Here is a 288,358-nt window from a genome sequence, read left to right on the forward strand (position 1 = left end):
CCCCTGTCCAGTCCTCCTGAATGCATTATTCTTTGCCAGATCATGCAAGCAGACCTCTCTTGACCTTCATCACATTTGAACCAGATCGCCAAGTCTGGATTATTAACATAAAAGGATGTCAACATTTTAAATTCTGGAGAATAGAGTCCTCTAACGCTAACCCACATCCTTTTGTTATTTCCCCAAGATCTTAAGACTTTTTCTGTTTTTGTGAAACAGTTTCTTATTGAATTGTTAAACAAAAAGCAGGATTCTTTCCATTTGCAAAATCCAGCTTAAATATTCAGACAGTCAGTGTGGGTATTATGTCAAGTCAAAGTGCTGATGAAGAATCAGAAACACAGACTCCTCACATGCTCTGTGACATTTGACTCTGAGACTGTTCTGAACCTCAATTTCCTTTACTGTCAAATGACAATTAATTCTCATGTTCTCTTTTAATGTTAATAGTGTACATCTTAATAAAAAAGAAAAAAATGGTTATCTGGAGAATTCTATGTGATTATGTGTGTGTGTGTGTGTACATGTTCAGTTGTGACTGACTCTTTGCAACCCATAGACTGTAGCCCACCAGGCTCCACCGTCCATGGAATTTTCCAGCCAAGAATTGGAGTGGGTTGCCATTTCCTATTTCAGATGTGATCACAGTCAATGGCAAATCTGTTGTGTTAGTTTTCAAACTTTCAACTACAACACTAAATGAAACTTTACCTCTTTGGAATGACACTGCTTTGGTACTGACTCCCTGCTTTTCCTTTCCTGCTGTGGAATGGCTCTTGTTTTTCATTGATATAATTTAAATAACTGGAAAAAGTAAGCTATATTCTCCAATTCGTTCCTCTTAGAGTGATACAAAATAAAGGATTTTTCCTATGATCTGCTTCCAGATCATTCTCACCAACTGTGAATTTCCCATTCGTAGAGAGTTATCTGTTGAAACTTTTTTCCTCTGTTGGTTTGTACTTTGCCATCTTTTTGAAATAAAGGTCCATTTACTTTTTTGGTTCTAGGAAAACAAGCTATTGCAAGAATTAGAATGAAGTAGGAGGAATTAAGTTTCTCTAATTTGCTAGTAAACTGACAAATACCTACAAAGACCCTTCTTCAGGTCTCCTGAGTAGATTCATCTTTGCCAACAGATACAAATACATTCTTCTTGACTTTGCCAACCATTGTACCCATGTCAAAGTTGGAACCGTATTAAAATAAAAGGATGTCAAGACTTAAAATCATTGCCGAGAATACATCACGCAAGTCTGGCATTAATGATGGGCATTGATATCAACCAAATTAGTAATAAGTGATTATGGAGAAAGAATTGTCCATTTTGGCTAAAAAATGTGTCAAGGGAAGAAGGGAAAGCAGGGAAAAGGTCTAGTTCTTGAATTTAAGAACACTGGGCTTGAGTTTTGATCATCAGTTAATTAGCTTGGAACAATTTCTAAGTTGTTCCAGGTGTGAAATGGACCAAGACCAGTGCTCTTGAACATTAATGTGCATTTGAATTCCATGAGAAATTGGTAGAATGTGGACTGTGGATTGGGGTTCAAGAGCCTGTATGTCTAGTGTCTCCAAAGTGATACTGATGCTGTGAAATCTGAAATCACACACTCTGAGTAGCAAGTGGACAGACGATTCTCCACAAGTTACAGTCTAGTTCTGGAAGCACATACATATATGATCGAAAGATATATGATAGATAACTTTTGAGTCATTTTGAAGAACTCTATTAAGTGTAGTGTGTGTGTGTGTGTGTTTAGTGACTAAGTTGTGTCACACTCTTTGTGACCCCATGGACTGTAGCGTGCCAGGATCCTCTGTCCATGGGATTTCCCAGGCAAGAACACTGGAATAGGTTACCATTTCCTTCGCCAGGGGATCTTCCTGACCTATGGATCGAACTTGTGTCTCCTGAATTGGTAGGTGGATTCTTTACCCATGAGCCACCTGGAAAGCATCTTCGTGTGAATGTGGTATGGTACCTAGATGGATTCTCTACAATTTCATGCTCTTGTTGCAAGAAATATATCAATACCAGAAGTAAGAGTTTTTGAAGTAATGGTCTTCCACCTTTCCCTAAAATACTATTCTCTGCCTATTCAGTACCTTCTAATTCCCCTCCAAAAGAACCTCCAAAAGAAATTTGAGTAAGTATTGGAAACCTCCTGATTTGCTCTATCAGTCAGGGAATTATGCTTTTTAAGTTTTTGCTAAATCTATGGTCCCTAAACAATGGATTACGTTGATCTGTTAATTGCCAAATCAGTTATTTTCTTTTAAACCTCTTGTATTGTAATATGAGTTTCTAATTTTTGTCCTGAGATTGAATCTATATTCCAGTCAGTGACACAGAATATTAACATATATTTGCATACTACTAATGAGAAATGCTCAGATGAAATTCTAACCTGAGTTATGTAGACAGATCAAGAAAACTTCCTAGTGTGTCTGATTGCATGGGTTGATTTACACGTCCCAAGACAGACTCATGAAATTAACAATTATGATGACAGGAATATAAACACAGATATGAGTTTGGCTTTTCATTGTTTTATCTTTAAGTGGATCATTTTATGAGGTTTCAGAGTTTCAGGTTTTTGCTTGGGAAGGTAGGCACCTGTGACAAGATGCAGCCTACCTGCAGTAACAGCAAACGCAAGCTGCTAACTCTCCTGAGGAAGGCATTTCCAAATTTCATTCCCCGAAGACTAATATCTGCAGTGAAGTCAAAGATGTGGTGTGTGCACCCCTTGCCATGTGTGTGTGGGACACACTCACTTTGGTGAAATAGAAAGAGGGGAACAAGTGCAACCTACCTTCTGTTATATAAGAACAGGGAACAGTAAAATATTAATACCAAAGAGAGAGTTTCATTTACAATGAACATCAATGCCTTCCTATTAGGTGTGGGAGTGGGAAAAGTTTCTGCTGAGAATATAAACTTACTGAAGATATTAAAAAGAAAACAACTTTACTTCATTCCTAAACTCACTGGGCAAAATATATTAAAAAAAATTCTTAGCATCTCTGCTATCTTAAAAATATGTCATTATATTCCTCCAAAATTTAAGCTCACTTGAATTTTTATATGGTACCAAATTAATGGTGAAAGTAATTTATTTGGAATCAGAATTCCTTGATTTGAAATCTGACTTTGAATCACTCACCTGAACTCTCTGAGCCTGTTTTCTATAAAATGAACTGTTAGATATTCACTAACACCCTCACTACCATTGTAATTTCTTAATCAGTTTCTTAATTGATATCTTGAGTTCTTCATGTTTACTTACAAATCCCAAATGATGCTTACTGCCCTTCTTCACACTTGTCTTTCACATTTAACATTTTTCATAACTTGGCAACTTTCCTTTAAAAGACCCACATTGAGTTTCCTATCTGATGTGTGGGCTTTAGACTATTAAGGCTCTAGTGGTCCAGGAGATGAAGAGGACCCCAGGAGAATGGGCCGATGGATGGAGGCAATGTGCCTCTTCTCCTTCTATCTTGTGTCTCAGTGAGGTTGTCTCTTTAGGGAGATATGAACTTTGGAGAGGAGCTTTGCATTGACCACAATTATTGTCTTCCTGCAGCAACTTGTAGGTGGTTAGCTCAGAATGTCCTTAATGGAAAACGAAGTCCAGATGTCCCTTGGGGCTGGCTCTGCTCCTATACCCTTGTGAGATCAATTGTATGCATCTATGCCCAACCCTTGGCTCCAAGGGAAATATTTACATCATGGAAATCAGCACATGCTATGAATTGTGGTATTTATTAGAACCAGTTGTTAAATATATATGACCATTAGAACTGGATATTATATATACACATAAGCACACACAAACACATACCAACACCACTCATGTTGGGAATTTGTCAGTCTTTGTCAAGGCAAAGAACCAGATTAGAACTTCTCTTTCCTAAATGTTCTTTTGTGATTTCTCTCCAATTTAGGATGCCCATGCAGTTAATTTTCAAAAATGTGTACAATATATAATCATTTCATATATTTATTAAAGAAATACATATTCATAATGCATTAAAATGGAAGGGAGAAAACATTCATGTTTGCATGATACAAATTATTACAATTAGTAATACCATTGTGCTGTGCTTGTGTTCAGTCACTCCAGTCATGTCTGACTCTTTGTCACACCATGGACCATAGCCTGTCAGGCTCATCTTTCCACTGGATTCTCCAGGCAAGAATACTGGAGTGGACTGCCATGCCCTCCTCCAGGGGATCTTCCTGACCCAGGGATAGAACCCACATCTCCTGAGTCTCCTACATTGCATCCAGAATCTATACCGCTGAGCCACCAGGGAAGCCCAGTAATGAGTGAGTGAGTAAAAGTTGTTCAGTCGAGTCCGACTCTTTGTGACCCTGTGGATTGTAGCCTGGGATGCTCCTCTGTCCGTGGAATTCTTCAGGCCAGAATACTGGAGTGAGTTGCCATTTTCTTCTCCAGGGAATCTTCCCAAGCCAGGGATTGAACCCAGGTCTCCCACGTTGCAGATGAATTCTTTGCCATCTGACCTACCAGAGAAGCCCTGGAGATAGTATATTACTATCATAGTTTTTATATATACAGTCCTGTGAAAAGGGGTAATTTTCATAATCATTACTCTCTGCTTTATGTTTGTTCTCAGTTCTCCACTATGATAAATAATACTGTAGTGAACAGCTTGATATAACCTAGATGGTGGAGAAAGGCTGTGGGGCAGAAATATAGGGTGTTATTTTGTTTGTACCCTGCACCTTCTTGAATTGTTGGCAAGGTGGGGACTATGACATGAGTAATTTAATCATGGCCAAGGAAAATTCAGCTGTCCATAGAGCAATTTGGAGAACCTAGTGATTTATGCAAGTTATATAAAATGCCAACCGAATGGCATATGTGGGTGTGTTGAGATTTGCTGCCAGGTGGTTTTGAAAAGAGCTTGCCAGGGCTTAAATCAACCCGATCATCAGGATCAGAGCAGGAGCCAGCTATTTTTTTTTTTTTCTTATGCCCCAGTTCTGGACCTGACTGAGGACACCTGACAGGAATATTTGGCACCTCATGCACACGGAAGGAATCAACACCATCAGGGAGAGTTTGCTAACAGTGAAGACAGAGCCTTTAGTTGTCGGGTGAGGCCAAGAATTTCTGTGTGTCCTTGTTTGCCAAATCTACCTCCAGCTTGCTGGGTGGGTGTGTTTCTGAACCTACCACCCAGGCACAAGTCAAGCCAACTAATCTGGTATGTTGTATTCCCTGATAACTCTGCTTTGAATCTATTTGTGTATATCTCCACCTGCTCTGTTCACCCAAGTTCCTGTGGTTTAATGTGTTTGGTTCTGAATGTATTGAATTCTTCATTTAATTCAATTCACCAGACATTTAATATGCAGTGGGCCACTGGGAGGCAGGATACATTGGTTGTCCCCATTTTTTCCATACTGATGGCCTAGTAGAAAGATAAAGGATATTTTTTATATGTGTACTTTTTAAAGTCTTTATTGCATTTGTTGCAATATTGTTTCTGTTTTATCTTTTGCTTTTTGCTTATTTTGGCCATAACACATGTGTGATCTTAGCTCCCTGACCAGGGATCAAACCTGCACTCCTGCATTGGAAGGAGAGGTCGGAACTACTAGATTCAGGGAAGTTCTGAGATAAGGGGTATTAAAATACCCAGAATGTAAGTTGCATGGGATAGGGGCTCTCTTATGAATGAGCACTAAGCTTTGGGGACACAGAAAAAAGTTATAAATTTGAGTGACGAGAGGTGGGAACAGTGACTTCTTGGAAGTGGAGGCATCATAGTTTTTCAAGTGGTAAGTATAGACTTGAGGAATCTAGGTAGAGGGACTCTCATAGACAAAAAAGAAGCTAATAATTGTTTTCTATGACTACTTAGTGCTTTTTGATCAAGGGTTTCCCCATATTTTTGTTATTTATTATTTATTCCACAAAACACCCTGAATTGCTCAAGGGTCAAGCTACTGCACATTGCACTCATCTCACATGCTTATAAAGTAATGCTCAAAATTCTCCAAGCCAGGCTTCAACAATACACGAACCATGAAATTTCAGATGTTCAAGCTGGTTTTAGAAAAGGCAGAGGAACCAGAGATCAAATTGCCAACATCTGCTGGACCCTTGAAAAAGTAAGACAGTTCCAGAAAAACATCTATTTCTGCTTTATTGACTATGCCAAAGCCTTTGATTGTGTGGATCACAATAAACTGTGGAAAATTCTTCAAGAGATGGGAATACCAGACCACCTGACCTGCCTCTTGAAAAATCTGTATGAAAGTCAGGAAGCAAGAGTTAGAACTGGACATGGAACAACAGACTGGTTCCAAATAGGAAAAGGAGTATCTCAAGGCTATATATTGTCGCTGTGCTTATTTAACATAAATGCCGAGTACATCATGAGAAACGCTGGGCTGGATGAAGCACAAGTTGGAATCAAGATTGCTGGGAGAAATATCAATAATCTCAGATATGCAGATGACACATCCTTTATGGCAGAAAGTGAAGAAGAACTAAAGAGCCTCTTGATGAAAGTGAAAGAGGAAAGTGAAAAAGTTGGTTTAAAGCTCAACATTCAGAAAACTAAGATCGTGGCACCTGGTCCCATCACTTCATGGCAAATAGATGGAGAAACAGTGGAAACAGTGACAGACTTTACTTTGGGGGGCTCCAAAATCACTGCAGATGGTGACTGCAGCCATGAAATTACAAGATGCTTACTCCTTAGAAGGAAAGTTATGACCAACCTAGACAGCATATTAAAAAGCAGAGACATTACTTTGTCAACAAATGTCTGTCTAGTCAAGGATATGGTTTTTCCAGTGGTCATGTATGGATGTGAGAGTTGGACTGTGAAGAAAGCTGAATGCCAAAGAATTGATGCTTTTGAACTGTGGTGTTGGAGAAGACTCTTGAGAGTCCCTTGGACTGCAAGGAGATTCAACCAGTCCATCCTAAAGGAGATCAGTCCTGAATATTCATTGGAATGACTGATGCTGAAGCTGAAACTCCATTCCTTTGGCCACCTAATGCGAAGAACTGACTCATTTGAAAAGATCCTGATGCTGAGAAAGATTGAAGGCAGGAGGAGAGGGGACGACAGAGGATGAGATGTTTGGATGGCATCACTGACTCATCACTGACATGAGTTTGAGTAAACTCCAGGAGTTGGTGATGGACAGGGTGGCCTGGTGTGCTGCAGTCCATGGGGTTGCAAAGAGTCGACACGACTGAGTGACTGGACTGAACTGAACTGTGTGAAGGACAGTGGTAGGAGTGTTTTTGTGACAGTTAACTGTTGCTAGACCACAAACGTTTTCTTAATTTGGATTCCTCCAAGAGTGGATCCTGAAATAAAGCTTTAGCTAGTCTATTTGGGAGAGAATCCCAGGAAATGTGGTGAGGGGAGTGGAGAGTGAGTCAGGGAAAGGAGGAATGCGGGAGAGATGAGGGAAAGAATGAGCAGGTCCCACCGGGGCCAGGACAGAACTAACTGAAGGAGGCACTGTTTTTGATGCAGTAATCAGTATGAACAATATTTTAATAAAATACGTTTCAAAACATTAAAATAACAAAAAGTGATAAAAATTATCAATATTTTTAGTGGTTTAAAAACAACACGTTTATTATCTCATAGTTCTAGAAGTCACAAATATGAAATGGGTTTCTCTGGGCAACATTTTAAGTAAAGATAGGGTCTAACAACGCTGTGCTGAACGATATTGGAGCCTCAGGCAAAAGGAAAAAATTATGGGGCGACACATTTTAAATGTATTTTTTTTTAATGGTGAACTTGTTTCAGAATATGAAAATCGCTGAAAAGGTATTGAAAAAAGTAAGTGTATTAAAAACTCATATCATTATTTTAAATTTAAATATTTTGTTTACATCAAGTCCAAATTTTATTATCATTTTACTTTACTGGTTTTCATGGAAACAAACTATTGATAATATTTTCATTAAAATCATTAACCATTTTAAAGCACTTGTAGACATGTACCTATTTCTTTTTCCTCAGGCTCCAGTATGGCTTGGCATGGCACAGGTTACCGTGGTGTGCTTAATCTCTCCACTGGGAGTCCTCTGAGATATTGATCCACCAACTTTGTCCCTCATTGGTCGGGAGCTCTTCCTGTAGGTGTTACCCCTCTGTCACTCCCAGCATGCTCTTGGGGTCAGCTGAAACCTGTAGGAGAGACACTACCATCATCTGCTATGGAGGGCTTGGATGTGCGTCTGAGGACCACAGGCTTCTACAGTGTAGACTCTGGGGATGTAGTAAAGGCTTTAGAGAAGGTATGTGATAATCATCATAGGTCTTGTTTAGAAATAATTTTCTGGACTCATATATAACAGTTTTGGAAATGAGGAAAGCAGGGAGCAGGAAGACTACTTTAGAAGAAACTGCAATAATTTGGTTGGGAGATAAAGTGACCTTGAACTAGGGGTGTGTCTGTGGGGCAAGGAAGAGAAGAGAAGTGGTAAGAAAACATTGCAGGGCTCGAATCCCTGAGTCCTGACCTCTAAATTGTTGTGTTGGGGAAATGAAGAAGGAAGATATGTAGAGAGGCTGTATTTCCCTTCAGTAGCTGATATAGTTGAGATCTCTTCATCGAGTTGATAGCCTTCTAACCAAAAGTGGGGTCTAACTGCTTGTTGCTCAAAAGTGAATAAATAGGCCAGGTTGGTGGAAAGGAAAGTTTGCTTTATTCTGGATGTCAGCAACTGACAGGGGGTGAGGAGGGTGGACACCTGTCCAAAGGCTGACTCCTTCCCCCCATTCAGTGGGCTAGAGTTTTTACAGACTGAAAGAACGGGTTACGTGCAGAAAGAGCACAGTCAGCTCTGACGGTCATCTTGATTATTTTTAATACAGTTAATATTCAGTTCCAGGGTGAATTTGTTCCCATTTCTTTGAGGCCAGTTCTCAGAACTGTAGCAGTTTATGTCATGGCTACAGTCTGGTCATCATGTAGTTAACTTCTCCACCTGGTGGGAATTTCAGTATCTACAAGACAGCTCACAAGGACATGGCTCAGAATGTTATCTATAACTCTTGAAGAGGAACTAAAGGTCCTTGATTTTGCTTACTGACTATTATTATTAGGTCTCATTTGAATGCTTTCCTTTGTTTCTTCATGTTCTCACTTCTCTGATTATACTTATTCTTTGGCCAAATTTTTCCACAGACAAAAGGCAGGCAGAGGACATGGAGGGTGGGCAGGGAGACCGTGGGGTCCTGCTTTATTTCAGCTTGAAAGAAAGATCAGACTTGGTGAGGAGAGAGATTTGGGTTTGAACATGTGTGGAGGACAGAGACCCAGGGTGGCCTCACATATCCAGGAACACAAATGATGACTTGAAGGAAATTGCAGTACTCTTTTTGTCTGTATTGATGTTCATGGAAGAAAAGAGTCTTTGAGGGGAAGGCTTGATGGACAGAGGCGTGTAGGAGGAGGAAGAGAGTTGATCAAAGCTTCTCTATTGCTCTGTGCGCTGGTGCTGACCGGTGAATTAAAATGCATACCATGGACAAAACATGTGGGAGCTGTCCTGGCAACTTGATGCTGCTGCAGAATCCAAGAGACGTTTCATTTTTTGTTGTGTTTTATGATAATATCAGGTAGTGATTGATTGGAATTAAAAATGAAAAGAGAAAGCAAACAAAAACAAATTCCTGGTCCCACATCTAATGTAATTGAGATGCATTGATAAGAAACAGCACAGTAAATGCCCAGCCCTTGACTTATGGAGAAGAGCTCTAAAAAGGAATTCTAAAAAAGATGAGGTGCAGGAAATGCTGTTTGAGGTTTTGAAGACAAAGCACAGCACAGTCAGGGAGAAATATCCTTGCAACTGGAAGGCCTGAGAGATGCAGGGCATCTTGGCTTCTGAGAGATGGTATTGGAGGACATCCCTGAAGATGGTTTTCTGGCAATTGAGTATTCAGAGAGGGCATTGGCCATCTCAGCCACAGGATGGTATAAAACCAGAAGAAAAGTCTACCTGTGCTACATCTGAACTGTTGGTGGACAAAATGTTGCAAACAAAATGACCAGGATGGTGAAAAAGACATCTCCAAAGAGGGTCTGCAAAATCAATATGGGGGCAATTAAATGAGCATCGTTTGGCTTGCTAGAGTTAATTACTTCTTCCAGCAGTCTGCCAAGCACTTGAAAAATCCCATGGACAGAGGAGTCTTGCCGGCTACAGTTCATAGGGTCTCACAGAGTCAGACACGACTGAGTGACTAAGCACTCACAAACGCTGAGCACTTGCTGTATTCCAAACACTATCCTAGGCACTGGAGATGCGGCTGTGGAGCAGATGAAGCCCGCTGGGAGTAAAAACCCTGAGTGTAATAGGAAAGAAGCTACAGGAGGACATGCATAGTCCTGAAGGAGCTTTGTGTCTTCTCCTAAGTGCAGTTGAGGGCCACAGGATTGTGTAGAGTGAAGAAGTGCTGTGCTTTCTGAAATTAAGAGTTTACTGTTGGCTACCAGGAGACATGGAGGCAGAAGTAGAGAAGAAGCAGGATTAGGAAGGAGACTGCTGTGGGGGTTGAAGTGAGTAAGGATGGTGGCTACAGTTTATGAGTGTAAGATGCCTCACGTTGGCTTTCGGCCTTTAGAAATATTGGGTTATCGTGCTCGTGTGACATTCAAGTGGGAATATCTTTCAGGCGATTGGAGTCGGCAGGTAAATTCTGAAATGAATAGAGAAGCTAGAGAGAACAAGGGTTAGATGACTTATCTTTGGTCTTTACATAGAAATTCAGTTTGCCCCCTTACAGCAACCTTACAAGAAACCTGGAGCCAGAGTCACTCAGTAAAGCTGCACTCAGATCCCTGACCCACAGAAACTGTGAAAAAACATTTTTCATTGCTTTAAGCTGTTAGGTTTTAGGGTAATTTGTCACTGAGCTCAAGACAATGAATACATTCACTGTCGATTAATAGGTTAAGGGAGAGTTTCTTTACAAAAAGGCTTGTCTAGGGTTGGAGTTCAGGTGGCTTGGTCAAAGAAAAGACAATTTTCCCAATGTCATTTGGAAGTATAGTAATCTTTCCTGTGTAACTCACCACCTCTTTTGTGGTAAAGGGATATTTATGTAATTAGAGGGCAATGGTCCTCACTGAAATTAGAAAAGATTGCTGCTGTCAGCTTCTACTGTCCCTTGGCAAATCACCCTTGCCTTTTAAGTGTACTAATCACAGAAGTTCTGAGGCAGCTGCCATGGTCAGGGCATCTTATTCTTCACCCACTGGGGGGGTGTTTCCATCAGATGTGCCTCCTGGCTCCAGATCCCCATTGGTCTGATTCATTGGTGGCTGTGACATGAAGATCTTCTGGAGACGACATACTGAGGATGAGTGGGAGGGTGTATGTGAAGATCAGCCCGTAACTCCCATCTTACAGACATGGTCTTCTCTGGAGTTTGGACCCACAAATGTGGACATTTACACTCCAGGATTCCCAGAGACCATAGCGTGTACACAGCGTAAGCCAGAAAAACATACATGAAATGTCAGGGGAGACAAAATTTTACCTTTTCCCTCTTAGGCTTTATCCCAGATGGACCTGAGAATTCAACTGACGTGAGATAGATAGAATTCAACTGACAGGAGAAAAGCATACAGATTTTGGTTAATATGGGCCTTACATAATACTGGGAGCCTTCATAATGAATGATAACCTGGAGATATGGTGAAACCAAAAGCTTCCCTGGTGGCTCAGTCGGTAAAGAATCCACTTGCAATGCAGGAGACTTGGCTTGATCCTTGAGTCAGGAAGATCCCCTGGGGAAGGAAATGGCAACCCACTCCAGTATTCTTGCCTAAAAAATCCCATGGACAGAGGAGCCTGGCGGGCTACAGTCCATGGGGTTGCAAGAGTCGGACACAATTTAGCAACTAAACTACGTGCCTTTATATTTGCTTGAACAAGGAGAAGAAATTGTGGAAAAGTAACAAAATTATGTGAGGTGGCTGAAGTTATATAGGAGTTATTTTAACAAGGTCTGCTGATAGAGAATTCTTTTTATTTTTTTTTTAAATTGAAGTATAGTTGGTTTACAGTGTTGTGTTACTTTCAGGTGTACAGCACAGTGATTCAGATCACTGTTATTCAGATTATTTTCTTTTATAGGTTATTACAAATATTGAGTATAATTCTCTGTGCTACACAGTAAGTCCTGTTTATATATTTTGTATATAGTAGTGTGTATATGTCGGAGAGGGCAGTGGCACCCCACTCCAGTACTCTTGCCTGGAAAATCCCATGGATGGAGGAGCCTGGAAGGCTGCAGTCCATGGGGTCGCTAAGAGTCGGACACGACTGAGTGACTTCACTTTCACTTTTCACTTTCCTGCATTGGAGAAGGAAATGGCAACCCACTCCACTATTCTTGCTTGGAGAATCCCAGGGACGGCGGAGCCTGGTGGGCTGCCGTCTATGGGGTCGCACAGAGTCGGACACGACTGAAGTGACTTAGCAGCAGCAGCAATGTGTATATGTAAATCCCAAACCACTAATTTATCCCTCCCTCACTTCTCCTTTGGTAACCATGTGTTTGTTTTCTATTTCTGTGAGTCTCTTTGTTTTATCAATAAATTCATTTTTATAATTTTTCTAGATTCTCTATATAAGCAATGTCATATGATACTCGTCTTTCTCTGACTTAATTCACTTAATATGATAATTTCTAGGTCCACTTATGTTGCTGCAAATAGCATTATTCCATTCTTTTTATAGCTGAGTATATTACACACACACACACACACAATGGGTATATATGTATATGTGTATATATATATATATATATATATATACACATATATATATACACACACACACATATGCACAGTGGAATATTACTCAGCTGTAAAAAGAATGAAATAATGCTATTTGCAGCAACATGAGTAGATATATATACATATCACATCTTTATCCATTCGTCTGTCAATGGATATTTCTGTTGCTTCCATATCCTGGCTATTGTAAATAGTGCTATACTAAACACTGGGGTGCAGGTATCTTTTAAAATTATATTTTTCTCTGGATATATGCACAGGAGTGGGATTTCAGGATCATATGATACCTGCTTGTAGAGCACTCCACACGTGCAACCACCCTTCATTTCAGGTCTTCTAGGAATCTTGGAATTCTGAAAAGGGAATATTGCACATGATGTAAATTGAATGTTAACTCAGCAAAGTTTCAAGGACCCATTTGGAAATCCAGCTGCTATTGAAGCGTCCTCAGTGGATGACAACAGGAAGAACAACTAACACATTTCCCCATCACAGGAAGCACTCAGTTCTCACTGCAGTGCTCTGGGCTCTTTGTGGAGTTTCACTCACATTTCATACAGCAGTTAGGGAGGAGAGAGATGGGCTCACCCAGGGGCACTCTGGAGGGCAGGGTGAGGCATTCTGATCCAGTCTCCCTTCTTACCTGTGAGTTCACTGTACTCTCCATCTGAACCTCCACTCTTTCTAACTTTCCTTGCACGCATGTGTGCTAAGTTGCTACAGTCATATCTGACTCTGTGTGACCTGATGGACTGCAACCTGCCAGGCTCCTCTGTCCATGGGATTCTCCAGGCAAGAATACTGGAGTGGGTTTCTGTGCCCTCCTCCTGTGGATCTTCCTGACCCATGCACTGGCAGGTGGGTTCTTACCAGTAGCATCACCTGGGAAGTCCCAAACTTTCCTTATACGCTGAGAATTCCTTACTGTTCAAAAAGGGAGGGAAGACTTTCTGCAAAGCTGTGGCCTCTTCTCCAGGTTTATTGCATTAAATAAATACATAAAAAAGAACTGAATCTTTTTTTTTAGACTTTCTGTTCTGTTTATTCACTTCTTCTTGTGCCAGTTTTTTTTTTTTTAACAAAATTATTGCAGTATAATTGCTTTACAATGTTGTGTTTGTTTCTGCTGTGCAGCACAGTGAATCAGTTGTGTATATACATATACCTCCTCTTGGTCTGTATCTCCTTCCCACCTAGGTAACAACAGAGCATTGAATAGAGTTCCCTGTGAGGTACAGTGGGTTCTCATTAGCCATCCATTTTATGTGTAGTGTCAATAGTGGATAGATGTCAATCCCAGTCTCCCAGTTCATCCCCCCATCCCCAAATCTTTTAAACTTATACATTTTTGCTGTGCCATCCCTCTGTGAGCCCACAAATGCACAGTGATTAACTGATTGGACCAAGGAAAGAGGCAAGGGTAGAAAGAATAAAGGAGAAGATGAAGAAGAAAGCAACATGGCTTAATTCTCCAAATGGGTCCTCTCTCGACATGTGCGTTAAAAAGTTTATAGAATCCAAAAGCTACTTAGGATGCAATCATCTCTATAAACAGTAATTGATAAATAATTCATGTGATTCAGGGTCCTTAAAGTGATAAAGTCCTTCGGCTTAGCAGTCCCCAGATAGTCACTGCAGTCAGAACATCACGATCTCTACACCTCTAGTTTCCAGAGCACTCTTGGGATTTGTTCAGCTATAATAACAATAATTGCTGCTATTTGTTGAACATGGAGGCCCTGCCAGACCCTGTGCTAAAGGACTACATGTGTTTTTTTTTTAATTCATAATCAATATTCCTCACCCATGCAAGGTATTATTTTTTTTCCATCTTACACATGAAAAAGTTGTAACTCAGAGAGTTTAAATAGCTAGTTCAATCTCCCAGAACAAAGCAGCAGAGCTAATACACAGACTCGAGCCTTTCTGGTTCCAGAGGGCTTGGTCTTTCTAGTTCACCTTTAGATTAGCTGTGTTTCCTTCAGAAGTAGAACCTGAGCAAAGGATGTGTCTACAGGCAGTTCACTTGAGAGATGATCCCAGAGATGAGGAGAGAGGAACGGGAGAATGAAGGAAGGAAGGAAGGCCATGTGAGGTGCATTTTGTTGAGGTCACTGCTGTGGGCCACTTGGATTTGGTGCTTTCAAGTGCTAAGCAGCTTATAGATGTCACTCAGAATTTTCCACCTAAGAATCAATGGGGAAAAATATTCATCCATTACCCACTAGACCCCACATTTGAGAGCCATCCCTCTGGCACTACCAGCTCTGTGCTTCTAGGAAGCACACTGATGCCTGGGAGTGGCAGTTGCTTGCTTTAGGGGCATCAGAGAATTGCCAGACTAGAAAGACTCATGGGGCATAATTTATGAAACATGGTAAGTATGAAGTAATTCTAAATCTGTAAGCACCTGCTTGTAGCAGACACCTGGGATCAGAAGTGAGGCTGAAAGAATGTGAACTGGGCCACCAGAGGCATCTGATCGAGTCCTGCTTCTCCAAGTCCAACCCCTCCAGGTGACACTGAGACATGGTCCTTCAGTTGCATTGGCTTAGCCAAGATGGCAAGGCTTGAATGTTCTCAGCCCTTCCCACCAAATTAAAAGTGGAAGGGAAGGCATGGTGAAGGTCCTGTATAGAAATTATTTCTTTCCTCATTAAAATCGCAGATAGAACAAGGGATATCTGAGTTTGCTGCTGACATAGGTGCCATTTCCTAATGGAAAATAGGAGGCTGGATAATTGGGCTAAAACTTTCTCCTTTTCAAGATATTAAATTTTTAAATTGTTGTATTTAATATGTACATGTATCTGTATATAATATGTAGATATATAGATAAACTTTTGAGGACAAGTATGGTGCTGAGACAGGGTGAAGAAGCATATAGCATTGAGGCAAGGCTGTGAAGGGCTAAGATTTTAGCCGTTTGTAAGCTGACACATTAGCCCTCCACACTCTTCTGGAAGCCTGCAGAGTACAGGAGGCTCCTGTGCAGACACAGTGGACTTTGCTACTTAGAGTACCACAGGCAGCATGAGCATCAACATATTTGTGTGTATTCTCCTTACCCTCCAGTCCCACAGAGTCTATACAGATGGGCCCCTAGCGATGCCTGATCAAGCAATAGGTTGCATTGTAGGAAAGGAACATTAAGCTTTAAGGAACCTGAGTTACCTGTTGGGTAGGTATGGTCTCTCTTTGCTCAAGGAGACATGATCTCATTTATCCTGGATTGTAAGGATGCTTGCCTTCTCGTCTGGAAGTAGATATAGTATGTTCTCTACATACAAATTAGTTCCATTCAGAAAGTGTGTCATAGGTTTGTAATACTTTTCACATAAATACATAGAAACAAATACAAAAATAAACATTGTTAATCTTATAGTACACTACCTCGTAAAATACCATAGTGCAGTACAACATCTGGCATACAGGGTCTGCCACGAGTGAACAGGCAAGAAGAATTACTAATTGGAGAAGGGAGAGACGTGGGAGATGGTAGAGCTGAAGGATGGTCAGCAATAGGAGATGGAGGGCAAGAGCAAGCATTTCGTCCACATCTGATGTTTATGGTACAGGTTCTGGTTCCTTGCTGGACTCAATTCTATCTACCCTCTTGAAAAAATGATCCAGTGATATCTGGGTAGTAGCTCTTTTTTTCTCATCATACCAGGGCCAGCTGTATCACCACTGCTTTTAAGCTTACTTGTCGGCATCATGGGTTTGAAATAAAGAGAACTACTGTACTCTGTACAGTGCTGTACAGTAAACTACGGAAAAGTGCAACCACTTGTACAGGGTGCACAAATGTGACAAGGTATTCCAGACACATGAACTAACTTATGTGATGGGACATGCAAATGCCTGTTCACATCTTTGAAAGTTCATAACTTGAAGGTTCACATGTAGGGAATATATTGTATTATCTCTATTTTCCAAGAATGTATGCAGATCTATCTTTGTCTTCTAAAGCTGTTCAGTATGCCAATGTCCTTGAAAATATATTCTGGAACAAAGGGCAGAAAATGAGTAGAAATGGAAGACTCCTATGGATAATTTTATTTCAATACTTTTCTCTTTCATCAAGTAGCAACCGGGTTAACCTTTCAGTTCAGTTCAGTTCAGTTCAGTCACTCAGTCGGGTCTGACTCTTTGCAACCCCATGGACTCCAGCATGCCAGGCCTCCCTGTCCATCACCAACTCCCAGAGTTTACTCAGACTCTTGCCCATTGAGTCAGTGATGCCATCCAACCATCTCATCCTCTGTCGTCCCCTTCTCCTGCCTTCAATCTTTCCCAGCGTCAGGGTCTTTTCATATGAGTCAGCTCTTCACATCAGGTGGCCAAAGTATTGGAGTTTCAGCTTCAACATCAGTCCTTCCAATGAATGTTCAGGACTGATTCCCTTTAGGATGGACTGATTGGATATCCTTGTAGTCCTAGGGACTCTCAAGAGTCTTCTCCAACATCACAGTTCAAAAGCATCAATTCTTAGGCACTCGGCTTGCTTTATAGTCCAACTCTCTTATCCATATATGACTACTGGAAAAAACCATAGCTTTGACTAAATGGACCTTTGTTGACAAAGTAATGTCTCTGCTTTTTATTATGCTGTCTAGGTTGGTCATAACTTTCCTGCCAAGGAGTAAGTGTTTTTTAATTTCATGGCTGCAGTCACCATCTACAGTGATTTTGGAGCCCCCCAAAATAAAGCCTGCCACTGTTTCCACTGTTTCTCCATCTATTTGCCATAAAGTGATGGGACCGGATTCCATGATCTTATTTTTCTGAATGTTGAGCTTCAAGCCAACTTTTTCACTCTCCTCTTTCACTTTCATCAAAAGGCTCTTTACTTCCTCTTGGCTTTCTTTCCTAAGGGTGGTGTCAACTGCATATCTGAGGTTGTTGATATCCCTCCCGACAATCTTGATCCCAGCTTGTGCTTCATCCTGCCCAGCGTTTCTCATGAGATACTCTGCAAATAAGTTAAATAAGCACAGTGACAATATATAGCTTTGACATACTCCTTTTCCTATTTGGAAGCAGTCTGTTGTTCCATGTCCAATTCTGACTGTTACATCCTGACCTGCATACAGATTTCTCAAGAGGCAGGTCGGGTGGTCTAATATTCCCCTCTCTTTAAGAATTTTCCACACTTTATTGTGATCCACATAGTCAGTCTTTGGCATAGTTAATAAAGCAGAAATAGATGTTTTTCTGGAACTCTCTTGCTTTTTTGATGATCCAGCAGATGTTGGCATTTGATCTCTGGTTCTTTTGCCTTTTCTAAAACCAGCTTGAACATCTGAAAGTTCATGGTTCATGTATTTTTGAAGCCTGGCTTGGAGAATTTTGAGCATTACTTTGTTAGCATGTAAGATGAGTGCAATTGTGTGGTAGTTTGAGCATTTTTGGCATTGCCTTTCTTAGGGATTGAAATGAAAACTGAGGATGGTTAACCTTTAGTCAAACCATATGTAGAAGTTTTACTATTTTAGCAAGGCATGCATTTTGACACATGGGACTCATTTCTTGACCTTGGACAAGGGTTAAAGATATGCCTAAAATACTAGGATGAGAAGCATGTTGAATGAAGAAAGAGAGAGGAAAGAGAGAGAGAGAGAGATGACAGTGGACGACAGAAAAAGTGAGAGCAAGAGAAAGGCAGAGAGATGCAGAGAGAAAAATGAAAAGTATTTGGCAGGTTCATAAAAAGGTATTGGGATATCAAAATCATGAATGGGTGTATGGATGAATGGATGGATGATGAAATAAAGACAAAACATATATGCATAGGTATATAAATGGATGCATAATATATACATGATTATATGAATAGATTGAAAATGTAAGGAAATAACAGAAAGACAAAGGCTCACAGGGGCTGAGACCCAGTCAGAAAGAGAAAGTATAGCAAGATAGAGACAGATAGGTACATGATGATCCAGAGAAAGAGGAAGAACATGGGTGAATGGACAGATGGAGAGAAGGCTGAGGAATGAGAAAAAAAGATAGATGGATGGGTTAATACATGAATAGAAGATAGATAATTAGAGAGGAGAGGTAATACAATGTGAATTTGGGCTCTGCTTTCAGATTTAATTGTTTTAGTTCTGCCACTGCCTAACTGTATGATTTGGGGCAAGTTACTTTATCTGTCAAATGGGAATACTAATAGTACTGACCTCAGAGGGTCATGTTATAGTCTGAACAGAAATAAACTTCATAAATGCAAGTTGACAGGCCTGTGATAATACTATTTGCAAAAAGACAAGTTGTTCCATCAGCCAAAAAGCCCATACCCATGAACCTCATAGGCCTCGACATTTCCAGCACTCACACTAAATTCCTGTTTCCCATTGGAGCCCTTGCTGAGGCTGGCAGATGCGTCAAATCCTGATAAAGCCTATACTGGCAGCCAACATTCAAATAGCAATTTTATGCAAACAGGGTCTTCTCATCATATCGCCTTCTGCAATCCATAATTATTGCTTCTGAATGAATCTGAGGTTGTCTTCATCTCCATGAAATGAGGTCACACTACTTATACAGTAAATTAAAGGCAAATTGAGCAGATGATATGTATAAAATAAGAAACATGCCATTTTTAGAGCCATTGACACTGTTCTAAATGAGTTGATTTTCAATCCAAACCAAGTATGTGTATAATTTGGTTTAGCATCTCAACATTCAGATGGAAACTCACACTATTTGCAGACTTGATATTCTTTTTTACTCTTCACAGTTAGCATTTATGATGAGGAATTACTTCTTGAGTCCTATAATTTCAGTTTATATCCAAGCACATAATGTTTCACAGTTCATTCTTGCTAAAGAGAAAAAAAAAAAAGCTTTTCATGCCTAAGTTATTTTGGTATGTCACATTATGGTGAAGAAATTCCAAATGAAATGACATGAAAAGCACAACCTACAATGTTTGGCTACATCAGAATGCATTAAGGATTCTTTCTGGCCTGCTTTTTAAATTGTTCTGTATACACCCAGGCATTTACATTTCAAAGGGCAGTTATTATAATTCTAGCACACACTTAATTCAGTTAGTTCCTCACCTTTAATAAGGGTAGAATAAATAAAATTATCCTGATTTAGTAAAAAAAAAAAAAAAAAAAAGTATGTATTTTTTCCCAAATGATTCTTTACTTTTCCATCCTCTTTTCCTGCTCAACCATATAAGTAAACAAGTACACAGGTGATGTAATTTAAAGAGCACCATGATAAGGCTCAGCTGGTAAAGAATCCGCCTGCAATGCAGGAGACCTGGGTTTGATCCCTGGGTTGAGAAGATGCCTTGGAGAAGGGAATGCCTACCCACGCCAGTATTCTGGCCTTGAGAATTCCATGGACTCTATAGTCCATGGGATCACAAAGAGTTGGACATGACTGAGCAACTTTCAGTATCATGATGAGGCATGTGAAAATACTTCAAAACCCTTTGAGTCTTTTCTATTTAATATTTCTCTTGTCAGAAATTCCACCATTTGATAGTCTTTCATTTGGCTTAAATAGCCCTCCTTCACAGGTCCTCTATTAAAATGTGATGGCTTCTGAGTAGTTTGGGTTATATGAATTGGCCAAAAAGTTTGGTTGGGTTTTCTGTAAGATTTTACAGAAACATCTGAATGACTTTTTTGGCTAGCCCAGTATTTGAGACTAATGTACATTTTATTTGGATCATTTTCAGATTCAACAAGCATTATTGAACCTAATTTCACTGGTGGGTTGGGTGGAGTGACATAGTGGAGACATTCATTCATTCACCAATTTTTTACTGAGCTCTTACTATATGTCAAACACTGTGCTATGCGCTGGCTGTATAATAGAAGCTTTGTCCTCATGGAACATACAATTCATTGAGGTGATTGGTGTTTACATAATCACAGAACTAATAACTGAAGGTTGCAGTCACTTCAGTGAAAGACAGCAAGGAGCTGTGACAGCTTGAGAATATTCTGCAGGAAAAGGAAGGTCACAAAAGTCAACTTTTATAGGGCCACGGTGCTATCCAGGACAGCCAACTCATAGTCAAAAAAGTAGGTATTCTTTAATAAGAAGTACAAGCTCTTGTGAAGAAGTAACATAGAGCAGCTTCATGGCCAGAAAGCTGAGTACCGAGAATGCAGCTTACTTGGAAAACAGGCTCCAAGTTTTATATTTCTCTGGCCTAGATCATTGCTGCTGAGTCATGCATGGTATCTTCCTGCTTATCAGATATCTTCTTCTTATTAAGCTCTCTCATATTCTTATTCTGAGGTTCTCCTGGCCTTTCTTGTATGCACTGTTTGATTATATAGCAGCATGAATGTATGGCTTGTCCCTTCCTGGACATCAAGCTTCTTGAGATCAACAGCACATCCTCAGTAAATGCTGGGTATATATGAATGAATGACAGCAATGACCTTTAAGAATATTGCTAGTCTTATTTGTCAAATAAGGAAACAAGGTCAGAGTAGTTTAATGATTTATCTGTTACCCATATGATATGTGGCTATTTCCAGATCTCAAGTTCCTTTAGAGCAAAAACTTATGTTAGAAAAACTTATGTCTTGTTTACATTTTTGTTTGCATGTGTGCAAAGCAGAGATAAGGTATAGGTTAGGTTCAGTTCAGTTCAGTTCAGTCACTCAGTCGTGTCCGACTCTTTGTGACCCCATGAATCGCAGCACACCAGGCCTCCCTGTTGATCACCAACTCCCGGAGTTCACTCAGACTCATGTCCATCGAGTCAGTGATGCATCCAGCCATCTCATCCTCTGTCGTCCCCTTCTCCTCCTGCCCACAATCTCTCCCAGCATCAGAGACTTTTCCAATGAGTCAACTCTTTGCGTGAGGTGGCCAAAGTACTGGAGTTTCAGCTTTAACACCATTCCTTCCAAAGGAATCCCAGGGCTGATCTCCTTCAGAATGGACTGGCTGGATCTCCTTGCAGTCCAAGGGACTCTCAAGAGTCTTCTCCAACATCACAGTTCAAAAGCATCAATTCTTCAGTGCTCAGCTTTCTTCACAGTCCAACTCTCACATCCATACATGACCACTGGAAAAACCATAGCCTTGACTAGATGGACCTTTGTTGGCAAAGTAATGTCTCTGCTTTTCAATATGCTATCTATCTAGGTTGATAATAACTTTTCTTCCAAGGAGTAAGTGTCTTTTAATTTCATGGCTGCATTCACCATCTGCAGTGATTTTGGACCCAGAAAAATAAAGTCTGACACTGTTTCCCCATCTATTTGCCATGAAGTGATGGGACCGGATGCCATGATCTTCATTTTCTGAATGTTGAGCTTTAAGACAACTTTTTCACTCTCCTTTTTCACCTTCATCAAGAGGCTTTTTAGTTCCTGTTTACTTTCTGCCATAAGGGTGGTGGCATCTGCATATCTGAGGTTATTGATATTGCTCATGGCAATCTTGATTCCAGCTTATGCTTCTTCCAGCCCAGCGTTTCTCATGATGTACTCTGCATAGAAGTTAAATAAGCAGGGTGACAATATACAGCCTTGACGTACTCCTTTTCCTATTTGGAACCAGTCTGTTGCTCCATGTCCAGTTCTAACTGGTGCTTCCTGACCTGCATACAAATTTCTCAAGAGGCAGGTCAGGTGGTCTGGTATTCCCATCTCTTTCAGAATTTTCCACAGTTTTTTGTGATCCACACAGTCAAAGGCTTTGGCATAGTCAATAAAGCACAAATAGATGTTTTTCTGGAACTCTCTTGCTTTTTCAATGATCCAGCGGATGTTAGCAATTTGATCTCTGGTTCCTCTGCCTTTTCTAAAACCAGCTTGAACATCTGGAAGTTCATGGTTCATGTATTGCTGAAGCCTGGCTTGGAGAATTTTGAGCATTACTTTACTAGCGTGTGAGATGAGTGCAATTGTGTGGTAGTTTGAGCATTCTTTGGCATTGCCTTTCTTTGGGATTGGAATGAAAACTGACCTTTTCCAGTCCTGTGGCCACTGCTGAGTTTTCCAAATTTGCTGGTATATTGAGTGCAGCACTTTCACAGCATCATGTTTCAGGATTTGGAATAGCTCAACTGGAATTCCATCACCTCCACTAGCTTTGTTCATAGTGATGCTTTCTAAGGCCCACTGGACTTCACATTCCAGGATATCTGGCTCTAGGTGAGTGATCACACCATTGTGATTATCTGGTTCACGAAGATCTTTTTTGTACAGTTCTTCTGTGTATTCTTGCCACCTCTTCTTAATATCTTCTGCTTCTGTTAGGTCCATACCATTTCTGTCCTTTATCGAGCCCATCTTTGCATGAAATGTTCCCTTGGTATCTCTAATTTTCTTGAAGAGATCTCTAGTCTTTCCCATTCTGTTGTTTTCCTCTATTTCTTTGCATTGATCGCTGAGGAAGGCTTTCTTATCTCTTCTTGCTATTCTTTGGAACTCTGCATTCAGATGCTTATATCTTTCCTTTTCTCTTTTGCCTTTCTCTTCTCTTCTTTTTACAGCTATATTTAAGGCCTCCCTAGACAGCCATTTTTCTTTTTTTGCATTTCTTTCCCATGGAGATGGTCTTGATCCCTGTCTCCTGTACAATGTCACGAACCATAGTTCATCAGGCACTCTATCAGATCTAGTCCCTTAAATCTATTTCTCACTTCCACTGTATAATCATAAGGGATTTGATTTAGGTCATACCTGAATGGTCTAGTGGTTTTCCCTACTTTCTTCAATTTCAGTCTGAATTTGGCAAAAAGGAGTTCATGATCTGAGCCACAGTCAGCCCCTGGTCTTGTTTTTGTTGACTGTATAGAGCTTCTCCATCTTTGGCTGCAAAGAATATAATCAATCTGATTTTGGTGTTAACCATCTGGTGATGTCCATGTGTAGAGTCTTCTCTTGTGTTGTTGGAAGAGGGTGTTTGCTATGACCAGTGCATTTTTTTGGCAAAACTCTATTAGATTAGGTTATGCTAAAGTAACAAAAATACCTCAAATCTCACTAGTTTACAGTATCAACAGTAGATTTCTCATGCAGGCTGTATGTGAATTGCAGATCAGCAGTAGATTCTGCACATTGCCATTAACTGATGGAGCAGTCTTCATTGCAGGCATTGTTTCTCACCATGTCTAAGAGAAAAACAGAGCTCTACGATGCATGGCAGTTAAATATTCCAGGCTGGAAGTGACACAATGTCACTGCAGTTCATAACTCATTGATCAAATCTAGTTATATGTAGAATATTCAAAGGCAGGGCATTTAGCAAGCTGATGATTCCCACAGAGAAAATGATGTGTATTCCTTTTATGTGGCCATTTACTCATCAATTATTTATCAGATACTTATGTGCCAGGGCCAGTGGCTATAACAGTTTATTATTCAGTTATTGGTGCATAAAAATCACAGCATCTTAGTGACATACAGTATAAGCATTTATTTTCTCTTTTGTGAGCATGTTGTATGGCTAGGATCTGGCTGATCTAGCTTGAGTTCAGTTGAGCAATACTTCAACTTACAGGTAGCACAAGTTGTTCGAGTCTTCTACATATTACCCACATCCTCCTGGGACCAGTTCCCTGAGGCCCGTGCTTCTCATAGCAATGGCAGAACCATAAAGGTCAAGTAGAATCATATAGTGCCTCTTAAAGCCTGTGCTTAGAGCTGCCAGACTATCACTTCTGCCACATTCCATTGATCAAAGCAACTCTCATGGCCATACACTGGAGCAGTGGCTGCCTGGCGCTGGAGTGACTTTAAGGAGGTACCCCACATCCAAGGGCAAAGGAGAAGCCCCAGCAGGATGGTAGGAGGGGCAAAATCAGGTTTAGAATCAAACCCCATACCTACCAGAGATGTTCAGAGGGTTCAAACAAACCTTGTGCACCCCAGGGCCCAGAGACCCTACAAAGACAGAGACAGAACTGTGTTTGAGTGTCTCCTGTGGAGGTATGGGTCAGCAGTGGACTGCTGCAGGGGCAGGGGATCTGGGTGCAGTAGACTTGGGTATGGCATAAGCCCTCTTGGAAGAGGTCGCCATTAACCCCACAAGAGAGCTGCCAGAACTTGCACAGGATGGGGAAAACAGACTCTTGGAAGGCAGAAACAAAACCTTGTGTGCACTAAGACAAAGGAGAAAAGGGCACTGACTCCACAAGAGACTGACCCAGACTTGCCCAAGAGTGTCCAGGAGTCTCCAGTAGAGGCATGGGTTGGTGGTGGCCTGCTGCAGGGTTTGGGCCACTGAGCACAGCAGTACATACATGGGACCTTTTGAAGGATGTTGCCATTATCTTCATTACCTCCACCATAGTTTGGCCCCAGGTAAATAAGGGGGAGGCAACACAGCCCCACCCAACAACAGAAAATTGGATTAAAGATTTACTGAGAATGGCCCTGCACATCAGAACAAGACTTGAGTTTCCCCCTCAGTCTCTCCCATCAGGAAGATTCCATAAGCCTCTTATCCTTCTCCATCAGAGGGCAGACACAATGAAAAGCACAGTCACAGAAAACTAACCAATCTGATCACATGGATCACAGCCTTATCTAACTCAATGAAACTGTGAGCCATGCCGAATAAGGCCACCCAAGATGGATGGATCGCGGTGGAGAGTTCTGACAAAATGTGGTCCACTGGAGTAGGCAATGGCAAACCACTTCAGTATTCTTCCCTTGAGAACCCCATTAGCAATATGAAAAGGCAAAAAGATAGGACACTGAAAGATGAACTCCCCAGGTCAGTAGGTGCCCAATATGCTACTGTAGAGCAGTGGAGAAATAATTACAGAAAGAATGAAAAGACAAAGCCAAAGCAAAAACAACACCCAGTTGTGGATGTGACTGGTGATGGAAGTAAAGTCCAATGCTGTAAAGAGCAATATTGCATAGGAAACTGGAATGTTAGGTCCCTGAATCTAGGCAAATTGGAAGTGGTCAAACAGGAGATGGCAAGAGTGAATGTCGACATTCTAGGAATCAGTGAACTAAAATGAACTGGAATGGGTGAATTTAGCTCAGAAGACCATTATATTTACTACTGTGGGCAAGAATCCCTTAGAAGAAATGGAGTAGCCATCATACTCAACAATAGAGTCCAAAATGCAGAACTTGGGTGCAGTCGCAAAAATGGCAGAATGATCTCTGCTCGTTTCCAAGGAAAACAATTCAGTTTCACAGTAATCCAAGTCTGTGCCCTGACTAGTAATGCTGAAGAAGCAGAAGTTGAACGGGTCTATGAAGCCCTACAAGAACTTATAGAACAAACATCCCCCAAAAAGGTGTTCTTTTCATTATAGGGGACTGGAATGAAAAAGTAGAAAGTCAAGAAATACCTGGAATAACAGGCAAATTTGGCCTTGGATTACAGAATTAAGCAGGGCAAAGGCTAATAGACTTTTAACAAGAAAACACACTGGTCACAGCAAACACCCTCTAACAACACAAGAGAAGTTTGTACACATGGACATCACCAGATGGTCAATACCGAAATCAAATTGATTATATTCTTTGCAGCCAAAGATGGAGAAGCTCTATACAGTCAGCAAAACAAGACCAGGGGCTGACTGTGGCTTAGATCATGAACTCCTTATTGCAAAATTCAGACTTAAATTGAAGAATATATGGAAACCACTAGACCATTCAGGTATGACCTAAGTCAAATCCCTTATGATTATACAATGGAAGTGACAAATAGATTCAAGGGATTAGATCTGATAGAGTGCCTGAAGAACTATAGACAGAGATTCATGGCATTGTACAGAAGGCAGTGATGAAGACCATCCCCAAGAGAAAAAAGAAAAAAGAAAAAATCAAAATGGCCTCTGAGGAGGCCTTACAAATAGCTGTGAAAAGATGAGAAGCAAAATGCAAAGGAGAAAAGGAACTATATACCAATTTGAATGCAGAGTCCCAAACAATAGCAAGGAGTGATAAGGAAGCCTTCCTCAGTGATCAATGCAAAGAAATAGAGGAAAACAATATAATGGGAAAGACTAGAGATTTCTTTAAGAAAATTAGAGATACCAAGGAAACATTTCATGCAAAGATGGGCTCGATAAAGGACAGAAATGGTATGGACCTAACAGAAGCAGAAGATATTACAAAGTGGTGGAAAGAATACACAGAAGAGCTATACAAAAAGATCTTCATGACCCAGATAACCACGGTGGTGTGATCACTCACCTAGAGCCAGACATCCTGGAATGTGAAGTAAAGTGGGCCTTAGGAAGCATCACTATGAACAAAGCTAGTAGAGGTGATGGAATTCCTGTTGAGCTATTTCAAATCCTGAAAGATAATGCTGTGAAAGTGCTTCACTCAATATGCCAGCAAATTTGGAAAACTCAGCAGTGGCCACAGGACTGGAAAAGGTCAGTTTTCATTCCAATCCCAAAGAAAGGCACTGTACAATTGCACTCATCGCATACGCTAGCAAAGTAATGCTCAAAATTCTTCAAGCCAGGCTTAAACAGTACATGAACCATGAGATTCCAGATGTTCAAGCTGGATTTAGAAAAGGCAGATGGACCAGAGATCAAATTGCCAACATCTGCTGGACCATTTAAAAAGCAAGAGAATTCCAGAAAAGCATCTACTTCTGCTTTGTTGACTATGCCAAAGCCTTTGACAGTGCGGACCACAACAAACTGTGGAAAATTCTGACAGAGATGGGAATACCAGACCACCTGACCTGCCTCCTGAGAACTCTGTGTGCAGGTCAAGAAGCAACAGTTAGAACTGGACTTGTAAAAACAGACTGGTTCCAAATTGGGAAAGGAATATTTCAAGGCTGTACATTGTCACTCTGTTTATTTAATTTATATGCAGAGTATATCATGAGAAATGCTGGACTGGATAGAGCAGAAGCTGGAATCAAGATTGCTGGGAGAAATATCAATAACCTCAGATATGCAGATGACACCACCCTTATGGCAAAAAGTGAAGAAGAACTAAAGAGCCTCTTGATTAAATTGAAAGAGGAGAGTGAAAAAGTTGGCTTAAAGTTCAATAATCAGAAAACTAAGATCATGGCATCTGGTTCTATCACTTCATGGCAAATAGTTGGGGAAACAGTGGAAAGAGTAACAGACTTTACTTTGGGGGGCTCCAAAATCAGTGCAGATAGTGACTTCAAGCATGAAATTAAAACACTCCTACTCCTTGGAATAAAAGTTATGACCAACCTAGACAGCATATTAAAAAGCAGAGACATTACTTTGACAACAAAGGTCCATCTAGTCAAGGCTATGGTTTTTCCAGTAGTCATGTATGGATGTGAGAGTTGGACTATAAAGAAAACTGAGTGCCAAAGAATTGATGCTTTTGAACTGTGGTGTTGGAGAAGACTCTTGAGAGTCCCTTGGACTGCAAGGGGATCCAACCAGTCCATCCTAAAGGAAATCAGTCCTGAATATTCATTGGAAGGACTGATGTTGAAGCTGAAATGCCAATATTTTGGCTACCTGGTGCGAAGAACTGACTCATCGGAAAAGACCCTGATGCTGAGAAAGATTGAAGGCAGAAGGAGAAGGGGACGTCAGAGGACAAGATGGTTGGATGGCATCACCAAGTCAATGGACATTAGTTTGAGTAAGCTCTGGGAGTTTGAGAGGGACAGGGAATCCTGGTGTCCTGCAGTCCATGGGGTTGCAAAGAGTTGGACACAACTGAATGACTGAACTGAACTCAACATTGCCATACTGAACAGCCATGGGACAGAGAGAAATAATCACCTCTCCTGGGATAAACTGTAGAGCAAAGATTCTTAAAAAGACAGTTAACTGGTAATATTATTGTAATAAATGCAGCAGTGACCAGAATGAATCTTAATTTCATGTAGTTTATATTCTATAGGAAAAGGATTGATAAAGTATTTAAAGCTAGACAGATGTAACTGCTAAGGAGAAGTAAAGCCAGGAAGGGGGTTAAAAAATAGAAGAGATTATAGTGGTCAGCATTTTAGAAGATTGGCCAGCAAAGTTAACTTCACAAAATAAAATGACAATTGAGAGCTTTCTTTTGATATTATGTATCATGTGACAATTGATATCACATATTATGGAAATTAAATGAAGAAATGTCATCAAGGAGGAGTGTATTTTTCAACCTTGTCCAATGCGGCTGAAATGTCAAGGATAAGGGTGGATAATTGTTGGGTTGAGTGACATGCAGACCATTCATGATCTTGTGAGAAAAAGATTCACTGGTATAATGGAACAAAAACACTGTCAAAATGAAATTAATAAAGAATGGGGTAGAAGACATTGGTGACAGTGAATAAAGTCACTATATAAGGAGATATAAATATATTTCCTACATATATAAGGAGAAAGTAAAATTTTGTTTGCTTGTTTGCTGGAGGTTGATGGGGGATTAAGAATCATTTTCTTTGTAAATGGGAGAAACATAATTATGAGGCCAATTAAAGCAAGGGAGAATAACAATACAGAAGAGAGGGAGAAAATTGCTGAACTGATGGCCTTGAGCATTGAGAAGTATAGACTCTATGCAGAATGAAAGGTGTGTGCTGTATCTGGAAGCATGGATTCTTCATCCACATGGTCTAGAGGGAGGACAGAGTATCTGGGGGCAAAGGCAGGTAGGTGAGAGATATTTCAATGGGGGCCAGGGGCTTCTAGTCTCTCAGTGAGGAGGGAAACATCTACCCATTGTCCAAGGTCAGCTCTCTTACCTCATTCTAGGATAACCCTAATCAAACTTATCTTAAAGTCATAATAATGTCGTTCTGAACAGTGGGTTGGAAATCTCAACCCAGAGAGGGATATTGAGCCCACATAGAAGTAATTGTGGAATATCCATAACAGAGGTGGCCTGCAGGTAATTTTGTGACTTGGGATAGCAGGGATGCTGAGGGATCAGATTCCCAGTCTTCTTTCAGGAGAAGCTCTTTCATACCAGAGTTACTGTCCCAAGTCACAAAGACTACCTCTGCAATGTATATTCACAGTTAGACTCTCATTTCTCTGCTATTTGAGGGTCTCCGAAGGAAGTTAGTTTGTTTAAGGAACTCCACTGGACTCTAGGGGATAAATGTGGATTGCTTTCCAATCCAAGATACTGACAACCCCCTTCCCAAGAGTTGTTAGAACTCAGTCCACTGTTGAAAATATAGTTTTGAAGGTTCCCCCATCAACTGCTTTGCTTATAGCTTTGTATGGCCTTCGTGTGTTCTAAATACCAATCTCTTGTCTCATATCTTCCAGTTAATTCAGATGCTACCTCTCTGAAAATGACTTTTCCTTATGCCACTAAATTAAAAGTCAATAATTAAGTGATATTTTAGAACACATATCTGTCCTTCTATGCTATCATATTTGAGAGCAGAGACTGTCCCATTCTTTGAGGCATCCCATGAAGCCCCACCTTACACAGACAAAGAACTTCATAAATTAATGAAAGGATAACTTTTTTTTACTTCCCCTCAAGCATAATTAAATTTTGGTTAAGAAAAGACTGCATGAGCAAGAGTTAAAGGTTAACAGCAAGTCTGTTTAGAACAATGGCAAATGTTAACTAATTATTAGAAGACATCTTTTAATTTGAAACTCTGTTTTTAAAATTATTTTATGACAGTTTGCATTTAATTTTACCTGCTTCACCCCTGGCTGTTGATGACAGATTTCTGTTTTAATTAGGCAGCCAATGATTACTATAAATGTGTTGAGGCCCATTATTTATTTATTTGTGTTCTCTTTGCTCTCTTGGAATTATAAGTGAGCAGCCATTGGGAATCATCAAGTTTTCCTGGAAATGGCAGTGATACATGGCCAGATAATTAGTGCCTGCTAAGTGATAGAGACTCATGTGACTCCCTGCAGCCTTGGTGTCTAAGGCATATTAAACAGGGGATAAAGCCTCTGGTAGACACACATGAGGTGATGCCTAGGCTTTGAATCTCTTTATTCTCTGTCCCTGTCCATATGGCAAAACTAATCTATTCTCTATAGTAGTTTTTGGTGACTCAGCAAAGCACCATTTTGCTTAGTGTCTTAAACAGCAACCACTTTGTTTGCACATGATTCTGTAGGTTGATAATCTGGCCTGGGCTTAGCTGAGTGGTTATTCTGGCCTTGCCTGGAATCATTTAGATCAATCATGTTGTCTGGGGCTGACCGTTTCAAAATGACTTCCACTGTGATAGCTTATTTTGACTCCACATGTCTCTTACCCCAAGGTGGGCAAGGGCAAAATTCCAAGAAAGAGTAGAAGCATGTAGATCTTTCCAAGGTCAAGACTTAGAACAGGCATGCTGTTATTATTGACCAAAGCAAATCTTAAAGTCAATAAGACTTGGGGAGGGGGGAATAGATTCCACATCTTGATTCAAGGAACTGGAAAATCATATCCATGAAAGAAGCTTGGATACAGGGAGATCATTTTTGTGATCTTCCACAGCAGCTGAAATATAATTTATTTATATACTTTATTTAAAAATCTACATGAGTAAGGTAAGCCCTTTATTTAAATCTCCTGGTTCTGAGAACTCTAAATTTCTGTAGATTTTGTATTGGAGTCAGAAGTAGGGCCTGGTTTTTCTATGCAGAATGTATTGCTCTTGAGATGGATGACAGACTATGACTTCTGAAATGAAAGCTCTTTATGCAGATATTAGTTACCAGTTTGGAGGCAATAGTGGGGCTCCAGTAAGGAAAACCAAAATGATAGTTGAATGGTTCCCCAAATTCTGAGTAGAGTCAAATATATCTTCCTTCATCATTTCTTTTTCCCTCTGGACATATGATACTCCATCTCTGCCCTGTCTTCACCTAAATTGAACATAGTTATATCTGTGATGATATTTAATAACTAAAGTGCTAAAAAATATAAATGTATTTCCATTTCTAGAAGGGTCTATTGACATTCCAAAGGCTTCAGAAGGCAAAGTCATAAAGCTATTGTGGTGGAAGGACAGCTGTAAGTGCTGAGGCGTTTGAACAGCTGAGTGCTCCACCCAGCTCCTAGACAATGCATCTTCTCCTTTTATCCTAAGCATTGCACAGTCTCTTATTGTCAATTCTGAATTCTGATGGGTAAAATGCTCTGAAAGGCATTTTCCACATACATTAAATAGAGGGTAATGTTGGAGATGATGGCAGCATGGCACCTGGTGCTAACTGTGCCCCAGTAGCATCTTGTTTAGATGTTTTGACCGTAGGCTGTGCTTCTTTCTGTCCTGCCTTCCTTGAGTCCTGCCATTTCTGCAAACTCTATGTGCCATACTTCCTGGCAATTCTTAGAACTCCTTAATAATAAAAATCCTCTTGCTGACAATCCTCCTGGGTAATAAATCCTACTTCTGCTAAATTAACCAGAATCACTTTTAGTTGCTTGCAACTAAAAACTCTATTGATTGATTTTTAAATATTTTCCTTCAATCCCCTTGGGCCTCTCTTAATTACTAATCAAAGTGTTTATTTTGGGGATGAGGTGGCAAGCTAGGGCTTAAAGCCACACTGGAATAGGTTCATAATGACTTTTCAGTGCAAATAAAAGAAAAGCAGTGGTGCCCTGCTCAGATTCCCGCTTCTAGGCAGATCTCACCTTCTCCAGATGCCGTATGTGTTGATGGCCATAAGTTCATAGCTCCCCTCCCCACTCGTCATGCCCCAGGTGAAGAATTATCCTCAGCTCTCAGAACAACTTATGTCTTCCCCACCCTCATCCCCAGGTACCTCATAGCCAAGGATGAATGGATACAAGGGTAGAAAGGCCAATGCCTTTGTCTCAGGGGGCCCAGCTAAGTAGAGCTTCAGAAACCCTGAGGCATCAGGCCAATGCCAGACTCCAGCTGAAACCAAGTCTCTGCTTAGCTCCATCCCTGCCCACTTCTCCTGAGATCTCTTTCTCAGTGAGCCACATTCACCTGAATCCCTGGCTTTCACTCTGCTTCAAGGAGAGCCAGGCTGACTGCAGACTGAGAGCTGGGGGAGAAACAGTTGTGGAATCTAATTGCTGTATAGCAGTTAACCTCAAATGTTAGTGTCTAACCTGGTGGTGCAGTGGTAAAGAATATGCCTGCCAATGCAGGAGACAAGAGATTCAGGTTCTATCCGTGGGTTGGGAAGATCCCCTGGAGGAAGAACTGGCAATCCACTCTAGTATTCTTGTTTGGAGAATCCCATAGACAGAGGAGCCTCAATCCACTTTAGTAAGTATTCTTGCCTGGAGAATCCCATAGACAGAGGAGACTGGCAGGCTACAATCTATGGGGTCACAAAGAATAAGACACCACTGAGCGACCGAGCACTATGAGAGTCTAAAACGACATGACATAATTTCATGCTCACTTCAGCTCCATTGGGGTTTGTAGCACTAGGCAGTCATTCCAAGACCCAGGTTCTTCTCTCTTGTGGTTTACCCCATCTCCAGATCCTCAGCATCCTCCCTGCTTGGGGGAAGGCAGGGAGAATTGTCTCCCCTATTCTGGGAGTACTGATCTCATTTTCACTCACATTTCACTAAGCACAACTTAAATACATCTGCAAGGGAAACATGGTGAGGCTCTGGGCTCAAACAAGAGAGAGAAGCATGGGGGAAGTCTCTGGGAGCTGAATGCAGGAAAGATGTGTGGGGAAGTGCAACTGAGCAGGACCCTATAGGGCCTTCCTGGGACAGGTTGTCCCCCATATCCTCTGCTTTAGCTCCTTCCCAAGTCCCTAGACAACAGTCTTTGATGCACATTTCCTGAGTTGTTTTGCAGAGGTGAAAACCCTCCACCAAATGAAAGATGTTAACTACTTGATGACCATGAGCACATAGCCCCAGGCCTCCTGGAATCTAAGGACTGATAATGTTTACCCCCGTGACACCACCCTGTTCCCTCACAATCAGCCAATTGGAGAACTACGCACAAGCAGATCACATACCCTGCAACCTCCCTTTCTCACCTGGCTTTTAAAAATGCTTTGTGGAAACCCTTTGGGGAGATCACATACCCTGAACCCCCTCTCTCACCTGGCTTTTAAAAATGCTTCATGGAAACTCTTTGAGGAGCTTGGGACTTTGTAGAGCATAAGCCACCAGTCTACTTACATGACCCTGCAATAAACCTTTCTCTGCTACAAACTCTGGGCTTTCAGTCCATTTGGCCTTACTGTGCATCAGGCACATGAACTTGAACTAACAATTTTGCTAACAGAAGCAGAGCTAGAAAGCTGTAGTACTTTCAAATACCACCTAGGTGTAGCTCAGGTCACCAAATTGACAAAACAGGGCCTGTTTGGGGGAGTGAAAAGATGTAATTTTAATAATGAAGCCAAGATCCCAGGGGTAAAATGGGGCTATTTCAGGAATGTAGGGTCATCAGATCTGTAGCTGACTCACAAGACATCAAGAAATGGCTGATTCATAGCATGTGGGTGATTAAAAAAAAAAAAAGTGGTTTAAATTTCTTTCTACTGGGAAGCAAAACAGCACAGTTAGGTTAAAGGGAAAGCGAGTTAGGAAGCAGAGTTTGTGACCTTCCCAGAAAGTAATTGAGGTACATCCCTCCCAGCACCTCAGAATATTGTGTCTAAAGGGCACAAGGTCTCCTCCCACTTCAGGCCCTTTCTGGCTTTCTCTTCTCTGTTCGTTTCCCACAGCAATAGAAAGTTGGCATTAATACCTGCTCGATGGCCTCTGCCCATTCCCCTAGCTCTTTCATCTGAAGAACTAGGAGACAGGTGCTTCTAGCATAAACATCTTCTGATTCTAGAAGACTGAGAGTGTTGCAGGAAGGGGTGCCCCTTCCAGGGCCCGAAAAGGGGCTCTTGTCTAACACTCGGAAGTGAATTGTCTGAAGAGACACAGGTGCTGGCAAAGCAAGAGACTTTATTGAGAAGTGGTGCCTGGGTGGAGGAAGGAGGGTGAGGGAACATGTGGCTTGCAGTCTTGGGTTTTATAGTGATGGCTGAGTTTCCCGGTTGCCTCAGGCCAATCCCCCAGACTCAGGGTCTTCCTGGTGGTGCACACATCGCTCATGCTCAGCCAGGATAGATTACAATGAGGAGGATTCTGGGAGATGGCAGGACACATACATCTTCTTTTTACTTTTCCCGAATTCTTCTGGTTGGTCGTGGCATCTTAGTTCCATGTTCCTTTTCAGGACCTCCTATTGTAAAATAACTCAGATGATTAATGTAGTGCCTGGCTAAGGTAGGTGATTTCAGTCAATGTCTCCCCTAACACGAGGCTTGGTGGGGACAAGAGACAATCTGTCCGTGATGGAAGAGTTGGGGATACAGCTGTGGGAAAGAGCTGTGGGAGATCCAGGCTGGGTTGTGTGCCTTCTCATGGCCAGACGGAGCTGAGGAGACTCCAGCTTGGCTCACCTGAGAACCCAGCTCAAGAACTGGAGGAGGAGGAGGACAAGGAAGAGGGTGACAAGCATGGTAGGAATGGTCTGCAGGCTGCCTGACTCTCTATGAGCATGTTTCCATGTGTATGGAATGTATGGTAGAAATCAGAGGTACCACCATTCAGATCCCACCCCCTCCTCAGGGCAATGCTCCCACTCTCAGTTGTCAGAAGTGTCAGCTGTTGATTGCTCATAATGGGGGGCAGGGAAGCTGGAAATTTGCCCTCATCTTCAGGGCACTACGTTGCCCAAGGCTAGGTGGCTGTTGTAATCACTGCCTGACAGGGTCAAGCCCCAGCAGGATCCAGGGGTACCCTCAGGATGATGGCATAGGTGATAAGGAAAGTAAAAAGGGAAGAGAAAGAGGCTTGACCTTCCTTGGTTTACACAGAAAGCCAATAAAGCTCCTGTGTTCCAAGGAGTCATCCTGAAAGAAGAACAGAGAGAGAAAAGGAGAGAAAGGAAAAAAAGAATTACACGGGGAGACCAAGCTTTGGTGAGCGAGGCCCATAACTTTATTTTCAAAGGAACTTTTATACCTTGACTTGTACATAGAGGGAAATGAAAGATGCAAAGTCATACAGAGTCAGCCCAAACATTACATCTGTTTTGTCTTCATCAAAACCAGGATTTTTTCTGCATACCTTTCCCATAAACAATGTTGTGTACAATATCTTCTGGCCTTGGAGGCCTGTGGACATTTTATGACCCTTTAGTGATAAAGGCTGATCAGCCAGAAAACTTGTTTTCCCTTAAAGTGTTTCTTCTTTATTTCTCCCAGCCTCAGAAAGTACTAAACAGAATTACATTCTCACGGAGCAAAGGTGCAGTGAGTTACAACAAAGAAAGAACCAATTAGCTCAAAGGTCTGATGTGGTTAATTCCAAGGCTACTAGTTTTTCTTACATTCCAACTATGTTAACCAATGCACTCCCAGGTGCACAATAGATAAGGAATTTGGCAGCAAGCATTGGCCCAATAATGAAGCCCTTTACCAGTACTATCTATTCTAATAATTTTTCATCACTTAAAGGACTCTATGCTCATTAGGACTTTTAGAATGTTTTGGCTTCCCGTGACTTTCAAGGTTGGGGAGTTGTGAACAATCATGTGTGTTAATTGCAAGAGTATGGATAAACCTGTCAGGCAAGCTAGAAAGCCAACAGAGGGGTTAAAATAGAAATATTCCTTTCATGCCCAGGAGACTTATTAACTAAAGCCTTAAATTGATTTTTTCCAGAGAAAGATAGTTGGGGATAGCCCCCATTGTCACCCTGTTTATTTAACTTATATGCATAGTACATCATGAGAAATGCTGGACTGGAAGAAACACAAGCTGGAATCAAGGTTGCCGGGAGAAATATCAATAACCTCAGATATGCAGATGACACCACTCTTATGGCAGAAAGTGAAGAGGAACTCAAAAGCCTCTTGATGAAAGTGAAAGTGGAGAGTGAAAAAGTTGGCTTAAAGCTCAACATTCAGAAAACGAAGATCATGGCATCCGGTCCCATCACTTCATGGCAAATAGATGGGGAAACAGTGGAAACAGTGTCAGACTTTATTTTTCTGGGCTCCAAAATCACTGCAGATGGTGACTGCAGCCATGAAATTAAAAGGTGCTTACTCCGTGGAAGGAAAGTTACGACCAACCTAGATAGCATATTGAAAAGCAAAGACATTACTTTGCCAACAAAGGTTCATCTAGTCAAGGCTATGGTTTTTCCTGTAGTCATGTATGGATGTGAGAGTTGGACTGTGAAGAAGGCTGAGCGCCAAAGAATTGATTCTTTTGAACTGTGACGTTGGAGAAGACTCTTGAGAGTCCCTTGGACTACATGGAGGTCCAACCAGTCCATTCTGAAGGAGATCAGCCCTGGGATTTCTTTGGAAGGAATGATGCTAAAGCTGAAACTCCAGTACTTTGGCCACCTCATGCGAAGAGTTGACTCATTGGAAAAGACTCTGATGCTGGGAGGGATTGGGGGCAAGAGGAGAAGGGGACGACAGAGGATGAGATGGCTGGATGCATCACTGACTCGATGGACATGAGTCTGAGTGAACTCCGGGAGTTGGTGATGGACAGGGAGGCCTGGTGTGCTGCGATTCTTGGGGTTGCAAAGAGTTGGACACGACTGAGCGTCTGATCTGATCTGAATGTCGGAAGAGTTGATGAAAGGCACAAATAGTAAGACAGACAGATTCTGGTTTTGGGGTAGATGCTCGAGCAGATCCAGGGGGGGGTCCCTTGAGGCCTGATCCGCCTTTGTCTGTCAGGTTCTCTCCGCAAGACCTTTGTCATGGGTGGGATCTCCCGTGGTGGCTCCCGGCAACTGCCAAGTTTGGGAACCAGGGCCTCACCCCTTCACCTTAATTTGGTCAACTAAGAAGACTACCTCAGTTCCAGAGCTCCCCAGAGGTTCAATGAGGCTCCCCTGTAACTGCAGGGGTCAGCTGTCTGTTGAGTCCCTCTTTCTCACTTCCCTACAGGTCTCTCTGGTGAGTCTATCTCCCCAACTCAGAACCTATTCCAGGGAATGAGATTGAAGACACTCCGAAACTTTACATGTAAATAGAACCCTCATGCTGGGAACACAAAATTTCAAGGCAAATTAAACATGTTTCAATGCTATTCTCTCAGATCTTCCCATCCTCGCCTTCTCCCACAGAGTCCAAAAGACTGTTCTATACATCAGTGTCTCTTTTGCTGTCTCGCATATAGGGTTATCATTACCATCTTTCTAAAGTCTATATATATGCATTACTATACTGTATTGGTGTTTTTCTTTCTGGTTGACTTCACTCTGTAAAATAGGTTCCAGTTTCATCCACCTCATTAGAACTGATTCAAATGTATTCTTTTTAATGGCTGAGTAATACTCCATTGTGTATATGTACAACAGTTTTCTTATCCATTCGTCTGCTGATGGACATCTAGGTTGCTTCCATGTCCTGGTTATTATAAACAGTGCTGTGATGGACATTGGGGTACACATGTCTCCTTCAATTCTGGTTTCCTTGGTGTATATGCCCAGCAGTGGGATTGCTGGGTCATATGGCAGTTCTATTTCCAGTTTTTTAAGGACTCTCCATGCTGTTCTCCATAGTGGCTGTACTAGTTTGCATTCCCACCAATAATGTAAGAGGGTTCCCTTTTCTCCACACCCTCTCCAGCTTTTATTGTTTGCAGATTTTTGGATCGCAGCCATTCTGACTGGCCTGAGATGGTACCTCATTGTGGTCTTGATTTGCATTTCTCTGATAATGAGTGATGTTGAGCATCTTTTCATGTGTTAGCTATCTGTATGTCTTCTTTGGAGAACTGTCTGTTTAGTTCTTTGGCCCATTTTTTGATTGGGTCATTTATTTTTCTGGAATTGAACTGCAGGAGTTGCTTGTATATTTTTGAGATTAATTCTTTGTCCGTTGCTTTGTTTGCTATTATTTTCTCCCATTCTGAAGGGTGTCTTTTCACCTTGCTTATAGTTTCCTTTGTTGTGCAAAAGCTTTTAAGTTTAATTAGATCCCATTTGTTTATTTTTGCTTTTATTTCCAATACACTGGGAGGTGGGTCATAGAGGATCCTGCTTTGATTTATGTCAGAGAGTATTTTGCCTATGTTTTCCTCTAGGAGTTTTATAGTTTCTGGTCTTACATTTAGATCTTTAATCCATTTTGAGTTTATTTTTGTGTATTGTGCTAAAAAGTGTTCTAGTTTCATTCTTTTACAAGTGTTTGACCAGTTTTCCCAGCACCACTTGTTAAAAAGATTGTTTTTTTCTCCATTGTATATTCTTCCCTCCTTTGTCAAAGATAAGGTGTTCATAGGTGTGTGGATTTACCTATGGGCTTTCTATTTTGTTCCATTGATCTATATTTCTGTCTTTGTGCCAGTACCATACCGTCTTGATAACTGTGGCTTTGTAGTAGAGCCTGAAGTCAGGCAGGTTGATTCCACCAATTCCATTCTCCTTTCTCAAGATTGCCTTGGCTATTTGAGGTTTTTTGTATTTCCATACAAATTGTGAAATTATTGATTCTTCTGATCCATGAACATGGTATATTTCTCCATCTATTTGTGTCCTCTTTGATTTCTTTCATCAGTGTTTTATAGTTTTGTATATATAGGTCTTTTGTTTCCTTAGGTAGATATATTCCTAAGTATTTTATTCTTTTCATTACAATGGTGAATGGAATTGTTCTTAATTTCTCTTTCTGTTTTTTCATTGTTAGCATATAGGAATGCAAGGGATTTCTGTGTGTTAATTTTATATCCCACAAATTTACTATATTTATTGATTAGCTCTAGTATTTTTCTGGTGGAGTCTTTAGGGTTTTCTATGTAGAAGATCATATCACCTGCAAACAGAGTTTTACTTCTTCTTTTCCAATTTGGATCCCTTTTATTTCTTTTTCTGCTCTGATTGCTGTGGTCAAAACTTTGAAAACTATGTTGAATAGTAGTGGTGAGAGTGGGCATCCTTGTCTTGTTCCTGACTTTAGGGGAAATACTTTCAATTTTTCACCATTGAAGATATTGTTTGCTGAGGGTTTGTCATATATAGCTTTTATTATGTTGAGATATGTTCCTTTTATTCCTGCTTTCTGGAGGGTTTTTATCATAAATGGATGTTGAATTTTGTCAAAGGTTTTCTCTGCATCTATGGAGATAATCATACAGTTTTTATTTTTCAATTTGTCAATGTGGTGTATTACATTGGTTGACTTGCGGGTATTGAAGAATCCTTGCATCCTTGGGATAAAGTCCACTTGGTCATGATGTATAATCTTTGCAATATGTTGTTGGATTCTGTTTGCTGGAATTTTGTTAAGGACTTTTGTATCTATCTTCATCAGTGATATTGGCCTGTAGTTTTCTTCTTTTGTGGCATCTTTGTCTGGTTTTGGTATTAGGGAGATGGTGGCCTCATAGAATGTGTTTGGAATTTACCTTCCTTTGCAATTTTCTGGAAGAGTTTGTGTAGGATAGGTGTTAGCTCTTTAAATTTTTGGTAGAATTCAGCTGTGAATCCATCTAGACCTGGGCTTTTGTTTGCTGGAAGATTTCTGGTTACAGTTTCAATTTCCATGCTTGTGATGGGTCTGTTAAGATTACCTATTTCTTCCCGGTTCAATTTTGGAAAGTTGTACTTTTCCAAGAATTTGTCCACTTCTTCCAAGTTGTCCATTTTATTGATGTATAGTTGCTGATAGTAGTCTCTTATGATCCTTTGTATTTCTGTGTTATTTGTTGTGATTTCTCTATTTTTCATTTCTAATTTTGTTGATTTGATTCTTTTCCATTTCTTTCTTGATGAGTCTGGCTAATGGTTCGTCAATTTTATTTATCTTCTCCAAGAACCAGCTTTTGGCTTTGTTGATTTTTGCTATGGTCTCTCTCTCTTTTTTTTTTTTTTTGCACTTATTTCTGCCCTAATTTTTAAGATTTCTTTCCTTCTACTAACCCTGAGGTTCTCATTTCTTCCTTTTCTAGTTGCTTTAGGTATAGAGTTAGGTTATTTATTTGACTTTTTTCTTGTTTCTTGAGGTAAACCTGTATTGCTATGAACCTTCCCCTTAGCACCACTTTTACAGTGTCCCATAGGTTTTGGATTGTTGTGTTTTCATTTTCATTCGTCTCTATGCATATTTTATTTCTTTTTTGATTTCTTCTATGATTTGTTGGTTATTCAGAAGCCTGTTGTTTAGCCTCCGTATTTTGGAATTTTTAATAGTTTTTTTTTTTTTTTCCTGTAATTGAGATCTAATATTACTTCATTGGGGTCAGAAAGGATGCTTGAATGATTTCAATTGTTTTGAATTTACCAAGATTAGATTTATGGTCCAGGATGTGATCTATCCTGGAGAAGGTTCTATGTGCACTTGAGAAAAAGGTAAAATTCATTGTTTTGGGGTGAAATGTCCTATATATATCAATTAGGTCTAGCTGATCCTTTGTGTCATTTAAAGTTTGTGTTTCCTTGTTAATTTTCTGTTTAGTTGATCTATCTATAGGTGTGAGTGGGGTATTAAAGTCTCACACTATTATTGTGTTATTGTTAATGTCCCCTTTCATACTTTTTAGCATTTGCCTTACATATTGTGGTGCTCCTATGTTGGGTGCATATATATTTATAATTGTTATCTTTTTCTTGGATTGATCCTTTGATCATTAGGCAGTGTCCTTATTTGTCTCTTTTCGCATCCTTTATTTTAAAGTCTAATTTATCTGATATGAATATTGCTACTTCTGTGTTAGTTTTTTTTTTTTTTTTTTTTGGTCTCCATTTGCATGAAATATCTTTTTAAAGCCCTTCACTTTCAGTCTGTATGTGTCCCTTGTTTTGAGGTGCGTCTCTTGTAGACAGCATATATAGGGGTCTTGTTTTTGTATCCATTCAGCCAGTCTTTGTCTTTTGGTTGGGGCATTCAACCCATTTACATTTAAGGTAATTATGGATAAGTATGGTCCCATTGCCATTTACTTTGTTGTTTTGGGCTCGAGTTTACACACCCTTTCTGTGTTTCCTGTCTAGATAAGATCCTTTAGCATTTGTTGAAGAGCTGGTTTGGTGGTGCTGAATTCTCTCAGCTTTTGCTTGTCTGTAAAACTTTTGAATTCTCCTTCATATCTGAATGAGATCCTTGCTGGGTACAGTAATCTGGGTTGTAGGTTTTTCTCTTTCATCACTTTAAGTATGTCCTGCCATTCCCTTCTGGCTTGAAGAGTTTCTATTGAAAGATCAGCCGTTATCCTTATGGAAATCCCCTTGTGTATTACTTGTTGCTTTTCCCTTGCTGCTTTTAATATTCATTTGTTCTTTGTGTTTGATCTTTGTTAATTTGATTAATATGTGTCTTGGGGTGTTTCGCCTTGGGTTTTTCCTGTTTGGGACTTGTGTGACTATTTCCTTCCGCATTTTAGGGAAGTTTTCCACTATTATGCCCTTGAGTAGTTTCTTTTTGTCTCCTTCTTCTGAGACTCCTATGATTCAAATGTTGGGACATTTCACATTGTCCCAGAGGTCCCTGAGGTTGTCCTCATTTCTTTTCTTTTTTTCCTCTGTACTTCATTTATTTCTAACATTCTATCTTCTACCTCACTTATCCTATCTTCTGCCTCTGTTATTCTACTGTTGGTTCCCTCCAGAGTGTTTTTGATCTCATTTATTGCATTATTCATTATTAATTTACTCTTTTTTATTTCTTCTAGGTCCTTGTTAAACCTTTCTTGCATCTTCTCAATCCTTGTCTCCAGGCTATTTATCTGTAGCTCCATTTTGTTTTCAAGATTTTGGATCATTTTTATTATCATTATTCTAAAGTCTTTTTCAGGTAGACTCCCTATCTCCTCCTCTTTTGTTTGGTTTAGTGGGCATTTATCATGTTCCTTTACCTTCTGAGTATTTCTCTGCCTTTTCTTCTTGTTTAGATTGCTGTGTTTGGGATGGCCTTTCTGTATTCTGGCAGTTTGTGGCTCCTCTTTATTGTGGAGTTTCCTCCCTGTGGGTGGGGTTGGATGAGTGGCTTAGCAATGTTTCCTGGTTAGGGAAGCTTGCATCGGTGTTCTGGTGGATGAAGCTGGATTTCTTCTCTCGAGAGTGCAATGAAGTGTCCAGTAGTGAGTTTTGAGTTGTCTATGGGTTTGGTGTGACTTTGGGCAGCCTGTATATTGAAGCTCAGGGCTATGTTCCTGCGTTGCTGGAGAATTTGTGTGGTATGTCTTGCTCTGGAACTTATTGGCTCTTGGGTGGTGCTTGGTTTCAGTGTAGGTATGAAGGCTTTTGGATGATCTCTTATCAATTAATGTTCCCTGAAGTCAGGAGTTCTCTGGCATTCTCAGGTTCTGGGCTTAAGCTTCCTGCCTCTGGTTTTCAATCTTATTCTTACAGTAGCCTCAAGACTTCTCCATCCATACAGCACTGATAATAAAACTTCTAGGTTAATGGTGAAAAAATTCTCCACAGTGAGGGACACCCAGAGAGGTTCACAGAGTTACATGGATAAGAGAAGAGGGAAGAGGGAGATAGAGGTGACCAGGAGGAGAAGAGGGGGAGTCAAAAGGGGAGAGAGCAAGCTAGCCAGTAATCAATTCCCTATGTGCTCTCCACAGTTTGGAACCCTCAGAGAGGTTCACAGAGTTACACAGAGAAGAGAAGAGGGAGGAAGGAGACAGAGGTGAGCAGGAAGAGAAAGGGGGAATCAAAAGAAGAGAGCTAGATCTAGGCAGTGCTCTGTTCCCTAAGTGTTCTCCACAGCCCAGAACACACAGATTCACAGAGTTGGGTTGAGAAGAGAAGGGTGAGGGAGGAGATAGAGGTGACCTGGGGGAGAAAAAGGATAGTCAAAAGGGGGGAGAGAATAATCAAGCTAGTAATCACACTCCTAAGTAAAAATGGGTACTGAAGATTGGATTCTTAAATGTGCAAAATTGATAACAAATACTATAAAGCAAAGATTAAAAATCTAGAGGAGAGGTTAGACTCTCAAAAATACAATACTAAAAAAATCACAAAAAGTATAAGAAAATATATGAAGTTTTCTTTAAAAATAGGGTCTTTTTTTTTTTTGCAATAGTAAGTTTTTGGGGTTTTTTTTGTAATAGTAGGTTATAAAAATGAAAATTAAAGGAGTAATAGAGGATTTAAAAAAAGAAAAGAGTTTAAATTAAAAAAAAATTATAATAGTAAAAATATATCTAAGAATTTCTCTGGTGCTGTTGCAGGCAGTGTGGGGTCAGTTCAGTTTCAGATAGTTCCTTGTTCCAGCTTATACTTCTCAAGATCTATAGGCCCTTTCCAATGTAGTGTTAACTAAAGGGATTTTAATCTGTTGTACTTGTCACTTCCAAAGTGGTTCCCTCTGTTTATTTGGCTTCTTCTGTTTGAAGCTGTCTTCAGGGTCTAATTTCCACCTTGACACAAGGGGGCAAAGGTGGTCTCTTGTTTAGGCTCACTTGTTCAGTCATGCTGTGGGGAGGGAGGAACACTACAAACAAACATCACTGGCGTGCGTGGGGAGTACTCTCAGTGTCTCAGCCACACTGGGTTTGCCCCCGCTCACGATGTGTGTGCTTTCCCAGACTAAACTGCTCAGGCTTCAGGTTGCTCTGCAGGGAGTGGGCCCTGGGTTGCCTGCATTTCTCAGCTCTAAACCACTCAGGTTCAGGTTCTCTGGTACTCCACAAAGGCACAGACTTGGTTGGGCCTGTGTTTTGTGCTGTTCCCAGGTCTGAGCAGCTCAGGCGACCAGGTGCGTGGCGAGCGCACTCTCCTCTGGTGCGGTGCATCTTATCACCTCCCTGGTCCTGGTCACTCGAGTTTCTGGGTGCACCCATCTCTGGTGTGCCCTGTATCTCTTCTGGGGAGCTGATCTCTGGCTGCGACCCTCACAGTGGATGTCAACCATCCAGAATCTCAGGAAGTATTTGGTTAGAAACTAGAAGCCTGTTCGCACTTTGGTAGGGGATATCCTCTCTGGGGCTGAGTTTGCCCCTTTCCGGCTCTGTCTGGTGCCTGCCTGGCCCCTGCCTTCGGCGGGGGATGGCCCAGTCTGCAGCTGGTTAGCTCTCCTCTGGTATTGGCTCAGTCCTTTGTTCTGTGTGTGGCCCAGCAGTGTCTTAGGTCAGGGCTTTTTGCAGGATAGTGCGCGCGCGCGCTCGCTCTCTCTCTCTCTCTCTCGCTATCCCCCAGATTAGGTTGCTATCTCACATTAGCTCCCTCAGATTACGCTCAGGGCATTCAGGCCCAGCCCTTACCCTAAGCAATGCAGTCTGCTTCTCTCCGTTCTCCCCCTGCTTGCTGGTGGCGGATGCGAGCGTCTGGGGTACTTCTCTGCTGGAAGTTGCCTTTAGGCATGTAATCTGTGGGTTTTATTTATTTATTTTTCCTCCTGGTTATGTTGCCTTCCGAGATTTGAAAACATTCCCCCCGCAGGTGAGAGGGTTTCCTTGTGTTTGGAAACTTCTTCTCTATTAAGACTCCCTTCCCGGGACAGATCTCCATCCTTAACTCTTTTGTCTCTCTTTTTATCTATTATATTTTGTCCTACCTCCTTTCGAAGACAATGGGCTGCTTTTCTGGGTGCCTGATGTCCTCTGCCAGAGTTCAGAAGTTGTTTTGTGGAGTTTGCTCAGTGTTCAAATGTTCTTTCAATGAATTTGTGGGGGAGAAAGTGGTCTCCCCATCCTATTCCTCTGCCATCTTAGGACTGCCTCTCACACTTTTAAAAAATTTTTATGCTGCCTAACTGGTTTTTTTTATGTTTACAAGAAAACTCAGAAGTGTGTGTGTATTGTGTGTGTGTATTATACGCAAATCTGTAGTCTTTTAGGCATTTAGAACTCAGACCATCAGGGAGACAAAAGTGTGACATGGTGGGCCTTCCTATCTCCACTTTATGAATGATCCAGATACTTCTGTGGCCTGTGTGTCACCTGGCTATGTCTTTGACACTCTCTGAATCGATGAACATCTTATCTCAAACTCTGCTACTCTTTTTATTTTATTTTTATTTCTTAATTTTTTCATTTATATTGGAGTGTAGTTGATTATCAGTGTTGTGTTAGTTGAAGGTATACCACAATGTGATTCAATTATGCATGTATCCTTTTTTCAAATTCTTTTCTTGATTAAGTTGTTACACAATATTGAGCAGTTCCCTGTGTGCCACAGTAGGTCCCTTGTTGATTATCCATTTTTAATAGACCAGTGTGTACATGTCCATCCTAAACATGTTAGAGAGTTTGAGATTGCATGTTTTTTTAAGGTTCTAGGGGCTTGGGATGCCGCCCACAAACAGAGACCCCATTTTCTCCCACAGATTACAATGAGCACAAAATCCACAGGCTGCCCTTCCATGGGGAGATTCTTCCAACCAAGCCATATTACTGGAGATAGAACCTGGGAGTATGATTCACATTGTTGGAAAAGACAGTTGCTGACTTCCAGCACACGATGAGCCCAATGCCCTCACGGTGTGAAGATATAAGACACACATTCACACACCATCTTCAGTCTTTTACAGTCTGTTGCACAATTGTCACTCCTATGGTTTCAATCCTTTTGTTAAGAGTCTATTTCTGGAATCATGTATTTAACATCTCCATTCAAGGTCCATTTCACGTTCCATAGGAGTGGTGTTCCTGAACAAGGGCACATGTGTCAGCTTCTTCTCCTATGATTCTGATGTTCCCTGAAACTTCTCTGCCTGCCAGAGAGTTTGGGAAATGAATTTATGAACCAGTTGGCCCATGGGTTACAGTTAATTTCTCACACTGGTATGGGCCCTGTGTCTCTCACACTGTGGCTGTTTGAGCTGGTCTGTTTTTTCTTTCTTTGTCTGGGTGCAATGTTCCATTCTTTCTCCAGCTTCTAGGAGAGATATAGTCAGCCCAAATGCATGTAAGGTATAGATACACTGTCCCCTGGGGCAGGACAGCAGGGCCCCCTTTCCCTGGCTTCATTCTTGTTCCTGTTTTTTTCTCTTAGAGTTTCATTGTCGCTTTGTGTCCCTTCCAGAAACCCCTGTCCCTCAGAGGTGACCACATGGGAATGGTCTTAGCTGTCTGCTATCTTTGGTACCTTGGGAGAACATAACTTGCCTTCTTCCTTATCTGCCTTGGGGCTCTATAAGACTTCATGTCTGGTCATCGCCTCCAATTAACCTTGAACTTCAAGATCTCCTGCCCCACAAAGAGTGTCTCAATCAAATTTAAAAGTTTGCAGGCAATAATGAGCACAGGAGAACTCATATTTCAAGGAATTTCCAATAAATAGTAAGCTTCCCTAACACAAAGTATCTTTCTTATTCATGCTTATACCTTTACAACCTATAAGATTTCCTTCTATAACGTGGCCATTCTTTGGGTTCATTGAATTAATAAGCCTATAGAGAATTATTTTATAAGGCAAAGTGTCCTCTTTAATGGGAATGAAAAAAACTATTTTTCAAATGTGATGATACATGTGTGTTTTTGTGTCTAGGGATTTTCTTAAGTATGACTAGATAAAATGGACTTGATTACTCAGTGGGAAAGATAACCTGAATCTTTTCCATATGGAGGTTGGCCGTGACTTTCTCTCTGGAGAAAGAGGTTTTGCTTGGGAAACAGCAGTAGATTAGGGCAAAAAACCTGTTCTTGTATCACAGACAAAACTGTAGGAGGTACGTTCTGAGCTCCAGGAGTCAAGCCAACACTCTCATGCCTCCTGATGGTTAAAAATCCTGATCTGGTTTTCATTTTTGTTTCCAGTGCCAGTGCTCCTGGGTCAACATGCTAATTTGAAAACTCACTGCATACATTTGAATATTGTGCATACTCTTAACTCCATAGAGGGGAGATAAAATTAATAGGGTTCTGTCTTTTCACTAGTCTAGGAGGATTTTTAAATTCTACAAAAAAAAAAACAACAAAAAACCTCCATTTTGCTTCATTGTTCTCAAGCTCTTTGAAATTGCAGAAATGATAATGGAATTTAATAATTATCATCTTACTCTAATCAATGTGAAAGAAGATTGGTCTTTCTTGAATGAATTATTTCATCTACAGTAACCAGGTAATTTTCATTGTTGCTTGATCTGAAGTCCACTGACCCAAATTGGGTGATTAAGAGGGTCCATAAACTTCTAAGAAAAAAAGAAAAAAGAAACACCTTTCTTTCACTGAGATTTTGTATTATTTTCAATTATGTACATAGGTAACCGATTACCTGGTTCTTTGGCTTCAATAGAAATGACTGTTATTTTAATATCACAATGCAGTTGTTCCACATCTTAAAATGCCAATTACTCTAATCACTATTTTAAAATTATACTGTAAGACTTTCCACTAGTTCTTGTTTTGTTTTTTAAATATGCTACTAAAGAAGCACAGACATTGCTGTACACAGATTTATTCATTTATATTTAAGCCACTAAATTTCAATATAATTCAGTTGTGGCTTTATATTCCTGTGCATATCACTTTGTGCCTTTAAAATATTAACCCCAGAAGAGTCTATCGGCTAATCAGATAGCTAACAGGAAGCAAGGCACAGAAAAAGCTAAGAACATGAGATCCACTCGTTTATTTATTCATACCCCCATTTTTTTTGCATCTACATTTCTCTTGCTCAACCACAGCCTAAGACATCTGACATCTCTCTTTCCACCAGAACCCTCCTGGGGTCTTCAGCTATTTAAGAGTCCTTTTACCTAATGATACATGAAACTCAGCAAACTATTTCTGAAGAGGAGAGAGCATGGTTTGATGTCCTGCAAAAGAGTCATTGTCTATTAGAATAAGGGTGATATTTTGAATATATATATATATATATAAGTTGGGCTTCCCCAGTGGCTGAGCGGTAAGGAATCCACCTCCAATGCAGGGACCTCAGGAGATTCATGGTCAATTCCTGGGCTGGAAAGATGCCCTGGAGAAGAGCATGGCAACCCACTCCAGTATTCTTGCCTGGAGAATCCCATGAACAGAGGAGCCTGGAGGGCTACAGTCCGTGAGGTCGAAAAGAGTCAGACATGACTGAAGCAACTTAACACACACTCACACATATAAGCTGAAGTCTGATCAAACTGTCAGCTTCTAAAAACAGCGGTGCTCTCATTGGGCTCCTATCAATCCCACATCTTTAGGACAGACTCTAAGTATAGAATCACCTTTTCACTTCCATTAGGAGGACAGATGCCAGTTTAAATGATATGTCACCTACTGGTGATTATCTGAATATATTGTATTTGCTTCCTGCTGGGACAGAGATGAGGCTGGGGAATATCCAGGGCACTGCAGAATATAGGGGTAGCTTGGTCCTACTTAGGGTGGGTCTCTTACAAACATGAGGGTTCAAGTCATTAGTGCAGTTAAGTGTGATTGTACTCAACTCCTCCAGTTTGAAGTCAGTTTTTCCTACTGTATGTAGGAAAATAACATTTCAAATTTTAGTCAAGGGACTTCCCTGGTGGTCCTGTGGTGAAGACTTTGCTGTACAGTGCAGGGGGTGCAGGTTTGATCCTTGGTCGGGAGCTAACATCCCTCATGATGAAACATGAAAACATAAAACAGAAGCAGTATTGTAACAAATTCAATAAAGACTTTAAAAAAAAATGGTCCACGTTTAAAAAAAATCTTCAAAAAAAATTTTGGTCAAAGGATTTGTTGAGGAGGGACAAATCGAAATGCTTTTCTTGACGCTCAAACAGCGTGGAGTGATGGGCTTCCCTTGCTGTGAGAATATGGGTGCCATCACCACGCTCAAGCCCAGTGGCTGTCAGACGGGGTTCTGCTTCCTTGCAGCTCTGCCTGTATCCTGTGAAACCAATGCCCTCAGCTGCTGAGTCATCACAGTGCACAGGAGCTGCATCCAGTGAAAATCAGCCTCAGGCTCTTCGATATTTACCCAGCATATTTTGGGAGACAACCCAAAGCTGAGTATGGGCCTTGGGCACCCCCGTGCAGTAGCACCATCTGGGACTGTAAAGCCCGCTTCTGTTTCTCAAGGTTTTTATAACCCCTTAGCAACCCTGTCCTCAAGCATCCTGTGCCTGCATGTTGTGGTAGCCACGCCCTAGCCACCCTCCTACCCATGGAATATTAGCAGGGCAGAGTATTAGCAGGGCAATATGCCCTTCATCAGGAGAGAGCTGTCAGCTGGAAGAAGCAAGTGTTTTAAAGGGATGGGATTCTTAGTAAGCTACCAGTGGTAGGAAGAGAAACCTGGGAGCTCTCCCAACAAGGCGCTTGCCCTTCACTGACTTTGAGTGAGTCAGGAGGGAAAGTGTGTCAGTTGCGCCTGATCTGATCGAATGAGGTCTTACAAGAAGCTTTCTAGATCAGAAATGGAAGACCTTAGAGCAAAGGCTGGAGAAGGCAATGGCAACCCACTCCAGTACTCTTGCCTGGAAAGTCCCATGGATGGAGGAGCCTGGTAGGCTGCAGTCCATGGGGTCGCTAGGAGTCGGACACCACTGAGCAACTTCACTTTCACTTTTCACTTTCATGCATTGGAGAAGGAAATGGCAACCCACTCCAGTGTTCTTGCCTGGAGAATCCCAGGGACGGCGGAGCCTGGTGGGCTGCTGCCGTCTCTGGGGTCACACAGAGTCGGACACAACTGAAGCGACTTAGTAGTAGTAGTGGTAGTAGAGCAAAGACAGCTCCCTCTGCTCTAGAAGGAGGCAAACTTACACACTATGGAGAGAACCATGCCTGGTGGGGACCAGCATGCTGCCCTAGGATGCAGACTCACCATAGTGGCAAGGAACTGAACTCTGCCAGCCACCTGGATGAACCTGGAAGAGGAACTGAACTCCAGGTAAGAACCCAGCCTGGCCCAAATCTTGATCTCAGTCTTCAGAATCCCTGAGTAGTGTCTGGCTAACCTGGGCCCCTATTTCTGACCCATAGAAACTGAAAGAGAGTTTGTGGCATTTGAGATTCTAAGTCTGTAATTTCTTTACACAGAAATAGAAAACTAATGGGGCTCCAGAGAGTCTTAACTTTTGTGTGTCATGGACCCTGTGGGAAGTCTGGGGAGCCTATAAACTTCTGCTCAGAGTTAATTTTTAAATGCCTATAATAAAATATATAAGGTTACAAAGGAAAGGCTGAAATAGGCTAATAAAAATATTAAAAATGTATCTGCATCAGAGTAATATATACACTCACTTCTTCACATATTAAGTGATAGGATCTTGTGGTAGATCTAAGAACCACTTAACTTTGAAGAAATGATGAGTGCAAGTCACCTTTTGAAATACCCACAGTGACAGAAATGCAATATAAAATCACCTGTCATTTTGTGGGTGTCAAGGAATCAAGACTGCTAGTTCTCTTGTGGTTGGTTGCTTTCATTCACAGTCGAAGCAGATGCCAAATTTCAGATAGTTAATGAACTTAGAGAAGGCAATGGCACCCCACTCCAGTACTTTTGCCTGGAAAATCCCATGGATGGAGGAGCCTGGTAGGCTGCAGTCCATGGGGTCGCTAGAGTCGGACACGACTGAGCGACTTCCCTTTCACTTTTCACTTTCATGCATTGGAGAAGGAAATGGCAACCTACTCCAGTGTTCTTGCCTGGAGAATCCCAGGGGCGGGGGAGTCTGGTGGGCTGCAGTCCATGGGGTCACACAGAGTCGGACACGACTGAAGCGACTTAGCAGTTAGCTGTTAGCAATGAACTTAGAGATATTTTTTTGTTTGTTTGTTTTTCCATCCTAGCACATGGACTTCTGTGTTCTATTTAGGTTAAAGCCCCAGATGAGAAAGTTCTTGGGCTTCTTCCAAACTCAGTGTTATAAGTTGGCTTCATTTTTCTGATCAATCTCTGTATTTTCCAAGATGGCAGTCTCCATCAAGGGCACTGGTCCCTGGTTCCCATCCTCAGAAGGGCCACCCTCTGTTTATCTCTAGCTGATTTTTCTTTAATTACATGGATTACTCAATTTGTATGTGTGATTCATGTCTTTTTGATTATGCAGAATTAACTTTAATGGAACACAGCTGCACCAAGATAAACTCTGGGTGTATCTGTCTGGATTTCCAAATGTTGGTGTTGCAAACACCTTCCTGGGGGAGACCAAAGCTGATAGCTCAAATGACAGAGCCAGGGTTTGGGGCTGTGGCCCTCCTTTGGTCTACACCTGCCCACCTCTGCTCCCTTCTCTATTCCTCAGTCTTAATGTGGACCAGGGGCTTCCCTTGTAGCTCTGTTGGTAAAGAGTCTGCTTGCAATGCAGGAGACCTGGGTTTGATTCCTGGGTCAGGAAGATCCCCTGGAGAAGGAAATGGCAACCCACTCCAGTATTCTTGCATGGAGAATCTCATGGACAGAGGAGCCTGGCAGGCTACAGTCCATAGCCTAGCAAGAGTCGGACACGACTGAGTGGCTAAGCACACACACACAATGTGGACCCGAGTGGGTGCTTGGGAAAATCTGTGTTCTGCCCACTGCTCTCTCCACTGTCAGAGTTATAAATTGATGCTCTCTGCTCTTGGCTGAGCTGTAAATCACTCTAATATGTGTTTCCCAATTATTCCTTCACTTTCTTTACTCTTTAATTTTTCAAAAAATTATAAACATGTGGTTTTAAAATTTTAAAAGTCCTCAGAGCTGATGATTCCTTCCTTCTCTTGTCCCAAACTTGTGTCTATATTTTCTTTCCCTCTGTTACTTCCTTAGCTTTATATAATATTCCTATTGTTTTTTGATTTGTTAATTTTACATGAAGGCTGTTGATTCACTGTTAAAAAGGGGGAGTTTCCCTCACTTTGCACCCCATTTCCTATGGATGGTAATTTTATTGTCTTAGCTCTATGACTTGATTTGATCATATCTCTATTTATATCAACTTTGGCATCTCTGCATACTCTTCCTTCTTTTCTTTTTCTGTTTCATTTTCTTTCAAATATATATTTGCTCTCACATTGTCAAGCATAATGTTATTTATCTTTTCTTCTTAAATCAAAATTATATTTTCTATAGTTTCTCTATAGATTAATTTTAAGAGTAGGAAATTAGCAAAGTACTATTATATAACTTTGACTATCAAAATATTATTCTTTGTGGGGCCAAATGATTGATAAGAACACAGGTCTAAAGTGATGACCTCCTGGAAAGTGAAAGTGAAAGTGCCAATCATCAAGGTCAAATGATTCTCATATTGTTTATACCACCAAGGGATTAACCTCATGTTTAATTTTTGTTTAATGATTTGATAAACATTTTATGGGGAGGATTTTTTTCCTCTCATTTCTCTTTGAGTTGTCATTTACTTTTATTTTTAGGGGGTCTTCTTAATAAAGAATAACATGACTTCAGCCCCCAATTTTGGAGACCTTCCCCATACCAATTAAATCAGAATTTCTGTGGATGCAACTCTTGCATAAGATTATTTTAAATCCAAGTATTCCTTCCCTCTGGGTCGTCCCCAGTGGGAAGGAATACTTGGATTTAAAATAATCTTATGCAAGAGTTGCATCCACAGAAATTCTGATTTAATTGGTATGGGGAAGGTCTCCAAAATTGGGGGCTGAAGTCATGTTATTCTTTATTAAGAAGACCCCCTAAAAATAAAAGTAAATGACAACTCAAAGAGAAATGAGAGGAAAAAAATCCTCCCCATAAAATGTTTATCAAATCATTAAACAAAAATTAAACATGAGGTTAATCCCTTGGTGGTATAAACAATATGAGAATCATTTGACCTTGATGATTGGCACTTTCACTTTCACTTTCCAGGAGGTCATCACTTTAGACCTGTGTTCTTATCAATCATTTGGCCCCACAAAGAATAATATTTTGATAGTCAAAGTTGGAGGGAGGAGGGAAGAGGGTTCAGGATGGGGAACACATGTATACCTGTGGCGGATTCATTTTGATATTTGGCAAATCTAATACAGTTATGTAAAGTTTAAAAATAAAATAAAATTAAAAAAATAAAATAAAATAAAATAAGCTTGACAAAAAAAAAAAAAAAAAAAAAAATCAAAGTATTCCTAAACAAGGGCTTCCCGGCTTTTGCTAGTGGTAAAGAATCACCTGCCACTGCAGGAGATGCAAGAGACACGGGTTTGATCTCTGGGTTGGGAAGATTTCCTGGAATAGAAAGTGGCAACCCATTCCAGTATTCTTGCCTGCAAAATTCTGTGCACGGGGGAACCTGGCGGGTTATAGTCCATGGGGCCACAAAGAGCCAGAAATGACTGAGTGCATTCCTAAACAAAGACAAAGTCGAATCAGATCTACTTAAGAGAGGAAGGGCAATCATTGCAACTACAGAACCTACCTCCAGCTCTAGGAATAAGGAGTCCTGTGGACTGGTCCCTTAGGGAAGTGCATCTAAACATTTCCATACAGATACTGTGGGTGGCGGAGAAGGCGATGGCACCCCACTCCAGTACTCTTGCCTGGAAAGTCCCATGGATGGAGGAGCATGGTGGGCTGCAGTCCATGGGGTCGCTAGGAGTCGGACATGACTGAGCGACTTCACTTTCACTTTTCACTTTCATGCACTGGAGAAGGAAATGGCAACCCACTCCAGTGTTCTTGCCTGGAGAATCCCAGGGACAGGGGAGCCTGGTGGGTTGCCATCTATGGGGTCGCACAGAATTGGACACAACTGAAGCGACTTAGCAAGCAAGCATGCAAGCAATTGTGGGTGGAGCTCTGCATACAGGAATAGCCCAAAGCATGTGACTCAGTCCTCACCTGTCACCATAGCTCCAACTTCCTTAAGAGCCAGGTATAGATGGCAATTCCTGATCCCACTGCAAAGGAGTCATAATAATTAAAAAAAAAAAAAATTGTTACTAGGTAACCAAAAAGCAGTACTGTTCAATCTACAAAATCTACGCACTCAGGGCCCTCTGGTTTGATAAAATACTGCAATGCTCCATTCTTCTGTTAATTTCTGATTTTTTTTTTTCCTGAATTCCTTTTGGTAAGAAAACTTCTAGAATCTGAATCTATACTTTTAGCTCATAAGTGAGCTAATGGGGTTATTTCCTAAACCCCGTGACTTTCTGTTGCTGAGGTAGAGAGTTACTGTTAGAATCTGAACACTATTGTCTAGTTTGTAAATGATCCCCAGGCTGAAGTGAAACAGAACTCTTAATGTATTTTTGATGAATATTAAAAATTCATGAAAAAAAATAAAAAGTAGGATAAATATTCAAAAGAGTCTGGTTTGGGTTTACATGCCTTAAAGTTATTCTCTCTCTCATCCTCTCTCCCTTACTCTACAAAGAATATCATAAAACTTCCACGTCTGTCCACATTATGGAAAGTCAATTTGATAAGAATGTTGTTATGTCTGTAACCTGTCAGGGGTAAATTGAGTAGAAAATTATGCATTTCCCCAGTAAAACCAAGTGTTAATATGGAAATTCTCATTAAAAGCCCTAAGAAGCTACAGATGTTTGAGAAAATGTCACTGATTGCTTCGACCTGACCTTTTTTTTTTTTTTTTTTTTACAGTGCCTTCCTTCAGCCCATCTTACCCCGTGTTATCAGTTTCAGACCAGGAGGCTTTTTTAGAACCACTGGATATGGCATTAACTCATTTTATCCACACCGTCTCCTCTTCTGTCCCCTGCCTGCTGACAACAGCTCTCGGCATGGTGCTGTGGGCAGGAAAAATGCAGCAAGTTTCTCCTTCAGTAGATAGGACATCCCATTCAGGTCACTCATGCAGCTCATTTTAAGTAAATTGAATCAACTTCTGCCTATTATCTGCTTGTCCTTGAACTAAGATAACATTGGACATTCAGTTATCACTCAAAGAAGGAATTATGAGGGTGACAAAATTTGCTGAGTGCTCCAAGGCCAGGTTTCACAGAACTTTATTTGGGTAGGACTGGGGAAGGGAACTTCCATTGCTCCAGTCAAGTCGTGTGTTAACTGTTAACAGTGTGCCCTTGCTGGAAAGTTTCAGAAAGTTTGAAAATTTGAGAATATTTTCAACCCAGCTTTATTCTTGTGAGATGACTGAGGTTAACAGCCTTACTGACTCAACAGACATGAATTTGTTAGTGAAGGACAGGGAAGCCTGGCGTGCTGCAGTCCATAACATCACAAAGAGTCAGACATGAATTAGCAACTGAACACACACAAGAGCTGGTGCTTATCCCAGAAGTCTGGGGATGCCTAGCTCCTTCGCAGAGGACCTCTTGTCAATGGAATTTGCCCTCTATAGTACTAGCAAATCAAGAGACTTAATAACTCAAATTCTTATCCAGAAGTTACATAAGGAGTAACAGAAAGACTTTTTTTATTTTTTGTGGCTACTCGGTCTTTGTTGTGGCATGTGCAGGCCTTCCCCAGTGTGGCTCATGGGCTTAGCTGCCCCAAAGCATATGGGATCTTAGTTCCCTGACCAGATATCTAAAACCCTTGTCCCTTGCATTGGAAGGTAGATTCTGGACCACCAGGGAAGTCCTGCAAAAAGACTGCTTTATTCAAGAAGGGATTAAATTTGATTGAAATAAATCATCTCTGAGCTTCCCTTCTCCGGTGATGGATTTGTTCTAGAAGTTTTGCATCTAATGGCTTTAAATGTAGGTGGAGTCTTTGTTCATTTAATACAGACTTTGCTTTGGTTATTACTGGGACTCACCAAATTTTTAAGTTCCTCTCCCTGCCTGGGTACATGCAATGATCTCACTTTCTTGCTCCATTCAAGTTAGGTAGGACCATGAAACTTGTTTGATGAATGAAATATGAGAGGAAATGCTATGTGTCACTTTCAAGACATAGCCCTTGATCACTGATGCTTGACCCTTGAGTTCTCTCTTCCCCTGTGCCTGTGACACTGGAAGTGGAAGTTGGCATGCATGGTGGAGCCTCAGGATTGACGCAGCCTGAAAGGACAGTGGTCCTGACTCGTGGCTGAGTTAGGATGAGTGAGAAGTAACTTTGGTGTTGCTGAGACACTAAAAGTTTGGAGTTATTTTTATTGCAACACAACCTAACCTATCCTTACTGAAACATGCTCCATGTTCAAACTTGCTTGAATGAGGCCCTTTAGAGTCACTGTCTCATTATTTCCAGAGAAGTATTCTTCATGGACTGTCTTAGCTATCTTGTGAAATGGACCATCACTTGGAAAGTTGTAAACTGGAGGGTCCAGTTGTTGACTTGCCAGTGACTGACAAGCATATGCCTCATGAGCTCCTCTAATTAATGGAGAAGAGTCAGATGATATAATCAAAACCAGGCTTAACACCAGGCTCTCTTGGGAGCTCTGCTTGTGACTGTCAAAAGGAAAGAAGACCTTGTTTAATTGTCATTATTAATTGCTCTTGGCTACTCATATTAACTCATCTTCATGTTGATAATGGCTTAGAGGGATAATCTTGATATGAGTAGTTAATTCAAAAAGGTCTCAGTGTGATAGCAGTTTCTGGAATACAGATGTTCTCTTAGAAATACTGAGGTTTCCAAAGGTGATTTTCAAGTCCAGTTTTCTGTAAGTCCAAATGAGTACCCATTTCTTTGAGTGGGGTGAAATTACCACTACTCTGCTATGGCTCAGGCTTGAGTCTTGCCTAATTTTTTTTTCCTTTTTCTAAGTTGAAGTATATTTGATTTACAATGTTATGTAAGCTACAACATTTATACAGTGGGCTTCTCAGGTGGCGCTAGTGGTAAAGAACCTGCCTGCCATTGCAGGAGACATGAGACACACAGGTTCGATCCCTGGGTCAGGAAGATCTCCTGGAGGAAGGCATAGCAACCTGCTCCAGTTTTATTGCTAGGAGAATCACATGGAGAGAGGAGCCTGGCAGACTATGATCAATAGGATTGCAAAGAGTCACAACTGAAGTGACTTAACACAGTATATATATATATATATATATATATATATATATATATATATACACACACACACACATATATATATATATATATTCATTTTCAGATTCTTTTTACAAAGTATTAAGTATAGTTCCCAGTGGTATACAGTAGATCCTTGTTTATCTATTTTATAGATAGTCATGTGTATCTCTTATTCCCAAACTCCTAATTTAACCCTCACCCCCTTTACCATAAGTTTGTTTTCAGTGTCTGTGGGTCTACATCTGTTTTACAAATAAGTTCATTTGTATCATGTTTTAGATTCCACATATAAGCGATATCATCTGATGCTTTTCTTTCTCTGACTGGCTTACTTCACTTAGTGTGATCATCTCTAAGTCCATCCAGTTCAGTTCAGTTGTTCAGTCATGTCCGACTCTGCAACTTCATGAACTGCAGCATGCCAGGCCTCCCTGTTCATCACCAACTCCCAGAGTCCACCCAAACCCATGTCCATTGAGTCGGTGATGCCATCCAACCATCTCATCCTCTGTCGTCCCTTTCTCCTCCTGCCCTCAATCTTTCCCAGCATCAGGATCTTTTCAAATGAGTCAACTCTTTGCATCAGGTGGCCAAAGTATTGGAGTTTCAGCTTCAACATCAGTCCTTCCAACGAACACCCAGGACTGATCTCCTTTAGGATGGACCAGTTGGATCTCTTTGCAGTCCAAGGGACTCTCAAGAGTCTTCTCCAACACCACAGTTCAAAAGCATCAATTCTTTGGCGCTCAGCTTTCTTTATAGTCCAACTCACATTCATACATGACTACTGGAAAAACCATAGCCTTGACTAGAGGGACCTTTGTTGACAAAGTAATGTCTCTGCTTTTTAATATGCTGTCTCGGTTGGTCATAATAAGCCCATCCATGTGGCTGCAAATTGCCTGTATCTTAAGTTCACCAAAAGAGGTGAATTCTTTTAACAATACTTATGCTTTAAACTTCTTGAAAAGTAGGAATATGTTAACTAAAACATACTACCCTGTGTAATAGGTGTGAACATTTAGTATTTAAAAGGCCAAATTTCCAGAAACCCTTTTCAAATTTGAAGGGTTGAGTAAGGGAATGTGCTTTGCTTGGTGCTTCATAAATTACTTGGTAGAATAATGGACCTTTCCAATGCAGTCCCTATATTTCATCATATCCTGTACCATGGAAATTCCATTAATAATAAATATAATACTGATTTTGTGGTTTTTCTCCTATAGCAAGAAACTCTTTCCTTTGAAGTAGATTCAGTTCCCTAAAGCATAATGTTTTTGAATTAAGTAGCTATTGGATTGAGAAGAAGGAAGAAGGCTAAAACTGAAGTATTTTGCTAATGCCTCGTGGAATCTCAGGGAACAGTGATGAAGCTTCCATCAGCATCTTTACTGCTGATGCATAGGAATATGTCTGGCTGGAGGGGGGTCTCTCAACTCCCTGATATTTATGAAGTCCTTACAGAGGGGTGGGCATACATATGCACTCCTTCATTTATGTCCTCCTGCTTGGGTCCAACTCCTTTGGAAAAAAATTACAAATCCAAGGAAGGTGCAGTCCCCTTAATGTTCCCTTGTTTTAAACAATTGAAATGTGTCAGTCTACTCAGTCAGTGCTCTGTTTTAGATATTACTTCTGACTGAAACATCATTCTTTCAATAGATCTGCTCCTTAAATTCTACTGAGTGATTTTCGCAGAGATCATTTGATGTGCATTTCTCCTCACTTGTAATGAAACTGTCTTTCTGGTGGCTGGTCTGTCCTTAACCCATTAAAGATTCTGGTGCCCGATGATCATGATGTTGAAACTGTCCTTCGTGTAACAGGTCAAAAATAGTGGAATATTGGACATTTCATATGGTTCAAACTTCCTTTGCTGTGGCAAGGCTTCCCAGGTGGCTCAAAGGTAAAGAATCCACCTGCTAATGCAGGAAACACAAGAGACACGGGGTTTGATCCCTGGATCAAGATGACCCTCTGGGGGAGGAAATGGCAACCCACTCCAGTATTCTTGCCTGGAAAACCCCATGGACAGAAGAACCTGGTCGGCTACAGTCCATAGAGTCTCAAAGTGTCAGACATGACTGAATGAGCACGCATGCACAGGTTTAGGGAAAATAAATAGAACTGCCTGATGTGTGTAAGCAACACTCTTTTTTGTTTTTTTGTTTGTTTGTTTGTTTGTTTATTCTTCTACAAAGGAAGCAGACAAGAGATACAAAGAATAGCAGTAGGAGCATCTACACATGTGACTCAAGCTTCCTGGCCATCATGCACCACTCACCCCACCCAGGTTTTGCTCCTGGCCAAGGGGTGGTGGGAAGATCCCCTAGAGAAGGAAATGGCAACCCTCTCCAATGCTCTTGCTTGGAAAATCCCATGGATGGAGGAGCCTGGCAGGCTACGGTCCATGGGGTCGCAAAGAGTCGGACATGACTGAGCAACTTCATTTTCATTTTCAAGGGGTGGTGAGAATGAAGAGCAAAGGAAAGGAAGAGATGATGGTTGACACTTGAGATCCAGGCAGCCTCAGGTGAGAGCTTTGTTCTGATGGGCTGCTGCCTCCCAATAATGAAATGAGAACTAATTCTCACTCCTTTAAAGAGTTTTCTCTGTAGAAAATAGGATAGCATGGGAGTATTTTATACTCTGCACATCAAAGAAGCAGGACACATCTTACACATCTGTAAAGACATTTGTGGATTCACTCTAAACCACCCTCCCTAACAAAAACAGGTAGAAAATAAAAAACCAATTACCAAACCTCAAAGGTCTATAGGTCTCCTTTGACCACAATCCAAGAGAAGGGAGAGAGTCTTTAGGAGAGAACACATGAAAGGGAATGAGAAAGGAGGATGTTTGCTTTTCTTCCTTGCTTACTTGGCTGCAAACACTTTAATCATGTAAGCGTATGAAATCCTCCTAGCCCTTCTACTGTTATTCCATTTGACGGGAGAAGAGACTAAGGTTGACAGAAGAAATGGAGCTTGTCCTAAGTGGAAGGGTTTGTCAAAAGGCAGAGGAATAGACTCAAAGCCAAGCTGGCTAACTCCAAAGATATGGTCTTCCAAAGTGATACACAGCTGCCCCCTTGGATGCAGGCAGGCAGTGGCTTTGATGGACACAAGGAAAATATAGGGTACTAAAGTGGTGATAGGGGCTCACCTTTCCACAACTTGTGTAATGCCTTACAACTCTCCTGCCCCAATGTAATGAGCAGGTCATGTGGGAAGAGAACCTAAAAGGTAGAGATGCCCGTTTGAGAGAGACACCATCTGCTGATGCCCCTAGAATGTTAAATTTAACTCCAAAGGTTAAAGGGAAGAACATCATTTTGGGGATCAGGCAGCTATGCCATTTAATATTTGTGAGATACTGGACATCTGAAAATGGGATGATCACACCTACTTTGTAAGATTGCTCTGATTCAGCATCTCTCTCTCTCTTTCTCTCTCTTTTGTCTATTTTGCTCTCAGGGCCTCTTTCACACTGAAAAAATTGTTGGGATCCCCAAAGAGCTTTTGCTTAGTTAGACAGGAGTTTAATCTATTGATATTAACCATATTATAAATTAAAACCAAGACAACAAAAATACTTATTAATTTATTTAAAATTAGAATGCTTCTATTATGTGTTAACATCAAACATATATGTTTCTTAAGTACAATAACTATACATTCTGAAAACATAAAACTTACTGAGAGGAGTGACATGCTTTAACAACTTGGTACATTGCTTTAATGTCTGACAATATAAAACAGCCAGATTCTCATATCTGCTTCTGCATTCAATCTGTGGTGATACATTGTTTTGATTGAAGTGTGTAAAGAAAACCCAGCTTCAAACAGATTTGCAGTTGGAAAAGTGAGGAAGTCATGGGCTGCCTGAAAGGTGACCTCTGAGTGTTCTGGCACTCTACTTTAGAACAGCTGCTCTAAGGATTAAAATGAGTGAATTAAATACAAAGGATTTACTCCCATGCCAGGATACAGAGCAGGCAGATGCTCACTAAATTGTGTGAGAAAATGTTACCTCCAAACTTCATTGCATCTATTGATATATATCTCTGTCTAAGAAACGTGTTCCAAAATAATATATATCACGGTGAATATACGTACATCTAACCAATGAGTGGGAGCATACGTACATGCACATAAAGAAAGCTTTGAATTCCTTTGACCTTCATTTGATCAGAATAGCAACACCAATTTGCAAATTATTTTAACAACATTCTCTTGCCCCACACCTCTTAACTTCCATTTTTTTCCCCCATTGGGAAGGATGCATTTTATTGGTCTAACCAATATGGTACCAATGATGGGCAATGCCCAACATCTCTCATTGTTATGGATGCCCTTCCTCCCTGACCTAGTAATTCATGACTCAGTCCAAGAAACAAAATATCAAGCATCACCAGGGCAAAATAAAGGCAATTTTCCCTGAAGTCCTTTCTTCAGAAATGGGGGAAAAGCCTAGAAGAAGAGATTACCTTGGACAACATCTTTAATCTCAATTGCAGAACCCAGAAAATTATTTGAGTGGTAATTGTTTTCAATTCTCCAAAGTATAGTTCATATAAAATACCATTCTAGACCCAGAGCAGAGAAGTTAGTAGACAAACACAATATCATCATTAAGCACTGATGCTTAACGCTCTCTTAGAACCATGGGGAAAACGCTGAAGGACTTCCACCCCTGTGCCATCAGCATCTCCTTGCCATTGTCCATAGGAGTCCTCAGAGTTTAAAGTGTGAAAGTGTCCTATAAGATATTTTATAAAAGTTGTGATTCCTGATTTATCTTTATTTCTTTTTGTTTGAGTTCTTCCTTGACTTTGGCAATGTTTTTAAGAAATAACCAATATGTCTCTAATACTCCATTTTTCCCCCATTGGTAAAAAATCTAGGTATAATTTGCATACAGTAAAAGTCACTATTTTTGGTGACGGGTTCTGACAAATGCTAGAGTTTTGTAATGACTGGCACACTCAAGACATAGAGCAGCCCCAGCACCCAGACCCACTGATGCCCTACGGCTAACTTTTGCCCCCACCTGGAGCCTTGAACACCATTGAATTTTTTTTCTGTTATCTTTTTTAGAATGTAATATTAATGGTATTAGAGGCTGTTGAGTCTGGCTTCTTTCAAGCAGCATAATCGACTTTAGATTCACCCTTCATTGGGGGATATGCCAGTAGTGGGTTAATCTTTCTTGCTAAGAAAATATTCCATTGAATGGATACTCCATGTGGTTAATCACTCCCAATGGAAGGACCTTTGAGATGTTTCCAGGTTGGGGCAATTACAAATAAAGGTAATAAGAATATTCACATACATTGAGTGTATGTGTTTGAGTGTGTGTGTGAGTCAAACTTAGATTTTCATTTAACTTGGGTTGCTGGGTCATATGGCAAATGTGTCTTTACCTCCATAAGAATTTGCCAACTATTGTTGGCAACTAGCTCTACTGTTTTGCATCTCACTATCAATAGATGGGAATTTCAGTCGCTTAAGTTCCTTGCTTGCACTGTAGTATTGTCACTCTCCCCAACCCTATCCTAATAAGTACATGCTTATAAGTTTGTGTTTTTGAGGTTTTCATTTTCTATACTTTTTTAAAGTCACTAAATAAGAATTATTGAAATATCTTAGATGGACAAACCCCCTATAAAAGCAATAGATAGAGTAACTAAACTACTAAAAACATATCAACAAACTAAAAGTCTCAACTTGTGAGCACAGAACTTTACATGAAATAAATATATGAAGTACTTTGATTCTAGGGATACTATTTGGCCAAATATTATCTTTTGAAATCCTCTATTCTCATAAAACTTTAAAAATAATTCGAGATTATAGAACTAATAACTCAAATGATAAGAGTTCACAGTAAAATTAACAAGCAAATATAAAGTTGATCCCTCCTATAAATGTCCTTCTGATAAACTACATAAACTTCCACTAAATTGATATTATTTTTAAAAAAATTGGAATGACTAGTGGCTATTCAAAGCAACTGTATTTTTATGACTTTATACATTATAGTTGTTGAATAACATTGCCAAGTTTTAAAATAGAATTGCAATATCCCTTTTTAATAAAACAACTTTATTGAAATATAATTCACATACCATAAAATTCATCTATTAAAGAGTACAAGTCAATGGTTTTAGTATGGCTGCAGAGCTGTAAATATAACACTTTCTAATTTTTCTATTTACTTTTCAAACAGCAAGGATTTATTATTTTGAGATGCATGGTTCTTCATCTTTATTTCAGAGTATGTATGTCTCTGTGTTCAGTATGCTGAGTCGCTTCAGTCATGCACTCTTTGCAACCCTGTGGACCATAGCCCTCCAGGCTCTTCTGTCCATGGGATTCTCCAGGCAAGAATACTGGAGTGGGTTGCTGTGCCCTCCTCCAGGGGATCTTCCCCACCCAGGAATCAAACGTGAGTCTCCTGTACCAGTGGGTGGATTCTTTGCTACTGGGGCCACCTGGGAAGCCCATGTATGTCTTCACACACATTTAAAGACTGTCCTGTGATTAGAAATCCAGAACAGCAAGGGTGTAAATTTCCCCAGGAGTAAACTTTTCCATGATTTATGTTGGTTCTTTTGCAGCTAAATTGATAAATGATATCAAGCTAAGTATACTGATAAAATTTTATTTGGAACTTAAAAGCTATGAAGCTTATTTTTAATAACACAGTAATTGAGTTGAAATTAAGTTAATTAAAAACTCTTCTCTGAAGTAAGCAAATTTAAAAACTATGAATGTAGGAGCAAAATTTTATTAGATCTAAGAAAAGCTTAATTTGTCTTTCTTCTCATTATTTTTCAATATGTATAGCATGGTTTTCCAAATAATATCATTGCCTTAAACTCGTTAGTTCAAAGTTTATAGTTTTTTGTTGGCACATTTGCATCCAGGCCAGTTTCCATTAAAGATGTTGATATGTGTTTATCTGCTCAAACTTTAGGGAGTTATTTTAAAATGTCTATTAAATGGATTTAACAAGAAATCTGAAGATTACTAAACTATGGGTATATATGAGGTAATATTAAACAGCCAAACTTTGCTAGCTGGTGCGTCTTTGCTTAGATTACTACAGGGTGTTATGCCCGTTTTCACAGGTATTAAGGGGGCCCACATAATACTTCAAAAATGCTCATAAAATGGGCCTTGGCTCATAGTGCTTATTCACCCGAACTGCTCTTCACATTCCCCATCCCCTGACTGCTCTGTAATGAACCACCAATTGCTGATCATTACCTACCAATGACATGCTTCTGGGTTTACAGCTCTGTTTGTTCTGTGAGCGGTTTCAGTAAAACATTCTCCGCCTTTAAGATTCAGATCTTCTGCTTGGAGCTCAATGTTTCACAGAGTTTATTAAAGCTGTTCTTCTATCCACAGCCTCCCCTGGGTTCTCATAGGTGCCAGGGTTCTCTTTTGGGGTCCAGGTAACGACTATCTCACCATTCCTAGCAAAAATCCCCTTAGGGCCTGGACCATTCCATCTGGCTCTGAGACTCTACTCTGCCCTCTTTCCCCTCCTCTGCTCCCAACTTCAGTCCATTACCCCATGTCAACACCCCACCAGATAGTGTCTGTTGGTGTCTGAAGTGGGAGAGCTCCCCCCTTGTATTTTCCAAGGAGCCAAATGGCCTATATACGACTCAGTGACTCCCTGTAAGTAGAATCTGCAGTGGTTTTGCCTAAATTCACATGGCAATTCCAGATGACCAACTTCAGTCCAGCCTAGACCATTTCAACAGGAAGTAGGCAAGAGTTAGGATAACAGAGGCCCAAGACCTGCCAGCTGTAACCAAAATTTGTTGGAATGTCAGTGGCAGAGACATATCTCTGTCTTTCTTTTCCCTGGTGGAACATTATAATATTGAAAGAAAGGAAAGGAAAGTCGCTCAGTCGTGTCCAACTCTTTGCGACCCCATGGACTGTAGCCTACCAGGCTCCTCTGTCCATGGGATTTTCCAGGCAATAGTACTGGAGTGGATTGCCATTGCCTTCTCCAGGGGATCTTCCCAACCCAGGGATCGAACCCAGGTATCCCGCATTGTAGACAGACGCTTTACTGTCTGAGACACCAGGGAAGTCTATAATATTGAAGGGTGTTTGGTATAATCCAAGTTGGCAAGTGAGTTATCTGCTTGTACCAGGGAGACTTAGCTAGGCAGTCACTTGGGCTTTTGCCATCCCATCAAATATTTTTTTGAAGTACCTAAAAATATTTTAATATGGCATGTGTCATCAGATATGGGGTCCTGCCAATTTGATAATTGAATGGGAGGCTGATGCATATTTTAACAAAACCAAATCCCTTTTAGGCAAGTCTTTTTTTTTTTTTTAATTTTCTGATTATAAGAGAAGAAGTACATTATGAGACACCCTTCAGAAGCAGGCTGTCACCCACTGATTTCTGATTCATGCCACCAGCTGGTGTTCCATCCTCCTACACATCCCCCACACTGTTAATACCCACTGGGAAAGGTAGACCTGCCTCCATAACTTCACATTCAAGTTCTTTCTCCTGGTTCTTTACATCTTGTGGGCTTGCACAACTCTCTGATTATCCAGATTGGTATTCAAAAACTACAGCAATCACAAAAAGAAGATTCACGGCCAAATTAGTGAAAGGAAGACATTTTCCCACATCTTTTCTTATATTTTATGTAGAGGATATTTATAGGCTAAGAAAATTCCAAAAAGAGTATATATTCAAACTATTTTTAAAATAGCATTTATAAATTAATTTTGAGTCAATGTAGTCCTCTCACATTAGCTTTGAGCTATAAACAGTAAGCAGTGATCGCCAAAGAGTATCAGTATACAGCCATACAGCCCCAAACATTGCTACTTAAGACACTAGGACCCTCGTTTATTTATGTAATGAATATTTGAGTGTCACACTGTCCTGGCTGCTGGGAAATTCAGAAGTGAACAATACAAATGCGGTTCCCTCCTCGTGCATGTGGTCGAACAGGTGATAAACACATAATCCAATAAATCCATTGAGAGAGTTTCAGAAAGGTTTAAATGTCATGAAGATTCTAGAGTTGAAATATTTGGCTTACCTGGTGGCTCAGATGGTAAAGGATCCACCTGCAATGAGGAAGACCCAGGTTTGATCCCTGGGTCAGGAAGATCCTCTGGAGAAGGCAGTGTCTACCCACCCCAATATTCTTGCCCAGAGAATTCCATGGACAGAGGAATATAGTTGATTTACAATGTTGTATTAGTTTCAAGTGTACAGAAAAATGATTCATATATATATATATATATATACACACACACACATATATATATACACACATATATATATTCTTTTTTTTACATTCTCTTCCATTATACATGATTACAAGATATTGAGTATAATTCCTGTGCTATATAGTAGGTCTTTATTGGTTATCTATTTTATATATGGTAGAGTGTATATTTTAATCTCAGATTCCTAATTTATTCCCCTCTTCCTTTCCCCTTTGGTAACCTTAAGTTTGTTTTTTATGTCTGTGAGTCTATTTCTATTTTATAAATAAATTTATTTGTATCTTTTTTTTAGATTCCACATATAAGCAATATCATATGATATTTGTCTTTGACTTACTTCACTTAGTATTATAATCCCTAAGTCCATTCATGTCACTGCAAATGACAATATTTCATTCCATTTGTGGCTAAGTAGTACTCTAGTGTGTGTATATATACATATATGTAGTATATATATATCTGTCAATGGACACAATTTGCTTCCATGTTTTGACTATTGTAAATAGTGCTGCTATGAACACTGAGGTGCCTGTGACTTTTCAAATTATGTTTTTCTCCAGGTATATGTCTAGGTGTGGGATTGCAGGATCCTATGGTAATTCTATTTTTAGTTTTTTAATGAACTTCCATACTGTTCTCCATAGTGGTTGTACCAATTTACATTCTCACCAACAAGGTAGGAGGGTTCCTTTTTCTCCACACCCTCTCCAGCATTTACTATTTGTAGATTTTTGATAATGGCCATTCTGACCAGTGTGAGGTGACACCTCATTGCAATTTTGATTTTCATTTCTTTAATTATTAGTGATGTTGAGCATCTTTTCAAGAGAATATCAAATCAATTTAAATGCTATGAAGCGTCCAGACTTTAAAAGCAGCTTCTCAGAGAAAGCCTCAAGTTGAATCAAGGATTCCATGGGAAATATGTACAGAAGAGAAGGAAAATATGTTCTGTTAGCAAAAGCCTGAAAGAAACATCAAAGAGGAATAATGCAAGACATGGTCTAATTCCCTTTGAAAAGAATTTCCATCATTTTCTTGACACCTAACCCTGTCTCTCCACGTCTTCCCCCTAACCTAGCAGCTGAGTAGATTCTGAAGGACACTGGGTCAGTGGTATTTCGGAAGGGTACTATTGAACCTTAGTAGCCAAATGCATAAAACTTCACTGTACAACTATGTTCTAACTAGGTGAAAAATGACTTGAAAAGACTTTCCTTTGGAAAATGTGAAAATTTGATGAGTTGCCTTTTCTAATCATCAAAGGCTTTTAGCTTGAGAGCTAGAAAAAAGTCATTTTTGAGGCATTTATAAGTGGGATGATCCAATCCTGAAACAACAACTCTTATCCACCCCCTGCTAGTATGCCCCTGATACAATAGACCTTTACCCTCCCAGAGACAACTGAGGGAAGCAATGACCCAACATTTCCTTTGCTCTTCTCTCCATATGTTTTTCTTGCCTATACATGTTCTGCAGGCATATCCTCAAGCCAGTTCTTTTCCTGCATTTTGTACCTTGTGTTGATTTACATTATAGAAGCTCTCCTCTTTAATTCCCACTCAAAGCAATAAACAGAAAAGCTGTTAATTAGGGGAACAGTCATGATCACATTTCACTTGATCTTATTCTCACGTCAGTCACTGTAGTGAACTGGTTGGTGCCAACAAAGATAAACCCAGGTCCTAACCCACAGAACACCTGGCTGTGACCTTATTAAAAAAAAAAAAAAAAAGTCTTTGCAGTTGTTTTTGTTGTTTAGTCGCCCAGTCATGTTCAACTCTTTTGTGACTCCATGGATTGGGATTCTTCAGGCAAGAGTTCTCGAGTGGGTTGCCATTTCCTCCTCCAGGGGATCTTCCTGACCTAGGGATCAAACACGAGTCTCTTGCATTGACAGTCAGATTCTTTCCCGCTGAGCCACGGAGGAAGCCCCACAGGTGTAAATAAGCACAGTATCTCAGGATGAAACAATCTTGGGCCCTAAATCCAGTGGAAAATATCCTTATAAGAGACATAGAAAAGGAAAAGGCCATGTGACTAAGGAAGCAGAGACTAGAATCACGTGGCCACAAGCCAGGAGTGCCAAGAGCCATTAGGAGGCAGAAGACGCAAGAAATAGCATCTCCCCTGGGGCCTCTGCTGACATCTTGATTCTGAAATTCTGGCCTCCAGAACTGTGGGAGAATAGGTTTCTGTTTATATCACCAAGGCTGTGGCAATCCGCTACAGCAGCACCAGGAAACTGACAGTCATTATAGGTTGTAAGTTCCATAAAAATGGGACTTAAGTGAGGTCCTGGGAGGCATGTCCTATACCAAGAAAGGACCACGTTGATGTGATCTGATCAACTCAGTTTGAGGATGGAGTTCAGTTATAAAAGTGCCTATTACAGAAATATTCCTATTTCTCTTATTCATGTGGCATCTCAAGCAAAACAGGGGCAGCCATCTCTCCCTATTAGAAACGGAGAGCTGATGTTTATTGGTAGCTACTCGGGGAGATGACAACAGTCATGAGGATCTTCCAGCAAATCAAGAAATCAAATGAGGCCAATTTATACTAGGAATATCATGTACAACATGATTAATAGAATAAACAGTGCTGTGTGTTACCTATGAAAGTTGAAAGAATAAATCTTAAGGGTTCTCATCACAAGGCAAACTTTAAAAAAAAATTATTTAATTTTTTATCTATATGAGATGGTGGATGTTCATTAAACTTACTGAGATAATCATTTTATGATACATGTAAGACAAATCACTGCATCACACCTCAAATTTATCCTGTGCTGACTGTCAATTCTATCTCAATAAAACTGAAAGAAAAAGAAGTGTAAAAATAACAAAAATAACCTAAAGCCTGAAAAAATTAAAGTAATAAGGTCAGTTTACACCTACATTTTTCCTACAGATGTTCCTCCCTGCCTTCTTAGAGATGTCCTTATATATAAAACGCAATTTCTCACCCTGGTGCTTACTTCCTGTCAGACTGTTTAATCAGCACCAGGATGCTGAACAGAAACACTGGTCCCTTCACGCTGAAAGGAAAGCCACCTTGGAACTCGCTGGCCCTTGAGCCACCATAAATTTTTCTCCTGATGCCAGAGAACAGCATGGGCCAGCTGCAGAGAGTGGCGGTTTACTTCTCTAAAACTGATGAAAAGCTGTTGTCTTGTGGTAATTTAGCTGCAAATTTGCCAGAAAAACAAAAGATTTCTTCTAACTCCTTGGTAATGAAACAGGGTGGCTGGGAAAATGCAAAGACACTGAAAGAAACATTCATCAAGGTGTAGATTCTATTTCCTGGAAACAAAAGATGCACAGCCGGTGACTCTACATTCTAAGGAACTATTTGATTTTGCTCTCCTCACTTGGGGTGCCGTGTCCAGAATGGGCAATGTTCTCAGCGCGAGTCTGCATCCTGCCAGCAACTGTCAACAGTCATATGCAATAAAAGGAGAGTTTTTGTTTCTTTTGTCATTCTTTCTGGAGCATGATTCAATCCTACTTCGGGCTCTTACAGAACCCCAAGCTTCCCCTGGGATTTAGGAAGGCAGCGGGCTATGAGATCACACATATGACACAGCTCAAGAGTTACCTTTGGAGGCAGATAATCTAGCCCTCTTTTGTTCATCAGGCTCTGGTGGAGGGCAGCAGTAAAAGGATACTTCTAAAAAGACTCCAGGAAAGCCTCCCTTAATATGATTTATTTTAAATGCTTATCCATCCCCTTAGAATACATTGATGAGCATGACAGCACAGATGAATAAATTTGCACATCCTGATTTTTGGTCTTATTGGAAGGAAAGCCTCCTGAAAGCTAGTGAAACTAGAGTGTAACCAGCAAAATGACTGAGATATTTCAGGATTAAATGCACATTGTATTCTCCCTGTGCATAACTAGCCTAGGAAGTACAGTAATTTTGGAGAGAAAGTCTTGCCCTCACACTCAATAGCATTTAAAACCATTCATTCATTCTTTTGAATAGTGCATCCACCATATAACCAGAAGTACTTATGCGTTAGGAAAGATACAGAAAAATATTAAAAAATTTTCAACTTTTACACCAATCTACTAAAGAATAATGAACATACACTTTCTTGAAAAGTTAAAAAAAAATACAAGAGCAATCACAAAGCAGTATCTGGTTAATTGTCTAGTGAATGAAATATATAATACATTATGCATTTATAGGTGAGAAAGAAGTGACTCTGTAGGTAAAATGTAAAGAACAAGGACCTTGTTTCAGGCAACCTGAATTCAAACTTCCCTTTTTTGCCTCTTTCTTGCTAAGGCATTGGGAAGGTTAATAAAGGTTAATTAATTAATAATATTAAATTATTTAATAGTTAACCTACAATAAAGTTTAATTATTTATTAACCTGCAGGAGGTTAATAAACTCCATGAGGCTCAACTTAGTCAGGATGTTTGTGCCAGACTCTTAAGGTGTTTGGCATATAAGGAACGATGTGTATGAAACACTTCACACATAAAAAGGCATTTGTAAACCAAACCCCCTAACTGTCCCCTCCTCCCCATCCTTCCTGAGCATGTACACACTGCTATATTTAAAGTCGATAACCAACTAGGACCTACTGTACAGCACAGGGAACTCTGCTCAATGTTATGTGGCAGCCTGGATGGGAGGGGAGTTTGGGAGAGAATGGATACATATAATGTATGGCTGAGTCCCTTTGCTGTCCATCTGAAACAATACAACATTGTTAATTGGCTATACTGCAATACAAAATAAAACTACTTTTAATGGCATTTGTAAAAGGCATTCATTAAAAGTGTTGTTGCTTCTGATCACTGCTTCTTCACTCTTAGGATGCATACCTGGGAAATCCCAAAGACACAGGAGCCAGCACGCTACAGGGTCACAGGGTCACAAAGAGTCAGACACGACATCAGTTCAGTTCAGTTCAGTCGCTCACTCATGTCCGACTCTTTGCAACCCCATGGGCTGCAGCACTCCAGGCCTCCCTGTCCGTCACCAACTCCCAGAGTTTACTCAAACTCATGTCCGTTGAGTCGGTGATGCCATCCAACCATCTCATCCTCTGTCATCCCCTTCTCCTCCCACCTTCAATCTTTCCCAGCATCAGGGTCTTTTCCAATGAGTCAGCTCTTCGCATCAAGTGGCGAAAGTATTGGACATGACTTAGTGACTAAATACAAACATAGTGACTAAAAAAAACATGGACAGACATGATTTAGTGACTAAAACCAAACAAAGCGTCTTGTGTGGAAAACTCTCTTCCCCAAATCCTGATCCCACCCCCTTTGTTTCATTAATTATATTTGAGCATTAACTTAGTTCTAAGCTTCTTTGTACCCAGGAGAATAATGAAAATACAGAAGATTATATAATTTTCTTTGACTAATAAAAAGGACATGTGGAGTGTCTCTGAAGATTCAATTCTGACACAGAAAAAGTGTGGTGGTAAAGGAATGAGGATACACTTGTATGGCATTAAAAATGTGCTTTATCTCCTTGGCTCACAAGTGTGGCTGCCAGTGGTTAGGGGTGGAGTAGAAAATGCACACCTGGTGGAGATGGCCTTTAGGGCAGCATGACTCAGGAGAAAACCTGGGAAGACAGAGACGGGTGTACCTGGGAATGGGAATGTATGTAAACAGCTTCAGCATGGGTGAGACAAATGGAGAATGGAGAGGGACAGGGTAAGGGAAGCCATCCAGAGTGGTTTCTATTAAACCACTCAGTGGTCAAGAATCCACCTGCCAATGCAGGAGACATGGGTGCAATCTCCGATCTGGGAAGATCCCACGTGCTGCAGAGCAGCAAAGCCTGTGCACCCGCGAGTACTGAGCCTGCGCTCTAGAGCCTGGGAGCCACAACTACTGAAGCCCTCATGCCCGAGAGGCCATGCTCTGCAGAAGAGAAGCCGCCTCAATGAGGAGCCTGCCTTGGGCAACTGTAGAGTAGTCCCCACTCGCCACTACTACAGAAGACCCCCTGCAGCAATGAAGACCCAGCACAGCCAATAAATGAATAAAAATCTTCATGAAAGAGTCAGATATGGAAAGCAATGGAACTGCAGAGACTGGGATAAGGCCAGGACATAGCCTGGATGATATGCCTAAATTTGGGATGGTTTTCATGACAGAATGAATTGAGGTATTCAACTGGTTGAATTCTGGGTGAATGTAAGAAAATTTTGACCACCTATTACAACCAGCCAAGGTTATATCTGAATTCATCTATAAAGAATATTAAAAAAAATTATTTTAATAAAGCGTTTAGTGTTTTATTATTCATGAGGAAGAAAGCATTATTCTTATAACATTACAGTTCATGAGATGAAAATAAAAGCCCAACCAGTTCAAGTTTAAAATAAAGAAAAATAGGTACAAAATATGGCGTTACTATTGCTACTTACATTTGTTTTCCTATGTAACCACCTTATGTGTTATTTTAAGGGCTGCAGAGCACTTCACTAGGTTCTCACAAAATAACTCAACCATTTTCCTTTTGTTTATCATGTAGGTAGTTTCCAGACTTTCCTATGACAATGGAAATGGCAGCTTCTACGGGTATATTGATCTTATTTATTTGTTTTTGGTTTTACTGGAGTATAGTTGAGTTACAACATTGCAGTAGTTTCTACTGTCTAGCACAGTGAATCAGCTATATGTACACATATAGCCTCTCTTTTGGGGATTTCCTTCCCATTTAGGTCACCACAGAGCCCTTAGTAAGGTTTCCTGTGTTATACAGTAGGTTCTCATTAGTTCCCTATTTTATACATAGTCTCAATAGTGCATGTAGCAATAAATAGCTACTGCAGGGGCCTTTGATTTTGGATAAATTGCACCTGATGAAAAGGGAGGGTGATTCAGCATCTAGAATTTAAAGATCAGGGTAAGAAGTCAATGGCAGGATGATGAACCAGATAAGCAGTGCTTTATAGCCTGGGAAAATGGTATGTCTATTAGGAGAGCTAGGGGTTTGTTTAGCAATTGATAATCCTGTCTAGGAACAGAATTCAGTCCTGTTGGTGGTGAAAATCAGCCACTAGATGGAGATTACAAAGATTTGGTTATAAAGATGGAAAAACTGCAGGCTGATTGGCTGCCCATTACATGCACCTCCTGGGAACAACAGAGACCACTTAGAACTGAGGGGAAAGTAGCATAGAAATTTGTCTTGAAAGGTGACAAAGATGAATAAATCATTTTTTGAACCAAATACCAGCTAAGATCCCAGCTAAGAACAGAAATGGAGTTGAGAGAATGAAGAGAAAGAATATGTAACAAAACCAGGACAGAGAAAAAGGAAAAAGAAGCCTTAACTGATGAAAATAAAATCATGAAAACAACTAGTGTGGTGCTGGTGGAAAAGAACCTGCCTGCCAATACAGGAGACAAAAGAGACCTGGGTTCAGTCCCTGGGTAGGGAAGATCCCCTGGAGGAGGGTATGGCAACCCACTCCAGTATTCTTGCCTGGAGAATCCCATGGACAGAGGAGCCTGGTGGGCTACAGTCCATAGGGTCACAAAGAGTCGGACATGACTGAGGCGACTTAGCACACACACAGTGCTTTTTTAAAAAAAATTGAAAGCATTTCATTTAAAGTCAGGAACAAGACAAGGGTGCCCACTTTCACCACTACTATTCAACATAGTTTTGGAAGTTTTGGCTACAGCAATCAGAGCAGAAAAAGAAACAAAAGGAATCCAAATTGGAAAAGAAGAAGTAAAATTCTCACTGTTTGCAGATGACATAATCCTCTACATAGAAAACCCTAAAGACTCCACCAGAAAATTACTAGAGTTAATCAATGAATATAGTAAAGTTGCAGGATATAAAATCAACATACAGAAATCCCTTGCATTCCTATATACTAATAATGAGAAAATAGAAAGAGAAATTAAGGAAACAATTCCATCCACGATTGCAACTAAAAGAATAAAATACTTAGGAATATATCTACCTAATGAAACTAAAGAACTATATATAGAAAACTATAAAACACTGGAGAAAGAAATCAAAGAGGACACTAATACATGGAGAAATATACCATGTTCATGGATCAGAAGAATCAATATAGTGAAAATGAGTATACTACCCAAAGCAATCTATAGAGTCAATGCAATCCCTATCAAGCTGCCAACGGTATTTTTCACAGATCTAGAACAAATAATTTCACAATTTGTATGGAAATACAAAAAAACCTCGAATAGCCTTCAGAATGGGAGAAAATAATAGCAAATGAAGCAAGTGACAAACAACTAATCTCAAAAATATACAAGCAATTCCTGCAACTCAATTCCAGAAAAATAAACGACCCAATCAAAAAATGGGCCAAAGAGCTAAATAGACATTTCTCCAAAGAAGACATACAGATGGCTAACAAACACATGAAAAGATGCTCAACATCACTCATTATCAGAGAAATCCAAATCAAAACCACAATGAGGTACCATTTCACGCCAGTCAGAATGGCTGCGATCCAAAAGTCTACAAGCAATAAATGCTGGAGCTCTTACACTGTTGGTGGGAATGCAAACTAGTACAGCCACTGTGGAGAACAGTGTGGAGATTCCTTAAAAAACTGGAAATAGAACTGCCTTATGACCCAGCAATCCCACTGCTGGGCATACACACTGAGGAAACCAGAATTGAAAGAGACACGTGTACCCCAATGTCCATCACAGCACTGTTTATAATAGCCAGGACATGGAAGCAACCTAGATGCCCATTAGCAGACAAATGGATAAGAAAGCTGTGGTACATAAACACAATGGAGTATTACTCAGCCATTAAAAAGAATACATTTGAATCAGTTCTAATGAGGTGGATGAAACTGGAGTCTATTATACAGAGTGAAGTAAGCCAGAAAGAAAAACACCAATACAGTATGCTAATGCATATATATGGAATTTAGAAAGATGGACGATAACCCTGTATGTGAGACAGCAAAAGAGAAACAGATGTGTATAACAGTCTTTTGGACTCTGTGGGAGAGGGAGAGGATGGGATGATTTGGGAGAATGGCATTGAAACATGTATAATATCATATAAGAAACTAATCGCCAGTCCAGGTTTGATGCAGGATACAGGATGCTTGGGGCTGGTGCACTGGGATGACCCAGAGGGATGGTATGGGGAGGGAGGTGGGAGGGGGGTTCAGGATGGGGAACACGTGTACACCCATGGCGGATTCATGTTGATGTATGGCAAAACCAATACAATACTGTAAAGTAATTACCTTCCAATTAAAATAAATAAATTTAAATTAAAAATAAAAAAGTAAATAATTCAGGAGAGTTTTTGTCCTTCTCTCTTAATTGCTATAACTATAATCAAGTATGTCACAATCTACAACACCACGAAAAACAGGGATTAAAAATATGCATGTACAATGAAACTGAATAGTTTCAATGAAGGACACTGAAGGGAAAATTTCTAGCAGGTTGTTGATTTCTCTAAAAAATCTTGAAAGAACAGCCTGGGTACAAGGAGAGTGGAGAAGACAGGAAAACTGCAAACACTTCAGCGCTATTAAACAGAGGCAAATGAGGAAAAATAAATAAATATTAATTCACCCAAATAAAGGTCTATGAGGTATGGACTTTTATTATGAGACTTAGTATTTGTGATTTTCTTACCCAAAAGGAATAATTAATTGCTGAATGCTGAGGGAAAATGCATACAAGGTAATACTGTTGGATTTCCCACTTCTGTTTCCCATACACTCTCAAAATTGTGTCAATTAGGGGTGCAATGTTTTAATTATACAAGATGAATAAACTCATGAGATACAAGGTACAGCAGTGTGGCTTTAGTTAAAATATTATATCAAAAATTTGAAATCTGCTGAGAGGGTAAATCCTAACTGTCCTCACCCTTCACACTATACACACACACACACAAAGAAACCAAAAGAAGATGGTATCTATGTGAGGTGATGGTGTGTTAATTAGCGTGGTTATGGTGATTGTTTCACAGTGTACATGTATATCAAATCATCAAGTTGTACGACCTTGTGTGTGTGTGTGCTCAGTCATGTCCAACCCTTTGAGACTCCATGGACTGTAGCCAGCCAGGCTCCTCTGCCCATGACAAAATTACTGGAGCAAATTGCCATTTCCTATTCCAGGGGATCTTCCTGACCCAGGGGTCAAACCCACGTATCTTATGTCTTCTGCATTGGCAGGCAGGTTCTTTACCACTAGCGCCACTTGGGAAGCCCTGTATAACCTTATGTAAATACAATTTTTATTTGTCAATTTTACTTCATTAAGTCAGAAAAAAATTATGTTGTAACAAATGGCATTCCCATGAAGTAGACTCCAAATAGAAACATTCCAAGAGGGCAACTATGAAAAATGAAACCACAATAAACAAAATAAATGAAAAAATAAATTGGAAATGAAGGAAAGAAAGATAAAATCAAGGAGCTGTTACAAGAATATGCATCAAAAGAGGAATTAATCTGATTAGCTGAAGAACATTCATTTATATTTATACTGTTGAAGAAGCAACAAGATTACTAGTGGAAAAATCAATATTAGACTCCAGTATGTCTGACTTCAAAGTCTGTGTTTTTAACCATCATGTGACACATAAAATTGAAAACAAAAAAGTTAAATAAAATAAAATAAAGGAAAAAAATAAAAATTAAGAAATAAAAGTAAAATTAAGAGATAAAAATGTATATATTCTATTTCTTGATAGAAATGTATTGTGTGTGTATATATATATATATATGCATATTTAAGTACTGTTTCTTTGAATACTTCAATTAGATCTATAAAATACTAGTTCATACAAATCATGGAAAAAGCAAAAAAAAAAAAAGTACTTCAAATAAGAAAAAATAACCAGCCAAATTCAGAAGACTTTAAGGGAATCAAAATAGAAGAATTTGTTCAACTATACAAATAAGTTCAAAATCCTGGTCAAAGATGAAAACATGAATAATTCTAAATTGATCTGAGAGAGATAGAAAACCTTAAGTAGACTAGTGGCCATACGATAAAGTGAAAGTGTTTCATGATATACTTCTGAACAAAAAATGCCAGGCCCAGATCCTTTCACAAATGCAGTTCTGTGAATAGTTCAAGTAATATATATATATATATATATATATATATATACATACACATAAATGTATATAAATGCAATCTTATTTAAACTTTCATAGACTACAGAAAGAAGAGAGGCTTCCAATTTTTTTTTTCTTTAGTTAGGATAACTTTTATGCCATACCTCCAAAATAAAGGTAAAGGATACCACACAGAATCACACAATGGCAGACCAAAATCCAGATTTCTCCAATAGATCCCTGAGAAATCCAGAGTCCTTAACAGGGGCCTTATCACACAATGGCAGACCAAAATCCGGATTTCTCCAATAGATCCCTGAGAAATCCAGAGTCCTTAGCAGGGGCCTTACTGCTCACACCATCTCTAGCCATGTCGTGTGCCTCACATCTTAGGACTTTTTCCCTTTGCTGCTCCCTCTGTAAGACCCTTTCCCCAGATAGCCTCATAGCTAAGGCCCTCCTTCAAGTGTTTGTCAAACCTCCCCCCTTTATAACTGAGGCCTACCTTAATCACTGGTAGTCTTTCTATTTAAATCAGCAACCACCTCCCACATCTACTCTGGATTCCCTCTTCTGTGGTTGTTTTTCTTTTCTTCTGATCACATTTACCAATGGCTATCACATTATGATATATAATATACTCAGTATACACTTACTGAATTGGGCTTACCTGGTGGCTCAGATGGTAAAGAATCCACATGAATGTGGGAGACCTGGGTTTGATCCCTGGGATGGGAAGATACCCTGGAGGAGGGCATGGCAACCCACACCAGTATTCTTGCCTGGGGAATCCCCACACACAGAGGAGCCTGGTGGGCTACAGTCCATAGGGCCCCAAAGAGTCAGACACAACTGAGTGACTTAGCACATTTATTGAATTAATGGCTTGATTACTTCCTTAAAATTTTTATTTCTTCAGCTTTCTTCTTTCTTTTTTGGAACTGCTATATTTATATATTGTTTCTCCTGGATTGCTCTCCTAAGTTTCTTATCTTTTAAAAACACGTTTTTCATCTTTTTCTTACAGTTCTTCTTTCTGGGATTGCACTTGAAGATTCCGCTCTAGCCTTTGAATGAACTTTCTGATATTTATTTTTAATTTTCAACGACTCTATGTTGTTTTCTGATTTTTCTTTTGTTATACAGCATTCTATTCCTATCTCCTAAATGCCACGTTTTCCCTTATCTATCTGCATGTATGAAACATAGAATTTTTAAGGCTTTTTATCCCTCATTTTATAATTTTTTTAGAAACAGCCAGAAACTGATAATGGTGTAATCCTATTGTATATAGAAATGAAGGAGTGAAAGAGCCTTTAATTTTTCATTTTATATCCATTAGTACTATTTGACTGCCTTATATGTTATTTTTATAATGATATGAATAGCAATAATGATGAGGAAGAGGAGAATAAAGAAGAAAAGTCATTAGATAAGCACCTTAACTTTTAACCAATACATTATCATATTCATGCAGCTCAAGAAAAGGACTATCCTTAAAATCACCATAGGCCCAGACAAAAATTCAGGATTCATCAGGCAACTTAATGTCCCTCTGCATTCTATAGCAGTTCTTCAATGAATAATTTAGTGTCCCTGTAATGAGTTCTCCTAGCCAGTGTGCCTGTCCATCCTTGTATTATCTATTACAGAGAGACTTTGATGAAGGAACTTAATATGAGCTTTTATTCATCTGTAGTTTGGTACTTGAGTCTTGCAGTCTTGGGTCCCTTCAACTGGTCAAGCAGCAGTCTAAAGGGTAAATCTTTCAGTTATCCTTATTTGGTAGTTCCACTTTGACTATTGGGCCTCCACAAATGACCTCTTTCCTTGTGTAAGCCTTAACTGTTTTCTTGACAAGCATGAACTGGGGGCCTGAGCCATCACTCCCAAAGGAGAACACAACAAAGTAAGGTGACTTCTGTATCCAGGTTAGACAGCCCGTGCCAAGCTCCTAGCTGCCGTGTTTGAGGCAGTTTGGGGCAGACCTGGCTGAGCCCAGCCTTCCACACACCAGTTTCCTTAGGCAGATACTGCCAGGAATAGAGGCCACGGGCGAAAGACACAGGGTGGCTGCCCCCTGAGATTCTGCACCCATCCAAGGGATCCCCAGAGAGAATGAGCTGTGGGTGCTGCCAATAGCTGGATTGTCACTAAAGTTCTGCAAGGATTTCAGACCCATGACTGTCTTCACATCCTTGCCTTCTACTTGCTCTGCCAGCTTCCACAGCCCAAGGCTTTACAAAGTCTGACACAAACCCCCATCCTGCTCCTTTCTGTTCTCCTCTGTTTTCTTCATTAGAATCTTTAGGAGGTTTCTCCACCTTATCACTGAAGGACTTATTCATAAGGACTTATTCATACCATTGGCAACGCTAAGAAGTAAAACCCTTTGTTTATGATACCTTCCTATTATAAACAAACTCAACCAAAACAGATGCCATCTTTTCAGATCTTGTTTTCTATTAACTGTTCACTTACTCAACAAGCCTGGTACCCTTCTAAGCACTGGGGATATTTTGGTGAACAAAGTAAACAAAAACCTTTATTTTCATGAAGCATATATTTTATTAAGAATATATGTGCCCTCTGAGTGAAAAACTTTTGTAACATAAAATATCAATCTCAGAGGAATTATCTTTATCAGATTATCTTGAGTGCTCAAAGATTATCCACAATGTTAAGGAATTAAATAATAATAGATTGAGCCAATCTAATTATAATCTCTTTTAGGAAATGTTGTTTTGAAATATATTTTTAAAAATAATAAATGTTTTGTGTTAGACTATTTCTATTGTTCTAAAGCAATGTGTTATAGGGCAAAGAGATCTGGGTTAGGCATCAGAAGACACAGTCAAATTCTGTCTCTGCTCTTAGTGTGATTTTGGGGAAGTTATTTTACTGCTCCGAGCATTGGTTCTGCCTCTCTGCTCTTTCCCTGACCCCTCCATAAAAAAGGATTCCAATACCCATTGGGATGTTTTTTATTTTTACTTTTTTATTTATTTATTTGGCTGGTCCAGGTCTCAGTTGTGGAACGCAGTATATATGTATTTTTTCCTTAGTTGCTGCATGTGCAAGCTCTTAGTTGCAACATGAGGCCTCTTAGTTGCAGCATGCAGGATCTAATTCCCTGAGCAGGGGTTGAACCTAGTCCCCTGCATTGGAAGCACAGTCTGAACCACCAGACTTCCAGGAAGTCCCTCCACTGGGATGATATTAAGATCAGTTATGTCAGCAATTTAGAACTGCCTTATGCAAAACAAGGCAGTGTATGTAGATGGCTTCTCTGTGCAAAGAGAAAGGATTGGAAGCCCATGTCAGAGCCCTTGAGCCCAGCAGGGGAGCCTCCCATACTCAGATCCTGCAGCTCTTGGGGGTAGGGGTGGGCTGTGCCTGCCTGGACCTGTAGGGGAAGCAGTTTGGAGCAGATAGTGGAGCCCACTCAGTTCAGGCTGTAGGGGTAGGAGGCTTTAGGACTGGATGCTTCACAGATGGCCCTCCTGATGCAGGAAGCCCTCCACTTGAGCCATTTTCTTATGAAATAGCCTTGATTTGACTACTGCAGTGTATTTGGAATGAAAACCCATGCTAATTTCCTTCAGATCCTTTTATGACAAGCCCCAGTGTCCTCAGGAAAAATATGGAGAAAATCTAATTCAGAGGAGCAAGAGGAAAGGTCCCAAGCTGAATTATGGTAAGGGTGCATTGCAGAGCAGCTTAATTTATTTTTCACTATTATAAAAGTGAATTACATCGTCCTGGTTTCTCTAATTCAGAGGAATAAGAACTGTTAGATGCAAGGTAAAAGGTCCATCAAAATGATGGTGCTGTGGGCGACTCCCTCCAGCAACCCTTAAAGAGGTTTATTTAGGATGATGTAAAAAGGGAGAAGACCAGAGACATAAATTTGGGGCCTCCTGAAATGTACTTGTAGCTGGGTTCACAGGAGGCCAGGATGAGACTGATTCCCATAGGCTTGAATAGGGAATTTATGCTGCTCAAAAAAGAAAATATAAATCAGTTCAGTTCAGTCGCTCAGTGGTGTCTGATCCTTTGTGACCCCATGGACTGCAGCACGCGAGGCTTCCCAGTCCATTACCAACACCCAGAGCCTACTCAAACTCACGTCCATCGCGTCAGTGATGCCATCCAACCATCTCATCCTCTGTCGTCCCCTTCTGCTCCCACCATCAATCTTTCCCAGCATCAGGGTCTTTTCCAATAAGTCAGTTCTTTGCGTCAGTCCTTCCAATGAATATTCAGGACTGATTTCCTTTAGGATGGACTGGTTGGATCTCCTTGCTATCCAAGGGACTCTCAAGAGTCTTCTCCAATACCACAGTTCAAAAGCATCAATTCTTTGGCACTCAGCTTTCTTTATAGTCCAACTCTCACAACCATACATGACTGCTGGAAAAACCATAGCCTTGACTAGATGGACCTTTGTTGGCAAAGTAATATCTCTGCTTTTTAATATGCTGTCTGGGTTGGTCATAACTTTTCTTCCAAGGAGCAAGCTTTTTTTTTTTTTTTAATTTCATGGCTGCAGTCACTATCTGCAGTGATTTTGCAGTACCCTAAAATAGAGTTTGTCACTGTTTCCACTGGTTCCCCATCTATTTGCCATGAAGTGATGGAACTGGATGCTATGAACTTAGTTTTCTGAATGTTGAGTTTTAAGCCAACTTTTTGACTCTCCTCTTTCACTTTGATCAAGAAGCCCTTTACTTCTTCTTAACTTTCTGCCATAAGAGTGGTGTCATCTGCATATCTGGGGTTATTGATATTTCTCCCGGCAATCTTGATTCCAGCTTGTGCTTCTTCTGGCCCAGCGTTTCTCATGATGTACTCTGCATATAAGTTAAATAAGCAGGGTGACAATATACAGCCTTGAAGTACTTCTTTCCTGATTTGGAATCAGTCTGTTGTTCCATGTCCAGTTCTAACTATTGCTTCTTGACCTGCATACAGATTTCCCAGGAGGCAGGTCAGGTGGTCTGGTGTTCCCATCTCTTTCAGAATTTTCCACAGTTTGTTGTGATCTACACAGTCAAAGGCTTTGGCCTAGTCAATAAAGGAAAAGTAGATGTTTTTCTGGAACTCTCTTGCTTTTTCAATGATCCAGCGGATTTGGCAATTTGATCTCTGGTTCCTCTGCCTTTTCTAAATCCAGCTTGCATATCTAGAAGTTCATGGTTGATGTACTGTTGAAATACCTTCACGTACTGTTGAAAATACAAGAAGATAATTTAAAACCAAATTTCATTGAAGACAGATTAATGAAATACATAGATTTAATATATTAAGGCACAAGTCATGATTCAAGAAAAGGAATTATTCTATCCTATCAGAAAAGAAGAGAAAGAAAAGAAAAAGGGAGAAGATAAAGATATGAGAAAGCAGCATTCTTATAGGAAGTTTATTTTATTCTAAAATTCTGGGGGAAAAAAAATCTTCTAAGTTACCTATCCATCCAAATGATGTATATAAATATTGAGACAAGTTGACAACAATAATATATGTTGCTTCTTGGAATATCTGAGCTTTGTAATGGCAGATATAAATAGGGTTCCAGGACCCAGTTCCAAAATGTGCCTTCCCCACAACAAACAGTTCTTGGACACCATCTGGTCATCCAAGATTACAGCTCAATTTTGACATTATCCCAAAGACAGAATCTACCCAAAGATAGAATCAAATGCCACAGGTAAAGGAGCTCAGTCCTGCAAGATTGCCTCCTACTTCTGATGCCCTGGTTGTTCCTGTGCTTCTGACTAACTGGTTATAAATCAGACATCCCCACCACCCCTTCCTTTGGTTTGATTACTTTGCTAAGCTGCTCTCAGAATTCAGGAAAAACCATTTATTCACTGGGTTACTAATTTATTACAAAGGATATCAAAGGATACAGATCAAAAGGAGGTGAAGAGATACACAGGGCAGAGTCCCTACCAAAGGAGCTTCTGTCCTCCTGGGGTTTGGGACCCAGCACAGAGTCACATGGAAGCATTCTGGTTCTCCAAGGTCCAGTCTCTCTGAACCCTCTCCTTCTGGGCTTTTATGGAGGCTTCATCATGTAGACACGATTGCATAACTCATTGGCCACTGGTAACTGATTCAACCTCTAACCCCACTCCCTCTCCCAGAAATTAAGTGGGACTGATTTCTTTCTGCAATGGTATTTTCAATATGCAAGTAATGAAATCAGTTGCTTGCGTACTGTTTTTGTTTTTTAAATTGTGTTATTTTTGTTAGCGTGTACTGTTGTATCTCCAGTGGCTAAAAATAGATGGATGGCTCAGAAGTGCTCAGTTGCTCTGTCATGTCTGACTCTTTGTGGCCCCATGGACTGTAGGCTGCCAGGCTCCTTTGTCCATGGGATTTTCCAGGCAAGAAAATTGGAACAGGTTGCCATTTCCTACTCCAGGAGATCCTCCTGACCCAGAGATCAAACCTGCACCTCTGTGTCTCCTGCATTGGCAGGAAGATTCTACACTACTAACACCACCTAGGAAGCCTAGATGACTCAGAAATACTTCATTAAAGATAAAAGTTCTATTAACAACAACAAAAAAGATTATAGTCAATAAAATCATGACATAAATAGTAAACAAGTCTTTAGTGTGAATGCAGGATATGAATCTGTATATACTGATAATTCCACACGTGTAGCTATAAATTAAAAATACAAAGGAGAAATACAATGGTTAATGTAAAAAAATTAAAATTTCACTGGACTAAGTGAAGCTTCCATTTCCAACACACCTCCTAAGAAGCTTTTGAAGGTTATGTTTTGAAGCCATCTGTTTTCATGTCATTCTAAAATAAATAAAAGAAACTTGTACATATTTTTCAGAACAAATGTAAACAAATGCAGATCAAAATGGATAAATCTATCTCTCTTAAAAAGAGAGATGCATAGATTCAGTTTTTCTCTTTATAACAAAAATTAATATTAATCTTATTATTGCCAAAATGCTGTAAAACCAACCATAAAACTAATGACAAGTATAACGTAGGGGAAGAAAATTGACAAAGTCATGGCCAAAAAAAAGCCATTATCAAAATTCCTTCATACATCAATATACCTGGGTAATTCGTTACAGCATTAGCTGCTATGATTAATGCAATCTCAATCTGACTCAGAGGCATCATCAAAAAAGCCCCTATAGCCCCACTCTCAGGATAATCTGTCCCATTCCCTGAGTAGTTTCATGTCTAACATATTTCCATGTGCATATTTTGTTTGATATCTTCCTGCTAGTATCACGAAGTCATCAGATTACAGGGATCAATTGAGTATCTTTGGTAAATTTGTTTGAATCTGCTTAGTCTTTTCCTAGACATAACCATCATGTTATTTAGGTTTCTTCCAAGTGAATAAAAATTATATTATGCCTTTGTGACCCACACTGTACAAAAATCACCTGCTTCTTTTTTTTTTTTTTAGTTGATTTTATAGACACCCGTTGTACTAAACTGATAAGTCTTTTCCCTGTCCTTGTATATTTGATTTAAGGCAAAAGCCAATTTTCTTCATTCGGTTGTGTCTATTTACTTTAGAGTATTATTTGAACTTGTATGTCCTAGTGTTTTATTGCTCACTGCACTCTGCACCATTGTATTTACTCTCTAATTACTGTATGTGTGCTAACAAGTGTTCCAATTTACAGCTGGACAAAACTAGAAGTGAATCATATTGCACGGGAGATATTCTCAACAGATGGAGAAATGGATGAAAAATTTTTGTTTTATGCTAAAAATTCAAAGTAAAGAAGATAATTTCTGGTTGTTTTGTGAGCACTGATGTAGACTAGAAAGCATACATTGACATAATGTTAATATGGGACCCACTAGAATGAACAATGAATAAACAGTATTGCTGTGGCAATGAGGGTCTGTGCCTGGTTTCCTAGCCATGAGGTGATTTACTCACACAGAACAGTTAGCAGCCAACAATTTGCCTCCTAATCACAATTCACATTGGAAGGACACAGTAAAAATTGTTAATTAACTAAATGATAATCAGCAAACAAGTAAACACTGGCAAAACAAGACTTTACTTTTCCACATTGAAGTCTGTTGGCTTTAGAGAGAAATGGTGAATACGAGTCTTTGACATGAAGTTTGAGATAAAAGCATTTCCTCACCACCTGGACCAAGACTGAGAAAACATGACTATGTTTTCCATTTTCTTCCTTCCAGTATACTATCACATAGGTAGGGTCTTTAGAAGCATAAACATGTCACCCAGGGTCAAAAGCCCACAATTTTAAAATCAAAGATTAGAATACATCAGGATTTTTAAAGGAAATTCAACTATTGGTACTATGGTTCAATTACTAAAAATTTAACTTTTCTCCAACAATTAATAATTTTATTGATTGCTTTGCTAAGAAGAAAATTGATGTCCGAATTTTGTTAACATAACAACTTGATTTCTGAAAATTTTCTCTCTCCTCCAATATTGTAAGTATATTTACTTTTTGTGAAAGAATTTCATGGCCCTGATGATGCAAGAGAAGATGAAAACAAATGAGCAACAAGCAACACTCTTCAGATCTGAATTCAACAAGCATAAGAACAAGGAATCCATTTGCAAGATGAAATATGTAACCTTTCAGGATTTGATGGTTTATGTGAATATTGATTCAGCACCAAAAGCACTGAAAGTAATCATTGACAACCACAATTATATGTTCATCATGTGCTTTGTTCAAATTAAATTGCCAGTTATCTCTCAAGCCAAACAGGGGTGACCGTCCCTCCTGACACATAATTGTGGGTTAGGGTTTTCTAACTATGTCTGAAGTAAATATAATAGTAAAAAAAGAAGTGACTGAATAATGATTACTTATCAGGTTATTCATCATTAAGCTAAATATAAAAACATTGGTAAAAAGTTTACAATTTTGTTGTTCTCAACAATATGAAATAGTTATTAAATTTAAAATTATTTACATAATATGAGTTTCCTTTGTATTTAAAATTTTGAGGACTTTTTTCAAGTTGCCTAAAATTGATGGCCCATATAAAATTCCAAACAACCATTAAATGGTCTACTAAAGTATAAAAGTTGACAACACTATTATAAAAATTACCCCATCACTCCAGATAAACATGAAACAATTTAACAGTCAGATTCACTAATTATACTGTCAAATTTAAAAATTGAAAACCAAATATATTTTATTTTAGGTATTCAAGTCTATTAATTGTAGTGATATAACCTTTTATGACTTAAAAAATCAGAGAATTCAAATTGCAGACTAGAAGATACAGGTAAATTTTTAAAGAATGAGAATATGTGTAAGATGTTTAACATGAATGATCACCCTTACTGATTTAAGTTAGTGTGATGGACACATGGGTGCCTGATAATGCCTTTATATTCCAGATGCTATTCACATCATCCTGCCTTGACATTCCTTTAGCTCAAATACATTCATTCACCCACTTAGTTGTACACAAAACATTAATTGAGCACCTAGTATATCCTAGACACTGTTTTAGGTATGGCATAGACATCAAACACAATACACCAATGTTCTTATTCAAAAAAAAAAAAGCTTCATAATTAAAAGCACAGTGCTATGGTTATATATGTTCAGTTGTGTTAAATGTATTGTGACTAGTTAATAAAGCAGGAGAGGGGTTATGAAGCATCAGAGATACCCAGAAAACCCTTTTTGAGAAGGTAACTTTTAAAGAAAACAAACAATGAAGGCTGCAAGGCATAGCTCTATCTAGAGAAGAAGCATGCTGGGCAGAAAAAAGAGCAGAGGCAAAGCCTGTGAGTTGGGAACATTTGTGATGTGCTCAAGGAACAGTGAGAAGGTAAATATGGCTTGAATGTAAATGAAAGAAGAGGGATACGGTCAGATAAGTAACGGGATAGGGCAGTTCATACAAAGTCTTAGAGGTTAGCAAGGACTTCTATTTTGTTCTGAGTAAACCACGAAAATCCTCTGGATGATTTTGAGCAGAATTGTGATGTGGTCTGACTTGATGTTTCCCCAGATCACCATGACTGCTGTGAGCAGGGAGATCAATTCCTAGCTAATCCAGCTGAGAAATAGTGATGGTTTGAACCAGCTGATGGCAACAAAAGGAGTTAAAGTGGTCAAAATCTGAATGTTTATTTCATTTGTTAAGTCTTCAGGATTTGGTGATGAATTGGATATGAGTTATCAGACAATGAGATGAATCCAGTGGAGACAAAAGGTTTTGGTCTACAACACTGTAAGTACAGTGGTGCCATTAACACAGCAGAAGGGGCAATTATAGTTGTGCTTGCTGCTGCTGCTAAGTCGCTTCAGTCGTGTCCGACTCTGTTCGACCCCATAGACAGCAGCCCACCAGGCTCCCCAGTCCCTGGGATTCTCCAGGCAAGAACACTGGAGTGGGTTGCCATTTCCTTCTCCAATGCATGAAAGCGAAAAGTGAAAGGGAAGTCGCTCAGTCGTGCCCAACTCTTAGCGACACCATGGACTGCGGCCCACCAGGCTCCTTCGTCCATGGGATTTTCCAGGCAAGAGTGCTGGAGTGGGGTGCCATAGCCTTCTCCATCATAATTGTGTTTAGAGTGGGGAATACCAGGAACTCTTTTAAAGCATAAGTTTGCTATCCAAGGAGAGGCATTAAGTAAGAATTTGAATGTGTGCTGCTGCTGCTGCTAAGTCGCTTCAGTCGTGTCCAACTCTACGACACTATGGACCATAGCTCCCTGGGCACCTCTGTCCATAGGATTCTCTAGGCAAGAATGCCGGAGTGGTTTGCCATTGCCCTCCTCCAGGGGATCTTCCCAACTCAGGCATCAAATCTCTCATGTCTCCTGCATTGGTAGGCAGGTTCTTTAGCACTAGTACCACTCAGAAATTTGAATCAACATCTACAGTGGGAATAGACAATGGATTAAAGACAATCTCTTTAACAAGTGGTGCTGGGAAATCTGGTCAACCACTTGTAAAAGAATGAAACTAGAACACTTTCTAACACCATACACAAAAATTAACTCAAAATGGATTAAATATCTAAACGTAAGACCAGAAACTATAAAACTCCTAGAGGAGAACATAGGCAAAACACTCTCTGACATACATCACAGCAGGATCCTCTATGACCCACCTCCCAGAATATTGGAAATAAAAGCAAAAATAAACAAATGAGACCTAATTAACCTTAAAAGCTTCTGCACATCAAAGGAAACTATTAGCAAGGTGAAAAGACAGCCTTCAGGATGGGAGAAGATAATAGCAAATGAAGCAACTGACAAACAACTAATCTCGAGAATATACAAGCAACTCCTACAGCTCAACTCCAGAAAAATAAATGACCCAATCAAAAAATGGGCCAAAGAACTAAATAGATATTTCTCCAAAGAAGACATACAGATGGCTAACACATGAAAAGATGCTCAACATCACTCATTATCAGAGAAATGCAAATCAAAACCACTATGAGGTGCCATTTCACACCAGTTAGAATGACTGAGATCCAAAAGTCTACAAGTAATAAATGCTGGAGAGGGTGTGGAGAAAAGGGAACCCTCTTACACTGTTGGTGGGAATGCAAACTAGTACAGCCACTATGGAGAATAGTGTGGAGATTCCTTAAAAAACTGGAAATAGAACTGCCTTATGATCCAGCAATCCCACTGCTGGGCATACACACTGAGGAAACCAGAAGGGAAAGAGACACGTGTACCTCAGTGTTCATCACAGCACTGTTTATAATAGCCAGGACATAGAAGCAATCTAGATGTCCATCAGCAGATGAATGGCTAAGAAAGCAGTGGTACATATACACAATGGAGTATTACTCAGCCATTAAAAAGAATACATTTGAATCAGTTCTAATGAGGTGGATGAAACTGGAGCCTATTATACAGCGTGAAGTAAGCCAGAAAGAAAAACATCAATACAGTATACTAACGCATATATATGGAATTTAGAAAGATGGTAACAATAACCCTGTGTACGAGACAGCAAAAGAGACACTGATGTATAGAACAGTCTTTTGGACTCTGTGGGAGAGGGAGAGGGTGGGAAGATTTGGGAGAATGGCATTGAAACATGTAAAATATCATGTATGAAATGAGTTGCCAGTCCAGGTTCGATGCACGATACTGGATGCTTGGGGCTGGTGCACTGGGACGACCCAGAGGGATGGAATGGGGAGGGAGGAGGGAGGAGGGTTCAGGATGGGGAACACATGTATACCTGTGGCGGATTCATTTTGATATTTGGCAAAACTAATACAGTTATGTAAAGTTTAAAAATAAAATAAAATTTAAAAATAAATGCTTTCTTTCCTTGAAGTCTTTGTGTTTTAAACCTTAAATCTAAGTTTAGAATGTAAAGCTTGTTTCTCTTTAAGTTCAACTACTAACAAGCTATCGTGTAGAAATAGTTTGGAAGTCAAGAAGATTCTTCCTACAGAATGATTCCAACATCAGACCTTGAACTAAGCCAACTCCGACAATGAACATTTCATTGGCTCATCACATAAGTCTGGGTCAAAAAGGTAACTACCTTAGACCAAGTTCCCAAGAGGAAGAACCTGAGACAGATTCCTGTGTATGTGATTTACTAAGGAAGGAGCTCTCAGGAGAAACCTGTAAGGGATTGAGAGAAGCAGGATAAAACAGGGGAAGAAGACATCAAAAACATGGACTTAATTGGTAATTAACTTCCTCCAGATTCCACGTGCCACTCAGTCACAGGAATTTTGCCTGAGCTGTGTCTCTGTGAGATGAAGGGGCTGGACTTTTGTACCACGTGCTAGCCAGGTGTTGTCTGTAGCTTTCCCTCAGTGAAGCAAGTCTGCAGCTTGGCCATAAAGAAGTCACTTCCCAGCCAAGGAAGTTCTGGCCAGTTCTCAGGGAAGGGGGCATCTGGGAGTTGTTAGCAGTGGCTGGAAGTGGATGAGTCATCCCAGGAAAGGTTCAGGATGGGGCAGTAGCAGCATTCACTATGGTTGTCTCAGTACTTGCCATCTGCTGCTGCTGCTGCTGCTGCTAAGTCGCTTCAGTCGTGTCCGACTCTGTGCAACCACAGAGACCGCAGCCCACCAGACTCCCCCATCCCTGGGATTCTCCAGGCAAGAACACTGGAGTGGGCTGCCATTTCCTTCTCCAAGTGAAAAGTGAAAGTGAAGTCGCTCAGTTGTGCCCAACTCTTAGCGACCCCATGGACTGCAGCCTACCAGACTCCTCCGTCAATGGGATTTTCCAGGCAAGAGTACTGGAGTGGGGTGCCAGTGCCTTCTCCAACTTGCTGTCTAGGTACCTCCAGTTGCTCCTAGGAAGGATGGTGCAGGTTCAAGGTAAGCACAGGTGTTATTGATAGCCACTGGAGCATCAGTGAAAGGAACTAAAACATTCTAAAAACATGATTTGCCTGAAAAGTTAGTATTTTGATCCATTGTCAATTTTCCCATGATCGTCTTATTATTAGCATTCAGGCAAGCTGATCAGGATCAATATTCACCTCTACTGGTGCTGGCAGGAGCTGCCCACAGAGAATTCCTAGGGGCTGAGATTCAGAAACACCTTCACAGCTGCCTGCTATAAAGTTCCAGTCTACTGAGCATCACTGATCAAGGCACTTAGGTGATGTTCACAGTAAATGACAGTGACTCTATAATTTTTAACTTGTATCTAAATTCCACGTGTCTGTTCTTTCCAGACAAGATAAAATGTTTTCGTTTTGTTGGTGACTGACAATAACCACTACAACTGCCTCCTTGAGATATCCATACAAGCAGACTTGACGCTTTATATTCATGCCTTTAAACATGCCTATAAAATTTGGCATGTGTGCATAACTTCATACTTTTAATAAACACAAGTATATGTTTCAGGGCAATTTTAGGAGTTGAGGCAAACTCGTGTGCAGATTTTGGTCTTGATGCTTTGTAGCTAAATTTGGCCAAATCATTTACCTTCATCAGGATTCAATTTTCTTATCTTGAAAAATGTGAATAAAACTAATCCACACCCCACCCCCAAGGATGGACATTGCCTCACATGATAAAACAGAGAAAAAAACTCGCACCATATCTGGCAAGGAATCCTTGAATCCCTGCTGTTCCTCCTCTCCCATTCAGAAAGTGGGTTGGTGCGTTTTTTGTTTTTTTGTTTTTTTCTCTTGTCCTTCAAAGGATCTCATCTGAGCTAAGGCTGGTGGCAGGTTATCTTCCTGTGATATCTGTTTGCAGTCTATCTTCACCTGCTCCAAGTCCTCAGGACCCTCTTAATGTTTCCAAAATAGGAAAAAAAAAAAGAAATTACCCCCACGACAACTGTATTAGAGAGAAATATAACACTTCCTGAGTCTTCCCAAAAGAAAAGCTGGCAGTGTCCACATTTGCTTCTTACCCACCCTCCCCTTGTGGCTGTTCTGAGCGGTCCTGGCTGCAGGCAGCAGCTCCGGCCACCCCCACGGGGTCTCTGTCTGGCTTCTATTGTGCTTCTTCTTGTGTGTGTGTGTGTGTGTGTGTGTGTTTTAACTAACACTCCAAACACTTATTAAAGTGTTTCTTTCCAACAAATGTAATTTTCTGGTGAGAGGGGTTCTAATTAAAAAAAAGAGAGAGGAAGAAACCCTTATTGGTAAGAAGACAAGTGGAGGGGCAGGTGAATTTAATACAAAATAGCTTCCTTGGCTAGGGAGGAAAACTCTTTCTACCAGTAATTTGCTCCTCTTGCTTTTAGGGTCTAAATAACTGTGTAAACTTCATTTGTTTCATTTGGAACGTGACTGTCATTTTCTATCAGGAGGAAAAGGAGAGAAACTCCCCCTGCGAGTTCATCCCCCCATCACCTATCAGCCTCACAGGAACAAGCATCCTGATTGTCTGTCCCTGCCCAGGCCCTTCATCTTAGAAACTGCATCTTAATTATAGCCTTTAAAGGGCTGCTTCATTCCAGGATCAATATGTCTGACAAAAAGCGAGCTCAGCTAAAAGCTCATTAATTCACTTCTGACTAACTCAGGATTTGTGATTATTTTGGCAGGGGCTGAGCTAAAGTTTACCTCTGCTATTGCTGCTTACAAAGGTTTGGTCTGGCCAATTAACTGGGAAGAACAGAATTGCCAGCAAAGTATTTAGAAGCATCTATTTGCATGGAGATAACAGGCTGATTGTAGCTTCCAGATTGCTAAATTCCAACTAGGCAACCCCAGTTAACCACTGTTTTGTATTAGCATTCTGGCCTCACAAACTGCAAAGTACACTGCCTCAAAAAATATATACAGATCCACTAATTTTATTGTCTTGTAGCTGATGCCTTTCCAGTGGTCATGTATGGATGTGAGAGTTGGATTATAAAGAAAGCTGAGCGCCAAAGAATTGATGCTTTTGAACTGTGGTGTTGGAGAAGACCCTTGAGTGTCCCTTGGACTGCAGGGAGATCCAATCAGTCCATCCTAAAGGAAATCAGTCCTGAATATTTTAGCCACCTGATGTGAAGAGCTGACTTATTTGAAAAGACCCTGATGCTAGGAAAGATTGAAGGCAAGAGGAGAAGGGAAAAACAGAGGATGAGATGGTTGGATGGCATCACCGACTTGATGGACATAAGTTTGAGTAAGCTCCAGGAGTTGGTGATGGACAGAGAGGCCCAGCATGCTGCAGTCCATGGGGTTGCAAAGAGTGGGGCACAACTGAGCTGAACTGAACTGAACTGAGTTGATGTGTTTGGTATATCATATCACATCCTCCATCCTGCCTGATTTCAGCTGCAACTGCAGTGGACATGTCTATGTGGAGCTAACCCAGCTCCGCAGGCAGCATCCACTCTCCAGCAAGAGGGGTGCACAGTCCCTCCCCTTTTTGCTCAGGGCCTCCTCTGAACCCTTAGGAAAGGCAGGACAGAAGGTTAGGATGTTAATACCTGTGGGGATGATGCTCCACCAGTGGAGGTGCTGGATCTATTGTTGGACACTTGGGGAGCCCTTCTTAAGCTTCTCAGAAGTCCTGGCAGGAGTGAGTCCCTCTGGCCGACAGCTAGGACCTTGATCATTGTGTTTATGTTGGCTGTCTAACTCTCCTTCTTCATATCATCATTTTTCATATAAACTACCTGGCTCCAGTCACCTTTGGGGGAAACTTAAACTAAAGCATCCACTTCTTCAAAATTATGTATGAAGCTATGTATTTGAGATGCTTGCTCTTTCCTTGCTAAATGCATTCCTCTCCTGTGCTTCATGGGTCTCAGTTCAGTTTAGTTCAGTTGCAAAGTCATGTCCAACCCTTTGCGACCCCATGGACTGCAGCACACCAGGCTTCCCTGTCCATCACCAACTCCCGGAGTGTACTCAAACTCATGTCCATTGAGTCAGTGATGCCATCCAACCATCTTATCCTCTGTCGTCCCCTTCTCCTCCTGCCCTCAATCTTTCCCAGCATCAGGGTCTTTTCCAATGAGTCAGCTCTTCATATCAGGTAGCCAAAGTATTGGAATTTCAGCTTCAGCATCAGTCCTTGGAATGAACACCCAGGACTGGTCTCCTTTAGGATGGACTGGTTGGATCTCCTTGCAGTCCAAGGGACTCTCAAGAGTCTTCTCCAACACCACAGTTCAAAAGCATCAATTCTTTGGCACTCAGCTTTCTTTATGGTCCAACTCACATTCATACATGACTACAGGAAAAAGCATGGCCTTGACTAGATGGACCTTTGTTGGCAAAGTAATGTCTCTGCTTTTTAATATGCTGTCTAGGTTGGTTATAACTTTTCTCCCAAGGAGCAAGCATCTTTTAATTTCATGGCTTCAGTCACCATCTGTGGTGAATTGGAACCCCCAAAAATAAAGTCTGTCACTGTTTCCACTGTTTCCCTATCTATTTCCCATGAAGTGATGGGATCAGATGCCATGATCTTAGTTTTCTGAATGTTGAGTTTTAAGCCAACTTTTTCACTCTCCTCTTTCACTTCCATCAAGAATCCCTTTAGTTCTTCACTTTCTGCCATAAGGGTGGTGTCATCTGCATATCTGAGGATACTTTTCCTGGCAATCTTGATTCCAGCTTGTGCTTCATCCAGCCCAGTGTTTCTCATGATGTTCTCTGCATATAAGTTAAATAAGCAGGGTGAAAATATAGAGCCTTGACATATTCATTTCCCTATTTGGAACCAGTCTGTTGTTCCATGTCCAGTTCTAACTGTTGCTTCCTGACCTGCATACAGGTTTCTCAAGAGGCAGTTCAGGTGGTTTGGTATTCCATCTCTTTAAGAATTTTCCAGAGTTTGTGGTGATTCACACAGTCAAAGGCTTTGGCATAGTCAATAAAGAAGAAATAGATGTTTTTCTGGAACTCTCTTGCTTTTTCAATGATCCAGCAGATGTTGGCAATTTGATCTTTGGTTCCTCTGCCTTTTCTAAACCCAGCTTGAACAACTGTAAGTTCAGGGTTCCCATACTGCTGAAGCCTGGCTTGGAGAATTTTGAGTATTACTTTACTAGCATGGGACTTCCCTGGTGGCTCAGAGGTTAAGGCATCTGCCTACAATGTGGGATACCCGGGTTCAATCCCTGGGTCGGGAAGATCCTCTGGAGAAGACAACCCACTCCAGTACTTTTGCCTGGAAAATCCCATGGATGGAGAAGCCTGGTAGGCTATAGTCCATGGGGTCACAAAGAGTCAGACATGACTGAGTGACTTTATGTCACTTCACTTTACTAGCATGTGGGATGAGTGCAATTGTGCAGTATTTTAAGCATTCTTTGGCATTGCCTTTCTTTGGAATTGGAATGAAAACTGACCTTTTCCAGTCTCGTGGTCACTGCTGAGTGTTCCAAATTTGCTGGTATATTGAATGCAGCACTTTCACAGTATCATCTTTTAGAATTTGAAACAGCTCAACTAGAATTCCACTAGCTTTGTTCATAGTGATGCTTCCTAAGCCCCACTTGACTTCATATTCCAGGATGTCAGGCTCTACATGAGTGATCACACCATCATGATTATCTGGGTCGTGAAGATCTTTTTTGTATCAGATCAGATCAGATCAGATCAGTCGCTCAGTCATGTCCAACTCTTTGCGATCCCATGAATCACAGCACACCAGGCCTCCCTGTCCAACACCAACTCATGGAGTTCACTGAGACTCACGTCCATTGAGTCAGTGATGCCATCCAGCCATCTCATCCTCTGTCGTCCCCTTCTCCTCCTGTCCCCAATCCCTCCCAGCATCAGAGTATAGTTCTGTATATTCTTGGCACCTCTTCTTAATATCTTCTGCTTCTGTTAGGTCCATACCATTTTGGTCCTTTATTGAGCCCATCTTTTCATGATATATTCCTTTAGTATCTCTAATTTTATTGAAGATAAGTCTAGTTTTTCCCATTCTATTGTTTTTCTCTATTTCTTTGCATTGATCATTGAGGAAGGTTTTCTTATCTCTCCTTGCTAGTCCTTGGAACTTTACATTCAAATGGGAGCAGTGACCCCATAAGAGATTGACCCATACTTGCCCATGAGTGTCCAGGAGTCTCCACTGGAGATGTGGGTCAGCGATGGACTGTTACAGGGTTGGGGACACTGAGTGTAGCAGTGTGTGCATGGGACCTATTGAAGGAGGTGCCATTATCTTCATTACCTTCATCATAGTTTGGCCCCAGGTAAACAACAGGGAGGGAACACAGCCCTGCCCATCAACAGAAAATTGGATTAACAGTTTACTGAGCATGGCGCCACCCATCAGAACAAGACCCAGTTTCCCCCTCAGTCAGTCTCCCCCATCAGGAAGCTTACATAAGCCTCTTATCTTTCTCCATCAGAGGCCAGACAGACTGAAAACTACAATCACAGGAAACTAACCAATCTGATTACATGGATCACAACATTGTCTGACTCAATAAAACTATGAGCCATGCCAGGTAGGGCCACCCAAGATGGATGGATAATGTCGGAGAGTTCTGACAAAACGTGGTCCACTGGAGAAGGGAATGGCAAACCACTTCATTATTCTTGCCTTGAGAACCCCTGAACAGACGAAAAGGCAAAAAGATAGGACACTGAAAGATGAACTCCCCGGGTCTGTAGGTGCCCAATATGCTACTGGAAATAAGTGGAGAAATAACTCCAGAGAGAACGAAGAGATGGAGCCAAAGCAAAAACAACACCCAGTTGTGGATGTGACTGGTGCTGGAAGTAAAGTCTGATGTTATAAAGAGCAATGTTGCATAGGAACCTTGAATGCAATCTCAAAAACGACAGAATGATCTTTGCTAGTTTCCAAGGCAAATCATTCAATACCATAGTAATCTAAGTCTATCCCCTGACCAGTAATTCTGAAGAAGCTGAAGTTGAACGGATCTGTGAAGACCTACTAGAACTAACACCTTAAAAAGGTATCCTTTTCATTATAGGGGACTGGAATGCAAAAGTAGGAAGTCGAGAAATACCTGGCATAACAGGCAAATTTGGCCTTGGAGTACGGAATGAAGCAGGGCAAAGGTTAACAGAGTTTTGCCAAGAGAACGCACTGGTCATAGCAAACACCCTCTTCTAACAACACAAGAGAAGACTCTACACATGGACATCACCAGATGGTCAACACTGAAATCAGATTGATTATATTCTTTGCAGCCAAAGATGGAGAAGCTCTATACACCCAGCAAAAACAAGACTGGGAGCTGACTATGGCTCAGATCATGAACTCCTTATTGCCAAATTCAGACTTCAGTTGAAGAAAGTGTGGAAAACCACTAGACCATTCAGGTATGACCTAAATCAAATCCCTTATGACTATACAGTGAAAGTGACAAATAGATTCAAGGGATTAGATCTGATAGACAGAGTGCCTGATGAACTATGGCCGGAGGGTTGTGACATTATACAGGAGATGGGGATCAAGAACATCCCCAAGAAAAAGAAATGCAAAATGGCAAAATGGTTGTCTGTGGGGAGGCCTTACAAGTAGCTGAAAAAAGAAGAGAAGCAAAAGGCAAAGGAAAAAAGGAACTGTATACCCATTTGAATGCAGAGTTCCAAAGAATAGCAAGGAGAAATAAGAAAGCCTTCCTCAGTGATCAACTCACGGGCTTAGGACTGTTTTTTGGCAATGATATCAAAAGAGTAATGTTGACTTTCTTTTTCCTTTTCTGTGTTTAACGCACTCCTTCCTTTCTCCCTACTGCCCTTTGCTTGGGTTCCCACAGTCCCCTCCTCAGTCCTCTAGCCAGTTCTCATCTATTGTCTGCCTCCTCCTTTTCTCCAGTATCAGCTTAAGTTACCCCCTTCGACTTTATCCTCTTTCCAGTGTTCTGTTTCTTAGTGAAAGTGAACATGCTCAGACAGTAAAGAATTCCTGCAATGCAGAAAACCCAGGTTTGGTCCCTGAGTTGGGAAGATCTCCTGGAGAAGGGAATGGCTACCAATCCAGTATTCTTGCCTGGAAAATTCCATGGACCGAGGAGCCTGGCAGGCTACAGTCCATGGGGTCACAAAGAGTTGGATATAACTGAGCAGCTAACACTCCACACTGTCTGTTATTAACACAATCTTTATGAACTAATATAGTAGATGGATCCCTGTAAAAAGGACTTACTTTTTTTTATGTTATTCTGAGGCTAGAAGTGTGTGGTTTCAATACTTTGGCCACCTGATGTAAAGAACTGACTCACTAGAAAAAACCCTGATGCTGAGAAAGATTGAAGGCAGGAGGAGAAGGCGATGACAGAGGATGAGATAGTTGGATGGCATCACTGCCTCGATGGATATGAGTCTGAGAGAGCTCCGGGAGTTGGTGATGGACAGGGAGGCCTGGCATGCTGCAGTCCATGGGATCACAAATAGTTCAACACGACTGAGTGACTGAACTGAACTCTAGGAACTTGGGATCTTTCCATTTTTTCTCAAACCATGTGTAAATCTGAGCAGATGTAGATGCCAAAAATGCTCCTGCCTTCTTGAGGCTTATTTGTCTCAGCGTTTGAAACATCACCATCACACTGTTCTTTGAACTCCTTAGATCTTCCTCCTATATCTTTTGGATCTCCTCATCTTCCTACTCTTCAACTCACTGTCACCCTCAGTACGATCCAGTGACCAGTAACATACATAACACTTGGGAGTCTTCTAGAAATGAAGACTCTCTGTCCCACCGGATCCCAGAATTTGCAATTTTCAAAGCCCCTTGGGTGATTCATATGGACATTAAAATTTGATCCATACTGCAAGGGTTGGCAGTTTCCTCGGTTTCCAAAGCTGTTTCTAGTTCTTGGTTTCTGCACTCTCAGGACATGTCTTTCTCAGCAGCTGCTACTGTCTAGGAACTGAGGACTACAGCAACCTCTTTCCAGCTCTCTTCCCAGCTCATTTTCACTTGAGCAGCTCTTCAATTACCCACTGAGCATCCACATCCAGGTGTCTCACAGGAAGCCCAACTCAAGATACAGAAGTACAGACACCCCAGTGAGGCTGGTGCAGGGGGTGAGCCTAGCCAGTGTCTAGGCTGTCTAGGGCTAACCTACATGCTGATGTCAGTCAGGACCAATTTCAAACTAGTTCAGATGACTATTTGTTGCTGTGGAGAGAAAAAGAATCATTTCTTCTTTCCTTGACTTCAGAGCCTAGGAACTTTTTATTTTTAAAAAAAATATGAGTTTCTTAACTCACACCTAGTCCTTTCAAAACAGCAACAGCAACAACAATATCACAACAACAGCAACCTTATATAAGGTTGGAGGAAATTTCCTCTTCAGAGCCAATGAAGCTATGCCCCTGCTGCTGGTGATATTTGTAGCCACACACGTTATTGGAAATTGTCCTAGGCTGAAGTAGGAGGCTGATTTCCTCAAAGATGTGCCTCCTCCCAGGAAGTGGCCTGTGGCCAATGACGAGATGACCAAGAGATACAAAAGTCCAGTCCATTTGTCTCAATCTAGAACGACCCTGAGGGGCTCCTTCTGGCTCTCGTAGGACCAGCTGAGGGCTCAACTGCAGCCATGTTGTGGATCAGACTTCCCCTCCTCCCAGTACTGCCATCCTCTCCCCCACAGGTCTATCTCCCTAGAGAGCTTCCCAGTTCAGAGCCTGTGTCCAGGGAGCCCAACCCATGACTCTGCTGCTCCCTCACCCCTCCCCGTGGTACTCACTCCATCAGTATCCATTCGGCTGCTTAAACTGGGCAACTGGGAGTGATTTTTGACTCTTCCCTCCATTTCAGGCCTCATACTAGGATGTCCCCATTGCAGTGATTCCTCCTTTCCATCCTTATGACTCTTGCCCTTGTAAAAGCTTTCCATCTGTTATCTGGATAATTGCAACAGCCTTATAGCTTAATTCCTCACTGAAACCATGATAATGTCTCTAGATTTTTTTTTTAATGATGGTATCGTTTATAATTCTTCAGTAGCGTCCCATCCCCTCAGCATAAAATCCAAACATCTAAAGACACCCTATGACTCCTGCTCGGTTTACTCCACACCAAGCTTACCTCTCGGAGGAGTTGTTTCATTGTGCTGCTGCAGGTTGTCAGATTCTCTCCATTTGTTGAAGTGCCCTCTTTGATGCCAAGGTTGTGTTTTTCTATTCCAGTATCCCTACAGCCTTGTTAAAGGTGTGAAATCTTGTAGGCCCTTGATTGAAAGTTTCCTGTGGGCATCTATTCAATTCCCCTTTGTGGGTTATTCCTCCCATATCACCCTTTCTAAATTCGTGAAGTGAAATGATTTCACTGTTTGCTTATGTATCTCACCTGTAGTGTACTTTTACTTCTTAAGAAAAGCCATTTACACTTAATGGCATGATGATCCATGAGGAATTTGCTGGGGTGACTGGGTAACCAGGATTTACAGCACTCTACTGATGTGATTCTTTTTACACATCCTGTAAATTTTAGTTATAGCTACACTTGTCTGTGGCCAGTGTGGACAAGCTGGCTCCTTTTTGTAATTTCATAGTCACAATAAGGTCACAAATCTCAAGCTGCCTTTTTTTCTTTCCCCACAACCTATTGCCTGAAGCCATACAATAGGCTTTCAACAGAAAATGTCAGTGTTAATAGACAGTCTCTCTAAATGAGCCAAGCAGTCCTATTTCAAGGTTATGTGATGTCCATCCCCATCTTTTGCCTAAAGGCTCAGGAATGAAAATCTGTGAGGATTTTCTCTATGACCAAGTGACCACACCTTTTCATATCTGTAGGGCAAGTGTGCAGATATGAGAATCAGATATTAGTTCCATCTGTATGCCTCGTCCAGACAGTCACTAGTCTTGGAGAAGAGCCATACGACCATACATGGAGATGTGCTCGGTCTTCTTAGATGTAGCAGACATCTTTTATGTGACTACCTTGTATCTCACCCAGTGATTTACTCTATGCTTGACCTAAAATTATTCTTGGAGATTGTGGTATTTAAAAAATAAGCATTGTATTTTAGAATAGCCCTTTATATTACAAGAAATGTATTTTCCTTTTTGTATCTTGGACACAAAATTGCTTTTGGTTGTTCTCTTCAACTGCTCAACTGAAAAATAATGTGTTCTCAAAACATACTTACTAAATGAACAAATGTCTTTAGTGACTGCACAATGCCTCAAATCATATACAAGGTGAGGGCAAAAACTTTTGGTTCTGTATATTAATTGATTTTGTACTTTGCTTGTTGAACAGATGATTTTGAAAGTCAAAAGTGAGACTGATCATTATTACCACTTTTGTAAAAATGTTGCCATGGCAAAGAAAAGAAATACCCAATGGCCGAGTTGGGAAATGAGAACTTAGATCAACATAATTTCCTGTGTCCCTATAAAGCAGTATTGAGATGGGGTATTTTTCTCTCTACCTTAAAAAGTACTGAAAATAAGCAATACAACTTAGCTCCTTGTTCCAGAAAGACTTCTTCCAGGAAGATAAGAGTGTAAGCAACAGAAGTTACTTAATGTCCTGACCAACATAGTGCTTATCAAGTGTCTCCTCCAGACCCTCACCAGTTTTGCTGAGCCATCCAAAGCTATTACATCATACACTCTGTCCAGACCCAACTGGTTCTGCATCTTCCTAGTGAAAGTGAAAGTTTCTCAGTCATGTCTGACTCTTTGTAACCCCATGGACTATGCACTCTATGGAATCCTCCAGGCCAGAATACTGGAGCGTGTAGCTGTTCCCTCCTCCAGGGGATCTTCCCAACCCAGGGTTCGAACCCAGGTCTCTTGCATTGCAGGCAGATCTTTACCATCTGAGCTACTAGGGAAGCCTGCATCTTCCAAAGCACTTTAAAACTGACCCACTGAACCCTAAGACCCCATTCATATCATCCCTTTCTTTTTCTCAATTGAGACACTAAGTCCTGTAAAGTTGGTATTCTACTTTCCTGCAATATGTCTAATAATCTTAGCTTCCTCTGATTGGTAAGTTCTTCTAATCATCTTTTGGGGAAAAGATAGTTGGCAAAAGGGGCTGAAAAAGAAACTGAATGCACTACTTTGGGGAGTTTTTAATATAGTTTACATTGTAGAATCTAACATAGCTCTTGCATTAAAAAATATTTATACTTAAATCATCTCTAGTAACAGAAAACTTTCTAAGATCATTTTTTGTTATTTTCCTCCTTAGACAAATTAATCACAAAGTTCTCTCTTATTTCAGCTAAATTCCATCTCCTTTGTACATTAACCTCGGAAAAGCTCATGACAGGCTTGTGAAAAAAAATCTGATTTGTGCTTTTTTATGTGCACTTTCCGGAAACACAATTGCAATAATTCTTCACTTGAGAAACTTAAAGAGGATGGGAACTTACAACCATTCATTCTCGTATATTTAAAAAAAATACAGATGGTTCCTTAAAGGCCTCAATTTGACAACAAAACACTTTTAACAAAAATCTAAGGAAATGTTTACTGATGAGATTTATTACCAAATATCTAAATTCTAGTGACAGCCATTTTAAAAAATTGAATTCATTATAAATTAAGTAAGCAAGCTACAGTCAGTGACTGGGAAAATCTGTCCCATGTCTCCACTTACTTTTTCTCCTGTCACCTCTTTCCAAAGACACCACACAGAGAGTTTGGGAGGTGGTTTTTTTATGTCAGTGAATAATGATGTGGGCTTATGGGATGGTGAGTAAATTGCTTTTCTCAAGCTAGGTAAATTGAATTATGCCTTTGATCGATAGTGTCTGCATTTCTTTTTTCTTTTACTGTGGTAATATATATATATATATATATATATATATATATCTCGTAAAATTCTATATCTGCATTTCTAAGTCACACTCACTTTTTAAAACTGCTTAGCTAATCTGGACTTGACCAATGTCTGGCCACTCTGGGTCATCGTCAAGAGTGGCCACAGTGAAGCTGATCAGAAGGAAATCTGGGGAGGGACAAGCAGAATCACCATTTTACTCTTCACATACTCCAAGGAGGACACCAATTTGCATGACCTGTCCACCTCCTTAATGTGCGTCACCCACCTGCCATAGCCAGACCTCTTTGTGTTTTTACTCAGAGACTTGTGGCCAGGGCATTATTTGCCTGGGGGGGAATGGCTACTGCCCTTCAGTCGCTAAGTCCTGATTGACTCTTTGCAACCCCATGGACTGTAGCCCACCAGACTCCAGGGAGTTCTCCAGGTAAGAATACCGCAGTGGGTTGCCATTTCCTTCTCTAGTAGGGGAATCTCGCGAAGAGTTGGACACGACTGAGCGACTTCACTTTCACTTTCCACTTTCATGCATTGGAGAAGGAAATGGCAACCCACTCCAGTGATCCTGCCTGGAGAATCCCAGGGACTGGGGAGCCTGGTGGGCTGCCGTCTCTGGGGTCGCACAGAATCGGTCATGACTGAAGCGACTTAGCAGCAGCAGCAGCAGTAGCGAAAAGGGAGAAGGGCTGATACAGAGGATTTCAAATTATGTTCCATGAAGAACTGGTCTTTCAAGCAGAGACCATGTGTGAGCACGTCTTAGATCGTGAGAGTTACTTCCGCCAATGAAGTGCTGTATTTTTATTCTAACACAGTAGTGTTAATGAAGAAAATTTTGTTTTTAATAAAAGGCAAAAGTGTTGTTGATGAAATGTTTAAAAGTTATCAATCTGTTTCCATACTATAGTAGATTAACATCCAATTCCATTTAAGCCTTTTCCTATCCAAATTCATGGACACCATTGAGTCTGTCTGCAGATCTTGGTGGTTCACAGATTCCAGTCTGAGCCCCCTGTCTTAGATCCACAGCTAACTGTTACCTGCTGAGAATCATCCTCAGTTCATGTTACCTGCCCTGTAATTCTACATGATACCATGTTTCATGCCTTTGGGCTGTTTCTCCCAGGGCTTCATCTACCTGTTGGGTCACTGTCACAGCGTGGTCCCTGTGGTCCTCTCCTGATGGCCTTCTACTACCTATGGAGTCAGATGTCATATCCTCAGCAAGTCTCCACTGACTCCTCTATCTATATAGCAATTCCCCCCATCCGATCACTCTCTTTCCTTCTGCCCAACTTGTCTTTACAACTGGATTGAACTGTCTAAAATGTGTATTAAATGATGCACTTGTTTGTTGAAACTCTCTTGCACTAGAATAGAAACCCCACCAATGCAGAGAAAGTGTATGTCTTTCAGCAGTATCCTCAGTGCCAGACCATTCAAGGGCTCTTAGTCATATACAGAAAACCTGTGATCCTACTTCACAACTTCCTAAATTGTTTGTTCTCTCACTGGCCACAGTGCGGGTTATTCATGCTCCATGTCATGCCAGGTCCTTCTTGTAGAGATCCCATCACAAAGCCATGGGGAGTGCAGCCTCCTTCCCTCCTTCCTTTCTCTAAAGAAAAGGAAATTCTGACACACACACTCTCCTGCCTTGCTTTCTATTATGGATGGTGGGGCTCTGTTTAATAAGTAGACTCCCATTCACCTTATGAAAATACAGTGATGAAAACAGGAACTTTGTTACATTGTTAAAAGAATATCTGGTTCTGTTCACTGCCTTAGCATCCTACAGTTACCAATTAAGGGGAGAAAAGACCCCTCTGATCTGAAATCCTGGGTCTCTACTGTGTCCCAGTCTCCTACAGCATTGTACTTAAATTGCCCAAAAATAATTTTAAAATATTTCAATTTCTTACTCAAGTATCAAGTCAAAACCCACTTTAAGTTCCTATTTTAGAAAGAAAAATGTCTTTTCTTTCTTCTCTAGTTCTAAAATTACATCACTTCACCAAAATGCCTCTAAATTCTTTATCTACAAAACTCCACAGACACTCAAGTTACATGGAAGCTTCTCTTTCTTCCATTCCCTAAATCACTCTGACTCACCTCCCAAGTAGAATCCCAGCCTGACTTACACCTATCAATTACTTATTTTATCTATCATCTATCTACCTACCTACCTATCTCTCTATCATCTATCTGAACATGACTACTGGAAAAACCATAGCTTTGACTATACAGACCTTTGTCTACAAAGTGATGTCCCTGCTTTTCAATATGCTGTCATAGCTTTCCTTCCAAGAAGCAAGCATCTTTTAATTTCAGGGCTGCAGTCACCATCTACAGTGATTTTGGAGCCCAAGGAAATAAAATCTCTCACTGCTTCCACTTTTACCCTTCTATTTGTCATGAAGTGACTGGACAAGATGCCATGATCTTTGTTTTTTGAATGTTGAGTTTGAAGTCAGCTTTTTCACTATCCTCTTTCACCTTCATCAAGAGGCTGTTTAGTTCCTCTTTGCTTTCTGCCTTTAAAGTGGTACATCTGCATATCTGAGGTTGTTGATATTTCTCCCCACAATCTTGATTCCAGCTTATGATTCATCCTGCCTGGCATTTCACATGATGTACTCTGCATCCATGTTAAATAAGCAGGGTGACCATATATAGTCCAGATGTACTCCTTTCCCAATTTTGAAACAGTCTGTTGTTACATGTCCAGTTCTAACTATTGTTTCTTGACCTGCATACAGATTTCTCAGGAGTCAGCTAAGGTAGTCTGGTATTCCCATCTCTTTAAGAATTTTCCACAGCTTGTTGTGATCCACATAGTCAAAGGCTTTTAGCATAATCAAAGAAGCAGAAGTGGATGTTTCCTGGAATTCCTTTGCTTTCTCATGATCCAACAAATGTTGGCCATTTGGTCTCTGGTTCCTCTGCCTTTTCTAAACCCAGCTTGTACATCTGGAAGTTCTTGGTTTATGTACTGCTGAAGCCTAGCTTGAAGGATTTTGATCATAACCTTATTAGCATGTGAAATGAGTACAACTGAATAACAATGAAAATTTATCTATCCATCCAACCATCTATCCATCCTTCCATCTATCTAGTATCTATTAGTTACAAACCACTTAGAAGTTTAAAACAATCATTTTCTAGTCTAAAATATCTGTTCCAAGATATTTATTAGCTATAAATAAAAAATAGTAACTTTAAAATGGAGAAATCAGAAAGAAACCACTTTGATCAGTAGATTAGGGTGAGGGGCCAACTTCAAATGCTGCACTTTCTGATATACTGAAGGGAAAAGGGTTTCACACCATTCATAAAGTGCAAAATCTTAGCCAAATTCAAATTGAAGGACAAATAACTGACCAGTCCTCTTCAAAAGTGTCCAAGTCATGAAAGAAAAGGAATGACTGAGGAACTGCTATAGATTAGAGGAGACTGAGAATACATAAACCAAATGCAACGTGGAATGTGGGACTGGATACTGAAACATAAAAAAAGACACAAGTGAAAAAAATGGGTAGAATGTGGTAGGTCTCCAGCTGATAGTGTCAATTTCCTGGCTCTGCTCACTACAGCATGGTGACATATAATGATGATTAGGGGAAGCTCAGTAAGGAGTCTATGAACACTTTCTTTACTATTTTGGCAACTTTTGTACAAATATAAAATTAATTGAAAATTAAAAGTTAAAGACATGAGGTGATGTATTGCATTTCACCCTGTGGTTGTTGTCCTGGGTGATTCCTTTGTCTCACCTGGGCTCACAGATGTGGTGGCATTGATCTAGTGGCTTGGCTGGATGCTAGCTCATCTGGAACAGGGGACCACTGAGAATTTCTCATCATGGGACATTTCATCCAGGGCAGCTTCTTAATATCGAGGTCTCAGGAAATACTTTCAAGTTGCCAAAGGCTTAAGCTATAAGCCTCCAATTTCCTATCCTTGGCATTGTACACCAATTCTACCTCATACTGCAAGTCAAGCAAGTCCTGAGTGAAGACCAGGTTCAAAGGATAGGAAAATAGACTTCACCTGTAGAAAAAAGACCCTCCTCAGTGGCTCAGTCACATTTCAAAGGGCTGTGCACACAGGATACCCAAGGGGCTGATGAACACCTGGGCACCTCCCTCCACACTGCAGTCACCCCTGCCTCGCTACATGTAATCCTTGGGGAGTATGGGCATTCTCCCACCCCGGATCATCTTTCTTCATGCAAACATTCTCATGAAATATAAGTAATTCCATTTATCATACATCTCACTAGAGAATATATTGTATGTGTGTATATGCAACTATGGGTGACTTGTGTTTTGCGTTTTTAGGTTTCTTTTATTTTGTGGAAGCAAACTTGATTTTCTCACCATTAGTTAAAGTCTGTGATTATAACACAGATGGTTTCAATACGTGTAAGGATGAGGGCTGGGTTGGAGGGCAGGGAGTGACAGGTTCACTATTTCACTGTCCTATTCACCAAAGATAACTCCAGAGAGAGGATCACTGAGTTTTCACCAAAACATTTATACATTTAAATGGCCCAGTCTCCCTTTCTTCCCTAGGGTTTTGTTGTGTTACATTCAGAAAATGTTTTGCTTAAAAAAAAAAAGAAAAAACAATATTGTCATATAGTTGATTTACAATGTAGTGGTAATTTCAGGTATACAGCAAAGTGAATTAGTTATATTGATACCTATATTTATTGTTGTGTTGTTGTTTTTTTTTTAAAGATTCTTTTTCTGTATAGGCCACTACAGAGTACTGAGTAGAGTTTTCAGTGCTATATAACAGATTCTTAATAGTTGTCTATTTTATCTGTAGTAGTATGTATATGTCAGTCCAAATCTTCCAATTTATCCCTCTCCCCCCATCCTCTGATGACCACAAGTTTGTTTTCTACACCCGTGATTCTACTCCTGTTTTGTAAATAATTTCATTTGTACCCTATTTTTTAGATTTGACATATAAGCAATGATATTATATGATTATTTCTCCTTCTCTGTCCACTTACTTCACTCACTATGACAATCTTTAGGTCCATCTGTTTTACTGCAAATGGCATTATTTTGCTCTTTTTATGGCCAAGTAATACTCCATAGGGTATGTGTGCCACTTCTTCTTTATCCATTCCTATGCTGATGGATGTTCAGGTTGCTTCTGTGCCTGTCTGCTAAGTTGCTTCCATTGTGTTCGACTGCAACCCTATAGACTATAGCCCACCAGACTCCTCTGCCCATGGGATTCTCCAGGCAAGAATACTAGAGTGGGTTGCCATGCCCTCCTCCAGGGGATCTTCATGACCCAGGGATCAAAACCTAGTTTCCTGAGTCTCCTGCATTGCAGGTGGGTTCTTTACCCGTTGAGCCACCTGGGAACTATGTCCTGGCTATTGTAAATAGCGCTGCACTGAGCACTGGGCACAAAAACAGAAATATAGATCAATGGAACAGGATAGAATGGTCAGAGACAAATCCATGCGTCTACTTAATCCATGGCGAAGGAGGCAAGATTATACAATGGAGGAAAGATAGTCTCTTCAATAAGTAGTGCTGGGAAAACTGGACAGCTGTATGTAAAAGAATGAAATTAAAACACTCCCTAGAACTGTATGCAAAAATAAACTCAAAATGGATTAAAGACCTACATGTAAGGTTGGATGCTATAAGGAAAACATAAACAGTACACTCTTTGACATAAATCACAGAAAGATCTTTTTTGATCCATCTCCCAGAGTAATGAAAATAAAAATAAACAAATGGGATCTAATTAAACTTTAAAGCTTTTGCACAGCAAAGGAAATCATAAACAAAACAAAACTCTTCAGAGTGAGAGAAAATACTTGCAAATGAAGCAACAGATAAGGGATTAATCTCCAAAATATACAAACAGCACATCCAGCTCAATATAAAAATAAAAAAAGCAAATAACCCAATCAAAAAAAAAAAAAGGTGGAAGATCTACATAAACGTTTTTCCAAAGAAAAAAATAGAGATGGTCAAAGATCACATGAAAAGATGCTCAACAACACTAACTATTGCTGTTGTTTACTTGCTAAGTCATGCCTGACTCTTTGACCCCATGGAATGCAGGCAGCTAGATTCCTCTGTCCATGGGAATTCCAGGCAAAAACACTGGAGTGGGTTGCCATTTCCTTTTCCAGGGGATCTTCCTTACTCAGGGACTGAACCTGGATCTCCTGAATTGGCAGGCAAATTCTTTATTGCTGAGCCACCAGGAAATATTTACCCAGTGTTGGAAAAGTACAAATCAAAACTACAGTGAAGGATCACCTCTCATCAATCAGAATGGCTATCATAAAAATAATCTACAAACAAGTACTGAAGAGGGGTGGATAAAAGGGAACTCTCCTACATTGTTGGTGGGAATGTAAATTGGTGCAGCCACTATGGAGAAAAGTATTGAGGTTCCTTAAAAAACTAAAAATATAGTTATCATATGATCCTGTAATCCCACTCCTGGGCATATATACCCAGAAAAAACCATAATTCAAAAAGAAAATATTTTGCTTTAAGTAAAGTCATATGGTGGGTAAAAATCAACTAGTAACTGAACACGAAAATGGAAATCAATAGTTTTCTATAGAACAGGAGGAAATAAAAAACTGGAAAGAGAACTCACTATCTATGTTCAGAGTAATCAGAGTTTAGAAGGAAATCTACCATTGGTTAAATAGACAAGGGCAAATGATGTGTCTCACAGAGGATTGTTATTTGTGGTTTGATACATAAAGGGGTATTATACTCAGAGGTATTATACTCCAATTATGAGCCCTTATGGAAAATGGCAACAACACACACTTTATTTTAATTGAAATTTGTGTTCAAATAGAAAATAAAAGTGAGTTATATCAAAAGACCTGCATTTTTGGTCTGCCTGAGCCCAATAACAAGGCTAATGTGTTTTCACTTATCACTGTATGTTTTGATGTTACTTAAAAACAGACTCTGTCTGACCTTATTTCCATGCAAATAGAATAGCAATTTCCACTTTGGTCTAAGTCTCCCCAAGAGTTAATCCATTAGGAATGTCCTGCCTCATCTGTCTTCCAGACACAGAATGACAAAAAGTAGAGTCACAGACAACCGATGAGACCCCAAGCAAATCCATGCTCTCCAATACTTTTAAAACTTTGAAATCAGGATAACCTTTCCAAGGAGAAGCACCCCTCATTTTAAATTATGTTAATATTTTTCCAAGATACCACACTTTATTTATGTCCTTCACCTGAAAAACTGAAACCCTTTGAAACAGGAAATGAAAAAAGCCCTCTGCTTTCAGTCCAGGAGCTGGGAGATGGGGATCTTGTCATATCTTCTAGCTGCTCATACAGTGAAAGGTCACAATGTAAATATGTAAAAGAATGTACTTGTGGATATAGCAGAGGAAGGGAGGGTGGGATGAACTGAGGAAATAGCATTTACATATATGCACTACCCTGTGTCAAATGGGCTTTCCAGGTGACACGAGTGGTAAAGAATTCTCCTGCCAATGCAGGCAGATTTAAGAGATGTGTAAGTTTGACCCCTGGGCTGGGAAGATCCCTGGAGGAGGTCATGGCAACCAACTCTAGTATTCTTGCCTGGAGAATCCCCTTGAGCAGAGGAGCGTGGAGGGCTACAGTCCTTTTAGGATTGCAAAGTCAGACACCACTGAAGTGACTTAGCGTTCATGCATGCATGTGTAAATTAGCTAGTGAAAATTTGCTGCATAGCACAGGGAGCTCAGCTAGGTGCTCTGTGATGACATAGAGGGCTGGGATTGGGGGTGGAAGGGAGGTTCAAGAGGGAGGGGGTTTACGTATATGCATAGCTGATTCACGTTGTTGTACAGCAGAAACTAACACAGCAGTGAAAAACAATTTAACTCCAATTAAAAAAAGATGTAGGTGATTTTGATGAGATAAAACTTCCCATGGCTGGGTGTATAGATTTGAATATTATATAAATGTATGTGTGTGTGTGTATTACCATTCAGGAAAATAAATAAATCAACACAATGAAAAGTTGTTATCAACAAAGTATGGGGAGATGAAAGGACTAGTCTTTGACCAACTATAAATAAAAGAATTGTCAAGTGGAAACAATGGAGAATTTAGACTAGAAGACCTAGGTCAACCACTTCTTTTTACAACCTGAGAGTTTTGACTTCATTGAGCCTTATTTCCACTTCTGTAAAAGTAGGGATAAAATGTTGTTATTTATATTTTATTAGAAAGGCCAAAATAAATGAGATAGATGTGTTATATGTGAAAGTATTTCTGTTCTCACATTGAGTCTTGAATAACATTAGAAGCTTTTCCTTTTGCTGTTAGGGCTGTCTAGTTTACCTCTATGCAATTCTAGAGTCTCATATTTTATTTTTCATTCTGTGGTGGAGCCTGCCTTAAGTGTGAGAAATTAAGACTTTCTTGAATCACAGGAAAGGTTTTATAGACAAAGCATGACTAAAAACTAAAGTGACAAACCTACATTTACACTGGAAGTTTACCATACAAAGCATAGTTCTCTTGGAGAACTAGACACAGATTTTGGTGAACTGCCAACCTTTGACAACTTGAAAATTTTAATTTCAGAGTACAATACCCATCTGTGGCCTGGTCTTTCAATAAACATTTATTGAGTGCCTATAGTGTGCCTGAAGCTGTATCCAAAAAAGTTCGTGATTAGAATACAATCAATGAATGATAATAGTCACTCAGTCGTGTCCGACTCTGTGACCACATGGACTGTAGCCCACCAGGTTCCTCGGTCCATGGGATTTTCCAGGCAAGAATACTGGAATGGGTTGCTATTCTCTTCTCCAGGGGATCTTCCCCCCTCAGCGATGGAACCCAAGTCTCCTGCATCGCAGGCAAATTCTTTACCACTTAAGCCACCAGGGAAGCCCAGAAGACAATGAAATGGACTTCTAACTGGATCAGTTTAATCAAAAGTCATCTCCAGATTAAGGGGAAACTAACATAACACCGGTATTCTTGCCTGGAGAATCCCTATGGACAGAGAAGCCTGGCGGGCTACAGTCCATTGGGTCGGAAAGAGTCTAACACAACCGAAGCAACAGTATGCACGCATGCACCCAATGGGCATCACCAATCACTGGTTCCAAGGTGATCAGATCACAAACTCTCAGTTCAGTTGAGTCAATCAGTCATGTCCAACCCTTTGCAACCCCATGGACTGCAGCACGCCAGGCCTCCCTGTCCATCACCAACTCTCACAGTTTACTCAAACTTGTGTCCATTGAGTCGGTGATGTCATCCAATCATCTCATTCTCTGTCATCCCCTTCTCCTCCCGCCTTCAATCTTTCCCAACATCAGTGTCTTTTCAAATGAGTCCACTCTTTGCATCAGGTGACCAAAGTATTGGAGTTTCAGCTTCAACATCAGTCCTTCCAATGAATATTCAGGACTGATTTCCTTTAGGATGGACTGGTTGGATCTCCTTGCAGTCCAAGGGACTCACAAAACTCTTCTCCAACACCACAGTTTAAAAGCATCAATTCTTCAGTGCTCAGATTTCTTTATAGTCCAAATTTCACATCCATACATGACTACTGGAAAAACCATAACTTTGACTAGATGGACCTTTGTGGGCAAAGTAACATCTCTGCTTTTTAATATGCTGTCTAGGTTAGTCATAACTTTTCTCCCAAGGAGCAAGCATCTTTTAATTTCATGGCTGCAGTCACCATATGCAGTGATTTTGGAGCCCCAAAAAATAAAGTCACTGTTTCATTGTTTCCCCATCTCTTTGCCATGAAGTGATGGGACCAGATGCCATGGTCCCATTAGTTTTCTGGATGTTGAGTTTTAAGTCAACTTTTTCACTCTCCTCTTTCACTTTCATCAAGAGGCTTTTTAGTTCTTATTCACTTTCTGCCATAAGGGTGGTGTAATCTGCATATCTGAGGTTATTAATATTTCTCCCAGAAATCTTGATTCCAGCTTCTGCTTCATCCATCCCAACATTTCTCATGATGTTCTCTGCATATAAGTGAAATAAGCAGGGTGACAATATACAGCCTTGATGTACTCCTTTCCCTCTTTGGAACCAATCTGTTGTTCCATGTCCAGTTCTAACTGTTGCTTCCTGACCTGCATATCAATTTCTCAAGAGGCAGTTCAGGTGGTCTGGTATTCCCATCTCTTTCAGAATTTTCCACAGTTTATTGTGATCCACATAGTCAAAGGCTTTGGCATAGTCAACAAAGCAAAAGTAGATGTTTTTCTGGAACTCTCTTGCTTTTTCCATGATCCAATGGATGTTAGCAATTTGATCTCTGGTTCCTCTGTCTTTTCTAAAGCAATTTGAATCTGGAAGTTCATAGTTCATTTATTGTTGAAGTCTGGCTTAGAGAATTTTGAGCATTACTTTCCTGGCTTGTGAGATGAGTGCAATTGTGCATTAGCTTGAACATTGTTTGGCATTGCCTTTCTTTGGGATTGGAATAAAAACTGACCTTTTCCAGTCCTGTGGCCACTGCTGAGTTTTCCAAATTTGCTGGCACTTTCACAGCATCATCTTTTAGGATTTGAAACAGCTCAACTGGAATTCCATCACCTCCACTAGCTTTGTTTGAAGTGATGCTTCCTAAGGCCCACTTGACATCACATTCCAGGGTGTCTGGCTCTAAGTGAGTGATCACACCATCATGATTATCTAGGTCATGAAGATCTTTTTTGTATAGTTCTTCTGTATATTCTTGCCACCTCTTCTTTATATCTTCTGTTTCTGTTAGGTCCATACCATTTTGGTCCTTTGTTGAGTCCATCTTTGCATGGAATGTTCCCTTGGTGTCTCTAAGTTTCTTGAAGAGATCTCTAGTCTTTCCCATTCTATTGTTTTCCTCTATCTTTGCATTGATTACTGAGGAAAGCTTTCTTATCTCTCCTTGCTATTCTTTGGAACTCTGCATTCAAATGTGTATATCTTTCCTTTTCTCCTTTGCCTTTTGCTTCTCTTCTTTTCACAGCTATTTGTAAGGCCTCCTCGGCAACCATTTTGCCTTTTTGCATTTCTTTTTCTTGGGGATGGTCTTGATCCCTGCTGTACAATGTCATGAACCTCTGTCCATAGTTCTCCAGGCACTCTATCAGATCTAATCTCTTGAATCTATTTGTCACTTTCACTGTATAATAATAAGGGATTTGATTTAGGTCATACCTGAATGGTCTAGTGGTTTTCCCTACTTTCTTCAATTTCAGTCTGAATTTGGCCATAAGAAGTTCATGATCCACAGTCATCTCCCAGACTTGTTTTTGCCGAGTGTATAGAGCTTCTCCATCTTTGGCTTCAAAGAATATAATCAATCTGACTTCAGTGTCAACCATCGGGCGATGCCATGTGTTGTTGGAAGAGGGTGTTTGCTATGACCGGTGTGTTCTCTTTGCAAAGGTCTATTAGCCTTTGCCCTGCTTCATTCTGTATTCCAAGGCCAAATTTGCCTGTTACTCCAGATGTTTCTTGACTTCCTGCTTTTGGATTCCAGTCCCCTGTAATGAAAAGGACATCTTTTTTGGGTGTTAGTTCTAGAAGGTCTTGTAAGTCTTCATAGAACTGTTCAACTTAGCTTCTTCAGGATTACTGGTCAGGGCATAGACTTGGATTACTGTGATATTGAATGATTTGCCTTGGAAATGAACAAAGATAATTCTGTTGTTTTTCAGATTACATCCAAGTGCTGCACAAACTCTAAAGCACTTCAAACCCTTGATTGTCAGATTGGTGATTTGACTTGTGTGACATCCAAAGCCTTCCCCCAAAGTGACACTAACCTGTAACCCCCTTTTGTTGTAAATCAGAATTTCCTAGCAAAAGCACAGCATCTTCAAACAAGCAGTGTGTTCCTTTGAGCTTTCATAGCATTGTCAACACTAGCACCTGTTCAGCCCGCCCCCTACCATGGCTTCTCTGACCACAATATTTAGGTTTAGAAATCATGCTCTGTGTTAACAGATCACATTACTGGAGAAGTATGCAGGTGGATCTGTATGAAGTATCTTTAATTGACACAAAGAACTCTGTCATCCAAACAATATGAGGATTAGGCTTTGCCTTTCACTGGAACGTTTCCCTGTAGGAAATGAGTTTCGTCAGTCATTTTTGTCAAAGTCAGGGACAGCCACTTTGTCAGCCAGATCTATTTATTTAGTGAGCAGCATGGCGTTGCCTCGTGACCACTGGAAAGACAAACACTGTCGCTAAGCCGCTCGCTCATTTCCCTCATCTGTGGGTTATTACACTGTCTTTGAGCAGCTCACTCTTTCAATTAGGGAGTTTTGGCATACACAGCAGCAGCCCGCTGGGGCTGCAGACAGGATTGGCATACATCTTGGCATTGGGTCCATAGCAACTAATGAGCAAACATCCTTTGAGTAGACTCTACCAGGAGGGTATTGAGAGGAGTTCCTCTGTTTAACTGAAATTGTAATTTACTATTCAGCACTTTTCACACTATAACTTTCAGGCAATGTTTTTTGTCATGAATTAAATTGTAATTGTTCTTTAAAGAAGCAGCAGTGTCTGCCTGTTTTAGTGCTATGCCCTGTACTAAACCTGGCAGTTGACCTCTTTAGTCCCACTTCCTTCTTATTTTTTGTTCGATAAAGGAATATACTGGACAATGGAGCGCATCACTCTCAAAGGCTGAGCTAACGTTTATTAAGCTCTTCTGGGTGCCAAGTGTTGTGCCAAATCCCTCCAAAACACCACCCCAGTGAATTTTCTCAGTGGTCCATTGTCTTTATTTTCCAAATTAGAGGGGGGAAAATGGAACACCTGCTAAGTCCTTAGAAGATTAAGCACATGTGAACCTTGTCTCGGAAATCAGCTGGCAAAACCCTATTCATGGTGCCAGAGAGAAAGAACACACTCAGTTTCAGATTCATATAGAAGACTGTTCCCATTCTCCCCCACACACTTCATTTTCCAAAAAAATAAAGACTTGAGCATAGCCCTCCACCAGTTAAATAGTGGCCAGCCTATGTGTTGACTTGGAGAGACAAAGCAATGAGAAATCTTGCCATATTTTGCTTCTCTGTGGTTCCAATAACCCTAGGTTATTACAGTTATTTTTGACCAAACTTCTTCCTCTTATGCTTTCATGAATTCCAACACTCTATGAGTTTTCTTGGGGTAGAAACTGTGTCTTATTAATTTGCATTCCACTAGCTCCTAGTTGAAAGTCTGGCATATACTCTATGTACCATAAATATCTGGTGAAATGAACTTGAATGTATAAAACTTCTACCTGATTTGAGTGCTTAAAGTTATTTAACGTGGGGCAAGGACTTTCATTTTACAGTGAAAGATAAGGCTTAGAGGAAATGATTATCACAAAATTTAGGGTACGTGTTACCTTTAAATGGAGGAGAGAACTCCCATGGGCAAGGGGCACACGAGGGAGTTTTGAAGTACCAGTAACATTTTATTTCTTGAATTGTGTAGTAGATACACAAATGTTTAATTGTTATTTATTCCTTAGCTTTTTGCAGACATTTTTCTGTATGCTTTATGAGCCGTATGAAACATATGTGTATAAAAGTAATGAAACAAACAGAAAAGTGCTTGCACATTTTAAGAAAAAATGACTCAAATTAAAATATACCTTGGTAAAGCAAAAACGTGCCTTAGATTTCTGTGTCAATGCACATGATGTTCGGCTGGCCAAAAAGCTCCTTTGGGATTTTCCATAACATCACCACTTTGAAAGCCAATTCTCAAGAGACAAGTTTGGTGGACAGGAAAGTTTTGTTTGTTCTGGATGCTAGCAACCAGGGGGAAGTGGACTCATTTCCAAAATTCAACTCCCTGCTGCCCATCAGTAGGCAAAAGCTTTCAAAGGGGGAGTGGAGAGGGGAATAGGTGGAAGGAAGGCTACATGCAGAGACAGTACAGTCAGCTCTGTCATCTGGAAATTGGTCCTTGGTGGTCTGAACAGTGAGCATCATCTTGTTTTAAGTACAGTTAATCTTCATTTCCAGGATTGGTTTGTTCTCATTTATTTGAGGACAGTTCTTATGATCATGGCTATTTATGTCATCTCTACAGTCTGGTCATCACACAATTCTTCTTCCACCTGGTGAGGGTTTCAGTATCTACAAGACAGCTCAGAGGACATGGCTCGGGATATTATCTGTAGCCCTTGGAAGAGGAACTAAAAGTTCTTGACTTTGTTTAATGGTGAACCTATTCTTATTTGGTCTTGTCTGATTGTTTTCCTTTGCTTCTGCAGTTTCTCTCTTATTTGATTAAATATATTCCTTGGTTAAAGTTGTTCTACAGACAAAAGGCAGGCAGAGGACATTGCAGGCGGTGGTTTCTGTCCTGGGAAAGCCCATAGAGTCTTGCTCTGTTTCACTATTCGGTTCACATGACACATGGAAAGATCTGTCTCCCACTCAGCAGGATAGCTGCTCTCTCCCCATAGTGGAAAAAGGAGTTTATTGCTGTTGTTCAGCCACTCAACTCCTTGCGACCCCATGGACTGCAACACACCAGTTTTCCCTATCTTTCACCATCTCCTTAAGTCTGCTCAAACTCATGTCCATTGAATTGGTGATGCCATCCAACCATCTCATCCTCTGTTGCCCTCTTCTCCTACTGCCCTCCATCTTTCCTAGCATCAGGGTCTTTTCCAGTGAGTCAGTTCTTCTCATAAGATGGCCATGACCAAAGTCTTGGAGCTTCAGCTTCAGCATCAGTCCTTCCAATGAATATTCAAGGTTGATTTCCCTGAAGATGGACTGGTTGGATTTCTTTGCTGTCCAAGGGATCCTCAAGGGTCTTCTCCAGCACCACAGTTTGAAAGCATTGATTCTTTGGCTCTCAGCCTTCTTTATGGTCCAACTCTCACATCCATATGGAAAAGAGAATGGAAGTCACGTTTGAGGGGGAGGGGAGGTGATGCTGGATGAGGGCATTGTTAGTAGATCTGTTGCTTATGGTGCAAAGTCATAGATCTTCCAGATTTAACACTATGATGCCCAGATGCAGCTATAGTACTACTTAAAAAAAATTATTAGAATATGATTGCTTTAAAATGTTGTGCTGGTTTCTGCTATAGTATGAAGTGAATCAACTGTACATATACATATATCCCCTCCCTTTTGGGCTTTTCTCCCACTACCCTCCACCACACTCTTCCAGGTCATCACAGAGCACCAAGCTGACTCTCTGTGTTAAACAGCAACTTCCCACCTGCTATCTATTTTGCACATGGGAGTTTACATGTATCAGCCCAAGTCTCCCAGTTCACCCCATCCTCACCCCGCCTTTTTGTGCCTACACGTCTGTTCTCTAGATCTGCATCTCATAGTACTATTGAAATAAAAGAAATGATAGGAAGTGAAATCTTTACACATTTCACACAGGACTTATTGATGTATTATTGATATATCTATCACCTATAAAGGTTGCTGCTGCTGCTGCTAAGTCACTTCAGTTGTGTCCGACTCTGTGCGACCCCATAGACAGCAGCCAACCAGGCTTCCCCGTCCCTGGGATTCTCCAGGCAAGAACACTGGAGTGGGTTGTCATTTCCTTCTCCAATGCATGAAAGTGAGAAGTGAAAGTCAATTCGCTCAGTTGTGTCTGACTCTTCGCGTCCCCATGGACTGCAGCTTTCCAGGCTCCTCCGCCCACGGGATTTTCCAGGCAAGAGTACTGGAGTGGGATGCCAATAAAGGTTACTACATTTATAAATCAAACCTGAATCAGAGGATGCTAACTGATATTACAAAATGGTATTAGTGAACTGCAGTGGGTTGACATTTGTCTTTTTGTTCTTCTGTATGAATTATTTTATGTTACGGCTGTGATTGTGCAGATCTGCACTCTGGAACAAACCAAGGTAAAGAGCTGTCCTACAGTGATAAAATGTCCACCCCTATTTGCTAAATGAATTCTTTCTGGAAGCTGACATTTCTGGGTGGAATGGTATTCTATTTGGAAAGATAATGGTTAAGTATTTTTTTCACCAGTGGATCAAGACCCATGATTGAGGATATTATTTTCCTCTATATAGAGTTTGTTCTGTGTTCCCATGTTTAAATTCAGAAGGCCAATGGAATGGAAACATAGAATTAACCTGATTGCAGCAGAAAGCATTCTGGAGTGAAAACCTCTCATTCTCGTGGTCTGTCTTAATGGGGAATCAAATGTGATTTGTGTTGTTTGCGGATGATTACTGATGGGTAATTATTCTAAAATATCTCTTTTCAAATCCTTTGCATGGCAATCAAGGAAGAATGTGAGAGGTTAGGCATTACATTACCAGAGTTATCAGTGGCATATAATTTCTTAATTATGCCTAAAAACGAAGAGCAAATACCTGCTGAAGGAGTTCCTGCGTTTTCTTTGTGAAATGGAGTTGGAGAGCACACTGGCCCCTGAGCCTTCTTGGAGAGACTCTATGGTTTATAAGTTGTGTGCCAAGATTCTTTCTTTGTTCTAATCGCTGTGTGACTGAACCTCAGTTTCCTTATCTCTAAAATGGGAATATTGTCAAGAAGAAATCCTTTCTTCTCAGGGTTGATGTGTGAGTTATTTTGGGGAACAGTACAAACTATTCCTGTGATGTCTGATGTATCTGTAACACAGAACACTCAAAACAGTGTATGGGTGTTATTACTATCAGTATTAACACTATGTCTTATACTAGTTTTGATCAAAGCTGTACCTGATTCAGGTGCAAATAGACTCAACTGAGATGAGTGTCATCTCATATTCGTTTCATTTTAAAATTAAATCATGGGGGGAGGAGCCAAGATGGCGGAGGAGTAGGACGGGGAGAACACTTTCTCCCCCACAAATTCATCAAAAGAGCATTTAAACGTCGAGTAAATTCCACAAAACAACTTCTGAATGCCGGCAGAGGACATCAGGCACCCAGAAAAGCAGCCCAACTCTTCGAAAGGAGGTAGGAAAAAATATAAAAGACAAAAAAAGAGACAAAGAGGGAGGGACGGAGTTCCGTCCCGGGAAGGGAGTCTTAAAAAGAGAGAAGTTTCCAAACACCAGGAAACCCTCTCACTGCCGAATCTGTGCCGAGCTTTGGAAGCACAGAGGGCAACATAAAAGGGAGGGGAAAAAAAAAATAAACAATTAAAAATCGCGGATTGTGAGCCCTACGGTAACTCCCCCAGCGGAGAAGCAGCACAGACGCCTGCACACGGCATTAGCAAGCGGGGGCTGGGCAGGGAAGTGCGGCGCGGGCTGTGTCCCTTAGAGTAAGAATTGGGCCGAATGTCCTGAGCGCTATCTGAGCGAAATAATTTGGGCTGGCAAACCAGACTGTGGGATATCTACCACGCGAAAAGCCAGCCCTAACCTAAGACACCGCCAGGCCCGTGCACAGAACAAAGGACTGAACAGAGATAGCCGGCTGCAGACCTTCCCCCTCCGGTGACAGGCAGCCAGAGCCGGAAGGGGGCAATCGCAGCCCCAGAGAGACACTATCTATAAAACTGTAAGCAGGCTTCTTTGCTAACTAAAACTTCTTGGGGGTCTGGACGGTCAACATCTGCCTGAGAAGGTGCGCCGGTTTTACACCCAGATAACCGAGTGGCGGGGAGGCGATAAGTCGCAGCATTGGCGCCCGCCAAACACCTCATCACCTGAGCTGCTCGACCTGGGAAGAACACAAAACGCAGGCCCAACCGAGTCTGCGCCTCTGAGGACTACCCGAGTGCCTGAACCTGAGCGGCTTGGACCTGGGAGCTCAGTCCAGGGCCGGCCTCTGATTGTTCCCGGCGGAACAACCTAGAGCCCAAGCAGTGTGGGCAGGGAGGTTACACGCGCCGTGAGCGGGGGCAGACCCAGTGTGGCCGAGGCATTTCGAGCGCACGCCAGTGTTATCTGTTTGCAGCATCCCTCCCTCCCTCCCCACAGCGCGGCTGAACAAGTGAGCCTAAATTAAAAAAAAAAAAAAAAAAAAATAGGGTCCTCCACCGTCCCCTTTGTGTCAGGGCGGGAACCAGACACTGAAGAGACCAGCAAACAGAAGAAGCTATAACAGAGGGAAACGCCTTGGAAGCTACAGGCCATAGATTAAAACCCTGTGGTTACTACGGATTACATAGGAAGGGGCCTATAGATCTTGAGAAATATAAGTCGGACTAAGGAACTGCCAAAAATGAACTGAACCCACAATACTCACAACAAAACCAGAGAAAGACCTAGATATATTTTTACTATTTTTACGATCAATCTTTCTTTCTTTCTTTTTTTTTTAATTAAAAAAAAATTTTTTTAAGTCCTCTATTGTCCTTTAATTTTCACATTTATAACTATTATTTTGCAAAAAAAAAAAAAAAAGACCCTATTTTTTTTTTTTTTTCTTCTTCAGCAAACTTCATATATATATTTTATAATTTTTTGACCGTGGTTTTTTTTTTGTTTGTTTTTTGTTTTTTTTCTTTTTTCTTTTTCTTCTTTTCTTTAACATTGCATTTTTGAAATTCCAAACTCTACTCTAGATTTTTAATTTTAGCCTTTTGATATATGTTATCAATTTTGTACCTATAGTTTTTTTCATAATTGCTGTGACTTTTTTTTTCCTCTGTTTCTCTCTCTTCTTCTTTTATATAACATCGTATATCTGCAATTCCAAACTCTACTCAAGATTTTTAATTTATGCTTTTTGGTATTTGATATCAATTTTGTACCTGTATTTTCTTTATAATTTTTGCGACAGTGTTTTTGTTGGTTTGTTTGTTTTCTCTCTTTATTTTTATTCTTCTTCTTTTTTTTTTTTTTTTTAACGTTGTATTTTTGAAATTCCAAACTCTACTCTAGATTTTTAATTTTTGCTGTTTGGTATTAGTTATCAATTTTGTACCTGTAGTTTCTTTATTACTTTCACGACCTTGTTTGTTTTTCTTTGTTCGTTTTTTCTCTCTTTCTTTTCCTTCTCCTTTTCATTAACATCGCATTTTTGAAATTCCAAACTCTACTCTAGATTTCTAATTTTTGTTTTTATGTATTTGTTACCAATTTTGTACCTTTAAGAACCCAATCTTCAGGAACCATTTTTCACTAGTGTATGAGATTACTGGCTTGACTGCTCTCTCTCCCTTTGGACTCTCCATTTTCTCCACCAGGTCACCTGTATCTCCTCCCTAACCCCTCTCTACTCTACCCAACTCTGTGAATTTCTGTGTGTTCCAGACGGTGGAGAACACTTAAGGAACTGATTACTGGCTGGATATGTCTCCTTCCTTTTCATTTCCCCCTTTTATCCTTCTGGCCACCTCTGTCTCCTGCCTCCTTCTTCTCTTCCCTGTATAACTCCGTGAACATCTCTGAGTGGTCCAGCTGTGGAGTGCACATAAGGAAGTGACTACTGGCTAGCCCACTCTCTCCACTATTGATTCCACCTCATCTCATTTGGGTCACCTCTAACTCCCTCCTCCCTCTTCTCTTCTCCATGTAACGCTGTGAACCTCTCTGAGTGACCCTCACAGTAGAGAAACTTTTCATCTTTAACGTAGATGTTTTATCAGTGGTGCTGTATAGAAGGAGAAGTTTTGAAACTACTGTAAAATTAAGACCGATAACTGGAAGTAGGAGGCTTAAGTCCAATCCCTGACTCCAGGGAACTCCTGACTCCAAGGAACATTAATTGACAGGAGCTCATCAAACGCCTCCATACCGACACTGAAACCAAGCACCACACAAGGGCCAACAAGTTCCAGGGAAAGACATAACAAGCAAATTCTCCAGCAACAAAGGAACACAGCCCTGAGCTTCAAGATACAGGCTGCCCAAAGTCACCCCAAAACCATAGACATCTCATAACTCATTACTGGACATTTCATTACACTCTAGAGAGAAGAAATACAGCTCCATCCACTAGAACATCGACACAAGCTTCCCTAACCAGGAAACCTTGACAAGCCACCTGTACAAACCCACACACAGCGAGGAAACGCCACAATAAAGAGAACTCCACAAACTGCCAGAATACAGAAAGGACACCCCAAACTCAGCAATTTAAACAAGATGAAGAGACAGAGGAACAGCCAGCAGATAAAGGAACAGGATAAATGCCCACCAAACCAAACAAAAGAGGAAGAGATAGGGAATCTACCTGATAAAGAATTCCGAATAATGATAGTGAAATTGATCCAAAATCTTGAAATTAAAATGGAATCACAGATAAATAGCCTGGAGGCAAGGATTGAGAAGATGCAAGAAAGGTTTAACAAGGACTTAGAAGAAATAAAAAAGAGTCAATATATAATGAATAATGCAATAAGTGAAATTAAAAACACTCTGGAGGCAACAAATAGTAGAATAACAGAGGCAGAAGATAGGATTAGTGAATTAGAAGATAGAATGGTAGAAAGAAATGAATCAGAGAGGATAAAAGAAAAACGAATTAAAAGAAATGAGGACAATCTCAGAGACCTCCAGGACAATATTAAACGCTACAACATTCGAATCATAGGGGTCCCAGAAGAAGAAGACAAAAAGAAAGACCATGAGAAAATACTTGAGGAGATAATAGTTGAAAACTTCCCTAAAATGGGGAAGGAAATAATCACCCAAGTCCAAGAAACCCAGAGAGTCCCAAACAGGATAAACCCAAGGCGAAACACCCCAAGACACATAGTAATCAAATTAACAAAGATCAAACACAAAGAACAAATATTAAAAGCAGCAAGGGAAAAACAACAAATAACACACAAGGGAATTCCCATAAGGATAACAGCTGATCTTTCAATAGAAACTCTTCAAGCCAGGAGGGAATGGCAAGACATACTTAAAATGATGAAAGAAAATAACCTACAGCCCAGATTATTGTACCCAGCAAGGATCTCATTCAAGTATGAAGGAGAAATCAAAAGCTTTTCAGACAAGCAAAAGCTGAGAGAATTCTGCACCACCAACCCAGCTCTCCAACAAATACTAAAGGATATTCTCTAGACAGGAAACACAAAAATTGTGTATAAATTCGAACCCAAAACAATAAAGTAAATGGCAACGGGGTCATACTTATCAGTAATTACCTTAAACGTAAATGGGTTGAATGCCCCAACCAAAAGACAAAGACTGGCTGAATGGATACAAAAACAAGACCCCTGCATATGTTGTCTACAAGAGACCCACCTCAAAACAGGGGACACATACAGACTGAAAGTGAAGGGCTGGAAAAAGATTTTCCATGCGAATAGGGACCAAAAGAAAGCAGGAGTAGCAATACTCATATCAGATAAAGTAGACTTTAAAACAAAGACTGTGAAAAGAGACAAAGATGGTCACTACATAATGATCAAAGGATCAATCCAAGAAGAAGATATAACAATTATAAATATATATGCACCCAACACGGGAGCACCGCAGTATGTAAGACAAATGCTAACAAGTATGAAAGAAGAAATTAACAATAACACAATAATAGTGGGAGACTTTAATACCCCACTCACACCTATGGATAGATCAACTAAACAGAAAATTAACAAGGAAACACAAACTTTAAACGATACAATAGACCAGTTAGACCTAATTGATATCTATAGGACATTTCATCCCAAAACAATGAATTTCACCTTCTTCTCAAGCGCACATGGAACCTTCTCCAGGATAGATCACATCCTGGGCCATAAAGCTAGCCTTGGTAAATTCAAAAAAATAGAAATCATTCCAAGCATCTTTTCTGACCACAATGCAGTAAGATTAGATCTCAATTACAGGAGAAAAACTATTAAAAAATCCAACATATGGAGGCTGAACAACACGCTGCTGAATAACCAACAAATCACAGAAGAAATCAAAAAAGAAATCAAAATTTGCATAGAAACGAATGAAAATGAAAACACAACAACCCAAAACCTGTGGGACACGGTAAAAGCAGTCCTAAGGGGAAAGTTCATAGCAATACAGGCACACCTCAAGAAACAAGAAAAAAGTCAAATAAATAACCTAACTCTACACCTAAAGCAACTAGAAAAGGAAGAAATGAAGAACCCCAGGGTTAGTAGAAGGAAAGAAATCTTAAAAATTAGAGCAGAAATAAATGCAAAAGAAACAAAAGAGACCATAGCAAAAATCAACAAAACCAAAAGCTGGTTCTTTGAAAAGATAAATAAAATTGACAAACCATTAGCCAGACTCATCAAGAAACAAAGGGAGAAAAATCAAATCAATAAAATTAGAAATGAAAATGGAGAGATCACAACAGACAACACAGAAATACAAAGGATCATAAGAGACTACTATCAACAATTATATGCCAATAAAATGGACAACGAGGAAGAAATGGACAAATTCTTAGAAAAGTACAACTTTCCAAAACTCGATCAGGAAGAAATAGAAAATCTTAACAGACCCATCACAAGCACGGAAATTGAAACTGTAATCAAAAATCTTCCAGCAAACAAAAGCCCAGGTCCAGACGGCTTCACAGCTGAATTCTACCAAAAATTTAGAGAAGAGCTAACACCTATCCTGCTCAAACTCTTCCAGAAAATTGCAGAGGATGGTAAACTTCCAAACTCATTCTATGAGGCCACCATCACCCTAATACCAAAACCTGACAAAGATCCCACAAAAAAAGAAAACTACAGGCCAATATCACTGATGAACATAGATGCAAAAATCCTTAACAAAATTCTAGCAATCAGAATCCAACAACACATTAAAAAGATCATACACCATGACCAAGTGGGCTTTATCCCAGGGATGCAAGGATTCTTCAATATCCGCAAATCAATCAATGTAATACACCACATTAACAAATTGAAAAATAAAAACCATATGATTATCTCAATAGATGCAGAGAAAGCCTTTGACAAAATTCAACATCCATTTATGATAAAAACTCTCCAGAAAGCAGGAATAGAAGGAACATACCTCAACATAATCAAAGCTATATATGACAAACCCACAGCAAACATTATCCTCAATGGTGAAAAATTGAAAGCATTTCCTCTAAAGTCAGGAACAAGACAAGGGTGCCCACTTTCACCATTACTATTCAACATAGTTTTGGAAGTTTTGGCCACAGCAATCAGAGCAGAAAAAGAAATAAAAGGAATCCAAATTGGAAAAGAAGAAGTAAAGCTCTCACTGTTTGCAGATGACATGATCCTCTACATAGAAAACCCTAAAGACTCCACCAGAAAATTACTAGAACTAATCAATGACTATAGTAAAGTTGCAGGATATAAAATCAACACACAGAAATCCCTTGCATTCCTATACATTAATAATGAGAAAACAGAAAGAGAAATTAAGGAAACAATTCCATTCACCATTGCAACGGAAAGAATAAAATACTTAGGAATATATCTACCTAAAGAATCTAAAGACCTATATATAGAAAACTATAAAACACTGGTGAAAGAAATCAAAGAGGACACTAACAGATGGAGAAATATACCATGTTCATGGATTGGAAGAATCAATGTAGTGAAAATGAGTATACTACCCAAAGCAATCTATAGATTCAATGCAATCCCTATCAAGCTACCAACAGCATTCTTCACAGAGCTAGAACAAATAATTTCACAATTTGTATGGAAAAACAAAAAACCTCGAATAGCCAAAGCGATCTTGAGAAAGAAGAATGGAACTGGAGGAATCAACCTACCTGACTTCAGGCTCTACTACAAAGCCACAGTTATCAAGACAGTATGGTACTGGCACAAAGACAGAAATATAGATCAATGGAACAAAATAGAAAGCCCAGAGATAAATCCACGCACATATGGACACCTTATCTTCGACAAAGGAGGCAAGAATATACAATGGATTAAAGACAATCTCTTTAACAAGTGGTGCTGGGAACTCTGGTCAACCACTTGTAAAAGAATGAAACTAGAACACTTTCTAACACCATACACAAAAATAAACTCAAAATGGATTAAAGATCTAAACGTAAGACCAGAAACTATAAAACTCCTAGAGGAGAACATAGGCAAAACACTCTCTGACATACATCACAGCAGGATCCTCTATGACCCACCTCCCAGAATATTGGAAATAAAAGCAAAAATAAACAAATGGGACCTAATTAACCTTAAAAGCTTCTGCACATCAAAGGAAACTATTAGCAAGGTGAAAAGACAGCCTTCAGAATGGGAGAAGATAATAGCAAATGAAGCAACTGACAAACAACTAATCTCGAGAATATACAAGCAACTCCTACAGCTCAACTCCAGAAAAATAAATGACCCAATCAAAAAATGGGCCAAAGAACTAAATAGACATTTCTCCAAAGAAGACATACAGATGGCTAACAAACACATGAAAAGATGCTCAACATCACTCATTATCAGAGAAATGCAAATCAAAACCACTATGAGGTACCATTTCACACCAGTCAGAATGGCTGCAATCCAAAAGTCTACAAGTAATAAATGCTGGAGAGGGTGTGGAGAAAAGGGAACCCTCTTACACTGTTGGTGGGAATGCAAACTAGTACAGCCACTATGGAGAACAGTGTGGAGATTCCTTAAAAAACTGGAAATAGACATGCCTTATGATCCAGCAATCCCACTGCTGGGCATACACACTGAGAAAACCAGAAGGGAAAGAGACACGAGTACCCCAATGTTCATCGCAGCACAGTTTATAATAGCCAGGACATGGAAGCAACCTAGATGTCCATCAGCAGATGAATGGATAAGAAAGCTGTGGTACATATACACAATGGAGTATTATTCAGCCATTAAAAAGAATACATTTGAATCAGTTCTAATGAGGTGGATGAAACTGGAGCCTATTATACAGAGTGAAGTAAGCCAGAAAGAAAAACACCAATACAGTATACTAACGCATATATATGGAATTTAGAAAGATGGTAACAATAACCCTGTGTACGAGACAGCAAAAGAGACACTGATGTATAGAACAGTCTTATGGACTCTGTGGGAGAGGGAGAGGGTGGGAAGATTTGGGAGAATGGCATTGAAACATGTAAAATATCATGTATGAAATGAGTTGCCAGTCCAGGTTCGATGCACGATACTGGATGCTTGGGGCTGGTGCACTGGGACGACCCAGAGGGATGGAATGGGGAGGGAGGAGGGAGGAGGGTTCAGGATGGGGAACACATGTAAACCTGTGGCGGATTCATTTTGATATTTGGCAAATCTAATACAGTTATGTAAAGTTTAAAAATAAAATAAAATTTAAAAAAAAAAATAAAATAAAAAATAAAATTAAATCATGGACACAGAAGTGAAAACAAACATGGGTATTTAAGATAAGTATTTTATTTTAATTTTTGTACTATCTATTTACTTTTTTGTTTGTTTTGGCTGTGCTGGGTCTTTATTGGGGGCTTGAACTTCTCTAGTTGTAGCACAAATGCTTATTTGCTGAATAAGCACAAATGCTTATTTCCATCCCTGACCCAGACCCCCTGCATTTGGAGCACAGAATCTTAGCCTCTGGACCACCAGGAAAGTCCCAGAGATAGTATTTTAAAGATGATCAGAGAGGGTCTCTCACCACTTTTCCCTGAGAGGATCTCTTATTTGATGTGAGCTAACTTGCTTTTCAGCTTTTCTTTAGGGCAGTACATACTATTTGAATGTGGCAGCTACCTTAAATTGAATTAACATATTTGCTTACAAATTTCAATACTGCATCCTCTAATTTTGTGGGGAAAATATGTACTGTTTTGATCTATTATGAAGGCTTGTCAAGAACAGATGAAGGGTTGAGAATTGTGAGTACATGTGTTAATTTCTTCTGAAAATGAAAAGCGTACGTCGCCACTTTGCATCCTTTCTTAACTGTCCCCACAGAACCAGGATTCTGCAGGAGGCCTTCAGCTCGCAGTGATGTTGATCTCCAGCTTTTTGGAGTCAAATTTATGGGCAGTGACAGGACAGAGGAATTTATGTACACGGGCCTATTGCTGTCTTTGATTAGTAGGGCAGGGAGTATAGCTAATAAAAAACAGGTGTTTTATTTCATGAGGAGAACAGTTTGGAACACGTTTTTAGCTGATTATACAGTCTCTGTTTCACGCCCTTCCACCCCAGAAAGGCGTGTGAAGCTCAGTGTGGACCAAGTGGCCTCTGTCACTGTTCTGTCTCCAGGCTGTGAGACTCTGTAGTCTCACACGGTAAACGCCTGGTGTTTGAGGCCACTGAGTCATCATAAGACTGTCACCACTGACAATTTGCAAAAGCAGCCGTGCTCACTCTCCTCCCCTGCAAGAAAACCTTCGCATCTCAGAGTAGCTGGTAATAAACTGTTGCTGTAAGAACGAGGGGAGCAAGCTTGAGAGAGGGATTGGTGGTGGTGTCCACAACAAAACTGAAGATGAACTCATGATTTCTTATGGAAAAAATAGTTGAGCCCCGAAGAATGGTCCTTATCATGATTTTTGACAATGTGAAAGTCATTCTTTGTTAGTAACATAGTTTCAGATTTTATGCTGCTCTGAAAAACATGCTAAATATTAATTAATTTAATTAAAGCTAAAGAAAGTAAATGGACATTTAGCAACATGTAAGAAAAAATCATGCATAGAAAATTGAACTTCAACTGGTTCAAAAAAATACATTACAGTATAGATTTTTTAGACGATTTATATATTTTTATCATTTGGCTGTGGTGGATCTTCATTGCTGTGTAGGCTTTCTCTGGTTGCCACGAGCGGGCGATGCTCTCCACTGTGGTGCGTGTGCCTCTCATTGTGGTGCTTCTCTTGTTGTGGAGCACAGACACTAGCTGAGAGGGCTTCAGCAGTTGCAGCACATGGGCTTCGTTGCTTCATGGCATGTGGTATTCTTCCAGACCAGGGTTCAGACCCTGCAATGCAATGTGGATTCTTAATCCCTGGACCACCAGGGAAGCCCTAGTAGAGATATTTTAAATAAATAGGAACCACTCCAGCATCCTTGCCTAGAGAATCCTGTGGACAGAGGGGCCTGGTGGGCTGCTGTCCATAGGGTCGCACAGAGTCGAGCACGACTGAAGCGACTTCACTAAGACAGCAGCCCACCAGGCTCTTCTGTCCATGGAATCCCAGGCAAGAATACTGGAGTGGGTTGCCATTTCCTTCTCCAAAGCATGCATGCATGCTAAGTCACTTCAGTTGACTTAGCAGCAGCAGCAGAACATTATTTAGAAACACTGAGCTCCAGGGTCAATTATCTGGAAATTAAGCTCAGGAAGGATGACAACATATCAGTACATATGCCTCCAGGGGGAAATACCTTCTGCTTTATATGTACATTGCAATTATGGCTTCAACCAGAAAGTGGTTCTTTGGTGACTTCAAACATACATACTGGATCAAGAAAACTTTTGGAAACAGGTAACTACTGTACATTTATTATATCCTAAGCATCTTTAAGCTCTTAAAGAAAGAAAATAGTTTTGGATTTAAATGACTCTTGCAACTTCTATTTAAAGTAAAAGTTCAAATGTTTTGAGAAAGTTTGATAACATTTTTCAGTAGTGTTTGGAAAGCTATTTGTTCATTTAGTCCAGATGCAGGAATCTGACCCATTTTTTTCCTCTCAATCTTCTCCTGTTTTGACATCATCTTGTAGAGGTCAAGGTCAACATAAAGGGCAAAGTAATCCTCTGTATCTATTACAACTCTGCAAATTGAAGGTAGTTGGAAATGTATTGGTTTTGAGTACTACAAAAGAACCATAACATGTACACCCACTCTCATATCTACTGAAGGAGAAAGATGAATATGTGAGTCCTTGAATATATGAGTCCTTGGTGCAAAATGAGCAGGCACAATGACTTCAACCCCTTCTGGGTAATGTCTCTCTTTCATTTCTAGGTTGAATCAAGCAGGATTGCAAAGTTCATTGCTTCAATTTTTGCAAGGTCTCCAGGGCTGTGGGTAATCAGGAAGTACCAGCTGCCCCTGGAGACACGTTGTTAAGTTGGATTTGCCCCATAGATCTTGTCTGGGGACAGGTTCTTCTCTGAGACATACATGACACTCATGATACTACCCTTCAACAAAGATTGATTCACGATGGTAGAGGCAGGTTTCTGTATCAGCACGAACGTGACCATAATTCTCTGAAGCCTTGGAAGAATGAACACGCATGGCTTTGCATAGGATCTTGCAGTAGGATGTATGTGTGATGGCACTTTCTACCTCTTCCTTCAGCAAAGAGTTTATGCTCTTGCTGTGTGGGCAGCACCATAATTCCATTTTCCTGTTCTCTGATAAGGACCATACATATAGAATTGCCTAGGTGCATGCCAAAGGAAACTTCATTACCCACTTACGGTCTAACACTTGTGTCTACCATATTCTTTCTCTTTCTTTAGTTAGGCTTTTCCTCCTCTTGGCTGCATGGATCCATTTTGTATATATGCTGCTACTGCTGCTAAGTCACTTCAGTCGTGTCCGACTCTGTGCGACCCCAGAGATGGCAGCCCACCAGGCTCCCCCGTCCCTGGGATTCTCCAGGCAAGAACGCTGGAGTGGGTTGCCATTTCCTTCTCCAATGCATGAAAGTGAAAAGTGAAAATGAAGTTGCTCAATCGTGTCCGACTTTTAGCAACCCCATGGACTGCAGCCTACCAGGCTCCTCCATCCATGGGATTTTCCAGGCAAGAGTACTGGAGTGGGGTGCCATTGCCTTCTCTGTTTGTATATATAATATCCCTTTAATTTAAGTTCCTGTTTCTCAAGTGGCTCCATTAGGAATTTAGAATTTCAGCCCTGGTGAGGTCTGCAAGGTAGAGGAAGAGGAGAGGAGGTTATGGTGAGAAGCACTGCATAGATTAGTGCACAGAATTGGTTCAAATTGTAGCACTAGGCTTACTACCAGTGTGACCTGGGGGGCTACTGGCTTGATCAGCAGGGGTGTCATCGGAATTACCTTTCATAAGAATCTGAGAATAAAATGCCTTCCTCGCTATAACTCCAAAGGAGATGAGGACTATGAGAACTCAGACCAGTCAATATTTGTCTTAGTGAGTACACTTAATGGATCTCCACTTTTTCCCTTTCTTGCTTCCCCTGCCATATGTCATTCCTGTCTTCAATCCTAGAACTAGATTTAAGAAATAACATGAAATTTCCTGCTTAGCTCAGAAAATGTGTCACTCTTCATTACATATGGCCTTAGCATTTTCATCTCTCTCATAATCTGTTTTCTCAGCAGACATCCGCTCCAGTATTCTTGCCTAGAGAATCCCATGGACAGAGGAACCTGATGGGCTGCTGTCCATGGGGTCACACAGAGTCGGACATGACTGAAGTGACTTAGCATGCATGCATGCATTGGAGAAGGGAATGGCAACCCACTCCAGTATTCTCGCCTGGAGAATCCCAGGAATGGAGGAGCCTGGCGGGCTGCCATCTATGGTGTCACACAAAGTTGGACACTACTGAAGCGACTTAACAGCAGCAGCAGCTTCAGTTCAGTTCAGTTCAATTCAGTCACTCAGTCCTGTCTGATCTTTGCAACCCCATGGATTGGAGCTTGTTCAAACTCAAGTCCATCAAGTCAGTGATGCTATCCAACTGTCTCATCCTCTGTCATCCCCTTCTCTGCCTGCCTTCAATCTTTCCCAGCGTTGGGTCTTTTCCAATGAGTCAGTTGTTTGCATCGGGTGGACAAAATATCAGAGCTTCAGATTCAGCATCAGTCCTTCCAATGAATATTCAGGACTTATTTCCTTTAAGGTAAACTTGTTTTAACTCCTTGCAGTCCAAGGGACTCTCAAGAGTCTTCTCGAACACCACAGTTGCAAAGCACCAATTCTTTGGTACTCAGATTTTTTTATGGTCCAAAACTGACATCTGAACATGACTACTGGAAAAACTATAGCTTTGACTAGATGGACTTTCGTCACCAAAGTAATGTCTCTGCTTTTTAATATGCTGTCTAGGTTGGTCATAGCTTCTCTTACAAGGAGCAAGCATCTTTTAATTTCATGGCTCCAGTCACCATCTGGAGTGATTTTGGAGCCCAAGAAAATTAAGTCTGTCACTGTTTCCATTGTTTCCACATTTATTTGCCATGAAGTTATGGGACCTGATGGCATGATTTTTGTTTTTTAATGTTGAGTTGAAGTCAGCTGTTTAACTCTCCTGTTTCACTTTCATCAAGAGGCTCTTTGGTTCCTCTTCACTTTTTGCCATAAGGGTGGTATCTTCTGCATATATGGTGTTATTGATATTTCTCCTGGCAAATCTTGATTCCAGTTTGTGCTTCATCCAGTCCAGCATTTTGCATGATGTACTCTGCATATAAGTTAAATAAGCAGGAGGGTAATATACAGCCTTGACGTACTCCTTTCCCAATTTGGAACTAGTCCATTGCATGTCTCGTTCTAACTGTTGCTTCTTGACTTGCATACAGATTTCTCAGGATGCAGGTAAGGTGGTCTGGTATTCTCATCTCTTTAAGAATTTTCCACAGTTTGTTGTGATCCATGCTGTCAAAGGCTTTTGTATAGTCAATAAAGCAGAAGTAAATGTTAGTCTGGAGTGCTCTTGCTTTTTTGATGATACAATGGATGTTGGCAATTTGATCTCTGGTTCCTCTGCCTTTTCTAAATCCAGCTTGAACGGTTTGAACTTCTCAGTTGAAACCTATCTTGGAGAATTTTGAATATTACTTTGCTAGCATGTGGGATGAATGCAATTGTGCAGTCATTTGAATGTTCTTTGGCATTGCCTTTCTTTGGGATTGGAATGAAAACTGACCTTTTCCCATCCTATGGCCACTGCTGAGTTTTCCAAATTTTCTGGCATATTGAGTGCAGCATGCTAATAGCATTTCTTTTAGGATTTGAAATAGCTCAACTGGAATTCCATCACCTCCACTAGCTTTGTTCATAGGGATGCTTCCTAAGGCCCACTTGATTTTGCATTCCAGGATGTCTGGCTCTAGATGAGTAATCTCTCCTTGCTATTCTTTAGAACTCTGCACTCAAATGGGTATATCTTTCCTTTTCTCCTTTACCTTTTGCTTCTCTTCTTTTCTCAGCTATTTGTAAGGCCTCCTCAGACAACCATTTTGCCTTTCTTTTCCTTGGGGATGGTTTTTATCACTGCTCTTGTACAATGTCATGAACCTCCGTTTGTGTTCTTCAGGAACTCTGTCTATCAGATCTAATTCCTTGAATCTGTTTGTCTCTTCCACTGTATAATCATAAGGGATTTGATTTAGGTCATACCTGAATGCTCTAGTGGTTTTCCCTACTTTCTTCAATTTAAGTCGGAATTTGACAATAAGGAGTTCATGATCTGAGCCACAGTCAGCTCCTGGTCTTGTTTTTGCTGCCTGTGTGTAACTTCTCCATCTTCAGCTGCAAAGAATGTAATCAATCTGATTTCAGTGTTGACCATCTGGTGATGTCCATGTGTAGAGTTGTCTTTGTGTTGTTGGAAGAAGGTGTTTGCTATGACTAGTGCATTCTCTTGGCAAACCTCTGTTGGACTTTGCCCTGCTTCATTCTGTGCTCCAAGGCCAAACTTGCCTGTTACTCCAGATATCTCTTGACTTCCTAATTTCGCATTCCTGTCCCCTATGATGAAAAGGGCAGCTTTTTTTGGTGTTAGATCTAGAAGATCTTATAGATCATTATAGAACCATTCAACTTCAGCTTCTTCGGCATTAGTAGCTCTTAAGGGGAACAAAATGAAGTAAGATAGTGGGGAAATGGGAGAGACTCATCACTTCCTGTTTATATTTCCAGTGGGTAAAACTAATGGTTTTACACATTAGAAATTGCCATTTGTTTCAATTACTACACTAACAGTGAAAGTGTTAGCTCCTCAGTTGTGTCCGACTCTTTGGACCCCTTGGACTGTAGCCTGCTAGGTTCTGTCCATGGAATTCTCCAAGCAGAATATGGGAGTCGGTAGCCGTTCCCTTCTCCAGGGGATCTTCCCAGTCCAGGGATTTAACCCAGGTCTCCTGCACTGCAGATGAATTCTTTATCATCTTAGCCACTAGGGAGGCCCACATTACCAGTAAAGAATACCATTAATAATACTATAGCATTTGCTTATATAGCTACTACTAGTTTTAGAGTTTTGTGAGCACTTTGTGTCAGAAAATACACCCAGCACTTCACATAGAAGCGAAGCTGAATGGTGGTTCCAGCTCCCCCTGGGAGGCAGTGTGCTGAAAACCTCCTTCTTTGGTAGTTTTCTTTTGCCTTCACCATTATCACTTCTATTATTGACATAAGAAAACTGAGGTTGAGCTCAGGAGGACAAGCATACCAAGGAAAATCTGGAAATTTTCTATTGGTTCATAAAAAGGCATAATTGATCAGAGCAATGGGTGGTGACTATGGAGGGAGGTAGGCAAATCATGATCTTCAGAAGGAGAGAAACGACTAGAACCCAACCAGCCTGAGCAAAGCCCAGACACTGCTCTGGACCCAATGCCCTTTCTTGCCCTCAGCTGTTCCTTCTGCATTGTGACAAGTCATCGCAGTCATGCAGACAACTTGGAGTGTCCCTAGGTCTGTCATGTGGCAGAGAAGAACTTGAAGCTAAAACACTAGATGATTTAATCACAATGATTGGAGTGGGAAGATGACAAGCTCAGCTCATTGATGTGGTTAATACCCCAGGATATTATGGTTTACTTAGAAATCCCGGGTCTAGTGAATGGTTGTCTGCAAAAAAAGGTGTGGATTTGCAAACAGCAAACTTATAGGCAGGATTCTTTTTTAATTATTATTGAAGTATAGTTGGTTTACAGTATGCTAATTTCTGCTGTACAACAAAGTAATTTATATTTATCCTTATATACACACATATATATGGTGGCTCAGATCATAAAGAATCTGCCTGCAATGCAGGAGACCTGGGAAGACCCCTGAAGAAGGGAATGTCTACTTACTCCAGGGTTTCTTGCCTAGAGAAACACAGATGGAGGAGCCTGGCAGGCTATAGTCCATGAAGTCAAAAAGAGTCAGATATGACTGAGTGACTATCACTTCAATTTCATATATACATATGTATGCATATATACATATATATACACACACATATATACATACAGATATATGCAGTATTTTCTATATTCTTTTCCATTGTGGTTTATCACAGTATTTTTGTTTTCAACTTTTACTGGGGTATAGTTGGTGTACTATGTTGTGTTAGTTTCAGGTGTACAGCAAAGTGAATCTGTTGCACATATAAGTATATCTACTTTTTTAGGTTCTATTCCCATATAGGCCACCACAGAGTACTAAACAGCGTTTCCTGTGCTATACAGTAGGTCCTGGTTAGCTACCCACTTTCTATACAGTACTGTGTGTGTGTCAGTCTCAGCTTTCCAATTCATCCCTCCCTCGATCACAGGATAGTGAATACAGTTCCCTGTGCTCTACAGTAGGACCTGGTTGTTTATTCATTCTATATGTAATAGCTTGCACCCAGGCAGACTCTCAAAATACAACATTTGAAAACTACTGTGTCCTTTCTATTTTGTGTTTGAGATATAAATCTGTTTTTATTTTCACTTGTATAATTTGGTGCTGTAAAAAGGAGAAGTGAACCCTGAAGCCATTCATTCTTCTGCCAGCCTAGCCATATGGTAGCAGGGATCGTACCTTTTCAGTACAACCATAGAGACTAGCGTTATGTTTAATGGATCGTTGAAACTTTAGAGCAGGATTTTCAAACATCAGAATCCCCCCAAAAGCTTGTTGAAACTGATTCCTGGGTTCCCCTCCTAGAGAAGGTGATATGGTACATCTAGGATGATGCTTATGATTTTGCATTTAAAAACATTTTAAAAAATTGGCTGTGCTGTGCAGCTTATAGGATCTTAGGTTCCCAAGCAAGAGTTAAACCCATGCCCTCAACAGTGACATTGCAGAGTCCTAACCACTGAACCACCAGAGAATTCCCACAGTACTGTATTTTTAATGCGTTCCCATATAATGTTGATGTTGCAGGTCTTTGGACACAACCTTGAGTAACACTGTCATAAAGTGTTACTGCACTGTGCAATTTTCATCTTCATCTTGTTCTGGGAGATTCCAGTCTCAGTTACACTGTATTGTTTGGGCAGAGAGACTAAGAAAATTGCACATCACATAGAAGCCCTCCTGGCCCTGGTAAGACCCTTTGGCAGTCTTTAGATGGCTGCTATTCTTACAGTCCAAAGTCAATGTGACCTGAAAGGCAGGCACCCTTGGGAACTCTGAACAGGCTCACTCAACACCTCTGGGAGTAGGAGAGAAGCGAGGTGTGTCAACTAAATCCTGAAAGTGGTTGAATGTGTTTTGCAAGGAGCACAAGGCATCAAATGACAGGCCCGCTTGGTCTCATCCAATATAATTTCTTTCTGGTTTACAAGGTTAGTCATGCACACTGGGTAAATTAAAGCTTCAGAAGGTAAGGACATCTTTCAAATCTGGCTGGAAATTCAATCACACCCTAACTGATTCACAGCTCCATTCTGGGCCTGGCTCTGGTAGGTTGCTAAGTATTTAAGTATTTGTACCTATTTATATAGAAATATTTAAGTTTTTATGGAAAGGTGGGGCAAGATAAGGGGAGATGGGCATGGAGGTCAGATAAATTCTGCGTAAATACTTCAGGTTCTCTGTTTCCTTATCTAAAAATAGCAAAGTCAGTGATATTTAGCTCACAGAGTTCTAGGAAGGATGGCAGGTAAGCATGTCTAAAAGGAGTCAATGCAACATCTAGATAGCTTCTCTGGTAGCTCAGTGGTAAAGAATCCACCTGCCAATACAGGAGACATTGGTTTAATCCCTGATATGGGAAGATCCCCTAGAGAAGGAAACGGCAACCTTCTCAGGTATTTTCCAGGTATTCTTGCCTGGGAAATCCCATGGACAGAGGAGCCTGGCAGGCTACAGTCCATGGGGTTGAAAAGAGTCAGACACAACTTAGTGACTGAGCGAGAACATGGCATCTGGAACATAGTAATGCTCAATTAACAGTTTTCTTTTCTTGTTTTTCTTGTGTCTCCTGCCTATAAAGTTGGAAGAATATGGAGACTGAAGGAAGAAAATAAATATTAGGTTTTTAGAAATAGCAAAATGGTTGGTCTCCTGGCATAAGCTGAATTAGATTTATTCTATTTTTTAAAGGTTAGTGGAACTCCAAGAACTGGCTTAGAAATCTAACAACTATTGGTGACAGAAAATCTATAAAATGGCATCATGTTCTCAAAGTAAAAGAGATATCTTGGGTTTTAAAGATAACAGGTGGAATATAGATGGTAAATATTCATATAAAGCCTATAGTAATTGACAGTGGACTATGCTAAGTCGCTTCAGTCGTGTCTGACTCTGTGCGACCCCATAGACAGCAGCCTATCAGGCTCCACAGTCCCTGGGATTCTCCAGGCAAGAACACTGGAGCGGGTTGCCATTTCCTTCTCCAATGCATGAAAGTGAAAAGTGAAAGGGAAGGCACTCAGTCGTATCCGACTCTTCGCGACCCCATGGACTGCAGCCTACCAGGCTACTCGGTCCATGGGATTTTCCAGGCAAGAGTACTGGAGTGGGGTGCCATTGCCTTCTCCACAGTGGACTATACCAGCATCTAAAACCAATGTTTAGATTCAAAATATACATAATTGAGTGATTATGTATATAATCATTCATATATACGTATATATGAGTCTGGCATAATGCAGGATACAGAAAGGCAGTGAATCTGGGGCTTGATTTTAATTTCTGCTCTGCCCCTAACCAGCCTTGTCACCTTGGGAAAGTCATTTAACCTCCTCCTAACACACACGCATCACCATCATCATCAAGGCCATACTTCATATACTAAGTATCTCCATCCAGTGAAGCATTCCAAAGACAAAATCTAGGGGAAATAAAAGCTTTGACATTAAGGTACTGATCTTTATAGCTGTAGGCAGCAACTCTGAAGACAGAATGTTGCTGAAAGTCTCTAAAATTACCTCATTCTGAGGCTTCTCTGCTCACAGCAGGACATTAGCAGGAGGGTGGTCCCTAGACCCTCTCTGGAGGTTGGATCTCTACTATATTAATGTCATGAAACTGAGGCTTTATCTGCCTGGTCAGTGCTATCTCCCCACTATTGGCTCAGAGCCTGCCGTGTTATTAAAACTCATTATTTGTAGCCTGGCTGAGGAAAATGGATGAATGGCAAACAGTTGAGGCAATCCAGCCTCAAGAAAGCTGTCCCTGAGAGTTTACACAAATCAAACGGTGAAAATTTCCACCTTACCTGATTCTACTCAGACATAGCCCCAATTTCTGCCAGTGCTGAAAGAGAATTACAATAATCACTCATGTCTCCTTGTGGAAATAAGATATAACATTCATACTTACCCAAGGTGTATTATCACACATATTTCATTTTGGAAAGATTGAAATGGAAAATTAGTAGCTGCACCAATGACTGATGAAAAATAGAGGCAAAGCATTTGAAGTCACAGAACATGAGACATGTTTTTCCATCATGATCAACTGAACGCTGTCATGGAATCCACATGAAGTCACACCTATTGCCACATTTTATTCAAAATGATCTTTTAAAATGCACTAATTCAGTCACTTTGCCTTTATTTTTTTTATTTTATTTTATTTTTAAACTTTACATAACTGTATTAGTTTTGCCAAATATCAAAATGAATCCGCCACAGGTATACATGTGTTCCCCATCCTGAACCCTCCTCCCTCCTCCCTCCCCATTCCATCCCTCTGGGTCGTCCCAGTGCACCTGCCCCAATTGAAACATGTAAAATATCATGTATGAAACGAGTTGCCAGTCCAGGTTCGATGTACTTTGCCTTTAAAATATACTCAGTGCAAGTTATGTACATGATATTATGCTAAACAGTGTGGTGATAAAGAATGCATAAGACAGATTCTTCCTATAAGAACTGCACAGTCAGTTGGAGATGTAGAAAAATGCACACAAATCTACACATGGAAGGTCTGATGGTGTCCATCCTAAGTAGAGAGAGGGCTGATATTAAAGCTTTCTGAAATGTGCAGATAAAAAATAAAGAGCTAGAGTGACGGACATGAAAGATTGGGGAGGTGTAAAAGTATAATGATAAACCAAAGTATAATTGATCAAAGTGAAAGAGAAGAGTGAAAAAGTGGGCTTAAAGCTCAACATTCAGAAAATGAAGATCATGTCATCCAGTCCCATCACTTCGTGGCAAATAGATGGGGAAACAGTGACTGACTTTATTTTTTGGGGGCTCCGAAATCACTGAAGATGGTGATTGCAGCCATGAAATTAAAAGATGCTTACTCCTTGGAAGGAAAGTTATGACCAACCTAGATAGCATATGCAAAAGCAGAGACATTACTTTGCCAACAAAGGTCCATCTAGTCAAGGCTATGGTTTTTCCAGTGGTCATGTGTGGATGTGAGAGTTGGGCTAAAAAGAAAGCTGAGTGCTGAAGAATTGATGCTTTTGAACTGTGGTGTTGGAGAAGACTCTTGAGAGTCCCTTGGACTGCAAGGAGATGCAACCAGTCCATCCTGGAGATCAGTCCTGGGTGTTGAAGTTGAAACTCCAATACTTGGGCCACCTGATGCGAAAAGCTGACTCATTGGAAAAGTGACCCTGATGCTGGGAAAGATTGAAGGCAGGAGGAGAAGGGGATGACAGAGGATGAGATGGCTGGATGGCATCACTGACTCAATGGACATGGGTTTGGGTGGACTCTGGGAGTTGGTGATGGACAGAGAGGCCTGGCGTGCTGCTGTTCATGGGGTCGCAAAGAGTCAGACACAACTGAGAGACTGAACTGAACTGCACTGAAAAGTATAATAAAGAAATCAAAGTTAAGGTAGAACATATATGGAGATCGTGGGGTCAAATTAGTCGAAGAATCATGATGTGGAAAGGGTCAGGGGTCACCCAGAGATGACATTTACAGAGATGTCATTCACAGTGATGAACAGTCATGGTAGCTGTTTAGGTAGATTAAAGAGGCACTAGTTTTCGAGTTTAAAGAAGTACATTGGAACCCCAGCTCTGCCACATACCACACACTTGAGTCTAATCTACAAACATGTTTTCCAATCTACAGAATAGGTTTACAGGTTTCATCTTAGAGGGATCTTCAAATAAACCAATATGGTAACATATGAAGCAAGAAGCTCCTTTTTCAACACACAGTGTAGAAAGCAAATCTTAATCTGCTCAAATACATGAAATGAAGCTTATATCTGGGCATGAAAACAAAGGCACAGTGAGAAATTGACAGGTTTGGCTGAGGCATTTGGTTGAATTGGTTTTGACAATGTTGAGTCAATGACACTACCCACCTCCAAAAGTTCTGTAGGACAGATAATCAGAAAGCCAAACAATCCTCACAGTCATTCTTGGCCTGTTTCAACACAGTGTGTTTACCTTCCATTGGAATAGTTAAGCTGCTCAGTGTAGAGAACTGAATCAGATAATACAGCCCTTGTTATTTTTATTTTTGGACCAATTCATTTTGGCTGGAGATATTGAGAAAAGTAAGCAAACAACTGCCAAATTTCCACTTAGCCTGGTGGAAATCTACACAGAGATCCCAGCTGCGAATGCGGGTGAGTTGGGGAGGAAGGGTGTTGTTAAAGGATGATAAAATTTCTAGGATAAGAGGCAGAGGGCTCCTGGGTTGTCCTCCTCTTAGAGAGTTCCCATCATGCACCATCAGAAAAATGTGTGCATCTGTCTGGGCTTCCTCTTTCACTCAGGATGCTATTATTTGCCAGCTCCCGGGATTCAGTTCTGCTTCTGCCTTCTAAATGACTTCTGAACCTGGTTCATGCTTTTCCTCACCAGCTGATAATAACAATAACAACATCTACCAGCCAAGGCACATCATTTTGCAGTTTACAGATGTTTACTTAATGCTTCACTTGAGTCCCCTAAGAACCATGGAAGGTTGGCATTGTTGTTTTCACTTTACAAAAGAGGAAGAGGTTTAGTGGAGATAGGGGAAATTAGAGAAGAGAAGGAATATAAACCAAAAGTGCACAGAGGAGGAGAGGCTCCTGGAAGTGAAGAAGACCATGAGATGTCAGATAGTTCACTGACAGGCTGTGTATCCTTAACCATGAGGTGTGTGGTAGGGTCTAAGCTTGAGTTTTGCACTTTCTTCCTTGACAATCACAGTCAGAGTTCAAAGGGTCCATGCACTCTAAGGTGGCTAGAAAATGGCAGTCGCGGGTCCTGCATCCTGCCACCTGCCTGTCCCACCATCCATGGGATCTTATCCCCTTACCTAAGCCAGATCCAGCTTCAGCAATTTATATTCTTGGGTGTAAGAGGGTAGGGGGATATGATGGTGCATCAGAAAGACATTTGACTGTAGAAAAACAACAGAGGAAAGGAATGGCAATGGGAGCAAAAAAAGAAAAACTGTCGCGAACTGGTCAAATAATAAATCTATTGCTGCTTAACAAAGGCACTTTCTGTGAACAAATTGTGTTGTGATGTGTACTTTAGTCCTTAACGACACTATGCCTGTCCATGTGGACTCGTTTCTTGAGTTCTTCTGATAGCTCTGAAAATTTTAAAACACTAATCATCCTTCTGTAAACAACAAGGGCAAATGGATTCCAGGAAAGTGCTGCCTGAAGATGACCTGAATCAGGTACATAATAACTTACCACCCATTCACCGTCTTTGCATTGGTCTTCATGGCTTATATTTAATCTTTAAGCTTATATTTCTCACCCAGAATGCTTAACGATGGTGCATGTCTCATCCCTCTGCATCCTTCCTTCACCTCTGTTCTCTTCTGTCCTATGGTTATAAGATAAACTAAGGAGAGATGGGGCCCCAGCCTGCAGATCTTTATGGTAGAATTACTTTATGTAATCAGGTCTGTCTTAGTCTGCTCAAGCTGCTGTAACAAAATGCTGAAGACTGAATGGCTTTAGCTTAAATACCAGAAATTAATTTTCTCACAGTCCTGAAAACTTGTAGTCCAAGATCAAAGGGTCAGCAGGGTTGGTTTCTGGCAAGACCCCTCTTCCTGGCTTGCAGAGAACCTCCTTCCTTTCTGGCTGTGTTCTCATAGGTCCTTTCCTCTGTGGAGAGGGCAAGATCTCTGGTGTCTTTTCCTCCTCTTTTAAGAACATCAGTTCTATAAGTTCAGGGTCCCACACTTATGATCTTATTTAACCTTGATTCCTTACTTGGAGGCCCTATATTCAAATACAGTTACATGTGGGGTTCAGTGGTCAACATATGAATTGGGGGGGTGGGGCACGATTATGCAGTCTATAACAACATTGGAAGACAAAAACATGACCCACAGATGATATTCCTGAATATTTCATCTCAAAGATGCTGATACAAGCGTTACTTTCCCCTTCCTGGCACCCCTTCCTTTCTATCTCAGCTTACTGAATTCCAATTCCTCTTCCAAAAGCTCTACCAGACTTTTTCAATCTGAAATAGCCCAGAAGAGGGTGTTACCTTGTGACAACCCCAGAAGCCCTCCTGGAATGAAGCAAGGACCCCTTGGTCAGCTAAGGAGTAAACGCAAGAGTTTCAAAGCTCTCTGGGTTTGGATATTGATCTTCTTCTTTATTCATGAAAACAAAGAGAGCTGAAGGCAAGACAGGATCACTGGGCATGCAGTGACACTTGGTGGAAATGGATCCAGACACCATGGGGAGGGAGTAGATGGAACGAAAGGGGTGACAACAGGGGTGTGTGAGGGTACGAGGAGGTTTCATCCCGGGCTGCAGTCCAGAGGCCAGGATCAATCGAGCTGGGCCTCGGACTGGGCCATAGGGAAAGGGGAGCAGCCCAGGTGCAAAACCATTTTCTCCTGAGGAGGGAAGAGGAGGCTCACAGTGCTGAGGGGAGCCAGGGGCTCAGTCTAGAGCAGTGGGGTCTCAGTAAATTCCTGCAGATGTTGGCTGCTGTTCCAGTGGTTTTCATCAGCCCTTGTATTGGTCCAAGTTCTCTCCGAAGGACTTACACAGCCTCTGTGTGTGGCTCTCTAATTTCTAGCTCTCACTACCCTTTAGACAAACAGAGTGGAGAAAGTATGTAATAGAAAAAACTTTCTAACACAAGGCTGTAAAGCAACTATATGCCAATAAAAATTAATTTCAAAAAAAAGAAAAAGCTTTTGTCTCTCTTCAGTGATATGGATTACAGACCTCAGAATCTTCTTTTCTTCCTTTAACCTTGGAGTGATAAAAGAAAGTGCTGACTTTAGAAAATGAATGGAGAAAACAGTGAGACAAGAATTCCAGAAACATCTGGTTTTCATTCACTCTTGTGTTCTTGTCCCAATTCTACCACATTGCAGCAGCAGAATGCCTTGGAAGTCTTCTTAAAATGGCAGCATTTATTATTTAACATCTTTTCTAAAATGCATGACTCTATTTTGGGCAAATAATGAAATCTTTGATCATTTATATACACATGGAGGCCCAGAATCAATCATTCTGAACATCATTCTTATATAATCCCAGGGTCATAAATAAATAAAATAAGTGCAATATTTAAGATGCAAGTACATGCCTGCTCAGGTATAGCAATTCCTTTGGGTTTTGTATGAAGTTCTTTATATAGGTTTGTTCTACTACTGACTTTTTCAGGATAGATTTTTCTAAAATAGAGAACAACAAATTTTGGTGGAGAGACCTTGATTTTTTGCTAAGTAAAGTTTGATTGTGTTGTGTCACTTTGATGTACTTTTCCTACCAGCTCCTTCTCATCACTTTGCTTACGGGTGTCGCTCTTGGTTAGCTCTCCTTCTGCCACTCTGCATGCTCCTTGTCAATCCCCTTTGCTCTGTTCCCTCATCTCCCTGACCTGTCAATGTAGGAGACTCCCAGGGCTCACTCCCATGAATGGTTGCTATTAATATTTTTGTTTGTCACTGTCTTTTCTGACTCTTGGTGACCCCATGGATTGTAGCCTACCAGGCTTCTCCATCCATGGGATTCTCCAGGCAAGATTACTGGAGTGGGTTGCCATTTCCTTCTCCAGAAGATCTGCCCAACCCAGGCATTGAACTGGGGTCTCCCACAATGCAGGCAGGCTCTTTACCATCAGGAGAGCCACCAGGAAAGGCCCTCCTTACTTATTCAATCTCCTCTGGTCCCTTTGCTTTGTGACCATTTTCCACAATTATATCCCCAGTCCCAAATCCCCCTACCCCCATCTTAAGCTCAGTTTTCCAACTATCTGTTCAGTGTATCCACTTTGAGAGCTGAAAAGGCAGCTCAAGCCAAAAGTATATGATTGAATTCCCTCCCAAATCTGCTTCTCTTGTGGTCTTGTCCATATCAGTAAATGTCAAGTCTCTGTTTCCATTTGCTTGGGTCAAATTTTCAGACTTATCCTTGACTTTTCTGACTTCTCACATGGAATCCATCAGAACAACATGTAGCCTTAGCAGCAGGATTTATCTAGACGCTCAACACTGTTGCCCTTTGCTGTCATGAGCTGAGCCTGCACCATCAACAGCAATATATCCATAACTCTCTCTCCTTTGCCAACCTCAACCCCTTACAGTCTGTCCAGCAAAGCTAGAGCAATTCTTTTAAGATGTGAATCCTATCATGTCCTGTCCCATGTTATCTCAAACCCTCCACTAACATCTCAATTTATTGAAATAAAATCTTATGGTCTGGACTTCCCTGGTGGTCATGTGGTTAAGAATCTGCTTGCCAATGTAGGAGACATGGGTTCCATCCCTGATCCAAGAAGATCCCACATGCCTTGGGGCAACTAAGCTTGTGCACCACAACTTCTGAAACCTGCTCTCTGGAGCCTGTGCTCTGCAACAAGAGAAGCCATTGCAATAAGTAGCCCATGCACCACAACTAGAAAAGGCCCATGCAGAGCAATGAAGACTCAGTGCTGCCATAAATAAACAAATAAACAGAATCCGAAAAGAATCTTATGGTCCTGTGAAACATGTTACCTTCCCGGGTTCAACCCCTATCACCTTCCTCATCACTTACTCCAGTGCAGCCCAGCTCATCTCCCAACTGTTCCTTTACCATGGCCTGCCTCAGGGCCATTGCACATCTTATTTGTACTCCCTGAAATTTCTTCCTCCAGGAACATGTCCTGTTCCTTCAGGTCACATAAGTCACTGCGCAAACGTCCCCTTATCTGAGACAGCTTCTCTGATTAACCCGTCTAAAGTTGAATCCCTACGCCAACATCTCCACCCTTTCCCTATCTCATTTTACTGCAGTAGCCTTATTTCCATCTGGTATACATTTTCTTCCCTGCTGGCTCAGATGGTAAACAATCTGCCTGCCATGCAGCAGACCCAGGTTCGATCTCTGGGTTGGGAAGGTCCCCTGGAGAAGGGAATGGATACTCACTCCAGTATTCTTGCCTGGAGAATCCCCATGTCAGAGGAGCCTGGTGGGCTACAGTCTATCGGACTGCAAGCAGTTGGACATGACTGAAGCAACTTAACACACACACACACACACACACACTCAAGCCTACGAGAACAGACTTTTTAGTTAAGTTAGTTAATTCAAAGCAAGAGATCATTTTAATTTTTCCAGACCTTAGTGGTGTTATTGGTTCCATTTCTGGGTATCGGGAAGACTGTGTGTATCTTCTGTGTCCTCTGGACAAGGTTTGCACTACAATATTGAAATGGGTAAGGCTCAGAGACCTGAATGCTAACAGGATTCCAGATTAACGGATGCACAATTGAGTGAAAAGCATTGTGAGGACTGTCAAATGTACCTCTCTCTTTCCTCAATGAGACACTCTGTCCCATTCGGACAAGATCACAGCTAACCAGGTAATTGACACTGAGAGTCTTTCAGTGTTATCTGCTTTCCAGACCTGCAACTTATAAATGGCTGATAAATGAGAGAAGTGACTTGCATCACAGAAACTAAGATCAGGTACCCTGCTGTCGTTCAATTTTTGACATGGAAAGATTCTGCCCAGGAGAGTCTGCAAGGGCAAAACTATCATCCACAAGATCACGGTCCCCTGTCAAGAAGCTGGCTGCCAGTTTAAGACAAAACAAGAGCCACAGGCTCAGCCTTCCCACTGGAGTGCTCGAGAAGACAGGTGCCTATGCAACAGAGCTTGACATTCAGATTGGCAGGAGGGGGTCGTATCCTTGCTTTTACATTGTACCCTGTTCCTCTCTCAAGTTGTCTTGCAAAGATCATCTCCTCTCCTGGTAGCTGCCATAATTAGTATATTATTATCTTGTCATTATTAAAATTTGGTTTGCTAAAGCCTTCTGAACTTTCCTGACAGGGTGGTGATGCAAGGTCAAAAAATATTTCATACTTAGGGTAGTTCTCCTAGAAGCAAAGCCTGAGATGCTGATTTGAATGCATGTAATTAATTGAGGAGGGTTCTAAGGAGGAGGGGAGTGAGGAAAGCAGGGTGGGGTGAGGAAGGAGCCATGCAAAGATGTGGGTTCAGCTGAAGCAAATGCCACAGGGAACTGTGCGAGATGCAGGGGCCCAGAGACTAGCTTTCACCTTGAGGCAAAGAAGCTGGTCACTACTGCCTCCTTATCAGTCAGCTGTTAAGTGTCCACAGAAATTTGCAGGGAGGCAACTATGAGCAGTTCTCAGGATAACAAGAACAGTAGTGAGCTGCAAGCAATCAACACGCACTGCAGCTGGGTGACGGGTGGGTTTATCATAGGTAAAAATCAACTTCTAATATTTATTAGGCATGGTTGCTTTATCTAGATTGGAAATCTGGCTGGTTTTATTCTGTGCTAAGTTGCTTCAGTCGTGTCTGACTCTGTGCGATACTCTGGACTGGATCCTGCCGGTCTCCTCTGTCCATGGGATTCTTCAGGCAACTGGAATGGGTTGCCATGCTCTTCTCCAGGGGATCTCCCTGACCCGGGGATCAAACTGGGTGTTTTATGTCTTTTTAATTGGCAGGCAGGTTCTTTACCACTAGAGCCACCTGGGACACCCTGGTTATTCTAAGGCAAAGAAAGAAAGTCTTTCAATTTTAGATATTAACCTCTTTAATTATCACTTGCTGTTTCAGATACAAAGTAATTTTTACTTCATTTAATCCTAATGACAACTCAGGAATGTAAGTGCTATTGTTATTTATTTTTTTATTGATGAAAAAACCGCTGAACTAAAAGCTTAGGAAATTTGGCCGAAGTACACAACAGAAGCCTATAAGAGTCTAGGTAGTCTGACTCCAGATTCCTTGTTTGTGGCCACTTGGCTATGAGATACCTACTAGATTATCAACACTTTGAGGATAGATATGGCACCATAAAAACTTACCCAATGCTTGACATATTAGAGGTCCCCATTTTATGTTGGCTAAATGAACCAAAATGACCCAAATGAACCAAAAGAAATAATAATAGATACTTAGAGGCCAAATCAGTGCTATTAATTGGTTTAAAAAATGGATGTAAACATCTGAAACAAGGAGCTTGCTTCTTAATGCTAATTCCCCTACACCCCCCAAAAAATTTCATTAGCTGCTATGCAGTCCTATAATAAAACTCTATTTGAAGCAAGGTTAAAGTAGATTAAAACATTATACAATGAAATTTGAGTTTCCCATCCAACCATCCTCATCATTATTATTCCCAAGAGGGACCAGTGCCAAAATATGCCTATATGTATTGATATTTCCAGACATCATTTCTCTGAGTAGACATGTGCTATATACACTGTCTTCTACTTTGCTTTATTAACCTAGAACTGGATCTTGAAAATATTTCCCTATTAGCACAAGTAGTTTTAGCTCATTTTAAAAAAAGGCATACTAGTCCCTCTGACGACAGGAGGATAATTTAGACAGATAATTTATTATACCTTTTCTCTTGTAGATGCTTAAGTTTTATTACTTCCAAATTTTCTCTCGCACAGCTAGTGCTTTCCTTGCGGCTCAGCTGGTAAAGAATCCACCTGCAATGCGGTAGTCCTAGGTTTGATTCCTGGATTGGGCAGATCCCCTGGGGAAGGAAATAGCAACCCATTCCAGTATTCTTGCCTGGAGAATCTCATGGACAGAGGAGCCTGGCAGGCTATTGTCTGTGGAGTCACAGAGTTGAACATGACTGAGCACACAGTGCTGGGAGTAAATTCTTCTGCAAATTGCTTTGGTTTCATTTATGAGAGAGTATCTTGAAAAAAATTAAGAAGTAGAATTTTTAAGTTAAAAAATTTGAAAGCTATTGATAAGCTTAACTACAATCAGGATGTGCCAAATTTAACAATTTTGGAATCCTGTAGTGCATAAAAATGGATTTTTTTCCACAGGATCATAGACAGTATATATTAGCAAATATTTAAATTTTTATCACTCAACTATTGCTAATTTTAGAACATGGTTACCTAATTTGCAGTTCTTTAAAAATAAATGAAGTTGTACAGCTTTCCATAAATTAGTGGACAATTTATATTTCATTTTGTGGAATGCATATAAATATTACAAACTCATTTTAATATTGCAGTGATCTGTCAAGAAAAAAATTTGGATGAAACTTTTTTAAATTTTTATTTCTTGTGGTACAAACATTTAATAAGCGTTCTACCTTACTAAGTTTAAAATCAGGAGTGGAGGGAAAATAATCATCAAGAAAGAGTTATAGGCATTGAATCCACTAAACTTTAAAACCAAGTTCAAACAGTAACAGTTAAATTGATCATAAAACTTTTTGACAAAGTAAATATAAAAATGTTAAATATACACTTGTGTGTCTGTGTGTGTGCACTTAGCTACGTCTGACTCTGTAAACCCACGGACTGAAGCCTGTCAGGCTCCTCTGTCCAGGGGATTTTCTCAGAAAGAATACTGGAGGGGGGTGCCATTTCCTCCTCCAGTGGATCTTGTCTGACAAAGCTTTACAAATAGGTGTGAGAAAAGAAGAGAAACAAAAGGCAGGGAGAAAGAGAAAGATATTCCCAACAGAATGCAGAGCTCCAGAGAATAGCAAGGAGGCGAACAATGAAAAAAATAGAGGAAAACAATAGAATAGGAAAGACTTGAGATCTTTTAAAGAAATTTGGAGATATCTAGGGAATATTTAACGAAAGGATGGGCATGATATAAAACATAAACTGTAAGGACTTAACAGGGGAAGAAGATATTAAGAAGAAGTGGTAAGAATATACAGAAGAACTTTACAAAAAAGGTATTATGACCCAAATAACCACAATGCTGTTATCACTCACCTAGAGCCAGACATTCTGGAGTGTAAAGTCAAATGGACCTTAGGAATCAGTATTACAAACAGAGCTATTGGAGGTGATATAATTCCAGCTGAGCTATTTCAAATCCTAAAAGATGATGCTGTTCAAGTGTTGCACTCAGTATGCCACTCAGCAGTGGCCACAAGTCTGGAAAAGATCAGTTTCCATTTCAATCCCAAATAAGAGCAATGCCAAAGAATGTTCAAACTACCACACAATTGCACTCATTTCACATGCTAGCAAGGTAATACTCAAAATCCTTCAAGCTAGGCTTCAGCAGTATGTGAACCAAGCACTTCCAGATGTATAAGCTGGGTTTGAAAAGGTAGAGGAACCAGAGATCAAATTGCCAACATTCTTTGGGTCATAGAGAAAGCAAGGGAATTGCAGAAAAACTTCTGCTTCATTGACTACACTAAACCATTCAACTCTGTGGATCACAACAAACTATAGAAAGTTCTTAAAGAGATGGGAATATCAGACCACCTTAGCTGTCTCCTGAGAAACATGTATGCATATCAAGAAGCAACAGTTAGAACCAGACATGGAACAAAAGATTGGCTCAAAATTAGGAAAGGAGTGTGCCAAGGCTATATATTGTCACCTACTTATTTAAATTCTATGCAGAGTACATCACACAAAATGCTGGGCTGGATGACTTACAACCAGGTATCAAGATTGTCAGGAGAAATAATCAACAACCTCAGATATACAGAGGATACCACTCTAGTAGCAGAAAGCAAAGAGGAACTAAAGACCTCTTGATGAGGTTGAAAGAAGAGAGTTAAAGAGCTGGCTTAAATCTCAACATTCAAAAAACTAAGATCACAGAATCTGGTCCCATGACTTCAGAGCACATAGATGGGGAAAAAATGGAAACAGTGATAGACTTTACTTTCTTAGCCTCCAAAATCACTTCAGATGGTGACTGCGGTCATGAAACTAAAAGACTCTTACTCCTTGGAAGGAAAGCTGTGGCAAACCAATACAGCATATTAAAAAGCAGAGACATCACTTTGCCAACAAAGGTCCATTTAGTCACAAATACAATTTTCCCTGTAGTCATGTACAGATGTGAGAGTTGGAACATAAAGAAGTCTGAGTGTTGAAGAACTGGTGCTTTCAAAGTATGGTCCTGGAGAAGACTCTTGAGAGTCCCTTGGACTATAAGGAGATCAAACCAGTCAATCCTAAAGGAAATCAGCCCTAACTATTCATTGTAAGGACTGATGCTGAAATTCCAGTAATTTGGCCACTTGATGTCATGAGCTGACTCACTGGAACAGATCCTAATTCTGTGAAAGGTTGAAGTCTGAAGGAGAACAGGGTAACAGAGGGTGAGACGGTTTTATAGCATCACTGACTTAATGGACATGAGTTTGAGCAAACTCCGAGAGATAATGTAAAACAGGAAAATCTGGCATGCTACAGCTCATGGGCTTGCAGAGTCGGACACAACTTAGTGACTGAACAACAGCAACAAAATACTTATGTAAATACCAAAGATTTCAAGGGGAATTTGAAGAGGATATACTAATTTCCTTATTTTTCAGAGAGGGTGGAGGTCAATACAGCTTGCCAAAATTTGAATCATAAGGTTAAAAAATACTCTAAGATCTTAAAGTATCTCTAATTTAATTTATTGACTTCAGATTGCTCTTTTGGTAATTAATATCAGATGGTGAAGAAACATTTATCTGAAGCTCAATATTCCTTAATTTCAGGGCAGTTTTTATACCATACTCTGTATTGGTTCAGTTCAGTCGCTCAGTCGTGTCTGACTCTTTGCAACCCCATGAATCGCAGCACTCCAGGCCTCCCTGTCCATCACCAACTCACGGAGTTCACTCAGACTCACGTCCATCAAGTCAGTGATGCCATCCAACCATCTCATCCTCTGTCGTCCCCTTCTCCTCCTGCCCCCAATCCCTCCCAGCATCAGAGTCTTTTCCAATGAGTCAACTCTTCGCATGAGGTGGCCAAAGTACTGGAGTTTCAGCTTTAGCATCATTCCTTCCAAAGAACACCCAGGGCTGATCTCCTCTAGAATGGACTGGTTGGATCTCCTTGCAGCCCAAGGGACTCTCAAGAGTCTTCTCCAACACCACAGTTCAAAAGCATCAATTCTTTGGTGCTCAGCTTTCTTCACAGTCCAACTCTCACATCCATACATGACCACTGGAAAAACCATAGCCTTGACTCTGTTTAAATGTTATTAATTTTATTTAAAAATCCAAGTAAGCATAGCTTATAATGTGATAGCCATCTTTCTAAAATAATTTGTATCTATTTATCTGCTTATTGTTTGTAATTTAGATAGATTTTTGTTATATAGACATACCTGAAATAATAGCTTATAAATGCTGACAATGATTATGTCTGAGTGGGATGATATGGAGTAATTTTGAAAATATTTTATTTATGTGTTTTAATTGCTTAAATTTTTAACAATGCCATTATAATACATTACTTATTATATATAAAACCATTTTTCTAAAAATTACCAATGGAATTAAAGTAAAAGACATTTGATTAATACATACAAACTGAAAACCACAGTGGTCACGGACATGTAAGAATATGTCACACTTGCCAAGATCAGAGGGCTCTGGTATATAACTCCTTTTAAAAATAACTCCTTTTTCTATGCCCTTGCCAGAAGCACAGGGCATTTTTCTCCAGTATTTACTTTTAGATCCTGGCAGAGCTCCCAGAGGTAAATCTCACAAAATTGCTTTGGACTCCTTACCCACCAAACTCAGGCTTCCTTAGTGGCTCAGGTGGTAAAGAATCTGCCTGCAATGTGGGAGACCTGGGTTCGATCCCTGGGTTGGGAAGATCCCCTGAAGAAGGGAAAGGCTACCCACTCCAGTATTCTGGCCTGGAGAATTCCATGGACACAGTCCATGGGATCACAAAGAGTCCACATGGTCATCATCAAAAAATCTGGAGAGAATGTGGAGTAAAGGGAACCCTTTTGCATTATTGGTGGGAAAGTAAAGGGATTCAGCCACTATGAACAACACTATGGAGATTTCTTAACAGACTAGGAGTAAAACTTCCATATGACTCAACAATTTCACTACTGGGCATACGTATACCCTGAAGAAACCATAACTGAAAAATTCACATTTATCCCAATATTCACTGAAGTACTATACAATAGCTAGGACATAGAAGCCACCTAAATGCCCTTTAACAGATGAATGGATAAAGAAGTTTTGGTATGTATACACAATGGAATATTATTCAGCCATAAAAATGAACACATTTGACTCAGTTCTATTAAGGTGGATGAACCTAGACTCTATGACACAGAGTGAAGTAAGTCAGAAATAGAAAAATAAATATCATATGTTGATGCATATATATGGAATCTAGAAAGACCGTCCTATCTGCAGGGCAGCATGGGAGACATAGACATAAAGAACAGACTTGCGGACAAGGGAAGGAAGGAGAGGGTGGGATGAATTGAGACAGTAACATTGAAACCTATACATTCAGATCAGATCAGATGAGTCACTCAGTCATGTCCGACTCTTTGCAACCCCATGAATCACAGCACACCAGGCCTCCCTGTCCATCACCAACTCCCGGAGTTCACTCAGACTCATGTCCATCGAGTCAGTGATGCCATCCAGCCATCTCATCCTGTGTCGTCCCCTTCTCCTCTTGCCCTCAATCCCTCCCAGCATCAGAGTCTTTTCCAATGAGTCAACTCTTCGCATGAGGTGGCCAAAGTACTGGAGTTTCAGCTTTAACATCGTTCCTTTCAAAGAAATCCCAGGGCTGACCTCCTTCAGAATGGACTGGTTGGATTTTCTTGCAGTCCAAGGGACTCTCAAGAGTCTTCTCCAACACCACACTTCAAAAGCATCAATTCTTCGGCACACAGCCTTCTTCACAGTCCAACTCTCACATCCATACATGACCACAGGAAAAACCATAGCCTTGACTAGACGAACCTTTGTTGGCAAAGTAATGTCTCTGCTTTTCAATATGCTATCTAGGTTGGTCATAACTTTCCTTCCAAGGAGTAAGTGTCTTTTAATTTCCTGGCTGCAGTCACCATCTGTAGTGATTTTGGAGCCCAGAAAAATAAAGTCTGACACTGTTTCCACTGTTTCTCCATCTATTTCCCATGAAGTGGTGGGACCAGATGCCATGATCTTCGTTTTCTGAATGTTGAGCTTTAAGCCAACTCTTCCATTCTCCACTTTCACTTTCATTAAGAGGCTTTTTAGTTCCTCTTCACTTTCTGCCATAAGGGTGGTGTCATCTGCATATCTGAGGCTATTGATATTTCTCCCAGCAATCTTGAGTCCAGCTTGTGTTTCTTCCAGTCCAGCGTTTCTCATGATGTACTCTGCATAGAAGTTAAATATACAGGGTGACAATATACAGCCTTGACATACTCCTTTTCCTATTTGGAACCAGTTGGTTGTTCCATGTCCAGTTCTAACTGTTGCTTCCTGACCTGCATACAAATTTCTCAAGAGGCAGATCAGGTGGTCTGGTATTCCCATCTCTTTCAGAATTTTCCACAGTTGATTGTGATCCACACAGTCAAAGGCTTTGGCATAGTCAATAAAGCACAAATAGATGTTTTTCTGGAACTCTTTTGCTTTTTGCATGATCCAGCAGATGTTGGCAATTTGATCTCTGGTTCCTCTGCTTTTTCTAAAACCAGCTTGAACATCAGGAAGTTCATGGTTCACATATTGCTGAAGCCTGGCTTGGAGAATTTTGAGCATTACTTTACTAGCATGTAAGACGAGTGCAATTGTGCGGTAGTTTGAGCATTCTTTGGCATTGCCTTTCTTTGGGATTGGAATGAAAACTGACCTTTTCCAGTCCTGTGGCCACTGCTGAGTTTTCCAAATTTGCTGGCATATTGAGTGCAGCACTTTCACAGCATCATCTTCCAGGATTTGGAATAGCTCAACTGGAATTCCATTACCTCCACTAGCTTTGTTTGTAGTGATGCTTTCTAAGGCCCACTTGACTTCACATTCCAGGATGTCTGGCTCTAGGTCAGTGATCACATCATCATGATTATCTGGGTCGTGAAGATCTTTTTTGTACAGTTCTTCTGTGTATTCTTGCCATCTCTTCTTAATATCTTCTGCTTCTGTTAGGTCCATACCATTTCTGTCCTTTATCGAGCCCATCTTCGCATGAAATGTTCCTTTGGTATCTCTGATTTTCTTGAAGAGATCTCTAGTCTTTCCCATTCTGTTGTTTTCCTCTATTTCTTTGCATTGATCACTGAAGAAGGCTTTCTTATCTCTTCTTGCTATTCTTTGGAACTCTGCATTCAGATGTTTATATCTTTCCTTTTCTCCTTTGCTTTTCACTTCTCTTCTTTTCACAGCTATTTGTAAGGCCTCCCCAGTCAGCCATTTTGCTTTTTTGCATTTCTTTTCCATGGGGATGGTCTTGATCCCTGTCTCCTGTACAATGTCACGAACCTCATTCCATAGTTCATCAGGCACTGTATCTATCAGATCTAGGCCCTTAAATCTATTTCTCACTTCCACTGTATAATCATAAGGGATTTGATTTAGCTCATACCTGAATGGTCCAGTGGTTTTCCCTATTTTCTTCAATTTAAGTCTGAATTTGGCAATAAGTAGTTCATGGTCTGATCCACAGTCAGCTCCTGGTCTTGTTTTTGCTGACTATATAGAGCTTCTCTATCTTTGGCTGCAAAGAATATAATCAATCTGATTTCGGTGTTGACCATCTGGTGATGTTCATGTATAGAGTCTTCTCTTGTGTTGTTGGAAGAGGGTGTTTGTTATGACCAGTGCATTTTCTTGGCAAAACTCGATTAGTCTTTGCCCTGCTTCATTCCATATTCCAAGGCCAAATTTGCCTGTTACTTCAGGTGTTTCTTGACTTCCTACTTTTGCATTCCAGTCCCCTATAATGAAAAGGACATCTTTTTGTAAAACTAAATAGCCAGTGGAAATTTGCTGTATGATGCAGAGAGTTCAAATCTGGTGTTCTGTGACAACCTAGAGGGATGGGGTGGGTTGGAAGATGGGAGGGAGATGCAAGAGAAAGGGGACATATGTCTAGCTATGATTGATTCATGTTGATATATGGCATAAACCAATCCAATAATATAAAGCAATTATCCTCCAATTAAAGACGAATAAATTTTAAAACCTTGGGGGGGAAAAGGACCAAAACAAAAGCTGAAATGCCATTGATCAATACAGTAAAAATAAATAATGCAGATTATCTAGTAATCAAAGAAATTTAAGTTAAAATTCAAATCAGCTTTTTTAAAAAAAAATCCAGTTTTAAAGAATTATTAAGATAGGCCTTTTCATATCCTGGTTGGTAGCTCAGATGGTAAAGAATCTGCCTGCAATGCAGGAGACTGGGGTTCAATCCTGGGGTCTGGAAGATCCACTGGAGAAGGAAATGGCAACCCACTCCAGTACTCTTGCCTGGAGGATTCCTTGGACGGAGGAGCCTGGAGGGCTACCATCCATGGTGTCACAAAGAGTCGGACACGACTGAGTGACCAACACTTTCAAAAATATAATTTAATACAACTTATCTAGAATCCAATTTGTCAACATATGTCTGGGTTTTAAAAATCTTTATCATCTATTTTGACTTCAGGAGCCTGTATTGAGCCTCTGTTGAGCCTTTAAACATGCTAAAATAATGTAAACATACACTTATGAAAATAGATGTATGTTCACTGTTATTTCTAGAACAATAAGAAACAATCTCAAAATCTAATCATAGAAGGAATATTAGAGTCTACAATAATTAATTGTTCCTATTTATTGAGCTTTCCTGTATGTTATATGTCCAATTTCATTAAGGGCTTCACAGATGTGATCTCATTTTATCTTGATAATGACACAGGGAAGTAGAGACTCTTCACATTTTACATGGCTGCTCTAAGAGATTAGGAACATAGTAGCGATGACCAGATTGACAAGTGTGTGAGGTAAGGTTTGTATTCATATTACTGAAAAGTGCATGTTGTTCAATATTGTATACTTCTTTCCTCTACAGTAATTCTGTGTATCTGTTTTAAATGAGATGTTCATTGTGTTGAATCCTCACTGAATTGGCTTAGAAGTGATGCTGGTCGAGCATAAATGTTATTTCCTCAAGTTTGGTTATCCATATCTAAAGGTGTTAAAAACAAATGCCAGCTTGAGGTTTCCAGTCCCTCATATTAGGAGCATGGAAGTTGCTACTTTGTTCCAACAACATGTGAAAAGTTGGACAGACTGAACTTTTTGGATCCATAAGAGAAGGGAGGACTCTGGGCACTTTGCTGTCCCTAAGACTGAAGAGACAGACCAGTACAGGGAGTCGTGGCTAATCTGAGCAAAGACCTGTGAGTGGAAACCTCCATAGCAATGAGCGCTGGATGGGGAAACCTGAATTAGTCAGTAATTGTCAGAGGCTTGATGTGCGCAATTCCAAGAGTTAAACATTCCAGGGTGACCCAGTCTTGGGGGTGAAAAAAATTTTCTCACTCATGTCAGACTCTTTGTGACCCCGTGGACTATACAGTCCATGGAATCTCCAGGCCAGAATACTGGAGTGGGTAGCCTTTCCCTGCTCCAGGGGATCTTTCCAACCCCAGGATCGAACCCAGGTCTCCTGCATTGCAGGTGGATTCTTTACCAGCTGAGCCACCAGGGAAGCCAGAGTTTTGTGAGTAGGGGGTGCAATGAAATTTTGTGAGATTTGCCTCTGGGACCTCTGCCAGGATCTCAAAGTAAATACTGGAGAAAAATGCCCTTGTGCTTCTGGCAGGGGCAGAGAAAAAGGAGTTATTTTAAAATGTACCAGAGCCCTCTGATCTTGGCAAGATCTTCCCTCAGGAAAACCTAATTTGCTAAGGGTTTTATGGTTTTAGCTCTTCTATTTACGTCTATGATTCACTTTCAGTTAATTTTTATATATAATATGAGGAAAGGGTCCAATTTCATCATTTTGCATGTTGATATCCAGTTGTCCAACACTATTTATTGAGAAAACTATTTTTTCTCCTTTGAATTGCTATGGCATCTTGTTGAAAACAAATTGAGTGCTTATTTCTGGACTCTCAGTATTATTCAATTGATCTATATGTCTATCCATATGACAGTACCACACTGTCTTGATTACTGTAGCTTTGCGCATGGCACAAATATTAAAAAAGAAACAAGTGAAATTAATTTCAACTATGTATTTTTAACCTGATACATTTAAAATATTAACATTTTAGTATGTAGCCAATATAAATTCTTAATGAGCTATTTTGCTTTTTTAAGTATTTTTTGATATGGACCATTTTAAAGTCTTTGTTTAGTTTGTTGCAATATTATTTCTGTTCTATGTTTTGTTTTTTTGGCCACGAGGCATGCAGGATCTTAACTCCTAGACCAAAGATGGAACCTGCATCCCCTGTAAGGCTGGAAGGCAAAGTCTTAACCACTGGACAGCCATGGAAGCCCTTACATTATTTTTTAAATTAACCTTTAAATTCCATGTTCTATATGTATAACACAGTTCGGACTTCCACATTTCTAGTTCTCAATCGCCATATATGGCTAGTGGTTACCATATCAGCACTTCCCTAGGAGAAAACATAGGAGCATATTTTCATAACCTTGTGGTAGGCAGTGATTTTTTTTTAAAACAGTAAAAAAAATCGAGCACTAATCATAAATGAAACAACTTATAAACTTAACCAATAAAATAAAGTATTTCTGTTCAAATGTACTCCTAAGTGAATGGTTATTCAAGCCCATTAGAGATTTGGAGGATAATTCAGTATGTACATTCAACCAAGGGCTCATATCCAAAATATTTAAACAGATGACTCTATTGTCTTGTAAAGAGTCAAAGTTTTGATTGAGGATTTCACATAACTTTATGAAGGTTTGCTGTATGTAATTTAGTTATCATGGAAATTATAATTATAATGCATGCAAACATCACTCCACTATCCAACTACTAGAATGGGGAAAAAATGACAATACTAAGACAATTTTAAAACTACTGGAATTCATACTTTGCTTGTAGGGAGTGTATATCTGTACGACCATTACGGAAAAACTGTTTGACAATGTCCTTTAACACTTAGCATATGTTCCTTTATAGGACTTCTAAGTATATGCCAAACAAAAATGAGTACATGTATCCAACAAAATATATGTTAAAAAATGGATAATCATATAATGATATATTCACCAATAGACTATATTAAACAATGGAAAAGAACACACAATATGTATAGCACTCACAGATGCAACATTTAGGAAAACAAGCCAGATGTGCAAGTTCACCTATGCTGTCAACTCATTTATATAAATCAGAAGGAAAAGCAAGTGAATCTGGGGTAACTGCCACCAGAATAATGGGTATTTTGTGGAGGTTACTGAGTGAGAAAGGACAAGAGAGGCTTTCACATTGCTAGAAATATTCGGTATCTTAAATTTGAGATAATTGCACCTGGGTAAGCATATGGAGAATTTTATCAGCTGATACACCTAAGATTTGTGCATTTTATTGCATGCACATTACACTTCAATACAATTTTTGAAAACTTAAAAAGTATAATATGAGGCAATGAAAGATTCCTGTAGGTCAAACAACTCAGGAGTGATCAGAATAAAAACTTAATGATGTAGAAGATAAGTCTTTTCAAGGAAATAAAGATTGCTTGGACTAGAGCATGATACAGACCTTTCTAAGCTGTTTTATCCATCATTTTTTAGTCAATTTGGTTTGAATTTAAATTATCTTTATATTATGGCAGTTTTGATAACTAAATTGCTTCCATGATTTGAAATCTCCAGATATATTTAAGGGAAGGAAGAAAATAATTGCTATAATGAGTGAAAAAGAAGCCTTTCTGCCTCAAGCTTGCAAAGATAAGAGGGTATTTAATGGAGCTTTTCGTTTAACTTTAAAAGCATCCTGCATGGGAGAAACCTCTTTCCATATTATTTAATGATCCAGGAAGAGTATTCATGAATAGCAATCTAGTGTCCTGTCTGTAGGGTAGGAAGGAAGCAGAAAAATTAAATGGGGTGGCTTATGCCCTAAAAGACCCAGTAGCATTTATCCTGGCAGAACTGGGCTAGAGAGACTTCCCTGGTGGTCCAGTGGTTGAGTCTGTGCTCCCAAGTCAGGGGGCACAGGTTCAATTCCTGGTCAGGCAACCAAAATCCTAAGTGCTGAAGGATATGACCAAAAGGAAAAAAACTGGACTAGAGAAAGATAAAACGGAGGCAAAGGAACACACATTAGGTGTGATACATGGGTGCAATCAGCCCTTCATTCTGGACAGCTACTCTTTAAAGTGATGGTCCCTAAACTTTGGCAGCAGGGACCAGTTTCATGAAAGACAACTTTTCCATGGACTGGAAGCGGGGATGGTACAGGTGGTAATGTGAGCCATGGTTCAGGCAGGGGCTGGGGACCCCTGCTTTAAAGGATCCACTGACTCTGACACATGGTCAGACAGGGAAGAATGAAAATGGAATACATCAGGAAGTTTACAAAGACCCAGGAAAGTATCTGGTCTGTTTCTCTATGTTCCCAGAAGCAATTATTTAAGCTTTGTGTCTCAGAACAAATTCCCTAGAAGGAGAACTTGAAACAGGGATTCCTTTGCTTGTGATTTCTTGAGGGAGTCGTCTCCAGTGGAATCTGTAAGAGACAAAGGGAAGCAGAGAGAGAAGTCAGGCATAGGTCTGGGTCCTGTAGAATAGGGACAAGGCTCAGTCTGATCCCAAGGGGGCTCTGGATTGGGCATCAGCCACAGGGCTGCCCTAACCAGAAGCAAGAGGCATACTTATGTGAGCTCTTAAACGGTTTCATCTTGTAGGCCTGGCGTGGGAGAAGGGCAAGGGTGGCCATTCGCAGGAGAAGGAGCAGCAGTGAGCTCTGAGCAGTAGTTGGAGAACGGGTGCACCAGCCAGATGAGGGGAAGGGGAGGGGTGCCCGCAGCGCACATGCGCTTTCCAGAAACGTGGAAGGAGGGCGTCTTAGCCTCACCCTTTCTTGCTTACCCATGGCAATTGGGCAGGTGTCTACCTGCTTCACATTAGGTTCACATCAGATCAGATCAGATCAGTCACTCAGTCGTGTCCGACTCTTTGCGACCCCATGAATCGCAGCATGCCAGGCCTCCCTGTCCATCACCAACTCCCGGAGTTCACCGAGACTCACATCCATCGAGTGAGCGATGCCATCCAGCCATCTCATCTTCTGTCGTGCCCTTCTCCTCCTGCCACCAATCCCTCCCAGCATCAGAGTCTTTTCCAATGAGTCAACTCTTTGCATGAGGTGGCCAAAGTACTGGAGTTTCAGCTTTAACATCGTTCCTTTCAAAGAAATCCCAGGGTTGACCTCCTTCAGAATGGACTGGTTGGATCTCCTTGCAGTCCAAGGGACTCTCAAGAGTCTTCTCCAACATCACAGTTCAAAAGCATCAATTCTTTGGCACTCAGCTTTCTTCACAGTCCAACTCTCACATCCATACATGACCACAGGAAAAACCATAGCCTTGACCAGATGAACCTTTGTTGGCAAAGTAATGTCTCTGCTTTTGAATATGCTATCTAGGTTGGTCATAACTTTCCTTCCAAGGAGTAAGTGTCTTTTAATTTCCTGGCTGCAGTCACCATCTGTAGTGATTTTGGAGCCCAGAAAAATAAAGTCTGACACTGTTTCCACTGTTTCCCCATCTATTTCCCATGAAGTCATGGGACCGGATGCCATGATCTTCATTTTCTGAATGTTGAGCTTTAAGCCAACTTTATCACCCTCCACTTTCACTTTCAAGAGGCTTTTGAGTTCCTCTTCACTTTCTGCCATAAGGGTGGTGTCATCTGCATATCTGAGGTGATTGATATTTCTCCCGGCAATCTTGATTCCAGCTTGTGCTTCTTCCAGTCCAGCGTTTCTCATGATGTACTCTGCATATAAGTTAAATAAACAGGGTGACAATATACAGCCTTGACATACTCCTTTTCCTATTTGGAACCAGTCTGTTGTTCCACATTCGGTTCTAACTGTTGCTTCTTGACCTGCATACAAATTTCTCAAGAGGCAGATCAGGTGGTCTGGTATTCCCATCTCTTTCAGGATTTTCCACAGTTGATTGTGATCCACACAGTCAAAGGCTTTGGCATAGTCAATAAAGCACAAATAGATGTTTTTCTGGAACTCTCTTGCTTTTTCCATGATCCAGCAGATGTTGGCAATTTGATCTCTGGTTCTTCTGCCTTTTCTAAAACCAGCTTGAATATCAGGAAGTTCATGGTTCACATATTGCTGAAGCCTGGCTTGAAGAATTTTGAGCATTACTTTACTAGTGTGTGAGATGAATGCAATTGTGTGGTAGTTTGAGCATTCTTTGGCATTGCCTTTCTTTGGGATTGGAATGAAAACTGACCTTTTCCAGTCCTGTGGCCACTGCTGAGTTTTCCAAAATTGCTGACATATTGAGTGCAGCACTTTCACAACATCATCTTTCAGAATTTGAAATAGCTCCACTGGAATTCTATCACCTCCACTAGCTATGTTCGTAGTGATGCTTTCTAAGGCCCACTTGACATCATATTCCAGGATGTCTGGCTCTAGGTCAGTGATCACACCATCGTGATTATCTGGGTTGTGAAGATCTTTTTTGTACAGTTCTTCTGTGTATTCTTGCCATCTCTTCTTAATATCTTCTGCTTCTGTTAGGTCCATACCATTTCTGTCCTTTATCGAGCCCATCTTTGCATGAAATGTTCCTTTGGTATCTCTGATACTCAAACTTTGGCAACTTACAAAAATGATGTATCATTATGATCAAATCACCCATTTAACACTTTCTTTAAATAGACTCACCATTTTTTTTTGATAAATAAATTGCACTTTGATTCAGTAACACTGTGAAATTATCGTATGTTTGGGTTACTTCAATCTTAATATATAGCCAGAAACATGCACTGCTAAGTCACTTCAGTCATGTCTGACTCTGTGGGACCCCATAGATGACAGCCCACCAGGCTCCCCCGTCCCTGGGATTCTCCAGGCAAGAACACTGGAGTGGGTTGCCATTTCCCTCTCCAATACATGAAAGTGAAAAGGGAAAGTGAAGTCGCTCAGTCGTATCCGACTCTCAGCGACCCCATGGACTGCAGCCTACCAGGCTCCTCCATCCATGGGATTTTCCAGGCAAGAGTACTAGAGTGGGGTGCCATTGCCTTCTCCAAGAAACATGCACAGCTGTTATTATTTAAGCACAATGTGTAGGTATGATCTGAAAGCCTCTCTCATGACACCAGTAGTCCAAGGATCATCCTTTGGAGAGCATTGGTTTAAGGAGATGTCCAAAAGCACACTTGTTCTCAAAATATGGCCTTTATCATAGGAAACATGGTGTCCAAAATTACGATCCAGAAAAATCTTTGCATTAAGATTGAAAATGTAAATATGTCAGTTGACAAGTAAAAAATCATTACCAAACATTATCACAGTTAATCTTACCCCTTGTATACCACAGGACACCCAAAGAATAGAATATGAGAGGTAATTTTTTTTAAATTAGCTACAGTTAATTTAAAATGCTGTGTTAGTTTCAAGTATACAGGAAAGTGATTCAGTTACACACACACATATACATATATATATATATATATATATATATATATATATATACTTTTTATTCACATTCTCTTCCATTATGCTATGCTATGCTATGCTAAGTCACTTCAGTCGTGTTTGACTCTGTGTGACCCCATAGACGGTAGCCCACCAGGCTCCCTCGTCCCTGGGATTCTCCAGGCAAGAACACTGGAGTGGGTTGCCGTTTCCTTCTCCAATGCATGAAAGTGAAAAGTGAAAGTGAAGTCGCTCAGTCATGTCCGGCTCTTAGCAACCCCATGGACTGCAGCGTACCAGGCTCCTCCGTCCATGGGATTTTCCAGGCAAGAGTACTGGAGTGGGGTGCCATTGCCTTCTCCGCTCTCCCATTATAGGTTATTACAAAATATTGAGTATGGTTCCCTGTGCTGTACAGTAGGTGCAGGTGTGTGTGCTAAGTTGTTTCAGTCGTAGCTGACTCTTTATGACTCAATGGACTGTAACCTGCCAGGCTTCTCTCTCCATGAATTCTCCAGGCAATAATACTGGAGTGGGTTGCCATGCCCTCCTTCAAGGGATCTTCCCAACCCAGGGATTAAACCCATGTCTCTTATGTCTCCTGCATTGGCAGGCAAGTTCTTTACCACTAGTGCCACCTGGGAAGTCCATAGAGTAGGCAATTGCTGTTTATCGATTTTATATATAGTAGTACACATTCATTAATCCAAAATTCCTAATTTACCTCTCCCCTTCATCTTCTTTGGTAACCATGTTTGTTTTCTATGTCTGTGAATCTATTTCTGTTTTCTAAGTAAGTTCATTTGTATAATTTTTTAGATTCTACCAATAAGAGATATCATATGATACTTGTCTTTCTTTGAGTGACTTACTTCCCACTTAATATGACAATCTTTGGATCCATTCCTGTTGCTGCAAATGGCATTATTTCATTTTGTTATGGCTGAGTAATATTCCATTTGCATATGTACCACATTTTCTTTATCTGTTTATCTGTCAATGGAAACTTAAGTTGCTTCCATGTCTTGGTTCTTGTAAATAGTGCTGCTATGAACACTGAGGTACATGTACCCTTTTGAATTAGCATTTTCAGTTACTATAGGATGCTTCAATCTCAATCCTGAACATATATCCAGAGAAAACTCCAATTAGATAGGTAAATTTTTATATTTGAGGTGGGGAGATCATAGATCCTGCCCAGGAGAGTTAGAGGAGGAGAGGATGAAAATATTGGGATAAATATATAAAAGAAAGTTGAGGAGAAGTGATCAGGATGCCAAGGAAAGTATCAAAATCCAGCCTAGCTACATTTCAGTGATTAAGACACGCTGGTATTAGTGAAAATATGGACTTGTTCAGTTCAGTTCAGTTCAGTCACTCAGTCGTGTCTGACTCTTTGAGACCCCATGAATCATAGCACGCCAGGCCTCCCTGTCCATCACCAGTTCCCGGAGTTCACCCAGACTCACGTCCATCTTGTCAGTGATGCCATCCAGCCATCTCATTCTCTGTGGTCCCCTTCTCCTCCTGCCCCCAATCCCTCCCAGCATCAGTCTTTTCCAATGAATCAACTCTTGTATACTGCTAGAATAAAATATAAATCACACCTTTCTAGTCAATTGTTTTACGGCAAAATTAGCAGCTCAATATAATGGAACAGTTAAAAGAAAGCCAATAAATGATGCTAAACTGGATATTCATGGGCCAAGAAAAAACCCACTGGTCATTATTGACACTGCACAAAACGTAACTCCAAATAGATTATTGCCATAAGAGTAAACTTAAAACTATAAAACTTTCAGAATAAAACCAGAAAATATCTTTGTGATTTTTGGCTAAACGAAGATTGCTTACAACACAAAAGCAAGAACCATTAGAGAAAGACAGGGTAAATTAAATTGCATCTATTTTTTTCTTAAAGCTCTTTAAAAGGCATTATTAAGAAAGCAAAAAAAAGGAAGTGACAGTGACAAAATACTTGCAGAACATGTATATCAGACAAAGGACTTGTATCCAGAATATATTTAAAAAAAGAACACTATAACACAATAAGAAGACACACAAGCTAATAAATTATGGGCAAAAATTTGAACAGAGACTTCACTAAAGAAGATATGCAAATGGCCAATAAGCACATGAAAAGATGCTCAATATCATTAGTCATCAGGGAAATGCAAACTAAAACCACAAAGAGATACCAGTACAGACTGCTGGGCAAAGGGGCACCAGAGGGTCCTGATTTAACTTTAGGACGGTTTTTTCCTGTATTTTAACAGCAGGTCTTTTCAATTTTCAAGGGCAAATGTAAGCAGGAATTGTTAATGAGCCAACCCCGAAGGGACAGGGGCGTACATGATTTCATTAGGGCAATTGAAAAAATGATAATTCTAAAGATGCTGTTTTTCATCTTTGCCGTAATGAATGCGGGAGATACAGGATGCTTAGTTTTCTGTGTCATTTCAGGCTGGGATAATGGGCTCCCCTGGGTCTTGCCTCAGTGGTGCTGCCTCACTCTTAGCAGGGAAACAAAATGACACCAACTTGCATCCCTGGCTTTGTCACATTCACACCTGAAGATGCTTTTATATAGGCAGTTCTGGGAACGTGGGGATTTATGCTCAAATATGCTCGAATAATTGCCTCAGAGAAGTGAGACCTTTAGATGTTGGATTATGAGGTTGAGAGGAGAGAGAAGATGAAAGATGTTAAATAAACGTCCTGATTCTGCTGTTGAGATAGATACATCACCGTCCCAGCTGCCACCGGTCACCACTAAATGAGTGTGTGTTTGTCACACTTCATTTAGCAGGCTTTCAGGACTGACTTAGCTTGAGCCTGGCCAAGATTACAGACTGTTAAAAGTCTCTAAACCAGAGTTCATAATAAATCCCCCTACAAAGCCTGAGCCAAAAGTGAAAGGAGCCAGGTTATTGCGGGGCTTTGTGAGAAGGATACAAGCAGGACCAATACTGCAGAGAAAGGGTTGGGGGAAAAGAAAGAAGAAAAACAGATCTTTTCTGGGGATTAATTTACAAGGATTTTTCTGTTTCTATATATATGAACCTCACTAGCTGCAGCCAAATCATTCTCATCAACCTCATAATCATCATCAACAACCACTGAAGTAATAGAAACTGTGTAAGAATCTAAGGAATTGGAGGAGTGTTTGCAAGGGTGGGCTGGGGCAGGAAGTAAAAATTTAATGTTGACTTTTGGCATTGTTACAGCCCTGCTGTTCTATAACTGTATGTCTGCAGAGCATGGAAAGAAGCAATGGGTAGAAGAGGTGCAGTCAAATGTATAGGTACCTATCACAAAAGCTAAAGAAAAGTGTAGCAGGAAACTGATCTCATCCTGCATAGTCTTCTGAATTCTCTGAATTAGGAGAAGCCATCATCTCAAATCCATGCTCTCTGATCAGCTCTGTGATGTGGATGTCAACACCAACCAAAGGGGAACAAAGATGGAAGAACGTCTTCAGGGTGCCTCCCGGAGGGCGAGTGTGGGTGAATACCAGGCTCCGGTCTGTGAACCAGGAGGGAAGATGGAGACAGCTGAAAACTATATGATACTGCAGGGAATGGGACAAAGCTAGGTGCAGAGCGCTGTCCAAACCAGGTTTATAGGGAGAATGAGCCAGATTGAGAAGTGTGGGTGAGGAATGGATGAAGTATAAAATACAAGGAGGAAAGGATGTGAGACGAACCTGAAAGTGTGGGCAGAGGCCAGATCATGAAAAGGCTTCACATCCATGCTAGGGAGTCGCAACTTTATGCTGAAGATAGCGGGGAGACATGAGTCTTAGGGCATTGGAAGATCTTATTGTTGTTGCTCAGTTGCTGAGTCAAGTCCGACACTTTGCGAAGATCTTAAGGGCTTTCTAAAGAGATGATTATACTTAGAGTATAAAGAATGGACTGGAGGGGACCAAAACTGAAGGCAGGGAGACTAGTGCAGATAGCTACACTGGTCCAGATAGGAATGATGATTAACTGACTTTATGAACAGACAGAGGTGGAGAAATGGGGAAAAGAAATTAGACGGAGTCCAGAAAGCAGAATTGGCATGGATTAGTGTGATTCACTGATTGGTTACAGTGTTTCCCTGTTTTGCTATTTGAAACTTAACAGAGCAATATCTCAGCCTCACCTTGGTTTCTCTCATGGGAGGTCTAAGGCTTCTTTCTAAATTGTCTATTTACTGATAGGTCCAAATATTTTTTTGAGCATCCTCACTCATCTCTCCTTGAATTTGAAAAACTGTGGTACCATTATGAGAAGCTGGATCAGCTAGTATTGTCTAGGAGGATATATTACACCACTGAGCTCTAGAGCTAGGCACTTGGATATTGCAGACAAAATCAAGTCAAGAAACAGTCAAGATTATCCTGCCCCCATGGCTGCAGCACATGTCGCCTTTCTGTGACCACTATTATATCCAAAGCACATGTGAGCATTTGTTCTGTCTACCTCAACTGTCGATGCAAACTTTTGCTGGTTAGCATCACTGGTTACAGTGATTTTTCCTAAGTCTTTCACCAATCCCAAGAGTAATTTGCTCAGTGAGGGGTGTAACTGACAGAATTGTTGGAGGCTCCCAACATTAAGTATTCAGATCCAATCACATTGTTTCTTCCTGGAGATGTAGGAATGTCCTAGAATATAAGATAGAAGAGTTTCCACTCTCTGCTGTCTCAGGAAGCCACAGCCACCATTTCTGTACAATGGTTATGTCTTGGGTAAGATTCACAGAAGCTGACCTTGAGGTGATGATTCATGAGCAAGTGATTCATTAAGAAAGTTCTTCTAGGGAAAAGCTGCAGTGGAGTAAAGTAGGGAAGAGGGAGGAAGCCAAGTAAGGATATGGTTTCAGGCAAAGCCCCAGTCTCAGCCTGATCCTACAGGAAGCTAAGGTGTGTAAGTTCCACATTGGAGTTTTCCTAGCTGGTTTTTCCTACTTATTGGCCAAGTGCCAGTCCAAGGGCTGTAAACTACCAGGCACTTCCTGATCTCTGCTAGTGATGTGGGCAAAGAAGTTTCAGAATCCTAAGGGCAGTCCTGCAATGATGTTTGCAGGTATGAGTTTTAAGGCACACAGAACTGAGGGGTGGGGAAGCAGAGAGGGTAAGAGGGACCTCAAGGAACCTTAGCAGAACCCTAGAAATGCTCAAAGTTTGCCTGTTTTTGTGCATGAAGTTGTTCAACCATATTTTTTAATTCCCTGATGCTCTTTTCATAAGTCCCTCATTGAATTAGTTGGCTCTGGGGATTTTGTCATGTCAGGTTGTTTTCCTATCCAATCATATTCTCAAATTTTTGAGCTTAAAGGGAGGAGGAAGGGACTCTTGGTTTTCCCCTCCCCAAAGCCGTGAATTCTTTATGTAAATCCCCCCATAACTATCAACCTCTACATTTCAATATTGTCTCTCTCACATACATCCAACATTGAAGTTCCCAGCTCATCAGAAACTCTGTTACCATCAAATTTGAGGATGAAGGAAGAGTCTGGAATGATACCCAGGATTCCCATTGCATCCCCTGAGCCCCAGAGCCCTGGCTTCTCTGGGAATTCCTGCAACCAAAGAGCAGGCTTGGGAGTCTGAGCTCCTTGCAGGCAATTTCCCTAGTTCATACAATTTAAAGGACAAGAAACTGACATGTTGGGAGATACCCTTGGGCTTTGTGAGGAGATGAGTGAACTTCAGAAAGGACCTTCAACCCAGATTCTCTCCTGAAACTAAAGATATAAAGAAAGCACAGGCATATTTGTTGTCCTGTGACGCACATTTCCTACAATTATAGAGCAATAGAGCTAAATCAGAACTATGTGATCATCTGATTATATCCTTCCTGTTACAAGCCCAGAAAAGCTAGGTGACATGCCCTAGGTTACGTGGTTAATTGGTTTCAAAAGCAGTGCTAGAAGCAAGGTCTTATGATTTCTATCAAAGTAAATACTTTTCTAAATTTGAAGATAAAAATGGCCATTAAAATTCTCTAGATTATAGTGACCAAATTTTATCATTTTATTATAAATGATAAATTTCAAATAAATGATAAATATCAAATAAATGATATTTTCTTATCATAATATTATCACTTATTAACTTTCTACATCCAATCTTCATGCTTTTCATGAAAACCATTAAAGCTTCTTTAAGTGATTACTGTTTGCTTCAGAAACTATTATCTAAATATATCTAACTGCACTATTTATAGTTAGTCATCAGTTTATAAATACTGAATATTCTCATGAATTCAGAAGAGGTCAAAGAATTACTCTTTTGAGGATAGTTGAGACAAAATTTAAGCATATACACCAATTATAAAAAAAAAATACATCTTTCTGGCTATATTATTTCTGTATGTCCAATCACCCAGCTCAGGAACCAGATGCACTGCCTAGGTATTCCCTGATATTCCCAATTCCACTGCTGCTTAGTTGTGTGGCCCTGGAGAAATTATCTAATCTTTCTAACTTCCAGTTTCCTCATCTGTAAAATGAGAATACTAACAGACTCTTCCATCCAGAGTTGTGAATGGATAAAAATCCATGCTGCATGTAACGCCTCCAGCACAACACCTGCTATATACGCCTCCACTAATGGTAGTTATTTTCCATGATTTTACCCCACAATTAAGATATAATTTATATACTATAAAATTCATTTTAAGAGGCACAGTTCAGTATTTGCTGGTAGATTCACAAAGTTTTACAGTCATCATCACTCTCTAATTCCAGAAATTTTCCTCATCCCTAAAAGAATCTCCATATCCTTTAATAGTCATTCGCATTCTCTCACTCCTCTAATCCCTGGTAACCATTAGCTTAGTTTCTGTATTTATGTATTTGCTTATTCTGGACATTTCACATAAATGGAATTACACAATATGCGATCATTTGGGTCTGGCTTCTTTTACTTAATGTTATCTCAAGCTTCATCCATGTTGCACTATGTGTCGGTATTTTATTCCTTTGTTATGGCCAAATGACAGTCCATTTTACAGGCATATCACATTTTATTTATCCATCCTTCAATTGATGGGCATTTAGATTATTTCCCTTTTGGTTATTATAAATATGCTGCTATGAACATTCATGAATAAATTTTGTGTGACTATATATTTTCAGTTCTCGAGTTTAGAAGAGAAATATTGGCTCATGTACTAACTCCATGTTTAAAGTTTTGATGAATTAACAAACTTTTCCAACATGCACCACTTTACATTTTTACCACAAGGTAAAATGTCCCCATTTATTCACATCTTCAACACTAATTATTATGTGTTCTTTTGATTACAGCCATTCTAGGGAGTGTGAAATGGTATCACATTATTTTGATTTGCCTTTCTTAAATGCTTGGTGATCCTGAACATCTTTCTGTGTTCTTATTGGCAGTGTGAACATTCTTCACTGAATTGTCTGTTCAATTCCTTTGCACATCTTTAGTTGGATTTATTTGTCTTTTTATTGTTGGATTGTAAGATTTCCTTGATTTTTATTGGGTATTATTTTATGGATCACATAACATTCCAGAAGCTGCAGACACAAAGATGAAAATATAGACCAAGTTCTGCTTCTGTTAACTTCCCTTCTAGAGAAGGTATAGATAACCAAAGCAGCAAGCAAGTAAATGAACAATAAAGGCATCTGAGAGCAGTAAATGTTATAAAGGAAAGAAAATGGGGAATATAACTGTGACAGGAACCATAGGAACAATATAAGAAATGTGGATAGGGAAAGACATACTTTGAGTTGAAATGTACAGCAATAGAAAGAACCTATCATGGGAGATAAGCTACAATTGAAAAGATTTACTAAGATTTCAGTAACACAGGCAAAAAGGAAAACTGCATTTGGAAATAAAATATATCCCGTAGCCAAAAGATTCCCTTTTACCTTAATGACATTTCTCGTAGAATTTTTGGTCAACTTGGTCCTAAATCTGCAAGTATATGACAGTATATAACTTATACCAAGAATTCCTTTTACATGTTATCAGGTAAGCAAATTTGACCTTGATATATTTTGAAAAACATGTTGTACTCTTGACTTCAAGGCCCATGGAGTGCTTTTTACAGCTTATTTGGTAAGTACATATTTATTAAGTATATACATTTTAAGGCTAGTTCTCATCAGATTACAGTAATGAGGCCAAAGGGCAAGGTATTGCTTTAAATTATCCTTTTTTTAAGAAAATAGATAGCATGGGAAAAATCAGACATTCGGCAAAGTCAGAGCCAAGTTCTATGCTCCTGATATTGAACTTTCTTTCAAATCATTTTTCAAAGAAAATTCATAAAATATGAAGTGACCGTGTTCCCTATTTGCAAACAATGCATAAAACATAAAGTAACAGGCAGAATATTCACATTTTAAAAATGCAGTTTGGAATATAGTGTTCCCTTGCTTGTTCTGAACTGGCTGCCAGAGGAAATGAATAACAAGATGAGAAAAATCCAATAAAGGCTAAGTGTGCTTGTGGGTAATTTCCCCATCATTTGGGTGTTGTTCCACTTAGATGAAGGGCAGATACCTGAAACCACTGTGCACATTTCACTGTAATCTAAGGGGAAAAAAGCTCTCTGTTCAAAAATCCAATCTAACATCTAAAACTATTCAACCAAGCACCCAACAACACCTTATTATGAAGGCTGGTGTTTTTATGAAATTGATGAAGAGCATAAATTCAAAACTGAAGTTAGCAAAAATGCCTCAAGAATAACTATATTATGAAAAGTAGTATCTGTTATTAGTGGTCATTAGACACCCACTTTTTTTTTTAATTTTATTTTATTTTTAAACTTTACATAATTGTATTAGTTTTGCCAAATATCAAAATGAATCCGCCACAGGTATACATGTGTTCCCCATCCTGAACCCTCCTCCCTCCTCCCTCCCCATTCCATCCCTCTGGGTCGTCCCAGTGCACCAGCCCCAAGCATCCAGTATCGTGCATCGAACCTGGACTGGCAACTCGTTTTTTAAACAACTATTTATTGGATATCCTGTACCAAATGCCATCTGTAGATTCTAGGACACAAAAATGAGAAAAAGAGACAAAAGCTTTGTTTTGCACTTCTACTAATAATTTTTATTTATTTTAAACTTTTTTTTTGTATTGGGGCATAGCCGATTAACAAGCAAAGCTGTGATAGTTTCAGATAAACAGCAAAGTGACTCCACCATACACATAGATGTATTCATTCTCACCCAAACTCCCCTCCCATGTAGGCTGCCACATAACATTGAGCAGAGTTCCATGTGCTAGACAGTAGGTCCATGTTGGACAAAACCTTTTTCTTAATGAGACATTCCAGTGGAGGACACAGATAATAAACAAATAAGAAAACTTTGAAATGAAATGCATTCTACTAGAAAAGAGGGGGTTAGACATAATGATAGGAAGAATGGAGTTGGGCAAATTTAGCTTAGGGTGACTAGTAAAGATCTTTGTAAAACTGTAATATTTGATGAGAATTGAAAGACTAGGCTTGGATGAAATGTTTCATGTTGTGTTTTTGCATGTCACATGTGTGTGTTGTATAACCCTTGTTTACTACTATTAAAGAATGAATTCTTGGAGAAGGAAATGGCAACCCACTCCAGTGTTCTTGCCTGGAGAATCCCAGGGACAGAGAAGCCTGGAAGGCCGGAGTCCATGGGGTCGCACAGAGTCAGACATGACTGAAGCGACTTGGCAGGCAGCAAAGAATGAATTCTAGTTTGTGTTGGTTTTCACTATGCTTTTCTAAAAAGGTTTAAATCAATTATTATTATTGAGAAAATATTAGCATACTAAAACAATTTCTACCTTTGTATGTCTAATACTTTACAAAAACTAGCTCTATTATATCCAATATTGTCCTATTCCAATAGTTAAAGGATCTGCTTGCTTGGTTTTTGTGTCAGTTGGTTATTGTCATAATAATGCTGTGTGACAAATCACCCCAAAACTCAGTGCTAAAAAATCATTTATCCCTCTTGGTAGTCTACCTCTTGGTAGACTCAACAAGAACTGACTTAAATGGGCTTGGCTCAAAACTGTATGGTAGATATGGGTCCTCCCTGAGTGTTTTTCATCCTCATTAAAGCAGGAGCTACATTTCAGGTAGCCTGGGAGATCCCATGGACAGAGGAGTCTGAAGGGCTACAGTCCGTGGGATTGCCAAAGAGTCATTCACGACTCAGTGACTAAACAGCAACATTTCAGATAGAAATACAGAATCACAAAAGACTAACTCTAAACATGAGGCACACTTCAGGCATCTGCCTGTGTCATGTGTACTAACATCCCATTTAGCAAAACAAGTCACCTGGCCGAGCCCCAAGGCAAGTGATGGGGCAACACCCTGCCCACGATGTGGCCTAAGGCATCTCATTGCCAAGCTCAGCATCAGTGGGGCACAAGAACATCTCCCTTGCAGTTAAAGGGAGAAAGAAAACGTTTGTCACACGAAGGCCTAGTCTACCACATCTTTCACTCACCAACTATATATAGAGCCTCTAGTGCATTCAACACTGTTATGTCCTGTGGGATATAAAACCGTAGTATAGAAGCACTTTTATGTGCAAGGAAACTCACTTACGTATGCTTACTTGAGTCAGCAACACAAGATGGCAAGTGAGAAGTGTGTTTTCAAAGAATTAGATAAAAAATGTTTGGAGCATTAAAAGAAGGATGAAATTAAAGACATTCCTCATCTTACCTTGTCTTTTCAATATAGAAGATCTTTTCACGCTGAAAAAAAAAAATGTACATATACTCCCTAGCATTTCCATACATAGCCATACAGACACAAACCCATGCATATGGAATACCTCTTACTGGATGTTGAACATGTATTATATAATGTTCTTTATTAGAAGATTCTGTCAATTTACCCTATCAATTCCTCCTTGCCTGACTTTTACTTCCCTATATTTATTGATGGTTTTACATCTCAAGAGCCTGTCATCCTTGGTCTTCAGGCTTTGTCTGCCCCTGGGTGAATGTATAGCCTGTACATGGGATTGGCCAGAAGGTGATGGATATAAAGCCCTGGGAACTGCTCTTAGTCACTGATGGACCAGAGCTGATGGAAACATACCTCAACTCCTTGCCCCGAGGCTCACTACGAGCTCCCCCGCAGAACGGCGTTCTAGTCACTCACAGTGGAACCTGGTTCATTAACACAGCCTCTTTGACTGTCTTCTTTTCCCTGTCTCTTTTCTCTAGTCCTTACCAGTGTGCTTCATGAGATCACCTCTTGAACAAATTAATTGCTACTTGTTACTTGGATCCTTGTTTTGGGGTTTGCTTCTGGGTATTCCCAACTAAGATCATTAAAGAGACTGAAATAACTCAAAATGATGATGTTGAAACATATTTGAGATGGAAACATCAAACCCAAATCAAAAAGCCTTGAGGCAACCACTGTTTGACTTGGTATCTGGCTTGGAGCTTTTTATCTGTGCTTAGTGTCTGTATAAAAAGCAGAAGTTTCCATCTCGACAGAACACATCATATGCCTTATAAAGCAATGAATTTCAAGTTAAATTTGCATCACCGAGAAAGGAAATACACATCCAGCTGAAGGAATTGGGGGATAAATTCTTATGTAAACCTGAAGTTTTGAAGAAAACAGAACCACGTATCTATAGAATCTGACCATCTATTTCCTCTATTCCACTATTAATTCTACAAACATTTAGTAAAACTTTACTATGTGAACAATACTATTCTATTTTTTTGAGATTTATCATTAGATTGAGACCTAGTTCCTCCTGTCCTCTACTTATAATCCAGTTAAGAGTCAGGTATGAAAGAAGATAATAAAAATTAAATTGTAATCTGAAAGTGAAAGTCTCTCAGTTGTGTCTGACTCTTGGTGATCCCGTGGACTATACAGTCCATGGAATTCTCTAGGCCAGAATACTGGAGTGGGTAGACTTTCCCTTCTCCAGGGGATCTTCCCAACCCAGGGATCGAACCCAGATCCTGATTTTACAGGATCCTGTAAACTGTAATGTAAATTATGGAAAATATCATAGTTGAGGAATTAGCACCCTGCTGTCTGCATGCACCCAACCTAACCTTGAAATGGAAATTTTTAACAAGATAATTTCACATGAACAGTCAATTATACCTTGGAATGTATTTTTGAAAAGAGAGAAAAGCCATGGCTGAAAATATAAAATAAAAATTAAAATAAAGACATATATAGTTTAGCATTCATTCTTTTCTTATCATCAAAAGACTCTTTTCTTAGAAATGGTCTAACATTAGAACCAACTTTGTGAAATTTGGATCAGGCAAAATTTAGCCAGAAAGACAGAATGGGGATGTTTGATTCAGGGGCAGAGAGCTTGTTGCACAGGTCCTGAAGGACAGAGAGGTCTAAGAGGAAGGTGGATGTCCCCTCTGGCTGCAGCAGCCTCCGGCAGTGGAGACTGGCCTTGAGGCCCGTGCCAGCAGAAGGTAAAAGGAACCCCTTTTTTCCCTCCTTTCCATCGTCCCATCTGTCCTTGGGTCAACCCAATGAGACTTGGTGGCAGTAGAAGCCTGGGAAACACAGCCTATGAGGGGCAGCCCCTCTGGCCCAGGGACTGAGTCAGGGGCCAGATAAGGAAGTGATGGAAGGCACCCCAGCCCATGACCAGCATGGGAGCTCAAGTTCACATCTAGATTTTGTCTGCCAAAAAAACCCACTCCTCTCCTGAAAAAATACAATCCAGAAAAGCCTTTCTATATACATATATATATATATATAGTTTGGAATTCTGTATATATATATATATATATATATATATATATATATATACACACACATACACATATACATATATATACACAGAATTCATATATATATATATATATATATATATATATATATATATAGTTTGAAATTCTGGCTTGGTAACATCAGTGAGTTAAAGTGAACAAATATCTATTACCTGAAATTCATACTGTAGCTTCAAGTGAAAATGATTCTTAATCTTTCTCAGATACAGCTTTCTAATAAATGTAAGCACATTCACATCTTTAGGTCTTGGTGTTTTGATCTACTTTGTATTTTGGATAAAAGTGTGTTCCCGTTCCTGGATGCTGTCTTGTTCCCAAGACGATCACTTCTCTCCTGCTTTTTCTTTCAATGCATTAATTACTTGTCAGACCTATGCAGGGTTTAGCCCCTCCTCCCATTCCCCTGGGCACGTTGAAATAATTGGCTTTTTTTTTTTTTAATATAAGCTACAGTAGAAATGCAAGAAGGTGGGAAGGGGGAATGGGGATATTCAAGACAAGTTGTTTAAAGCAGGATGCAAAAGCAAAACATCAGTCACCAGTAATTGGTTGTCTCCTGATACAACCAACACTAGCTTTGTGCTTTTGTGGACTGTAAGATATGTTGTGACATTGAAGTTGTTATAATCCCATGCTTCCTCCCTCCTTCCTTCTTTTCCTTCTTCTTTCTCTCTCTTATTTTGCCACCCACATCCCCCTTCCATCTCTCCCTTCCTCCCTTCTTTCCTTCCTTTCTCTTGGTTTCTTCTTTGTTAATGCTCTGAATTTTCCCTAAAATGTTTCAGATTATAAATTTATAATCTAGCTAGAGATGCACATTAAATGATTAGAGAGCAGTAGAACATGTAATAAGGTGATAATTATGCAGCCAGTATCACTAAGGAGAAAAAGAGAGGAGATGGCTGTGTGGGCAGCAGCAATCAGATTTCACGTGCACTCTGGGAGGGGACCTTAACCTTGAAGATGAGAGAATTAGGCCAGTGGCAAGTCAAAGGGAGAGTATGGCAGATGAAGGCTGGGTCGGGTAGAACCACAGCCACAGGAAAGAGGCGAGCGTGCGGAAGAGGGACAGGTGTCTTAGGACCCTCCTTCCTGGTGCCGCTGCTGGCCACCCATCCCCTAGTCTTTTAAAATCTCTAGTGATAAGCTAGGCAGCATTTTCACCCAAGCATCACTAGCCAGTGACCATTCAGGGCAGTTGCATATACTCCAGGCCATCCACTTGAAAGATTATTCTTATTTATCATTTCTGCAATTTTCATTGTTTTATCCCCAGCTTTCTTTTAAACACCTACATGTAGAACACACAATTCTATAGCTTTCCCGAATGTGGCCATGAAATTTGTTCAGAATCAAGTTTTTTACCTCCCCTAACCAGGAAAAGCAAAAGTTAGTGAACAAAGTTTCAGTCCAACTAGATACTTGGAAAATTACTTGGCCAAAAAGAAAAAATTCTCATTTTTAACAATAATCATCACAAAAGAGAAGGGAGAGGTACATTTTTAATATAATGGAGCTGTCCCCAAACTTTACTGAAATCAGAGTCCAATTTGACCTTGGGATGAGTCTTCTTAACACTTCTTTTTCATCTTCTCAACTTTTCTATGGTTTTTCAAGAATTATTCTTGAACCAAGCTTTTAGGTTTCATTCTGAGACTGGGACACCTGACTCTCTTTGTCATCATTTTACAAAGAAGTGTACCATGTCTCCAGACTCTAATTGTTGAAGATTCTGCTTTCATGATGTGATCAAGAGTTTTCAAAGACACCTCGAATTAAACTGAAGATTCCACCTCAATTTCTGTCTTGATAACATTGAGCAAACATTTTAGGCCTGGTCTAAGCTTGGACTTGGATATATAATCTTATTTCTATTTTTTAAAAAACAAATCATCCAGGGACTTCCTTGGTGGTTCAGTGGTTAAGAATCCACCTTGCAGTGCAGGGTATGCATGCTCAATACCTGGTTGGGGAACTAAGACTCCATGTGCTGCAACTGCTGAGCCCACGTCTGTGCCCTGCAAGGAAGGATGCCACATGAAGCAATGAAGATCCTGCATGCCAGGTAAACCCAGTACAGCCAAAGAAATGAATATTCTTGTAAAACCCAAACTATCCATTTTTATCCCTTCATGAGTGCTTACACATCTGAAGCATGAGGGGCAGTGGAATATCCATTCAGTCATGGAGGAGGGTATTCAGTTAAGTTCACTAATTTGCTCAGTGAAGGATCATATCTGCCAACCTGATAAGAAGCATCGTTCATATTTCCAACCCAGCAAAATTGCAAATTACCCTTAGGAAGAGATCTTCAGGGAAGTTCTTCAGTGGGAGACAAATATCAAATCCATAAGTACTAAATTGCCAGTATGCATTTATTTAATTTTGCCTCCTTTCTTTGCTCGGGGTGGTGATTAAGAGCATGGGCCCCTGAAACCAGATTGCCTGGCAGACTACAAACCTGAATGCAGACTACACTAATTACCAAATATGAGAGCTTGAGCAAATTTTCTCACTTCTCTTTGCCCTCACTTTCCTTATATAAACTACTGACAATAGTAATACCTACATCACAGCATTGTTATTTGGAATAAATAGGATGATACATGTAAGAGTAAGACATGGAAGAGTACTTGGCTTATAATAAGCACTTGGTAAATGCTAGTTTATTATCTCTATCCTTTAATTACCCCCATTCCACTTCACCCTTGGGTTGAACATCATTTACATGATTTTCTAATGACTATTTCCAAAGCATGTTATCATGCAAAATAGATCAAATGAGCTCTGTTTAAAGATTTAATTAATTAATCATTTGGGCTTTATTTAAATTAAGTCCTAGACACTTTTTATCTAAGATATATTAATTTACTTGGCCTATTTCATAGGCTCTTGTGAATAAAGGATGTCTGAATGAAATATATCCTTGCTCCAAATTACCCTGTCTGAAGGCTCTTTGAAATGACATCCCTGTCAGGAAATTCAAAGAGTTTCAAAAACAAACAAACAAGCAAAACCTCAGCCAGTCTGGTTGATTATGATTCTACATAATCAATAAATGGAATTTGGTGGTGGTGGTTTGGTCACTAAGTCATATCTGACTCTTGCAACCCCATAGACTGTAGCCTGCCAGTCTCCTGTCCATGGGGTTCTCCAGGCAAGAATACTGGAGTGGGTTGTCATTTCCTTCTCCAGGGGATCTTCCTGACCCAGGGATTGATCCCTGATCTCCTGCACTACAGGCAGTTTTTTAACCGACTGAGCTACCAGGGAAGCCCCTAGTGGAACTTGAGTAACCTTATTTTGGGAGCTTCCCCAGTGGCTTAGTGGTAAAGAATCTGCCTGCAATGCAGGACACTTGGGTTAGATCCCAAAGATCCTTGGAAGAAGGAAATGCAACCCACTCCAGTATTCTTCCTAGAAAATCCTATGGATGGAGAAGCCTGGTGGGCTACACTCCATAGGGTGGCAAAGAGTTGGACACGATTGAGTGACTAACACACACACACACACACACACACACACACACATATGTCCATCTAGGATTTCAGCCCTTATTTAGACTAGAAGGCACTTTTCAAACCCTGGAGAATCTAATAAAGTGAGTAAAATCAGAAGCCTAGTAGTGGGCTGTCGTACTTGGTGGGTGTGAGTGTGGATTTTCTTTTCCTTTCCATTTTTGTTCTTTTTAATAATGAATCTAAAACATTTATGATTTGCCAAGGGTATGTTCTCTAAAACTGAAAAAGTAACACAGTGTAACAGAAATAACATTCCAACCCACTGACTATTCACTATGATGGCATTTTGGAAAGTAAAATGAGGGACTTCTTTCCAATTCACTTCAGTTTTTATAAACAAAGGGAAATTTGTATCTCTTTAATTTATGATCTTTGTCCTTTTAATTTTCTCTTATTACATTTAACAGTTGCAATTTAATAAGACTAGTTGAAAAGCATTTTTTTTTTTTGGTTAAGATTTATCTTGAGGGAGACTTTGAGAAGGCTAGTCTCAATTTTTCCCCCTGTTTTGGGCATAAAAGAAGCTTTAGTTTATATACTTGACTTAACCTGCCCATTTATTTGGAGGGCATATTCTTTATTTCTTTATTTCAACACTATCTTCCTACTTGAGACATTCAGGTGGTTCTAAACAGTCATGTAGAAAAGAGATGGATATGAATTCATGGGTGGGAAGAGTTTGGAAAAAGTTACAAAGAAACAAAAAATACTCTTTTTTCCTAGAAAAAGAACAGTAAGTGAGTGGTAGATGAGAGGTTTCCATTTGAAAATGCCAAAATAGTATCAGATTTTCTACTTTTCTAAACTTCTTCCAGAGTTCTAAACTTCTTCCAAAATAGTATGGTATCCAAATCAATGATAACTTGGGAAGTGTAAATAGTTTGCAACTCAGATGGTCTGGTTGTTGCCTTGCACTGTTAAATCAAAGGGAAGCAAAACCCCTGGGTGCCATTACTCCTGCCCATTTGGAGATAATGTCTATGATCTAAAACTCAATGTCATAGCCACAGACTTCCTGGATATTTGCTATCACTATCCAAATCAGAGAATGTCTATAATACCTCTATGATCAAATTAATCAATAATTTCAAAGAACTGTTTGTTTCAGGGAGGCAAAGAGTGACCATCAAGATTTAATTCATGAACTGATTGAGATCCAGAGAAATTATGAGGTTTATACGAAATTCCTCCTCTTATTGGGTATGATGTTAAGGACTATAAATAAAAAGAGATATAGGAAGGGGACAATATTTACAGTGCTCTTTCCTTAAAACATAATTATTGAAATGACACTTTTTCTTTTGACCTTTTATAAAGTTTAAAATGGAGAAGGTGATGGCACCCCACTCCAGTACTCTTGCCTGGCAAATCCCATGGATGGAGGAGCCTGGTAGGCTGCAGTCCATGGGGTCGCGAAGAGTCGGACACGACTATCTGACATGACTGAGCTACTTTGCTTTCACTTTTCACTTTCATGCATTGGAGAAGGAAATGGAAACCCACTCCTGGAGAATCCCAGGGACGGGGGAGCCTGGTGGGCTGCCATCTGTGGGATCACACAGAGTCAGACATGACTGAAGTAACTTAGCAGTAGCAGCAAAGTTTAAAAGGACATCATCTAGCATTGTTTGCATTATTTCCTTGGCAACAAGTCCTGTTTAGCCAGATGGGGTTTCTTATTGAGAAAGTCTTTTTTTCCTTGTATCATCTTCACAGGTGTGTGTGGGTTTCTTTACACTTCTCTGCCATTTTGAAGATACTAATAACAGAGAAATACTTAAATGCATCTTTGTACTTCCCTGGGGACTTAACCTTGCATATAGATGGTTTTAGTATGGGCAAATATTTGTTGATCATTCAGTAAAGTTGAAGTGGGCACAAAAGAAAGATCACTAGTGGTTTAAGACTCTGGTTGTAGATCTGTATCTTATGCTAGGTGGAAAACTGACCTAAGGTAGGCATTTACCTTACCTTAATGTAGGTACATCTTAGCCTACTTGTGGTCTGTAAAAGCAGATCAGACTGAATGCGTGTAGAAATGCCCCAGCAGCTGCATCCCTTCACCTCTTCAGCCTGCATCATCCCACCTCCCTTTGATTCTCAGTAATTTCTTACATGTTAGGTCAATTTAATTTGTAATGTGTTGGGTACAAAAAAGATCTTAATGACCTGGATAACCACGATGGTGTGATCACTCACCAGTGATCACTCAGCAGTGGCCACAAGACTGGAAAAGGTCAGTTTTCATCCAAATCCCAAAGAAAGGCAATGCCAAAGAATGCTCAAACTACTGCACAATTGCACTCATCTCACACGCTAGCAAAGTAATGCTCAAAATTATCCAAGCCAGGTGTAAGCAGTACGTGACTGAAAAACTTCCAAATATTAAAGCTGGACTGAGGAAAAAAGTAGAGGAATCAGAGGTTAAATTCCCACATCCGTTGGATTATCAAAAAAGCAAGAGAGTTCCAGAAAAATATCAACTTCTGCTTTATTGACTACACCAAAGCCTTTGACGGTGTGGATCACAGCAAATTGTGGAAAATTCTTAAAGTGATGGGAATACCAGACCATCTTACCTGCCTCCTTAGAAATCTATGCAGGTAAAGAAGCAACAGTTAGAACCAGACATGGAACAACAATCTGGTTCCAAATTGGGAAAGGAGTACGTCAAGGCTGTGTTTTGTCACCCACTTATTTAACTTATATGCAGAGTACTTCATGAGAAATGCCAGGCTATATGAAGCACAAGCTGGAATCAAGTTTGCCAGGAGAAATATCAATAACCTCAGATATGCAGATTACACCACACTTGTGGCAGAAAGCAAAGAACTAAAGAGCCTCTTGATGAAAGTGAAAGAGGAGAGTGAAAAAACTGGCTTAAAACTCAACATTCAGATAACTAAGATCATGGCATCTCATCCCATCACTTCAGGGCAAATAGGTGGGGAAACAATGGACATAAAGACAGACTTTATTTTCTTGGTCTCCAAAATCACTGGGGATGGTGACTGCAGCCATGAAATTAAAAGACATTTACTCCTTGGAAGAAAAGCTATGACCAACCTAGACAGCATATTAAAAAGCAGAGATATTACTTTACCAACAAAAGTCCATCTATTCATTGTTTCTCCAGTAGTCATGTGTGGGTGTGAGAGTTGGACCATAAAGAAAGCTGACCACCAAAGAATTGATGCTTTGAACTGTGGTGTTGGACAAGACTCTTGAGAGCCCCTTGTATATCAAGGAGACCTACCAGTCAATCCTAAAGGAAATCAGTCCTGAATATTCATTGGAAAGCCTGATGCTGAAGCTGAAACTGCAATACTTTGGCCACCTGGTGAGAAGAATTGACTCATTTGAAAAGCCCTTGATGCTGGAAAAGATTGAAGGCAGGAGTAGAAGGGAATGACAGGGGATGAGATAGGTGGCTGGCATCACCTACTTGATGAACATGAGTTTGAACAGGCTCTGAGAGTTGGTGATGGACAGGGAAGCCTGGCGCACTGCAGTCCATGGGGTCGCAAAGAGTCGGACACGACTGAGTGACTAAACTGAACTAAATGTGTTGGGTAGAATTTGTTATTCAGTCACTCAGTGATGTCTAACTCATTGCGACCCCATGGACTGAAACACTCCAGGCTTCCCTGTCTTTCACCATCTCCTGAAGTTTGCTCAAACTCATGTCCATTGAGTCAATGATGCCATCCAGATGTAGCCACCTTCTCCTACTGGCCTCAATCTTTCCCAGCATCGGAGTCTTTTCCAGTGAGACAGCTCTTCACATCAGGTGGTGAAATTATTGGAACTTCAGGTTCAGCATCAATCCTTATAATGAATATTAAGGCTTCATTTCCTTTAGGATTGACTGGTTTGATCTCCTTGCTGTCTTAAGGGATTCTCAAGAGTCTTCTCCAGCACTACAATTTGAAAGCATAAATTCTTCAGTGCTCAGCCTTCTTTATGGTCCAACTCTCACATCCATACATGACTACCAGAAAAGCCAAAGCTTTGATTATACAGACCTTTGTCAGCAAAGTGATGTCTCTGTTTTTTAATATGCTGTCTAGTTTGTCACAGCTTTTCTTCCAAAGAGCGGGTGTCTTTTACTTTCATGGCTACAGTCACCATCCCCAGGGATTTTGGAGCCCAAGAAAATAAAATCTGTCACTGTTTCCATTGTTTGACCATCTATTTGCCATAAAGTGATGGCACTTGATGCCATGACCTTAGTTTTTTGAATTTTGAGTTTTAAGCAAGCTTTTTCAATCTCCTCTTTCACTTTCATAAAGAGGATCTTTAGTTCCTCTCCACTTTCTGCCATAAGCATGGTGTCATCTGCATATTTGAGGTTATTGATATTTCTCCCGGCAATCTTGATTCCAGCTTGCGCTTTATCCAGCCTGGCATTTCACATGATGTACACTGCATATCAGTTAAATAAGCAGGGTGACAATATACAGCTTTGATGCTGGGTAGAGTGGGGACATATGAAAAGCAAAGGAAGGGACTTCTGTGGTGGTCCAGTGGTTAAGACTCCACCTTCTAATGCAGGGAGTGTGGGTTCAATCCCTGCTTAGGAAGCTAAGATCCCATATGCCTTATAGCCATAAAACCAAATGTAAAACAGAAGCAATATTGTAACAAATTCAATAAAAGACTTTTAAAATGGTCCACATTTTTTAAATCTTTTAAAAATTAAAAATAAATAATGAAGAGCAAGGAATATGCTAGTCTTTGGGGATGAAAACCCAACTTGATACAGTGAATTTGTGTGTGTGCTAAGTAGCTTCAGTCATTTCTGACTTTGTGCAAAACTATGGACTATAGGCTGCCAGGCTCCCCTATCCATGGAATTCTCCAGGCAATAATACTGGAGTGGGTTCTCATGCCTGCCTCCAGGGGGGTCTTCTCGACCTAGGGATCAAACTCATGTGTCTATATCTCTTTCTTTGGCAGGTGGGTTCTTGACCACTAGCACCACCAGGGAAAGTTACCACAGATGGAAGAATGGAAATAGGAACTGAGGTGACTATACAACATAGCATTTTAGCATTTAGTCTGGATGTTGAAAAAAATTATTATACCTTTTCTTCTCTTCCACTCATACAGAATTATTCTCTCTGAGGTAAATGATGCTTATTTGTAATTAAGAATATACAAAAAACTGGACAAGAAGCACACATAGGCTATTGAGGAATTCCCAGAGGAGATGATCACCATTGTTCCTTTTGGTTTATGTCCAAGTGTCCTCAAGTAGAAGGCAATGATGATCATCTGATTTATGGAGTCCAGGGGTAAGACAGATTCATGGCTATATTAAGTGTTGTGTTGAATGACTCTCTTTAGGATTGCTTATCTTGATTTGGATTGTCAGACCTCACATTTAAAAATGCTTTATTTTCATTGAGACACTCCTTTCTGCAGGTCTCATCCACTCTGTGTGTAATATGCCATAACAAATACATAAATCATCCCCAGCCAGAGATTTAATGTGAGGTTACAGTAATTTTGCCCTGAGTTCTGAAATTCTGGCACTTTCAGGGTTGTTACCCTATAACGCTTTTTTTTTTTTTTTTTAGTGAAGAAATAATCACACTTTTCTCTATCTCTTAAATATATTTTCTGGCCTTTTCCAGGGCATTAATCATAAAATCCGTGTTTGATAAAAGGAGAAATAGGAAATAAAAACAAATGAATTAGATTGCAAACAGCATTGAAGGGAACTATGTGAATGCAGAGTATGTTGAGAGGTAAAGGTTTTTGACTTTTGATATGTTAAATCAAAGAATCTTGATAGTGAGATATTTCTCCATGCCTTCAGGATAAGAAATGTTGAATAAAGGTGAATGTGATATATTCTATTTTCTTTTTATTCTTTTGGGACTTTTCACATAGTCATTTTCCCTAAACTGTGCATTAAAATAATAAAAACTGGGATGTGTCTTCTTTTGAATAGTTAAAATGAAACTCTGATGGCTTGAAAATAGGCAATGCAAGGTAGTGAATAGAATTTAATTCATATTTACAGGATGGAAATTGTTTCAGAATGAGTTTCATGGCCCAAATTTATATATGTTTGATATAAAGGCAGATTACTAATAATAAGGATGAATCAGTATAAATATGAAAGTAAATTTTGTAATTACATAAATATGTGCTGTAATTAATCATTCAGTCGTGTCCAACTCTTTGTGACCCCATGGAGTGTAGCCCATGAGGCTCCTCTGCCCATGGGGATTCTCAGGCAAGAACACTGGAGTTGGTTGCCATGCCCTCCTCCAGAGGATCTTCCCAACCCAGTGATCGAACCCAGGTTTCCCACATTGCAGGCTGATTCTTTACCATCTGAACCACAAGGGAAGCCCAAGAATACTGGAGTGGGTAGTCTGTTCCTTCTCCAGGGAAACTTCTCGACCCAGGAATCAAACCAGGGTCTCCTGCATTGCAGGCAGATTCTTTACCAGCTAAGCTACCTGGGAAGCCACCAATTATATAGATAACCTCAGGTATTCTGGATGTCTTCCTTTTACCATATTTAATAAAAATATGAGAGTCACAAAAGACAAGTTTTCCTAAAAGCTGTTCAAATTCAAGTTGAATGTACAATATAATAACACAAAGTTCACCAGATAAACTTTTAGAAGATATATGTCTTGTTTTTGTGCCATCACTTACTATCTCTAGGGTGACTTGAGGTAAATTATTTAACCTTTATGAATATCAATACTCTCATTTTTTAAATGGTGAAAATATTAGCTTCTTGCCTCTTCTTGGGTGATTGTGAACATCAAACAAAATGATGGATGTAATTGTGCTTTAGAAAATGGCAAAATGCCATATCAAGCTGAGATATTATCCATCTCCACTTTCTTTCAGTTCTACTTCTTAACACAGCAATTCTTTTTTTAAATTTATTTTTTAATTGAAGGAAAAATGCTTTACAATGTTGTGTTGGTTTCTGCCATACAACAATGCAAATCAACCATAATTGTGTGTGTGTGTATATATGTATGTGTGTGTGTATATATATATATATATCTCACATCCCTCTGGTTAAAACAGTAATTCTTATTAACACATTTTAAGGGCTCTTGGATCTTGCATATCAGACAGATATAATGAGTTTTGATAATACTATCCTCTTTTCCACATGGAGAAGATTCTTCAGCACTATTCAAGAAAGTCCTTTACCAGATGTCTAACTTCATGCACTTTCTAGAATGTATCAGTAAATGATTTAGATAATATGAATTTTAGATTCAGTGGACTATTGTTACTGGAAAAAAATTGAGAATAGCACAATATCTCTTACACAGTAAATCCTTAATATATATTTGTGGTTTGAATGAATGGATGTAATAGCAAATGATCTGAATGTGATCCAGGGTGACTGCTGGCCCATGTTGATCCTGTGATCCAACATGACTGCCTGATGGAGCTTTGTGAATACTGTTCCTCACAGGAAAGATTCCTCTACCAGTGATTCAGGCCCTCCTGAGCACCCCAGCTCACGTCCAATCTGGGAATTTATTAATAAAAACTCTCTAGTCTGACCATATTCCAAAAAAAGTGTTGATTCTCCAATATCCTGCTGCTACTGCTGCTGCTAAGTCACTTCAGTCGTGTCTGACTCTGTGCAACCCCATAGACGGCAGCCCACCAGGATCTTCTCTCCCTGGGATTCTCCAGGCAAGAATACTGGAGTGGGTTACTATTTCCTTCTCCAATGCATGCATACATGCTAAGTCACTTCAGTTGTGTCTGACTCTGTGCGACCCCATAGACAGCAGCCCACCAGGCCCCTCTGTCCACAGGATTCTCTAGGCAAGAATACTGGAGTGGGTTGCCACTTCCTTCTTCAATATCCTTCTAAAAATTTGGAAAATGAATCAATCTGAATTTATTGAGTAGCTACTATGTACAAATTGTTGCTTTACTATGCATGAAGAAATGTACAAGTTGCTACTCTATCAGCGTAGTGAAATGAGTCAAGTGGATCTCTACAAGAGCAAAAACACAATAATGTGAAAAATACACAAATGAAAACATCCAAGTCCCAAAGTTGGCTTTTAATATGAAAAGACTTTCAAAAGAGAAAGAAGAAACCACAATTTCCAGAAATGAACAGTAACACAAAACCATGTAAGTAAATATACAAATCGATGCTGTAGCTGTTGGCCAGGTCCTCATGTCCGGGGCTGGAGTTTGGATACCCACCTGGGACATGACACAGGGACCACAACCCTGCCAAGTAGAGGCTGACACCAACACTTCTGCATAAAGCCAGGCCCTGGAAGTCTTCCTGCTCAGCCCACCAGCCCAGGGAAATGGGAAGGAAGCTTATCTCTGGCTTGACAGTCTGGGTGACAATTTTAGTGCATGTTAATAACCAGGATATAGACAAGCCTCACTATCCCCTGCCCTTTCCCCTACAAAACCCCTTATGCTACCAGAAAGTCATATAGGTGGAACCATATAGTGTATAACCCGACACTGGCTTCTTTCTCTGGTCATAATGCCTTTGAGAGCAATCCTGTGCACCAGTAATTCCTTTCTTTACAATGTTAAGTAACATTCTGTTGTATGAATGTGCCACAACTTGTTTATCTGTTGATTCATTAAGGGCATCTTTTTTTTCCAGTATTTGGTTGACAATAAATAAAGTTCTATGAACACTGATGTACATTTCTCTAGAATAAATCTCTAGTTTGGTTATGTGGTAAACATAGGTTTGACTTTATAAGAAACTGTCAAACCCTCTCCAAAGTCACTGTACTATTTTGCACTAGCACCAGCAATCTATGAGTTTTAACTGTTCTACATTGTCACCTAGTCTTAGTCTCTTCAGTATTTACTTATAATTTTATTTTTCTAATAGATGTGTATCTTGCAAAGCTTTTATGTTGCTTTTTCCTGAAGGCAAATAATGAGGAACATCTTTTCATGTATTTGTATGCCTTTTGTATATCCTCTCTGGTTAAGTGTCTGTTCAAGTCTTTTACTCTTTTAAAAAAAATTTGTTTTCTGTATGTTGAGATTCAAGAGGTTTGGGTTTTATTTTAACATATTTTATAAAAAAATTTTTATGTACCTTGAAAATATTATCTCCCAGTTCTATAGTCTGTCTTTTCATTCTCTTCAACAGCAGCTTTTTCAGAGCAGTTTTTAAATGTCAATAAATTTCAACTTACCTTTGTTTTCATGAATTATAGTTTATGTGTCATATCTAAGAACTCTTTGCCTAATACCAGATCACAAGTACTTTTTGTTATTTTCACCTAAAAATTTTATAGTTTCATATTTTAGCATTAAATCTATTTTAGTGTAAATGTTTGTATTAGTTTTAAAGTTTAGGTCAGGGGTTTTTTGTTTATGCTTTTGGTATCTAGATTTACATTTTTTGAAAAACTATTTTTTCTCCATTAAATTCCTTTTGCATCTCTGTCAAATATCAATTGACCATATTTGTGTGGGTCTATGTCTGGACTGTATGTTGTCACGTGGATCAGTTTTCAATACTACACAGTTAATTACTGTAGCTTTACAATAACCTAATGTTGACTATTATGATTCCCTCAATCTTATTCCTCTATTGCCCTTGATTATAACTGCACCATACTAGGCTTTTCAGTTCATAAATGTGATATGTCTCTTCATCTATTTCAATCATCTTCAATTTCTTTTGACAGTATTTTATAGTTTTCAGCACACATATCATGTATATGATTTTTTAAAAATATTTATACCTGTATTTAAATTTCTATAACTATGCAAATAGTATTGCCTTTTTAAATTTTGCAGTTGTTGATGATAGTATATAAAATTCTTTTGATTTTTGGATATTGATCTTGTATCTTGTGATCTTTCTAAACTTGTATCAGTTGCATGTGTCGTGTATGTGTTTGTTGTTTTGTATAATCTTGAGATTTTCTACATAGACAGTTATGTCTTCTGTAAATAGTGAGAATTTTATTTCTTTCATTGTAGTCTGTATGTCTTTTAGTTCTTTTTCCTGTTTTATTGAATTGGTTAGGACTTTCAGTAGGATGTTGAATAGCAATGTTGAGAGTGAATATCCTTGCTCAGTTCGTGATCTTAGGGTGGAAAGGATCTTTTACCCCTGAGTATGATGTTTCCTGTGGATGGTTTGTTGAGACATAATCATTTTAAAGAAATTGCCTTCTATTCCTAGTATGCCAAGTGTTTTTATTATGAATGGGTACTGAAATGTGTCAAATGCAATCTATGTTTCGATTCATATGATCATATGGTTTTTATTCTTTAGTCTATTAATATCATAGATATAGTTGCTAATTGTTTAAAAACATATGAACCAGACATGTGTTTCCAGCATAAAGCCAAATTGATCATGTATATTATACTTTATACATTATTATACTTTTTTTGATAATAATTTTTGAGGAATTTCATGTTGATGTCTATAAGGGATCAGTTCAGTTCAGTCACTCAGTCGGGTCCAACTCTTTGTGACCCCATGGACTGCAGCATGACAGGCTTCCATGTCCATCACCAACTACCAGAGCTTGCTCAAACTCATGTCCATCAAGTCAGTGATGTCATCCAGCCATCTCATCCTCTGTCGTCTCCTCCTCCCATCTTCAATGTTTCCCAGGATCAGGGTCCTTTCCAATGAGTAAGTTCTTCCTATCAGGTGGCCAAAGTATGGGAGCTTCAGTTTCAGCATCAGTTTTTCCAATGTGTATTCAGGACAGATTTCCTTTAGGATTGAAAGATTTTTATATCCTTGCTGTCCAAGGCACTGTCAAGAGTCTTCTCCAACACCACAGTTCAAAATCATCAATTCTTTGGTGCTCAATTCTAATGGTCCAACTCTCACATCTATACATAACTACTGGAAAAACCATAGCTTTGACCAGATGGACCTTTGTTGACAAAGTAATGTCTCTGCTTTTTAATATGCTGTCTAGGTTAGTCATAGCTTTTCTTTCAAGAGCAAGGATCTTTTAATTTCATGGTTGCAGTCACCATCTGCAGTGATGTTGGAGCCCAAGAAAATAAAGTCTGTGACTATTTTCATTATTTTCCCATGATTTGCCATGAAGTGATAGGACCAGATATCATGATCCTAGTTTTTTCAATGTTGAGTTTTAAGCCAGCCTTTTCCTTCTCCTCTTTCATTTTCATCAAGAGGCTCTTTAGTTCCTCTTCACTTTTTGTCATGTGCATATCTGAGCTTATTGATATTTCTCCTGGCAATCTTGATTCCAGCTTGTTCTTCATCCAGCCTGGCATTTCTCATGATATAGTCTGCATATAAATTAAATAAGCAGGGTGACAATATACAGCCTGATGCACTGTTTTCCCAACTTGGAAGCAGTCTGTTGTTCCATGTCCAGTTCTAACTGTTGCTTCTTGACATGCATACAGTTTTCTCAGGAGACAGGTAAGGTGGTCTACTATTCCTATCTCTTTAAGAATTTTCCACAATTTGTTGTGATCCACACAGTTAAAGGCTTTGGCGTAGTCAATAAAGCAGAAGTTGATATTTTTCTGGAACTCTCTTGCTTTTTCTATGATCCAACAGATGTTGGCGATTTGATCTCTTGTTCCTCTGCCTTTTCTAAATTCAGCTTGAACATCTGGAAGTTCTCAGTTCACATACTGTTGAAGACTAGCTTGGAGAATTTTGAGCATTACTTTGCTAGCATGTGAGATGAATGCAATTGTGTGGTAGTTTGAGCATTCTTTGGCATTGCCTTTCTTTGGGATTGGAATGAAAACTGACCTTTTCCAGTCCTGTGGCCACTGCTGCATTTTCCAAATTTGCTGGCATATTGAGTGCAGCACTTCAACAGCATATCTTCTAGGCTTTGAAATGGCTCAGTTGGAAGTCCATCACCTCTTCTAGCTGTGTTTGTAGTGATGCTTCCTAAGGCCCACTTGACTTCACACTCCAGGATGTCTGGCTCTAGGTGAGTGATCACAACATCATGGTTATCTGGGTCATTAAGATCCTTTTTGTACAGCTCTTCTGTGTATTTTTGCCACCTCTTCTAAATATCTTCTGCTTCTGTCAGGTCCATACCATTTCTGTCCTTTTATTGTGCCTATCTTTGTATGAAATGTTCCTTTGGCAGCTCTAATTTTCCTGAAGAGCTCGCTAGTCTTTCCCATTTTTTTTTTTCCTGTATTTCTTTGCACTGATCACTTAGGAAGGCTTTCTTCTGTCTTCTTGCTATTCTTTGGAACTCTGCATTCAGATGTGTATATCTTTCCTTTTCTCCTTTTGCCTTTTGCTTCTCTTTTCTCAGCTATTTGTAAGCTCTTCTCAGACAATCATTTTGCCTTTTTGCCATTAGGGATATTTATCTCTATTCTTTTTCATGTAATATTTTTGTCTAATTTTGGAAATAGGGTAATGCTGACCTCCTAAAATGAGTTGAAAATTGTTCCACCTCTTTTCTTTACAGAAGATATTGTGTGATTTGTTTTAATTTCTTTTTAAAATATATGTTTAGAACCTGAGGAGTTCTTTTTTCACATGGTTTTAATTGCAGGATTACTCAAGTTATCTGTTTCATTATGAATGAGTTTTGCTGCTTTCTTTTGAGGAACTTAATTTTATCTAAGTTGCTGAATTTATGTGTGCAGAGATGATTTTTACATTCTTTTACTATTTTTACAACCTTTGAGGTTTTATTGTAAAATTTTTAAGTTTAGTAGGCCTCTGGCTCTTTTATTTTATAGGAAATTTGGGAAACAGATGAATATATTAATAGGCAATGCAGTGAAGTATTCAGAAAAAATTAGATTGTAGGAAACTCTATAGTACAAATTCCTGATTCTTTTAATACAAATAATACCAGGAGTAAAACAGAAAGTGAAAAGAAATCTACTGATAGAAAAAGAGAAAAACCTCAAGAATCATGCTAATCAGTATATGAACATTATTTCAATTCAGATTTAAGTAAACACACTGAAAAAAATAAACATTTATGTGGAAATAAGAAACTTTTGAAAATGACTAGATACTTTGTGATATTAAGGGCATGTTTTGTTTTTCTTTTTTAATTCCTTAAGGTGATAATGCTACCATTAAGTAGTAACTTAAAGATTGGAAGATACACTTTGTTATAAATTGGAAGATTTACTATAATTAAGATTTTAATTATAGACTACTTAGTCTGTAATATCAGTGAAATGATAATAGAAATAACATTAATTTTTTCCCCATGGAATATGACAAATCATTTTAGAGAGATATACTCAAACAGTTTCAAATGAAATATAATAGATCACATTTGTTACAAAAATAATTTAGTGGGAAAGAGTGGAAAGTAAGTAAGGCACTGTTCAAATCAGAATGGTCATAGCTTCATAATTTTTGTGATTGAGTGCTGGTAATTTTCTCTACATTTACCATTATAAAATATTTTCAAAATAAATATATTCCATAATAAAAAAAAAAAACTTTTAAGGAGATTTTCAACAATTTATAAAATAACTAGTTATTTAAGAAATCATAATGGAAATAATACAATATTTAATGAAAAATTGAGGATTATTCAACATTCATAGGACACAGATAGACTAGTATTTAATGGAAAATTCATATATTAAAAAAGAAGATTAACAACAAATGAGCTGAACATTATTCTCAAGAAATTAGTCAAAGAGTAGAAGAAATTGATCATCACCACCAAAGACTAGACAGAAATGGGCAGAAATGGTAGGGACCTAACAGAAGCAGAAGATAATTAAGAAGAGGTGGCAAGAATACACAGAAGAACTGTACAAAAAGAAGCAACAATTAGAACTGGACATGGATCAACATACTGGTTCAAAATTAGGAAAAGAGTATGTCAAGGCTGTATATTGTCACCGTGTTTATTTAACTTATATGCAGAGTACATCATGCGAAATGCCGGGCTGGGTGAAGCGCAAGCTCAAGCACAAGCACAAGCTGAGTCTGAGCAAGGTCCGGGAGTTGGTGATGGACAGGGAGGCCTGGCATGCTGCAATCCATGGGGTCGCAGAGAGGCGGACATGACTGAGCGGCTGAGCTGAACTGAACCAAACCAATGACCAAACAAACAGCTGGAAATAAATAATGAAGATTAGAAACTAATAAAATATCAATTAAATCTGTAAAACCAAGAGCTGATTCTTTAAAAGTACTATGGAGACTCTGGCAAGATCTAAGAAGAAAAAATAGATGTGAAGATACTAATAAATGCACTTCAAAAAGATATTTTAAATGAAGGTAATATTATAAAGGGCTTCCCTTGTGGCTCAACTGGTAAAGAATCCGCCTGCAATGCAGGAGACCTGCGTTCAATCCCTGGATTGGAAAGGTCCCCTAGAGAAGGGAAAGGCTACCCAATCCAGTATTCTGGCCTGGAGAATTCCATGGACTAGTTGAAAAGAGTCAGAAACATTTCATGCCAAAACATTTGAAAGCATTCTAGAAAGATAAATTACCACAACTACCTCTTTAAGAAATAGAAAATCTTGGTAGACCTATACTCTTTTTTCAGGACCAGGCTTTATTATATTTAAATTTTGCTGAAATTTCAGGAAACAAATACTCAATAGCATGAAAAAACTGTTAAAAAAAAAAGTTTGTCCTACAAGAAACAACTGGTGGTCATTAATCTTTAGCCCATTCATCTGGTTCATTGTAAAAAATAGCCAGAGGACGTGAAAAGGGGTGCTGACTTAATGTGAGGATCAAGAGAAGCCATAAAGATGCTAACTTAAACAGTGTGACCTTTAAACTGATTGGTTATAAATGACATATTTTAAGGACAGGAAATGTACAGATCAATAATAGTAAGGATATACATTGCTGCAAGTCCTGCCTTTTGGGGGACTCTTTACCCACTCTCAGTGTTTATGCTGAGAGCTTTGTACTTTCCTTCTCTTTAATAAATCCTATTCACTTGCTACTATGAAAAAAAAATTGTCCTACAAAATTTCAAAAGCAGAGAAATCTTTTCATTTATTTAATGAGTGAAGAAATAGCACAAAATAGTATTAGAAATACAAATTGCAGTTCAATATTACTTATGAAAATGAATTCAAACATGCTAAATCCAATACTCAAAAATGAATTCAACAATAAATATTTAAAATCACTATAAATGAATTGAGATTATCACAGGAAAGCAATAATTGTTTAACATTACGAAAGCTATATACTAAAATAACATCCCAGTTATTTTAGTAAAAATATGTTATGAGAAGCCTAAAAGAAATATAATAGAGGAAGTATATAACTTTATAAGAAAAATAAAGGTAAATACATTAAGAGATTTTGGTAATTTATTAAAAATACAATAAAATAAAAATGCTTGATTTTATACCCATTAATAGAAATCATTATTTTATCGTAAGTTGGATTACTAAAATTAATATAGAAGAGTTTAGAGAATAGCCATGATAGTTTTGAAGGAAAGTAAGTTATAGGAATTTGCTTTTCCTGATCAAGATTTGTTATAAAATTAGAGTTGTTAAAACATCCTGAAACAAAAAGATGCTGAAATAAGAATTCTAAAATTATGAGGAAAAGATTTGCAAATTTACTACATTAAAATTTAAAATTAGATTATATTAAATTTAGATAACATTGAAATTTATATTAAGATAAAAAGCACTATAAGTAGGTAAAAAGAAAATCTACATACATAATGGGAGGGTATATTAGTGATACATGAGACAGAGAAAGAATTACTATTGAGATTATATCAGAATTACTACAAATGAGTGAGGAAAAAACAGCACAATTGAAGAATAGAAAATATAAGAATATGAAAGCCATCTGACCTATAAGCATGCAAAAAGACAGTTCAGCCTTTCTAATGATCAGGAAAAAGAAATTAAAACAGAAATGAGCTAGCATTTCACACTCATCAATTTGGGGGAATTTTAAATTGTGTGTTTGTGTGTGTATGAATGTGTTCGTGTGACTTTCAGTGTCAACTAGGCTATAAGAAAATTGGAGCTTTCATCCTGCTTATCTGATCAGGAATATGATGGAAGATGCTTAAAAACTGGCTTTCCAAGAAAAAAAAAAAGACACACAAAAGCCCCACTTGAAGTATTGTCTAATTTCAAAGTCCCAATCGGAGGTGATGTTAGGGAACAGAGTAAAAGAGAGGTGTGCACAATTAGAATTGCTCAAAACCTTGAGGTATAGTTTAAAATGTATACCACTGAGAAAATCTAGTTTATAGGAACAAGGAGCATTAATTTTAAAAGTAAAATTAATAATCTAAATCTAAATCAATCTAAATCAAATCATCTAAGTGATCTAAACAGAAGCATCATAAAAACATTATATTTCCATAAAGGCATGGCAGTTAAAACGAATAAGTTAATAACTATGTAGATAAATTTAAAACATGACTTTAAGTGAACAAATAAAATTGCAATGTGATAGCAGGTGTGTAAAATTTGAAAACAATGCAATGTGACTTATGAACAGTCACATATATGTGGTAAAATATGAAAACATGGATTAAAAAGACATCAAATTCTTCCTTGTGGCACTCTCGGAAGAGAGGGTGGGATAGAAAGGGAGTGTAGGGCTTCAGTTATTTTAGTAACACGTCATTTCTTTATGAAAATAAAGATTTGCAGTGAATCATTTTAGATCTGATTAGAGAGAGCATGGTTGTTGGTTTTATTGTCTTCCTACTTTTACCATATGTTTGAAATAAGATATCTGGGGTGAAAATCCTATCTCTGGCCCCCAAATCTTACAGCTATGATGAGGGTAAGATGCTCTGTAGACATGACTGGTTTATTCAGTATTGGATGACAGTGACATATGCAGAGGCCCCCAAAGGGACTGTCATAACCTGAGGGATCCAGGGAGGTCCTCACATTCCGTGAGCACTGCAGCTAATTGCTGGACCTGGAATGATCCCTGTGAGATTCAGTGGTTCTCAATCTGGGACCATTAGGTGACCATCACTTGGCTCACCAATGATTACAGTGCAGTATCAGCTTTCATCATACACAAAGCCAGGGATGCCAGAAGGAGCCATCCAAGGGTACCAGGGGGATCTCAACCTTGAATCATTACAGAGAAGGTGTCAGAAGTGAGATACAACAGAATTGCTCTGTTAACAACTGCATCCATCTCCTTTCTTTCTATGGACTAGCTTCACTGAGCTGATTTGATATATAACCCAGGCATATTCCAGTCATCTCCAGGGACTACCTGGCTAAGCAACAGGAAATAAAAATCACCATTTAAACTTGAAGGCTGTCTGTCCATGGATGGTCATTTAATAATGAGAAATTTCATGGAACCCTAGAATGTTAGGATTCAGAGTTCAATCAAGTCACTTATTTCTACTTTTAAGTGTGGAAATGGAGGCACCTCAGAGATTCGGTGACCTACCAGATCTCTAGAGTGAAGGACAAAGTCTGGGACCCAAATGATTTAATTACAAACTGAGTGACTTCTCATAGCCACAAGAAATTATTCCATTACAGAGCTTCAAGGAAGACTGTTTGGGATTCTCTCTCCTTCGCTCTCTCTCTTTTATTCCAAGTTTAAAAAAAAAAAAATGCATCGAAAATCCCATGAGAGCTGAAATTGCTGAAGACAACTAGCTCTTTAATTATGATGTGCAGTCAGCTTCTTTTACTCTTCACTTATCTCTGAAGTTGGATGGCCTGGTACCTTGGAATGCTCCCTGACAGGTCCCTGTGATTTGTATCAGCTCACAAAATTAAAAAATGCAGACTTGCAGCTCTAATTTGCCAGAATCCTTAAGATCTCTTTTATCATGCCCTGCTGGCTGGGTGGAAAGCAACACGCTCTTTAGTGACAATCTGCTCTAATCATTTTTTATTCAGGTGGCAGGCAGGGTTCAGGCAAAACATGAAAGAGAGTGATTGGAGCACAGTGTCTTCAGATGGCTTAAACTGTGTCACTCAGATAATTTTGATCCTTTTTCATTTAGCCACATTTAAACAGGTTTCTTTTGCAGCTCAGGAGACCAAACCCTGGCACAGGGTATAAATAAGGTGCATCAGAAAAGATCATGGCGTTTGAAATCTGAAGTTACTCCCTTCTAGATGTATGTGACCTTCAGTTTCTAAATCTCTCTGAGTCCTCCTTTCCTCGTGGATGAAATAGGAAAAAAGTAAATGTCCTCATCACTGGATTGCTGTGAAGGGGAAATGAGCTTTGAGAATTGTATGTGAAAGTGTTTTATGTATTTTAAGTGTTACATAAATGTTAGTACCCTATATTCATTTTCTATGTGAATTTTTAAGACTTGCAATCTTGTCTAAAATTCAGCTTTTAGAAATGTGGACATATGAAAAATTTCCAGGTAAATATCTAACTGTCCCTTCTGAGTGAAAAAAAAAATCATATAGATTCTGGTTTTATTTTTCCTTAGTTGTGCCATTCTGAAAGGTAGATGTAAGGACGGATTGCATAATACGCAATGATCTTATTTAATATGGGTTTCTGGAGAGGAGAGAGAAATTATTTCTTTGCCACAAACTACAGCTGTTTATTTCACTTTATGAGAAAAAAAAATCAATGAGAAAAGAAGACAGCTACTGGGGCCACGGGGAAGAAATTTAAAATGGCAGTTGGTTTGGGAGTTGGTTTAGAGAAAGTCTCCATCTTTTTGATTGAGGAGGCAGATCTCATTTATTAAAACCTTTAAAAAGCACGTAAAAGTTACAGGGATTGAACTAAAAAGTATCGTCTCTGCCTCCATTGAATATATGCTTCTTGACAATTGTATTTCAAATTCAGTTGCCCCTCATTAGATGAACTCTGGTTAACCTCATTATTCACTAATCAAAGCTCAGAAATGGAATGTATTAGGATAGTCAGAGATAAGTTACTCAGCAAAGGAAAATAGTACTACCACTCACTTCCAGATTCTACTGGTACTTAATTGTTCCTCTATCTCTCTAAGGTAGAGATCTCTGACTAGATCTCGCTAAGGTAGCTTTCAAGTTAGAAAAAAAATGCCAATTTTCTGTGTTTCCATGAAACACCTAGAACACTATTCAATACATGTTTGTTGAATTTTATTAAATATTGAGTTGGCCAGAAGTTCACACAAGTTTTTCCATAAGATGGTACACGAAACCCCAAACAAATTTTTTGACCAACACAATACCTAAAACCTTATGTATGTATGTTAAATGGGAAAATTCTTTACAAAGTAGAGCATTCTTATGGCATAGGAAGACGTTTCTAATCAGGGCTCAGGATAATAATTATTTGCTATTCACTACAATTTTCCAGCCACACAGTTGGGGAAACAATGATTTTCCCCTTCTTGGACTGCTTGTGGGAATAACTCCTTGAGAATAGGCCCTGTGTCTTCTACTCTTTTGCCTGTTTCTATGGTACAGCTCCAGGAAAATTGAGGAGCACACTTAGAGAATGATATCTTTGAAACCAGAACTTACAGAGTTCTCAATGGTCAAAGCTATGGTTTTTCCAGTAGTCATGTACAGATGTGAGAGTTGGACCATAATGAAGGCTGAGTGCCAAAAAATCAATGCTTTGGAACTGTTGATGCTTTTGGACTCTTGAGTGTCCCTTGGACTGCAAGGAAGATAAAACCAGCCAATCCTAAAGGAAATCAACCCTGAATATTCATTGGAAGTACTGATGCTGAAGCTGAAGCTTTGTCCACCTGATATGAAGAGCCGACTCATTGGAAAAGACCCTGATTCTGAGAAAGATTGAGGGCAGGAGGAGAAGGGGATGACAGAGGATGAGATGGTTGAATGGCATCATCGATTCAATGGTCATGAGTTTGAATAAACTTTGGGAGATAGCGAAGGACAGGGAAGCCTGACATGCTGTGGTCCATGGGATTGCAGAGTTGGACATGATTGAACGACTGAATAACAATAATTTCAACTCAAGACCAGGTAGAACAAATATGTTCCCTAAACCAAGCACAAAAGATGTCGTCTTCTGGATAGCCTGACTTCAGATCCTCCATGCCAACAACCTCCACTCAGAGCACACCCAAAGCCTCTCTTTGTTCCCCAGGCCCCTGTTTGCCATTGAGTCTCTGCAAAATACAAGGCTCTGTTGCTACAGAAAACTCTGAGTAAGCAGCCTTTGCTCATGCTCTTTTGGATGGTCTTCTTTTGCTTCCAAATTCTCCACCCCTTATTTATTATCAAATCTGGGGCCTCCAACTCCTGATGGGAAACAGTTATTTTTTTCTTCTCAGTGAGGAGAATAATGAAAGACCAGCCATTTCTACTTTCAATACACAAGCAGATCCAGGCTTTTCACTGATGCAGACCTCTATCAGCTGCCCCATTGAGGGTGGTTTCCACCACTTCTCTCCAGATATGGACCCTCAATATCTACAATGTGGCTGCTTTAACTGGTGGTAACTCCCAAGAATGAGAAGAATGTCAGTTTCCTTTTCACATTGTTACCTGGTAGAGTCCATGTGTAGTCAGGAAGCACTGTGTATGCTGCCTGATCATGCAGTAGTTACTATTAGACTTATCAGTAGCATCATCATCAAAAATTGCATGTGTAAAATAATTAAAGCAGTCAAAATTATTTGTAAGGTTTATACTGGGCTTCCTTTATCTTCCTTTGGGGGCAATATTTTATTTATACTCTGATGGGTTTTGCCCAGCCTTGCAAACATCTATCAATCTAGGCCAAGTAAAAGTGAGTGCTTAACAACAGGTGAACATTAATATGTTGATTGGCCTCCGGCTTCCAGTAAAATGTAAGGAAACCTAAAGCCCTTTTATCAGATGGAAATACTATGATTGCAAATAAACTTTTAAACAGAATACCTTAATGTCTTAGCCCTGGAGTCTTTTTTTTTTTTCCCTTTAGGTACAGTGTGTGTGTGTGTGTGTGTGTGTGTGTGTGTGTGTGTGTGCGCACGCGCATGCGCACATGCTCAGTTGCTCAGTTTTGTCTGACCCTTTGTGACCCCACGGACTGTAGTCCGCCAGGCTCCTCTGTCCATGGGATTCTCCAGGCAAGAATACTGGAGTGGGTTGCCATGCCCTCCTCCAGGGGAGCTTCCTGATCCAGGGATCAAAACCACACCTCTGGTGGCTCCTGTATTGGCAGGCAGATTCTTTACTACTAAGTACAGTGGTACTTCTGTGTCTATGGGTTCTGCATCTCTTACTTGACCAATCTTGGAATTCACAATAGGGGCTGTAGACTGTATTGTACCATTTTATAGAAAGGACTTCAGCATCCATGGATTTTGAATCCTCTAGGTTCCTGAGACCCATCGCCAGTGGATAGAGCGACCACTGCACTCACTCTCAAGTAAAATGAAGCTGAGGGCTGTTCATGGTGATTTGCATCAGACCTGATAAATCTCTTAAGAATTATCTTGGAACTTGAACTACTCTTAAGTCAATCCTAAACACACCATATGTTTAACTCTGTTAAATGTGTAAAGGGGCTCACCTGGGGAATCTTCTTTGCTCAGAGGAAGCCACAGAGGCTACTATTCACAGGCTTTAAAATCAGACTAACTTGCCTAATTGGTGATATTTATAAGTCTATTTCCCCCCATGTGTGTTTATCTGTTTACTTGTTCGTGTATTTACATGTCCATTCTTTACAAGACCCCATGATAGATGCTCAGAATATAGTATTTAGCATAGCTTAACTCTAGTCATCAAACTCCTCTGAGCATATTAAAGGACCCTAGGTAGAGAAGAAGGAAGCAAACCTGTACCTATGTAGATATCCACCACCTGAAAGGTCCTTCTCTCCACTGCATCTTCCCAACTGGAGATTCTTGCTTGATAGGCATCTCCATCTCTTACAAATGAAGGAAGGAAACACACAAATCAGGTGGACTAAGTTTGGGAGAGAATTTTGGTGACAAGAGAGAAAGACAAAGCAAAGAGACTAATTTGGTTTTGCTTTTGTTGTTCATGTAGTTATAAGCATCTCTCAGGCATGAGAAAGATATTAAAAATAAGAGATACAGCTCATATAAATGTTTTTAAAGTTTTTTTTTTTTTAATTTTAAGCACACCCACTGGTACTCTTGGTATTTTTGCAAGAGAGCAATATTTTGAATTGCTCGCAGCAGTTATCTTTGAAAAAGGAATACTGCTCAGAGGCTGGGCCATATGGAACTCCAGTTACATTCCAGTTACATAGGTAAATAAGCAATTACAATGCAGTGGTATCAGCGCTTTGATCAGGGAAACATACTGAAGGTGTCTAAGCAGTAAGGGCAGATTAAAAGAGGAATGATATCTAAGCTGAGATCTGAAGCATGAGATATCCAGACAAACCCGGGCTTGGGAGAGAGGATCAACAATGGAGTCAGAGAAGCAGTAGGATTGCAAAGAAATAAAGTGTGTATGGAAGTAAAGGGAAACATAACTTTAAGAATGGCATTTTCTTTAGATAGTACCTTATAAAGTCCAGAATGTAGCCTGGGGTTTTCTTTAATAAGTTCTCCTTTCATCTGTGTAATATGCATCTCCCCACGCAATTAAAATTTTTTATTGTAGTATAGTTTATATACAGTGTTGTGTAAATTTCTGCTGTATAGCAAAGTGACAGTTATTACAGGATATTGAGTATATTTCCCTGTGGTATATAATAGGACCTTGTTGTTCATCCATCATATATATATATATATATATATATATATATACACACACATATATTACTAGTTTGCATCTCCTAATCCAAACTCCCAATCCATCCCTCCCCAACTCTCCCCCTTGATGACTGCAGGTCTGTTCTGTGTGTCCATGAGTCAGATTATTTTGTAGATAAGCTCATTTGTGTGTATTGTAGATTCCACATACTAGTGATATCATATGGCATTTGTGTTTCTCTTTCTGGCTTTCTTTACCAAGTATGATAATATCTAGGTTCATCCATGTTGCTGCAAATAGCATTACTTCATTCTTTTTGATGGCTGAGTAGTATTCTATTCTACATATGTACCACGGCTACTTAATCTATTCATCTGTCTTGGGCATTTTGGTAGTTTCTATGTCTGACTTGTTAATAGTGCTTCTATTAATATTGTTGTTCAGTCTCTAAGTTGTGTCCAACTCTTGGTGGCCCCATGGAATACGACACAGCAGGCTCCTCTGTCCTCCACTATCTCCCACAGTTTGCTCAAATTCATGTCCATTGTGTCAGTGATGTTATCTAACCATCTCATCCTCTGCCATCCCCTTCTCATTTTGCCTTTAATCTTTCCTGGAATCAGGGTTTCTTCCAATGAGTTGGCTCTTCACATCAGGTGACCAAAGTATTGAATATTCAAGATTGATTTCTTTTAGGATTGACTGGTTTGATCTCCTTCAGTCCAAGGGACTCTCAAGAGTCTTCTTCAGAATCACAAATCGTTTTGTTTTGTTTCTTTTTATTTTTATTTTTTTAGTTTGGATTTTTTTTAATATATAAAAATTTATTTTAATTGGAAGCTAATTACTTTACAATATTGTATTGGTTTTGCCATACATCAGCATGAATCTGCTACAAGTGTACTCGTGTTCCCCATCCTGAACCCCCCTCCCACCTCCCTTCCCATAAAATCCCTCTGGGTCATCCCAGTGCACCAGCCCCGAGCATCCTGTATCATGCATCAAACCTGGACTGGTGATTCATTTCACATATGATATTATACATGTTTCAAGGCCATTCTCCCAAATCATCCCACCCTCGCCCTCTCCCACAGAGTCCAAAAGACTGTTCTACACATCTGTGTCTCTTTTGCTGTCTCACATACAGGATTATCACTACCATCTTTCTAAATTCCATATATATGCGTTAGTATACTGTATTGGTGTTTTTCTTTCTGGCTTACTTCACTCTGTATAATAGGCTCCAGTTTCATCCACCTCATTAGAACTGATTCAAATGTATTCTTTTTAATGGCTGAGTAATACTCCATTGTGTACATGTACCACAGCTTTCTTATCCATTCATCTGCTGATGGACATCTAGGTTGCTTCTATGTCCTGGCTATTATAAACAATGGTACGATAAACACTGGGGTACACATGTCTCTTTCAATTCTGGTTTCCTCGGTGTGTATGCCCAGCAATGGGATTGCTGGGCCATATGGCAGTTCTATTCATGTGGCAGTTCTGTTCTCCATAGTGGCTGTACTAGTTTGCATTCCCACCAACAGTGTAACAGGGTTCCCTTTTCTCCACACCCTCTCCAGCATTTATTTCTTGCAGACTTTTGGATAGCAGCCATTTTGACTGGCTTGAAATGATACCTCATTGTGGCTTTGATTTGCATTTCTCTGATAATGAGTGATGTTGTGCATCTTTTCATGTGTTTGTTAGCCATCTAAATGTCTTCTTTGGAGAGGTGTCTGTTTAGTTCTTTGGCCCATTTTTTGATTGGGTCTTTTATTTTTCTGGAATTGAGCTGCAGGAGTTGCCTGTACATTTTTGAGATTAATTCTTTGTCCATTGCTTCGTTTGCTATTATTTTCTCCCATTCTAAAAGCTGTCTTTTCACCTTGCTTATAGTTTCCTTTGTTTTTCAGAAGCTTTTAATTTTAATTAGGTCCCATTTGTTTATTTTTGCTTTTATTTCCAATATTCTGGGAGGTAAGTCATAGAGGATCCTGCTGTGATGTATGTCGGAGAGTGTTTTGCCTATGTTCTCCTCTAGGAGTTTTATAGTTTCTGGTCTTATGTTTAGATCTTTAATCTATTTTGAGTTTATTTTTGTGTATGGTGTTAGAAAGTGTTCTAGTTTCATTCTTTTACAAGTGGTTGACCAGTTTTCCCAGCACCACTTGTTAAAGAGATTGTCTTTTCTCCATTGTATATTCTTGCCTCCTTTGTCAAAGATAATGGGTCCATAGGTGTATGGATTTATCTCTGGGCTTTCTATTTTGTTCCATTGATCTATATTTCTGTTTTTGTGCCAGTACCATACTGTCTTGATGACTGTGGCTTTGTAGTAGAGCCCAATGTCAGGCAGGTTGATTCCTCCAGTTCCATTCTTCTTTCTCAAGATTACTTTGGCTATTCGAGGTTTTTTGTATTTTCATAAAAACTGAAATTATTTGTTCTAGCTCTGTGAAAAATACCGTTGGTAGCTTGATAGGGATTGCATTGAATCTATAGATTGTTTTGGGTAGTATACTCATTTTCACTATATTGATTCTTCTGATCCATGAACAGGGTATATTTCTCCATCTATTCGTGTCCTCTTTGATTTCTTTCACCAGTGTTTTATAGTTTTCTATATATAGGTCTTTCGTTTCTTTAGGTAGATATATTCCTAAGTATTTTATTCTTTTAGTTGCAATGGTGAATGGAAATGTTTCCTTAATTTCTATTTTCTCATTATTAGTGTATAGGAATGCAAGGGATTTCTGTGTGTTGATTTTATATCCTGCAACTTTACTATATTCATTGATTAGCTCTAGTAATTTTCTGGTGGAGTCTTTAGGGTTTTCTATGTAGAAGATCATGTCATCTGCAAACAGTGAGAGTTTTACTTCTTCTTTTCCAATCTGGATTCTTTTATTTCTTTTTCTGCTCTGATTGTTGTGGCAAAAACTTCCAAAACTATGTTGAATAGTACTGGTGAGAGCGGGCACCCTTGTCTTGTTCCTGACTTTAGGGGAAATGCTTTAAATTTTTCACCATTGAGGATAATGTGTGCTGAGGGTTTGTCATATATAGCTTTTATTATGTTGAGGTATGTTCCTTCTATTCCTGATTTCTGGAGAGTTTTTATCATAAATGGATGTTGAATTTTGTCAAAGGCTTTCTCTGCATCTATTGAGATAATCATATGGCTTTTATTTTTCAATTTGTTAATGTTGTGTATTACATTGATTGATTTGTGGATATTGAAGAATCCTTGCATCCCTGGGATAAAGCCCACTTGGTCATGGTGTATGATCTTTTTAATTTGTTGTTGGATTCTGATTGATAGAATTTTGTTAAGGATTTTTGCATCTATGTTCATCAGTGATATTGGCCTGTAATTTTCTTTTTTTGTGGGATCTTTGTCAGGTTTTGGTATTAGGGTGATGGTGGCCTCATAGAATGAGTTTGGAAGTTTACCTTCCTCTGCAATTTTCTGGAAGAGTTTGAGTAGGATAGGTGTCAGCTCTTCTCTAAATTTTTGGTAGAATTCAGCTGTGAATCCATCTAGACCTGGGCTTTTATTTGCTGCAAGATTTCTGATTACAGTTTCAATTTCTGTGCTTGTGATGGGTCTGTTAAGATTTTCTATTTCTTCCTGGTTCAGTTTTGGAAAGTTGTACTTTTCTAAGAATGTGTCCATTTCTTCCACATTGTCCAATTTATTGGCATATAATTGCTGATAGCAGTCTCTTATGATCCTCTGTATTTCTGTGTTGTCTGTTGTGATATCTCCATTTTCATTTCTAATTTTATTGATTTGATTTTTCTCCCTTTGTTTCTTGATGAGTCTGACTAATGGTTTGTCAATTTTATTTATCCTCTCAAAGAACCAGCTTTTGGCTTTGTCAGTTTTTGCTATGGTCTCTTTTGTTTCTTTTGCATTTATTTCTGCCCTAATTTTTAAGATTTCTTTACTTCTACTAACCCTAGGGTTCTTCATTTATTCCTTTTCTAGTTGCTTTAGGTGTAGAGTTAGGTTATTTATTTGACTTTTTTCTTGTTTCTTGAGGTATGCCTGTATTGCTATGAACCTTCCCCTTAGCACTGCTTTTACAGCATCCCACAGGTTTTGGGTTGTTGTGTTTTCCTTTTCATTCATTTCTATGCATATTTTGATTTCTTTTTTGATTTCTTCTGTGATTTGTTGGTTATTCAGAAGTGTGTTGTTCAGCCTCCATATGTTGGCATTTTTAATAGTTTTTCATCTGTAATTTACATCTAATCTTACTGCACTGTGGTCAGGAAAGATGCTTGGAATGATATCAACTTTTTTGAATTTACCAAGGCTAGATATATGGCCCAGGATGTGATCTATCCTGGAGAAGGTTCTGTGTGCACTTGAGAAAAAGGTGAAATTCGTTGTTTTGGGGTGAAATGTCCTGTAGATATCAATTAGGTCTAACTGGTCTATTGTATCATTTAAAGTTTGTGTTTCCTTGTTAATTTTCTGTTTAGTTGATCTATCCATAGGTGTGAGTGGGGTATTAAAGTCTCCCACTATTATTGTGTTATTGTTAACTTCCCCTTTCATACTTGTTAGCATTTGTCTTACATAATGTGGTGCTCCTATGTTGGGTGCATATATATTTATAATTGTTATATCTTCTTGGATTTATCCTTTGATCATTATGTAGTCTCCTTCTTTTTCTCTTTTCACAGCCTTTGTTTTAAAGTCTATTTTATCTGATATGAGTATTGCTACTCCTGCTTTCTTTTGGTCTCTATTTGCATGGACTATCTTTTTCAAGCCCTTCACTTTCAGTCTGTATGTGTCCCTTGTTTCAAGGTGTGTCTCTTGTAGACAACATATATAGGGGTCTTGTTTTTATATCCATTCAGCCGGTCTTTGTCTTTTGGTTGGGGCATTCAACCCATTTGCATTTAAGATAATTATTGATAAGTATGATGCCGTTGCCATTTACTTTATGTTTTGGCTTCGAGTTTATACACCCTTTTTGTACTTCCTGTCTAGAGAAGATCCTTTGGCATTTGTTGGAGAGTTGGTTTGGTGGTGATGAATTCTCTCAGCTTTTGCTTGCCTGTAAAGCGTTTGATTTATCCTTCATATTTGAATGAGATCCTTGCTGGGTACAGTAGTCTGGGATGTAGCTTATTTTCTTTCATCACTTTAAGTATGTCCTGCCATTCCCTCCTGGCCTGAAGAGTTTCTATTGAAAGACCAGCTGTTATCCTTATGGGAATCCCCTTGTGTGTTATTTGTTGTTTTTCCCTTGCTGCTTTTAATATTTGTTCTTTGTGTTTGATCTTTGTTAATTGATTAATATGTGTCTTGGGGTGTTTTGCCTTGGATTTATCCTGTTTGGGACTTTCTGGGTTTCTTGGACTTGGGTGATTATTTCCTTCCCCATTTTAGGGAAATTTTCAACTATTATCTCCTCAAGTATTTTCTTGGACTTGGGTGATTATTTCCTTCCCCATTTTAGGGAAATTTTCAACTATTATCTCCTCAAGTATTTTCTCATGGTCTTTCTTTTTGTGTTCTTCTTCTGGGACTCATGATTCGAATGTTGGGGTGTTTAACATTGTCCCAGAGATCTCTGAGATTGTTCTCATTTCTTTTAATTCATTTTTCTTTTTTCCTCTCTTATTCATTTATTTCTACCATTCTATCTTCTGCCTAACTAATCCTATCTTCTGCCTCCGTTATTCTACTATTTGTTCCCTCCAGAATGTTTTTTATATCATTTATTGCATTATTCATTATATATTGACTCTTTTTTATTTCTTCTAGGTCCTTGTTAAACCTTTCTTGCATCTTCTCAATCCTTGTCTCCAGGCTATTTATCTGTGATTCAATTTTGTTTTCAAGATTTTGGATCATTCTCACTATCATTTTTCAAAATTCTTTAACAGGTAGATTCCCTATCTCTTCCTCTTTTGTTTGGGTTGGTGGGCATTTACTCTGTTCCTTTACCTGATGTGTATTCCTCTGTCTCTTCATCTTGTTTATATTGCTGTTTGGGGTGGCCTTTCTGTATTCTGGCAGTTTGTGGAGTTCTCTTTATTGTGGAGTTTCCTTGCTGTGGGTCGGGTTGGACGGGTGGCTTGTCAAGGTTTCCTGGTTAGGGAAGCTTGTGTCGGTGTTCTGGTGTGTGGAGCTGGATTTCATCTCTCTGGAGTGCAATGAAGTGTCTAGTAGTGAGTTATGAGATGTCAATGGGTTTGAAGTGACTTTGGGCAGCCTGTATATTGAAGCTCAGGGCTATGTTCCTGTGTTGCTGGAGAATTTGCATGGTATGTCTTGCTCTGGAACTTGTTGGCCCCTGGATGACGCTTGGTTTCAGTGTAGGTATAGAGGCATTTGATAAGCTCCTGTCAATTAATGTTCCCTGGAGTCAGGAGTTGTCTGGTGTTCTCAGGATTTGGACTTAAGCCTCCTGCTTCTGGTTTCCAGTCTTATTTTTACAGTAGCCTCAAGACTTCTCCATCTATACAGCACCGTTGATAAAACATTTAGGTTTAAAGATGAAAAGTTTCCCCACAGTGAGGGACACCCAGAGAGGTTCACAGAGTTACATGGAGAAGAGAAGAGGGAGGAAGGAAGATAGAGGTGACCAGGATGAGATGAGGTGGAATCAAAAGAGGAGAGAGCAAACTAGCCATTAATCAATTCCTTATGTGTGCTCCACAGTTTGGACAGCTCAGAGATGTTCATGGAGTTATACAGAGAAGAGAAGAGGAAGGAAGGAGACAGAGGTGTCCAAGAGAATAAAGGGGGAACCGAAAGGAGAGAGACAGATCCAGCCAGTAATCAGTTCCCTAAGTGTTCTCCACCGTCCGGAACACACAAAGAGATTCACAGAGTTGGGTAGAGAAGAGAAGGGGGAGGGAGGAGATAGAGGGGACCTGGTGGAGAAAAAGGAGAGTCCAAAGTGGGAGAGAGCAGTCAAGCCAATAATCTCTCTCCCAAGTAAAAAATGGGTACTGAAGATTGGGTTCTTAAAGGTACAAAATTGATAACAAATACCAAAAATCAAAGATTAAAAATCTAGAGTAGAGGTTGGATTTTCAAAAATACAATATTAAAAAAAGTCACAAAAATTATAATAGATATATATATGTGTGTGTGTATATGTGTATATATATATATGAAGTTTGCTTTAAAAAATAGGGTCTCTTTTTTTGCGAAGTAATAGTAGGTTATAAAAATGAAAATGGAGTAATAGATGACTTAAAAATAAAAAATAAAAAAATTAAAGAATGAAAGTAAAAATAGTAAAAAATATATCTAGGACTTTCTCTGGTGTTGTTGTGGGCAGTGTGGGGTCAGTTCATTTTCGGATAGTTCCTTGATCCGGCTTTTATTTCTCAAGATCTATAGGGCCCCTTCCTATGTAGTTGGTACTAACTACAGGGTTTTAATCTAGCATCTGTCACTTCCAAGGAGGTTCCCTGTGTTTTAGCTTCTTCTGTTTGCTGGTCTCTTCAGTGTCTAACTTCTGCCCTGACACAAGGCGGTGGTGGTGGACACTTTTTTAGGTTCACTTGTTCAATCATGCTGTGGGGAGGGAGGGACACTGCAAACAAATAACACTGGCATGTGCTCGCAGTGTCTCAGCCACATTGGGTTTGTCCCCACTCACGGCATGTGTGCTTTCCCTGTCTACACTGCTTAGGCTCTAGGTTGCTCTGCTGGGAACCGTCCAAGGCTGGCCCTGGGCTGCATACACCTCCCAGGTCTAAGCCTCTCAGGTTCAAGCACTTGGGTAGTCCTCAGAGGTGCAGACAGTTGAGCCTGTTTTGTGCCCTTCCCATGTCCAAGTAGCTCAGGTGACCAGGTGTTTGGTGAGCATGATCACTGCGACTTATCGCCTCTCCCGTCCCTGCTGCTTGGTTTTCTGGGTGTACAACCAGCACACCTTTTCAGGTGGATGTTGACCATCCAGAATCCCAAGAAGTCTTGGTTAGCAAAGAAGCCTGCTTGCAGGTTGGTAGATAATGACTCTCTGGGGCCGCGATTGCCCCCTTCCGGCTCTGGCTGTCCTCAACTGCCTGTCACTGGAGGGGGATGGGCCGGTCTGCAGCCTGCTAGCCCTGCTCAGTCCTTTGTTCTGTGAGCGGGCCTGGCAGTGTCTTAGGTTAGGGCTTTTCATATAGTAGCTATCCCACAGTCTGGTTTACTATCCCAAGTTAGTTCCCTCAGATTGCTCTCGGGGCATTCAGGCCCGGTCCTTACTCTAAGCAATGCAGCCTGCACCACCCTGCCCAGTCGCTGCTTGCTAGTGGCGGGTGCAGGTGTCTGCGCTGCTTCTCTGCTGGGGGAGTTACCGTTGGGCACATAATCTGTGGGTTTTAATTATTTATTAATTTTTTTCCCAGTTATGTTGCCCTCTGTGGTGCCAAGGCTTGCCATAGACAGTGAGTATTTCCTGGTGTTGGGAAATTTCTCTTTTTTAAGACTCTCTTCCCAGGATGGAGGTCTGTCCCTACCTCTTTTGTCTCTCTTTTTATCTTTTATATTTTTTCCTAACTTCTTTTGAAGACAATGGGCTGCTTTTATGGGTGCCTGATGTCCTCTGCTGGCATTCAGAAGTTGTTTTTGGAATTTACTCAGCGTTCAAATGTTCTTTTGATGAATTTGTGGGGGAGAAAGTGGTCTCCCTATCCTATTCCTCTGCCATCTTAGGACTTCCCCTCCCAGATCCACAATTTGGAAGCATTAGTTTTTTGGTACTCAGCCTTCTTTATGATCCAACTCTTACATCCATATATGACTACTGGAAAAACCATATCTTTGACTACATGAAACTTTCTTGGCAGAGTGATGTCTCTACTTTTAAATATGCTGTCCAGGTTTATCACTGTGAACAAAGCGGTGAATTAAATTTTTGTCAGGGTATACGCCCAGGAGTGGCATTGCTGGATCATACAGCAACTCAATTTTTTTTCTTTTTTGAGGAACACTCATACTGTTTTCCATAAGTGAAAGTGACTCAGTAATGTCCAACTCTTTATGACCCCATGAACTACATAGCCCATGGAATTCTCTAGGCAAGAATACTGGAGTGGGTAGCCTTTCCCTTCTCTAAGGGATCTTCCCAACCCATGATCATACCCAGGTCTCTCACATTGCAGGCAAATTCTCTACTAGCTGAGACACCAGGGAAGCCCAAGAATACTGGAGTGGGTAGCCTATCCCTTCTCCAGTGGATCTTTCCCACCCAGGAATCAAACCAGGGTCTCCTGAATTGCTGGTAGATTCTTCAACAGCTGAGTTACCAGGGAAGCCCCATAATGGCTATACAAATTTACATTCCTACCAATAGTATAGGAGGGTTCCCTTTTCTCCATGCTCTCTCTAGCATTTATTGTTCGTAGATTTTTAAATTATTATTATGGCCATTCTGATCAGTGTGAGGTGGTACCTCATTATAGTTTTGAATTGCATTAATGAGATTGCAATTTAAATTCCACTTTGCTTAGTTTTACTTCTAGGTCTCAAGACTATCCTGTCCATGGGGTTGTTCAGTCGCTCAATTGTGTCTGATTCTTTGCAATCCCATGGACTGCAGTACACCAGGCTTTCCTGTCCTTTACCATCTCCCAGACTTTGCTCAACTCATGTCCATTGAGACTGTGATACCATCCAACCATCTCATCCTCTGCCATCCTCTTCTCTTACTTTGAATCTTTCCCATCACTAGGGTCTTTTCCAATAAGTTGGCTCTTCTCATCAGGTGGCCAATACTTTGGCTCATGGAGTAGCTCAGCAAATAATCAAATTACTTAGCTATCACTTTCTATGTACTAGACACTCATATCTATCATCTCCAGTCCTTACAATAACCCTAAAAGGTAAGGTGATATTTGTTATACTTAAGAAATGAATAAACCAAGGCTTAGATGTCACTGATTTGCACAAGATTACACATCAAAATGGAAACAGAAGCTACACTGATTTTCATGATACTAGACTGCTTTTCATGATCTGAGCCATAGTCAGCTCCCGGTCTTGTTTTTGCTGACTGTATAGAGCTTCTCCATCTTTGGCTGCAAAGAATATAATCAATCTGATTTTGGTGTTGACCATATGGTGATGTCCATGTGTAGAGTCTTCTCTTGTGTTGTTGGAAGAGGGTGTTTGCTATGACCAATGCGTTCTCCTGGCAAAACTCTATTAGCCTTTGCCCTGCTTCATTCTGTATTCCAAGGCCAAATTTGCCTGTTACCCCACGTGTTTCTTGACTTCCTACTTTTGCATTCCAGTCCCCTATAATGAAAAGGACATCTTTTTTGGGTATTAGTTCTAAAAGGTCTTGTAGGTCTTCATATAACTGTTTAGCTTCTTCAATGCGAAGTCAAGTGGGCCTTAGAAAGCATCACTATGAACAAAGCTAGTCGAGGTGATGGAATTCCAGTTGAGCTGTTTCAAATCCTAAAAGATGATGCTGTGAAAGTGCTGCACTCAATATGCCAGCAAATTTGGAAAACTCAGCAGTGGCCACAGGACTGGAAAGGGTCAGTTTTCATTCCAATCCCAAAGAAAGGCAATGCCAAAGAATGCTCAAACTACCACACAATTGCACTCATCTCACACGCTAGTAAAGTAATGCTCAAAATTCTCCAAGCCAGGCTTCAGCAATACGTGAACTGTGAACTTCCAGATGTTGAAGCTGGTTTTAGGAAAGGCAGAGGAATCAGAGATCAAATTGCCAACATCTGCTGGATCATTGAAAAAGCAAAAGAGTTCCAGAAAAACATCTATTTCTGCTTTATTGACTATGCCAAAGCCTTTGACTATGTGGATCTCAATAAACTGTGGAAAATTCTGAAAGAGATGGGAATACCAGACCACCTGACCTGACTCTTGAGAAACCTAAATGCAGGTCAGGAAGTAACAGTTAGAACTGGATGTGGAAAAACAGACTTATTCCAAATAGGGAAAGGAGTACGTCAAGGCTGTATATTGTTACCTTGCTTATCATGAGAAACGCTGGGCTGGAAGAAGCACAAGCTGGAATCAAGATTGCCAGGAGAAATATCAATAACCTCAGATATGCAGATGACACCACCCTTATGGCAGAAAGTGAAGAGGAACTAAAAGCCTCTTGATGAAAGTGAAAGAGGAGAGTGAAAAAGTTGGCTTAAAGCTCAACATTCAGAAAACGAAGATCATGGCATCTCGTCCCATCACTGCATGGGAAATAGATGGGGAAACAGTGTCAGACTTTATTTTTTTGGGCTCCAAAATCACTGCAGATGGTGATTGCAGCCATGAAATTAAAAGATGCTTACTCCTTGGAAGAAAAGTTATGACCAACCTAGATAGCATATTGAAAAGCAGAGACATTACTTTGCCAACAAAGGTTTGTCTAGTCAAGGCTATGGTTTTTCCAGTAGTCATGTATGGATGTGATAGTTGGACTCTGAACAAAGCTGAATGCCAAAGAATTGATGCTTTTGAACTGTGGTGTTGGAGAAGACTCTTGAGAGTCCCTTGGACTGAAAGGAGATCCAACCAGTCCATTCTAAAGGAGATCAGTCCTGGGTGTTCTTTGGAAGGAATGATGCTAAAGCTGAAACTCCAGTACTTTGGCCACCTCATGGGAAGAGTTGACTCATTGGAAAAGACTCTGATGCTGGGAGGGATTGGGGGCAGGAGGACAAGGGGACAACAGAGGATGAGATGGCTGGATGGCATCACTGACTCAATGGATGTGAGTTTGAGTGAACTCTGGGAGTTGGTGATGGACAGGGAGGCCTGGCGTGCTGCGATTCATGGGGTCGCAAAGAGTCGGACATTACTGAGCGACTGAACTGAACTGAGACTGCTTTTAAGTGCTATAAACACTCGAGGTCTCCATTTCACCATGGGTTTTAGTACAAGGGTTAGCTCTTTTTCCCCTCGCCCCCACATAAAAGATCTTCCTCAAATTTGACCAGCCTTTTTGCCTTTTTCAATAGCTTCTAACATAACTTAACAAGAGTCAGGATCTTAGGGGTTAGAGAGGCTTTGCCCCTCACAAAGTCTGTGCCCTTGGAACTATTACTTTAGTCTCCCGAGAACTCTGTTCCTAATCTGTTACACAGAACCTGAATGGGTTCCTATTTCGTGGGTTGTAATTACAATTCTAAGAACTTACTTAGGAGAAGAGTAAGCACAGTGCCTGGCATAGTTCAGCCAACAATGCATTTTACATTCTCTTCATGGACTTTTTCAACCTCAACTTTGTTCTAAACTTTCTCAGATTCAGACTATTTTGTCTTTTTTTTAGGAACTTTGCCTCTGTGATCACATCCACACGGTTCATCATTTAAGAGCCCCAAATTCTTAAATTAACAAAATGCCCACTGGTTATCCATAGTGGTACATGTGTCATATGTATTTGACTACATACCATCATCATATAACATTTAAAAATATTCAAGATTTTCTTTTCTCTCTCTTTCTGAATAGAAACGAATTCCTTTGTTCTCCTAAGACCCTTGTGGTGAAAAGAGAAAAAAAAAAAATTTACACCCTCCAGTAAGTGTCTCTATGCTGACATTTAGAATTATGTTACTTCACACAGGAAGTGAGTTAACTTTACTAGAGGCTCCAGTTACTCTAGATTCACCATCATCTCCTTATTTCACCTAGTTAATTACCAAAGCACCAGTGAAGGGAGGAAATGCACAGAATGGATCATTGTACTTTTAAGAAAAGTCTCCTTGCCAGTGCCTTTTGGGATGATGATTTTGATCTTAAGGAGGCACTGTCTCAGGAGAATGCAGGTTGCGGAGGCAAATGTCACAGTAAATAATCTGTGAACTGTCTCTTGGTACCCTTAACACCAGGTTCAGACCCTAGACATTTATCTCTCATGATGCTCTAGAGGTACTTCCAAGTCTAGCAGAACTGTGTTGCAAGATAAATTGGGGAATCTTCCTTTTCCTGCTGACTGGGCTCCTTCAGTCGTGACAAGCCCAAGATGCTTTGGGACAGAAGGTTGGTTCAGAATGGTGGTATAACCAGCCAACATGACTCATGAAGAGGGTGTCAGATATTTTTGTCCTGGGCAAAACAAATGCACATGGCCGCACAATTAATTGGAGACTCTGCAAATAGATTTCCAAATTAAGTTTGTGAAAAGATAAGAAAATATGTGAGGCTTTAGGTTGGTTTCCCTGGAAGCAGAGGCTGAGATGCATGTGGTTTACTGAGGGTTCTCAGGAGAAGAGGGGTCAGGGGGCCAGAGGAAGAGCTGAACAAGGACTTGGTCTTCTGTGAAGATGAACCTCAGCCTGATCACCTAGAGAGCTCTGGAGTAGGAATTCAACCTCAGAGTTGGTCCCACCTGAGGTAGGGGGCTGAGCATTTTGCATCTTTGCAGGCCATTCCGAGGGTAGTGATAGAGAACCTCTTTAGTGATACCACTGTTATGACAGACTGGACTCCAAAAGAGTGTGCAGCCTGGAGCTGCTTAGCAGACAACACTGCAGCCAGGAGATTGGTACACTATCTGCATAAAGGGAACCTGGGCAGCAGGCCATACACTTGCAGTAACTTTACCCTTTCCGATTTGTGTACCTGTGGATGGAGAGTATCTATCTATCTATCATCTAATGTATTTGTCGACTTACCTGTGATCAATTTCAGACTTTCTTTAATGTTGGTGTCCTTATAGATTATTTCCATTTACCTCTAACTACCCCTCTAAATGACATTTTAAAAGCAAATTAAAATGTAGCATAGCTGTATTATCCAGTTGTACACATGCTTTTTGGTCTTCTGTTATGCTAAGCCAAAGAAAGAAAGAAAGAAAAAAGACTGGAATGTTGCTAATAGGACAGAATTGCATCTCAGCCATGAGAGGAAAATTGATCCTTTTTTGGACTATCATAATTAGTACCCTCAGCATTTGATTTGCAAGATGTTATAATCTAAAAGGACTATTTCTATATATAAAATATAGCCATTAATCAAAGCAATTGATTTTCAAAACCTGTATATAGAAATCAGCCTTGAAAATTTAATATTCTTTCTGCAGGCCTCCACTTCCTGGAATTGAGGAAGTCATCAGCCATTCTCCTCACTGCTCTTTCCAGCCCATCTCCTCTCCCTGCTCCCTAAAACACCAGGTGTGAATTTCAGGTTACATCAGTTGCCTCTTGCCACAATAATGCTGCATAACAAGGATCTCAAAAACCAGAGTCTTAAAGTGATAAGCATTTTTCAAGTTATCAGGTTTTCAGGATTCTGGTTTAGGCTGATGTATTAGTTATTTATTTCTACATAACATATTTCCCCAAAATTTAGCACCTTAAAGAAATACACATTTATCATCTCACAGTTTCTCTGAGTCAAGAATCTGGTGTGGGGAGGTGGGGCTGCGGGAAGGATGAAATTGGGTGATTGGGATTGACACATACACACTACTGAATATAAAATAGATAACTAATAAGGACCTACTGCATAGCGTAGGGAACACTACTTAACACTCTGTAGTGGCCTATATGGAAAAAGAATCTTAAAAAAAGAGTGGATGTATAATTGAATCACTTTGCTGTATACCTGAAGCCAACACAGCATTGTAAATCAACTATACTCCAATAAAAATTAATAAAAAGACAATCTGGTATGGTTTAACTGGGTCATCTGACCTTGGGTCTCTCACAGGATGCAATTCCCAATTCAGCTAGGATCGCCATCATTTCAAGGCTCATCTCCAGCTCAATCCACATCCACACTTCCTCATGGGAGGGCCAGCAGCCTTCATATTCTTATGGGTAACATCACTTCCTCACCATGCAAATTTCTCCACACAGCCACTCACAACACAACAGTTCACTTCCCCCAGAGCAAGGGCCACAAGAGAGAAAGCAAAAGAATGAGCAGGACAAAAGTCAGTCTTCTGCAACCTGATCTTCAAACTCACATTTCACCACTTTCCTATATTCCACTCATCAGAAACATCACCAGGTCCAGCCCATACTCAAGGGAATGGAGCTTCACAGGGGCATGGATACCAGAATAATAGGAAGCCACCCAAGGTGCTGCCTACTACACCCATGCTCAGCTGGTTAGTTTCCTCTGGTTTTGACTGTACTCGTATATCTAGGGATCAGCTGCTGTTAGCTGATCAAAGCTTTTTTGGTTGTAGTGACTTTGCTCTGAGCCTGTTTTTTTTGTTTTTTTGTTTTTTTTTTTTATACTCTAGAAAATTAGCTGGACACACTCTCCTGGTCATGGCAAAAGTATAGGAAAACAGGAAGAAACACCCAAAGACTCTTGAGGCTCTGGCTCAGAACTGCTACACCATTTCCTTTGGCACATCCTATTGGCCAGACAGCTCATAAGACTGGCACAGATGCAATGAGTGAAGATGAGAGCATCTCACCTCATATCCTTGAAGCCATCATTCACCCACACAAGGGGTACTCCCCTTCTTTCTTCAAGTTTTTGTCATTCATCCTCACTCTATACAATGCTGTTCCTACTGAGGTTCCTATGGATGTCAATGCCCAATTAATTAATCTTTTCCAGTGGGGCCACTAATGTCATTTTAGGGGAGAAAATTCTTCACTTATATAAAACTATTCCTTGGGTTGCAGGACATTTGACTGCCATGAATCTTGCAATCTAAATGCCAATAATCCTTCCAGCTTTGAAAATGCTCCAACAGAGAGAAATGTCACAGATAAGCAAGTGGAAGAGACTAGAATAATCCCCAAGTTACTGAACAGGAGTCAAAGACATCACTATGAATTCACTTTTAGCTTAATATATCAATAGATACAGATGGCTGCATAGAAAAATGTTTATACATATGGATGTACATATATATTTATATGTGTGTATATGTCTATATGGAGAAGGCAATGGCACCCCACTCCAGTACTCTTGCCTGGAAAATCCCATGGATGGAGGAGCATGGTGGGCTGAAGTCCATGGGGTCGCTAAGAGTCGGAGAAGACTGAGCGACTTCACTTTCACTTTTCACCTTCATGCATTGGAGAAGGAAATGGCAACCCACTCCAGTGTTCTTGCCTGGAGAATCCCAGGGACGGGGGAGCCTGGTGGGCTGCCGTCTATGGGGTCGCACAGAGTCGGACACGACTGAAGCGACTTAGCAGCAGCAGCATATGTCTATATGTCTGCATATGTATATAGATATATACATATATGTGTGATGTATATGCATACATGTATATCTGTATGCATATGTGTGTATGTTTGTATAAATATATATGTATATTTTTCTTGCACTGTCAGCTGAGAGGCCCCAGAAGCAATAGCATTGTAGTAGCAATGAGCAAACCTAATACTCAGATCATGATTTCTAATACTGTTCTGCAGTAAAAGGAACCAGAACTCATTTGATAAATGGCTGATTCTAGACTTGGAACAGAAAATATACATGATAAACCTGGAGCATACAACAAACCAAAATCTTCCACAATGGTGGGGATATATCAAAAGAACACAGGAGTCAAACAAAAGAGTTCGTAAGGCTGGAACAATTTGGGTAACAAAATAAGCAAAGTAGGATTGGATAGCACAAAGTATAAAATAAATATCCAACCCATACTGATATAAATAACTGGATCAATAAACACATGGAGGAAAACAGACAAATCTTTCATGCAGAATTCCAAATAATTTATGTTACCCTATACTCCAGTATAACTCCTCACTCCTTAAGTGTGGTCTGCAAATAATGACTTCTTCCCAAGAGGCTCAGAAGGTAAAGAATCTGTTGGAGACCCAATTTCTGTCTTTGGGTCCAAAAGATCCCCTGGAGGAAGAAATGGCAACCCACTCCAGTATTCTTGCCTGGGAAATCCCATGGATGAAGGGATCTGGTGGGTTACAGTCTGACAAAGAGTCAGACATGACTGAGTGACTAACACTACTACTAAGACTCCCAAGAGTAAAGTGTGGAAAGGAAGAAACAATTTGTAGTGGAGAAGCATGGTAGACATAACCTCCATCATGTCATCAAGGTGGACAGCATGCTCCCTTGATGCTGGGTGATGAGAAGGGCATACATCTCTGTAAAGTGGGTTTCCCCACAAAACCAATATTAATCCCATTCTAACCATGAGAAAAAAAACTCAATTAAGGGACATTCTAAAGATGTGTGTTGAGTATTCCTCATGATTGTAAGTTTCAGCAATAACTGGGAAAGTGGGACACTGCCTCAGCCAGGGGGAGCCTAAGGAAACACGATGGCTAAGGACAATGCGGCAGGCGTAGTGGATGGGATCTTGGAACAGAAAAGGAAGGTTAGGTCAAAACTAGGCAATAGCTCTAAATGGGGACTTTAGTTAACAATGGTCTGTCCATACTGGTCTGTGAATTGTGACAAATACACCACACTCATATGAGATTCTATTAGGGGAAACCAGGTGTGGAGTGAATAGAAATTCTCTATACTAGTTTCAAAATTTTTAGTAAAATAAAAAAATACTCAAATTAGAAAGTTAATTTTAATAATGCCCTAAACATTTTCTTTTCTTCTTTGGGGGTTTGGAATTCCTTTTTTTAATTGAAGAATGCTTGACCTATAACTTGTTGTGTTAGCTTCTTTTTCAGATTCTTTTTCCATATGCATGCAGGCACACTAAGTCACTTCAGTCATGCTCAACTCTCTTTGTGACGCTATGGACTGTAGCCTGCCAGGCACCTCTGTCCATGGGATTCTCCAGGCAAGAATACTGGAATAGGCTGCCTTGCCATCCTCTAGGGGATCTTCTGGACCCAGGGATCGAACCTGAGTCTATTATGTCTCCTGCATCAGCAGGTGATCCCTTTATCACTAGTGCCACTGGGAAGCCCCTTTTTCCCTTATGCTGCTGCTGCTGCTAAGTCGCTTCAGTCGTGTCCGACTCTGTGCGACCCCAGAGATGGCAGCCCACCAGGCTTCCCCGTCCCTGGGACTCTCCAGGCAAGAACACTGAAGTGGGTTGCCAGTTCCTTCTTCAGTGCGTGAAAGTGAAAAGTGAAAGTGAAGTCGCTCAGTCGTGTCTGACTCTAGCAACCCCATGGACTGCAGCCCACCAGGCTCCTCTGTCCATGGATTTTCCAGGCAAAAGTACTGGAGTGGGGTGCCATTGTTGAGTGTAGTTCCCTGTGCTATACAGTAGGTCCTTATTGGTTATCTATTTTAAATATGGTTAATATTTGGTTAACCATATTATGGTTAATATATGGTTAACATATGATTTATATGTTAATCCAAACTCCTAATAACCTAACATTTTCAACACCCTGCTTAAGTGACTGCATTCTTGTTTGAAAGATCCTGACGTTCATATCTTTGTCACATCCTTGTGCTCTTTTCTGCCAGGGAGCTTGTTTCTAGCCCCAGTTCCCACCTCAGCCACAGATGGTCACATCCCAGACATGTTCATCCCCGTTAAAGAAAGGCCTCGGACTCAAGCATCTCTCTCACATCTCCAGTGATCCTCAGCTCCAATATTTCTTCACCCCCTGGGTCAGAACCTTTGCTCCTGCCACTTTTGCCCTGTCCTCAAACCTCCTTGGAGAAGGCAATGGAAACCCACTCTAGTACTCTTGCCTGGGAAATCCCATGGATGGAGGAGCCTGGTGGGCTGCAGTCCATGGGGTCGTGAAAAGTCGGACATGACTGAGTGACTTCATTTTCACTTTTCACTTTCATGCACTGGAGAAGGAAATGGCAACCCACTCCATATTCTTGCCTGGAGAATCCCAGGAATGGGAGCCTGGTGGGCTGCTGTCTATGGGGTCGCACAGAGTCGGACGTGACTGAAGTGACTTAGCAGCAGCAGCAAACCTCCTCAGGATCGTGTGTCACTCTTTACCTGGCCTCCATTCTGAAATCAATCATCATAATCACTCCCAAGGATATACTCTCAATTCTTTTGTTTCTCTTGTGCTTTGACCTATTCTCTTGGCCAAACTCCAGCCATAACTTAATTAGATGCTCCATCAATACATCTTAGGTACCCATTTAACTGAGCACAGCTGGCCTGTGATGCTGCCTGGCAATCAGGCCGCACTTTCCAACCAAGGTTACTTTCCTGCTCTTTGACAACAGTTTCATGCTTTCTCCTCTCTTCTCAAGCCTCCAGCATGGCTCTCCTTACCCTCACTTTCAGCTGATAATACATCTCCTTGTTTCAAGGCAAAAATAGAAGCATTCAGAAGAGAATTTGCATAAGTTTCCATCATTATATTTACCTTCTCACTGCATCTACACCCATTAATCCTATTTTCTCCCCTGTTATTGTGGAATACTCAATACTAAGGTTAAATTGTACTTTTAGGTGCCACATCCTTTCTTTAAAAGCAGAAGCAGATTACTTTCTACCTCTCCTGCTTCATCAGCTTCTTCCTCTCCACTGGATCCTCACCATCAGTGTTATCAGGATGCTATTATTTCCTCCAACTGAGAAACAAAACTTCTTCCACTTCTCCCTCCAGCAGTTCCTACCCCCATTTTCCCCTTCTCTTTTTAGTTACACTCCTTTCAAAAGTGCCCAATAGTCTATCTCTCCAATTGATCACTTTATTCTCTCTTAAACCCACTTCAAGGAAGCATTTCATCTACTGCTCCATCAAGGTCAAATCAAGGTCAGTGTCACTAGTGACCTCTGGTGTTTGTAAACCCTGTGGTGGATTCTTAGCATATATTTTGTACATTTGATTCCCCCTTCCTTGAATTCTTTCTTCATTTGGCTTTTAGCACTTCACACAGTAAAGGTTTTCTTCCTACCTTATTGGCAGCTCCTTCTCAGCCTCAAATACTTGTTTTCTGGTGTCTTTCCAATCCCTTCATACTGGAGAATCCCAAGGCTCAGAATGTACACTTCTTCTCTATCCACCTACACTTACTCTCTGTGTGACCTCATTCAATCTCTTTGTTTTAAACACATCTGTATACTAGAGACCCCAAATTTATATCCACACTTTGTACTTCCACCCTGAACTTGAGACTCATACATCAACTGCCTACTTGACTCTATCTGGATGGCTAATAAACATCACAAATCTAAACTGTACTCCTGATAGTCCTCTCATCCCTAGCTCTGTTCTCCCAGAGACTTTCCCTCTCAATAATGAACCCCATCCTCCAATTGCTTAGTCTAAATGCTTGGCATCAACGCACATTTCTATTTTGCTCACACCTCAGGCTCATGCCATCAGCAAATTCTGTTACTCTGCCACCAGAACACCACCAAATCCCACCATTTCTTATTATATCTATCATATCATCTAAAACCACACTAGTCCAAGTCATCATCATCTCTTAGCTGAACTGGTTTCATTGCTTGGTAGCTGATTTCCAAGCACATAATGATGCCCCTTTTGGTCTTACCTCTAGAGATACAACAACTTTCTCCTGTTGATTAAGTCTAATCACATCAAACCTATGCTCAAAACACTCCAGAGGGTCCATCTTTCCAAAGTTAACATCAATGTCATCACACTGATCTACGAGCCTATAAAGTGTCTTTGATCAAAATGTTCTATTAAAATTCCAGCTCTGGGCCTTCCCGACTGTGCATATCTAAGACTGGTTTAAGTGGTCAGTGCCTTTGTAAGAATTAAAATGCTCTTACCTCTTAGGCGGATGCAGCCCTGTACCCGAGCTCACACTTCAGAAGCTGATAGTGGGCTGGATGGCAGACACAGCTGGTGCCACTGTGCAGCATGAACACTGCACCGCTCTGCCAGTTCTATCCAGCATCCTGCCATTACCGCTGTGCACTAACTTCCTACCACTCTCTCCTGAATTTAATCTGCACAGCCACACTGGCCTCCTTGTTCATGGACCTGACAAGCATACTCCTACCTCTGGAGTTGTTGTTTTTTTTTTTTGTTTTTTTTTTCCACTACCACAATAACTTTCTCCTTTCTCCATATAATATATATATACATACATATATATATATATGTATCTCCATATAATATACATATAATTACTCCCTCAGCTGCTTCAAGACTATGATCAATGTAAACTCTTTGATGAGGTCTTCAGTTCAGCTCAGTTCAGTCACTCAGTCATGTCCGATTCTTCATTATTCTTGGATGGCAGCATGCCAGGCTTCCCTGTCCTTCACCATCTCCTGGAGTTCACTCAAACACGTGTCCATAGAGCTGGTGATGCCATCCAACTGTCTAGTCCTCTACTGTCCTCTTCTGCTCCCGCCTTCAAATTTTCCCAGCATCAGGGTCTTTTCAAATAAGTCGGGTCTTCGCATCAGGTGGCCAAAGTATTGGAGTTTCAGCTTCAACATCAGTCCTTCCAATGAATATTTAGGACTGATCTCCTTTAGGATGGACTGGTTGGATCTCTTTGCAGTCCAAGGGACTCTCTAGAGTCTTCTCCAACACCACAGTTCAAAAGCATCAATTTTTCAGTGCTCAGGTTTCTTTATAGTCCAAACTCACATCCATACATGACTATTGGAAAAACTACCTTTGACTAGATGGACCTTTGTTGGCAAAGTAATGTCTCTGCTTTTCAATATGCTGTCTAGGTTGGTCATAAGTTTTCTTTCAAGGAGCAAGCATCTTTTAATTTCATGGCTGCAGTCACCATCTGCAGTGATTTTGGAGCCCAAAAAAAATAAAGTTTGCCATTGTTTCCACTGTTTCCCCATCTATTTGCCATGAAGTGATGAGACCAGATGCCATGATCCTAGTTTTCTAAATGCTGAGTTTTAAGCCAGCCTTTTCACTCTCCTCTTTCACTTTAATCAAGAGGCTCTTGAGTTCTTCTTTGCTTTCTGCCATAAGGGTGATGTCATCCGCATAGCTGAGGTTATTGATATTTCTCCCGGCAATCTTGATTCCAGCTTGTGCTTCTTCCAGTCCAACATTTCTCATGATATACTCTGCAAATAAATTAAATAATCAGGGTGACAATGTACAGCCTTGATATTCTTTTCCCTATTTGGAACCAGTCTGTTGTTCCATGTATGGTTCTAACTGTTGCTTCTTGACCTGCACACAGATTTCTCAAGAGGCAGGTCAGGTGGTCTGGTATTCCCATCTCTTGAACAATTTCCCATAGTTTGTTGTGATCCACAGAGTCAAAAGCTTTGGCACAGTCAATAAAGCTAAAGTAGATGTTTTCTGGAACTCTCTTGCTTTTTCTATGATCCAATGGATGTTGGCAATTTGATCTCTGGGTCTTCTGCCTTTTCTAAATCCAGCTTGAACATCAGGAAGTTCATGGTTCACGTACTGTTGAAGCCTGTCTTGGAGGGTTTTGAGCATTACTTTGCTAGTGTGTGAGATGAGTGCAATTGTGTGGTGCCTTTCTTTGGGATTGGAATGAAAACTGACCTTTTCCAGTCCTGTGGCCACTGCTGAGTTTTCCAAATTTGCTGGCATATTGACTGCAGCACGTTCACAGCATCATCTTTGTGGATATGAAATAGCTCAACTGGAATTCAATCAGCTCCACTAGCTTTGTTCATAATGATGCTTCCTAAGGCCCCCTTGACATCACATTACAGGATGTCTGGCTCAAGGTGAGTGATCACACCATCACAGTTATCTGGGTCATGAAGATCTTTTTTTTTTAATAGTTCTTCTGTGTATTCTTATCATCTCTTCTTAATATCTTCTGCTTCTGTTAGGTCCATACCATTTCTGTCCTTTACTGTGCCCATCTTTGCATGAAATGTTTTCTTGGTATCTCTAATTTTCTTGAAAAGATCTCTATTCTTTCCCATTCTACTGTTTTCCTCTATTTCTTTGCACTGTTCACTTAGGAAGGCTTTCTTATCTCTCCCTGCTCTTCTTTGGAACTCTGTATTAAGATAGGTATATCTTTCCTTTTCTTCTTTGCCTTTCACTTCTCTTCTTTTCTCAGCTATTTGTAAGGCCTCTTCAGAGAACCATTTTGCGTTTTTCCATTTCTTTTTCTTGGGCATGTTTTTGATCACTGCTCATGTACAATGTCATGAACCTCCATCCATAGTTTTTCAGCACTCTGTCTATGAGATCTAATCCCTTGAATCTATTTGTCACTTCCACTGTATAATTGTAAAGCATTTGATTTTGCTCATACCTAGTGGTTTTCCCTACTTTCTTCAACTTAAGTCTGGATTTTACAATAAGGAGTTCATAATCTGAGCCACAGTCAGCTCCCAGTCTTGTTTTTGCTGACTGTACAGAGCTTTTCCATCTTTGACTGCAAAGAATATAATCAGTCTGATTTAAGTATTGACCATCTGGTGATGTCCACATGTAGAGTCATCTGTTGTGTTGTTGAAGAGGGTGTTTGCTATAATCAGTGCATTCTCTTGGCAAAACTCTGTTAGCCTTGCCCTGCTTCATTTTGTACTCCAAGGTCAAACTTGCCTGTTATTCCAAGTATCTCTTGACTTCCTATTTTTGCCTTCCAGTCCCCTATGGTGAAAAGGACATCTTTTTTAGGTGTTAGTTCTAGAAGGTCTTGTAGGTCTTCATAGAACCATTCAACTTCAGCTTCTTCAGCATTAGTGGTTGGAGCATAGACTGGGATTGCTGTGGTATTCAATGGTTTGCCTTGGAAATGAACTGAGATCATTCTGCCATTTTTGAGATTGCAACCAAGTAGTGCATTTTGGACTCTATTGTTGACTATGTGGGCTACTCCATTTCTTCTAATTTGACTAGTTTCTACTAAAGATATTCCCCATGAAGACAGAAGTACATATATATTTATATATATGTATATATATATATATGAACATAAATATGTAATTTATGTGTATATATATCAGTTCAGTTCAGTTCAGTTGCTCAGTTATGTCCGACTCTTTGCAACCCATGAATTGCAGCATGCCAGGCCTCCCTGTCCATTACCAACTCCTGGAGTCCACCCAAACCCATGTCCATTGAGTCGGTGATGCCATCCAGCCATCTCATCCTCTGTCGTCCCCTTCTCCTCCTGCCCCCAATCCCTCCCAGCATCAGAGTCTTTTCCAATGAGTCAACTCTTTGCATGAGGTAGCCAAAGTACTGGCATTTCAGCTGTAGCATAATTCCTTCCAAAGAACACCCAGGACTGATCTCCTTTAGAATGGACTGGTTAGATGTCCTTACAGTCCAAGGGACTTTCAAGAGTCTTCTCCAACACCACAGTTCAAAAGCATCAATTCTTCGGCGCTCAGCTTTCTTCACAGTCCAACTCTCACTCCATACATGACCACTGGAAAAACCATAGCCTTGACTAGACAGACCTTTGTTGGCAAAGTAATGTCTCTGCTTTTGAGTATGCTATCTAGGTTGGTCATAACTTTCCTTCCAAGGAGCAAGCGTCTTTTAATTTCATAGCTGCAATCACCATCTGCAGTGACATAAATATGTAATTTATACACATAAATATGTATATATATATATATATATATATATATACACACACACACATAAATATGTAATTTTTGTTTCCCCAGGACCTAGAGTGTTATCTGCTACATAGCAAGCATTCAAATTCTATACTATATTCATAGACATTTTTGATATAAAGAATATACCACTTATATCTCTGAGTCATTTTCCCCCATTAAGCAAAAGTTCTCTTTTCCTCTGGTGTTCCAGTTTTGCCTGAATATGCTTTCTTCTGCTCTGTCAAATACATCTTTCCTATCTGCCACATATACCCATTGACCTCACTCTTATTTTTTTCTCCTCTATTTCCCAAAGGGGATCTCTAGGTCAAACACTCATATAGCATGATTAATTGGATGAGACTTCTACTATATAAATATTATATCAATAAACAGTGAAAATGGAAACTTTTCCATTTTTAACACCAGGTACATGCATCTATTTCTGAGAGCGAAGCTCTCCAAAGACAATGGGGAATATAAACAAAATGGTATTTGAGGATGGTTTCAAAATGGCAAAGTAATCCCAGTCCCTAGTAAATACAAAAGGGTTTTCCCTGGTGGTCCAGTCGTTAAGAATCCACCTCCGAATGCAAGAGACTTGGTTTGATCCCAATTTGGGGAACTAAGATCGCACATGTCACAGAGCAACTAAGCCTGCACAACACAGCTGCTGAGCCTGGGTGCTACAAGTAAGACCTGACATAGCCAAATAAATCAATAGTTCAATTCAGTGTTGCTCAGTCATGTCCGACTCTTTGGAACCCCATGAACTGCAGGACGCCAGGCCTCGCTGTCCATCCCCAACTCCCAGAGTCCATGCAAACCCATGACAGTGATGCCATCCAACCATCTCATCCTCTGTTGTCCCCTTCTCCTGCCTTCAATCTTTCCCAGCATCAGGGTCTTTTCAAATGAATCAGTTCTTCACATCAGGCGGCCAAAGTATTGGAGTTTCCACTTCAGCATCAGTCCGTCCAATGAATATTCAGGACTGATTTCCTTTAGAATGGACTCGTTGGATCTCCTTGCAGTCCAAGGGACTCTCAAGAGTCTTCTCCAACACCACAGTTCAAAAGCATCAATTTTTCAGTGCTCAGGTTTCTTTATAGTCCAACTCTCACATCCATACATGACTACTGAAAAAACCATAGCTTTGACTAGACAGACCTTTGTTGGCAAAGTAATGTCTCTGCTTTTTATTATGCTGTCTAAGTTAGTCATAACTTTTCTCCCAAGTAGTAAGTGTTTTTTAATTTCATGGCTACAGTCACCATCTGCAGTGATTTTGGAGCCCCCCAAAAATAAAGTCTGTCACTGTTTCCATTGTTTCCCCATCTATCTGCCATGAAGTGATGGGACCAGGTGCCATAATCTTAGTTTTCTGAATCTGAGCTTTAAAAATAATAAATATAATGGTTGTTTCAATTGATTTATAATGACCCATAAGGCAACCCTAATTGCCTCAATAGGCGTCTAACTGGGATGCCTCATCTTCCTAGGACACTTAGAATCCATCACCGTATTGCATTATGTCAAGGGGGCAAATGTGAGCTCTCTCTTTATTACCTTTGGCAAACATCATCTTGTTTTTCTGTCAGGTGTCTGTAGTGGCTTTCTTTGGGTAACACCTCTGGCTTTGCAAAGTTTGGCTTAACTTTCTTGATCTCTGTAGACACTGACAACACAAACATGCTCTGTTTGTAGAAATATGTCATCTGTTGAAGCTCAGCAGGGGAATAGAAAGAGAAATCAGGTTTTGAAGAAAGAACAACAGCACCATTTGGACAGCTGCAGGCATGAATCTCTGAAGAGGACAGCTGGACCAGGTTATGCCTCAGACTCTGAGCTTTTCTGGCCTCACATCGAGGCCTAGAAATAAAGAGGAAGGCCTGTGAGATGGGGCAGTGTGGGGCTGGCTCTGATTGTGTCAGTTGTTAGATTCATAGCATGCCCATGCTTCGCTGAAACCTGTTACTTTCCACAAGTTCAGAAGGCAGGTTTTTTAATCTATTTCTGGGGTTCCAAATGCCACCACTGTCGGAGTGCTTCAAGACATACAGGGACAGAAAATATTCTCTCGACACTCACCTCACCAAACAGTGAGTCCTTGCTGTGCACCAGTTACAAGCAGGCGCAAAAGCTATGTGGGCCTTTAATCACCTGCTTTCTGCCCCCTGAATGAAGTGTATGTCAGCTCAGCATGGTTAACACTTTTGATTGATATCAATTTACTTAAGTGCTACCTCTTTAAAGGCTTTTACTGTGTTCAAATACTATTTCTGGAGTCCAGCTAAAAAGTGAAATGCATTTATTAACTGTTTAAAAAGACATATGTCCTTTCAGATTAAAAGCAGCAACAACAACTGTGTATACTAATTTAGATACATAGGGTGTCATTGTTTTATCTCGACTACTCAACCCTTTATATTAACCACTATACTTAAAAACATGCTGATACTCTCTTTTTAAATTAATAAACATCAATTAATCCACTGGCTGTGATTTGTATTACCAAATTCAGAAACTAGAAAAAAGAAAAACACAACCCAGCTGTTCAGCCCATATCCCTGATCTGGCTATGAAGGTAAGGAATTTGGCCACTTTTTTCAAGGCTTTTTTTACTTTTGCCAAGGTGATGGAGTTGGTCAAGTTTGCCCAGTTTCCTTTCCCACAAGCAGGCAGAGCTGGTAAATATTATTGTCAGTGGAAAATAGGTAGAGTGTAATTCTTTTCCAAAAAGGTTTTCTTGGCCAAGTTTGAAAAATGCTACCTACGATATCTTCTTGGAAGCTTCATAATGATAACATAGAACACTCTAGTTTTAGATAGATAAGCCCTACAATCCCTATTTAATTCCTTGTATCCTGAAGCTCTCACACTTTCCTGACCAAGGGATTCCTTCCATGTAGGAGCTGGAGGAGGAGCATACAGGGATGAGTAAGATTCAAGCTTTTGTGACAGGATGAGAAACTATTGGAAGGCTTTGAGCAGAGGAGGGACCTGATATTTTATGATTCATTAGGCTCCCCTGGGTCTTTGTGAGATGTGGCTGAAGGGAGTATGGGAAAACAAATGCCAGAAAGTGAACTTGGAGGCTTTTGCAATAAAGCAGGTGAGCCAACAACATTAAGTTGAACCAGACAACAAAGGTCTAGATGATGAGAAGGCATCACTTTCCAGATGCATTTGGAAGGCAGAGCTTTTGATATTTTCTGGCATATGGGATATATGATATCAGAGAGAAAAGTCAAGGATGATTTCAAGCTATCTGCCCTGAGGAATTGGCAGACTGTAGGAGAAGCACATTTGGGCACTTGGGGATAAATCAGGAGTGTAGTTTTGGAGCTGCTAACTTTATGATGACAGTTGGATGTTCAACAATAGCCAAGATGTTCTCTGGGATCCACTCTCTGAATTTGACTTCATTTAGTGCAAAGCAGAGGGCTCTCCACTCTGGCTATTCAGTAGAACTGCCTGCAGAGATTTAAAGTTCCCTGGTCTAGGGTGCTGCCAAACTAATTACTTAAACATCTCTGGGGTAGACCAAGGCATGGGCATGCTCAACACCCTCCAGGGGATTCAAATGCATAGTGAGGGTAGAGAACCATGGGATCAGTGGCCCCATGCTTCCAGTGAAAGGGACCCTGGCTTGATTCCTTGTTGGGGAACTAAGATCCCACGTGCCACACAGCATAGTCAAAAAAGGAAAGAAAGAAAGAAAGTTTGGGGACTTCTCTGGCAGTCCAGTGACTAAGATTCCACACTTCCAGTGAAAGGGACCCAGGTTCAATCCCTTGTTGGGGAACTAAGATCCCACGTGTCCACACAGCATAGTCAAAAAGGAAAGAAAGAAAGGCAATTTTAAGGGATTTTGGGTCACAGTGCCCAGGTACTTAGCGAAAAGGTAGAGGCATTCCTGGAACCCAAATATTTGCCTCGCTCAGTGAAACCTACACATGCAGATACCACTTTAAGGGCTAGAGTCTCCAGGTAAATACTTTCACACACGCCACACACAAACATTCAACACACATACACATTCAACACATAGGCCACTCACATTTACACTAATAGACAATGCACAGGCTCTCATAATGCAGAGTCCCGCCTTTCATTTATGACCCCTCTCACGTCAACCCTCTCAAAAATGAGTCTCAGGGGACTTACTCACACAACAGAAGAGAGAAGATTGGGCTCTTGATTTACTTTCTAGGCCTCTAGCTTCTTTGTGATTTAACTGATGAGCTGTGGAATTTCAAGTCTCATGGCCCTGAGAAGAAAGGACCCTGGAAGATAAGTGTCCTTTCCAGTTCCCCTGACGTTACTTTATTTGGGTGCCAATAGACCCCATTCAGTCACAAAGCCACTGCTGAGAGAGGGAGAAACACAGGAGGAGACTGACCTCCAAAGCCCTTTGCCAGGTGGGAGGTTTTGTCTAAGGCACTGCTGGTGAATTCAGAGCTGAGGAAAGCCCTGAGGGGACGCTGGTTTCTCCTCCAGACGTGGCAGATGCAATCCGTGCCTTCCCACTTTCTGTGCCCTGACCTGGCTGGTACACAGTTGCTCATGTTTCAAAGCCCACCATCAGCATTTCTTTTTTTTTTTTTTTTATTCTGCTTTTTTTGTTTTTTTAGCCTAAGCATTTTCTCTAGACTAGAAAGCCCACTTTGCCCACCCCTGCAGCAAACTGGAAGGTCTAAGGACCTGACACCATCAAAAAGGAATGTTCCATCTATCGCTGGTGGGAACTGGCTCCTTGTCCTTTGAGTGGGATAATTTCGGGCTTCCCAGGTGACTCAGATGGCAAAGAATCTGCCAGCACTGCAGGAGACCTGGGTTCCATCCCTGGGTCTGGAAGATCCCCTGGAGAAGGGAACGGCAACCCACTTCAGTATTCTTGTCTGGAGAATTCCATGGACAGAGGAGTCTCGCTGGCCATAGTCCATGGGATTGCAAAGAGTCAGACCTGACTAACATCTACTCTGGGCTTCTAGAATTCTCTATAGGGATGGAGCCTACTGTAGTGACTGGTTTGATAATGCACCCTCTTTTGGCTGTTTTGTTTTGTTTTTTTTTCTTTTTCTGTCTCCTTTTCCCATAATCCTACCAATGTTTTCTGGGATCAATCTAAGATAAACTATTCACATTGAAATTTCTACTCAGGATCAGCCTCTGGGGGACTTGACCTAAGACACAAGAAAAGAAGGAAATCCCCTGCAAGTGTAAATGACAAACGATAGGGAGAGGTCAGTTTACTCAAAAGGGCTCAGAATCCCACCAATATGTCTGTAAAATGGTCCTGTTATCGAGATTTGATTTATCAAGACAATTTGAGAAATGTACCTCCCTGTTGGGGCACCAAACAGGGTGACCATGTAAAGAGGAAGCAGATGCACTCAGCCTGTGGCCTCACACTTCTATGGCAATGACTATAATTTTCCAGGAGGGAGACAATAAAAAAATTCACATAAAACTTTTTATTGTGTAAGTGACACTGGTTGTTCCAGTCAGCAGTCAGAAAGCTACCCTGAGGACAGAACTTTCTGCCTATTAATGTCGAGAAAACCGCTAGCCTGCTTCCCAAATCTCAGAGTGTAGCATTGAAGATGCTAGGATTCATTCTAAAGGAGTTATAATACCAGTGAAATACAAGAAAGATGTAGCAAATGTGTGTTGCAGGAAAGATAATAAAGTAAAATCTAAGCATTTCAGAGCTCTTGGGGCAAGTTGAATCCACGGGAATTGAAAAATAAAGACTTGGGAAAAAATGGACTCTTTTTACAGAGGACAGGAAAATAACATATTTCTCCATTTTATGAAATGGAGAAACACTCCATTTCATTGTCCAGTTTTTCTGGACTTAAAACTACTGCTGAAATCGTTTCCAACCATACAAAAGAAATATTTAACGAGGATCTGTGGCTTTAGTATTCGTAATCAGGACTCTGTCTATAAAGATTTCCTTTTTCAATGTGGACACATGCCAACACAGGAACGCAGTTGGAGAACAACCCCTGCACACAAATAACCCAACGTCCTCCTGTACCTGCTCCCATCTCCCATCATTTCCTTCAGTCGTGACGTCACCTCCTTTAGAGCCAGCCTCTGTGGTACCAGCCAGGGTTCCAGGGTCATCATCCACTCCACACTCTCCACTTTAGTTCAGCTCAATGGGGCTCTGCATCACTCACAGGTTGTGAAGAGCTGCAAATGATGTAGGGATCAGCTTTACTATATTAACAGTGCTAAAGTGTAAATATTTTTTGGTGGGATATCCTGATTCATTAGTTTGGATAGCCCAAGTGCTGAGGCAAAGACCAGCATCTCTAACTGGTCTTATCCCCTCATACCTTGCTATTTCACAAAATAAAAATTGATTTCTTGCTTGGGTGACAAACACGTCAGTGGAGGGACAGGGGGATGTGTTCACAGGGTCATTCAGAAACCCAGCTTCCTTCCATCTATTCATTACACAATTCCTTAGACACCAGTTGTAAAATGACTGATTGGCTTTACTTTATGAAACAATCTTAGAGTCTCAGAAAAACTGAGCAGAAGGTATAGAGGTTTCCCACATTCCCCCATCCATACCCCTGCACCATCTCTTCCACTGTTAACATCCCCCACCAGAGGAGTACGTTCTTACAAGCCATGAGCTTGCGTCAGCAAATCATAATCACCCAGAACCCACTGTTTACATTAGAGTTGATGCTGTACATTCTGTGGGTATGCATGAATGTTTGCTGATGTGTATCCACCTTCATGCCGTCACAGTTTTCACTGCTCTAAAAATTCTCAGGCCTCACCTATTCATCTTTCCCTTCTCCATAACCTCTGGCCACCATTGGTCTTTTTTTTTTTTTATCTTTTTTTGTTGTTGTTGTTGTTTCAGCGTTTTTATTTTTTTTTAATTTTATTTTATTTTTAAATCTGAAACACTGTATTAGTTTTGCCAAACATCAAAACGAATCCGCCACAGATATACATGTGCTCCCCATCCTGAATCCTCCTCCCTCTTCCCTCCCCACACCATCCCTCTGGGTCATCCCAGTGCACCAGCCCCAAGCATCCAGTATCGTGCCTTGAACCTGGACTGGCAACTCGTTTCATACATGATATTACACATGTTTCAATGCCATTCTCATTAATTTCTATTAGAGTACAATCGCTTTACAATGTTGTGTTAGTTTCTGCTGTGCAGCAAAGTGAATCATCTATATATATACATATACCCCCTCTTTTTTGGATTTCCATCACATTTAGGTCACCACAGAGGACTGAGTAGAGTTCACTGAGCTATACAGTATGTTCTCATTACCTATCTATTTTATATGTAATATCAACAGTGTGTGTGTGTGTGTGTGTGTATATATATATATATATATATATATATATATATGTCAATCCCGATCTTCCAGTTCATCCCCTCCTTCCCCCCTTGCTGTCCGTAGTTTTTTCTCTGTGTTTGTGTTTCTATTTCTGTTTTTCAAATAAGATCTTTTTACTGTCGTCATAGTTTTCTTTTTTCAGAATGTTATACAGATGCAATCGTGTAGTACACAACATTTTCAGATTGACTTCTATCACTTAGCAACCCACATTAAAGTTTTCTCCGTGTCTTTTCATGGTTTGATAGCTTGTTTCTTTTTAGCTGTAAATAATATGCCATTGTCTAGATATTACACAGTTTTTTTAAATTTTATGTTGGAGTATAGTTTATTTATAATGTTGTGTTAGTTTCACAGGTATACAGTAAAGTGACTTAGTTATACAAATACATATATTCCTCTTTTTCATATTTTTTTTTCCATATAGGTTGTTACAGAATATTGAGTAGAGTTCCCTGTGCTATACAGTAGGTCCTTGTTGGTTACTTCATGCATAGTAGTGTGTATATGTCATCCCAAACTCCTTATTTACCCTTCACTACCTTTCCCTTCTGATATCCTTAAGTTTGTTTTTTTAAGTCTGTGAGTCTGTTTCTGTTTTGTGAGTAAATTATTTTGTATCATTTTTTAGATTCCACATATAAATGATACCATATAATATTTGTCTTTGTCAGATTTACCTCACTTAGTATGATGATCTCTAGGTATCATGGTTTATTTAATCATTCATTTCCTGAAGGGTGTCTTGGTTGTTTCCACATGTTTGGCAATTGACAAACTTTTTATGGTAAAGGGCCGCATACTAATTATTTTCAGCTTCCTGAGTCTCTGTGTTCAATCTCTGTGTTAACTACTGCCATTGTAGAACAAAACTTCCATAAACACAGCATAAATAAATAGAGTAGCTGTGCTGCAATAAAACTTTATTACAAAAATAGGATATGGTATGCAGATTCCTGCCTTGGAGTCCCCCACTGGCTCTTATCAGCAGACAGGAAAAAGACACAGTGGAGGATCTGGATCATTTGGTAAATATTTTTAAGAGGACCAACTCCTATCACTTTAACCCTGGTCCCTTGTTCAGATCACATGACCTCACCCAGCTGCAAGGGAGTTTGGGAAATGTAGTTTAGCTGTGTCCACATAAGAAGAAACAGGATTTTGTGAGCTAACATCCTTCTATACAAACTGAGAACGAATCATATTTTGTGATATAGTATCTCTGGAAAGGATATGCTTAGATTATAAATAACTGGTTTTAAAAATCCCAGAAACACAATTGCTTTGGAAACTGGAAACTTTCTGACTCTATGATGAAGGAATTTTGCTTGCAAATTATGTTATGTTTGAAAGAAATTTTATTTAAACAATGTCAGAATATCAACTATTGTTTTGTACTTTGAGTGTGTGCATACTAAGTTGCTCTGGTTGTGTCTGACTCTTTGCAACCCCTATGGACTGTAGCCCACCAGGTTCCTCTGTCCATGGAATTTGCAGAATTCACCCATATGGAAACACTGAGTAATTTCCATATAGATGAATTCTTCGAATCTTAACTAAGCATTAAAAAAGATCCTACTGGACTTCTTCTGCTTGTAAGCAATTGGTTAATAGGAGTAATGAATCTGTGTTTCTTCTTAAAAGTTCATATTTTATTCCTTTAATGGACATTACTCTTTCCCCAAATTTTATGAAATTTAAGATTTGACAGTAGTCATGAGCTTAGCTAATAAAACAAGTTTTGTTTTCTTATGTAACATGAAAGGAGAATATTATCAAATTCAGGGTTTATTTCTCTCCAATAATTCACCAGAGTGGTTATTTTCATGGAATCTAATCATAGAAAATAGTTACTTTTTTACCATTCAAGATCTGAATGGTGAACATATTTAGTAGCATTACCAAACCCAAGGGACTAAAAGAATATAAATAAAATTTTCATTAGACACTCTTGCCATGAGGAAAAGGAAAAAAAAAATCCATTGTAATTGCTCTGGTGTCTGGTTTGGGTCAGAATAAGTAAAAACTGAAGAAATAAATCTAAAGCTCTTGACTTCATTTTTCACCCTTCAAGTCTTCTAATGAGGCAGAGCTGTGCAGATAAATCTAAAACTTTAATAAGAAAAAGTGAAAAATATATGGCAGTTCCTTCTGCAGTGCCCTTCTAGGTCACCCTGGAATTCTTAAAGTTACTGTGATTGCTCTAGATTCTGGGTATATTTCATATACTTTGAAAGTAGCTTGCTTCAAATAGCAAATCACAATTAAAGCTGCTTTAGTTGTTGTGCTTTGTTTTTTTAGATGCAGTTTTTATTTCACTTACCAGTGATGTTGGAATTCTAGGAGGTTAACCTAATGTATCCTTGAAGGCAGTAGTTTGGGAAGTTTAGCATGCAAAAGAATCACCTGGAAGGTTAGCAGGCTCCAAGCCTCGCTTTCAGAGACTTTAAATCAGCAAAAGCTCAGAAGGAGCCTGGGATTCTTCATTTCTAACAAGCTCTAAGCTGATTGATGCCAGTGATCTGATACCCCTCTATGATTGACATCAACTCCAGGGTCTTTCTATTGGAAACCCAACTCAAACTAGCTTAGAATAGAAACTGCATTGACTCAAAGAAATTAAAAATCCAGGCAGTCTGTCTTAGACACTACCAACTCCATCTGTTCAAGTAATATCCTGAGAATCCAGTTTTTCTCTTTCTCGCCAGAATCCATTTCCTCTGTAGACATCTCACTCATGGTTGCAAATGGATCCTGGTACTCTCGACCTACATTTGCTTGTTTCCAATTCCAGTGGAGAAAAGAGACTTTTTTTTTTTCTTTCACCAACTGTTAAAAAAAAAAAAAAATGTTCTCACTATTATTGGTTCTAATTGAGTCATGCCCTCACCTCGTTTTCGCTGTAACTCTAGGGACGTGATATGCAATTAGTTTGGGTTAATTTGGACTTACCCTGGGTTTAAGTTCTCAGGTACCCGCCATATCTGTTTTTCTGCACCAGGGGTTTTTCTGAAGCCACAGAGACTCTCTCAGTTTGGACTTAATTACAGTCTAGACATGCATAGGCATTGATGCACTTGCATTCCCCAATCAATGGAGGACAGACCTCATGGACAGCAGCCCCACCTCCAGTTTTTAGACAGTTATTACGTGTATTCTATATCATTTTTTTAGAAGCTTGCCATGATGTTTTGTCCCAGTTGCCTTTGTGGAAACCAGCAATATGGTAGACTATGGAAGTTTCCTCTTTTTCTGTCTCTGGCTCCTTGCTTTTCACCCTGCTCCTGGAATCATCTCCCCAGTCTTTGCCTCATGTACTACTTTTGGGAAAATCCAAATTATAGCCTGCCCTACATCATGTGGATTGACACTGAGGGAAGTGTTTCTCTAGAATAACCCTGGGGTTTTGTTTTATCAAGGAGGAGTAAAAGGATGATGAATAGGAAAAGCACCATATTTCCTCTAAAAGCTAGTTAATTCACAAATAAACAGTATTGAATTGTGACTCAATCAGAATATGAATCAGGGCTAAAGTACCTTGTGCAGTGGATTGGGTGGGAACACATCACCCGTGGACTCTGTGGTGACCCAAGGGCTAAAGAGCAGATAAAACCAAGGAGGGTCTTGGAATGCGGGAATAGAAAAAACAGACCCTTATCATCTTTCCCTCCCCCATTTTGTAACTATTAATGGATTTTGGTTCCTCCTGACCTGTATAACCTGTCTCCCCTCCTACCCCACAGGGAGAAGGTATTTTCCTTACTCTCCCCACCCACCCCCCAGTATACATGCCTCATCCAATCAGCAAATGACCCACAAGACCCCATCCCACTCCTTGTACCCTGACTATAAAAGTGGACTAAGGACCCCTGTTCAACGTCGGTTCTCCCTTGAGTTGGCCCGTTGTACCAACAGCATTTCCCACTCTAATAAACTTTATTTCCCTCTCATTCTGTCTCATGTCTGGAAATTCTTTTCCAACCCACTCCCAGACCATGACAGACTCTACTCCTATAACAGATAGACTGAACAAGAAAGGGAATATGTATCCTACATTAATCTGAGACATGGATTTGGCTAAAAGTAAGTTCACTGGTGGTTCAGACAGTAAAGAATCCACCTGCAATGCAGGAGACCCAGATTGGGAAGATCCCCTGCAGAAGGGGATGGCAACCCACTCCAGTACTCTTACCTAGAGAATTCCATGGACACAGGAACCTTGCAGGCTACAGTCCATGGGGTTGCAAGGAGTCAGACATGACTGAGCAGTTAACATACACCCGCCCACTCTCTCTCTCTCTCTCTCTCACACACACACACACACACACATTCACACACACACAAGTTTAAGAAACTAAAGCTGCATTGGTAGCCTCAATCTCAAGTAATCTTAAAAAACCTTCTTCAAATTCCCAATGCTGCCATCTCCCCAGCTCACCTAGAATTGTGCATTCCAAGCTTCCCACTCACTTTATGATGCCTCTTAATCTTCCATTTCTTAACTAAGCTCTGAGGCTCTAAAGTTTTCCTCTCCTGCATCCCATCTCTTGAGGACAGAACTTGGCTAAAGCTGGCTGTTGGGCAGATGCCACTCTAGTTATTAAACAACAAATAAACATGGCAGGACTGGCTCACTGGACGTGAGTCTGAGTGAACTCCGGGAGTAGGTGATGGACGGGGAGGCCTGGCGGGCTGCGATTCATGGGGTCACAAAGAGTCAGACACAACTGAAAGAATGAAGTGAACTGAAGAATAGACATTACATGCTAAGTCTTCCTTCAGCCAGGAAATAATTTCATTATCACCCCTTTCTAAAAAACATTACCTAAAGGTTTCATAGAAATGCATTCCAAGGAAGTTTTCTTTCCTGAGAAGCACATCCGCCTAATTTTTGGAAATGCTGCATACTGCCTTTCATTTTAGGGCACCACAGTAAGCACTGACTTGTTAAATGCTCTGAGATAATTTGGCTGTGAAGATATTAACTCTAAGTAATCTGGATTTTTCCTAACTTAGTTGATTCTAGGTCTGTTTGGGGTTTTGTCGTTGTTCCTGTTTTTGTAGTTCTTTGAAGGTTAAACTCTCAACATCTCAAAGGCCACTGCCTACACTTCTAGAAATTCAACCCTAAACTAAAAGTGACATTTAATGTGGGAAATTCTATAACTTACAGACAGCATGCATACTAAGTTGCTTCAGTCTTGTCCAACTCTTTGAGATACTATGGACTATAGTCTGCCAGGCCTGTCGTCCATGGGATTCTCTTGGCAAGAATCCTGGAGTGGATTGCCATGCCTTCCTCCAGGGGATCTTCCCAATCCAGGGATCAAACCCATATCTCTTATTTCTCCTGCATTGGCAGGTGGATTCTTCCCACTAGTGCCACCTGGGAATCCCTTATAGAGAGCAGGAGGATGCATCTTGGACATCCTTGTGGAAGCCAAGACCTCACCTACCTGCACGTGGTCTGGCTTCCAGGACTGTCTAAGACCCCACCTCTCCCCCTTGGTATGGCTACTATTATTATTTCCCTGAAGGCAAGGAGAGTGCTGAAAATAAAAGAATCAGTTCTTTTTCTTTATTTTATTGAAGAATCAGTTCAGTTCAGTTCAGTTGCTCAGTAGAGCAGTGTCCAACTCTTTGGGACCCTGTGGACCGTAATATGCAAGGCTTCCCTTTTCCATCACCAACTCCTGGAACTTGCTCAAACTCAAGTCCATTTAGTTGGCGATGCCATGCAATCATCTCATCCTCTGTCATCCCCTTCTCTTCCTGCCTTCAATCTTTCCCAGCAACAGGGTATTTTCCAATGAGTCAGTTTTTTGCATCAGGGGGCCAAAGTATTAGAGCTTCAGCATTAGTCCTTCCAATGAATATTCAGGACTGATTTCCTTTAGGATGGACTGGTTGGATCTCCTAGCAGTCCAAGGGACTCTGAAGAGTCTTCTCCAACACCACAGTTCAAAAGCATCAATTCTTTGTTGCTCAGCTTTCTTTATAGTCCAACTCTCACATCCATACATGACTACTGGAAAAACCATTGATGTATAGTTGATTATAGTTACTGAAGTACAGCTTATTTTATTGAAGTATAGTTGATTTACAATTTGTGTTACATTTCTGCTGTACATCAAAGTGATTCAATTATACATATATATTTTTTGTCATATTCCTCTCCATTACGGTTTATCACAGGATACTAAATATAGCTCCCTGTGTCATAAAGAAGGGATTGTTGTTTATCCATCCTGTATGTCCTAGTTTGCATCTGCTAAGCTCAAACTCCCAATCCATCCCTCCACTCCTCTTCCCCTTGGCAACCAAAAGTTCGTTCTCTATGTCTGCATCTATTTCTGTTTCATAGATACGTTCGTGTCACATTTTAGATTCCATGGACAACTGATGTCATACGATATTTGTCTTTTTCTCTCTGACTTACTATACTTAGTATGATAATCTCCAAGTCCATCCATGTTGCCACAGATGACATGATTTCATTCTTTTTTTATGGCTGAGTAAAAAGGTCATTTCTGTGGTAATCAATAGAATCAGAATTTGAGCCATCATGTCTGACACTGCAGTAGCATTTGGATGTGGCAGATGTAATATTTTCCATAACTTAATAGCTTACAGTGAATGATGCTGGATTCTTGATCTCCAAAGAAGAAGATTTAGCTTAGTGACCAGGGGCCAGGCTTGATCACTCAAGAGCTTTTGTGTAGCAGAGTTTTTTTAAAATGAAAACAGACAGAGAAAGCTTCTGACACAGACATCAGAAAGGGACAGAGAATGCCCCCCTTGCTAGTTTTGCCAAGCTGTTTTGTGTCAGTCAGAAAGCTGAGAATCAGATAAGAGAGACACGTCAAGGCTGAGGGAGTTTCCCCAGACCCCCCTCCCACCATGTGCATGTTTGAGATAGGATGCCATGAGGTGTGTTATCCCCCAGCCATGAAACCATTGGTATGAATACTGGTTTGTTGAGCTATTTATCAGCCAAAATTTAGTCTTAGGTGGAACCAGTTTGAAGAAAGGCAAATTCGAAATCAAATACAAAGTTTCATTAACATAGCTTAAGAAAAACATTTCCATGGAGAGTTTGTTTCCTCCTGCTGCCTAAGGGAGAGATTTAAAAAAAAAAAAAAATCTGACACTTGCAGCCTATTTCCTCTGTTTGGAGACCCTTGGCCTTCCTGCCTATTACCCTCTCAACATGTTGCCTGAGCAACTCAGATGATTAAGCAAAGCCCCACATTTGGACTAGAGTGACTGTTAGTGCTGTGTGTATGTATTTCTAGGTGAAGGTGATTAAATCACACAGCCCTAGAGTTACAGTATTTACTTTAAACATAGAAATTATAATATACTAAATGTGAAAGTTGCATTTTATATTTGTAATGGTAGAGAATTGATGTTATTTTAGAATTGAATATTAGGTTTATCAAGGAAAAGATCTGTACATTCGTAGAACTGGAAAGTTCAGCAGTATCCCCATAGTGCTTTTTTTAAAATGAGTTATAGTAATAGATGGTATTATAAGGTGACATACCTTAAAACCCCCAAATCCCTGAATCAGATAGCTTTTCTTTTATTACCCACATCAAATTGTAGCCCCTGCCTCACTCCATTACTCTAAATCCCTCTTTCCTGCTTCACATTTCTTCATCACATTATCACAATTGTTCAGTCATATAAATGTATTTCTTTGTGGTCCATCTTCCCTTCTGCACAATAGAATGGAAGCTGCATGAGAGCCTAGACTGGGTGTGTTCGTGACAGTAATGCTGCCAAAAATATTAATATTTCTTGATTTATGAGCACAAATATTATCAGCCCATGATCCTACTGGTTTTATTCCAAGAACTCACATACCTAATCTAGTCTTGCACATAACCAGATGACTGACTGTATTTGGCAAAGAAGTTGAGGTTATACTCATGATTTTATTTCCCCTTTTCTCCATTAAGCTCTTAAAACTCTTAGCAAGTTGTAATTTAATGATTAGGAAATTTCAGGGTATTTTTCCATCAGGGTACTTGGCAAGTTTGAGATCAAAAAGATGACGTAAGTTTTATGGGTGAATGACATTTATTGGCAGCAGAAACTCTAACTTGCCCCCCAAAAGCAAATGTTCTATGGTATTACTCATAATTATAGAGAAATGTTGAAGTTATACAGAGAATTCATGGACAGAACTGTAGACACTTTCTCATTTGTATAGTTTTGCTCTTTCTCCAGTATTTGGTGTTATCAGGTTGAAATCTCTAAGCATGTTACCTGGGCCTCCTGGAAAATTATCTTAGACTGAGTTACCACTTACTCATTTATGAATAAAAGTGATAGTAAATATTAGAAGTAAAATATAAAAGAAACAAAATGCAGCAGACAATAAATGGTCACTACTGTATCATCATATCAGCACATTTCATGAACTCTGTTTCATTTTCAGGGCTACAGTAACAGAGTACCATAGCTGGGTGGCTTAAAACAACAGAAATTTCTTATCTCGCGGTTCTGGTGACTAGAAGTCCAAAAGCCAAGTGTCAGCAGGGCTGGCCACGTACCCTCTGATTCCTGCAGGGGAGGCGCTTCCCTGCTGCTTCCTGGCCCCAGCCCTGGTGTCAATCCTTGGTCTGCAGTTGTATCATCTCAGTCTCTGCTCTGTCTTCTCACAGTGTTTTCTGTGGGAGTCTGTCTTCACATGTCTATCTTCTTCTAAGGACACCAGTCATATTGGATTAAGGGCCCAGTTTGATGACCTTATCTTAATTACATCTGCAAAACCCTATTTCCAGATAAGGCCACATGTACAGGAACCAGGTGTTAGGGATCAATATACCCTTTGGGGAGCATAATTCATAATTGAACCTCTCTCTCATCCTCGCATTCCACCCCTCTAGGGCATCACAGAGTGCCAAGCTGAGCTCCCTGTGCTGTACAGCAGCTTCCTGCTAACTCTCTATTTTACATATGGTTATAAATATGTGGAATATTACTCAGCCATAAAAAAGGAATGGAATTGGGTCATTTGTAGTGATGCAGATGAGCCTAGAGTCTACCATACAGAGTGAAGTAAGTCAAAAAGAGAAAAACGAATATTGTATATTAATGCATTTGTATGGAATCTAGAAATATGGTACAGATGAGCCTGTTTGCAGGGCAGGAATGAGACGCAGACTTAGAGAACAGACTGTGGACACAACAGAAAGCAGAGGGTGAGAGGAATTGGGAGAGTAGGCTTGATATATATGCTCTAACTCTTTTCAACTTACCAACTTGTTGCCACTGCAGTGCCTTCTCAGCAAGGGAAGGAATGATTTTTCTGATTCAGAGAAAACTGCAAGAACAGCAAATTCCTAAAGCTTTCACAAAGAACAAGGGAGTCTGACATTGTCAGGTCCTAAAAGGCAAACAGCTTGGAGAAAGAGACTTAAAGTTCACAAATATCAAAGAGCCCCTGGAATATTGGGGGCAGAAGGAGCCATCCTAAACACAGTAAAACACAGATGAAGTTGCATTGGGTCCACTGTCTTTCCTCCCAGGGCAAAATTATCCTCCCCTTTCCAAACCTAGCTCTGAGCACACCAGTAATTTGAAGTGGCTATTGTCTTGTGGAATGCATTATTTTTAAAAGCTTATGGCAGGAATTGACATTCAATGTTCCATTATCTGTATTTGCATGGAGATACAGACAGATACAATTGTGGCCCTGATAGGCCTTCGGAGGCAGATTTGATCTGACCTATACCTAAAGCAAAGCCGTTTACCTGCTCTCTACAATAATTCTCTTCTCATCTGGTCCTTCAGCTCTAGCATTATCCTTTATAGTTTATCTATCTTCTCTGATTAGAAAAGGAGTACATTGCCATTTTACATATAGGAAATAAATAATTAAAATGCCCTACAAGCTCATGGCTTTTAAAACATCTGTTATCTATTTCTTAAAACCATAATTTTTAATGACTTTCTAGTACTTCATTGTCTGATTACCATAATTATTTTAGACAATGCTCCTATCATTGGCCATTTATGTTGTTGCCAAGGACACTGAAACAGCCTAAATATCCATCAATGGGTGAATAGACAAAGAAGATGTAGTACATGTATACAATGGAAGAGTACTCAGCCATAAAAAAGAACAAACTTGGAGCGTTTGTAGTGATGTGGATGGACCTGGAGTCTGTCATACAGAGTGAAGTAAGTCAGAAAGAAAAAAACAAATAGTGTTTATTAATGTATATATGTGGAATTCCGTGGTGGTTCAGGCAGTAAAGAATCTGTCTGCAATATAAAGAGCCAGGTTTGATCCCTAGATTGGGAAGACCCCCTGGAGAAGGGAATGACTATCCACCCCAATATTCTTGCTTGGAGAATTCTGTGGATGAAGGAGCCTGGTGGGCTACAGGGACACAAAGAGTCGGACACGACTAAGTGACTAACACATTCAGTGCATGTGTGTGGAATCTAGAAGAATGGTACTGGTGAACCTATCTGCAGGGCAGGAACGGAGGCACAGACAGAGAAAGGACTTGTGGACTCAGGGGGTGGAGATGGTGGGACCAATGGAGAGAGTGGCATTGACCTACATGCACTATCACCTGCAAAATAGAAAACTTGGGTGAAGCTGCTATTTGGAAAAGGGAGCTCAGCTTGGTGCTCTGTGATGACCTAAACGTGGGGTGGGAGGAGGCTTTGGAGGGAGGGGACATGTGTATACTTACGGCTAACTCATGTTGTTGTACAGTAGAAACTAACAAAACATTTTAAAGCAATTATACTCCAACTAAAATTAAACATTATACTCCAAACATAAAATTTAAAAAAAGAAAGGAAGTAAAAAAGTATTCATATTCATCACATGTAGAGATAAACATTATTAATGCTTGTATATACCACAGCCTTTCTTTTCTATGGATTCCCATACATAATTAATTTTCTATACAGCTGAGATAATATGTATATCATAACATATCAATGTGTATCTTATTCTCCTGTTTGCTATAAAAATATATTTTCCAAACTCAAAAAATAAATAATAAAAATTGCCATAATCACCATCTTTGTACCCAAATTGTTATGTGCACTGTAGCATTATTTTTAATTTTGTACCTTTAACTCCAAATTTTTAAAGCCTAGTAGCCAAAATATATACATTTTTGGATATGGAACTGTGGCAACCTTTGATGACAAATTGAAATTATAATGGAGTTGAGATGCTTAGATGGCATCACCGACTCAACAGACATGGGTTTGAGTAAACTCTGGGTCTTGGTGATGGACAGGGAGGCTGGCGTGCTGCAGTCCATGGGGTCGCAGGGAGTCAGACACTACTGAGCAGCTGAACTGAACTGAACTGAATCATAATTCAAGTCTTCCCTGGTGTGGAAGGTGGATTCTTTACCGTCTTATTCTCTTGTTTAAAGAATCCACCTTCAATGCAGGAAAGAATGGTAAAAAATGGTAAAGAATCCACCTTCAATGAAGGAAACCCCAGTTTGATCCCTGGGTCAGGAAGATCCCCTGGAGAGGGGAATGACAACCCACTCCAGTGTTCTTGCCTGGAGAATTCCATAGACAGAGAAACCTGGGGGCTACAGTCCATGGGGTCCCAAAGAGTCAGACGTGACTGAATGACTAACACAATCACAACTCAGACATACAAAAATAGAGTTGCGTGGCCATTGAGAATCTGGTCTCAGACACATCTCAGCACCACTGAGAACATGAGCTTTCCTTGAACTGTAGCAGACCCAAGGACACCACCAGCTGTACTCAGAACAATACCCACCAGCAGCAACCTGATGTTCTCAAGGTCTCCCCTGGTAACTATGCAACCATTTCTGACCCCAACCAATCCCTGCTTAACAAATTCCTTTACTTCTTGTCAGCTCCAATTATAAATCTTGATAAATAACTCATGTAACTAACTGTAACACAGCAGTTTTTGCCTTGATAAGCCTCTTCCATTTTGTAATCTAGTGGAACACTATTCTAGTACTTCTTAAATCTGTCTCAAAGGCTGCATTCCTAACAAACTCCAAATAAACATCTTCATTTCATTCAGCTCTCCATTTCTCAAATTTTGGTTAGAAGGTCATAAATACACCTGCAGCCATCTAGGTCCCAGAAGCTTTGACTGTTCTTTTTTTTTTTAATTTATTTATTTGTTAATTGAAGGATAATTGCTTTATAGAATTTTGTTGTTTTCTCACCTATTCTTTTATGAGGGTCCATACATGGGGTGAGTGATAAGAGGGTGAAAAATGGCAGCATGTTTTGCTGCCGGGAGCCACCACGGGAGATCCCACCCATGACAAAGGTCATGTGGAGAGAACCTGACAGGCAAACGTGGATCAGGCCTCAAGGGACCCCCTGAATCTGCTCGAGCACCTACCCCCAAACCAGAATCTGTCTGTCTTACTATTTTGTGCCTTTCACCAACTCTTCTGACATTAACAGGGGGCTACCCCCGACCACCTTTCTCTGGAAAAAGTCAATGTAGGGCTTTAGTTAGTAAGTCTCCTGGGCATGAAAGGAATATTTCTATTTTAACCCCTCTGTTGGCATTCTAGCTTGCCTGACAGGTTTATCCATACTCTTGAAATTAACACACATGATTGTTCACAACTCCCCAACCATGAGAGGCATGGGAAGCCAAAATGTTCTAAAAGTCCTAATGAGCATAGAGTCCTTTAAGGGATGAAAAATTATTAGAATAGATAGTACTGGTAAAGGGCTTCATTATTGCGCCAATGCTTGCTGCCAAGTTCCCATATCCCTTATCCATTGTGCACCTGTGAGTGCATTGGTTAACATAGTTGGAATGTAAGAAAAACAAGTAGCAGCCTTGGAATTAACCACATCAGACCTTTGAGCTAATTGGTTCTTTTGTTGTTGTAACTCACTGCACCTTTGCTCCATGAGAATGTAACTCTGTTTAGCACTTTCTGAGGCTGACGTAGATTAGAAATCTAAAGAAAAAAACACTTCAAGGGAAAATAAGTTTTCTGGTTGAGCAGCCTTTATCGAAAAGGGGTCATAAAATGTCCACAGGCCTCCAAGGCCAGAAGATAATGTACACAACATTGTTATGGGAAAGGCATGCAGAAAAAATCCTGGTTTTGATAAAGACAAACAGAGGTAATGTTTGGGCTGACTCTGTATGACTTTGCATCTTTCATTCCCTCTATGTACAAGTCAAGGTATAAAAGTTCCTTTTGAAAATAAAGTTATGGGCCTCACTCACCAAAGCTTGGTCTCCCCGTGTCATTCTTTTTTCCCTTTTCTCTCTTTTTCTTTCTCTGTTCTTCTTTCAAGATGACTCCTTGGAACACAGGAGCTTTATTGGCTTTCTGTGTTAATCAAGGAAAATCAAGCCTCTCTCTCCACTTTGCTATCCTTTCGCCTATGCCGTCATCCTGAGGGTACCCCTGGATCCTGCTGGGGCTGGACCCCGGCATTTTGCTTAACTATTCTTGGGCTGTATTCACTCATTTCCCTACATATACACATGGGAAAGGTCTACCTGATGTGGTTCTCTGGCTCCTGACAGAATCAGATGTAATTTCGCCATCTCTGACTCTCAGAAGACCTGGAAAGACCTATTAGGAAAATCTTGGACTTCACCCCACATTGATCTACTATAATCAACCAGCAACTGGATGTGTGGCAAGCTACCCAACATTGGGGGCAGACAGTCTGTGGTGTATAGATGATGCTTCTTTCAGTTGCTGTCCCCCAAACAATCAGGGCAATTAGAAGTCATGTTGTTTTATCTCCTCTTCAAACTCCCATCATTTAGACCCAATCAAGGAGCAGGAGGGGGTCTTCTCCTTCCCCGAATCTATTGGCTGCATTCCAATCAAACTTTTCTTATTGTTTCTGGCCCCCCTCCTCCATAGAGAGACCTCCATTCTTCATTCCTGTCTTTGGCAATGTAAATGACAGATGACTTTTTGCATATTATCATCAGGGCTTAGAAAGAATGGTTAACTGCACAACCCCTCTGATCAAGGCAATGAGATAAGAATTTATCTGGAAACCATTTTGCCAGATGACAGAGTAGAGGCCAAAGTCAAGGCAGAAAACTTCTAATTCAATGATCATTATTAGCAGAAAGTTTTCTCCTTTGAGATTATGACCCAGTATTTACAGTGAAGAAAGAACAAAATAGAATGAGTTCATCCTGTGAAAAAAAGGGATTTATATATGCTTTCCTGACCCAAGTGCCACTTAGAAATGTAGGTTTTCAGACAAAAAAAAAAAAAAAAAAATTCTGAAGCAGAACAAGCATGTTAACAAGAACCCCAAGTGATTCATATGCATATAAAGGTTGAAAAGCTCTGCTCTGTATATTAAGGGTATGAGCATTTGGTTGCCTGAAAGAAGCTCTTTTGAAAACTGACTCTGCTTACAAAACAAAACAAAATAAAAACAAACCATTAACAATTATTTTTACCTGGAAGAGCATCTGAATCCTCTAGAATTCAGTTGAACTACTTATGGGGAAAAGATTAATTTTAAGAGATGGTATATGTTTGCCTGAATCTCCTCTCATTTTTCGTTGCATAATTTTAAGTAGTTGATTTTACTGAATACAGGCAAATGGCCAGATTTTCAAAGAGCATAAAACTGTGTACATTGAAAAGTAAGATCTCATTCTAGAAATTAGTTTCATTCCTAGAGGCAATTACTATAACAGATTTTTAAAATATTTTTTCTATAATCTTCCAGAAATATTATAATATAGATATCTTATGAATCTCCTTAAATATAGTATTATGAATGCTATTTTGGACTTTGCTTTTTAGAACTTTTTAAGTATCCTATAACTGTACATAGAAAGCTAAACTTGATAATTTTTATTATTTACATAATATTTTTCTTATGTTTGTGTCAAAAATTGTTAATGTACAAGACAGCAAAAGAGACACTGATGTATAGAACAGTCTTATGGACTCTGTGAGAGAGGGAGAGGGTGGGAAGATTTGGGAGAATGGCATTGAAACGTGTAAAATATCATGTATGAAACGAGTTGCCAGTCCAGGTTTGATGCACGATACTGGATGCTTGGGACTGGTGCACTGGGACGACCCAGAGGGATGGAATGGGGAGGGAGGAGGGAGGAGGGTTCAGGATGGGGAACACATGTATACCTGTGGCGGATTCATTTTGATATTTGGCAAAACTAATACAGTTATGTAAAGTTTAAAAATAAAATAAAATTAAAAAAAAATTGTTAATGTTGACTGTCATTTAGAATGCTTCCATCTTCTGTATTGCTTATTTTGGCTCTTCCAAATTATACTGCAATGAATATCTCTGTGCATATATGTTTGCACACATGTATTTCTAAGAAATAAAAATCTAAGTAAATTTCTGGCTGTAAGGACAAGAGGCTTTAAAACCTCCAGTTTCATCTGTGTTGTTGCAAATGGCATGATTTCCTCCCTCCCTGTGGCTGAATGATGTTCCACTATATATATAATATTTTCTTTGTTTGTTCACCTGTTAATAGACAAATAGGCTGTTTCCATGTCTTGGCTATTATAACTAAGGCTGCAATAGCATGATGGTGAATACATACTTATGAAATAGTGTGAGGTTTTTTGTTTTGTTTTGTTTTGTTTTATAAATACCAAGAAGAGGAACTTCTGGACATGTAGTAGTTCTATTTTTAATATTTTGGGGAGACTCCATATTGCTTTCCATGGTGGCTGCATCATTTTACATTTCTACTAGGGGTGAAAAAGTGTTTCCTTTTCTCTACATTTTCACCAACACTTGTTATTTGTGGGATCCCATCATGGTTTTAATATACATTTTACTTTTCATGAGAAAGTTTGCAAATGATTTCAGAATGTTTTCTTAATTCTCTGAAAAATTATTTATCTGTTCTTACCTTTGCCCTATGTATTCTTGCCTTGAGAACCCCATGAACAGTATGAAAAGGCAAAAAGATGAACTCCCCAGGTCAGTAGGTGCCCAATATACTACTGGAGATCAGTGGAGAAATAACTCCAGAAAAAATGAAGGGATGTAGCCAAAGCACAAACAACACCCAGTTATGGATGGGACTGGTGATAGAAGCAAGGTTGGATGCTGTGAAGAGAAATATTGCGTAGGAACCTGCAATGTTAGGTCCATGAATCAAGGCAAATTGGAAGTGGTCAAACAGGAGATAGCAAGAGTGAACATCAACATTCTAGGAATCAGCAAACTAAGATGGACTGGAGTGGGTGAATTTAACTCAGATGACCATTGTATCTACTACTGTGGGAAGGAATCCCTTAGAAGAAATGGAGTAGCCATCCCAGTCAACAAAAGAGTCTGAAATGCAGTACTTGGATGCAATCTCAAAAATGACAGAATGATCCCTGTCGTTTCCAAGGCAAACCATTCAATATCACAGTAATCCAAGTCTGTGCCCCGACCAGTAATGCTGAAGATGCTGAAGTTGAACAGTTCTATGAAGACCTACAAGACCTTTTGAACTAACACCCAAAAAAGATGTCCTTTTCATTATAGGGGGCTGGAATGCAAAAGTAAGAAGTCAAGAAACACCTGGAGTAACAGGCAAATTTGGCCTTGGAGTACAGAATGAAGCAGGGCAAAGGCTAATAGACTTCTGCCAAGAGAGCACCCTGGTCATAGCAAACACTCTCTTCCAACAACATAAGAGAAGACTCTACACATGGACATCACCAGATGGTCATTACTGAAATCAGATTGTTTATGTTCTTTGCAGCCAAAGATGGAGAAGCTCTATACAGTCAGCAAAAACAAGACTGGGAGCTGACTGTGGCTCAGATCATGAACTCCTTATTGCCAAATTCAGACTTCAATTGAAGAAAGTGGAGAAAACCACTAGACCATTCAGGTATGACCTAAATCAAATTCCTTGTGACTATACAGTGGAAGTGAGAAATAGATTTAAGGGACTAGATCTGATAGAAAGAGTGCCTGATGAACTATGGACAGAGGTTCCTGACATTGTACAGGAGACAGGAATCAAGACCATCCCCAAGAAAAAGAAATGCAAAAAACCAGATGGCTGTCTGAGGAGGCCTTACAAATAGCTGTGAAAGGAATGGAAGTGAAAAGCAAAGGAGAAAAGGAAAGATATACCCGTTTGAATTCAGAGTTCCAAAAAAATAGCAAGGAGAGATAAGAAAGCCTTCTTCAGCCATCAATGCAAAGAAATAGAGGAAAACAATAGAATGGGAACGACTAGAGATCTCTTCAAGAAAATTAGAGATACCAAGGGAACATTGCATACAAAGATGGGCTCAATAAAGGACAGAAATGGTAAGGACCTAACAGAAGCAGAAGATATTTAGATGAGGTGGCAATAAAACACAGAAGAACTGTACAAAAAAGATCTTCATGACGCAGATAATCACGAAGGTGTGATCACTCGCCTAGAGACAGACATCTTGGAATGTGAAGTCAAATGGGCCTTAGGAAGCATCACTACAAACAAAGCTAGTGGAGGTGATGGAATTCCAGTTGAGCTATTCCAAATCCTCAAAGATGCTGTGAAAATGCTGCACTCAATATCTCAGCAAATTTGGAAAACTCAGCAGTAGCCACAGGACTGGAAAAGGTCAGTTTTCATTCCAATCCCAAAGAAGGTGAAGGTGAAGTTGCTCAGTCGTGTCCAACTCTTTGCAACCCCGTGGACTGTAGCCTACCAGGCTTCTCTGTCCATGGGATTCTCCAGGCAAGAATACTGGAGTGGGTTACCATTTCCTTCTCCAGGGGATCTTCCCAACCCAGGGATTGAACCCAGGTCTCCTGCATTGGAGGCAGACGCTTTAGCCTCTGAGCCACCAGGGAAGCCCAATCCCAAAGAAAGGCTGTGCCAAAGAATGCTCAAAGTATCACACAATTGCACTCATCTCACATGTTAGTACAGAGAAGGCAATGGCACCCCATTCCAGTACTCTTGCCTAGATAATCCCATGGACGGAGGAGCCTCGTAAGCTGCAGTCCATGCACTCGCTAGGAGTCGGACACAACTGAGCGACTTCACTTTCACTTTTCACTTTAATGCATTGGAGAAGGAAATGGCAACCCACTCCAGTGTTCTTGCCTGGAGAATCCCAGTGACGGGGGAGCCTGGTGGGCTGCAATCTCTGGGGTCACACAGAGTCAGACACTACTGAAGCGACTTAGCAGCAGCACATGCTAGTAAAGTAGTACTTAAAATTCTCCAAGCCAGGTTTCAGCAATAGGTGAACTATGAACTTCCAGATGTTCAAGCTGGTTTTAGAAAAGGTAGAGGAACCAGAGATCCAATTGCCAACATCCAATGGATCATCAAAAAAGCAAGAGAGTACCAGAAAAACATCTATTTCTGCTTTATTGACTATGCCAAAGCCTTTGACTTTGTAGATCACAATAAACTGTGGAAAATTCTGAAAGAGATGGGAATACCAGACCATCTGACCTGCCTCTTGAGAAACCTATATTCAGGTTAGGAAGCAACAGTTAGAACTGAACATGGAGCAACAGACTGGTTCCAAATATGGAAAGGATTACATCACGGCTGTATATTGTCACCCTGCTTGTTTAACTTATATGCAGAGTACATCATGAGAAACGCTGGGCTGGATGAAGCACAAGCTGGAATCAAGATAGCTGGGAGAAATATCAATAACTTCAGATATGCAGATGACACCACTCTTATGGCAGAAAGTGAAAGAAGAGCTAAAGAGCCTCTTGATGAAGGTGAAAGAAGAGAGTGAAAAAGTTGGCTTAAAGCTCAACATTCAGAAAACTAAAATCATGGCATCTGGTCCCATCACTTCATGGCAAATAGATGGGGAAACAGTGGCTGACTTTATTTTTCTGGGCTCCAAAATCACTGTAGATAGTAATTGCAGTCATGAAATTAAAGGATGCTTACTTCTTGGAAGGAAAGTTATGACCAACCTAGACACAATATTAAAAAGTAAAGACATTATTTGCCAACAAAGGTCCATCTAGTTAAGGCTATGGTTTTTCCAGTGGTCATGTATGGATGTGAGAATTGAACTATAAAGAAAGCTGAGGGCTGAAGAATTGATGCTTTTGAGCTGTGGTGTTGGAGAAGACTCTTGAGAGTCCCTTGGACAGCAAGGAAAGCCAACCAGTCCATCCTAAAGGAGATCGGTCCTGAGTGTTCATTGGAAGGAATGATGCTGAAGCTGAAACTCCAATACTTTGGCTACCTGATACAAAGAGCTGATTCATTTGAAAAGACCCTGAAGCTGGAGAAGATTGATGGCAGGAGGAGAAGGCAATGACAGAGGATGAGATGATTGGATGGCATCACCAACTCAGTGGACATGGTTTTGGGTGAACTCCGGGAGTTGGTGATGGACAGGGAGGCTGGCATGCTGCAGTTCATAGGGTTGCAAAGAGTCGGACATGATTGAGTTACTGAATTGAACTGAACTGAACCTTTGCCCACTTTTCTGTTGGATTGTTACCTTTTAAATAATCTCTATCTATTCAGATTCAAGTCCTTTGTCTTCTCTATGAGATACTAATTTTTTAAAACCCGTTATGCTTCTTTTGAGTTTTCCAATTTTTTCCATTTTCCTATTTTTTTTTAATGTAAGGCTTTAAATCTTTTAAAAATGTCCTAACATTATTGTCCTTTTATCTCTTCTAATTTTGACTCAAGGCCTAAATCAATCATTTTCACAAGACCTAAATCTACTTGGGCTTCCCACGTGGCCCTAGTGGTTAAGAACCTTCCTGACAATACAGGAGGCATAAGAGACACGAATTTGATCCCTGGGTTGGGAAGATCTCCTGGAGGAAGGCATGGCAACTCACTCCAGTATTCTTTCCTGGAGAATCCCATGGACAGAGGAGCCTGGTGGTCTACAGTCCATAAAGTCATAAAGAGTTGGATACGACTAAAGCAACTTAGCACAAATCTATTCACATTCATAATCAACTACATTTAGAAAGAAAAAAAGTAGTTTTTCTGTTGATTCTCTTAGGTTTCCTACAGAGAATCGTATCAGATGGACACCATGATAGGTTTATCTTCTTTTGTATTTTTGTTCGTCTAAGGCAGCAGACATTTGAGGTCTCCATTCCCACCAAACAAATATATGAGAACATAGAAAAAAACTCCTGAGGGATCCCAGAAATATTTATCCCAGTGTCTCACAGAAGGACAAAGTCACACGTTGGTCATGATCTAATAACCCTTGAGTTGTTCCTAGTTAAGTAACAGTCCTAATAGTGTTGGGACTCATACAAGAAGTCTGCTAATGGTCTATATTTTGACATTTATTTTCTTTAGGATCTAGTACCTAATATCCTCTAGTACATAATATTTCAAATAATATCTTCTTTGAAATAATCCATGGATACATGGGGAAAATGTAACCTAATTTATATTTTTACTGAAGTCATCTATTTTCTTATTTATTTTAGTGTATCCTAGATCTGCCAAAAATTAGAGAAGTGTAATAAATCCTCCCACGTCTATTGCATCTCTGTGTCTATCTCTTGTTTCCTGAGTTGGGACTGTGTCTATTTTGCTGTTCTGTTTTCTACCACATTTAGCCTCATGAGGATTATAACTTCTATAAACAGCTGTCCTTGTACTGCTTTATGTTTTCCATCTTCAATTCTACTTTGTCTAATATTAATACTGCCTTTCCCTACCTTTCCTTGGGCTTCCCAGGTAGCTCAGCTGGTACAGAATCTTCCTGCAATGCAGGAGACCTGGGTTCTATCCCTGGGTTGGGAAGATCCCCTGCAGGAGAGCAGGGCAACCCACTCCGGTATTCTTGTCTAGAGAATCCCATGGACAGAGGAGCCTGGTCGGCTAGTCACAGGGTTGCAAAGAGTCAGACATGGCTGAGTGGCTAAGCACAGCACAGAGCACCTTTACTTAAGTTGCATTTTCTCTGGTTAACTTTGCACCTTTTTCATCATTTTCTTTTATTTATCAGTTGTAGGCTACAAATAGCTGGGCGTTTGCTTGCTGACCCGTCTGTGAATGTCTATATTTGAGTATAGCAGCCAGACTCATTTGTGTTTATTGTCAGACTTAAAATGCTTCTTATGTTTGGATGCTTTCTTTCTGCTTATCATTTTATGCTTCATTGTTATTTCATTTACTTTCTCTTCTTTGCTGTATGGCTTAGCTTCCTTTGATTTTATCATTCTCTCTTTAAAATATACATCTTCTGTATGACATCCCTCATGGTTACATTTAAGGTTTTCAAAAATATTCTTCAACTTACAATCCTTTAACATTAAAGTTAAGAACAAAATAACAGACACTGATTTCCTTTTATGCAAGAAAAGCAATTTCACTTTTTTACATTGTTATACTTGCTATTCACCAACATTCATGCATTTTTTGTTATATTTATTTTCAGAATCAGATAATTATAATTGAAACACATTTGAATACTAAAGCATTATCTTTAAGAAGACAAATTTGAAATTGGCCTTCAATTGTGTGGCCAAATTTATCACAACTTGATAAGCAACTTCATTTTAACCTGTCTCAGTGATCATCAACCACATTTCAATACCTCAACTTCCTTCTTTTTGAATTGTTGATTTTTATTTCTCTCCCAGCTATTTAGAACCCATGGTAAAATTGTTTTGTCAAGGAAGGCATTTAGGCATTATGATACCTGAACCCTTCAACAAATATTAACATCTCTTTGTAGCTTACATACATTAAATAAATAAAAGCAGTCAAATATGAATTATACAAAACACATTTCCCCACAAAACTGTGTAAATGTGTATTACTTTTCATCCCTTAATGTTGTATTAAAGAATCTCCATCTAGCTTAATGTTTGTGCTTTTCTCTGTAGATGTCAGTGAATATATATTTTTATCATATTTATTCTCTGTTGACATTTACCTAAACTATCTTATTTCATTATTTTATGGCCATAAACAAAAAATCTACAAACAATAAATGCTAGAGAGGGTGTGGAAAAAAGGGAACCCTCTTGCACTATTGGTGGGACTATAAATTGGTACAGCCTCGATGGAGAACAGTATTAAGTTTCGTAAAAAAAACTAAAGACTACCATATGACCTAGCAAGCCCACTACTTGACAAATACCTGAGAAAATCATAATTCAACAAGACAGAACCCCAGTGCTCACTGCAGCACTATTTACAATAGCCAGGATATGCAGCGGCGGCAGCTAAGTCGCTTCAGTCGTGTCCAACTCTGTGCGACCCCATAGACGGCAGCCCTCCAGGCTCCCCCGTCCCTGGGATTCTCCAGGCAAGAACACTGGAGTGGGTTGCCATTTCCTTCTCCAATGCATGAAAGTGAAAAGTGAAAGTGAAGTTGCTCAGTTGTGTCCGACTCCTAGCGACCCCATGGACTGCAGCCTACCAGGCTCCTCTGTTCATGGGATTTTCCAGGCAAGAGTACTGGAGTGGGGTGCCATTGCCTTCTCCAGCCAGGACATGGAAGCAACCTAAATGTCCATTAATAGATGAATGGATAAAGAAGATGTGATATATATAATAGTAGTATTCTATTATATATATATATATATTCTATATTCTATATATATATATATAATAGAATATTACTCAACCATAAAAGGAACAAAACTGGGTCGTTTGTAATGATGTGGATGGACTTAGAGTCTGTCATACAGGGTGAAACAGTCAGAAAGCAAAATACAAATGTTGTATATTAATGAATATATATGGAATCTAGAAAAGTGGTACAGATGGACCTATTTGTAGGACAGGAATTGAAACACAAGGGTGGAGAATGGACATGTGGACACTGTGGGGATGGGCAGGTTGGGATGAACTGAGAGACTGGGACTGACAGATACATATGACCATAGGTAAAATAGACAGCTAGTGAGAAGCTGCTGTGCAGCACAGAGAGCTCAGCTCGGTGCTCTGTGAAAACCTAGGGGGTGGGATTGGGGGGTGAGGTGGGAGACAAGGCTCAAGAGGGAAGGGATATATGTACACATGTAGCTGATTCACTTTGTTGTACTGCAGAAACTAACAAAACATTGTAAACCAATTATGCTCCATAATAAACTTTAAAAAATAAAGCAAGATGGTTTAGGGATCAGGAAAGGCTTATAAAAAATCTTATTAAAGTTTCATTTTTTTTAAATTTTACTCTGTATTAATGGCTTCATCTTCACTTACACTTTTAATTTTTAAGCTGATTATTGTCAATTCTATCACATTTTATCTTTTCATTCTATCAATAACCTCTTTTCCTCTGCCTTTATATTCTTAGACAGCATCTCAAGGGTATTTTCCTTATTACTTATTTTTAAATGCTTGTACGACTTAAAGTCATTTGCAAGTGTTACTTTCTCAGTCATGTTTGACTCTTTGTGACCCCATGGACTGTAGCACTCCAGGCTACTCTGTCCATGGAATTCTCCAGAAAAGAATATTGGAGTGAGTCCATTTCCTTCTCCAGGGAATCTTCTTGACCCAGAAATTGAACCCTGGTCTCCTGCATTGCAGGTAGATTCTTTACTATCTGAGCCATTAGGGAAGCTCTGGTAGGCTTGAAGTCACATTGAAAATAAGTCACTTAGAAAATGGGTTCAGTTCAGTTCAGTTGCTCAGTCGTGTCCGACTCTTTGCAACCCCATGAATCACAGCATGCCAGTCCTCCCTGTCCATCACCATCTCCCAGAGTTCACTCAAACTCACGTCCATTGAGTCAGTGATGCCATCCAGCCATCTCATCCTCTGTCGTCCCCTCTTCCTCCTGTCCCCAATCCCTCCCAGCATCAGAGTCTTTTCCAATGAGTCAACTCTTCCCATGAGGTGGGCAAAGTACTGGAGTTTCAGCTTTAGCATCATTCCTTCCAAAGAAATCCCAGGGCTGACCTCCTTCAGAATGGACTGGTTGGATCTCCTTGCAGTCCAAGGAACTCTCAAGAGGCTTCTCCAACACCACAGTTCAAAAGCACGAATTCTTCTGCACTCAGCTTTCTTCACAGACCCTCTCTCACATCCATACATGACCACTGGAAAACCATAGCCTTGACTAGATGGACCTTTGTTGGCAAAGTAATGTCTCCGCTTTTCAATATGCTATCTAGGTTGGTCATAACTTTTCTTCCAAGGAGTAAGGGTCTTTTAATTTCGTGGCTGCAGTCACCATCTGCAGTGATTTTGGAGCCCAAAAAAATAAAGTCAGCCACTGTTTCTACTCTTTCCCCATCTCTTTCCCATGAAGTGATGGGACCAGATGTCATGATCTTCATTTTCTGAATGTTGAGCTTTAAGCCAACTTTTTCACTCTCCTCTTTCACTTTCATCAAGAGGCTCTTTAGTTCCTCTTCACTTTCTGCCATAAGGGTGGTGTCATCTGCATATCTGAGGTTATTGCTATTTCTCCCGGCAATCTTGATTCCAGCTTGTGCTTCTTCCAGTCCAGCATTTCTCATGATGTACTCTGCATAGAAGTTAAATAAGCAGGGTGACGATATACAGCCTTGACATACTCTTTTTCCTATTTGGAACCATTCTGTTGGTCCATGTCCAGTTCTAACTGTTCCTTCCTGACCTGCATACAAATTTCTCAAGAGGCAGGTCAGGTGGTCTGGTATTCCCATCTCTTTTAGAATTTTCCACAGTTTAATGTGATCTACACAGTCAAAGGCTTTGGCATAGTCAATAAAGCAGAAATAGATGTTTTTCTGGAACTCTCTTGCTTTTTCGATGATCTAGCGGATGTTGGCAATTTGATCTCTGGTTCCTCTGCCGTTTCTAAAACCAGCTTGAACATCTGGAAGTTCATGGTTCACATATTGCTGAAGCCTGGCTTGGAGAATTTTGAGCATTACTTTACTAGTGTGTGAGATGAGTGCAATTGTGTGGTAGTTTGAGCATTCTTTGGCATTGCCTTTCTTTGGGATTGGAATGAAACTGACCTTTTCCAGTCCTGTGGCCACTGCTGAGTTTTCCAAATTTGCTGGCATATTGAGTGCAGCACTTTCACAGCATCATCTTTCAGGATTTGAAATAGCTCAACTGGAATTCCATCAAAACTGTGATATTTACTGGTGTCCTAAAATAGGAAATATGAATATTCATCAACAGATCAAAGGCATAGCCAACATCTTAATTCAGCCACGTGACCCTGTTCATCACCAACATATTCTGTATTTCATAAAAAACAGGTAGAAATATAATCAGAAAAAGCAAATGAGAAAAACTTTGTTATTTCAGGAGATTTCATGCTAAATATGTATACCCTTAGGCCAATTGACAGCTAGTGGTATACTCATCAATAAATAGCTCCTTTACAGGTATGCAGAATAGTAATAAGATCACTCTAGTGGCTCAGACAGTAAAGCATCTGTCTGCAATGCAGAAGACCCAGGTTCGATCCCTAGGTTGGGAAGATCCCCTGGAGAAGGAAATGGCACCCCACTCCAGTATTCTTGCCTGGAAAATCCCATGGTTCTCGGAGCCTGGTAGGCTACCATCCATGGGGTCGCAAAGAGTCGGACATGAATGAGCGACTTCACTTTACAGGTATGCAACACACCAGAGTGTACCCAGTAGCTAGTCTAGTATAACATCAACTATAATTCCTCCCTGAACCAGCATTCACACATCACTAAAAGACAGGCACCAATATTACATGAATCTAGAGAACAGAGTATAGGTGGCAGATTGCCCTGCTGACAATCAAGCAAGTCTTAGTCACAAAAGCACTACCAGGCAGAAAGTTTGGAGGGTGTCTTCAGACTTATTCTTTAAAGTAAAAAAATGCAATACACACCATAAGACACTGTCTATGATAAAGATGAGGGTTCTCCATATTATCTTGATCCTCATTCACGGATATTAAAGGTAATGAGCCTCTGCTGGAATGATTGCAGAAATACATTGTGACCCAAATTCTGAGTAAGCTTCGTATGACCTTAAGAGTTGTATGAGCCTTGTATGACCCTGAAAGTGAATCTTGACAAATGATGGATAAGAATTTGGTGGATAGATACCCCAGCTCCCTCACTCTTGGGGAAAACTCTCTTGGTGTGCACTATACTATCTCCCAGAGTTCCTCAGCAAGATGATATTTAGATTCCCGCAGTGGTAATGTCTTCAGTAGCCCACTCTTTATTATCTGCCTTCCCTTCTGTTTCCCTTCTCTGCTGCTGCTGCTGCTAACACGCTTCAGTAGTGTCCGACTCTGTGCGACCCCATAGACAGCAGCCCACCAGGCTCCCCCGTCCCTGGGATTCTCCAGGCAATAACACTGGATTGGGTTGCCATTTCCTTATCCAATGCATGAAAGTGAAAAGTGAAAGTGAAGTCACTCAGTCATGTCCGACTCTTAGCGACCCCATGGACTGCAACATACCAGGCTCCTTCATCCTTGGGATTTTCCAGGCAAGAGTACTGGAGTGGGGTGCCATTCACTTCTCTACTCCTATACTAATGCTTCTTGGGATCACCACTCTAATAAATATTGGGCACTGGGATTCTCTCCGGGCTAGATTTTGAGAGAATAAAAATCAAACAGACTCCAGCCAGAAAGAAAAAAAAGAAAAGAAACAAACAGAAATATTGGAAAAACTTTGGTGATGCCTCTTAATCTATATGGTCAGTAAAACTTCCTTTTGAGCATCCACTGATTAAAACATACTGAGACAGCAAAAGAGACACTGATGTATAGAACAGTCTTATGGACTCTGTGGGAGAGAGAGAGGGTGGGGAGATTTGGGAGAATGGCATTGAAACATGTAAAATATCATGTATGAAACGAGTTGCCAGTCCAGGTTTGATGCACTATACTGGATGCTTGGGGCTGGTGCACTGGGACGACCCAGAGGGATGGTGTGGGGAGGGAGGGGGGAGGAGGGTTCAGGATGGGGAACACATGTATACCTGTGGCGGATTCATTTTGATGTTTGGCAAAACTAATACAATTATGTAAAGTTTAAAAATAAAATAAAATTAAAAAAAAAAACATACCCAACCCCCAAAAAAATGCATTCAAGATTTTTCTCTTCCTCTAAGCTTTCAGGAAAATGTTCCCTTTTCTGATTTAATGAAAGTGAAATTGAAAGTTGCTTAGTCATGCATGCCCTGACTGTTTGTGACCCCATGGAATAGTCCATGGAATTCTCTAGGCCAGAATACTGGAGTGGATAGCTGTTTCCTTCTCCAGGGGATCTTCCCAACTCAGGGACCCTGAATTGCAGAGGGATTCTTTACCAGCTGAGCCACCAGGGAAGCCCAAGAATACTGGAGTGGGTAGCCTATCCCTTTGGATCTTCCTGACCCAGGAATAGAACTGGGGTCTCCTACATTGCAGGCAGATTCTTTATCAGCTGAGCTACCAAGGAATTTTTTGTATAATCTTTATCCCTCTTTATTCATCTACATAGGAGGAGACATACAGACAGGGTGTGTGAATTTCCCTAAATCTTTCTTCTCTCAGGGATGGTCATTTCCTGTTCTCAGATCCACAGATTCAGGGCATGTTGGTGTGCTCAGATTCTAGCAAAATGCTTCAGAAATAATCAGGTAGAGTGTGATGAAGTTCTGTAGCCCTGAGGGGTGGTATTTGCCTCTCCTTTTTGCCCCTACTATACTTGAATGTATGGTCATTTGAGAATTATTTCTTCACTCCTGCTTAACAGTGGTTTAAAAAACATCACATGCACAGATATTTTGTCCTGTTTTCTCTCTCTTAAATGATCTCCATATTATAACTAATGAAAATGCTTTATTCCTTCTGCAAAAACCTGATGACCACAAGATGCCAATCATTCATGGTTAGTAGCTCTGCTCAGAATTCCCTATGTTTCTCCTTAATGCGTCTCAAGAATCATTTGCACTAGTTCCCAAATCCAGTACTTCTAGATATACTTATTGCTATAATTGTTACTGTATGTATTCAGTTGTTATGTAAAACAGTGAAACATAAATGACAGAAGAGAAAATTACAAGTTCTACAAGAACAAAGCTGACTGCTTCAGAAAGACTCAAAGGGAAAAGATTTTAAAGAATGTTGCATTTTAAAGAATGTTCCATTTGATTTAGAGATATGTGAGAAAACTGTAAAAGACTGGAAAATAAAACTGGAAAATACACATACATATATACACACACACATACATACATATATGTCTTCCCCACTCATTTACTTTACAGGTGCTGTGAGTTTCTTACTCCACATTGAAAAGACAAAAACTAAAACTCTTAAGACTGTTATTAATCTTGGACACACATTAGAATCACCTGGGAAATTTAAAAATATTTGGGCTCAAACTCAAAGATTCTGACTCTTCTATATTTAATGTAAAGTTGGCATCAGACATTAGTATTTATTTTTTTTAAAAAAACTCCTTACGGGATCTAACGTGTAGTGAGGATGCTAGAGTACGTAGCATCCTATCTTCACTTGGAAGAGTGGCCACTCCATCATATAATGCAAAGTATTGAACTCTGATTGTTTTTTCCTCAATATTGTTGCATCAGTCTAAAAGTAGTGTGTCTCTTCCTTCAGATTCTAGCAATAGGCTATTTGTCATGTAAAATTACAATGAAGATGAAAGTTTCTATCTTCTGCTCATCCTTTACAAGCATTTTAAAGTATCTCTGCAGGATAAAAAGCTCATTTGTGAAAGTCGCTCAGTCGTGTCAGACTCTTTGCAACCCCATGGACTGTACACTACATGGAGTTCTCCAGGCCATAATACTGGAGTGGGTAGCCTTTTCCTTCTTCAGGGGATCTTCTCAACCCAGGGATTGAACGCAGGTCTCCTGCATTGCAGGCAGATTCTTTACCAGCTGAGCCACAAGGGAAGCCCAAGAATACTGGAGTGGATAGCCTATCCCTTTTCCAGCAGATCTTACTGAGCCAGGAATCGAACTGAGGTCTCCTGCATTGCAGGCAGATTCATTACCAACTGAGCTATCAGGGGAGCAAGAATGCTACAGTGGGTTGCCATGCCCTCCTCCTGAGGATCTTCTTGATGGAACCCTCATCTCCTGCATTGGCAGGAAAGGTTTTTGTTTTGTTTTGTTTTTCCTCATTGAAAACCACTACCACCACTTGGCGAGCCCAAGCTGAAGGCAGGGCGTGGAAGCCGCAAGTGAAGGAGGATAGGGTTCGAACCCACCCATGCAGAGCACAATGGATTAGCACTCCATCCCCCTGACCACTCGGCCACCTCGTCCTGATCACCTTGAACTTGCTGGGCTTCCCTTGTAGCTCAGCTGGCAAAGAATCCGCCTGCAATGTGGGAGACCCAGGTTCAATCCCTGGGTTGGGAAAATTCCCTGGAGAAGGGAAGTGCAACCCATTCCAGTATTCTTGCCAGGAGAATCCCATGGACTGTATGGGGTCGCGAGGAATCAAACACGACTGAGCAACTTTAACTTTCAAGGGTATTTGACCCTTTCTTACATTGAAAATGGCTGGAATTTAATTGAAAATTTAAAAATTGAAAATGACTGGAAAATTTTTAGAAGTATGTTGACCCTTGCTGCGGCTGCTGCTAAGTTGCTTCAGCCGTGTCCAACTCTGTGTGACCCCATAGACAGCAGCCCACCAGGCTCCCCCGTCCCTGGGATTCTCCAGGCAAGAACACTGGAGTGGGTTGCCATTTCCTTCTCCAATGCATGAAAATGAAAAGTGAAAGTGAAGTCGCTGAGTCGTGTCCGACTCTTAGCGACCTCATGGACTGCAGCCCACCAGGCTCCTCCGTTCATGGGATTTTCCAGAGTACTGGAGTGGGGTGCTATTGCCTTCTCAAGCACCCTGCAAGTAATACTTCCTTGGTTTTTGCTACTTTTGTTTTTCATTGATATTAAGAATTTCATTGATATTTATTAAGGTTTTACTTTATTTATGGTGCATGTTACATCAGAATCCGTATATAAAAATGTACAATAAGCATTTAGAACATGTGTATGAATAATAAAATGAATTTATGCGTGCCTATCATCCGTGTTAAGAAACAAAATTGTCAAATCCAAAGCCTTTTAAGCTCTTCACCATCGCCTTGTTCATTTCTGTTCCTCCCACCGAGAGTTAACTAATTTCTCGTTTTGTTCTATACTTTCTGCTTGAAGATAGTTTAACACATCAATGTACCTGCAAGTATGCACTGTTTTGTTTTACATATTTGACCATTAAATACTCAGACTCTAATCACCTCTTCTGGTACATCTGGGACTTGCTTCCTTTATTCAATAGTGAAAGTGAAGTCACTCAGTTGTGTCCAACTCTTTGGGACCCCATGGAATGTAGCCTACCAGGCTCCTCCATCCATGGGATTTTTCCAGGCAAGAATACTGGAGTGGGTTGCCATTTCCTTCTCCAGGGGATCTTCCCAATCCAGGGATCGAACCAGGGTCTCTTGCATTTAAGACAGACGCTTTACCGTCTGAGCCACCAGGAAAGCTCCTTTTATTCAATATTATGCTTTTAGTATCCATCCATGTCAGTTGAGCTATTTCAAATCCTGAAAGATGATGCTGTGAAAGTGCTGCACTCAATATGCCAGCAAATTTGGAAAACTCAGCAGTGGCCACAGGACTGGAAAAGGTCAGTTTTCATTCCAATCCCAAAGAAAGGCAATGCCAAAGAATGCTCAAACTACCACACAATTGCACTCATCTCACACGCTCGTAAAGTAATGCTTAAAATTCTCCAAGCCAGGCTTCAGCAATATGTGAACTGTGAACTTCCAGATGTTCAAGCTGGTTTTAGAAACGGCAGAGGAACCAGAGATCAAATTGCCAACATCCGCTGGACCATCGAAAAAGCAAGAAAACTCAGAAAAACATCTATTTCTGCTTTATTGAGTATGCCAAAGCCTTTGACTGTGTGGATCACAATAAACTGTGGAAAATTCTGAAAGAAATGGGAATACCAGACCACCTGACCTTCCTCTGACTTCTTGAGAAATTTGTATGCAGGTCAGGAAGCAACAGTTAGAACTGGACATGGAACAACAGACTGGTTCCAAATAGGAAAAGGAGTATGTCAAGGCTGTATATTGTCACCTTGCTTATTTAACTTCTATGCAGAGTACATCATGAGAAATGCTGGACTGGAAGAAGCACAAGCTGGAATCAAGATTGCCGGGAGAAATAGCAATAACCTCAGATATGCAGATGACACCACCCTTATGGCAGAAAGTGAAGAGGAACTAAAGAGCCTCTTGATGAAAGTGAAAGAGGAGAGTGAAAAAGTTGGCTTAAAGCTCAACATTCAGAAAATGAAGATCATGACATCTGGTCCCATCAATTCATGGGAAATAGATGGGGAAAGAGTAGAAACAGTGGCTGACTTTATTTTTTTGGGCTCCAAAATCACTGCAGATGGTGACTGCAGCCATGAAATTAAAATATCCTTACTCCTTGGAAGAAAAGTTATGACCAACCTAGATAGCATATTCAAAAGCAGAGACATTACTTTGCCAACAAAGGTCCATCTAGTCAAGGCTATGGTTTTTCCAGTGGTCATATATGGATGTCAGAGTTGGACTATAAAGGAAGCTGACCACCAAAGAACTGATGCTTTTGAACTGTGGTGTTGGAGAAGACTTTTGAGAGTCCCTTGGACTGCAAGGAGATCCAACCAGTCCATTCTGAAGGCGGTCAGCCCTGGGATTTCTTTGGAAGGAATGATGCTAAAGCTGAAACTCCAGTACTTTGGCCACCTCATGCGAAGAGTTGACTCATTGGAAAAGACTCTGATGCTGGGAGGGATTGGGGGCAAGAGGAGAAGGGGACGACAGAGAATGAGATGGCTGGATGGCGTCACTGACTCGATGGACGTGAGCTTGAGTGAACTCCGGGAGTTGGTGATGGACAGGGAGGCCTGGTGTGCTGTGATTCATGGGGTCGCAAAGAGTCGGACACGACTGAGTGACTGAACTGAACTGATGTCAGTGTATATATCTATAATTATCTCATTCTCACCGCATATAAATTCCACTACCTGAACATAGATCAATGTACTTACCCATTCTGTGGAGCCTTAGAATAGACTGAAGTGTTTGTTTTGTTTGTTTGTTTTTTAAGTAATCACTATTTCAGTGAATACTTCTTTTAATGTTTGCCTGGTATAATCTAGGCTTTCCTGTTGGCTCAGATGGTAAAGAATCTGCCTGCACTGCTGATACCTGGGTTCCATCCCTGGGCTGGGAAGATCCCCTGGATGAGGGCATGACAACCCACTCCAGTATACTTGCCTGGAGAATCCCCATGGACAGAGGAGCTTGGCAGGCTACAGTCCATGGGGTCGCAAAGAGTAGGACACAATTGAGTGACTAAGCACAACACAGTCCAGCTGGGGTAATCTAGCAATAGTTTCTCTGTTTGCCCACTAATGGAATCTCTGCATCATAGGGTTTTAATACTTTCAACTTGAGTGGATAATTTCAAAGTGATTCCTAAACTGTACCTAACAGTTTATACTCTAAAATGTCATCTCCCAGCCAAATATTGGTACACTGTCTTTTTACTTTTTGCCAAATTGTAAGCTGTACAATATAGTATTGTATATTTATCTTACATTTCCCAGATAACTATTGAAAAATATCATCTTTCCCAATGTTTGCCCCTAATTTATGATTCTTTTTTTGTGCAATGCTGATTCATATCCCTTGAGCAGTTTTTTGATTATGCTAGTTTTTAATTTTTAATAACTAGAAGTTATTAATATCTTCTAGATATTAGTCCATGGAGTTCTTCTTGGTATGTGTAAATTTTCCTATCAGATTTTTTTTGCATTTTTATCAAGATATTTTTTGTGAACAGATGGCTTGATTTCAGTGCAATTACAAGACACTTTTTTAAGGTTTGCAGGTTTATCTTTTGTCTTACTTAAGAAAGCTCCCCTTACTCCAGGATAAGAAAGATATCTTCATATTTCATTCCAAAAGATTTTAAATGTACCTTTAATTTTAAAGTCTGCAATTCACTCAAGATCAAATTTTGTCTCTGAATTGAGGTAGAAATCCAACTGCACCCGGTTTCCATATTGACAAATTGTAGATTTTGTAGATTAAGCACCGTAGATTAAATGTCCATCCGTCCCTGGGATCTGCAGTGACCCCACTGATATAGAGCAAGTTCTGTGCTCTGTTTCTTGTTTTGTTCATCTGACGATTTTGTCTCAATGGCCCACTGTCTTCTTTTTTTTAATTGGAGTATAGTTGCTTTACACTGCTGTGTCAGCTTTTGCCGTATGGCAAAGTGAATCAGCCACATGTGTACATATATCCGGACTGATGCTGAAGCTGAAGCTCCAATGCTTTGCCCACCTGATGCGGAGAGCTGACTCATTTGAAAAGACCCTGATGCTGGGAAAGATTGAGGGCAGGAGGAGAAGGGGACGACAGAGGATGAGATGGCTGGATGGCATCACCGACTCGATGGACATGAGTTTGGGTGGACTCTGGGAGTTGGTGATGGACAGGATGGCCTGGCGTGCTGTGGTTCATGGGGTCGCAAAAAGTCAGACACAACTGAGCAACTGAACTGAACTGAACTGATACATACATCCTCATTTTGGGGGTTTCTTCCCATTTAGCTCACCAGAGCACCAAGTAGAGTTCCTTGTGCTATACAGTATGTTCTCATTAGTTATCTATCTTAAACATCTCTGTCCTAACAACTCTAATTTTACAACGCTTTCATTTCTGGTAAGATAAGTGACTTTGTCCTAAGGGATATTTTGGTTATTCTTAAGTCATTACTTGGTCACAGACACTTTACAATTAGTTTGTTAAATTACACACACACACACAAACACACACTGCTCTGGATTTTGATATTGGAGTTGCACAAAGAGAGATTATATAGATCAGTAGTTGACAAACAACAAACCATAGGCCAAATCTTTTCTTTGCCTCTGTTGTAAATAAAGTTTTATCAGAACACAGCCATGTCAATTCTTTTATCTATTACCAATGGCTACATTCAAACTACAAAGGCAGAGTGGAGGAGTTGTGATGGCAGTTCTAAGGCTTGTAAAGCCTAAAATGTTTACTATTTGATCCTTTATAAAGTTTGCTGACCTGTGGTATAGACTATACAGGGGAATAATTGTATTTTTGTGATTTTGAAATTTTATATCCAGGAACATGATACAATCTGGAACAATCTGGTTTATTAATTCTTCTTAATTTTTTTAAAAATTTATTTAATTCTTCTTAAATACCTCTTATAAAGACTTACAGGTTTCCTTATAAAGGGCTTGTACCTATTTTGTTAGACTTGTTATGATGTATTTTGTATTTTTCTTCTAGAAATTATAAATTGTCTCTTTCAAAAATTATAATTTTTAATAGTTTATTGCAGGTGAATAGAAATGCAATTGTCTTTTGTATAACAATGTATAATGATTTTATAACCAGATAATTTGCTAAACTGACATTAGTGTTTATAAGGTATTTACACTTTATATTTTCTGAGTTCACATATGAACTGTGAATAATGATTGCTTTATTTCTTCTTGTCAATCCACATACAACTGTAGTATTTTTTGTTTGTTTGTTTTGATTTAAGGTACAAGCTAAAATCTTCAGAACAATATAAGAAATAAGTAATGGTACTGGGAAAGTTCATCTTACTTCTGCTTTAAAAGAAAATACTTTAATGTGTATGGTAGGGCTTTTTGTAGATAAACCTAATAGATTAAGGAATTCCTTTCACTGCTCATTTGCAGTGAATTTATATCATAAATGGATATAACAATTTAGCAAAAAAAAAATGTGTCTTTTGAAATGCACATCTTTTAATTTGTCAATGAGCACAATTTTGAAAGTGTGTTTCATGTGTGTGTATTTTCATTCATTACATTTTTTTCCATTCTTTACTAGGTTGGTAGGCATAGCAGTTATTTACACTCTTTTAATCAGTACTCCAGGCTTTTTATCATTATGGTTAGCTTCAGTTCAGTTCAGTCACTCAGTCGTGTCCAACTCTTTGCAATCCCATGGACTGCAGCACGCCAAGATTCCCTGTACATCACCAACTCCCAGAATTGGTGTCTGGGAGACAGACTCATGTCCTTTGCATCGATGATGCCATCCAAAGTATTGGAGTTTCACCTTCAGCATCAGTCCTTCCAATGAATATTCAGGACTGATTTCCTTTAGGATGGGCTGGTTGGATCTCCTTGCAGTCCAAGGGACTCTCAAGAATCTTCTCCAACAAAACAGTTCAAAAGCATCAATTCTTTAGTGCTCAGCTTTCATTATAGCCCAGCTCTCACATCCATACATGACTACTGGAAGAACCATAGCTTTGACTAGATGGACCTTTGTTGGCAAAGTAATGTCTCTGCTTTTTAATATGCTGTCTAGGTTGGTCATAACTTTCCTTCCAGGAAAAAGCGTCTTTTAATTTCATGGCTGCAATCACCATCTGCAGTGATTTTGGAGCCCCAAAAAATAAAGTCTGTCACAGTTTTCGTTGTTTCCCCATCTATTTGCCATGAAGTGATGAGAACAGATGCCATGATCTTAGTTTTCTGAATGTTCAGTTTTAAGTCAACTTTTTCACTCTCTGCTTTCACTTTCATCAAGAGGCTCTTTAGTTCTTCTCTGCTTTCTGTCATAAGGGTGGTGTCATCTGCATATCTGAGGTTATTGATATTTCTCTCAGCAGTCTTGATTCCAGCTTGTGCTTCACACAGCCTGCATTTCCCATGATGTACTCTGCATAGAAATTAAAGAAGCAGGGTGACAACACACAGCCTTGATGTACTCCTTTCCCAATACGGTTAGCTTGAGGATATCTAAAATTAATATTTCTATCCACTTTCTCAAATCTATAAACATTTCAGAGTATTTTAGCCTAAATCAACCCTCATTCCTATCTATATGCTGTTTTTAGAACTAAGACACTGAATAACTCATTTTATTGCATTCTCATAGAGGAAGGTAATGTCATTTGTGTGTTTTGAAAAATAAAGTCAGGTGATATTTTCCCATACCTTTAACAATTTATTTCTACTTACATTTTCCTTCTTCCCAAAAGCCAAGTTTATTTAGTGAGGATCTTTGAGTACTATGTTCAATTTTTGTTAGCTTTTGAAATACCTTTATTTTTCATCAATCTCAAAAGGTAATTTCACTGTGTAGAGAATTCTGCTGCTGCTGCTGCTGCTAAGTCGCTTCAGTCATGTCTGACTCTGTGCGACCCCATAGACGACAGCCCATGAGGCTCCCCTGTCCCTGGGATTCTCCAGGCAAGAACGCTGGAGTGGGTTGCCATTTCCTTCTCCAATGCAGGAAAGTGAAAAGTGAAAGTGAAGTCACTCAGTCGTGTCCGACTCGTAACGACCCCATGGACTGCAGCCTACCAGGCTCCTCCGTCCATGGGATTTTCCAGGCAGGAGTACTGGAGTGGGGTGCCATCGCCTTCTCCTAGTTGAGTTATTTTTCTCTCTCAATGGCGTCTTGAAAATACCACTATTCACTATTTCTTGTTTCCACTGTTAATATTGAACAAGCAGCTGCCAACCTAATTTCTGTAACTTTCCTTTTCTCTAAAGTTTCTCTTTTTTTTTAATATTTTTAACTTTTTATACACCCAGGTGATAATATGTTTGGTTTGGTTTTTAATTATTCATTTTACTTTGGATTCACTATGTTTCATGAATCATATGACTATAGGGCTTTCACTAATTCATTTTTAAAGTGTTTATTGGAGTATAGTTGTTTTACAATGTTGTGTTAACTTCTGTTGTTCTGCAAAGTGAATCAACCATGCATATACATATATCCCCTCTTTTTTGGATTTCCTTCCCATTTAGATCATCACAAAGCACTGAGTAGAATAGAGTGTGCTATACAAAGTAGAACTACCATGTGACCCAGCAATCCCACTCCTGGGCACATGTCTATAGAAAACCATAATTCTAAAAGATACATGCACCCTGATGTTTATTGCAGTGCTATTTACCACAGGGCACGGAAGCACCTTAATGTCCACAGACAGATGAACAGATAAAGAAGATGTGACAAAAGCATGCAATGGAACATTACTCAGCCATGAAAAGAAATGAAAGTGTGGCATTTGCAGAGACACGGATGGACCTAGGGATACAGAGTGAAGTGTGTCAGAAAGGGCTTTCATTAATTTTTTAAGATAATCAGACTTTATGTCCTAAGCATCACTTTTCCACTATACTCTCTGTTTTCTCTCTTTTATAAAATATCTTCTCACCATATCCAGCATGTTGGCTTGTTGCCTGACTGTTCTGATTCTCTGTGCTACATTCTGGACCACTTCTTCAGTTCCCTATATAGCAGTGTCTAAATCTATGTTTTCCACACTGAGGTAACCCTTGGCGCTGACTTTCCTCAAGATGACACACTGAACTTACAGGGGACACAGAATATTATAAATATCTTAGGGTAACATGATAAAACTCAACCCTGCATGGTAGTAAGACATTGAGCTGCTACCTTGAGGTAGCTCACAGTTTCAACCTTTTTAATGTATTGTGCTGTGCTGTGCTTAATTTCTCAGTCATATGCAACTTGATGAGGATGTGATTTTTGCAGCTGGTGTGACCAAAATCAGGTACCACACAAATCAATATAAAACATGAAATGAAGCTGCTCATGCCTGACATGAATCTACAGTTTAAAAAGTTCTTCAGTGCCTACTGCTACTGCTAAGTCACTTCAGTCGTGTCTGACTCTGTGCGACCACATAGACGGCAGCCCACCAGGCTTCCCCGTCCCTGGGATTCTCCAGGCAAGAACACCGGAGTGGGTTGCCATTTCCTTCTCCAATGCATGAAAGTGAAAAGTGAAAGTGAAGTCGCTTAGTCATGTCTGACTCTTCGTGACCCCATGGACTGCTGCCTACCAGGCTCCTCCGCCCATGGGATTTTCCAGGCAAGAGTACTGGAGTAGGGTGCCATTGCCTACCGGACATATTTTGTTAGATAAAGATGGTTATTTAGGAACGTTGTTGTTCAGTTGCTAAGTCCACTCTTTGCAACCCCATGAACTGCAGCACGCCAGGTTTCCCTGTCCTTTACTATCTCTTGGAGTTTGCTCAAACTCATGTCCATCGAGTCAGTGATGCCATCCAACCATCTCATTCTCTCTTGTTCCCTTCTCCTCCTGCCTTCAATCTTTTCCAGCATCAGAGGCTTTTCCAATGAGTTGGCCCTTTGCATCAGGTGGCCAAAGTATTGGAGCTTCAACTTCATCATCAGTCCTTCCAATGAATATTCAAACTGATTTCCTTTAGGATTGACTGGTTTGATCGCCTTGCTGTCCAAGGAACTCTCAAGAGTCTTTTCCAGCATCAAGGTTCAGAAGCATCAGTGCATCAATTCATCAGTTTAGGAAGGAAACAGATTCATTACGTTTTATTCAATTTATTCTTATTAATTTTCAAATGGCTGCTATGTGTGTGTGTTAGTCACTCGGTCATCTCCGACTCTTTGTGACTACATGGACTATAGCCCTCCAGGCTCCTCTATCCATGGGATTCTCCAGTCAAGAATACTAGACTGTGTTGCCATTTCCTTCTCCAGAGGATCTTCCCGATCCAGGGATTGAACCTGGGTCTCCTGCATTGCAGGCAAATTCTTTACCATCTGAGCCACCACTAAGTTCTTATGATAAGTGCTAAAAGATTAAGTGCTTCAACCTAACCTAACTATTTAATAGATGGAGTGATTGGGCATATTTTTGGGCCTAAATGCATCTTGAAAAAATTACTGAGATACTAAGGGCACCATGAAATGTAAAAGTTTGAAAACTCCTCATGTCCTCTGCTTACTTTAGCTTTCAATCATGATGATTTCTTTTTCCAATCTATATAAGTGTAATTTGGTTCTCTTTTCAAAACTGCCTTGCTCATATTTACCCATTCTTCCATAAACTAAACATATTTTACATATTGATATGTACATACTTCTCAGTATCTTATAGTGTTTCACTCTTCTAATATTTAAAATTGGATATTTTTAGAAATCCAATTGCATGTGTATATTTGATAATGAGGATGCTTTTACCATTTTTGAACTGATTCTCAAGCAGGGTGCCCCATTTCCTTTACTGCTGTTGACATTGCTTCACTGCAAATCAAAGTCCTTGGTATTTTGTCTGTGACAGTTGTCTGACATCTAGCATGGGAGGCATTTTGTTCTTCTCCTTAGCAACATGCTTAAGACAAGCAAATTTCATAACCACCACACTATGTGGGAGATTTTTTCTTTCTATAACTCTAACTTACTCTTCAAAGGATGGTATCAACCTTTGGAATTCTGGCTTTATTCTGGCTTGAGTGTCTTTGGGTATATCATCCTTCCCATGTTGGTACCGAAATGAAAACTTCAGGTAATCAAGGGTCAGGTTAAATCTTCAGAGCACCCACAAACTCCACTCTTCGTTTACCCCACTGAATTTCTCCTTTTACTGTCTTGGCCAGTAAGGATGAGACTCTCCCTTATTTTCTTGACAGCCTCAAAATACATTTTCAATTTTTTGAGCTGGCTTTGCAATTGAAAGGGTGTTCATTGTATTAATGTATTTAGGTCACCATACTCATGCGAAGAGTTGACTCATTGGAAAAGACTCTGATGCTGGGAGGGATTGGGGGCAGGAGGAGAAGGGGACGACAGAGGATGAGATGGCTGGATGGCATCACTGACTCGATGGACGTGAGTCTGGGTGAACTCTGGGAGTTGGTGATGGACAGGGAGGCCTGGCGTGCTGCAATTCATGGGGTCGCAGAGAGTCGGACACGACTGAGCGACTGAACTGAACTGTAAAGAAATGTCTCTTCCTTGAAGAGGGATTCGTTGTGATTATGTACGACTGATGTTTGGGTCTCTTTGGTTATCTTCGCTTTGTACGTTGACATGGATAGAATTCCATTAGCAGTTCCTACATTTCCATGTTTATAATCCCTAGCCAAATTCCATAGTCTAGGAGGAGTTCATGGAGAAGGAAAAGGCCACCCACTCCAGTATTCTTGCCTGGGGAATCCCATGGACAGAGGAGCCTGGCGGGCTGCAGTCCATAGTGTTGCAAAGAATCAAACATGACTTAGCAACTCAGCAACAAGGAGGCACCCATCTTGCTCTGCAGGGCTAGGTCATGTCCTCTGGCTACCTCGGGAAGTAACTCCATGTAACAGAGATGATGTCATGTATTGCATCTCTAAGCTCACCGTGAAAATTTGTGTAGACTGAATGTCTTGTCTAAATCAACTGCTGATAATTTCCCAGTTAAATCCTATCTACCTGTCCTCAGTTCACAGAATTCTCCAACACTGCAAAAATATGATCTTGTACTTCTAACACTATTTCAATGCCATTCCCTTCTTTTCTTGGAGGAAGGGGGTGGATGCCACTATTTTATAGAGTTTTCAAAAAGATTTCTGGAGAGAATCCATAAATGAAGATTAGTCTGCCCCAACACAATGCCAGGAGTCTTTGAAGGTCAGAGGCTAATGGAGAACTGATACCAGGCTATAGTGTATTTCTTTTTTGACCCAAACTTTGGGTCTTGTGAATGGTTGTGGCTGATAGGCAACATTATGGCTCATTTTAACAAAGTGTAAGATTTTGTCTTTGATCTCAATTCCCTCCCCACACACCAAGCTAGAATATGGACAAGACCAGGTTTATACATTTTATTCCCTCTCATTCCAGTGTAACTGGATGCCCAGCTAATGGGATGCTAATCCCTGCAGAAGTTGTGGGTCACACGAGTGTTCAAGTCTTGTGGATCTAGGACATATTAATTGACAAATAGTTTTAGTTTCCCCCAAATAGCTGAGCTTAACAGTGTAACACAATTGAAGTACATTAAACAAATTTATTATCGCAAACAAATGCATATTAAACAACTGTGAGAATTACTATCTAGTACAGATTTCTTCTAAAGCATTACTGAAGGGTGTAACACTACTCCTATCTCATAAGGTAATGTTAATCATAAACGCTGCATTATCTGCATTATCAAGATGCAGATGAAGCTAGAAAAACATTATTTAAAACTAGGTTGGAGCAAAAACCAAGTCTTGCAAAAATAACACTTTAAGCTTTTATTTGTCTATAGAAAAATAATCAGTGGCAAAATGAAAAAAAATAACTATAAGAAAAGAATATTTTAGGCACCTTGAGATGGGGAGAAGGGCAAGAGTCTATTATGACAGGAGAACTAACATGTATGGAGGATAGGATATAGCCTACAGCATCACCATGTTTGTGGTATACCATAAAACCACTGATTGTTACAATTTAGCACCTATTTCCAGAAGGGGAAACTGAGGCTCATAGATACTAAGCATTTTGCCCAATTTTTCTGTCACATGTCTATCACATGTCAAATAACGGTTGTCCTGAATATTTGTGCCAGAGGCTAAGACGACCCAGGTTATAGTGCCTGTCTGACCAGTCACTTCTATGCCTCACGGTGAAGGATCAAGAGATTAGCTTGTTGGCTAATCATGAGCTTGTTTTCTTTAAAGAATTCAGTCTGGTACAATGAAATGATCTTTTGGGAAGGAAGCCAATATTGTAGCAGCTAAAGTTGGGTATGAAATAATGAAATAATGTGACAGATTTAAAGACAAAACATCACCGCAAACAAGTCTCTAAATGACATATTTCCTGGAGAAAGGCAAGAAAGAAGGACATCCATAGGAATGGTTTACACTGAATACCATCCCAGTTCTGAACTACGTTCTAACTTCAATGGAACCAAAAAGATATGTATTGAGCATACAGGAAACACATATTTGAACAAATAGTGCCCTCAAAAACCTCACAGTCTAATATAAGTAATGTGTAATACTTCTTAGGCTTGAATAGTTTCCCATTTTGTAAAAGTGAGATAATACTTCTAAGCTGTTGTAAAGAAAGCTGAGACAGTTGTGCCCCAGCAAGTAAGAATATCAGTTTTCAAACAGTTCCACAACACACTGTTTTCTAGATTTCTTCATACTTTTGCTCTACTAGACACATGGTAAGTGGCTTCAGTTCTTCCTTTGTGGCTTAAGGCAGAACAGCCAGGTACAAATTCTATGAAGCTAAATAACTGATTTTATCTCCTCTTCTTACACCTACTTTGTCTTGCACTCAGTTATAATGGAATTTCTCTCTCCCTCTGATGGAATTTATACCTTCCTACCCAAGTGCTTTGACAATCACTCAAGCTAAATATTTAGATCAACAAGCACACATCTGGGCTGGAAGGCTTCTCATCATGCACTCAACTCTTTATTTTATTCTCTATGATGACATGCTAGGGAAAAAAAATGCACTGAAAATAAGAGTTAAGAAGAAGAAAACATTGTATTTTTTTCTGTTGCTGGGGGTGAGAAGAAGGATGAGAAAGAAGCTGGTCCCTATACTGCCAGCTTCAACTTCTCTTTGTCATTAGATTTTAACTTTCCTGACCAATGGCAGCATACTTTACTGAATTCTTCAAAGCCCCCTCATGTTCTGTCTGCTCAATAAAGCTTTACCTGCTCGTTTTCACTCTCACTATTTTCTCATTCTTTGAAATTTCTTATTAACAAAACCCAAAAAACAAAAACCCTATGCCACTCATTTCAGCACGTGTTGTTCAGTTGTTAAGTCTTGTCTGACTCTCTGTGACCCCATGGACTGTAGCATGCCAGGTTCCCCTGTCCTTCTCTACCTCCTGGAGTTCACTCAAATTCATATCCATTGAGTCGGTGATGCTGTCTGACCGTCTCATCTTCTGCTTCCTCTTTCTCTTTTTGCCTTCAGTCTTTTCCAGCATCAGGATCTTTTCCAATGAATTGGCTCTTCGCATCAGGTGGCCAAAGTATTGGAGCTTCAGCTTCAGCAACAGTGCTTCCAATGAATATTCAGGGCTGATTTCCTTTAGGATTGACTGGTTTCATTTCCTTGCAGTCCAAGGGACTCTCAAGAGTCTTCTCTAGCACCACAGTTTGAAGGTATCAGTTCTTCAGCGCTCAGCCTTATTTATGGACCAACTCTCACATCTGAACATAACTACTGGAAAAACCACATTATGGACATTTGTCGGCAAAGTTATTTCTGTGCTTTCCACTACATTGTCTAGGTTTGTAATAGTTTTCCTTCCAAGGAGCAAGCATCTTTTAATTTCATGGCTGGAGTCACCATCTGCAGTGATTTTGGAGCCCAATAAAAGAAAATCTGTCACTACTTCCACTTTTCCCCCTTCTGTTTGCCTTGATCATAGGGTACTGACATTAAGCACATAGCATCAGGCCTGGCTCTTCCTTTACTGATAGCACCAGTATGTAAAGTACCTGACCAGTACTGTATTTCCAATACTGAGAGCTCACCATCCGAAAAGGGGCTACTTCACAATGTCCAAAATAGGAACACGAAATATTGCATCAGAGGCTGAGCAATGCAGGAGAAAAACCTCTGCCACCTCCATGAAGATATATGATTCTTCCCATGTGAATTTTGAGCTCCCTCCCACCCTAAAAGTCGAGCACACCATATGTTTATTTTCCCTGTCCCCCTTGAAGCTGGGACTTGGACACATTGTGAGGCTCTGCCAGTCAATCCCACCCTTCCTGTGGGTCTTGGAGTACCACTAATTGCATCAGAAGATACTTCCATGTCAAGGGCATAGTGTTAGCTATTTCTTCCACTGCTATATGGTTTGAGCATTCCCCTTAACTACAGACTTCAAGGTGGTCATGAAATGTTCCATGAGCTAGCCAATGTTCTCCTTTAAATTGTGTTTCCTACCTAACTCATCTAGTTGGTATCATAGCCTGCAACTAAGGCTATGACAACTATTGACAGGAAAACTGGTAACAAAATTGGGCATGTAGCAGAAGCAGGTAATCAAGAGACTCTCTGAGAAATCTGGAAAATAAGAGATTAGCTGGTCTATTGGCAGAAAGGATTCAGTTAGTGTTAAGGGCTGGGCTCTGGCAGAGTGGGGAGAAAATTTAATTTAAGGCTTATCTCTGGTCAGTAGGGATGAAGTCATAACTCTGGGAGATCAATTGGCTACTTTCATAAAATAGTATAAAGTGATTCAAGGACTGAGGTATTGTTTCTAATGGTATTGGACCTGAGAAAAGAGATCAATGAGGTCACATTTCTTAATTTTCACCATAGGCTGCAAACCAAAGGGACTTTATTTCAGTGAAAGAGTCACTATCATTTTCTATGGTTTCTTTTCATCTCTTTTATCTCTTGTAGCTCAAGGTCTAGAAATTAAACATCTTGATCCAGTGGTTGTTATATGACAATCTAATTATATGCCTGCTGCATTTGCAGTTTCATCGAGTCTTTTAGAGCTTTGGTTATGGAAGATGAGAACTAGATCAAAAAAACTGGAGATTTCAGGTAATTTATCAGATCCCAAATCCTTGCAATCAAGCATGTAGTTGCTTCAGTCATGTACTATTCTTTGCGACCCTAAGACTGTAGCCCTCCAGGCTCCTCAGTCCATGGGATTCTCCAGGCAAGGTTACTGGAGTGGGTCACCTTGCCCTGACCCAGGGATAGAACCTGAGTATCCTGTGACTCCTGCATTGCAGGTGGATTCTTTACCTCTGAACCACAGGGGAAGCTCTCCCAAATTCTTACTCCCTGTTAAGCCTCCCTGGCTGACACAGATAAACTTTCCCCTCTCTCTGATAAGGCTCCTTAGACATATTGAAGACCCTCCACTGAGGAAGTTTTCTTGGAAGGAGAAATACATTCTCTCACTTCACCCAATATCTTTTAGTCTCTAGATTTCAGAGTCACAACCACTTATGAAGCATATATAGGAAGAGATGGGGTTTCCCTGGTGGCTCAGATGATAAAGAATCTGCTTGCAATGTGGGAGACCTGGGATCAATCCCTGGGTTGGAAAGATCCCATGGATGAGGGCATGGCAACCCACTCCAGTATTCTTGCCTAGAGAATCCCTATGGACAGAGGAGCCTGATGGGCTCCTCCATGGAGTGGGAAAAAGTTGAACATGACTGAGCAACTAAGCACAGCACACAGGGAGAGATGACTAACAAATGAGCTGTAATATTATGCCAATTTCTACCAATAAAAGCTGGAAAATCAGTGTAAGATTTTATTTCAATGATGTGCAATCAAAGAGAAATAAAGGTGTTTTCTGGTCTTCCTGATTTATCAACATGCATGAATGTCCAGGAGATGCTGACTCATGGTGCTCATGTGTCTGCTGGGAGCACTAACAATTTAGCAGACAGAAATCTGAACTTGAAGATCAAAGCAGATTTATCCTACGTGATCCTCTTGGACCCTCCCAAATGATGTCCCTTTAGAGAACCCAGAAGGTTCTTCCTTCACTGAAGCTTTGAAACATTAATTAATGAGAAACAGAGGTACAGTGGGTGATTGTGGAGTCCAGGCGGCTGGCAGAAGGTGCTTCCAAAGCCAGGATCCTGGATGGCAGAAGTCAAATTTAGGTGAGGTGCCCCAATCTAGCACAGTTTTTCAAGGGGTTACATGATAGACTGGTCAAATATCCCTCCTCCTCTCAGGTAAAACAGTTCATCAATGCAGAATGTTTTAGGCCAGCCTCCTTGTAAGTAGAGCCTGAGATGATAGAATAGGGAAGAGATTATTTGAGAGGTTTCTTTTGTAAGAATGGGGGAAGGGAAGAAGTTTGGGGAGGAGGAGGAGCTGAGCAAGGGTGCTAATTTGGGTGTTCTGATCATCAATTCCATTGTGTGTGGTGGGGGTAGTTGTTACCACATCAACAATTAATTCTCAAATACAAGCTGGGTGTGGGAGAATGAAACTCAATTCAGATATTATCTGCCTGGAGATGACATCTGATTCCTTGAGTTAAGGGCTCAGTCCTATAAGTCTCTCCCCAAACACCCGACCCCATCTCACATGTCAGTCACAAGCCCAGGCTATTATTGTCTGTGTTTTTCTTTCGACCCACCAACTACACACTGGAGGTTACAATGACCTCCTCCTACTCACAGTGTCAATCACAAATTTGTACTCCTGATTGATTGGCTATAAACCAGAGATTCTCATGATACCTACCCTCCTTGGATTCTATTAATTTGTTAGAGTCTGTAATAGAACTCATCTCCAGTCCTTTCCCTTCCCCAGAACAATCAACTGTCTAACCACCTGCCTCAAGTACCTAATAACCTTAGGTACTTGTCACTCCATACCTTTATCACTCTTGTGCATTCATGCTCAGCCGCTTCAGCATGCCCAACTCTTTGCAACTCCATGGACCATACCCAGCCAGGCTCCTGTGTCCATGGGTTTCCCAAACAAGAATATGGGAGTGAGTTGCCATTTCCTCCTCCAGGGGATCTTCCTGACTCAGGGATCGAAACTGCATCTCCTGTGGCTCCTGCAATGCAAGTGGACTCTTAACCACTGAGCCACCAGAGAAGCCTGGTTTTATTACTCTTACCACTTACAAAATTCTAAGGCTTTTAGAAACTCTCTGCCAGAAATTTGGACAAAGGCCAAAGATGCACATTTGACCCTTAAACAACAGGGGATTGAGATGTTTGGGTCCACTTATATGCTAATTTTTACAGTAAATATGCAGTTGGTTTCCCATGCATGGATTCGACCAACAGTGGACCCAAATTTCCATCTGAGATTGATTGAACCCGAGGATGTAAAACCTGTGAATACAGAGGCACGACTATAATACACTGTATTATATAAAAGATTTGAGCATGGAAGATTTTCTTATACGTAGGGGCTCCTGGAATCAATGCCCCTTGAATACTGAGGAAAGACTGCATTTTTTTATAAATCACAATATCACATGTGGGGGCTCAGGTGGAGTTCATCTTGATCACACAAGAATCTCTAGAAGGTGAATTGCCACAGAGTTGATTCTACTCCCAAAGGCAAGGACCTCTGGTAGCTGCAAATCCATCCATCATTGTCTACAGGCTACCCCCAGAGGAAATGTTACCTTCTCACCCCCCCCCCACCCCACCACCTGGAAACATAGCTTTTATAAACCAAAGGCAGTTCTCAGCCAACATGACCAGCTCTGAGCTCCCAGCAGCCAACAATGTCAGAGGCTGTGGGATTGGAACACCAGGTTCTATAAAGCAGATCTGGGCAGGGACCCAAGAGCATCTCTACAGAGCCTAACACGATGTTGTTTTCCATCAATTGCATCACATTTTTTATTTATATTGGCTTTCTCATCTACTAAAATCAATAAGTATTTTTCATACCTATTGCTGTTCAAAGCTATATATCCCTTTCTGCTTTTGTACAGATTAGTTTTCTAACCTCATTGGAAAAATTGCTTTCCCCACTAGGATGTGTGATCTCGTTACATTTCCCCCTTCTACTCAGCATGTCAATATCATTTTGGATGCTACTGTCCAATATTCCCTAAACCACCTGATTGTATGTGAATGCATGTTTGAGTTCTGATTAAAAGTAGACTGATTCTGTCAGCAACACATGGTGTCCGAACATTCAGCCTATCTACCAATGTCCCAATATCCAGAATGTCAAGATCAAACCCAGTTAATGTTGATCACTTTGAAATCAATGTTTTGATTTCTCAGAAATTTAATACCTCTGAGGATAAAAGGTTTCATTGGTTCAAAGAAAATGATTCTGAATTCATCAGATCAAAGGTTGTGAAAGAAATGAGTGTGCTGTCCTCCCCTCCCCCAATTTAGAATTTTATTTCGAGCATCCAGTGTGTAAAGCTGGCCCCTAAAGCCTGTATTGAGTGCATAAAGCCTTTTGTTTATGCTATTTTGGCCAGCTTTTTGTTGATCAGGTGTCTGATCCACAGAAAAATAAATCATTCCCTCAATGTCCTCAATGCCTGAGAAGTTAATGCAGATAGTGCCAGGTTGCCCGAGGTCCATTCTGTACTTTCTGGCCACATGGGTGGTTAATGCAATCAAGGATGAGATTAATTAAATTAAAAGTCTGCTTTTATTGCTCAGAAAATGCAGCAAATCCAATACTCTTTGACAGCCTGGAGCTGGAGGCCTGGGTCTAATGTGATCATGGCTAGATTGGTCTTCCAGACAGCATGTCATTTCAGGAGGCAGAAGGCCTCTGTTCAGGTCACAGGCTGCCTCTGCCTTGCATTTACAAGCCTTTAGTTAGCAATCCACATTATCTGCATTCGCCTCCTCAGATGGTGACTAGACTACCCAGGCTTGAACCTGATACCTTCCATTTTGCTTCTAAATATGCTGCTCAGTTAAGCAGTGCCCTGTCTGATTACCCCTAAGCCCTGTTGCTCTGTTGTGCCTCGGACGTCTTAGGGGCCTGCTCTGTTCCTCTCCCCAGCTCTCCCCAACTGTGTCCACTTTAGGAATTGCCTTTTGAGAAGGCATGTGTGTAAAAGTCAGTCCCCCTGGAGTGTTGAAGGAGACCAATTTATTTAGCCTGGCTCTACTAGGAGGCATAAACTACATACTCTTTGTCATTATCTTTGAATTAGCCTCTTTGGTGGTTGAATCGGGGTCAGGGGAATATAGATAAAACAAAGATTTAGAAACAGAGAGAGCTTTGATTCCTGCCTTCATAATTTACTTATTATAAATTATTGGCCAATTATTTAACCTCTTGGTGTCTTTCAAGTAGGCCTTAAGATACCCCTTTAAGACTATCTGAAGGCTAAAAAGAATGTAGCCTGCATTGAAAGTCTGCTAGGTTTTCTTGTTTTTGTTATTATCATCATCATTAATCCAAGTTACAGAGGCTCAAAGGGATCAGGTGACAATCAGATGAAGGCTCCATCCTAACCCTTTTCTCCATCAAAAACAGCTTATTGTAAAAGTAAATGATACTGGCTACTTCTGCTTTAATGCAAATTTCATCCTAAATGCTGTTCCTTTCAGATGAATATATACATTAAGCTGGAGACACCCAGTTTTATATGATGGAATTGAGCAGGATGCTATATGCCTGGGTCCCACTTCATGGGTCCCTGGTGGATTATAATTAGTCTGGAAATGCTTGGGCAGAAGGATAGTCAAAAGCTCTCAGTGATTCTGCCGTGCAGCCAAGATTAGGAACCATTGCACCAAGCCATGCCCCACCATGGAAGGGAATATTTGGTCAATGCTAAAGAGATGGGAATACGAGACCACCTGATCTGCCTCTGGAGAAATCTGTATGCAGGTCAGGAAGCAACAGTTAGAACTGGACATGGAACAACAGACTGGTTCCAAATAGGAAAAGGAGTACGTCAAGGCTGTATATGGTCACCCTGCTTATTTAACTTATATGCAGAGTACATCATGAGAAACTCTAAGCTGGATGAAGCACAAGCTAGAATCAAGATTGCCAGGAGAAATATGAATAACTTCAGATATGCAGATGACAATGCCCTTATGGCAGAAAGTGAAGAACTAAAGAGCCTCTTGATGAGAGTGAAAGCACAAAGCAAAAAAGTTGGCTTAAAGCTCAACATTCAGAAAATTAAGATCATGGCATCCAGTCCCATCATTTCATGGAAAATAGATGGGTAAACAGTGAGAAACTTTATTTTTTGAGGCTCCAAAATCACTGCAGATGGTGACTGCAGACATGAAATTAAAAGACAGTTACTTCTTGGAAGAAAAGTTATGACCAACCTAGACAGCATAATAAAAAACAGAGACACTACTTTGCCAACAAAGGTCCATCTAGTCAAGGCTATGGTTTTTCCAGTAGTCATGTATGGATGTGAGAGCTGGACTATAAAGAAAGCTGAGCACTGAAGAATTGATGCTTTTGAACTGTGGTGTTGGAGAAGACTCTTGAGTGTCCCTTGGACAGCAAGGAGATCTAACCAGTGCATCCTAAAGGAAATCAGTCCTGAATATTCATTGGAAGGATTGATGCTGAAGCTGAAATCCCAATACTTTGGCCACCTGATGCAAAGAACTGACTCATTGGAAAAGACCCTGATGCTGGGAAAGATTGAAGGCAGGAGAAGGGGATGACAGAAGATGAGATGGCTGGATGGCATCACCGATTCAATGGACATGAATTTGAGTAAACTCTGAGAGTTGGTGATGGACAAGGAGGCTTGGCGTGCTGCAATCCATGGGTCACAAAGAGTCAGACACGACTGAACAACTGAACTGAACTGAAAGAATTTAATTGGGCTTCCCTGGTGACTCAGTTGGTAAAGAATGTGCCTGCAGTGGAGGAGACCCATGTTTGATCCCTGAATCCAGAAGATCCCTTGGAAAAGGAAATGGCAACCCACTCCAGTATTCTTGCCTGGGAAATCCCATATACAAAGCAGCCTGGAAGGCTACAGTCCATGGGGTCTCCAGAGTTGGACATGACTTAGGGACTTAACCACCAAAGAATTTAATGAAGGGCTGGAGGATCTGTGAGCTCTTCACATATAAGACAGTGAATAGTTTTGCCTCCTTTAAGAGTAGCTGCCATTTCAGGAACACTGACAGGAGTTCCATGAGAAACATGCAGGATATTTGAGGAAGGAAGCAAACGCTGCAGGGTAAGAATTCTAAGACATTCCATGCTGTGCCTATTCTGTGTAACCACGACCCTAGTCTGCACTTCCCAGGGTGCCCAGGAGGAATGCCTGAGTTGGCCACAGGAGGGTTCTCCCTATGGTTTTGGGTTGTAATTGATTTCTTCTATGCCTGTCTCCCCAGGTAAACTCTGAGCTTTTTGGAAACCGAGTATATTTAACTTTTCTCAAATACTCAGTTAAATTTTGAAATGGATTTGGGAAATAGGGTAACAGGCAAATTTGGCCTTGGAGTACAGAATGAAGCAGGGCAAAGGTTAACAGCGTTCTGCCAAGAGAACGCACTGGTCATAGCAAACACTCTCTTCCAACAACACAAGAGAAGACTCTACATATGGACATCACCAGATGGTCTGCACCAAAATCAGATTGATTCTTTGCAGCCAAAGATGGAGAAGCTCTATATTGTCAGCAAAAAAAGACCAGGAGCAGACTGTGGCTCAGATCATGAACTCCTTATTGCCAAATTCAGACTGAAATTGAAGAAAGTAGGGGAAACCACTTGACCATTCAGGTATGACCTAAATCAAATCCCTTATGACTATACAGTGGAAGTGAGAAATAGATTTAAGGGACTAGATCTGATAGACAGAGTGCCTGATGAACTATGGACGGAGGTTCGTGACACTGTACAGGAGACAGGGAGCAAGACGATCCCCAAGAAAAAGAAATGAAAAATGAAAAATGGCTGTCTGAGGAGGCCTTACAAATACCTGTGAAAAGAAGAGAAGCAAAAAGCAAAGGAGAAAAGGAAAGATATACCCATTTGAATGCAGAGTTCCAAAGAATAGCAAGGAGAGATAAAAAAGCCTTCCTCAACGATCAATGCAAAGAAATAGAGGAAAACAGTAGAATTGGAAACACTAGAGATCTCTTCAAGAAAATTAGAGATACCAAGGGAACATTTCATGCAAAGATGGGCTTGATAAAGGACAGAAATGGTAGAGACCTAACAGAAGCAGAAGATATTAAGAAGAGATGGCAAGAATACACAAAAGATCTTCACAACCCAGATAATCACAAAGGTGTGACAACCCACACTCACCTAGAGCCAGACATCCTGGAACGTGAAGTCCAGTGGGCCTTAGAAAGCATCACTACGAACAAAGCCAGTGGAGGTGATGGAATCCAGTTGAGCTATTTCAAATCCTGAAAGATGATGCTGTGAAAGTGCTGCACTCAATATGCCAACAAATTTGGAAAACTCAGCAGTGGCCACAGGACTGGAAAAGGTCAGTTTTCATTCCAATCCCAAAGAAAGGTAATGCCAAAGAATGCTCAAATTACCACGCAATTGCACTCATCTCACACGCTAGTGAGATGGGCTTCCCTGGTGGCTCAGAGGTTAAAGCATCTGCCTCCAATGTAGGAGACCTGGGTTCGACCCCTGGGTCGGGAAGATACCCTGGAGAAGGAAATGGTAACCCACTCCAGTATTCTTGCCTGGAGAATCCCATGGACAGAGAAGCCTGGTAGGCTACAGTCCACGGGGTCGCAAAGAGTTGGACACGACTAAGTGACTTCAGTTTCACTTTCTTTCACACGCTAGTAAAGTAATGCTCAAAATTCTCCAAGCCAGGCTTCAGCAATATGTGAACCATAAACTTTCAGATGATCAAGCTGATTTTTAAAAAGGCAGAGGAACCAGAGATCAAATTGCCAACAACTGCTGGACCATCGAAAAAGCAAGAGAAACATCCATTTCTGCTTTATTGACTATGCCAAAGCCTTCGACTGTGTGGATCACAGTAAACTGTGGAAAATTCTGAAAGAAATGGGAATACCAGACTGCCTGACCTGCCTCTGGAGAAATCTGTATGCAGGTCAGGAAGCAACAGTTAGAACTGGACATGGAACAACAGACTGGTTCCAAATAGAAAAAGGAGTCAAGGGTGTATATTGTCACCCTGCTTATTTAACTTATATGCAGAGTACATCATTAGAAATACTGGGCTGGAGGAAGCACAAGCTAGAATCAAGATTGCTGGGAGAAATATTAATAACCTCAGATATGCAGATGACACCATCCTTATGGCAGAAAGTGTAGAAGAACTAAAGATCCTCTTGATGAAAGTGAAAGAGGAGAGTGAAAAAGTTGGCTTAAAGCTCAACATTCAGAAAACTAAGATCATGGCATCTGGTCCCATCACTTCATGGGAAATAGATGGGGAAACAGTGCAAACAGTGGCTGACTTTATTTTTCTGGGCTCCAAAATCACTGCAGATCGTGATTGCAGCCATGAAATTAAAAGACGCTTACTCCTTGGAAGAAAAGTTATGATCAACCTAGACAGAATCTTAAAAGCAAAGACATTACTTTGCCAACAAAGGTCCATCTAGTCAAGGCTCAGAGAAGGCAATGGCACCCCACTCCAGTACTCTTGCCTGGAAAATCCCATGGGCGGAGGAGCCTGGTAGGCTGCAGTCCATGGGGTCACTAAGAGACACGACTGAGCGACTTCACTTTCACTTTTCACTTTCATGCATTGGAGAAGGAAATGGTAACCCACTCCAATGTTCTTGCCTGGAGAATCCTAGGGACGGGGGAGCCTGGCGGGCTGCCGTCTATGAGATCGCACAGAGTCGGATATGACTGAAGCAACTTAGCAGTAGCAGCAGCAGTCAAGGCTATGGTTTTTCCAGTAGTCATGTATGTATGTGAGAGCTGGACTATAAAAAAAGCTGAGTGCCGAATAATTGATGCTTTTTAACTGTGGTGTTGGAGTAGACTCTTGAGAGTCCCTCGGACTGCAAGGAGATCCAATCAGTCCATCCTAAAGGAGATCAGTGCTGGGTGTTCATTGGAAGGACTGATGTTGAAGCTGAAACTCCAATACTTTGACCACCTATATGCAGAGAGCTGACTCGTTTGAAAAGACCCTGATGCTGGGAAAGATTGAAGGCTGGAGGAGAAGGGGACGACAGACGATGGCATCACCAACACAATGGACATGAGTTTAGGTGAAGTCTAGGAGTTGTTGTTGGACAGGGAGGCCTAGCGTGCTGCGGTTTATGGGGTTGCAAAGAGTCGGACATGATTGAGCAACTGAACTGAACTCAACTGAACTGAAATTTAATTCAAAGGCATTTGATTCTAACCATTTTTGAGTTTGATTGAGTGTAGAACAAAATAGTATGAACTTTAAAATATTTAAACTGGCACAATAAGGAAAATTTGAAAACATATCACCAATTTCCATAGGGCAATGAAAATCTTTTGCCTTAAAAATATAAATAAAACAAATAAACTGAATCACTTTGCTATATACCTGAAACTAATACAATATTGTAAATCAACAATATTGTAAATCAACTGTACTTCAATAAAATATATGTATATTCATATATATATAATTTCTATATATATATATGAACAAGTTCTAAGGTCTTGGTAAACCAAATGATGGAGCAGTTAT

The sequence above is a fragment of the Bubalus kerabau genome, chromosome 13 (genome assembly GCF_029407905.1).
Source record: "Bubalus kerabau isolate K-KA32 ecotype Philippines breed swamp buffalo chromosome 13, PCC_UOA_SB_1v2, whole genome shotgun sequence".
In the NCBI taxonomy this organism is placed as follows: domain Eukaryota; kingdom Metazoa; phylum Chordata; class Mammalia; order Artiodactyla; family Bovidae; genus Bubalus; species Bubalus kerabau.